This window comes from Scyliorhinus canicula, chromosome 18, assembly GCF_902713615.1.
Source record: "Scyliorhinus canicula chromosome 18, sScyCan1.1, whole genome shotgun sequence".
In the NCBI taxonomy this organism is placed as follows: Eukaryota; Metazoa; Chordata; class Chondrichthyes; order Carcharhiniformes; family Scyliorhinidae; genus Scyliorhinus; species Scyliorhinus canicula.
In genome coordinates, this window is record NC_052163.1 from 98,018,134 (window position 1) to 98,265,803 (window position 247,670).

At 45.9% G+C, this 247,670-nt stretch overlaps 3 protein-coding genes across 11 annotated transcripts; 2 read left to right on the top strand and 1 right to left on the bottom strand.

Moving 5' to 3' along the window:
- Positions 1 to 4,793: 4,793 nt before the first annotated feature.
- Positions 4,794 to 38,196, top strand: lmnb2 (lamin B2). The gene is made up of 11 exons (XM_038777602.1): positions 4,794 to 5,459; positions 16,331 to 16,487; positions 17,147 to 17,272; positions 23,284 to 23,454; positions 23,607 to 23,732; positions 29,998 to 30,218; positions 30,420 to 30,642; positions 32,031 to 32,138; positions 33,039 to 33,155; positions 34,432 to 34,521; positions 34,899 to 38,196. Exons 1-11 carry the CDS (start codon positions 5,110 to 5,112, stop codon positions 34,938 to 34,940), a joined length of 1,731 nt encoding a protein of 576 aa, XP_038633530.1. The 5' UTR covers positions 4,794 to 5,109; the 3' UTR covers positions 34,941 to 38,196.
- A 6,237-nt stretch (positions 38,197 to 44,433) lies between these two features.
- Positions 44,434 to 196,047, bottom strand: LOC119953042 (ras-related protein Rab-11B). Of its 4 annotated transcripts, none has more exons than XM_038776841.1 (5): positions 195,824 to 196,047; positions 57,092 to 57,287; positions 50,645 to 50,838; positions 46,070 to 46,150; positions 44,434 to 45,697 (listed from the first exon to the last, which is right to left on the bottom strand). In XM_038776841.1, exons 1-5 carry the CDS (start codon positions 195,861 to 195,863, stop codon positions 45,552 to 45,554), a joined length of 657 nt encoding a protein of 218 aa, XP_038632769.1. In that variant the 5' UTR covers positions 195,864 to 196,047; the 3' UTR covers positions 44,434 to 45,551. The 4 variants fall into 4 exon arrangements, with proteins under 4 accessions (XP_038632769.1, XP_038632768.1, XP_038632771.1 ...); XM_038776840.1 differs by lacking the exon at positions 195,824 to 196,047 and adding an exon at positions 70,211 to 70,384; XM_038776842.1 differs by lacking the exons at positions 44,434 to 45,697; positions 46,070 to 46,150; positions 50,645 to 50,838; positions 57,092 to 57,287 and adding exons at positions 159,853 to 160,663; positions 162,832 to 162,912; positions 182,635 to 182,828; positions 184,393 to 184,588 and having other exon boundaries at positions 195,824 to 196,029.
- march2 (membrane-associated ring finger (C3HC4) 2) lies at positions 70,652 to 128,397 on the top strand. Of its 6 annotated transcripts, none has more exons than XM_038776833.1 (7): positions 70,653 to 70,796; positions 95,409 to 95,462; positions 100,593 to 100,657; positions 102,592 to 102,806; positions 124,677 to 124,872; positions 125,468 to 125,677; positions 127,416 to 128,397. In XM_038776833.1, the coding sequence occupies exons 4-7, from the start codon at positions 102,631 to 102,633 to the stop codon at positions 127,566 to 127,568; spliced, it is 735 nt and encodes a 244-aa protein (XP_038632761.1). In that variant the 5' UTR covers positions 70,653 to 70,796; positions 95,409 to 95,462; positions 100,593 to 100,657; positions 102,592 to 102,630; the 3' UTR covers positions 127,569 to 128,397. The 6 variants fall into 6 exon arrangements, with proteins under 6 accessions (XP_038632763.1, XP_038632761.1, XP_038632764.1 ...); XM_038776834.1 differs by lacking the exon at positions 70,653 to 70,796 and adding an exon at positions 70,931 to 71,184; XM_038776835.1 differs by lacking the exon at positions 100,593 to 100,657 and having other exon boundaries at positions 70,652 to 70,796.
- Positions 196,048 to 247,670: the final 51,623 nt, after the last annotated feature.

Below are 247,670 nucleotides of genomic sequence, written 5' to 3' on the forward strand. Positions count from 1 at the left end.
GAACCTACTCATACGGGTTCTTGTTAAGTGGGCTCTATTTACCACTTTTAGTTGCGTCAGGCTGAGCCTTGCGCACGTGGAGGTGGAGTTGACCCTATGCAGTGCTTCGCTCCAGAGTCCCCACCCTATCTCCATCCCCAGGTCGTCCTCCCATTTCCTCCTTGTTGCGTCCAGTACGGTGTCGTCCCTATCTACCAGTCGGTCATACATGTCACTACAGTTCCCTTTCTCTAGGATACTTGCGTCCAGTAGGTCTTCCAGTAGTGTCTGTCGTGGCGGTTGTGGGTACGTCCTTGTCTCCTTTCGTAGGAAGTTTTTGAGCTGCAGGTACCGTAGCTCGTTCCCCCCAGCTAGCTGAAATTTCTCTGTCAGTTCGTCCAGTGTTGCGATCCTGCCGTCTGTGTATAGGTCCCTGACTGTCAGTGTCCCCCCGTCCTGCCTCCACCTTTTGAAGGTGGCGTCAGTCAGTGCTGGTGTGAACCTATGGTTGTTGCAGATGGGAGCCCTGTTCGACATTTTGGTCAAGCCAAGTTGCTGCCGCAGTTGGTTCCAGGATTGGAGGGTGGCTGTCACCACTGGGCTGCTGGAGTGTTTTTTGGGTGGGGATGGGAGTGCTGCCGTGGCGAGGGCCCGGAGGGAGGTTCCCATGCAGGAGGCCTCCTCCGCACGCACCCACTCAGCTTCTGGCTCCTGGATCCATCCCCTTACTCGCTCGGCTGTTGCTGCCCAGTGGTAGAATTGTAGATTCGGGAGGGCTAACCCTCCCCTGGTTTTTGTTTTTTGTAAGACCTTCTTTGGGATCCTAGCATTTTTACCCCCCCATACGAACGCCATGATGAGTTTGTCCAGCGCTTTGAAAAAGGCCTTGGGGATGTAGATCGGAATGGATCTAAACAGGAAGAGGAACCTGGGCAGTACGTTCATTTTGATCGTCTGAACTCTCCCCGCGAGGGAGAGCGGGAGTGTGTTCCATCTTTGCAGGTCCTTTTTAACTTCCTCCGTCAGGCTGGTGAGGTTCCATTTGTGGATCCCTTTCCAGTCATGGGCTATTTGGATCCCCAGGTAGCGGAATTTATGTCGGGCTTGTTTGAACGGCAGCCCCTTTAGTGCTGCCCCCCCCCCCCCCCCCCCCCCCCCCCCCCCCCTCTCCTCTTGCGGGTGCACTGGGAAGATCTCACTTTTGCTCATGTTGAGTTTGTAGCCCGAGAAGGCTCCAAACTCTTTCAGGAGCGCGATGATTCCGTCCATGCTGCTTTGTGGGTCCGAGATATAGAGGAGCAGATCATCCGCATAGAGTGAGACTCTGCTCTCTACCTCCCCTTCGGATCCCCCTCCAATTTTGTGCTGCCCTGAGCGCGATTGCTAGCGGTTCAATTGCTAGTGCGAACAGCAGCGGGGACAGTGGGCATCCTTGTCTGGTGCCCCTGTGCAGCTGGAAGTATTGGGAGTTGGTATTGTTGGTCTGTACACTCGCCATGGGAGCGTTGTACAGGAGCTTTACCCAAGCGGTGAACCCTGTTCCAAGCCCGAACCGCTCCAGTACCTCTATGAGGTATTTCCACTCAACTCTGTCGAAGGCCTTTTCTGCGTCCAGGGAGACGATCACCTCTTGTGTTCTCTCCCCGGAGGGGGTCATTATCACGTTCAGCAGGTTCGCTGCCCGAGTTGGTGGAGGAGACAGAAACCCTCAACCCTTCAAAATAATCTGGATCTGCACCTGCATAAGAGGGCAGCATGGTGGTGCAATGGTTAGCATGGTGGTGCAATGGTTAGCACTGCTGCCTCACGGTACTGAGGTCCCAGGTTCGTTCCCGGCTCTGGGTCACTGTCCGTGTGGAGTTTGTACATTCTTCCCGTGTTTACGCGGGTTTCGCCCCCACAATCCAAAAATGTGTAGGTTAGGTGGATTGGCCACCCACCCTAAATTGCCCCTTAATTGGAAATAGTAATAAAGTGTTGTAAGAGAAAGGGCTATGGACCAGGTCCAAGAAGGTGGGATAACAAAGGGCACCTGGATGTCTCAGTCTAGCTTGGACAAGATGGGCCAAATGGCCCTCTTCTGTGCTGTAACATTTCTATGGTTCTCTCTTTTTGGGGCTCCACTAATACAATAAACGAATGAGTGGTTCAAATAAACAAATTAATTTTAATCAGTTAGAACGTCATTACTGGTATGTATAAATAATCTGAGCCTACAGTGCCTGTTAGTCGCAGAGGTTTCCCACCTCTTACTTAGACGTCCTGGTTAAAACCAGGGGAAACGGATTAGAGTATAAAGCTTTTGGGTTTGGAACAAGCACTGACAAAGGTACAAATACATGATTTTACATCACATTCCAAGACCCGAGCACTTCCTATAGAATCACTACACTTTAGAAGGAATCCATTTGGCCCAATGAGTCTACATCGACCCTCAGGAAATGCACTCTACCTAGGACCACCACCACCCGCCCCCCTGCCGTATTCCCACCATTGGACACCAAGGGGCAATTTAGCATGGCCAATTCATCTAACCTGCACATCTTTGGACTGTCGGAGGAAACCGGAGCACCCAGTGGAAACCCACGCAGACATGGGGAGATCGTGCAAACTCAAGTCACCCAAGGCTGGAATTGAACTCTGGTCCTTGGTGCTGAGAGGCAGCAGTGGTAAACACTGTACGCTCACGTGAGTTCAGCAGTGGTATAATGTTGGAGGTGCCGATCACATGAGTTGAGGTTTTAAAATGAGGTCCCAATCCACTTAATTTTTCCGAGGTCCATCCTCTGCTGTATTTTGTTTTGTTTTTTTTTAAATTTCCAATCCCAGGTCAATTTGTTTTATTAGATTGCAAAACATCTGTATGCTGAGAAGTAGCTCAGCAAAGTATTTATCATTTACCTAATGGCTGGCACCACAATGATGGTGTTGCTTCATAGCGCCAGGGTCCCAGGTTCGATGCCCGGTTTGGGTCACTGTCTGTACAGAGTCTGCACGTTCGCCCCGTGTCTGCGTGGGTTTCCTCCGGGTGCTCCGCTTTCCTCCCCACAAGTCCCGAAAGACGTGCTGTTTGGTGATTTGGACATTCTGAATTTGGACATTCTGAATTCTCACTAGTGTGCCCAAACAGGATCCGGCGTGTGGTGACTAGGGGATTTTCACAGTAACTTCATTGCATTGTTAATGTGAGCCTACTTGCAACAATAGTAAAGATTATTTAAAAAAAGTAAAATTGCAGATACCAGAAATAAAAAAAAAAACAGAAAATGTCTCAAATAACCAGATGGCCTGGCAGCATCTGCATATAGAGAGAAACTGAGTTAACGTATGGGATCAATGACCTTTCAGCTGATGCTTGCTGTCCTGATGAGTATGTCCAGCATTTGTTGGTTTTATTTCTCTATTGGACTCCTGACCCACTGGATTTTTCCAGTGCTTTGTATTTCAGATCTTTTGCACCCACAGTATTTTTTTAAATTATAAATGTAGAGTACCCAATTTTTTTTTTCCAATTAAGGGCCAATTTCACGTGGCAAATCCACCTAACTTGTACACCTTTGGGTTGTGGGGGTGAAACCCACGCAGACATGGGGATAATGTGCAAACTCCACACGGACAGTGACCCAGGGACGGGATCCGCACCTGCAGTATTTTGTTTTCATCTCTCATGCAGCTATTCGACTAGCCAAGGGCTCAAAAGTCTGACAACACCGGTGGAGGGAGAAAGTAGTTGACTTTAAGTCTTTACGACTGTTCTTAAGAAATCTTATCATTCAGAACTTTATTGTAGAGGCAAAAATACATTTCTTGTGAATTTAATGCATCACAAATATCAAGTATATTACTTCCCTTGATTTCTCCTAATATCAGACAGTCCAGAAGACAAGGGCTACCTTCAGTTTTCTTTATAGAACGAATAGGGCAAGAGCTGAGAAACTGACAATGAAGAGGGAAGGGATTAAAGGTTTATGTAGCCAAGAAAAATAAAGATGGGCGGGACAGCAAAAGCAAAGATAGAAGGTTAACTCGTGTACCTATACAACATTCCCCACTCGCTTCTCATTCTATCTTGATTGAATTGTATATTTTCAAATTTTCTGACCCACTGCCAATTTTAGACAGTTAGGCCGTTTAAATGCGAGTAAATCAGTTGGCGAAATTTCAACTCCAGGTTAAATTTTTACTTTTATCATTTCTGATAAGTACAGGTATAAAGTCCGCTTTGGGTTTGACGGACTGTACAGCACAAGCTAGTTTTTTTCTTTACAAAAGAACTTTGGAAATGCAAAAAGAATTAAACGCCAGTAAACAGCCTGGACATTTTAAAAAAACAAGACGGCGGGAATCGAGTCTACTCCGTGTACAGAAAAGGTAGAATAACATTTCAGCTTTTTAAAAATAAAAAAGTGCTTAGGCAGGGTTTACTTCAGTTTATTTTCAAGGGGAAGAATTAGCAGTGAGCGGATTTAAATTAGTTGCAGTTTGCATATCTGAAATGTCTATTTATTAAATAACAGGTTAGTTTCTTGATCCGATAATGACCTCACCTCCTGCTCGAAATGACTGAATCCCCAAAGGCAACTCCCTCAATCTGTTGCGGTTTGCCGGCGCGCGCCAAAATTTGAAAATCGCGCTTTCGGGTTGGGGCGCGGGCAGCCCGGAGAAGGAGGTGATCGGTGGTGATTGACGGTTAACCGCTGACACCTGGACCAATCAGCGGCGGGTCAGGCAGCACGCTGGGGCCTGGGCCCTCGCGCTCGGCACTCTGGGATTTGTCGTCCGCCTGGCCTCGGTCCTGGGGCCGCAGAACACAAACTTCAACCGACAGAGAAAACGCATGGGCGTCGATGGTGCGGGGCGAGAAGACGCGTCGTGATCGGAGGAGACCGGCTGTCAATGTCCTCGCAAACAGTCTCCAGGGGTGGAAACTGATAGGACTCCAATTCCCGGCGTGCACTGCACACACACACATCCTCCCCACCCTCACCCCCAAGCTGGTGGCGGGCCACATGATAACGGCGCCATTTTCTAGTTCATTGAATAAAAAGGGTTTGGCAGCGCGGTTCCTCACGGATCGGTACAGGACTGAAGTATTATTGAGGCAGGTAATTAGGGGAAAGTTTTGCAGCCATGTCAGCTACTCCGGCCCAGAAGCAGACGCGGGCCAGCGCGGCCCAGACGCCTCTGAGCCCGACCCGTATCACCCGAATCCAGGAGAAAGAAGACCTGAAGAATCTCAATGACCGCCTGGCTGTCTACATCGACAAGGTGCGCTCCTTGGAGTGCGAGAATAGCGTTCTGCAGCTCAAGATCTCCGAGAAGGAAGAGGTGACAACCCGTGAGCTGACCGGCATCAAGTCCATGTATGAGACGGAGTTGGCCGACACTCGGAGACTTTTAGATGAGACGGCCCGGGAAAAGGCAAAGCTGCAGATCGAACTGGGCAGGAGCAAGGCGGAACTGGACGAACTCGGCAAAAAGTAAAGTAGTATATGTGACGCCAACCTTAGTATGAACTTATCTAATTGTCTATTGCTGTAAAACTTGATTTTTCACGTGTTCCCCCGCCATGGCGCTTATTGAAGTTCAGTTGTCATTCTGTAGTATAACTGCATTATGGGGAAGGGTGAGTGGACCTGTTCATTCTTTTCTTTTTTTGAATCCCACCCTATTTTGTTACTGGTTATTTAAATATTTTTGAAATTCAGTTTTTATGTTTCATGCTATTAGCATTAATGGTTAACACTTGAAACACAGCACGGTAGCATGGTGGTTAGCATAAATGCTTCACAGCTCCAGGGTCCCAGGTTCGGTTCCCAGCTGGGTCACTGTCTGTGCGGAGTCTGCACGTCCTCCCCGTGTGTGCGTGGGTTTCCCGGGTGCTCCGGTTTCCTCCCACAGTCCAAAGATGTGCGGGTTAGGTGGATTGGCCATGCTAAATTGCCCGTAGTGTCCTTAAAAGTAAGGGGGGGGTTGTTGGGTTACGGGTATAGGGTGGATACGTGGGTTTGAGTAGGGTGATCATTGCTCGGCACAACATCGAGGGCCGAAGGGCCTGTTCTGTGCTGTACTGTTCTATGTTCTAAATCTCCCATTCCCTACAAGACAACAATGTGTGTACAAGTCTCTTCCCCTTTCCCAAGCCTAACTTGTACTATAATCATCGATTAACTATAATTGGTTATACCAGTTACTTTATTGTACTTTATAACAATTTTAGAGTATTTTTCAAAATTTCCTTTCAACTCGTAATTGTGTAAGTTACAGGCAGTTTGATACTCCTACTGCTTCATGGTGCAGAGGAACCGGTTCGATCCTGGCCCCGGGAGTGTCCGTGTGGCGTTTGCACATTCTTCCCGTGTCTGCGTGGGCCTCACTCCCACAACCCAAAGATATGCAGGTGGATTGGCCATGCTAAATTGCCCCTTAATTGGAAAAATATAATTGGGTACTCTAAATTTAAAAGGGGAATGTTGACAAGTGTTCTTCACGTGTATTTGATGAAAGCCTAAGAAATAGGCTACACAGCTTCTTGAGTGCAAATAAGATCATGGTGATGTTCCTAAGTTCCACTTTCCCACTCTATCCCCATATTCCTTTGTTCCCACAATGCCCCAAAATCTATCCATCTACAGTCTTAAGAATAATAACAGCTGAATTTCAACGACCCTTGGGTATTGTATTGATTTACACCCTCCTAAGCCAAGGAATTGCTCATCTTAGTTGTAAGATAGTTATCTTCAGTTACTCCAGTGACCTGAAGGATCCCATATGAGCAAGTACAGATTTAAGGGAATTGGCAAGATACTTTTTAACACGATCAGTAGTCAAAATTTGGAATGTACTGTTTATTAATGTGGTAGATTCAAAGAGGAACTGATTAAGTACAGGTGGAGAGAAAATTACAATTTTGTGGGTGAATGGGACCCACTGGATTGCTGTTTGAGAGAGCTGTTACAACTTGGACCAAATGACCTACTGTGTTGTATTTTGTATGATCCTAAATGGCTGGCCTTTACTGTGAGTTCATGTTCCCTACATTTAGTGCCTCTAGTCAAAGCATACTGCCTTTGTGTTTAACCTGGCAAACGTTTGAGTGAGATCACGCCTCATTCTTCGAAATCCTGAGAATATAGGTTTGATTGTTTCATGCAACTTCATTGTTCTGTCAAGAATTGAAGATATTTTGTCGCAGTGTTTTGTGAACGAGTCAAAAACAACTATACCAAAAGTCAGTGCATATAAGGAATCAGGATATTAGAAATATGTTTATTTGCTTGCCAGAATTGTGACAACATTAATTTGGCAATGGTGATTAAGTACAGGTTGTCTAGTATAACCCAAATTCGGTGTATGCAAGTCTTTTCTGTAAAGCTGCTCATACAACAGTATGATCTTCATTAAGTTAGAGCCGAATGAATGCAATCATCATGTTAAATTTTTGGGACTTAAAATTTAAAGGGGAGGTGTGCAGCATCACATGATGTACTCAATGAGGATATGCCAGTTACATCTAATGCAACAGTAATGCTGTGAAGATATTTGCAGGATATTGTATTTCTCTTTGGGGGCGTGTGTAAGCATTAAGTTTTCAATGTATTGATGGAGGATTTGGAGAACTTTTTGCATTATTCTTTTACTGTCCTAATTTTGTGGTGCAACAACCAATATTCAACTGACAAGTGAATGATCCTTAAGAATCTTTACATGCAACCATTTTGTTTTGAATGAAGATAGGAACTAAAAGCACAGTGCTTTTCGTGAAATGTCCATTCTTTGGTTAGCTTAGACAGTGGGTGTTGTCAGGCCGTGAAAGTAGCAACTGATGCTGCAGAACCTGGAGATGGGGCAGATGAGACCTATTAATGTAGTAAATTTTGTTTCCTTCATGGAATATAGTTATCTTTTTATATCCAATTTCCTTTTGTATTTCAGCATAGTTAATATTTTAAAAATAAATTTAGAGTACCCAATTCTTTTTTTTTTTCGAATTAAGGGGCAATTTAGCGTGGGCAATCCATCTACTCTGCATATCTTTTTTGGGTTTTTCAAAAATTTTAATCTAATTGGATACTATCCCATATATTTTAATTGAGTTTTCCAGTTTGAGTTTATTCAAATACCTCATACAATCTTAGATCCCAGTGTAATGAGTTTCACTGCATAATTTTAGCTTTTGGGACTTTATCCAAAAGTGAGTTTTTTGATTTGAAATGTAAAGGCAGGTGAAACGTTTTTCCACCTACTCTTCTCTGGTTGAGTATCTGAGGCCTATCTTCTCTACTGGAAATATAAGCTAGCTGGTTCCTAACCTATAAAATTAATTCTCAACTTGATGACAAAAGTATGTCTGTACACTTGAATATCGTGATTACTATCAGGATCTGCATTCTTCTCAATATGCTTTAAGAGCTGTTATTCTTGTCATTTTGCATTTTGTTTCTTGGCCTTCCCTTCTGGAGGAAAAGCTGTAAATTAGAAGAAACCTTTTTGCTGGCTGTACCTGAAATTGGAGCAGCTCTAGCCTTCTTGGACATTAAAATATTAGGAAGCCTACAGTCAAAAACATAATTTATCAAAAATTCTATTGAACAGCTGAGAATAGGAACAGGAAGTGCAGTTCTGTGGGAATTATTTTACTGTCAAAAACTTAATGATATGCAAGTGTTGTAGGTAATGCACTAGCTGCAAGACTTACTTTTGGTTCATTTTCATATATGGATCACATTTTCAAAGTCCATGTAATTTTGGTCTTATTCATCGTTTCCATTAGCAACGAGTTCCTGGAAGGTTATGAAAATGAGTGCTGGACTTGGTAGCGAGTGGAGTGAGAAGAAAATAGTCATTAAATGTGCTGCAAACAATATCACAAAAAAAAGTACACTGGTTGAATCTGATTCTTTTTTACTCCAACAAGTCTTGGGCATCAGTACCTGCTACATTTACGTTCAAATGGAGAAAAGGCCATCTTGGCTGCAATTTGGAAATCCTTTGATGTTTGTTTCTACAGTTTGGCAGGAGAGTTTCCTTGATTTCATATTCAACCAAAACTACATGTTTTCAATTAATTTTTTGGACACATCTGGAGGGCTGCTATAATTTTCACGTGATTGGATCTGCCTTCCCTTCTCCCGCCTGCACTATGCTCACGGCGGTCTTGATATCGACGCCTTAATCCTTTGTGCTCGAGATCTAATTCCGTTCAGTAGTAATGAATGATCACGCCCAGTATTCCCGCGCTGTATAGGAACAATACAAATGACGAGAAATTCGGCCGTGTTTGCACTTGCACATACCCAAGACTGGTGTAGTTGGCGAGTTTGTCATAATCGTAGTTCTTTCAGATATCGCGACGTCCTTTTAAAAATCTCTTTATCGGATTCTGTTTTTAATATTTCTGAAAAGTCGTTTGCAGCGTATGCAAGACTCGTGGATAAAACTGGACAAAATAATAAAGCACAAAGATTAACCATTGTAGACTAATTTAAAAGCAACAACGCAGTAGCTTCCTGCTTCACAAATCAATTCGAAGATAATCTAAAATATGGATTCAGTCTAGATACAAATATAATGTCTTCAATCTGCCACAACGTAGACTAATTTGCGTTCGTGGCTTTGATGTTGGGAAGATCACGCTATAACAGGAAACGCAGTGAAACAACTCAATATGGCGTTTCCGGCTTTTTTGGCTATTCTTCAGAAGGGAAAGGAGTGCCTCACGGAATTTTGTATCTTTTCAGTTCACGACTCAGTTGCGGCGATCTTTTTTAAAAAACGGACTACAACTGAACTAGTGATATTTTTTTTCCCAAGCTACTCCAGTTGGAATCCTAAGCATGTTTAATTGGTTCAAATTTGTGTCCGGTGGTTTTTTTTTTACGGGCTTTGGTAACTAGCCAGCGAGGATCTGCATTGGCTTCTTGCCATTAATTGCGTCCGTGGCAAAGGTGGATCCTTTCTAAAACGCGTTAATGATACTGGGCGATTTGAATGGGGAAGTAAAAATGGACAATAATTTAAAAATCTGCTGATCATTCTGCAACTGTTCGACAATGCAAATTGTGATCGTTTTATTGGAACCAAAGGACGCATGGCTGCAAAGTTGATCTGAATTTTCCCTTGCAGATGCTGACTGACCTGTTTATTTCTAGCATTTCTGCATCTCGGTTTATAATTTAGTTTTTAAAAATATCTTTGTTTGGACACATCTGTTGACCACAGCTACTGTCAACAGTTTTTAAAAGCGCTAACTGAATGTGTGTCTGCTTATGATCTTACACAGCACCTAAAAGTAACAAATCCATGCGTCTCCAAAACCCTGGCCCTAAGTTGTACAATAGTTGCTCTTTGCTACACCATACCACAAGCTCTGACTTGTAATTAAAACCACAAGGAAAGTATTCTGTTTTTTTTTTCCAAATAGGCTAATATATAAACAGCTGCTCTCTGGGTCTAGACGTTTTGGAGGTGGAAGTTGTGAATGCCTGGAGAATACAAGTTGTCCTTTAGCATTGTTCAATAATTCATAACTCTATTAGTATTCCAAGATGTAATTTTCTGTCAACAGTACAAAGGTACCACTTATTTCGCCAATGATAGTTTGCCTCATGTTGTATCTAATAATTTTGTGTTGGGGTTAGGAAAACCTGTGATATGAAGCTATAGATAATCCATAAAATGAATAATGTGAACTCCTCCTATTCCCCTGCATTTTGGTGGAAATATTCAACCATGGCAGCATTGATGTCATGGCTTGTTTATTTTCCCATTTAAGCTGCTTTTGTCTTAAAATACCCCTACTTCTTTCCCCCAAGCCCAGTTGCAAATAGTTGAAAGTTAGAAAACTGGTGCGAGCATTGTGGCTATCTAACATTCTTGAGAATGTCATGATAATTAGTAACAAACTACTTGTGCTTTGTCAACTTGGGACATGGGTATACCATGGAATATGGATAGAATGTCAGTAGCAGCTGTCTACTTCTCTAGCCCATTCATGGTGGGTGCCAAGCTGAGGATATATGAACATGTGCACTTGTATGTAGTCTTAACAGCTGTTGGCAGTTTGTTCCTGCTAACTTTCACTTTTCATATAGGCCGTAGCCTCCATCTTTGCAGCTGCTTCCATTTACAGTTTGGAAGATCTAGGAATACATTCGAATGGCTTCCTTCAGTTCATCTTGCAATCATGCCATGGATTTCTCATGGGCTGGAGGAGAACTGTTTGGATATGTTTTGTCAGTCACAAATCTAACCCACATTGGAACACTGTCCTTGCCCCTTGACATGGCGTTGAATTATTACTTTTGAGGGCATGGCCTTTGGTAGACAAAGGAGGGAAATGGAAAATATGTTGTAATCTTTAAGTCCTACATATAAACAACACTAATATCCTCTCCTTAGTTATACGTAATCAAGGAAACCGTATAGAATGCCGTAATCCTGTCTTGTTTCTTGGTTTATACTTTGTTCAAATGGATTACTGGAAAATTTCTCTCTGGGGAGGGTTTGGGTACATGATTTACCAGGAGGTATATGAAGACAAAAAGACTAGTGAAGATAAATGTAGGTCCCTTACAGTTAGACTCGGGTGATTTCATAATGGGCAAAAAAGAGATGGCAGACCAGTTGTACAATTACTTTGGACCTGTCTTCACTAAGGAGGACACATAACCTTCCGGAAATACTAGGGGACAGAGAGTCTAGCATGAAGGATGAACTGAATGACATCCTCGTTAGACCGGAAACTATATTTGGGGGAATTGATAGGATTAAAACAGAAAAGTCCCCAGGGCCTGGTGCTCTGCAACCAGAGTACTTAGGGAAGTGGTCCTAGAAATAGTGGATGCATTGGTGATCATTTTCTGGCATTCTATGGACACTGAAAGAGTTCCAATGGATTGGAGGGTGGCTAATGTAACCCCGTTTTTTTTTTAAAAAGGAGGGAGCGAGAAAACGGGGAATTATAGACCGGTTAGCCTGACATCAGTGGTGGGTGAAATGCTGGAGTCAATTATTAAGGATGCAATAACCAAGCATTTGGAAAGTGGGGACAGGATCAGTCCAAGACAGCATGGGTTCATTAAAGGGAAATTATGCTTGACAAATGTTCTGGAAAATTTTGAGGATGTGACCAGTGAGTGGACAAAGGTGAACCAGTGGATGTTGTGCATCTGGACCTTCAAAAGGCTTTTAACAAGGTCCCACACAAGTGAACAAAATTAAAGCTCATGGTATTGGGGTAATGTAATCTAATACATGAATAGAGAACTGGTTGCTGGACATGAGGCAGAGAGTGGGAATAAACCGATCCTTTTCAGAGGGGCAGACAGTGACGAGTGGGGTACCGCAGGGTTTCAGGGCTGAGACCTCAGCTGTTTCACAATATACATTAATGATTTGGACAAAGGAATTGTATGCAATATCTTCAAATTTGCAGACCACACTATGCTGGTGGCAGTGTGTGCTGTGAGGTGGATGCAAGGAGGTTGAAGGGTGATTTGGACCGGCTGGCTGAGTGGGGAAAAACTTGGCAGATGCAATATAATGTGGATAAATGTGAGGTTATACACTTTGGTGGCAAAAACAGGAAGGCGGATTATTACCTGAACGATGGCAGTTTAAGAAAAGGGGAGGTGCAATGAGACGTGGGTGTCATGGTGGAACAGTCACTGAAGGTTGGCATGCAGGTACAGCAGGCAGTGAGGAAAACTAATGGCATGGTGGCCTTCGTAGCGAGAGGATTTGAGTTTAGGAGTAGGGATGTCTTACTGCAGTTATTCAGGGCCTTGGTGAGGCCACACCTTGAGAATTGCGTGCAGATTTTGTCTCTTAGTTTGAGGAAGGACATTCTTGTTATGGCGAGGGTCCAGCAAATGTTCACCAGACTAATTCATGGGATGGCAGGACTGACAAATAAAGAAAGAGTGGATCGACTGCTTGTACTCACTGGAGTTTAGAAAAATGAGAGGGGATCTCATAGAAACATAAAATCCTGATGAGACTGGACAGGCTAGATGTGAGAAGAATGTTCCCAATGTTGGGCATTCCCAGAACTAGGGCTCACAGCCTAAGAGTAAGGGACAAGCCATTCAGGACTGAGATGAGGAAGAACTTCTTTTCTGAGAGTTGTGAACTTGTGGAATTCTCTACCACAGAAAGCTGTTGGGGCCAGTTTGTTGGATATATTCAAGAGTGGGTGGCGCAGTGGTTAGCACAGAGGAACCGGGTTCGATCTTGGTCTAGGGTCACTGTCAAAGTGGAGTTTGCACATTCTCCCCGTGTCTACGTGGGTCTCACCCCCACAACCCAAACATGTGCAAAGTAAGTGGATTAGTACACCAAATTACCCCTTAATGGGAAAAAAATAATTGGGGACTCTAAATTTATATAAAATGTGATACTACTGTGTTAAAGCAGACAGCACACTTGTCAGGCATTGGTGTTGTGAATGACTTGTAATCAGTAATCGTGCTGATTTCTTGGTAAAAGGTGGCAGTTGTTGGAGTAATGTGAGAACTCTTTGGAGGCTGTCTTAAGTTTTAAATGGGAAGACTTTGGGATGGTGATGGTGTAGTTGGATTGTCACTGGATGAGCAATTCCATCTGGGGACTGGTTTCAAATCCCACAGTAAAAATCTGGAACTAAAGTCTAAAAATGACTGTGATGCCACAGTTGGTTGTTGTAAATCGCCACCTGGTTCACTAATGTCCTTTTAAGGAGGGAAATTATCTGTACTTGCTCTTAAATGCCCTCTGAAATGGCCTAACAAGCCACTCGGTGCCAGGGAAATTAGGGAGGGCAATAAATGCTGGCACAGCCAGCAGCTCCCATGTCTCATCAATGATTTATTATTTCAAAATTAGCTGTTGCAATAGTAGATTCAATGTGGAGGGTGGCCCCTTTTCAGGGTTCTGATGGTGAAATTCAAATGAAAACATCAATTTGTTTCATAGAATGGTTTCAATGCAGGAGTCCATAAGCATCCAAGAGCATGTACGAATCATAGAAATTACAGTGCTGAAAGAGGCCATTCACCCCATCGAGTCTGCACCGGCCCTTGGAAAGAGCACCCTACTTAAGCCCACGCCTCCACCCTATATCCAGAAACCAGTAATCCTAACCTATCGGATGATGAGGCATAATTTAGCATGGCTAATCCACCTAACCTGCACATCTTTGGACTGTGGGAGGAAACCGGAGCTCCCGGAGGAAACCCGCGCAGACACGGGGAGAAAGTGCAAATTCCACAGTCACCGGAGCCTGGAATTGAACACGGGACCCTGGAGTTGTGTCATAGCAGTGCTTTGGTCGGGAGTAGTGTAGGCAGAGTATCCTTCCCTGAGGGATATTGGTGAACCAAGTGGGTTTTCATGACTATCCAATAGTTTCATGTCACTGTAACACAGTTGAGACCAATGTTTTATTCCAGGTTTTTTAGTTAAACTACATTCCACCAGTTGCCATTATAAGATATGAACCCCTATCTAGGGCATTAGTCTGGACCTCTGGATAATTTAGTAACGTTGCCACTGTTACTGTTCCCACAGGGAGAGAACCAGTTAACATTTAAAATCTTTTTTTGTGTGGAGTGTGTGTGCATATTCGGTTTCATGTTTGCATATGTAGCCACCATTCTAGTTATATTTTGAGTAATTGAGTAGTTTAACAATGTTTAGGAGTATCTCTGGAAAACCTGCTATATTCATGCAAGTGTGATGGGTATGCTGACATGTATATAGGATGGAGTGAGTTGGAGGTGTAGATACCTTTCCTCACCTTGGTTGAATGACTGCTGTTGATGTGTCATCCTACTTTATTTTCCATCAGCCTCCTGGACAACTGCATGTTTTTAATGCTCCCTGTTCTATTTGTCTATCCCTCTTTTTAGATCTTGTCACATTTAGTGCCTCATATTTTGTTTCTTTCATTTTTCTCTCGTGCGTCTCTTTTTTAAAATTTAAAGTACCCAATTTGGTTTTGCCAATTGAGGGACGATTTAGCATGGTCAATCCACCTACCCTGCACACCTTGAGTTGCATGCTGTTCTATTATAAGTTTTCAATTTTGAGGAAAGGACCTGTAACATCTCCTGATTTGTGCTCTCTGGACAGAAGGTGCCTGATCTGTTGTTTTAGTTGTGCTGATTTGCTTTTCGTGAATTCATTTTTTAAATTTGTGCTTGTCTTTCTTGGTGCCAGTCATGATTGCAGCTTTACTTGAGATTGCATGTAGAATGACTACTAACTACAAACAGCTTAGTACTGCTGTTTAATCTTTCTCATCGAAAGTGGACACTGAAATATTGCTCATTCCTCTTAAATTCTTAATCAAATTTTGTTGTAGGGTTACTGTGGCAAATATTTTTCTATAGTTGTTCAGAAGGTTGATAAGGAAACAATTCTATTCTTGGTTTGTGACATATGCACGTCAAATCATGGCTGTTCCTGATGTCCAGTGTCCACATTCTGAACAAATGAGTTTTACACATTTTTTTTCTTACAAAACCGCAGTTTACCAGTTGAGATGTAAATATAATTCTTGTGGCGTGCCTGCAACAAAGGAAGTGATTTTTGGGATGGGCCAATATTGCAAGGTCCTTTTTCAGGAATGTTACCGGTATGACCTCTAGTGGAAGAAACTATTATAACTGGTTGAATAGACTTTAAAAAAACATACTTTGAATCATAGAATTTACAGTGCAGAAGGAGGCCATTCGGCCCATTGAGTCTGCACTTAAGCCCACGCCTCCACCCTATCCCAGCAACCCACCTAACATTTTGGACACTGGGGCAATTTAGTACGACCAATCCACTTACCTGCACATCTTTGGACTGTGGGAGGAAACCTGAGCACCCGGAGGAAACCCACAAAGATACGGGGAGGAAGTGCAAACTCCACACAGTCACCCGAGGTTGGAATTGAACCTGGAACCCTGGAACTGTGAGGCTGCAGTGCTAGCCACTTGCCTTATCTGCACCAATTTGTAAATAATTAGAACTTGGAAATATTTGTATTCCTATCCTTGTTGGATAAAATATGACCACGTGGCATTCTTTTAAGGACAGCATAATGTAATTGCTGGTTAGAAGCGCATTGCATTCCCCTTTTGAAAGTTAAGAGAGAGCTATTATGTTGTGGCAAATTTCTGTGCTGTTGCTTTGCAAGTTGCTCAATGTAGTTATTAGGTTATATTTAGCTTAAATCCAATATTTTATTTAATGTGGCTTTAATTAGAATGTTTCCACCATAAGATTTGCATGAGGCAATCTTAATTGGTCAAAACTGTTATCCAGATTGAGGTTATGAAACACCATTTCAATATTATTAAAAGTTGCTGTTTTGCTTTTGCAGTTACAAAAAGAAAGATAACGACCTGATATCAGCGCAGGCTCGATTGAAAGATTTTGAATTGACCTATCATAAAAATGAAGCTGCACTTAACACTGCTGTCAGTGAAAACCGTCGGTTGGAGGCAGAGCTGGCTGACTTGCGTTCACAGCTTGCTAAGGTAAATCACTAACGAGAAAATGGAAAGGATGATCTATCAGGTCTGAATGCTCTTCAGTTTGAAAGTGCCAGGTCATGGAATGTGAAATTATATCTGAATTCTGGAAACTTCTTTTCTGAAGTACTTCTTAGAAAAAGATGTAAAGAGTGTGATGCTGCCAAGAACAGACTGGAATGGTTGTCAACCATTAATTTCCTTTATTTTCTATTTTCTCTTTTGCTAATGTCTGTAATCTTTCTATTGATCTTTAATGTTTAGTTGTGTAGTTGGGGATGTTATGGTATATTGACGGCCGCATTGAGGAGCCAAATGATTTTTTCTCTCTTGAAAGTATTGACGCATTACTAGAGTGCGTCAAGTCTTTGGCTCTATTACCTCGCCCAAGTGATATTCTTAACGTCCACGCACTATTAAATAAAACAAGAAAATTACAGTTGAATTCTATCCAATTCACGTACTGTGCCAATTTTCCAGTAAGGTTTCCTAAATAACAGTTGTGTGAACTCTCTCCTTCTCTCGCCCTCTATCTCTATTTATCTCGCAATCTGAAATGGCTAATGCACCATACGGGGGTGATATGCAGTATGAGAGCATTAGAATTTTGAGTCTCTAATAACTGTTTTGAATGAACCAACAATGATTTTTGTAACTAACTTTAGGCTGAAAGTTCCCTGGCTGCTGCCAAAAAGCAGTTGGAAGAGGAGACACTGATGAGAGTTGACCTGGAGAATCAGTGTCAAAGCTTAAGCGAGGAACTGACATTCAGGAAAAGTGTGTTTGACGAGGTATGATTTTGTTTTTCTTTTTGCAAGTAACTTGATTAGATACGGACTATCACTTGCAACTTTCAAAAGTAATATCCTCTGAAATAGTTGCCTTTGAAATTTTATATTCTGTAATTAGTATGTAGTAGAATTTATTCCTTTCTGGAGTAGCAGGCTATTCTCTCCATCAGAAATAATCTATGCACCTTGGGTGTGGGGTGCTATGAGCTTTAAGGAAATGCAAATTTTTAATGTGTTTCTGATTTGGAAAGTTATTTTTTAAAAACATTTTTATTCAAATAATTTTCAATATTATAAAAATAACCCTAACACAGCCCATCCCAACCCAGTATACCAAGACAACTCCCCCCTCCTCCACATACACACACAAGGAAGACCTAAATAGGCTGACCCTCTTTCTATTCTCCGTTTCCTTCCCACCCCCAAACAGCGTATAATAACCCACTCCCTGAAAAAGGCAATGAACGGCTACCACCTTGAGTAAAACCCATCAACCGACACCCAGAATTCTTGACATCGTGTCACAAAGCAGATCTAAAATTAACTAACTTCGGGCAGGACCAGAACATGTGCCTGTGGCTCACTGGACCCCTAGAGCACCGCACACACTGTCCTCCACCCCTGAGAGGAACCCACTAATAGGCATCCTGTGTGCCCTCTGTACCACCTTGAACGATATCAGACTTACCCTTGCACACGAGGAGGTGAAGTTAACCCTATGAAGTACCTCATTCTGGGCGGCACGATGGAGCAGTGGTTATCACAGGTTCAATCCCGGCCTGGGAATAAAGGCCAGAACCGTCTTAATTAATTCGGTGTCATCCCAATTTGGTGCATACACAAACCGCTGGTGTGCCCATGCAATGCCCCACTAACAATTACATATCTCCCTCCTGAGTCTGCTAAAATGTTAACTGCAGGAAAAATCACCCTCCACCTAATCAGCAGCGCCCCCGTGTCCAAACACAAACTCAAATGATGCACTTGCCCCACCCATCTTTTCCGCAGTCTTGTTTGATCTGTTTATCAGATGGATCTCCTGTATTTTTTAATAAAAAAATTAGCTGTCAAACTTCAGGTGGGCAAACATCTTGAGACCTTTTTTTTGTAAATTTAGAATATCCAATTCATTTTTTCCAACTAAGGGGCAATTTAACGTGGCCAATCAACCTAACCTGCACATCTTTGGGTTGTTGGGGTGAAACCCACGCAGACACGGGGAGAATGTGTAAACTTCTCACAGACAGTGACCCAGGGCCGGGATTCGAACCCCGGTCCTCAGCGCCGTTGGCAGCAATGCTAACCATTGTGCCACCGTGCCGCCCCCATCTGAGACCTTTTAACTGCCCCCTGCACATGGCCCCAACCTGTGGCAACTCCAGACACACTCAAGATGGCTGCCATCACCCCCATCAAGCCACTTCAAGAACAACGGAACCGTCCAAAAACTACCACCACCCCCACACACACAAATAACCCTTTCTCTCCTACCCCCCCATCATACATCCCAAATTTAAAAAAACACAAAAACATCCTAAGGTTGTTACCCTGGACAATAGAAAAACCCCTCCCCAAGGTAACCAACTGCAGTCACCTCCCCATCTCCGCTCCTATTAAGTAGCTATACTGCTGGCAGGGTGCCAGGTTAACCTCAGTCTTTCAAACATTGAATCAGTCCCTATACCAAACATTATGAAGAAAAGAGAACCACACCCAAATCACCTCCCCCCCCCCCCCCAAACAGCTCCAATAGTACAATAAACAACCCCCAATTGTGCCCAGATACAACCCCCACCAACAAGCACCATAACAACACCTTGCGCTCCCTACTTCTAAAAATCCCACACAAAACATACAGATACAGAAGAACTGGACAAATGACAAAGACCGTAGTCCTCAAGCACTTCAGTTTCCTCTGGCGCATTAAAATAATAGTCTTGTTGCTGACTCAAAGGTGAGGCGGATACACCATCCCAAATTGCACATTGCTGTTGAGCATTCCATCAGGGCCAGGAGACCTGTCTACCTTTAGCCCCATTAGCTTGCCCATCACTACCTCCTTAGTGATAACAATCCTCTCAAGGTCATCACCTGTCACAACCTCATTTCTATCGGTCACTGGCATGTTATTTGTGTCTTCCACTGTGAAGACCGACCCAAAAAACCTGTTCAGTTCCTCAGTCATTTCCTCATTTCCCATTATTTTTTTTATTATTTTTTAATTTTATTTTTTTAAATTTAGATTACCAATTATTTTTTCCAATTAAGGGGCAATTTAGCGTGGCCAATCCACCTACTCTGCACATTTTGGGTTGTGGGGGCGAAACCCACGCAGACACGGGGAGAATGTGCAAACTCCACACGGACAGTGACCCAGAGCCGGGATCGAACCTGGGACCTCAGCGCCGTGAGGCGGTTGTGCTAACCACTAGGCCACCGTGCTGCCCTCTCATCTCCCATTATTAAAACTCCCTTCTCATCCTCTAAAGGACCTTAGCCACTCTTTTTTGCTTTATATATTTGTAAAAACTTTTGCTGTCTGCTTTTATATTCTGAGCCAGTTTACTCTCATACTCTATCTTACTCTTCTTTATAGCTTTTTTAGTAGCTTTCTGTTGCCCCCTAAATATTTCCCAGTCCTCTAGTCTCCCACCAATCTTTGCCACTTTGTATGCTCTTTCCTTCAATTTGATACTCTCCCTTATTTCCTTAGATATCCACGGTCGATTTTCCCTCTTTCTACCGTCCTTCCTTTTTGTGGGTATAAACCTTTGCTGAGCACTGTGAAAAATCGCTTGGAAGGTTCTCCACTGTTCCTCAACTGTTCCACCATAAAGTCTTTGCTCCCAGTCTACCTTAGCTAGTTCTTCTCTCATCCCATTGTAATCTCCTTTGTTTAAACACAAAACACTAGTATTTGATTTTACCTTCTCACTCTCCATCTGTATTTTAAATTCCACCATATTGTGATCGCTCCTTCCGGGAGGATCCCTAACTATGAGATCATGAATCAATCCTGTCTCATTACACAGGTCAAGATCTAGGACCGCTTGTTCCCTCATAGGTTCCATTGCATACTGTTCTAGGAAACTATCGCGGATACATTCTATAAACTCCTCCTCAAGGTTGCCTTGACTGACCTGGTTAAACCAATCGACATGTAGATTAAAATCCCCCATGATAACTGCTGTACCATTTCTACATGCATCAGTTATCTCTTTGTTTATTGCCTGCCCCACCATAACGTTACTATTTGGTGGCCGATAGACTACATCTATCAGTGACTTTTTCGCCTTACTATTCCTGATTTCCACCCAAATGGATTCAACCTTATCCTCCATAGCACCAATATCATCCCTAACTATTGCCCGGATGTCATCCTTAAATAACAGAGCTACACCACGTCCCTTACCATCCACTCTGTCCTTCGACTAGTTTGATACTCTCGGATATTTAACTCCCAGTCGTGACCATCCTTTAACCATGTTTCAGTAATGGCCATTAAATCATAGTCATTCACGATGATTTGCGCCATCAACTCATTTACTTTATTCTGAATACTACGAGCATTCAGGTAAAGTGCACTTATGTTGGTTTTTTTTACCTCTGTTTTGAATCTTAACATCTCCAGTTTTACTCCTTTTAGTATTACTGGGCCTATTCACTGAGCTCCCCTCAGTCACTGTACCTTGTACTGTCGCCCTTTTTGATTTTTGACTATGTCTTCTCTGTCTTGCACTTTCCCCCTTCCTTTTGCTTCTGTCCCTGTTTTACTACCTTCCAACATCGGTTCCCATCCCTCTGCCACATTAGTTTAAACCCTCCCCAACAGCTCTATCAAACACCCCCCCTAGGACATCGGTTCCAGTCCTGCCAAGGTGCAGACCATCCAGTTTGTACTGGTCCCACCTCCCCCAGAACCGGTCCCAATGCCCCAGGAATTTGAATCCCTCCCTCTTGCCCCATCTCTCGAGCCACACATTCATCCTATCTATCCTGACATTCCTACTCTGACTAGCTCGTGGCACTGGTAGCAATCCTGAGATTACTACCTTTTGAGGTCCTACTTTTTAGTTTAACTCCTAACCCCCTGAATTCAGCTTGTAGGACCTCATCCCGTTTTTTACCTATATCGTTGGTGCCTATGTGCACCACGACAGCTGGCTGTTCACCCCCCCCCCCCCCCCCCCCCCCCCCAAGAATGTCCTGCAGCCGCTCCAAGACATCCTTGACCCTTGCACCAGGGAGGCAACATACCATCCTGGAGTCTCGATTGCGTCCACAGAACCGCCTGTCTATTCCCCTTACGATCGAGTCCCCTATCACTAAAGCCCTGCCATTTTTCTTCCTGCCTTGCTGCGCAGCAGAGCCAGCCACGGTGCCATGAACCTGGCTTCTGCTGCCTCCCCCTGGTGAGCCATCTCCCTCAACAGTATCCAAAGCGGTATATCTGTTTTGCAGGGAAATGACCGCAGGGGACACCTGCACTGCCTTCCTACTCTATCAGCAACGCTATCTCTGCCTCCAGAGAGATGATCCGATTGATATAGTCAGTGAGTGCCTCCTCCACCTTCTGGATCTTCAATCCAGTACCTCAATCTGCTGATCCATCCCGCCCAAGGATGCCCGAATAGATGCCACAGCCCCCGTCAGTTGCCATCACTAGATCCTCAGCAACTGCTTGGTGCTGCTTAAATTCACATTAAGAAGTCCGCGAACTTCTTGGTCGTCCACTGAGGGAGCATCATTGCAACAGAGATCTCTGCCATTTTCTCCCCTTCTGAGGCTCGAGGACTTTCTGACTCCAAGAATCCCTTGCCCAACTTGCCTTATGTTGTCCCGACCAGAAATTATTCACGAGAGGATCTTATTCTTTCCAATATTGCCCCAAGTTCTTCCCAAATACCACCCGTTAATTGGGCAGGAAGGGCCAAATAACCAAATCCCCAGGTGGGAGCCACTGAGTGTATGACTGTTCACTTTATGGCTGCCACTAGAAGCCCTAAATTTGGAAAATTAATTTTCCTCTTTTGTTCAGCCATCATACAAAGATTTACTCCTCTAGGTTATATTTTTTAAAAATGGAGTAGTCAATTATTTTTTTCCAATTAAGGGGCAATTTAGCGTGGCCAATCCATCTAATCTGCACATCTTTGGGTTCTGGGGGTGAGACTCACGCATACATGGAAAATGTGCTTACTCTGCCACAGTGACCCAGGGCCGGGATTGAACTCGGGTCCTCAGCGCCGTAGGCAGCAGTGCTAGCCACTGTAAAAAAGGGTATGTCCCTTTTTATCATCGAGCATTTATCCATGGTTTGTAGAAATTATCTGTAGCTTGAGAAACTGGCATTGTATACATAGTTTGTTTTTTAAATAAAATTCCCAGTTGCTGTCTTGTAATCTGTAATCTTTTAAAAATATATATTTTTATTCTCCTTATTCATATTTTCTCCCAAATTTATATCCAACAATAAACAATCAGTAGCGAATGCAATGTCAATCCCCATATCAATAACAACGATCCCATCCTCTCACCAAACCCAAACATTAGCCGGCATTTTAACAGAAACAAATGACAAAAAGGAATCTGGAATCGCCCATAGTCACCATTATCACATACGATCTCTTCCCCCCCCCCCCCCCCCCCTCCCCAACACAATGTTTGATGTAATCCAATTCTCGAAAGTTCGTAATGAATAACGGCCATGAATTGTAGAACCCCTCCATCCTTCTCCTCAGTTCAAATTTGACCTACTCAAAAGTCAAGAATTCCAGCAGGTTCTCCCCCACCCCCACGCCAGGGCACAGGGTGGAGAGGTTGATGTCCGCCCTAACAGGATCCGCCTTCAGCCGATCAACGAGGCGAATGCTACAAACATGCCTCCGCACCCGTTTCCCAGCTGGTCCGACACCCCGAGTATGGCTTCCCATGGCCCAGGTCCAGTTTCACGTGATAAACGCCCTTTACAAATTATGCAAATCACGATATGTGTATCCTTTTTAATGCAGGAAGTGCGTGAGACAAAGAGGAGACGAGAACGCCGTGTAGTTGAGGTTGACTCTGCACAAAGGATTGACTATGAATCCAAACTGGCAGAGGCCCTGCAGGATCTGCGGAAACAGCATGAGGAGCAAGTGAAACAATACAAGGAAGACTTGGAACACACTTTCCAAGCCAAGGTAACCAGACATATTCCAATCTGGCATTTTAAGCGGTTAAATCATACAATCTTTTTAGCTTAATTTTATTTTTGATTGCCCAAATAGATTTGGTAGAGTCATTTCCAACTTAGTTCTTTGATTTAATGTGCATACCTTTTTAACTTTTACAGTTGGAAAATGCTAAGATAGCATCCGATAGAAATGACAAAGCTGTAGGCACAGCACGAGAGGAACTTCAGGAGGCATACCTCAGGCTTGAGAGTCTCAACTACCAACTTGGAACCTTGCAAAAGCAGGTAAACATTAAAAAAAACAGTAGTTATAAATTTTGGACTTAAGGGGAGATGTTGGTTTTAAAGAAATTGTTCTTGAATTGGCCAGAGCTTGATTGGAAGGCAAGGATCTACTCTGATTCCACAAAGACCAATGAGACTTGTTTTTTGAAACCAGTTCATTCATTCCAGCATCTGTGAGGGAACTCGTACCCATCTAAGATGGAATGCGAGTTCTCTGAAAAACTACAAAACCATCAGTTTTATACTGATGGTGATATTTTAAAATTTTCACCAATCATCGATTTACACAGTGGTGCTCTGCTATCTCAGCCCAATTATGTCTACAAGACTAGCTTACTTCATTACATTCGAAGTGAGTGCATGCGATTGTCCTATTCAATACTGTTAATACCACAGGTGAGATTCTGTGGCCTCCCCTGTGGCGTGTTTCTTGGTGACAGGAAGCTGCCTGCTGTTGGCCGGCGGGATCTTCTGGTCCCACAAGATTTCCCATTGAATCCGCCCTATGCCCCTTCTCCCTGAGCCCAAGTAGACCAACTATTAGTGTTGAGAATTCCTTCTTTTGGGTGGCCAGTCATCTGGGTACAAGGAGGAACCCTAAACTGCTGAAATGCCCTAATCCCTTTTCTACCCATGTCAATTTTCACAGCGAGTATTGGGGCGGATCCCCATGTTGCTATTTGATGTTCCTTCAAGGCTGCTTGCTGGTAATAACAAGCTACTGGTCCACAATAAAACTATTAGGATATGGATGGTAACAGTGTTTGGAGTATTTCCTCACTGTCTGATGTGTAGTTGAGTAGGCTGTAGCTGTTTCGGCTAGATTGCTGGCTTTATGGGCAGCCAAAGCTATTTGAATGTGCCCACGGTTGATCTGTGCAATCTTGCTTCGTATCTTATCTGTAAATTCAGTATCATTCCGCCCACCAGGGGTTGATTATATGTCCAGTTATTCAACATGGCAGATGAAAATCCCCCCCCCCCCCTCCAAAAAAAATAAGGGAGTCAATCAGTTGCATGCAGAAACTTGCGTTTACTATGCACCGTAGCACAGTGGTTAGCACGGTTGCTTCCCAGCTCCAGGGTTCCAGGTTCTATTCCTGGCTTGGGTACGTTCTCCCCTTGTCTGCGTGGGTTTCTTCCCACAGTCCAAACATATGCAGGTTCGGTGGATTGACCATGATAAATTGCCCCTAGTGTCCAAAAAGGTGAGGTGGGGTTACGGGGATAGGGTGGAGGCGTGGGCTGAAATAGGGTGCTTTTTCCAAGAGCCGGCACAGACACGATGGGCCAAATGGCCTCCTTCACTGTAAATTCTATGATCCCAGCCCTCCAGAAATCATCTGTCATAAAACACCACAGTGGGAGACATGTAGACAGCTTGAAATGCATTATTTAATATGTATCATTGTGTGACTTTACTAGTATTTATCCAGAGCTCTAGTGCGAGAAGTGCACACCATGTAATTCTTGATTATGTACAACAATCCTTGGTGCTCATCTAAATAGTCATTGAGGTAAGTTAGATGTCCATGAGACCCTGCCTGACCGACCCATCCATCCTTTTGTGCTCCTAAAGACTCATTGATAGCTATTGTTAATGGATGTTTCCAAGTGATGCTCTTGTGGAATCGTCATCATGACTTAATAACCCCTCCACCAGTTTGAGTGCCCACTAGCTCCAGTCATTCATGATGTAATTCTAAAACTGATGTTACATATGTACTCTGATAGGTACTATTCCAAATCTAAGGTCTTCTATACCCAATTTTATATATATCTCAGGCCAACATATTGCATGCCCTTCCCTGGCTTTGTTCACCCATAGTATTGACTAGTCCCCAATTTGGTAACCTTCAAGACTCTTCAGTCCTTCCTTTTGCATTTTAATGGCTTTTAAGGTGTACTTTGTTCTGTGGACATTATATTGGTTCATTCACCACCCAGGATGCACCCAGGTCTCATAAATTTGAGCTGAATTCAACGCTGAGCTACTATTTCCAAAGGGTCCTCTGTCTCCTACCATACTCCTTTGCCTTTCTTGCCTTCTGATCCCAGGCATTTTGAGCTTTATAATCCCCAATAAGCTGCTCGGTCTATGTAAAGAACCTGGGTGGCGTGAATATTATCATAGAATTCCTATAGTGCACAGGGATGCTATTCGGCCCATCAAGTCTGTGCCGACTCTGAAAGAACACCACACCGTTGCCCATTCCCCCATCACTGAAACGTCACCCAACCGTTGGACATGAGGCGATTCAGCATGGCCAATTCACCTAATCTTGTAATACTGTTACCAGGCCAGTAATATTGTATGCTTGTTACTTCCAAAGGTGAATCATACAACAGGCCTTCTTATCCTAACTATCCCATTTGGAAGTGTTGTTGTCATACAGGGTCAATGAGTTGTTTTGATTTTTAAAAAATATATATTTTTATTCTCCTTTTTCACATTTTCTTCCCCCCCCAACAATGTTTGATGTAATCCAATCCTCGAAAGTGCATAATGAATAATGCCCATGAATTGTGGAACTCCTCCATCCTTCCCCAAGTTCTAATTTTACCTCCTCTAGAGTCAAGAATTCCAACAGGTCCCCACGCCAGGGCACAGGGTGGAGAGGTTGATCTCCATCCCAACAGGATTCGCCTTCAGGCGATCAATGAGGCAACGGCTACAACATCTGCCTCCTCACCCATTTCCAATTCCCAGCTGGTCCAACACACCAAATACCGTCTCCAGGGGGCCTCGGCCCAGGTTCACATGCACCACTTTAGAGATTACCCTAAAAACCTCCTTCCAGTAATCCTCCAGCTTGGAACGTGGTTTGCGGCCTCTTCTCTCTTCTCTCTCCCCCCCCCCCCCTCCCCAAAGTCTCGAACCTGCATGTATCTAAATATTTCCCCCTGCTCCAGCCCATACGTCACCCCCAGCTCCTTCAATCCTGCAAAACGACCTCCAAGAAATGTTTTTGTGTCCTACTTCCTTTCTCCTCCCATCTCCGAAAATTTCCATCCCAGTTCTCTGGCTCAAATCTATGGTTCCCCCAAATCAGCATTTCCCTTGACCCTGCCCCCAACCCGTAGTGCTGTTGAAACTGCCTCCAAATTTTCAACGAAGTTATTACTACTGGACTCCGAGTATCTCCCTGGGGCCATTGGGAGGGGCGCTGCCGCTAGCGCCTTCAATCCCGACCCCCTACACAAACTCCGCCCTTCTGACCCATTGGGAGTCAACCCCTCTGACCCAGCTCCGTACCTTCTCCGTATTTGCCGCCCAGTAATACTACATCAGGTTCGGAAGACCCAAACTCCCTGCCTGCCTTCCTCTCTGTAGTAGCACCTTTCTAATTTTGGCCACATTCCCTCCCCATATGAACGAGGTTATCATCCCTTCAATCTCTAAAAAATGGCGTTGGCAGGAAAATCGGCAGGCATTGGAAAATAAACAGAAATCGCAGTAACACATTCATTTTAACCGCCTGTACCCAACCCGCCAGTGACAGAGGGAGACCATCCCACCTTGCCAGATCAGCTTTCACCCCCTCCACCAAACTAGTAATGTTGTACCCATGGACTCTTCTTCTCTTCCCCCCCCCCCCCCCCCCCAATCCCGAGCGACCTGCACCCCAGGTATCTAAAGTGAGTCTTAACGCGATGGTTCAATCACGAGTGCAAACAGCAGAGGGGACATAGGACATCGCCAGTCCCACAGTGGAGAGAAAAGTATTCCGAGCTGATGTTATTTGTTCGAACACCCACCCTCGGCTCCTTATACGGTAGCTTTACCCAGTGCACAAATCTTGGTCCAATTCCAAACCGTTCCAGAACTGCCATCATGTACTCCAATTCTACCCAGTCAAACACTTTCTCAGCGTCCAATGCCACAACCACCTGTTTCCTTCCCTTCCACCGGTGCCATAACCTCTTTCAATACCCTCCTAAAGAGCTGCCTCCCTCTCTCAAATCCCATCTGATCTTCACCTATCACCTTCGGGAGGCACTCCAACCAACCTGCCAGTACCTTCGCCAATATCTTCGCGTCCACATTTAAAAGTGATATGGGCCTATACGACTCACACTCCGTTGGATCCTTACCTCTTTTAAGCAACAGGGAAATCAATGCCTGCCCCAAAGTTTGTGGTAACCCCATTCCCTATCACCTTCTCAAACATCCCCATCATCAGCGGTACCAGCTTTACCTTTGAATTTTAAAAATAATATTCCACTGGAAACCCATCCGGCCCTGCCACCTTCCCCAACTGCATCCTCTCAATCACATCTCCTGCTCCACTATCGCCCCTTCTAATGTAGCCCTGTCCCCCTCCCATACCCTCGGGTACTCCAGCCCATCTAGAAATTCCTGCATCTCCCAGCCTTCCTCAGGGGGCTCTGACCTGTACAACCTCTCATAAGAGTTCCTTAAAGATCTTGTTAATTCAATCTGGAGCTACCACCAACTTCCCTGCCCTGTCCTGCACCTGGACAATTTTCCTTGCCGTAGCCTCCTTCTGGAGCTGACCCGCCAACATATTCGCCCATCCTCTCTATGCTCGTAAACTGTACCCCTTGCCCGTCTCAATTGGCGTACCACCTTCCTGGTAGATAGTCGGTCAAAGCTCGCCTGTAGTTCCTTCTTCTTTTCCAACTTCACTGGGTCCCCATCTTCTGCATAACTCCTATCTACATCCAGCATTTCATCTAGTACCCTCTGATGCTCCAATCTCTCCTCTTTGTCTAGCCTAACCTTGAACGAGATCACCTCACCACCGCCTTTAGAGCCTCTCAGACAACCGCCTTCAACACCTCACCCGTGCAGTTGAAACCTACATATTCCTCGATTACTTTTTCAGTTTTGTCACAGAATCCATGGACTTTTTCAATTTTGTCATAGAACCCTCGGAATGAGGTGTGCTTTGATAACCACAAGTACTCCTCCATTACATTTACACACTTCTGGTAATATTACCATTTGATAATTTTGGTTCCTAAAAAGAGATGGTAGATCAGTCCATTCACCTATAATGATTATTGCGTGAATAATCGTTCCCTCTGTATCATTTGGTTGACACGCACAGTATCATAGTGCCAACCCAGTCATGTTATCATATATTTCGGGAATTGCGCCGCGTAGGTCGGCGGCCATTGGCAGCCCCCAATTCCCCGGCCCACGAGTGGCCGCTGGTCCCGCTGGCAGGTGGCCTCCGGGGGGGGGGGGGGGGGGGGGGGAGAGAGAGAGATCAGGATCTGGCCCCGGGAGGTACCCCACGGTGGCCTGGCCCGCGATCGGAGCACACCGATCCGCGGGCGGGCCTGTGCCGTGGGGGCACCCTATTCCTCGGCGTCGGCCACGGTAACAGTCCGCGATGGCCGACGCGGAGATGAACCCCCTTGCGCATGCGCTGGGATGACACCAGCACACGCTGGCGCTCCCGAGCATGCGGCAACTCGCGCCAGCCAGCGGAGGCCCTTCAGATCCCGGCTCTGGGTCACTGTCCGTGTGGAGTTTGCACATTCTCCCCGTGTTTGCGTGGGTTTCGCCCCGCCCCCACAACCCAAAGATGTGCAGGGTAGGTGAATTGGCCACTCTAAATTGCCCCTTAATTGGAAAAAATGAATTGAGTACACTAAATTAAAAAAAAATAATAAAATAAAAATTAAAAGATATAGCAGAGAGATGGAATTAGCAGGAGGGAGATTTTGAATTTTTGTATTTGTTGGCGTGGCACTTGCATGAGGACAAAGGCTTTTGATCGAATGAAGTGCCTTCTGGGCCAAACTCCCTTCTCCTTGAATACTGCTTGCACTAAAAGTCACTTTGAAATGTTGCACATTCTGCCCGTTTTAATTAACTAGCTTTCTACTCGTGAATAATTCTTTGGGGAAATTATGGATGAGGGGGTTCTTAAATACTGGCTTAGCCAGCAACATCCACATCCCATGACCAAATATTTTGTTTAAAATTGAATGTAGATCTCAGAAAATAAAACTTTGAATTCTGCAACGTCTTAGCCTTTTGACAACTATAAGGCATTGAACCAAAGCCATTTCAGCACTGTAGCAAATATTTAGCATAATTGATAACACCTGAATTTAATAATTAAAATCTAACTAACTGGGTTTACACTGTGTAATGTACACTGTGCTGCAGTTCACTTCCAAAGCACAATCAAATCCTACTGAATTGGAAGTCCTGTACCTAATATCTTTATTAAATCATGCAAATTATTCTGGCCTAATTGATTTGTTAATTTAACCTTCATTGTAGTCTGCTGCTTCTGAGGCTCGAGTAAGGGAGTTGGAAGAGATGCTCGCAAATGATCGCGATAAATATCGTAAGATGTTGGAGGCACGAGACCGAGAAATGGCTGAGCTGAGGGATAACATGGAGGTGCAGTTGCAGGAGTACGAGGACCTCCTTGATGTCAAACTGGCCCTTGACATGGAAATTCAAGCCTACCGCAAACTCCTGGAAGGCGAAGAAGAGAGGTACCTGTAACGAAAAGCCTTCAAAATGCATCCTAACAGTGCTGTTGTCTTAAGGTTGCACATCAATGATCTAATCTGATTCTGGATATAGGGGTTTTAACTTTGAATGAAAAGGGTACACAGCACAATAAAGATGAAATGCAAGTAATGGGAACACTATCATCAGTCCGCTGAAACATTTTTTGTTGTATTTGTTTTCAGACTGAAGCTGTCTCCAAGTCCTTCCTCTCGGGTTACAGTATCCCGTGCTACATCGAGCAGTGGTGTTCATACATCTCGTGCCAAGCGAAAGCGTATAGAAATGGAAGAGCCCAGAGAAAGCAGCAGTCGTATACAACAAACCCACTCTAGTAGTGGCTTGATCAGCATTGAGCCAACTGATCTTGAGGGAAAATTTGTTTGTCTCAGTAATAAATCTGAGAAGGTGAGGGCCCATAAACTTAAATTCTTTTATGCTCACTTTGTTTTCTGATTGAGTTGACACGCTAGAGCAGGGGTGGGCAAACTACGGGCCGCATGCGGCCCGCCAAAGGTCTTTATGCGGCCCACCAAGTCATTAAAAAAAAAAGTACGGTTAATTGGAGGGGGGGGGGGGGCGCTGTTGGGTTACTTACTGGTATAGGGTGGATACGTTGACTTGAGTAGGGTGATCATTGCTCGGCACAACATCGAGGGCCGAAGGGCCTGTTCTGTGCTGTACTGTTCTATGTTCTATATGAGGCGCCCAGAATCATAACCGGGTGAAGTAATTATTTTACTTAATATACTATGCGGCCCATTAAAATTGTGAATTTCTGAATGTGGCCCTTGCACGGAAAAGTTTGCCCACCCCTGCGCTAGAGAAACACCAATTGTTTTACATACAGCATCATTTGGACTTCTCGGTGCTGCTAAGTGAAGAATTGTATGCCAGCAGAGTTTGGTGTTTGAAAATTAGAAATTGACCGTGCTCTAGCATGAATGTTCATAATCTTCGGTAATCATAGTGTGTGCCCTGTTGCTTCAGTGCTCTTTTAGAGTGTTGGCAATTTAGCCAGCAGAATTGGTTGACCTAGTGGAAATTCTGCACTGCTGATTTTGTTTGTTGAGCAGAAGCACTCTGGTCTCACTAATGCTACTTTCTATCTGCAGTCAGGAGGACTTTGGTCTCTATAGCGGCTACTGACTTGAGAACCAGTGGCATTGATTGGAGCAGGAATATGACAAACCAGTTCCCTCCCATATGTGAGCCCTGAAGGACCATCTATTTTTATTTTTCTGTTGGCTGATGTTTTCTTTTTGTTCATGGTGTTCACATGCCTATTTCTGGGTGTGCTGAGAATGAGATCCAAAGTGCAGGAAAGATGGGAGAGTTGAAAAGAGTTCCTTTTTTAATTAGGCGCTTGAATTATTTTATGTAATCCAGTGTGACCCAAAGCTGATGGTTTGCTTGCTGGTTGGATACTGATGCAGTCAAATGCTTCAATTTAGACATTTCTGCTATGTCTGAGTCAGTGATCTCAACACCTCCAGTGATCCTTCATGTCACATATAGGCGAACAAATAATACCTGATATTTTCTGAGCACTTGTTCTTCTGATGCCTATTTCAAAGCTGGAAATAGGTTTCCTGCAGTCTTAACTGGAAGAGTGGAGAACGGTAATGGAGAATTATGCCCAGAAACCAACAAATAAACATGCTCTTCTATGTGATTCTGTATCACTGGGTGATGTACACACCACCACGCAGACAATCGTCTCCTTTTCAATAGGTTTTTGAGATCTTATTTATCTTGCTATGTATAATAATTGATTAATCACCACTCTCTTACAGGATCAGCCACTTGGAGGCTGGAGACTGAAGAGGCAAATTGGAGATGGAGAGGAAGTAGTCTATAAGTTCACTCCTAAATACACTCTGAAGGCTGGGCAGGAAGTCAAGGTGAGTTGTACAGTACAATAAAATCTACTTGAATAAAAGTAAAATACTGTAGACACTGAAGAATTGAAATAACGGTTAAAAAGATTCCTATCGGATTAACCCTGTTTCCTTCTCTACATGCTGTTAAACAGATCAAACTTTTACAGCACTTTCTGTTTTTGATATAAAATCTACGTAAACGCACAGAATTGATTAATTTTAATTAATGATCTGAGATGGATTTCCAAAGTCAATCATAAATGAATTTTATGTTGAGGAAAACCATCATATTTGTGCATATACAGGATCTCTTTTGAATGCCAGCGTTTAAAAAAAAAGACACTTAACCTTGACTGGACAATAGTATTTCAATTGACATACTACTGAAACAAAATGAGCGCTTCCCCAAGGAAGGTGTCAAGGGGGTTTTGCAATCCTGTGTTTGGAATGATATCGGGATTTGATCTGATACTGTCGTTATTTATTATAAAAGGGTCATAACTGTAACAGTGCTAAAGTGGCATTGTAACTGCATCCTTTTGTATTATTGTATTGGAAGGGTGAATGCTGGGGTTGATGTAAAAACAATCTGAATTGGGCTAGCCCACTGAAGCAGGGATTGGATGGGGGCGTTGTTATCCAGCTACACTTGCCATACTTTCCGGAAATTGTAGTGGAGCAGAATTGGGGAGCAAGTTGCATGCTCCATTGCATTTTGCTGTTCAGGGAGATAGAGAATGGAATCGTCACCAAAAATGAGTAGGTTTAACTTGGGGAATATTTTTCCATGTAAAAGGACGGCTATGAAGGCATGACTTGTTTCAGGATGATAAAAACTATATTATTAGTTTTAAACTATTGCTAAAGTTCTACCCTTAAAAGTGTGGGCAGAGAAAGTAATATATTATTTTCTCTGTCTAGATCTGGAGTGCAGATGCTGGTAAAGCCCATGGTCCCCCTACTGACCTTTTGTGGAAGAATCATAGCTGGGGCACTGGTGATGAGATTAAGACTGTCCTTGTGAACTCGGATGGAGAGGTAAGGCTTGCCTGCACTTTTAGTGACTAATTCTGAAAGTCATGTGCTATATTTTACCCTATTGCAGTAAAATTAGAACATAGAACAGTACAGCACAGAACAGGCCCTTCGGCCCTAGATGTTGTGCCGAACAATGATCACCCTACTTAAACCCACGTAACCCGTATACCCGTAACCCAACAATCCCCCCATTAACCTTACACTACGGGCAATTTAGCATGGCCAATCCACCTAACCCGCACATCTTTGGACTGTGGGAGGAAACCGGAGCACCCGGAGGAAACCCACGCACACACGGGGAGGACGTGCAGACTCCACACAGACAGTGACCCAGCCGGGAATCGAACCTGGGACCCTGGAGCTGTGAAGCATTGATGCTAACCACCATGCTACCGTGAGGCCCCTGTGTTCTTTCTTTGAATTTGCGGTGTGCATAAAAGAGCATTTCAATTTGTCTTTGAAATGAGCTTTAGACCCCATTTTCTTAGCATTATAAAGGGTCATTATCTAACAAGTATGGATGGAGCTGAACACTGCAGTGAACAGCCCCACCTCTGACCTTCTGGTTAAGGGGAAGTAAGTAGTTGAAGAAGCAACTGTGGTGATTGGGTATAGGATGCCACCCTAAGGAACTCCTGTAGTGATGTCCTGGGCTGCACCATCTGACTCAGGTGAACATTGATCGGCTTCTCCATCTGTTCACCCTTTTTGTTTTGGTCTCCTTTTTGGAATGTTATAATGAATTGGATGTTGTAGTAATGCCAGTTTTAGTTTGATTTTTGATCTGTTTTTGAAATATTAGATGTAATTTGTCAATTGTTTAATAGTACATTGAGGCAATAAAAATGTATAACAATGAAAGGTCTGCATTGGTCATGTAATATTTGTTCATCTCAGAATATTAGCTGTAGCCAGCTATTCTGTATTGCTGATAATTATTCAATTTATATGCAACTATTGATGTTAGTCAATCAATTTCCTGAATATTGTTTGCTTTGTCAGTGTTGATCTGGGCTCGCAATGTCTATGGCAGTACAGGGAATAAGAGCCTACTTGAATGCCTTGTTAACACGTGGTCAGGTTAAAAGCCATTTAGATATTGATCCAACAGCAGGTGGTCTTCCCTTGGTGCAGCTAGTAGTGAATAATCACAATAGACTTTGATGTAGATCTAATTAACACAAACAACAGAATTATTCCAAAATGCAATGATGTTTAAAAATTAATTATTTTGTAGGTTATTCAAATAACCAACTTGCATTTCCTTTTTGCACAGGAAATAGCAGTAAGAAATCTCCGAAAAACCTACCATGAAGATGTGGAGGAAGAAGCTGAGTTTGGAGAGGAAGATCTGTTCCACCAACAGGTAAAGTAAAAATTGTTTTAGCTCTAAAGTAATCATCAAGTCAGGATGAAAGTTTATCGACTTGAAATGTAACTCTGTTTTTATGTTTTGTGGCTGGCTGACCGAAGCATTTCCAGCATTTTCAGTTTTAATTTCAGATTTACAGAACCTGCAATTTAAAAAAAATTTGTCAACACAAGATAATCATTTATACACTTTCCGGAACACTGTTCCTAACTAGAAATTTTTCTGAATAGTACTTAACCGTGAGTTTGCTTCTTTGCGGCCCATACATACACACACCAGTTGTGGGATTTAAGTATAAGTTTAGTTTGTGTAGTCATGTAATTAATAAACAAAATGACAGTTTTTTTTCAAAAGAAACTTTTTTATTTCAGGGTGACCCAAGGACCACTTCCCGGCAATGTGCTGTCATGTGATCACCTTCAAAACTTTTCATTCGGGAGAAAGAAAAATCTTTCTTTTATCCAGAGCCACTGAGAAATATTTTTGTACACTGTTTTTCTTTTAACATTTTGAAACCATTCTGGTTTAGTACTTTTACAACCATTGTTTTAATTTGTAAAACCTGAGTTCTGAAGGGTTATTTTCTAAGATCTTTGACAAAACACTTAACCTCACTTTTTTAACATCACATTTATCAAAATTTTACATGGGATGGGAATAAGAGGAGAAATGCTTTTTGTAGTCATATGGCCTCCTTGTGTACAGATTTGGGTTCATAGTCCAGATTTGGCCTGGGAACTGCATCACGGGCTGTATTAATCAGAATTTGGTTATTCTGCAGTTTTTCAAACCCAAAGGGTTGTTGTAAAAACTCACCAAATTGGTGTTAACCTAGTACCCAAACCGAATTAGCATCATTAGGAGTATGAAACTCCTTCAAAGCTGCAAGTGGAGTATTCTGTACTCCAATGCAGAAGTCTCAGGTGTTTTACAGAAATTATGATTGAAAATGTTTTTACTGTGATCCTGCCCATTTATTTGGCTGTTCTGTACAAATACTGTTGCACCAAAACTGGTGTACATCATGTGTAAGAATTTGTAATATGGAATGTGGACTGACTACAATGCCCAAATGGTCACTGATCTGGAATGAAGAGCCCAAATTTATTTTAATTGGATGAATTGTGATCATGTGCATTTATTAAATGAAACCATAAATGTTGCATGAAAAACAGCAGAATACACCATTTTTAATCAATCATCTTGTTAAGTGCTGCATGTAATGTTCTGACACATTGCTGTCATTTCACAGCAAAGCTTGAACCTTGTTAGTGTTGTCAAAATTCCATTCTTTTAATGTAGCTTCTATTTCAATCCCTTGTTTGATGCCATTGGGTAGGTACATTTACTGGCTGGTGTATTAATATTTGGATGGTGGCTTATGGAAGTTTGATTTTTGTTCATTGCTTGATGGCTGGTTAGTACTTAGCTGACATCGATTTATAATAGCTTGCTGTTTCGTAGCTTACTAGTTTGATCTACAGATAAAGGCAGTGAGGATTGGAAAATGTTTCACAGCACTGGGACAGATACTAAGCTTAATTTGACAAGATAATTTACCTAGCAATTGAGAAACCATCTCTGAAAACTCATGTTTGAACAAATCATGTAGCCAGTATACAACACAGAATATGATAGTATCCAAGGTAAGAAAGTGTGTTTTTAAAAAAAAATAGTACATCCTGTACAAAGCTGAAGCATTTTATTTCTTTGCAATAACTTGGAGGTTTTCAAAGCATATGGCTACTTATGAACTTTTAAGCAGTAAAACTGATGAGACCTGCAGTTAATCATTGAATATGGCTTCTATCACTGCCCCAAGTTATTTTCAATTATGTATTTGATGGGGGAGGGCAAAAAAAACATGTTCGTTTTACTTTTAAAGATGAACAGATTTGAAGTACTGTACCTGTACATTGTAGTGTATGGAGGGGTGGTGGGGAAGTAAGTCCTGGTCACACTAATGTTTTTTATCCAACATACCGTATGATTAATATATCATTTTATATATGGTTGAATTTTATGCTTATCGCTCATTTTATAAACTTTCAAAATTCTGTTTCTCAGACGATCCTTTCGGGCTGAAGACAGTTGGAATATAGATTAAATAGTATTAATTCTAAATACATGTAGCCAATAGTTCTAGTTTTAAAATGTTAGTGGAATTATCATAAATGTATGGTTATCTTGGTGAATTAGAATTGTTTGTGAAATGTAGAATTAAATGCCCTCAAATTGCTGTTACTATGGCCTGGGAAACAGAATTAAAAAAAACCTTTATGCTTTTATATTAAACTTATTTGAACCATAGTGGATGGTCTTAAAAAAATCATGTGAACACTGTTTCTTAAATAAGGTCTAATTTGCTGGTGAAAATACACATTGCTGTGAGGATTTTACCTTTTTTAAAAGAGTTTCCTTGCAAGGTTTCTGGTATTTCCCTTGTAAAATCAAACAATCTTTTCACTGATTAAAAAGAAATTGACAAAGCACATGTGGAATTCAGTTTATATTAATTTTATGTTTTCATTCATTTTCACAGATCCAATCTCTCCACCTCTTGTGTATGGTAGCATAGTAGTAAAATTGCTAGACTAGTAATCCAGAGGCTGAGACTAATACTCGAGAGACAGGAGTTTAAATGCCACCATAGAAGCTGGTGGAATTTTAAATTAATAAATCTGGAACAAATAGCTAGTCTTATTAATCATGAAGTTATCAGATTGTCATAAATGCCCTTCAGGGATGGAAATTTCCTATCCTTGTCTGGTCTGGTCAAAATGTGGCTCCAGACCCGTGGCAATATAGTTGATTCTTAACTACCATCTGAAATGGCCAAACACGCCACTTAAGGGAAATTGGGAATGGGCAGTATAACCTTGCAGACGATACTCCCATCCCAAGAACTAATTGCATCACTTTGTGACACAAGGTTATTCTTTTTAAAAATCTGTAATCAAGTGGAATGTCTAAAATATCCATGGCAAAATGTTTCAGAAAAGCAAACATTTCAAGATTCCAAGAGAACAATTATGCCTTTTCTTAAAAAAATGTTACTAGCCCTTTAAAATGAACATGCATAATTCAACTGCATTACTAATGTGTGTATTTTTGAGCAGTGAAAGATGATGATGTCAACAAAGAGCTACCTGTATGTCATCTTCACTTGCGGTAAATGAATGCACTTGTGTCCAGATTGTGTATAACTGAAGGTGCAGCACCTTTGGTTTAGGTTAGTTTGATTTATAGATTATTGACCTACTAAGCATCGCTGTCAGCAATACCAGGACCTGTTGCTATCTCTAGAAATGGGCATTAATGTTCAAACTACCCTGAATGAGGAGTTGCTCCAAAGAAAATGCAGGTGTGTAGCATATAATCAATAGCATGTTAATTCTATCATAAATATCAGAGCAAGTGAAACTTGCCCTTGTAGTGTAAGTATTTACATCATGGTTGAACAGAAGTAACTTGAATTTGCATTTGATTTTTCTGTTGAATTTTGAATTGTCAAGTCTTCACACCTAATGAGCTAGTCTTATCACTCAAGGTGATTGGCTAGATGGCAATGACATGCCAAAATATAAAACGTTCTGTGTCTGTAATTTGTAAACCTTTTATAACTGGAATTTTTTTATGAACATTCAATAAATGTGGTTTTGCATATTATGAAACTGGTGTGTTTTTCAAGCAAAACTGGCTGAGACATTTAGTGGCAGGGTGATAATGAAAGGTATTTTGAGATGATAAAGATAAAGGACAAAAATCAACACTTTATCCAACATCACTCAAGGATTCCAATTTTTTTTCTTTTACCCAATTCATTTTTTTCAATTAAGAGGCAATTTAGCATGGCCAATCCACCTACCCTGCACATCTTTGGGTTGGGGGCGAAACACACACACAGGAAGAATGTGCAAACTCCACACACACTGACCCAGAGCTGGGATTGAACCTGGGACCTCGGTGCCGTGAGGCAGCAATGCAAGGATTCCAATTCTTGCTTTAATATGTAAATGGTAACATTTGTGAGAAGCAGTAGTTAAATTTGGTTCAGGGATAGTTCTCTTACCAGAAACGTGATATCCAGCTTGATATTTCAGTGTCATGCTTTTATCAATTTAAGGATAGAGGTCCCAACATCCTGATCAACATTTATCCTTTGAACATCGGCCTAAACATTCCTTCCCGCCACAGCCAGTATCCATGTTTCTCCTCCTCCAAGCCACACACCATCCTGACTATATTGTTGTTCCTTTATTGTTGCTGGGTTAAAATCCTGGAGCTCCCTTCCGAACAGCACTTTGGCTATAGCTGCACCAAATAGGCTGCAGCGGTTCAAAAAATAATTTGATACCACCTTTTCAAGGGTAATTGGATGGGCAACAAATGCTGGCTTTACCAGTGACATCCAAGTTGCATGAAAAGATCGAACAGCATGGAATTAAGAGACTATCTAGAAATCGATTTTGAGGCGCGGACATTGAAATAAACAAGGGAGAGAAGAATAGAAGTGGCAATTAGTCATGGATGAGGAACGGTGATTAAGATATGGATGAAGGTTTTAATTTAGTGAGCAATGTTGCAGAGATGGAAAAAAACACACTTTGAAATCAGAATTTGAAGCAACAATCTATGGTGGGGAGGCAGGGGTGATGAGGGGTGTTTTGAAGATTATTCCATTGTTTAACTGTGTGGGGGTGGAGGGCGCAGGGTGAAGGAAAGCGTTGAAAGTGGAACTATTGGCTTACGACAATCTTGATCTGGAACAGGACTTGCTTTCCAACTCTGAGTCACTGAGTTGAGCATTATTGGCATCGGAGAGAAAAATTGGCTTGTGTTTAACTGATAGCACTGACTGCCAACACAAAAGCTGATGGATAGGAGGGGGTACGGGTACAGAACGGGTGGGATTTGAGGGGGTGGGGGGGGGTGCTCTGTCAGTCTCTAGACATGTTCAACCTAAGCTGTTCAGTCCACGGCAGAAATTGGATTAGGGCGCTTGTTGATCTGAGGAAATATATTCAAGTACCTTGGTATGAAATCAGGTTGAGGATGGAACAAAAAGTAGATGATGGTTCTGAGAAGTGGGATACTGTATTGTCAGAGGGTAGAGAGATCAATAATTATGGGCCAAGAAAATTGAAGTCGTGGAGGAGTTAAAAGAGATGGATAGGTGTCATGGAAGAGGTAAGCTTAACTGGGAACAAAGTTGCAGATTATACAGAAAATAATAGTAAAGACAGGAACAATTAATTGATAGTTGAGAAAAGAGCTGTACATATAACCTTGATTCTGGATGTGTAGGGGTTGGCACGGTGGTGCAGTGGTTAGCATTGTTGCCTCACTGTGCTGAGGACCCAGGTTTGATCCCGACCCAGGTCACTGTCCATGAGGAGTTTGCACATTCTCCTCGTGTCTGTGTGGGTCTCGCCCCCACAACCCAAAAGATGTGCAGGGTAGGTAAATTGACCACACTAAATTGCCCCTTAATTGGGGAAAAAAAAATTTGACTACTCTCAATTTAAAAAAAGATTCTGGATGTGCAGAAATAAATCAGTTTTCATCAAGTGGTGTCAGGTGAGGATCAAGTGAAAGAACAGTGAAGATGGTTTTTGTTCTCCGGGAAGCTTTGGACATGGGGAAATGGCACTGTTGGATCAAGAATTCCCAATGTTGGCCATAAAAGTACTCACTAGTTTGAAGCTTTGGGTCCAAGAAGTCTGAAGTACTTGCCACATACTTTTAGTTTTTGTAACAGATTTTTTCAGTTATTGAATACTATTGTATAAAATCACACGCAGAGCTTGTTATACTTTTGATTGAGCAAGACACTTGGCTAATACCATTTTTTTTACATTGCAAGCATCTGCTTCTCATAAGGTTTTGCAATGGGCCAGATTCTTGTAATCCTGGTCACTATTCCATCCATCATATGTTTCTGTTTTATTTAAATGGCACGTATTTGTTTTTCCCATGTGAGGAAGAATTTGTTCAGTCAAGCTACAGAACTAACCATTTTCAAAATGGTTAATTTTGAATACAAAATAATCCTATGTTTGAACTATACAGTTGCTTCAGATTCTTATTGTAGTTTTGTTGGAAATTGCTTTTTTTAAAAATGGAAAATTCATGGTTATGGCTTCACATTTCTGCAGATTAGAATAAATGCATGTCAAACATTTTTTTCATAACAGCAATTGTTATGAATGTTCAGATGTTTCACCTGGCTCATTTATATGCAAATCCAGGAAGGGTTCTTTTGCCTCTAGAGATTGGCGAGACCTAGCTGTATTGGGATAAATTCAAACATTGTTGGCTTGAGATATTTTGGAACCAAAAGTTGCATTTAAGCTTCATGCTTTCTAACTTTTCCCTTCCCTCCAACAAATTTATTTTATAAATTTACAGCAGGGCTGTAATTCTGAAAATGGGGGAATACCCATAAAGACTTTTTAAAGATTTGCTTTGAAATGCGACTTTCTGGTGCATTCTTTCAGTCGCATTTGAAGAAATAACCTCTTCCCAAACCCCTTCCCCATACTCATGTCCTACTTCCCCACCCACACTCAGCTTCCTCCATGGTTGCCTCTCTTCCCCACCCCATGCTTGATTGTGCCACCATGCCGAGACTCTGCTTTGTGTCATTGCCTCTGCTGCCACTGGCAGCTGCAGCGTGTGCAATCTGAGGTGGGAGGACATCCAGGTTTTGGGGGAGCTACGGAGCATCGTTACTGGGGAAGGTTCCCTCCCTTTTTTTTTCTCCTTGGTGTCAAGAAGATGTTGAATGTTTTGTGACAGTACAACCAAAAGTGTTCTGAGTGGGCCTGCGGGAACCATGGTTTCAAAGGTAAATCCCGGGCAAGTAACAAGAGCGGGAGAGAGGGCATCAAATTGAAGGAGTTGGAGCAGCCAACATGGGAGAGGCAAAATCTGATTGGAGGAGCAGTTCCTCCTTTCCCACGTTGACTCCTCCAATCACAGATTTACAGTCAGCTCTCTGATGGTGATGCAAATTTTATTTCTGGTCCCAAAAGTTAAAACACACCAATGTCGGAAGTGGAAATTTTGCATCCCCGATTTATTAATCAAAACAGGCCATTTCACAGAAGGCTATTTTAAAAAAACATGATATGAGCTGCATTTCCATGAACCCTGGTGCTACTCTTTTAATCCCTTTTGTTATTCGGATGCACATTCCATGATTGTTCCTGGTGTGTATGTATGTTCCTGGGAGATCTTGGGCTTGATTTTGAGGAGCTGAATTCAAAGTCCTTGTTTGATTGAGGTGGCGACCAGGGTGGGGCCTAGTTTGCAGTGGTGGTTTTGCTCGTGAGCGGGTCTATACCTCGGTGGTGCCTTCAGGATCAAGGTGATTGTTGCCCTTACAAATGTTGTAGGGTGGCATGTGGCTCAGTGGATAGCACTGGGACTGCGGTGCTGAGGACCTGGGTTCAAATCCTGGCCCTGGGTCATTGTCTATGTGGAGTTTGCACATTCTCCCCATGTCTGCGTGGGTTTCACCCCCATAACCCAAAGATGCAAAGGGCAGCACAGTAGCATTGTGGATAGCACAATTGCTTCACAGCTCCAGGGTCCCAGGTTCAATTCAAGCTTGGGTCACTGTTTGTGTGGAGTCCGCACATCCTCCCTGTGTGTGTGTGGGTTTGCTCTGGTTTCCTCCCACGGACCAAAGATGTTCAGGTTAGGTGGATTGGCCATGATTGCCCTTAGTGTTGGGTGGGGTTACTGGGATAGGGTGGAGGTGTTGACCTTGAGTAGGGTGTTCTTTCCAGGAACCGGTGCAGACCCGATGGGCCAAATGGCCTCCTTCTGCACTGTAAATTCTATGTGCAGGTTGGCCATGCTAAATTGCCCCTTAATTGGAAAACAAAAAATAATTGGGTACTCTAAATTTAAAAAAATGAATTAAAAAAACAAATGTTGTGGATGAGGGTCTCAATTCCTTGGCTCAGGTTGGTGCTCATTTTGATGAACTGCAAAAATATCTTTGAAAGAATAGATGAAGCGGAGAACAAAATCCCGTCACTCGATAGGACACTCCTTGTTGGGGGGGGGGGGTTTGCCTTCAGTTCTTGGAAATTCTGTTGCATGATATGTTCATTATCCTGGCTGATATGGGGGAGGGGGGGGGGGGGTGTGAAGGGGACTGGACAATGTGCACCTAATCTTAGGGGAGTGGAGGATGAACCCAAGTTTGAGTTGGCTGCCATGCTTCGCATCCTTGATTTGAAGGCTGGGCAGAGTTTGACAGAGCGCATATATCTGGTCTTTGAGGCCTGGGTGTCAGTTGGATACCCTGACCACTGGTTTTCTGCTGTCTTGTGCAAACTCCATGGATAGTGACCCAGAGCCAGGATCAAACCTGGGACCTCGGTGCTGTGAGGCTGCAGTGCTAATCACTGTGCTACCATGCTGCCCCTGGATTTAGCTGTGATAGCAGTCTGCTTACACATATCAGTACTGAGGGCAGGGCCTTAAAAAGTCTACATGGTTCTCACTTCTACTTCCTCTAAATCCCATTTGGCGTTACAAACTTTTCTAGCTGACTGTTGCCCTCAAAATTGCCATGCAGTCTGATCACAATCTACATCCCTGTTCTGCTAAAGTTGAATAGGTCCCCATATCATGAAGAGGTTGCCATACTTGGTATAGTTCAAATTGTCTCCATTGTGTCACTACCCTCTCTATTTTTTTCATAACTTAAATGTTTACTTTTGAAGGTGAAACAATGGAAAGTAGGTAAGCTGAACTAACATCTTATTTTCACAGGTGGGCATTTCTGGCAAGGTCAACATCCTTAATTATCTGCAGGAATATGGTAAAAAGCTCTTAAATGCAACTGAGTAGCTCTGCTTTTTCAGAGGGTTGCCAAGAGTCAACCACATTGCTGTGAACACGGGCCATAGGGAATGTGAGAATATGATGTCAACAATTTAAGACTGTTGAGGAATTTCCGGTATTCCAGGTGGGAGAAATGGATAGATTTTGGGTATTAAGGATTGTATGGGGGATGATCAATGGCCAAATAGCCTACTGCAGCTCTGAATGAATCAGATGCATTTTTATGACACCCAATAGTCCTGGTCTGTTTTACTTTGTCCCATAACCCCACCTCTGAAGAAAAAATCCAGTCCTGTAGTCTATTTGCAAGAAGATAATGAACTTGTTTCAAACTTTTCTTCAACATGCGATTCAATGTATTTACAAGACTCCAGCCAGATTATAGTTAACTCTTTCAAGAGGGTGGTTTACCATCTCAGTCCCAAGGATAATTAGGGATGGACAATGGCATTGCTGGCACAGACAACATGCAATGTTTTGGGAGTAAATCACAAAATTGTTAAAAATAATTTGAGGGTCATGTATCTTTGGACTGCTTTATCCCATAAAGCAATCTTCAAAAATAGGATGGGCAGTGCATTGAACAATGAGGGGCATAGAAAATGGAATTGAGCCAGCACAGACTCAAGAAGCAGTCTGGCCCAAAGAAGTTTTTTTCAATTTACAGATACAAGTGACTCAACTGAAAATTTGAACTAGTTGGGTTGAGGTTCCAATCCAACTAGAAAATGGAAAGCCAGAAATTTCAGAGCAGATGTTAGAACGTGCATGTTATTTTGTAGTAATTGGTCACAATCTTGAGCTGAACAACCTGAATAATCAATTGTTATACATATGCTGAATGCACAGTCAATTTCAGCAACTGCAAGTTTCTTTATTGCATGTAATTTAGTGGAATGTAAGGGATGTGCTGTGTATGGGAGAATTTCAGTTTGTAAGCAGAGCATTTATTAAATCACCCATAACTTTAATGACAAATGGGCTTTAACAGTTATGCCATCTTAATATGTTAGTGATACAGCAGAAGAAATCACACAGAAAAAGGTTTGGCAACAAGTTTATCCACCATATATAATAACCACCATGCACAATTAAGTGACAATACATATTTACAAAATGGATTGCACTTCATGGAACAGAGGAACCTAGTGACAAGGAAATAACATATCGTGCTCCAAATCATTTTAACAGTTATTCTTCCAGTGTGTCAGTCACAGGCAAAACTTTTCTTGAAGGTGGATGGGATGGATAGCAACATCTTTCTTGATTTAACAACCCAGTGTTAAACAGAAAGCAAAAGGTAGTCCTCCATGAAACTTTCCAAGTCAGAAATAAAAAACAGCATACCAACCCCAAGCAGTTGGCAATGGTTTGTTCATTTTCCTTGCTTAGGTGGAACTGAGACACAATCTGACAAAATAATCCGCACAAAAAAAAACATCTGTCTGAATAAAACTGGAGAACTGCCCTTTCTTTCAATCCGACGTAACAGGTTTTTCCCCCAAGTGAAGGTAGTACTGCTGACACTTAGTGTGGATATTTACATGCTTCAGGAATGTCAGCTTTCAATGCACTAAGCTGCTAACTAGTCAATGCAAAGTAGCACTGCAGGTTCTGTATCTACATTAAGATGCAGCAAATATGCTACAATTAAATAGTTATCACTACTGACAGCTGAATGGAAAGGGAAAAATATAATTTTCCTTTGAAAAGACTTCAACGCATAAGATATAAATACTTATGACAGGATATAAAGGCCTCAGTAGCATTATAAAAAGATGTTCCACAGTTTAAATATGGTGGGATCTTGACCTTTCCATACAGGAACCCTCAATGAGAAGCATAAATACACACAAGCTCAAACTCGAAGATGCAGAAGGGGTATGTGTCTGTCTTTTAAAAAAAAGTTATGTACATAAAAGTATTGCTCGACTTAGTCTTGAGTGTTCATAATTACAGATAAAGAAAGACGAGGAGGGAGATACATGCAATGTAGTCACATTAAAAGGGGGATGTCCCAAATGCAGAAATGAACATCAGCTCTACTGCTACAACTCATTAGAAAGGATTTCATTAATCACACACATTGGACAGAAGCAATTCACAACACACTACTATGCACAGGCAGAAGGAGGGATCAGAGGGGTTGCTGAAGCAGGTCACATATTCTGGCAACACTGCAGTTTATTAGATTTCTGCCCATCGGTTGTTGGGGGTACACTGATGTCTACCACATTGTTACCAGGTGATTCGTCATGAGCCGATCGATCAGAAATCTGCTTCTGCGAAACTATGCGGTAAATTTCTGGTGAAGAGAAAGAGGGTAATTTTGTAGCCAGGATATTAATTTCCTTCTCATAATTATAAACAAATTCAATATTTTCCCAGCCAAATGTTGCTCTTGTAAACAAAATACTAATTGAAATAATGCACAAATGCTGTTAATTGTGCAGATCCAATAAGGAATTTACTCTGGTTAAACTCTGCCCGGCTACACACAAGCTGACAACAACTCTGTCCATTTTGAGTAGCTGCAGTAGGATACAGGTGAGCCTGGGTTAATGGGAGTGTACACAGAGCAAAGTAATGGAGAAATTACATATCTAGCCAATACTGAGTTGCAGACTAATTCCAAGCAGTATAATCAGTAGTTTCTTCCTGTTTGAGATGATATTACCTGTAAGTATATTTTTAAATGCTTCTTCTACATTTGTTGAATCCAGTGCAGATGTTTCAATAAATGATAGATTGTTCTTTTCTGAAATATGAAAGAGACGTCATGTTCTACAAAAGACACAGCACAATAAGTGACAACATACCCATCTTCACCTAGCTACCTGTGGTTTCAGGGAATTTTCATAGAAATACAAACCGAGCATAGATGAGGCAGTCATTCAGCCTGTTGTGCCTATGCCAACACATCCCCATTGGCAAGTGTTCTTCCAAGTGCTCATGTTTGTTTAATGGAATCAGCAGCTTGTTCAGGTAAAGTCTACCAAAGTGTCATTTCCAGGCTAGATGATCTTGAGTTTAGGGTAGTGCAGGGAGGCACTGCAGTCTCACAGGTTCGAAACCGGCTCTGGGGTTTGCGTGGTTTCATCCCCACAACCCAAAGATGTGCAAGGTAGGTGGATTGAACACACTAAATTGCCCCTTAATTGGAAAAAATGAATTGGGTACTCAAGATTGTTTTTTTTTAAATAAAAAATTAGAGTTTAATGGAGTTATGATCAATGTCTGCAAAACATTCCTCCACTGATACTTCAACCACTTGCCCAGCTTCATTACTGAAAATTAAGTCCAGGACCATCCGATGTACTGGCTTAAAAAGTTCTCTTGGGTGCATTTTAAGAATTCCGCACCCTCTAAACCTTTCACACTTTGGCTTCCCAGATAATATTGGGGCAGTACAGTGGTTAGCACAGTTGCTTCACAGCTCCAGGATCCCAGGTTCAATTCCCGGCTTGGGTAGCTGTGCGGAGTCCACGTTCTCTGTGACTGCGTGGGTTTCCTCCGGGTGCTCTGGTGTCCTCCCACAGTCCAAAGATGTGCAGGTTAGGTGGATTGGCCATATTAAATTGCCCTTTAGTGTACAAAAATGGTGGGTGGGGTTACGGGGATGGGGTGGACGTGTGAGCTTGGGTAGGGTGCTCTTTCCAAGGGCCAGTGCAGACTCTATGGGCCAAATGACCTCCTGCACTGTAAATTCTATGATTAAGTTGAAACCTCACTATCACTGCCCTATTACCGTTACACTTTGGTGAAATTTGCCTACATATATCTGCTCTTTTTCTCTCGGACTGTTAGAGAGCCTAAGACAGTCCCACCAATGCGATTGCTCCTTTTTGGTTGCATCAGATCTTCTCCATATTGAACTCCAAATACCGTGATACTGCCCATTTCACGACCCAGTCCAAAGTCATCCTGAAGTCTATAACCATCCTAATCATTACTTAATATTACTCACTACCCCAAAGTGTAGGCAGTTTATAAACAATTGGACAGCAAGATTGTGCATGCATGCAATCACTCGCACAACATTTAGCACAAGGATAAAGATTTTAAAAAGGTAATGTGTACGACTGCAACAAGTGAACATCTTAAATATGGTTACATTTGCACATTTTCCTCTTTCCTCCTCCCCCTCCCCCAAAAGGATTGGCCGTGCTAAATTGCCTCAAATGAGGAAGAAAATGAATTGGGCACTTAACTGTATAAAGTAACCAGAGTTAAATGACAGTCAAATTTGGACAGCTACACACAGATGTACTCATCTGGAACTAATCAACTGCCTTTTAAAATACTTTCACTAGGGCTTGACTTTAACAAAACGGGTCATTCACAAGACAAACTGGCTAGTAGTAGCAGCATATTATTCTCCATCAAGTGACATTGTGTCCTTGTATGACCCAAAATCCATACATACACAATATCCAGGCCTCACTGGATAGTTATCAAACCATTGATTTGTTCCCTTCAGAGTATGTCGCCTCTGAACTCCAAAACAAGTTGAGATCAACTAACTCAGCAGACTGACTGAATTTGGAATCTTGACACCAGAAAGTTGAAGTAGGATCAATCTCAAGCTGACACTTCAACATCCAAAGATCTAACTGTAGTAAAATGCCACGTGGATTTTCATTATGATACTAGTTTTTAAATAATTTTTATTGGAATTTTTTACAGAAAATATAAAAATATAACATCAAGTATAGCAAAAAGCAGTAATATGCAACTAACAGCCCCATAACACCCACAATTCCCCCCATACCGTAACATCACATGTATCACACTCCCCCCCCCCCCCAAACAAGAGAACTTAACCATAAATTAAAATTAAATAAATCAAATTTAAATAAAATAAGCCAACATAATTAACGCCCCCCCCCCCCCCCCGTGTTGCTGCTGCTACTGTCCCAGTACCCTACCGTTGAGCCAGAAAGTCGAGGAAAGGTTGCCACCGTTTAAAGAACCCTTGCACCGATCCTCTCAGGGCGAATTTAACCTTCTCAAGCTTAATGAAACCCGCCATGTCATTGATCCAGGTCTCCACGCTTGGGGGCCTCGCGTCCTTCCACTGTAGCAAAATCCTTCGCCGGGCTACTAGGGACGCAAAGGCCAGCACACCGGCCTCTTTCGCCTCCTGCACTCCCGGCTCTACCCCAACCCCAAAGATCGCGAGTCCCCATCCTGGCTTGACCCTGGATCCCACCACCCTTGACACCGTCCTCGCCACCCCCTTCCAGAACTCCTCCAATGCCGGGCATGCCCAGAACATATGGGCATGGTTCGCTGGACTCCCGAGCACCTGACACACCTATCTTCACCCCCAAAGAACCTACTCATCCTCGTCCCAGTCATGTGGGCCCTATGCAGCACCTTGAATTGGATGAGGCTAAGCCGCGCACACGAGGAGGAAGAATTTACCCTCTCCAGGGCATCAGCCCATGTCCAGTCTTCGATCTGTTCCCCCTCCCACTTCGTTTTCAGCTCCTCTACTGACGCCTCTTCCACCTCCTGCATAAGCTTGTAGATATCAGATATCTTCCCCTCCCCGACCCAGAGCACCCTGTCACTCACCCCCCCTCGCGGGGAGCGCAGGGAATCCCTCCACCCTCCACCTGCCGTCTAGCGAATGCCTTTACCTGCAGATATCTAAACATGTTTCCCGGCGGGAGCCCAAATTTCTCCTCCAACTCCCCCAGACTCGCAAACCTTCCGTCGATAAACAGGTCCCTCGGCTGTCTAATGCCCGCTCTATACCATCCCCGAAATCCCCCATCCATGTTCCCCGGGACGAACCTATGGTTCCCCCTTAACGGAGCCTCCATCGAGCCCCCCACTTCTCCCCTATGTCGCCTCCACTGCCCCCAAATCTTGAGGGTAGCCGCCACCACCGGACTCGTGGTATACCTCGTGGGAGGGAGTGGCCACGGCGCCGTTACCAGGGCCCCCAGGCTTGTATCCCCACAGGACGCTCTCTCCATCCGATACTAGTTAGTATTAATTGTAAAATAGATATTGGCTTAAAGTGTAAATACAAATCCTGTTCATGAATGATACTGACCAAATCTATTAAGGTGAAGAAATGAAATAAATATGTCAATTTCCATAGCACTCAACATTTAGGTGAAATCAATGACAATTTGTATGTTATGAATGATGCACAAAAGCTCAATGGAACATGGAAAATATGATTTAGTGGCCTGTGTCAGAGAATGTGTTGTAGGTTTCACTGAAAGCACAAGCTGGATGTGCATGTATTGGCACTTCACCATAATGTTTATTGTTACAAGTAGGCTTACATTAACATTGCAATGAAGTTACTGTGAAAATCCCCCAGTCGCCATACTTCGGCATTCCGAATGTTCAAATTATCTAATAGCACGTCTTTTTGGGACTGGTGGGAGGAAACTGGTGCATCCGGAGAAAACCCACACAGACAGTGACGCAAGCTAGGAATCGAACCTGGGACCCTGGTGCTGTGAAGCCATAGTGCTAACCACCATGCTGCCCGTACTACCAAATTAATGATAAAACATACTAATGGATTAGCATTATAAACTGAACTCTGTAAATGCTTTAAAAAGTCCCCAGAGACTCGCTAGATAATTTTCTAGGGTTCCATAAGATTGACTGTTTAGATACATTTCTCAAAACAAATTTGAACCAGGGTACCATACCATAAACAACAACGTTCTTTGTACCTGCACCAAATGTTTACTTTTCATGTCAGTCTGGGAAGTGGGTGTGAGATGACTCCAGGTGCTATTATCGTCCACCCAGCTCTTCTCAATCACCGTTTAGAAGATGTGACTGGACAAATAAAGATGGAGGATTCAGATTCTATATGTTTATTTTTCTTTTAAATTTAGAGTACCCAATTATTTTTTCCAATTAAAGGACAGTTTAGTGTGGCCAATCCACTTATCATGCACATCTTTTGGGTTGTGGGGTGAAACCCACGCAGACACAGGGAGAATGTGCAAACTCCACACTGACTGACCCAGGGCCAGGATTCGAACCTGGGTCCTCAGTGCCGTAGGCAGCAATGCTACCCTCCGAGCTGCCCCGATTCTACATGGTTTTAACGTATGGGTCAATCATAGCATCCTTTTCTAGTGCTGCCCTACTGCAACTAGCCAACAGTGATAATGTTAGATTCACCATGACTATTTGTAGAACGGTCAGGGTTTTTAATTCAAACACTAAATAAACAGCTAACTGTTGAGATGTTGCATATAATACCTACCAGCAAAGGCCCGTGCCTCATCTGTTGGAACAGCTCTCAGATGACGGAGGTCACTCTTGTTTCCAACCAGCATGATGACTATGTTGTTGTCAGCATGGTCACGCAACTCCTTCAGCCACCGCTCAACATTTTCGTAGGTTAGATGTTTGGCAATATCATAAACAAGTAAAGCACCAACAGCCCCACGGTAGTACCTAAGAGAGCACACAACCCAGATTGCATCAATTCCCACTCCTGCAGGTTGCATCCTCTCATCCCCTTTTGTGAAACACAAGTCAGCAGCTCTCTTACCAATTAGAAAATATTCACAACCTTGCTTGGGCAGCTGCTGATATTCAATAGGAATGTTTCTCTTTTTGGGGGGAAGTAGTAAAGAGTTGATGGCAGGGCAAGATACTGGTCTTGGAACTCTGCATTTAAGTTTTAACAAACAGATGCAAGAGGCCAAAAGCTACTGTGGGAATGCGAGTTTAAGTGGCAAACCACAAAAGGACCATAATCAGTCACAATGCTCATTTTTAAAACTGGTTTCCATCCTTTTTACCGTACTTGCCCATTTTCACCAGCAGTGCTATTGACTCCCTATTGACTTTTCAAAAACAAATTTATTTAAAGTGACCAATTGATTCGGGGAGAATGCGCAAAATCTACATGGACAGTGACCCGGGATCGAACCCGGGTCCTCGGCACCGTGAGGCAACCGTGCTAACCATTGCACCACCATGCCAATCTCCCTGATAACTTCTATGCAAACGCTTTTCCTCCCTCTTTCCAGCTTTTATATAAACCTATTCATCTCTCCTCATAGGACAATCTCACTATCCCCAGGATTAGTTTGGCGAACCTCTGCTGTACTCCCTCCACGCTCAGTAAATTCTTTTTTAGGTAAGGAGACCAAAACTACCCACAATACTCCAGCCAGGTGGATCTTACCAAGGCAAGACCTTATTCTTGTACTCAAATCTTGCAATAAAGGCTAACATACCATTTACTTTTCTAATTGCTTGCTGCACCTGCATTTCGTTTTTTTTTTTAAGAAGTAAACTGGCTTTAATCGACTAGAACAGTGCCTGCCTGTAACTGCTCTGCTACTGAGAGCTGCCTACAGGACTACTGCTCTTTATACCTCCCCTCCAGGCACCAACATGATACATTACAGGTAAATGGTCCATAGATGGAACCCTCATGGGCAACAGCGTGGTACAGTTACATACGCGGTGAATGGTTAATACGTTCACCACACCCTCCTCACAACCGTCACAGAATTCAGAGGACCGCCTTTTCTGAAAAAAGAACACTTCCCCAGGTGAGGTGGGGAGCGGGGTAGTGTACATTAATCAGGAGATGATGAGGAGGGAGTGTATATTCATCGGGGGGGGGGGGGGGGGTGTCTTCCTCAGGAGTGAGGGGGGTAGCTGGGGGTTGTATATTCCTCAGGAGGTGGGGAGGGGGGTTCAGGAATCGTACATTTCTCAGGAGGTGTGGAAGGGAAGGGGAGGAGTACATTCCTCAGGAGGTGGGGAGAGGGAGTAGAGGGTGTACAGTCCCCAGGAGGTGGGGAGAAGAAGTAGAGTGTGTACAGTCCCCAGGAGGTGGGGAGAGGGAGTGGGGTGGTACAGTTCCCAGGAGGTGAGGATGGGGAGAAGAGATATACATTCCTGGTGGAAAGTAGCCACCATATCTCTCAAAATTAACCAGGTGCGCTGAATTTATCAAATCTTTTCGCTTACATCGTCTTTTCAATTTTGTTTCTGCATTTAGTTTTCAATGACTCATGAACAAGAATTTAGAACTAGAATTAGAACAGTACAGCACAGAATACCCAGATCCCTTTGGATAGCAACATTTCTCAATCGTTCACCATTTAAAAAATACTCTTACCTTTCTGTTTTTCATACCAAAGTGGCTAAATCCAGATTTTTCCACATTATATTCCATCTGCCATTTCTTGCCCACTCAAGCCTCTTTTAATTCCCATTAAAGCTAGGTGGAATTGTGAGTTGAGGAGGATGAAAAATAATTGTCATCTGCAAACATGCAAATATTACATTTGGTCCCCAAATCCAAATCATTGACATAGATGATGAATAGCTGGGACCCAAGCACTGATCCTAAAGGTACCTCACTAGTCACAACCGGAGAATGATCGGTTTATCCCTACGGTTTCCTGTCTATTAATCAGTCCATGCCTGCATATCAAATCCAATCCCATGTGCTCTAATTTTGCTTACTAACCTCTTGTGTGGCACCTTTTCAAATGCCTTCTGAAAATCCAAATATACCTCATCCACTGTTTCTGCCTCATCTACTCTGCTAGTTACATCCTCAAAACTCCCAGCAAAAGTTGTCAAACATGATTTCCCTTCCATAAAGCCAGGTTGACTCTCCGCAATCCTATCAATATTTTTTCAGTGTCCAGTTATCACATTCTTGATAATAGGTTCTCGCATTTTCCCAATGGCGGGGCAGTCCAGAACCAGGGGTCATAGTCTAAGTAAATGGGGTAAACCATTTTGGACTGAGGAGGAGAAATGTTTTCACCAAGAGTGATGAGCGTGTGGAATTCTCTACCATAGAAAGCATTTGAGGCCAAAATGTTGTGTGTGTTCAAGAGTGAGTTGGATTTAGCTCTTGGGGCTAAAGGGGTCAAAGGATATGGGAGGAAAGCGGAAACAAGTTACTGAGTTGGATGATCAGCCACGATAGGCAGAGCAGGTTTGAAGGGCCAAATGGCCTACTCCCACTCCTATTTTCAAAACTGATGTGAGCTTCCTTTCTTAAATAGCGTGGGTTATATTTGCTACTTTCAGCGAGATCTTCCCAGTGCACCCGCAATGGGGGGGGCGCAGCACTAAAGGGGCTGCCGTTCAAACAAGCCCGACACAAATTCCGCTACCTGGGGATCCACAAATGGAACCTCACCAGTCTGACGGAGGAAGTAAAAAAGGACCTGCAAAGATGGAACACACTCCCACTCTCTCTCGCGGGGAGAGTCCAGACGATCAAAATGAACGTACTGCCCAGGTTCCTCTTCCTGTTTAGATCCATTCCGATCTACATCCCCAAGGCCTTTTCCAAAGCGCTGGACAAACTAATCATGGCGTTCGTATGGGGGGGGGGGGGGGGGGGGGAGGAATGCGAGGAACCCAAAGAAGGTCCTACAAAAAACAAAATCCAGGGGGGGGGGGCTAGCCCTCCCAAACCTACAATTCTACCACTGGGCAGCAACAGCCGAGCGAGTAAGGGGATGGATCCAGGAGCCAGAGGCCGAGTGGGTGCGCGCGGAGGAGGCCTTCTGCGTGGGGATCTCCCTCCGGGCCCTCGCCACGGCAGCATTCCCATCCCCACACAAAAAACACTCCGGTAGCCCGGTGGTGACAGCCACCCTCCAATCCTGGAACCAACTGCGGCAGCAATTTGGCCTGACCAAAATGTCGGACAAAGCTCCCATCTGCAACAACCATAGGTTCACACCAGCACTGACTGACGCCACCTTCAAACGGTGGAAGCAGGACGGAGGGACACTGACAGTCAGGGACCTATACACGGACGGCAGGATCGCAACACTGGACAAACTGACAGAGAAATTTTGGCTAGCCAGGGGGAACGAGCCAAGGTATCTGCAGCTCAAAAACTTCTTACGAAAGGAGACAAGGACGTACCCACAACCGCCACGACAGACACTACTGGAAGATCTACTGGACACAAGTATCCTAGATAAAGGGAACTGTAGCGACATGCATGACCGACTGGTAGAAAGGGTCGACACCCTATCGGACGCAACAAGAAAGAAATGGGAGGACGACCTGGGGATTGAGATTAGGTGGGGACTCTGGAGCGAGGCACTGCATAGGGTCAACTCCACCGCCACGTGCGCAAGGCTCAGCCTGACACAACTAAAAGTGGTACATAGAGCCCACTTAACAAGAACCCGTATGAGTAGGTTCTTCCCGGAGGTGGAGGACAGATGTGAACGGTGCCAAAGAGGCCCGGCCAACCACGCCCACATTTTCTGGTCTTGCCCCAGACTCGTGGAGTACTGGACAGCCTTCTTCGAGGCCATGTCCAAAGTGGTGAGGGTGGAGCCATGCCCAAAAGTGGCAGTCTTCGGGGTCTCAGACCAGCCAGATCTATTCCTGGGGAGGAGGGCGGACGCCCTTGCCTTTGCCTCCCTGATCGCCCGCCGTAGAATCCTGTTTGGCTGGCGGTCAGCAGCACCACCCAGAGCTGCAGACTGACTGTCCGACCTCTCGGAATCTCTCCAAATGAAGAAAATCAAATTCGCCATCAGAGGGTCAGACGACGGCTTCCACAGAACGTGGGAGCCATTCACGCAACTGTTCCGGGACCTGTTTGTGGCCAACGAACAAGAGGAAGAATAGCCGGGTGGCCAAGAATCAGGGGAAAATGGTCTGGAATCGGGGGAAGGTAGCCAGGGCATGGAGGGGAGAGATGGACTGGGGGGGGGTACGGCTAAACCTGAGGAGGGTGGGGTGAACCACGGGGGGGGGGGGGGAAAGACCAGCTAAACCTGGGGAGAGGGAGGTGGGGCGGGGCAGGGAAGCAGGAGCCGGAGGGAGGGCACGGGATGCCAAAACGTGCATGACACCTCCAGGAGCGGGGAACGAAGAAAATGGAGATGGAGGACGGAAGGAGCAGCAGAAGCGGGGGCGAGCGTGGGACGGCAGCGAGACCTTTCCGGGAGGGGTGGGCGACCACAGCACAGCCAAATATCACACTGATTTTCTCCCCGGCACCCAAGTGTGTGTGTGTCCCCAGTCTCTCCCCCCCACCCCCCCAGGCAGTCGCCTACTTACGTGGTGTGGGTAATTTTGCCAGATGTACAGAGCTGCTGCTGTCGAACTGGTGCACAATACCCCACCAGTTATTCTATTTCATATTTTATTATATTTTTTTATGTTGGGGTGTGCCCTTCTCTAAATATGTGTATAATATATATATATATGTTTCTTATTCTGTGTACATAATGGTAATTATACCTTGTTCAAAACCCAATAAAAACATTTATTAAAAAAACTTCAGCAGCAACGCGGGGGGCTACGGGTTTGTTATGGGGGTTTGTACTCATGGTTTTATGCTTATTTCTTTTTCTTGTTAATTTCTTGTTTTTGTATTGGAGGGGAGGGGTTACTGTTTTTCTCTGTTGTGATAACATTTGTTGTTGAAAACTTGAATAAAAATTATTTCAAAAAGAATATTTGCTACTTTCCAATCCACAGGCACCATTCCTGAATTTTGAAAGTTGATCACCAATGCATGCACCATCTCTACAGCCACCTCCATCGACACTCTTGGATGTAAATGATCAAGTCCAAGGGATTTAGCAACTTTCAATCTGATTAATTTCTCCAACACTCTTTCACTAATCCTAATTTCTTTCAGGTCCTCTAATCTCGCTAGTCCATTGGCTCCTCAATATTTCAAGGAAGATTTTTGTATCTTCCTCCAAGACGACAGAAAACACATGTATTTTTCTTCTGTTTCCTTATAAATTTTATCCTTGTCATCACTGAGCCCACAATTGTCTTTACTAACCTTTTACAAACTACATGTTATTTCTTTTCTAGTTTATTTTCTGATTCTTCTTTCTCTGTCAATGTTTCTTTTGCCTAATTTTATAATGTTCCCAATCCTTAGGGTTACTACTATTTTTGGCAACTTTATACACTTCTGCCTTTGATCAATATATAACTTCTCGTTAGCCATGGTTAGATCAATTTTTTTTGCTGGATTTTTGTGCCTTGGAGCAATGTAAATTTGTTGCAAATTACATATTTTTCTCAACTTTATCCATTACCTGCCTACTGGAGTATCCGATTCTTTTTATTCTCCACTTAAGGGAGAAATTTTATCATGGTCAATCCACATAGCCTGCACATCTTTGGGTTGTGGGGGTGAGACCCACACAAGCACGAGGAGAATGTGCAAACTCCACACCGACAGTGACCCAGGGCCAGGATCAAACCCGAGTACTCAGTGCCGTGAGGCAGCAGTGCTAACCACTACGCCACTGTGCTGCCCTAAAGTAGTTTCCCCAATCTGCCTCAGCCAATTTGCCCCTTAGATTCAAAATCACTTGTTCTCTAGTTAGTCCCTGAACATGCTGTTCCAGATGACCATCACAAACATTCCAGGAATTTGTCCTCAGCATTAGTACTAATTAGGTTTACCCAGTCCAAATGTAGACTGAAGTCCCTCCTGCTTACCATGTCATCCTCGTTACACGCACCTTCAATTTCCCGATTTATACCAGGCCTTACATTGCCGTTACTATTTGGGGGCCAATTAACAACTCCTTCCAAAGTTTTCTGCCCTATGCTGTTTATTTCCACCCAAACTGATACTGCATCTTGATCTTTGGATCCAAGATCCTCCTCACTAATGTATCGATTCCATCCTTAATTAAAAGTACAACAAAATACTTACGCTGAAGTGATGGCACGGTATCGCTCCTGTCCCGCTGTGTCCCAGATCTGTGCTTTAATTGTCTTTCCATCCACCTGGATACTCCTGGTGGCAAACTCCACTCCAATGGTGCTCTTACTCTCCAGATTAAACTCGTTACGTGTGAACCTTGACAGGAGATTGCTCTTTCCAACCCCGGAGTCTCCAATCAGCACAACTGGAAGGGACATATGCACAAAAATGTGGATGTTCAATAAAGCAGTTTAAAAATGACAATTTCCCCAAATGTGCTGGAGGACCTATAGGCAAAAAAAAAAATCACCACCCAGGATACAGCTGTTATCAAAAAACACTGAACTCAGTTGTATTACGCCCCCGATGACAATCACCTATAATTAAGGCTAGAAATCCATATAATCGGACTTGTTTGCATCTTTTCTCACCTACCATTTACACTGAATCCCCTAGACTCTCGAGTCTGCAAATCAAAAACTTGCATTCAAACAGCATCTTTAGGGCAGCACGGTGGCGCAGTGGGTTAGTCCTGCTGCCGCACGGCGCCGAGGTCCCAGGTTCGATCCCGGCTCTGGGTCACTGTCCGTGTGGAGTTTGCACATTCTCCCCGAGTTTGTGTGGGTTTCACCCCCACAACCCAAAGATGTGCCGGGTAGGTGGATTGGCCACGCTAAATTGCCCCTTAATTGGAAAAAATGAATTGGGTACTCCAAATTTTAAAAACCCAGCATCTTTAACGTAATAAAACATCCCAAGGCACTCTACAGGGCTTATGACCGAGAGGTTATATTCGAACCGCTAGCCAAAAGCCTGGTCAAAGAGAGTATTTTAGAGGAAAGAGCGAGAGTGTGGAAGAGGAATCCACAGAATTCCTACAGTGCAGGAGGCCATTCACCTTCCAAAAGAGCACCCGACCTAGGCCCACTCCCCCACCCTAACCGTCACAAGTTTGAACATTCTTCTCTACTGAATTCGCACTTCGATGCATGGAAAAAAGGACTAGAAGTGTTCGTAAGGGCAGAAAGAAGACGACAGAGAAGACTTGGGCTTTACTTGCAACAGGAGACAGCATGGCGGAGGGGTGAACCTCTGGCTTGTTGACTCAGCAGTCTGCGGAGCAGCTGATGCAAGTCATCCAGGAGGGCTTTGCTACGCAGAAACGAGATTGCTTGGACCCGATAAAAGCGTCAATTGAGCGGTTGGACGCCCAGGATCGGTGATCCAGAAGGCGGAGAAATCACTGATGGAGCAGGAGGAGCATCAGACTGTGGTGGAGCTGGAGGTGGGGATGCTGAGGGACCAGCAGAAGAGGCTCCTGGAGAGGGTGGAGGACCTAGAGAATAGGTCGCACCGCCAGAACCTAAGAATTGTCGGGCTCCCGGAGGGGTCCGAAGGAACGGACGCTGGGGCATACGTCACAGGCTTATTTGAGAAGCTGCTGGGAGATGGGGCATTCTCCCAGCCCTTGGAGGTGGATAGGGCTCACAGACCATATGCGAAGAAGCCGCAAATGGGAGACCCCCGAGGGCAATGGTGGTGAGAATCCACAGGTTCTCGGATAAGGAGCGTATTTTGCAGTGGGCCAAGCAGACACGGAGCTGTAAGTGGGACAATTGCATCCTACGGGTTTACCAAGATCGGAGTGTGGAGGTGGCCAGGAGGAGAGCAGGCTTCAATCAGATCAGGGCAATCCTTTTCAAGAAAAAGGTGAAGTATGGACTGTTATACCCAGCCCGTCTCTGGGTCACGCATGAGGATCAGCACTTCTACTTCGAATCGCCTGAGGACGCGTTGGACTTTGCGAAAAAGAAAGGGCTGACAAAGGACTGAGAACTTGGCTGCAATGTTTGTGTTTCTGTTTTGTTTCTCTTTGTAAAAAGTTTCTTGTTTTGCTTGGAACCAGCAATACAGCTGAGTGAGTTTAGGTTTTCATTTGCAGTGTTGGGGGATGGAGGCGTGCTAGTTTTGATCTTTGTGTTTTTCGGTTGGGCAATTGTGTGGGGATTGTTTGATGTTGAAGTTTGTTTGCATGAGCGAGGGGGGGGGGGACAATAGGTGGGAGACCATCTGGCGCCGGGATGGGGGCCACCAAGCTAGCTGGGTGAGCTAGCTCTCGGAAGCACAGTGGGGGATATACATACATGTTTGGGTTAGGAAAGGGATTGGGTTACAGGGTGTTGTTGCTTTGGGGAGGGGGGGGGGGGTTGAATGTTCTGCTGGCAAGGGTGTCACTTGGGCTGAGGGACAGAGAGGAGGTCGGGGGCTGCCTGGGGATGGACCGGTGAAAGCGCGGATCACGGGCTGGTGGCGGGCCTAAAAAAAGGGGATAACTGATCGGAGGGGGGGCTGGGGGGGCGCAATGAGCCCCCCAAACCAGGCTGATCACCTGGAATGTTCGAAGGTTAAATGGGCACGTGTTCGTACATCTTAGGGGACTGAAGGCGGACGTGGTAATGTTGCAGAAGACACACCCACCTTAAGGTAACGGACCAGGTTAGACGAAGGAAAGGCCGGGTCAGTCAGGTGTTTCATTCGGGACTAGATTCAAAGACTAGAGTGGTTGTGATCCTGATCAATAAACGGGTGGTGTTTGAGACGGGTATAGTCTCAGACATGGGAGGTTGGTATATTATGGTCAGTGGGAAACTGGAGGGGGTGCAGGTGGTATTAGTGAATGTATATGCGCCAAATTGGGATGATGTGGAATTTATAAAGAGGATGCTGGGGAAGATACCTGACCTGGACTCGCACAGGCTGGTCATGGGAGGGAACTTCAATACAGTTATGGACCCTGGCTTAGACCGGTCAAGCTCAAAAACGGGCAGGGTGCCAGCAATGGCAAAGGAACGAAGAGGGTTCATGGAGCTGATGGGGAGGGGGGGCGAGGGGGTGGATCTATGGAGATTTGGGCAGCTGAGGGTGTAGGAGTTCTCCTTCTATTCACACGTGCATAAAGTGTACGCCTGGATTGATTTCTTTATTTTGAGCAGGGTCTTTCTGGCTGGGGTAGTGGACATGGGTATTCGACAATGATCAGAGGATTAGATTAGATAGGGTGGACATTGAGAGCCCTTTTCCTCAGATGGTGATGTCCAGCACGAGGGGACATAGCTTTAAATTGAGGGGAGATAGATATAGGACAGATGTCAGAGGTAGATTCTTTACTCAGTAGTAAGGGCGTGGAACACCATGCCTGCAGCAGTAGTGGACTCGCCAACACTAAACGCATTCAAATGGTCATTGGATAGGCATATGGACAATAAGGGAATAGTGTAGAGGGACTTTAGAGGGGTTTCACAGGACGGCGCAACACAGAGGGCCGAAGGGCCTGTACTGCGCTGTAATGTTCTATGTTCTACAATCTCAAACCATGCACCGCACTGGGTTGACCTGCAGGTTAGTAAAGACAGTAACCAGCGCCCGCACTGGAGGTTGGATGTGGGACTTTTGGCGGATGAGGGGGTGTGCGGGCGACTGAGGAAATGCATTCAGAGCTACCTGCAGGTTAATGACACGGGGTAACTTTGGCAGCGGTGGTTTGGGAAGCACTGAAGGCGGTGGTGGGGGGGGGGGGGGGAGCTGATCTTGATCCGGGCTCATAGGGAGAAGGTTGACAGGGCAGAGACGCACAGAGTGGTAAAGGAGATATTACATCAATAGGAGGTATGCGGAGACCCCAGAGGCAGGGCTCCTGAGGGAACGGCAGAGGCTGCAGGTGGAGTTTAGCTTGCTGACCATAGGGAGGGCAGTGGAGAAGCTGAGAAAGACGACGGGGGCAATTTATGAACATGGGGAGAAGGCCAGCAGAATGCTTGCACAGCAGCTTAGGAAGAGGGAGGCAGCTAGGGAGATTGGGAAAGTAAAGGACAGTGAGGAGAACCTGGTTGGTGATTCGTTAGGGGTGAATAAGGCGTTTAGAGATTTTTACAGCAGGCTGTACAGGTCGGAACCCCCTACGGGGCCAGATGGGATGAGGCGCCTCTTGGAGGGGCTGAATTTCCCAACGGTAGACAGAGAGCGGGTAGAAGGGCTGAGGGCCCCAATTGGGCTGGAAGAGATAGAGATAGTGCTGGCACCCTGCCCGTTTTTGAGCTTGACCGGTCTAAGCCCAGGTCCATAACTGTATTGAAGTTCCCTCCCATGACCAACCCGTGCGCGTCCAGGTCCGGTATCTTCCCCAATATTCCTCTTTATAAACTCCACATCAGCCCAATTTGGCACATATACATTCACTAATACCACCTTTTTACAAAAACAGAAACACGAACGTTGCAGCCAAATTCAAAAGTTCTCAAATCCTTTGTCAGCCCTTTCTTTCTTGCAAAGTCCAACGCGTCCTCAGGCGACTCGAAGTAGAAGTGCTGATCCTCATGCGTGACCCAGAGATGGGCTGGGTATTACAGTCCAAACTTCACCTTTTTCTTGAAAGGAACGCCCTGATCTGATTGAAGCCTGCTCTCCTCCTGGCCACCTCCACACTCGGGTCTTGATAAACCCGCAGGATGATGCTATTGTCCCACTTACAGCTCCGTGTCTGCTTGGCCCACTGCAGAATATGCTCCTTATCCGAGAACCTGTGGATTCTCACCACCATTGCCCTCAGGGGTCTCCCATTTGCGGCTTCTTCGCATATGGTCTGTGAGCCCTATCCACCTCCAAGGGCCAGGAGAATGCCCCATCTCCCAGCAGATTCTCAAACATGCCTGCGACGTATGCCCCAGCATCAGTTCCTTCGGACCCCTCCGGGAGCCCGACAATTTTTGGGTTCTGCCGGCGGGACCTATTTTCAAGGTTCTCCACCTTCTCCAGGAGCTACTTCTGCTGGTCCCTCAGCATCCCCACCTCCAGCTCCACCGCAGTCTGATTCTGCTCCTGCTCAGCCAGTGCCTGCTGGATCGCCCGATCCTGGGCGTCCGACCTGAGCTCCAAATGCTCAATTGACCCTTTTATCGGGTCCAAGCAGTCCCGTTTCTGCGTAGCAAAGCCCTCCTGGATGACTTACATCAGCTGCTCCGTAGACTGCTGGGTCGACAAGCCAGAGGTTCAACCCTGCAAGCGATGTAAGTATTTTTAATTTTCCAATTAGTTTGAGTGTAAAGATTTGGAACATTTTGAAAAACTAAAATACAATCAACACTGATGCCCACGGCTGTGGAAGGGGAGGCGGAGATAGTGGTGGCATTAGATGCAGAGAAGGCCTTTGATAGGGTTGAGTGGGGGTATCTGTGGGAGGTGTTGGAAAGGTTTGGGTTTGGGAAGGGGTTTGTCCGTTGGGTGAGGTTGCTCTATGCGGACCCGATGGAGAGTGTAGCCACGAATGAGGAGGAGGTCGGAGTACTTTCTGCTGTACCGAGGGACGAGACAGGGGTGTCCCCTGTCCCCCTTGCTATTTGCGTTGGCAATTGAGCCCCTGGCCATGGCATTGAGGGAGTCAGGGAACTGGAGGGGCCTGGTGCGGGGTGGGGAGGAGCATAGAGTGTCGCTTTATGCGGATGACCTGTTGCTGTATGTGGCGGACCCGGTGGGGGGGGGGATGCCGGAGGTGATGAGGATTCTCAGCGAATTTGGGGGCTTCTCTGGGTACAAGCTGAACCTGGGCAACAGCGAGTTGTTCGTGGTGCACCCGGGGGATCAGGAGGAGGGGATTGGTAGGCTCCCACTGAAGCAGGCAGGGAAGTGCTTCAGGTACCTAGGAGTCCAGGTGGCTGGGGGGCCCTGCACAAGCTCAACCTCACAAGGTTGGTGGAGCAGATGGAGGAGGAGTTTAAAAGGTGGGATATGTTACCGTTGTCACTGGCAGGGAGGGTGCAGTCCGTTAAGATGACGGTGCTCCTGAGGTTTTTGTTCCTGTTCCAGTGCCTTCCAATCCTTATCCCGAAGGCCTTTTTTAGGAGAGTTAACAGGAGTATTACGGGATTTGTGTGGGCGCATGGGACTCCAAGGGTGAGAAGGGTGTTCTTGGAACAGGACAGGGATTGGGGGGGGGGGGGGGGGGGGACGACTGGCGCTGCCCAGCCTGTGTGTGTACTATTGGGCTGCCAACGCAGCAATGGCAATGGTGCGTAAGTGGGTAATGGACAGGGAAGGGGCAGCATGGAAGAGGATAGAGATGGCGTCCTGTGGGCACGAGTCTGGAGGCACTGGTAACGGCGCCATTGCCGCTCCCTCCATCGAGGTATACCACGAGCCCGGTGGTGGTGGCTACCCTCAAAATTTGGGGGGAATGGAGACGGCATTGGGGAGAAGTGGGGGCTCGATGGAGGCCCCGATACGGGGGAACCATCGGTTTGTTCCAGGGAGCATTGATGGCGGATTTCTGGGCTGGCACAGGGTAGGGGTTAGGAGGTTGAGGGACCTGTTTGTGGAGGGGAGGTTCGCGAGCTTGGGGGAGTTAGAGGGGAAGTTTGGGCTCCCCCCGGGGAACATGTTCCGGTACATGCAGGTTAGGGCATTTGCCAGGCGGCAGGTGGAGGGGTTCCCCTTGTTGCCCCCACGTGGGGTACGGGACAGGGTGCTCTCGGGGGTGTGGGTTGGAGGAGGGAGGATTTCGGACATATAACGGGTAATGCAGGAGGTAGACGAGGCCTCGGTGGAGGAACTGAAGGGTAAATGGGAAGAGGAGCTGGGTGAGGAGATTGAGGAGGGGACATGGGCGGATGCCCTGGAGAGAGTGAATTCCTCCTCTTCCTGTGAGAGGCTTAGCCTCATACAGTTCAAGGTGCTGCATATGGCCCACATGACTGGGACGAGGATGAGTAGGTTTTTCGGGGGCGAAGACAGGTGTGCTAGATGCTCGGGGAGCCCAGCGAACCACGCCCATATGGTTTGGGCATGCCCAGTGCTGGGGGAGTTTTGGAAGGGGGTAGCAAGGACAGTGTAGAGGGTGGTGGGATCCAGGGTCAAGCCAGGCTGGGGACTCGCAATAGAACATAGAACAGTACAGCACAGAACAGGCCCTTCGGCCCTCGATGTTGTGCCGAGCAATGAAATGTTTGGGGTTGCAGTGGAGCCGGGAATGCAGGAGGCGAAAGAGGCCGGTGTTCTGGCCTTTGCGTCTCTAGGAGCCCGGCGGAGGATCTTGCTTCAATGGAAGGATGCGAGGCCCCCAAGCGTGGAGGCCTGGATCAATGATATGGCGGGGTTCATTAAATTGGAGAAGGTGAAGTTTGCCCTGAGGGGATCAGTACAAGGGTTCTTTAGGCGGCGGCAGCCTTTCCTGGACTTCCTGGCGGAACGGTAGGGAAATAGGCCGGCAGCAGCAACCCGGGCGGGGGGGGGGGGTTTGGTTCGGTGGGAGGGAGAATTGGGTACATGGGTTTGTTGGATGTGGCGGGTGTTATCTCTTTCCTTTTTGTTGTTTGCTTTTTTTGTTGTTTTTGTAGTTGCTTTTGTAGTTGGGTGGTTGTTAATCAGTATATGGAGCGAGCTAATACTTTTAAAACCCAAAAGCTGCACTGCAATAGAGCGCATGTGCAAGAACTGTACCAAAAATCAAAACAACGCAAGTGCTTAAAAACCCTGACAAATTACTTGTTCTGCACCTACACTAGCTATTCCTGAATTTAAAAGTTTGTCGTGGTCCAATTATGGACGGTGGTTGACAATGGATTACAAAATTTACTGAACGTGCTTCTAGCAGTTTAAATAATTAAGTTGGTTTGGATTGTAGAAATGAAAACAAGAGTACATACTTGACAGGCAAACAGATTATTTCCCGCTGAGGAGTAATCTCCACTCCATTCTATCAGTGTCAAGTCACTATTTTGAGCCGACGAAAGCCCTGCAACAAGTTATGCCACATCGTAAGGGGAGGTGGTGGCAAGAGGTACTGTCGCTGGTCTAATAACCAAGAGCCCCAGGTTAAAGCTCTATGGACCCTTTGAACAGATCCAGCAACTCAAGATTCGGCATTCATGAGGCACTGTGGGCCATCAGCTCCAGAATTGTACACAATCTGTAATTCAGCATATCCTCCACTCCATCATCACCACCAAGCTAGGGGATCAACCTGGGTTCAATGAAGAGTGCATGTGAGGACCAACACCAGGCATATTGAAAAATGAAGTGTCAACCTGGTAAAGCTACTTGCACGTCAAACAGCAAAAGCAGCAAGTACTATACAAAGCAAAGCAATTCCACAACCAATGGATCAGGTCTGGTCTCTGCAGTCCTGCCACAAATATCCCCATCATTAATAATGGAGGTGCTCAGCACATCGCAACAATCTTCAGCCAGAAGTGCCAAGTGGGTGATCCATCTCTGGAGGTGCCCAGCATCATAGATTTCAGTCTTCAGCCAATTCAATTCACTCCATGTGGCACCAAGAAACAGATGAATGCACTGGATACAGCAAACATTATGGGCTCTGACAATATTCCTGAAAACTTGTGCTTCAGAACTTCATGCCCCTAGCCAAGCTGTTCCAGTACAGCTACAAAACTGCAGTGTGGAAGATTGCCCAGGTATGTACTGTACACTAGAAACAGGACAAATCCAACCCGGCCAATTACTGTCCCATCAGTCGACTAAATCATCAGTGAAGTGATGGAAGGGCTCATCAACAGCGCTCACAAGCAGCACTTACTCAGCAATAACCTGCTCACGGATGCTCAGTTTGGGTTCCGCCGGGGTCACTAAGCTCCTGACCTCATTACAGCCTTGGTTCAAATATGGTCAAAAGAACTGAATGCCAGAGGTGATGCAGGAGTGACTGCCCTTGAAATCAAGGCATTTGACAGAATATGGCATCAAGGCACCCTTGCAAAACTGTGTCAATGGGAATCAGGTGGAAAACTGTCCACTGGTTGGAGTAGTACCCGGGACAAAAGGAAGATAATTATGGTAGTTGGAGGTCAATCATCTTAACTCCAGGACATCACTGTTTGGGAGTTCTTATGGGAATATCCTAGGCCCAACCACCTTCAGCTCCTTCATCAATAACCTTCCTTCCATTATTAGGTCAGAAGTGGGGATGTTCGCTGATGACTGTACAAAGTTCAGCACAATTCATGATTCGGCATATACTAAAGCAGTTCATGTCTAAATGCAGCAAGACCCGACGATATCCAGGCTTGGGCTGACAAATGGCAAGTAATACGCCACACAAGTGCTCGGCAATGACCATTTCCAACAAAAGATCACCCCATGACATTGAATGGCATTACCCTCGCTGAATACCCCACTACCAACATCCTGGGGGTTAACATTGACCAGAAATTGAATGGGACTGGCCATATGCATACAGTGGCTAAAGAGCTGGTCAAAGGCAATTTTCAACCAGTAACTCACCTCCCGACTCCCCACAGCTTGTCCACCACCTGCAAGGCACAAGTAAGCCCACCCGGCTTACTCACTCTTCCATCGGGCAGGAGATTCCAACTTCTTCCATTGGGCAGGAGATACAGTAGTCTGAGAACACGCACGAACAGACTCAAAAACAGCTTCTTCCCTGCTGTTACCAGACTCCTAAATGACCCTCTTATGGACTGACCTCATTAACACTACACCCTGTACGCTTCATCCGATGCCGGTGCTCATGTAGTTATATTGTATACCTTGTGTTGCCCTATTATGTATTTTCTTTTATTCCCTTTTCTTCCCATGTACTTAATGATCTATTGAGCTGCTTGCAGAAAAATACTTTTCACTCTACCTCGGTACAGGTGACAATAAACAAATCCAATCCAAGTCAGGTGGATGATGGAATACTCTCCACTTGCCCAGATTAGGGCAGCTCCAACGACAAGAAGCTCAACACCATCCAGGACAAAGCAGCTGCTTGGTTGCTACCCTCCACATTCAATCTCTCCACCGCTGATGAACAGTAGCAGCAATGTGACTCAAAATATTAAAGAGTAACATGCAGATTGATTAGAGACAAGGCAAATATAAATTGGGTAGAACTAAAATTTGAAGTGGGAAAACTTTATTCACAAAGGTAATCATAGAATCAGTGCAAAAGGAGGCCATTTAGCCCATCGAGTTTCACAGACCATTCGAATGAGCACTCTATCCATGACCACACCGTACTGTCCCCGTAACCCCTTAACCTAACCCACACATCCCTGGACACCAAGGGGCAATTTATCATGTCAAATCCATCTAACCCGCACATCTTTGGACTGTGGGAGGAAACAGGAGCACCATGAGGAAACCCACGCAGACACGGGGAGAGCATACAAACTCAACACAGACAGTGATCCAAGGCCGGAATCGAACTCGGGTCCCTGGCGCTGTGAGGCAGCAGTGTTAACCATATGGCGCTGAGGACCCAGGTTCGAATCCCGGGCCCTGAGTCACTGTCCGTGTGGAGTTTGCACATTCTTCCCATGTCTGTGCGGATTTCACCTCCACAACCCAAAGATGTGCGGGTTAGGTGGATTAGCCACGCTAAAAATTGCCCCTTAATTGGAGAAAAAAATAATTGGGTACTCTCAATTTATTTTTAAAAAGCAGTGCTAACCATTGTGCAGCAATGACGCCCCATAGAATCCCTACAGTGCAGAAGGAGGCCATTGGGCACATCGAGTCTGCACCGGCCCTCTGTAAGAGCATCCCACCCAGGCCCACTAACTCCATCTGCACATTTTTTGGATGCCAACGGGCAACTTTAGCACAGCTAATCCACCTAACCTATACATCTTTGGACTGTGGGAGGAAACCAGAGCACCGGAGGAAAGCTACATGGGCATGGGGAGAATGTTCAAATTCCACAGTCAACCGAGGCTGAAATCAAACCCAGTCCTTGGCGCTGTGAGGCAGCAGTGTTAACCATTGTGCCACTGGTCAGTTTAATATTTGTAATAGTTTGTTGAACACTATTGTAGAGACAAGTGAAGTCAAACTTTAGATTGGGAACCAAGTATGAAAGGTGTAGATTCACGATGCAAGCACATAAGCTAAGCTGATGCTTTAGTCCAGTGCTGAGTGCCATCTTGCAGGTAAGTGTTAAACCAAGGCCTCAATTGCTCTTTCAGGTGAATGTAGTGCTATTTGAAGGAGGGAAGTTCTTTTGGGTACCAAGACCAAGCTTCAATGAGTCTAATCCTTTGCTCATTCATGTAAATATTTTACTTACCATCCGTATAATCAAGCCTTATGCTTGTGAAGTTTAATAGGTAGCTAATCTTCCACTATTTATAATTCAATCCCTTTCTGATAAACGGTATGACCAAACAACTCAAAACTGAAGGCATACAGTCTTCCCTTTAAGAAAAAGGGAAAGTCTGCCCTTTTCGGTATGGATATCTGAATGGAGCAATTATGTTTTTAAACGAGAATATCTATATGCAACCATACAATTTCACTAGTTGATCTTCAATTAAAGCAAATTACTGTAGATGCTTGAAATCCAAAATAAAACAGAAAATGTGGTAAAGCTCAGCAGGTCTGGCATCTGTGGAGAGAAAAATGAGTGTTAATGTTGAGTCCATACAGACACGAAACATAAAGACTCAACACTAACTCTTTTTCTCGCCCCACAGACACTGCCAGACCAAAGTTTTCCCAGCATTTCCTCTTATTTTATAAGCAATAGTTTAATTTTGATAGCTAGATAAAAGTGAAATGGTCCCAAAACAAATTTGCAGACAGGGAAATAGTATAAATGCACTGCAATCCAAGAACACAATTTTGAATCTACCTTTTACAGATTATAGCTGCTGCTCTGTATAATTAGAAAGACATCCGGCAATCGCTTAAAAGAGATTGGATAAGTGTCTTCTCCGCACCTGTAAATTGGGATAGGCTGAAAACACAGTTCTCAACCTACTCTACATTTGATCTTGGATCAAAAGGTTAATTCCCTAAATAGCATTTTTCAACTTTCACCATTTCTTTCCCACTGAAGGGCAAAGGTGATACGGTGACTAGCACCAGGGACCCATGTTCAAATCCGACCTCAAGTGACTGTTCGTACATTCCCCGATTTGTCTGCGTGGGTATCCTCCAGGTACTCCGGTTTGCCCCCACAGTCCAAAGATGTGCGGGTTAGGTAGCTTTGTCATTCTAAATTGCCCCTAAACGTCCAACGGTTATGTGTGGTTACATGAATATAAAAGATTTGGCCTAAGTAGGGTGCTCTTTTGGAGGATCAGTGCAAACGCGATGGGCCAAATGACCTACTTCTGCACTGTAGGAATTCTATGAACGTATATACGGAAGACAGAGAATGGTGGACCTATATAAAATAGAAATCTAGTTTTTGAGGGGGGAACAGTTAAGAAAGAGGTTGAATTGTGGAAGAATGAAAAGCCAGCAAGGAACAGATCACAACATGGAAGAAAACTGATGTCATCAGGCATATTTGGTGCATTGGTAACTATGCTAGCAAAAAAATGCTCAGACCAATAAGATTTTACAAACCCATTCACCTCAACCACTCAACGATATTCTTAAAACCACCAGTAGCATTATACACTGCCAACGTTCTCTTCGGATACAACCCGTCTACAGTACAGCACAGAACAGGCCATTCGGTGTAGAAATAAAAATCTTTGCACTGTTTTTCTCAGTTCACAGACCTATTACATATCACACATTACTGAAATCCAAGTGTGAACACATCACAAATACAATGCCGTGGCGAGTAAAAGTATATTTGATACGTTAAAGACAGCAAAACAATCAAGAAAAAGCTCATAGGTATTATGAAAAGGAAAGTGCATGCAACTACTTTCAGGTAAACATTGAAAGAAAAAAAAAAGTATGCCCTGTAATAAAGAATAAACACACTGCACTTGACAAAAATAATCCTTCAAGTGTAGGAAAAAAAAGGGGCAGAAAGTTTTACTGTGCAATTACTTATCTGGATTAGGTCTGCAGGTCCATAGCTAATCGATTAGGATTAATATTATCACATTACAGACTACATTTTTTGGGGTGGTTTCTCTCTCGGTTCCAGCTCCCGCTATTGGCGCTTACTGTCGGAAAGCGTGAATGGAAAGAGTAAGTTAACAAAACGCCGATAGGAAATTGAGAACTTACCTGGTCCACAGCGGGCAAGTTATTTTTAATACCCTCTTTGCCCAGTTTGAAGACACAAAGCCTGAGGCCTACGTCTATGATAATTGTGTAAAAAAAAAGACAAACACATTTTAACTCCACCATAGATGGTAACTCGCCTACCTTTAAAGAGGTAATCGTATTCATCATCCCTGGTTCCCATTTTAGCGTCAATATAACCAGTTTCTATCGGAGCGAAAACCTGCAACAACCGCAAAAAAAATACCCCTTCCTTTTTTCAGCGCAGGCACAAGCCCAGCCTCTGTCGGACAACCGGAAATTACAACAAGCCCGCCCGCCGTCCCGTTCACTGATTGACAACGTATTGACCAATAGTGGATTGAGGTGGGGGTGCAGCCGGCCAGAGAAATTCTCTCACTGCGGCGACAAGCCCCGCCCCCCGCTCACACGCACTGTGCCGCCTGACTGGGTGAAGTCATCCTGCCCAGATAAGGGCCCGCCCATCGCTCAATCCTCTTCACCGATTGTTTGCAAGAGCTGCCAATCAAGATAATTGCCCGTCGCCCATTGGGTAAGCAGCCTGTCATTCACGGCTGATCAAGCTCACGCCCCTTTTCCGGCGCGGATTTTTTTTTCTCTTCAAGGACTAGTCGGGAGCGGTGATGTTGGCTGAAAGATGGGCCTGGTGAAGCGCTGAACCCAGTCTTCGGGATCGTCAACACAAGTCTTTCAGAAAGCGATAATTTAGGTAATGAATGACAAATCACGCCACTGTGTTTTTTTTAATAAATTAACTAGCAGCGACCCTCCCTCCTCTTTTAACACGGTGTTGTGCGTCATAATCCTGAGATTGGGGTCTGTAGGTTTATTTTGTGGTTAAAATGTCTCCTCAAGTGATCGTTTAAATAGGCCTCCGAGTGAACTGTCACTCGCTCTGCAGATGTGTGGAGTGTAAACATCAGCCTGACAGTCTGCAGGGACCCCCTAGTTCTAGCTGTCACAACTCGGAGGAAATTGAGCACATCTTGCAATTTTTCGGATACCACTCGTACAACTCCCAGATAAATCTAACATCAAAGCCTGAGTGATTTGTTGCGGATTTCGAACAATAGCGTGTGTGTGGATTAATGTTCCAGGTGAGTTGTCAAATTGTTCTGATAGCTTTGGTCAGCAATCAAGCGTGTTGATAGTGAAGTCCAAATGGTTGGTTCACCCTGGATGAGTGAACCTAGACCAATATCCCACATTGAAAAATCTTTCAGTAAGTGAGCTATGATATCACTGCGACACATTGTGTATGACTATTTTCCATCAATGGTTAGCCACTTCTGAGGTTTTCGGTTGCTTTATTTGTTTCTGAACAATCTATTGTTCCTATAGAATGCGAACTGGATAAGTACAGAATGGGAAGCATATTACCAAATTAGTATTTCACATCTCCACTTGGAGCGAGTTTCCAAGCCAGCCTCTCTTGTGGAACAATACATTATATTTATAGTCCCTTGCAGCTGTCTGAGGATGAACCACACCGTTTGTTAATTTGGTGTCATATTTGACTGAGATGAGCTTCTGACAACTTGGCAGTGCCATCACAGTAACCGCCTATTTCCACCTCTGTAATATTGCCTGACTTCACCCACCCCTGCTGCACTCGTCTGCTGTTGAAATCCTCATCCATGCCTTTGTTACTCTAGACTTGATTATTTCAATGCATTCCTGGCCAGCTACCCACATTGTAGCCTCAGGTCACCCACAATTCTGCTATCTGGGCTTACTGTAAGTGTTGTACCATGTGCTCCTCATTTCTGTGCTTGCTGACCTATATTGCTTCTGGTTAAGCAATACCTTGATTTTTAAAAAAATTAAGAGTACTCAATTATTTTTTTTCCCAATTAAGGAGCAATTGTAGAGTGGTCAATCTACCTACTCTGCACATCTTTTTGGGTTGTGGGAGTGAGACCCACGCAGACATGGGGTGAATGTGCAAACTCCATGCATACAGTGACCCGGGGCCTGGATCAACCCTAGGTCCTCGGCGCCATGAATTACCTTGATTTTTAAAATACCAGTTTCTCCATGGTCTCACCCGTCCCTATTTCTGTAATCTTCCCCAGTTCCACAAGAAATAGGAACCAGAGTGGGCCATGTGGCCCGTCGTGTCTGCTCCACCATTCAATGCGATCATGACTGATCTTATGCTTCAACTCCACTTTCTTGCCCACTCCCCATATCCCTTGATTTACTGAGACCAAACCCTTGTCTGTCCCAGCCTTAAATGTATGCAGCAATGGAGCATTGCGTCTCTATCCCAGACTAAAATGCTCCTTATCTTAAGACAGTGCCCCCATATTTTAGATTCCTTGACCCGCAGAGACAATCTCTCAACACTCCTATTAAGCCCCTTCAGAATTTAAGGTTTCAATGAGATTGCCTCTCATTCTTCTAAACTCAAGAAAATATGAGCCCAATTTACTCTCCGCTCCATAATGTTCTGAGGTATCAGTGTTGCTACAATTATAGTTTGAGAATCCCAAATTTTTATTTTTTCTCTCAAATTTAGAGTACCCAATTATTTTTTTTACAATTAAGGGGCAATTTTGCATGGCCACTCCACTTACCATGCACATCATTGTGTTGTAGGGGTGAAACCACGCAGACACTGGGAGGATGTGCCAACTCCACACAGACTGTTACCCAGGACCGGGATCAAACCCGGGTCCTCAGTGCTGTAGGCAGCAGTGCTAACCACTGCATCCCAAATTTGAATCCATATGTAGTTATGCCTTCAGCAGTCAAGGCCCTAAACTCAGGCAATTCCTTTGGTTCATTTCCTCCTTTTTACGATGCTCCTTAAAGCTCTTTGGTCAAGCTTTTTGTCATCTGGCCTAATATTGCCTTATGTGGTTTGATCTAATTTTGCTTTATAACCCCCCCTCTGAAGCCATCTTGGGATGTTTTATTATAATAAAGGTGTTAAATATGTTATTTTTATTAAGCTGTCCCTATCTGGTAATATAATACTCAAGTTCAGCTGAGATTATTGATGCTGCATTATCATTGACATGCTTAACACATTAAGTATGGGTTAACTAGATTATTTTCTTAGTGGTAGGCAAAGAAAGGATGTTACTTGATCTGTAACTGCGATGTGCACATATATTATACTGTACATTGTTGATACTGGGAGTTTTTCTGTATATTGTTTGATTAGATAAAGAATTTGGCCATTGTGAAAATGTTGCAATTTACTTATAGCTGATGAATACTTGGATGGCCAGAGGAATATGGCCTGGCTGCTCTACACTACAGTTTCCTACATCTACTTGGATGTTCCTTTAAATTCTTAAATTATCAAAGCCTTAATGATCTTGGCTACATCAGCTTAATGTAAATCTTTTGGAAACCGTGTTGCATAATTGCTATAAATCTTGATTATAAAATGGCTTGAAGAAAACTGTAAAATCTACTTTGCCTTTTTTACATTAGCAAAAAATTGTGGGGTGTTTCTTAAAATAAAATAGGCAGTGGATAAGGAGAAACTGTTTCTGCCGGTAGTTGGGTTGGTAACTGGAGGATGCAGATTTAACGTTGATCAGCAGAGGAACAAGAGAGGAAATGTGGAGATGTTTTATGTAGCAAGTTATGATTTGGAATGTTTACCTGTGAGGGAGGTGAAAATAGATTGAAGTGTAACTTTCAAAACAAATGTGGATAAACAGCTGAACAAAAAAATAATTGCAGTGCTGTGAGGAAAGGCCGACGGATTGGAACCAATCGAGTAGCTCTTTCAAAAGGCCAGCACAGATTAATTGGGCCAAATGGTCTTTCTCTGAGCTGTGATGTTTGTTTTAATAAATTTAGAGTACCCATTTTTTTTTTCCCAATTAAGGGACAATTTAGCGTGACCAGTCCACCTATCCTGCACCTATCTTTTGGGTTGTGGGGGTGGGACCCATGCAGACATGGGGAGAATGTGCAAACTCCACACAGACAGTGACCCGGGGCCGGGATCGAATCCAGGTCCTCAGCGCTGTGAGGCAGCAGTGCTTATCACTGTGCCGCCCATCTGAGCTGTGATGTTATGATTAAAATAAGGACGTTTAATGAATGAATAAACTTGATAATTGTGCTGTTCAAAACTTATTTAACCTTTGATGCACAAGATGTTTTAATGTTCTTTTTATTATTTGCAAACTGTGATATGAGAAAATATGATGGATGTCTTTTCAGACTACTTTTGTGCCCAGAACTGTAGTTTGTTTCTAATTTAAATATGTGATAAACACACATGCAAGCATTTACTTGTGTGTACATGAGAGAATAAGATGTACTTTTTGGCCAACTTCTAAGTCTGTTGTTTAATTTTCATATCAAATTATATTTTGCTGAAATTTCCCTGAACAAGCCTGAAACTTGTGTTTAATACACTTTTTTCATGTGAATAACATTTAGGTACAGACATATCCTGAAGATTGATGAATAGTTGTGGGAATAACTGTTCAACTCCCAAGAACATTTTTGGTTGCTAAGTGACTGCTGTTTTATGGAAACATAGAACAGACAAACACGTTCACATGTATAGGATACTGGCCCCGTTTCCAGATGTGAAACTTCTGTGTAGCGTATGGAATTTGTTTAATGGTCAGAACACATTATCTTAAGGTTATACAATAGATACAGCAGATAACAAATCTACCTTTTATGAGCGTGGAAGAGTTTTAACTCCTCATAAATCTCAATCTCTCCATCTCATTCTCTCTTTTTATATCCTCATATGTTTCTGTTTATAATTTGTATTTTTAATTGTTAACTTTTTAATCAAGATTTTTTAATGCCCACTGTGAAATTGTACCTTTACCCAGATGTGACTTGTGTCAGAAGGATTGACCTTGTCACCTGTTATTAATGGACTACTGTGTATTAAAATGGATTTTTAACTGGATAAAATTTAAACTTGTGTAGCCATTTTGGCTTCAGAAAGTATTTTCTGAAGTGAACCATGGAATAAATGTCAATCCTTGGCTAACTCTATGCAAATAAGTTGTGTTGCCAAATTTTGTTGGCTGCAGCCTGGAAGGAAATGGTATGTTTCCTGCTTCAGTTCTTTATATTGTTGTATTAATCTACTGAATATGGCATTAATCTACTGAATAAAGTATCTGCGTATCAATTGGAGAAGTAGTTATGGTTATAATGATATGGAATTTTGAATTATAAGAATTCATCAAACCATTGAGGAGGAACTTCTTCGCCTAAAGGGTTGTGAATCTGTGGAATTCCCTGCCAAGTGAAGCAGTTGAGGTTACCTTGTTAAATGTTTTTAAGGCAAAAGTAGATAGATTTTGAACAGTAAAGGAATAAAAGGTTACAGTGAGCGGGCGGGTAAGTGGAGCTGAGTCCACAAAAGATCAGCCATGACCTTACTGAATGGCGGGGCAGGCTCGAGGGGCCAGATGGCCTACTCCTGCTCCTAGTTCTTATGTTGTTATGTTCATTTATTGCGAAGTAAGCGGCTTGAAGGCAATGGTATTTGAATCCCCAAAAGAGCATACAAATCCTAATCTTTTCCTAATTTAACTAAACTGGTTCGGATTTCCATAATTTATTTCCTTCCCTGCTACAGTTGACTGGGAAAATGACAGATTTTATGTCTGAGTGCCAGCAATACCGATAAGCTTCGAAAAAGTAAGACCTGTAAGCCCCATATTATTGTTTTAATCTAAGAGACCATCCACCAAGTTTTCCTTCCAAAAGATGACAGTGTTTTTTCTTTTTTGCTTACTCACCTCTGGAAAAACTTTATGGAGAGATAGTTTGCAGGAAGCATTAGTCATCTACTTAGAACTCAAATAAATCCAAAATGTTAACTCCTCTTTGATATACGAATGAATCTGCTGTGCAGTTACAGAAATGTGTTTTTAATTCATAGAGTCTGTACTAATCGTCAGAAACAGCACTCCACCCAGATCGACTCCCCTATTCACACCGGCCTTTCGCCGTAGCCGCGCAACCTAACCTGCATGTCCCTGGACACTAAGGGGCAATTTAGCACCGCCAATTCACCTAACCCGCACATCTTTGGACTCTGGGAGGAAACCTGAGCACCCGGAGGAAACCCACGTAGACATTGAGAGAATGTGCAAACTCGACAGTCATTCGAGACTGGAATTGAACCCAGGCCCCTGCTAACCTCTGTGCCGCAGTTAAAAGTAACTGATAGATTGTAATTTCCCATTGACTGATTTTCTCGTATATTTCTCTCCCCCACTCTGATCTTTCTCAAACGTGAATATAGTTGCAGTTATAATTGACTGCTTGCATTGGAAAAAATGATCATCCATATTTTCAACAAAATATTGCAGATGAAGTATGTTTAATGGTGACTGCAAATTGTTAGTGTTTGCAGACTATCCCCTCCTTCCTCCCCCCCCCCCCCTCTCCCCTGCCACGCACACCACCATTTAAACTTTTGGGAGTGAAAAATTAATGAACTTCCTCTCAGTGAAGAAGTGAGTGTATTTGATGTTGGCAATATATAAACTTGCCTTCTTTAAGGAGCTTAACCACAGCATCTCCAATCTATCCATGTATCTGTATTCTCTTACAGGCGGCACGGTGGCACAATGGTTAGCGCAGCTGCCTCACAGAGTCGAGGTTTGATCCCGACTCTGGGTCACTGTCCGTGTGGAGTTTGCACATTCTCCCCATGTTTGCGTGGGTTTTGCCCCCACAATCCAGAGATGTGCAGTGTAGGTGGATTGGCCATGCTAAATTGCCCCTTATTTGGAAAAAATTAATTGGGCACTCTAAATTTTTTTTTAATGTATCTGTATTCACTCGTCCATGGAACCCATCTGGTAAATTTCTTCTGTACCATCTTCAAAGCCTTCATATTTCTTGTAAGGTGTGGTGCCTAAAATTGAACACAATACTCCAGCTGGAGGGGTGGGACAAAGCAAATTGCTCTTCAAAAAAGCTGATGCAGGTTTAGTGGACCGAATGGCCTCTTTCTGTGCTGTAAGACTTTTATACTTTTCCGCAGAGTAAGCTATATTTAAAAATTGCTGTTGTTAGCAGAATTCCAGGACACATGAGCCCAAGCTGTTTTCACTCAACGCATGCATTAGAGTGACACCAACAGAGATCCCGAAAACAGGATATCTGTTTGCTATTGATTTAGCTGAAAAATAGTGCATGGTTTTTCTCTCTCTCACTGCTTAATCCTCTTTTTTGATTCATCGCGTAATCATCTGACCCTGCTTTACCCAAGATCTTTGTAAAACACAAATCCTCAACTCCCTCAATCATTCTTTCTTCCTGTAATCTACTGATTTTTAAAACTAGGTAACGGTTCTACTTCCTATTTTCCAATCTTAGTACAAATTGATCCTTCACCTATTTCTCAGTTTTAAAAATAGACAAAAGTAATGAGGTAGTTGGCAGGAAAATCTGACTTGTTCATGGGCATACTGTCACATTTTTAAAAACAAAATAAGGGCAAGAAAGCTCTTATTGTTCAGCACTAGTACCCCATATTTTATAACATTTTCTCTTTTTTTAAGTTAGCATTATATTTTGGGGGGAAAATGAAGCAATATTTTACCTAATCCTTTGTATGTAGGAAATTACTTTCTCTATGTTGGTGTTGCTTTAAGTGAGTATGAGAAAGCTCATACAAAGTTTGAAAATTACTTTTGTCTATAATAGAAGGCAAACGCTGCATTTGTAAAGATTTCTTTGCCCTTTTAATGACTGTCAGTCCATTTAAAATGAAGGAATCATATTCAAATGTCTGAAACGTTCATATGTTAATGTCACTAGTATTAATTTTTACATTGACCAGTCTCTTTCACCACCCCCCCCAACTTTTTGTATATATTATTAATATTATTGGTTCAAAATTTCTCATGCTGATAACTTTTTTCGCTTTGTCTCCTTTTGCAAGGAATTTCTTTCCTTTCCGCTCTGTCTAAAGATTTCAGACCATTACTGTTCCAAAAACAGATGTAATTTGCTGCTGTGGTGGAGGTGGCTCCTCAGATATCCTTTGTCTAGTTTCACAAACATGCTGCAGATGTGCATGGTCTGAATCTATTGAATGTAACTCATCTAAATGCTAATCTATATTTTAATAAGAACGTAAAACTACAAGAATTATGAGCAGGAGTAAGCCATTTAGGCACTCAAGCCAGGTCTGCCAATAAGATCATGGCTAATCCACTGTCCTGTCCACAGGGTGGCACGGTAGCACAGTGGTTAGCACTGTTGCTTTACAGCGTCAAGGACCCAGGTTCGATTCCCGGCTTGGGTCACTATCTGTGCGGAATCTCAACGTTGTCAATGTGTCTGCGTAGGTTTCTTCCGGGTGCCCCAGTTTCCTCCCACAAGTCCCGAAAGACATGCTGTTGGGTAATTTGGACATTCTGAATTCTCCCTCCGTGTACCCGAACAGGCCCCAGAGTGTGGCGACTAGGGGACTTTCACAGTAACTTCATTGCAGTGTGAATGTTAGCCCACTTGAGACAATAACAAAGATTATTATTATTATTAACTCCCGTAACATTTGACTCCTTTGTTTATCAAAAATCTTTGTAACTTAACCTTTGACCCAACCTCAATTGCTCTCAGGGTGGAGAATTCCACAGACCGTCGAAGAGAAAGGAAAAATCTCCATTCATCTTTAAACTGTGTCCCCTAGATCTAGACCCCCACCCCCGAACATTCTCTCAGCAGCTCTCCCTGTCAGGTCCTTTCAGGGTCTTGTATGTTTCAATAAGATGACCTCTCATTCTTCTAAACTCCAATGGGAACAGGCTGAACTTTGGACATAGAATTTACAGTGGACTTGCTCAACCTTTCCTCATTAGATAAGCCAGAAACCTGTTGAGTGAACCTTTTTTAAAAAATATTTCTTTATTCTCCTTTTTCACATTTTCTCCCAAATTTACACCCACCAACAATAACAATAATCAGTAACAAATATGTCAATCCCCGTATCAATAACAACGATCCCATCCTCCCACCAAACCCAAAACATTCGGCCACATGTTCACATAAACAAATGACAAAAAGGAATCAGGAATCACCCATAGTCGCCATTAACACCTGTCGCCCCAACCTCGCGCATGATGTGGAGGCATTCACTCTCCGGTGCACCTCCATATCCTTTCCCAACTCTCCCTCCCGCTTTGCTTTGATCCCTTCCAGTGGTGCCTCCGTCTCTTCCAAAATAGCTCTGTAAACCGCTGACACTACTCCCTTCTCCAGTCCCCATGTTGTCAGCACCTCCTCCAGCAATGTGGAGGCTGGCTCCTCTGGGAAGTTCTGAATCTCCTTTCTGGAAAATCTTGAATCTGCATGTATCTAAACATTTCCCCCTGCTCCAGCACATACTTCGATTCCAGCTCCTTCAATCCTGCAAACCGACCCCTAAGAAACCAATCTTTCAGTGTCTTAATCCCCTTCTCCTCCCATTTCCATCTCACCTCCCTGGCTCAAATCTGTGGTTCCCCCAAATCGGCATTTCCCTTGACCCTACCCCCAACCCGAAATGTTGGCGAAACTGCCTCCAAATTCTCAATGAAGCTATTATCACCTGAGTACTTCCCCGGGGCTATGAGGAGCGGCGCTGTTGCTAGTGCTTTCAATCCCAACCCCCTGCACAAACTCTCCTCCATTCTGACCCACTGGGAATCAGCCCCTCTTACCCAGCTCCGCACCTTCTCCACATTCGCCGCCCAGTAGTAATACATCAGGTTCGGAAGACTCAATCCCCCTGCCTGCCTTCCCCTCTATAGTAGCACCTTTCTAACTCTGGACACCTTCCCTCCCCATATGAACAAAGTAATCCTCCCCTCAATCTCTCTGAAAAAAGCCTTTGTCAGGAAAATCGGCAGGCATTGAAAAATAAACAGAAATCGCGGCAGCATGTTCATTTTAACCACCTGTACCCGACCCTCCAGTAACAGAGGGAGACCATCCCACCTTGCCAGATGAGCTTTCACTCTCCCCACCAAACTAGAAATGTTGTACCTGCGGAGCACCCCCCCCCCCCCCCCCCCCCCCCACTCCGGGGCAACCTGCACCCCCGGGTACCTAAGGTGAGTCCCTGCCCTACGGAATGGCAGCCCCTCCACCGCTGCCCCACACCCAGCCGAGGCACCACAAAATACTCACTCTTGTCTAGATTCAGCTGAGTGAACCTTCTTTAAACAGTTTCTCACACAATTGTGTTCTTAATTTTGTTTTAATTCTTTGGGATGTGGGCAAGGCCTGAATTTGTTGCCCATTCCTAATTATCCTTGAATTGAAGCAATTTCAGAGGGCAGTTAAGAGCCAACTATATTGCAGTGGGTTTGGAGTTCCATATAGGCCAGACAAGGTAAGAACGGCAGATTTCCTTCCCTAAAGGATATCAGTGAATCAGATGGGTTTATAATCAATTGATGATAGTTTTTTCTGAATAAATTTAGGGGACCCAATTCTTTTTTTTTCCAATTAAGGGCCAATCCACCTATCCTGCACATCTTTGGGTTGTGGGGGTGAGACTCCTGCAAACACAGAGAGAATGTGCAAACTCCACACGGGCAGTGACCCAGGGCCGGGATCAAACCTGGGTCCTCAGCTTCGTGAAGCAGCAGTGCTAATTATTGTGCCACCCCAGGTCCACCCTTACTTCCCAAAAAATACTTAAATTGTGCAGTTCCATATTTTAAAAAAGCCAGCGACAGTTTTAAAATAGCAAGTCTCGAGAGAGGGCAATTATATCTATTAGCGATATTGTAATCCTGTTGATTCTCTTATTTCCCATTTCTTCCATTTTGCCGTTATCATTTTTGATCCATAATATTTAATGGACATATACCTTTAAGTCAAACAGAGGAAGTGAGGAACTCAAAAGTTACAAAATTGTGTACTGTGCTAGCTTTTGAACAGCAGAACTCACATTTTGGCACCCGAGAGATCAGAGGAATTCGGTTTGATTGGTTGGCTGCTGGCCAATGAATTGGAAAAGTGCCATATTTGCCTGACGATGGGTGGTGATTGGGTCCTACCTGAGTTTATTCATGAGTCAAGCATGGAAGGCACCACCCCAGAGAAACCTCCAAAGCCATACTCCTTTAATACAGCCTTCATGTCTAATATTGTTCTCACAAAGAGAGAATTCTAATACAGCGTTCTCTTTTTTTCTAATAAATTTAGAGTACCCAATTATTATTTTTTTCCAATTAAGGGGCAAATTAACGTGACCAATCCACCTAACCTGCACATCTTTGGGTTGTGGGGATGAAACCCACGCAGACATGGGGAGAATGTCCACACAGACAGGACCCCAGCATGTTTATAGCTGGAGAGTCAACAATGTTCATATCCCCAGAGGGAAGGGAGTATTCCTTCTTTTCACACGTCTATAAGGTGTATTCGAGGATTGATTACTTTGTAGTGAGTTGGCAGATTTTGGTTGGGGTGGAGGGGGCAGAGTATGCGGGGATAGTTATCTCGGACCATGCGCCCCACTGGCTGGATATTCGGTTCAGTACAGGGCGAGAGCAGAGACCGGGGTGGAGGTTTGACTTGGGGTTGTTGGCGGATGGAGGTTTTTGTAATAAGGTGCGGTTGGTGATTAGGAATTATGTGGAGTTCAATCAGAATGGGAGGTGTCGATAGGCATTTTTTGGGAAGCACTGAAGGCAGTGGTCCGGGGAGAAATTATCTCATTTACGGTTCGTGCGAATAAGGAAAGGAGGGCGGAACATGACCGTTTAGTGAGCGAGATAGTGGAGGTGGACAGGGAATATTCGAGGGTGCCCACCGTGAAGGGATTGGTGAGGAGGAAAAAGTTACAGGGGCAGTTTGATAGGCTGACACGGACAGTGACCCAGGGCCGGATCCGATCCCGGGTCCTCAGCACCGCAGTCCCAGTGCTAACCACTGCACCACATGCCGCCCTCTCTTTTTTTAAATAAATATTTCTGGTCTCTTACTTTTTCACATTTTCATCATATTTACAATAACATAATTAACAATAACAACAAATACAATGGCAATCAACAGCTCTCTCTTCTAAGTCACAAGTACAAAGTGTTTCTATAGTTAGTCAGCACACAGACAATTGCCTAAAATTCCCAGCTTGTCTACATAGGTTTATTGTTAAACCTTCACCTAAAAGCAGGACTGCTCCGAGCTAGAGATTATGTCCTCTGACGTAAACAACCAAGGCCTTGCTTGAGGCTTCTTGCTGATCTCGAGTCCTTGAGGGTGTGTAAAATACACTCTGATATAAGCATTAACTAGCTTGTGCTCTTTACTCTTGGCTCTAACCTCTTTTTTACTAAATCCATTCATTTACTTTAACAATACCAAGTCAAATATAACCTGCTTCACAGACATGCTGCTCTATCTCAAAAGCATTCCAAGAACTCCTCATCCAGGTTACTACTGTCAATCTGATTTTTCCAGTTTATATGTAGATTGAAATCTTCCATTTATCCCTTTATCCCTTTAGCCATTCCTTTATCACAAGCACCCAATATTTATTCTTGTAAACTTTGTCCTACATTGTGGTCACAGTTAGGGGGCCTATAAATGACTCCCACAAATGACTTCCTTCTCCTGCTATTCTTCATCTCCACCCAAATCAATTCTGATCTCATGAACCAAGGTCATCTCTAACTATTGCACCAATGCCATATTTGATTAACAGTGCTACCCTCCACCATTTCTCAGCTTCCTTTTCTTGAATGTCATTTACCCATCAATATTTAGGACTACCTTTGTCATCCTGCAACCATGTCTCTCATTGCTATCCGATCATATAAATTAATATTAATATCATACTTCAGTGTGCGCTGTCCATTCATTTACTTTGTTATGAATTTCAGATCCAGAACCTTTAGTTTTGCTTTTTTGTTCTCTTTTTAACATCTGGCCTTGACTATTGGGGAATTATTTTACTATGATCCTAGACCAGACCCCAACAATGGCTAGGATACTAGACAGAAATCCCAATATTTTATTTTAATTTTGTAAGACTGTGAGGAAGGGATACCTAGCTCTAGGAATAATTACACACAAAATAGGGATATGGTATATTAAAACAAATTTTATTACTAACACAGTATTAAAATATCTTTAACATCCCACAAGAAAATAGTGTACAATTACCCCTTAAATGATGCTAATTAATACAGTGATACAATAACCCTTAACTGCTATCTATAGTTCTATTCAAACAACAAAGCCATCTAGGATCCCAATCCACTTTTAAAATAAGTTAGCACCCAGGAATACTCTACTTTAAGAAAGAAAAATCTTTTGAAACTGTTTGAAAGAAAGAGACCTGACACCCTGTCAGAAAAATGCAGAATCTCTGGCTGTATTTGTTCAGAAACCTTCTCAGCCACACACAAAATCTTAACACTTGACTGCTTCAACCCTTGACTCCTCCCATTAAAACACCATCTAGCTCAACTGAACACAATGTCTCTAATTAACTACTCTGCAGGAAACCCTCTTGATATAAATAAAAGCACATTAGCCCAAAATTTTACGATGCTTTAACTGCATCTCTGGCTCCAAAAGCCCAAGCTGGCTTTCAAACAAAGATTTTTAACATGACTGCAGCAGTCACATACTAAGCCAGGCTTTTAACCCTTACAGCACCAAATACATATAATACAATAAATTCCTACATTCAGCACACTTCAGAGTACTGCATATACACCATGAGGGAAGCTGAATACGTATCAATTGAACAATGCAGTGATTAATAGTTCAACAGAAACTTTCCATTTCAAAGTTATTGGGTGCACTGGGTGTGGACTGAACCACTTGAATCCTTTGGGCGGTACGGGCTGCCATGCATTGGCATGCACATCTGATGAGCATGATGATTACGTAAAGGATAAATCCAACAACGCAAAAGACGGAAATTCCCTGGATAACGGACTTTCCAGTGCTACCTAAGCGTCCAACGTAGTGGTATTAGAGGGGTGTTCAAGTTTCTTAACTTCGTTTTGGATGTGTATTGCCAAGTCTTTGACTTGGTCTGAATTATTTGGGATATAGGTGCAACACTGTGCATCAATCAGGGCACAGGTGCCACCTTTTTCGGCTAACAAATAGTCAAGTGCCATTCGATTCTGTAAGGTAACAGTTCTGATAGCAACCATTTCGTCAGAAATTCCAATTAGGGCGTAGGAGGTATCATTAGCTACTTGTTCTATTATGTCAGTTAGTTTGTTCAGTTCACTGGCCGCTCATCTCTGCCAATAAAAAGGAATAAGGTGAGCAAGAAATCTATCTTTTACGGTGAGCGCACGTTTCTCTCTGTAGAACATAGAACATTACAGCGCAGTACAGGCCCTTTGGCCCTCGATGTTGCACCATCCTGTGAAACCCCTCTAAAGTCCCTCTGCACTATTCCCTTATCGTCCATATGCCTATCCAATGACCATTTGAATGCGTTTAGTGTTGGCAAGTCCACTACTGTTGCAGGCAGGGCATTCCACGCCCTTGCTACTCTCTGAGTAAAGAACCTACCTCTGACATCTGTCCTATATCTATCTCCCCTCAATTTAAAGCTATGTCCCCTCGTACTGGACATCACCATCCGAGGAAAAAGGCTCTCAATGTCCACCCTATCTAATCCTCTGATCATCTTGTATGCCTCAATTAAGTCACCTCTTAACCTTCTTCTCTCTAACGAAAACAGCCTCAAGTCCCTCACCTCACACTTTTCTGCATTAAACTCCATTTGCCACCTGTCAGCCCAGCTCTGCAGCTTATCTATGTCCCTCTGTAACTTGTAACATCCTTCTGCACTGTCCACAACTCCACCGACTTTAGTGTCATCTGCAAATTTACTCACCCATCCTTCTACGCCTCCTCCAGGTCATTTATAAAAATGACAAACAGCAGCGGCCCCAAAACAGATCCTTGTGGTACACCACTAGTAACTGGACACCAGTCAGAACATTTACCATCAACCACCACCCTTTGTCTTCTATCAGCTAGCCAATTTCTGATCCAAACTGCTAAATCACCCTGAATCCCATGCCTCTGTATTTTCTGCAATAGCCTACCGTGGGGAACCTTATCAAACGCTTTACTGAAATCCATATACACCACATCAACTGCTTTACCCTCATCCACCTGTTTGGCCACCTTCTCAAAGAACTCAATGAGGTTTGTGAGGCACGACCTACCCTTCACAAAACCATGTTGACTATCTCTAATCAAATTATTCCTTTCCAGATGATTATCTATCTCTTATAAACCTTTCCAAGACTTTTCCCACAACAGAAGTAAGGCTAACTGGTCTATAGTTACCGGGGTTATCTCTACTCTCCTTCTTGAACACCTCTTTGAACTGGTGGTCCTGTTAGGTTAGAGAGATGACGGATGGGAGGTATGACGTATGCTAAATAACAGACTCCTGACCAAGATCTTAGAAGCCAGGGGTAGGCCTTGTTATCACAGGCAAAATAGGTTCCATTATGAGGAGTATAACGGGTAATTTCTTCTAAGAGATCTGGAAATGTGGAATTACTCGTGAGATTATGTAAGCCTGTTAGGATGGCGGCGCGAGCAATTCTTTGAGCTCGGAATCGAGTACAAGATGTACTCGCATGAAAATAACGGGAGCAATTGTTATATCCCATCCTCATTCCTACAGGATCATCAATAACTAAGCACATGGACCCTTTCTTGTTAGCAGATAGGAGGTGAATTTGGGGAAGGTTTTGGTCTATGTCATAGTCATGTTGATACCATCCTCTAAAGATGTTCAATGAATAACTTGCAGATCTCCAATATTGGACATAATGATTAACATTAACTGCCATTCTGGAGTCCCAACATTTTTCTGCTCCTGTACGGACATGGGAAGAGCGATCAGAGCTCTAAAAATATACCATTCAGCAGTTTCTGAAATATTAAAAGGAACGGGTATAAAAGGGATACCTCCCTCTGAGTGGGCAAGAATTGCAGTACATACCCAGCACCCAGAGATATTAAAGTTTTGAGCATAACTGAGACATTTGAAGGAAGGTATTGTCATGTAACTGTTCATAGAGGCCTGCTAAGCAGACCAGGCAACTTAAAATTAATAATGTTGCAAACATTATAACGGATTATTATTATTCTGATGTGCACATGTGATGCGTGAATCCAGTGTTTCTTTCCTTGGAGTTTAATAGCCGATTGTGTAATCAGCAGCACTTGGTAAGGGCCCTCCCACTTGGTCCCGAGAGGGTCCTTTTGCAACTTCTTTAGGTACACAGCTTAGCCAGGGACGATAGTATGTCCTCCTTCAGGGGGAATCACCCCAGGCTACGGAAACCTGTTCAGAAGCAGAGCTAACAGCATTTGTTAGATTTTGACAATAACTAAGTAATTCATCACTCATTAAATGACAGTCTGCCTTTTGTAAGTCAATAGTTCTGGATGATAAGGACAATGCAAATTCCAATCAATGTTCAGGAACCTGCACACCTCCTGACATACAACACCCGTAAAGTAGGTTCCATGATCAGAATCAATGCTAGCTGGTACTCCCCATCTGGGAATATAGTCTTTGGCTGAATGGGTAGCTGTAGTCTTTCTGACTGGAGTAGCTTCTATCCATCTAAAAAATGTATCTATTATCACAAGGACCTCAGTGTATCTTTGGCACGGAGGAAGGGTGATGTAATCAATCTGTATGTTCTGAAATGGTCCTGCGGGGGCAGGAGCTCTCAGCTGGGGCATTTTCTTGATAGGTCCTAAGTTCTTTTGACATGTCACACAATGACCCAATACCAATTGTGCATGTTTTTTGAATCCTTTGCCACACCAACTTCTGTGGAATCGATCCATCATCTGTTGAGAGACTAGATGTCCCCATGAATGGATCTGTTGTTCCAGGAATGGCATCAGTGCCTTTGGTGCCCCTGGTTTATCAGTCTGAATTTGTCTCCATAGATCATCATCATACTCCTCAATACCTGAATCTAGCCATGACCATTTTTCTTGTTGTGTGGAGTCACGTTGCATTTCACGTAGATCTTGTAATAATTTGGTCACTCCTAATTTGTAGATATTCCTTGGTGGTGCTGAAGGATGCCACTTAGAGGCAGCTTTTTTTTTGCTGCTTTGTCTGCAAAGGCATTTCCTTTAGCTTCCATAGTATCTTCTTGAGTATGAGCCTTACATTTGAGAATAGATAGTTCTTTTGGTAAAGCCATTGCCTCTCAAAGGTCTTATACTTCTTTCCCATTTCGTATAGGTGTCCCTGCTGTGGTAAGGTATCCTCTTTTCTTCCATAAGTGACCAAAATCATGGGCTACTCCAAAACCGTATCTGGAGTCCGTGTAGATGTTTGCTGATTGACCTTTTGCCACATGACATGCTTCAGTTAGAGCCCTTAATTTGGCCTGTTGAGCTGATGTTCCTTGGGGCAAACTTCTTTCCGCCATTACTTCCTAGAGGCTGGTGACTGGCCATCCAGCCTTTCTGGCACCTTTATCAATAAAGGAGGAATCATCTGTAAATATATTCAATTCTGGGTTCTGTAGTGGTTCTTCTACCAGGCGTGCCTCTTCCATTTCTTTTATTACTTCCACACAAGTCATGTCCTTCATCCTCTTCCCCCTTTTGCACCTCCGGAAGTGGGAGCAAAGTTGACGGATTGACTGGACTTGCTCGGTGGAAGTAAAGATTAGCTGCTTCCAACACTGCTGCCCATCTGGCTGATGTGACTTGTGATACTCTGTTCATGGAAAGCAGGGAATGGACTGCATGGGGACATTTAATAATCAACTGCTGGTCTAAGTCAAGGCCTGCTGTAGTAATTCCAGCTTGACAGGTTCCTTCCATGGCTCTGAGGCAGCTGTCATATGCCAGTGCCACATTATCGAGTTTAGCAATAATATCCTACAAGTCTTAACTGGTCACCATGTTCTTGGGCTAGAGCTGCTGTCATGTCGCCGTCTTTCTCATTAACTGAATGAAGGCCTTCTATTGTGTGGAATGCCAAGTGCAGGTGCTGTGCACAAAGAATGTTTCAGGTTCAAGAATTACTCTTTCCGTTCCAATGTGAGGTTAACGGAGTCTTTTGATTTCCGTTGCCTTTTAGGAGATCATTTAATGGTTGAACCAGCTGAGTAAAAATTTGAGGGTTTTTTTGGTAAACATTTTATTGAGGTATTTTTGGTTTTACAACAACAACAAAATAAACAAACAATGCACATGAATCTATAAACATAATGCAAAAGCCGTCTCCCTCCCTTACAGGTCCCACCTTTATTAACCCCCTACTCTAAGCTAAACTAACCCCCACCCCTTCTGCTGACGATTCATTTTCCGCAAAGAAGTCGACGAACGGTTGCCACCGCCGGGCGAACCCTAACAGTGACCCTCTCATGGCGAACTTAATTTTCTCCAAACAGAGAAAGCTAGCCATGTCCGATAGCCAGGTCTCCGACTTCGGGGGCTTTGTGTCCCTCCAAGCTAATAGTATCCATTCCGGACTACCAGGGAAGCAAAACCCAGAGCGTCTGCCTCTTTCTCCTCCTGGATTTCCGGATCTTCCGACACCCCGTAAATCGCCACCTCTGGACTCGGTGCCACCCTTGCTTTTAACACCGTGAACATGACATCTGCAAATCCTGCCTAAATCCATGTCCAGAACATGTGGACATGGTTCGCTGGCCCTTCCGCATAATTGTCTTCCACCCCAAAGAATCTGCTCATCCGGGCCACTGTCATGTGAGCCCGATGAACAACCTTGAATTGTATCAGGCTGATCCTGGCACATGTTGTGGACACGTTGACTCTACTGAATGCGTCTGCCCATAGACCATCCCCTATCTCTCCTCCCAGCTTCTTTTCCCACTTGCGCTTCAGCTCTTCAGTCTGCGTCTCCTCTGACCCCATAAGTTCCTTGCAAATGTCAGAGACGCTCCCTTCTCCTACCCTCCCTCTGGAAACTACCCTGTCCTGAATCCCCCTAGGTGGTAGGAAAGGGAAGGTTGAAACCTGTCTACATAGGAAGTCCCGCACCCGCAGGTACCTGAATTTGTTTCCCCTCACCAATCCAAACTTCTCCTCCCAACGCCCTCAAACTCTGAAAGCTCCCCTCTATAAATATATCCCCCCCATCCTCTCCATCCCTGCTCTCCGCCATCACCGGAATCCCCCATCCATACTTCCAGGGGCAAACCGGTGATTATTACAGATTGGAGACCAAACCGATGCTCCATCTGCTCCCACATGCCTCCTCCATTGCCCCCAGACTCTCAGGGCTTCCACCACCACGGGACTGGTGGAGTACTGTGCCGGCGGGAACGGCAGAGGCACAGTTACCAATGCCCCTAAACTGGTGCCCTTGCATGAAGCTGCCTCTATACGCTCACTTGCCGACCCTCCCCCCACTATCCACTTCCTGATCATGGCTATATTCGCTGCCCAGTAATAGTTACTAAAACTTGGCAGCGCCAGCCGGCCCTCTCCGACTCCGCTCAGGCATTACCTTCCTTACTCACGGATTCTTGCCCGCCCAAACAAAGCCGGTGATCACTTTGTTGACCCGTGTTTAAAAAAAGGAACACGGAATAAAGATGGGTAGGAACACGGAATAAAGATGGGGAGACACTGAAATACAAACAGGAATCTCGGGAGGACTGAAAAATGTGGGTTTTTAACAATCCATTTTAATAAGCCATTTTAAATCTTGGTCATTTATTCCTTTAGACCTGTTATATTATAAAAAGGTAGATTCTACATCAGGTTGCGATATTTAATTTCTAGTACCATTCTTTAAAAATGTTTGGAATTTTCATTTTTGTTCTTTGCTGAACAGTTTTGAATTTTCTTTTGGGGCGAAAAGGGATTAACATCTAGTGTATCCATGAAGTGCTAAATGTCTACAAGTTCTACAACAAAGTAGCTTGCAATCAATAACAAAATTCCATTAGTAATATATTAAACACCACATGGTGTGCACAACAGGCATTTTCAATCTTATTTTAAAATGGAACTTAATTGTTTCTTTTAACTTAAATATTCAAATTCCAGGAAAAGGCTACTTTGACTTTGTGCTTCTAATTATACAAGTTTCATGTTTGTAAATATTTGATTTGAATGAAAAACTTCCTCACTTCAATTTTTAAAAAGCCTGATCTCCACTGATGCAGCAAACAGACTGGGTTAAATCCAGATGAATCAGCTAATTCCAGCTAGCACAGCATAAGAGTATTACTGTTTTCAAGAAATTGACTGGGTTCCTGCTGTTTATTGTTATCCACTGCCCCCTCCCCCTACTGCAAATATATATTTTTAGAAGCAGGTAAGGATATGGTCTGGCATAGTTTGTCACAGCCATGAATGAATAAACTGTCACACTAACTGTTGTGACACCAAGGGATTGATACATTTGAGCATGCAGGAAAAATGGCAAAGGTAAAAAAATATTCTATTCATACTATTCAGGGGAGGCAGTGGCGCAGTGGTATTGTCACTGGACTAGTAATCCAGAGACCAGGGGTAATTTTGTGGGGATTCAGGTTCAAATCCTACCATGATAGTTGGTTAAATTTGAATTCAGTAAAAATCTGGAATTAAAAGTATAATGACCATGAACCCAATGTCGATTGTCATAAAAACCCATTTGGTTCACTAATGTCCTTTAGGGAAGGAAATCTGTCGCTATTACCTTGTCTGACCTACAGGTGACTCTTAAATCGAGCAATGTGTTTGACTCGCCCTTGGGGAAGGCGATAAATACTGGCCCAGCCAACGAAGCCTGAGCTTGACTGCCAGTTCATCGGATATTAAAAGTTGTAAGAATAGGGCAGCACGGTGGGGCAGTGGTGAACACTGCTGCCTCACGGCGTCGAGGTCCCAGGTTCGATCCCAGCTGTGGGTCACTGTCCGTGTGGAGTTTGCACATTCTCCCCGTGTTTGCGAGGGTTTTGCTCCCACAACCCAAAAAGATGTGCAGGGTAGGTGGATTAGCCACTCTAAATTGTCCCTTCATTGGAAAAAAATGAATTGACTGCTCTAAATGTTTTAAAAGCTGTAAGAATAGCCGGATTAATCTTGCTAGGTGCCCGATGACTCTGATGTACCTTACTAGATTTTCTATTCTTATGTGATGGTGAATATTGGATATTCTTTTTTTTAAATTTTAGAGTACCCAATAAATTTTTTCCAATTAAGGGCAATTTAGCATTGCCAATCTGCCTAACCTGCACATCTTTGGGTTGTGGGGGCGAAACCCACGCAAACACGGGCAGAATGTGCAAACTCCACACGGACAGTGACCCAGAGCCGGGATCGAACCTGGGACCTCGGCGCCGTGAGGCAACAGGGCTAACCCACTGCGCCACCGTGCTGCCCCTAATATTGGATTTTCAAATGGAGATTGATGCTCATATTTTATTTAATATGTTTCATAAATAGTAAATAATAGAGAAAAGTGTACTTTTCCTCCCCTGGCCTAGCTTGGATAGATGTGACTGTCATCAGCACAAGTGCAACAGAGAAAATTAGATTGTGACTAGAGCAAAATGTCATAAAGAAGAAAGAAAGGTGGCAAAGAGGAACTGACTTGGAGAGGTTTCCACAGCATGGAGTGTAGGCTGCCACCATTGATCAGGGTGTTGAGCCAAGAATTAGGAGATTTTATCACAAAACTAGAATTTTAAATTTGCTGGATTGGGGAACTGGGAGACTAGGTCATTATGGTGATGAGCAGTGGGCAGCACGGTGGCGCAGTGGGTTAGCACTGCGGCTCTGGGTCACTGTCCGTGTGGAGTGTGCACATTCTCCCCGTGTTTGCTTGGGTTTCGCCCCCACAACCCAAAAGATGTGCAAGCTAGGTGGATTGAACATGTTAAATTGCCCCTTAATTGGAAAAATTAATTAGTTGCTCTAAATTTATTTTTTTAAATAAAAAAAATTATGGTGATGAGTTTAAATTGATACACGTTCAGATACAAGCAGCAGACTTTTGAATGAATTGAAGTTTATGGAAGGTGAGAGATTATTGGAATACTTTGGCTCAAGGAGCAGACCACTGGCAAACTGGACAATGGAGAAAGACATTAGAGCAGGGATTGTGCAATTGATTGAATCAAAGATGACTGAGAAATTGGGCACAACAGTAACAGACTCTTGTTTTGTAATTTGGTTATGACTGTTAAGCTTCTAATCCACCCACAGAACCAAAATAGAGTTTCAAACAGGAAATGGGCACAAATTTGGAAGGTCACAGCAGTTCAGTTGGAGAGATAAAAAGGATAGAAAATGGGATGGCAGTAAGTAAGGGCAGGAGGGTCAAGGGTGTTTTTCTTTTTGAGAAGGAGGATAATTATAGCCATTTTGAACGGGAGGTGGTCAGTACCCGAGTAAAGGAAGCCATTGGCAATATCAGCTAAAACCAGGGCATGAAATTGGTTAAAGGAGTAGCAGAGGAAGGTCTAGTGGGCAAGGTGAGCTTAGCGTGCAGGGTGACAAAGAGACATTGTGTTCCACACCTAAAGTAAGGAGGAAACTAGGCGTTTAGTGGGCAAGGAGAAACAGCTGGAACTGCTTAACAGGTGACTGTCTTGGTGGCAAGAAATCCATTAATTCTTTAATAATATTGAATATGAGGAAAGAGGAAGTGGGGAGTTGATTTGAAAGAAGCTGTTGGTAGTAGCAAGAAGGAGCCTGGAATTATCTGTGTCCGCCAAGATAATCCTCAAATATTGAGTACTTTTTGCAGTGGCCCATACTTTTTGCAGAAGCCCATTAAAATAAAATGTGTTTGAGCCAGATCTGATGATTGACTGACTCAGTTGTGTTCCAGGCATGGTTACTTTTGTGCACCTTGGATTTGAGGGAGCCATATAGGATTGTAGCATGAAGACTACAAGGGATGGAAGGTGATGAAGGTTTTGTTGGGGGGCAAGGACATTGTTTTAAAAAACAATATTTGCATTTATATTGCATTTTTCATGACCACTGGATGTCTCAAAATGCTTTACAACCAGTGAAATATTTTTGTAGTGTGTTCACGGTTATAATGTTCAAAAATGATTGTTATAGATAGCCCCAGTAATTACAGGCCAGTCAGTTTAACATTAGTAGTGGACAAGCTTCTAGAAACATTGTTCAGGTAAGAATTAGAACGCACTTAAAAAATGTGTGATCGGGGAGAGGCAGCATGGCTTTCTAATAGGGAAATCATATTTACCTAACTCACTGGAGTTTTTTGAGGAGGTAACCGAAAGGGTTGATGAGGGTAATGCTGTTGATGTGGTGTACATGGACTTTTAGGTATTCGATACAGTGATACACAACAGACTTGTGGAGAAAAGTTACAGCTCATGGAATAAAAGGGACAATAATAATAATAAGCTTTTATTGTCACAAGTATGAAGTTACTGAGAAAAGACCCTAGTTGCCACATTCCGGCCCCTGTTTGGGTAAGCTGGTACGGGAACAGGTGGCGGAATGTGGCGATAGGGGCTTTTCACAGTAACAATGTGGATACAAAATTGGCTGAATAATAGGAAGCAGAGTGTAATAGTCAATGGATATTTTTTGGGCTGGAGGAAAGTTTGTTGTGATGTTCCCCAGGGGTCGGTATTGTTTTCCTTACTTTTCCTGATGAATGATTGAGATCTTGGTGTGCAGGGTACAATGTTGTGGATGGCACATAACCTGTAAGTATTGTAAGCTGTGAAGACAACGCTAGGGGTGCGATCTACCGACCAGGCTGCATCCAAAAAGCAGCGCGTCATGGCACAATGTGGATGGTAAATGACGGGAGGCCCCGCTCCTGCGATCTACCCGCATCGCGAGATGTAACGTGATCTCACGAGGCGTCACGATGAGAAGCCCACCCATTTTCCACACAAATGGTTCAGGTCTGGAATGCATTGCCAGGATTTGTGGTGGAGGCCGGTTCAATCGTGATATTCAAGAGCGAATTAGATTGTTTCTATTCAAGTAATTTGCAGGGGAATGGGGCTAAACTATGTTGCTTGTTTGGAGAGCCAGTGCCGACATGATGGGCCAAAATGGCTCCCTCCTGTGCCATAACAATTTTGTGATACAGCAGCTCCCACAAACAGCAATGTGATAATCACCAGATTTGTTTTGTGATGTTGGTGAGGGATAAATATTGGTCCGGACACAAAGCATGGATCAGTGCTGGGGCTACAGATGTTCACAACTATATAAATGATTTGGATATGGTGGACCAAATGTAATATTTCCAATTTTGCTTCTAACACAAAACTAGATGGGAATGTGAAGTGTATGCAAGAAGGTTTCAAGTGGACTTAGATAGGCTAAGTGATTTGGCAATAACGTGGCAGCTGAAATATAATGTGAATAAGTGTGAAGTTATCTACTTTGGTAGAAAAAAAACGAAAGATGGAGTATTTCTTGAATGGTGAGAGGTTGGGAAGAATGAATTAATGCCCAAAGGGACCTGGGTCTCATTATTCTTGATCACTAAAAGCAAGCATGCAGATGCAGCAAGCAATTAGGAAGGCAAATGATATGTTGGCCTTCATCTCTAGGCAATTTGAATACAGGAGCTGCAATTGTACAGAGCCTTGCTGAGACTGTACCTGAAGTATTGTGTACATTTTTCATCTCCTTCTCTAAGGAAGGATATATTTGCTACAAAGGTAATGATGGTTCAATAGACTAATCCTTGGGATGGTGGGATTGTCTTGCGAGGAGTGATTGAGGAAACAGGGCCTGTATTCTCTAGAATTTAGAAGAATAAGAGGTGATTTTATTGGAAGTTATAAAGTTTGTGCATGAAGTGACAAGGTAGCTGTAGATAGAACGTTTTTCTTGGCTGGTGCTTCAGAATAAGGGGCAGGTCATATAAAATCGAGACGAGGAGGAATTTCTTCACTCAGCTGGTGGCGAATTGTTGAAACTCTCTAATCCAGCAGGCTGTAGAAACTCAATCATTGAACATGTTCAAAACCAAAATTAATAGATTTCTCAATATTAATGACACCATGGGATATGGGGTTAGCATGGGACAGTGTTCTTGAGGCAGATGATCAGCTATGACCTAATTGAATAGCAGAGCAGGTTTGATTGGCCGAATGACCTACACTTGCTCCTTTGTTCCTATGATTCCCTGCTCTTCAATATAATGCTTTGAGATATTTTATGTCTACCTGAGAGAATATTGTGACTCAGAAGCAAGAGTTCTACTAACTGAACCATGGCTGACACTTCACTCTCGGCAGTAGTTGAGCAACTAAATGATTCAAGATGTATTGTAGTAAATGGAGGGTGAAAAGCTCGCTAGCTAAGATTTTGAATGTGTTGGTAACCAATTAATGTTTTTTTTTCCCCCTAGGGGTAAATGTGGAAAAATAAATTATGGAGATGTGGATGACGAGTGACATGAGAGGTCAGTGATAGGCTTGCTTGTAATCAAGGCCACATGCTTATAGCAAGGTCAAGAGTTGGAGTGCATGAATATGGGTGGGAGAGCTTTTTTGGACAGCAAGGTTCAGGAAAGTGGTGAATTCAGGAGAAAGGGGAACAAAATTCAGTGGAGTTTGAGTCGTCACTTGGTGCAGAGACTGAAGAAAGATAGAATGGATGATATATTTGTGAGAAACTCGGGATTAGACTTAGTAGACAGACTCTTTTTGTACCCAATAATTTTTTTCCAATTTAGGGGCAATTTAGTGTGGCCAATTCACCTACTCTGCACATCATTTTAGATTGTGGGGGTGCAACTCATGCAGACATGGAGAGAATGTACAAAATCCGCACAGATAGTAACTCAAGGCTGGGATCGAATCCGGGTCCTAAGCGCCGTGAGGCAGCAGTGCTAACCACTGTGACACCGTGCTTTGATAGACAGACTCGATGGGCCTTCTGCACTGTAGTGGTTTAAATTTGAAAAGTCGTTTGAGAGAAGTGGAACAGATTGAAATGCTCAACAGAGGAAATAGCAGTAGATTTGTGGGAGTTTCTAAGGTTTGACTTGATGCTATTGGCCACATTGTTTCGGTTGGGGCAGATAAGTGGTAATTACAGACAACTTAGCTTTGCACTAACACTGGAGATGTAATTTAAACAGCTGTATTGTTCTAAGTTCAGTCTGATCTTTTGTTTTAAGTTTTGTGTAAGCAAAAAGTACAATATGCTCTCAGACTGAACTGCAGTGAATTAAATTTAAGAAAAACATTCCTTTTATGGTTTCTTAAACTTGCGCTTGCAACCTCCTCCAGATGTGCGAGTGGGTGAACAATTTCCTCCACGGCTTCCAACTGGGACATTTCCATCGTGTGACAAATAAAATCAGTTTTCGTGTGTAAAACTGGCTGTCTCCTTTTGTTTTAGACTCCAATTGAATTCTGCTTCCAAATCTGCAATTGTTCAAAAACCCACTTGTTTGAATGTTAATATTGACCAGTTTCTCAGAAAAAAAACATTAGATGTAGCGGAAAAAAGGAATGCCCCATCATTTTAAAATACTCCTGTTCAAGATATGCATTTTTGGAAAATGGATTCAGTATGGATGTGTCACCTACCTGATCACTGCTATAAACAAAATTGAAAAAAATGTTAGAAAGATTCTTTCATGATATTTAGCATGGTTAGCATACATGCTTCACAGCTCCAGGGTCCCAGGTTCGATTCCCGGCTGGGTCACTGTCTGTGTGGAGTCTGCACGTCCTCCCCCTGTGTGCGTGGGTTTCCTCCGGGTGCTCCGGTTTCCTCCCACAGTCCAAAGATGTGCGGGTTAGGTGGATTGGCCATGATAAATTGCCCGTAGTGTCCTAAAAAAAAAGTAAGGTTAAGGGGGGGTTGTTGGGTTACGGGTATAGGGTGGATGCGTGGGTTTGAGTAGGGTGATCATGGCTCGGCACAACATTGAGGGCCGAAGGGCCTGTTCTGTGCTGTACTGTTCTATGGATACCTGGGTTCATTGGAAAAGACAGCTTTTGTTGCATTATCTTGAATTGTCCTTGAACTGATTGGCTGCCTAGGCCATTTCAGAGAGCAGTTAAAAGTCAACTACATTTCTGAGGTGTAGAATCGCATGTAGGTCAGACGGAGTAAGGATGGCAAATTTCCCTCTCTGAAGGACATTAGTGAACCAAATGGGTTTTGAACAACAATCATTGATTGCTGTCATCGTTAGCATTTCTTTCTTTTTTTTAAAAATATTTTTATTCTCTATTTTCACATTTTCTTCAGAATTTACACCCCACCAACAAATAGTAACCGGTAACAAATACAATGTCAGTCCCCTTATTAACAACAACGATCCCATCCTCCCAACGCCCCAACAACGGCCCATCTGACAATATAAGCATCAAATAAAACAAACCCTCCCAAGGTGGGGAAAAAAAAGGAGAAAAGAAAAAGGAATCAGGAATCGCCTATGGTCACCATTGACATTTAGAGTCCACCCCCCCAACCCCTCCCCCTAATATTCAATGCCATCCAATCTCCAAAAGAGTACCGTAATGACACCCATGAATTGTAGACCCCCCGCCACCCCCTCCCAGACTCCTCCCCTATACTTCCTCTTGTAAACTCCTCTATCCAACCTCGGTTCCTTCCCCCAACTTTTCACCCCGGCTAGGCTCACCGGAAACTGTTCTACCCGGCTCCGATGGCCGCAGCCCCGCCCACCTCGCTCCCTTTCACTGGCCGGCTTAAACCAGCCAGCGTGGAGGCCCCGCCCGGGTCTCCTTCCCCCTTGCCCAGTCCCAGGAAAACCAAGAACTCCCCTTTAGCGCACAACCCCCCGCATACACACCCAAGCCCCAAAGAACCATCATTGCAAATGAAAGTCCCATCTCTTCCTTTGTCCAAATATATACAGCGTTGACTCCAACGTGCAGTGAAAAAATAAAGTTACATGAGGCTACATCGGTACACGACCATTTCTCAATTCTGCCGCAGTCCTTCTGCCTTCGCAAGCTCATCCGCTGCTTCTGCTGTCCCAAAATAAAAGTCCTTGGATTTGTAGGTCACCCTCAACTCAGCTATATATGGTATGCCGCACTGCACCTTGCTGATGTACAGTGCCTTCTTCACCTGGCTGAAGGCAGCCCGCCTCCTCGCCAGCTCCACTGTAAACTCCTGGTATATGCGTATACCAGCTCCAGCCCACTGCACCACCCCCTTCCGCTTTGCCCAGAACAGGACCTTCTCCTTCACGCTGTACCTACGGAAACACAGAGTTACTACTGTTGGCGGCTCACTCGCCTTTAGTATAGGCCTCCGCGACCGATGAGCCTGATCCAGTTCATATCGGAAGGGATCATCCCTCTCCCCCAATTGCTTCGCCAACATCGTAGCAAAATACTCCGTCGGCCGCGGGCCTTCCACTCCTTCGGGCAGACCCACAATCCTCAGATTCTGTCGCCTGGATCTGTTTTCCAGGTCTTCCATTTTGGCTTGCAGACCCTTGTTGGTCTCTAACACCCTCCGCAACTCCTTCCCCATCGAGGTGAGTTGATCACTCTGCTGCGATAATGCCTCTTCCACTTCCTTCAGTGTCTCACCTTGCTCCCGCACCTCCACCACTGTGCTCGATACCGCTACCCTCACCGGGGCAATCTCTTCCTCCACCAGCACTTTCAATACCGCCCCATCTCCTTCATCGCTTCCATGTGCTTTGTGAACTGTTTTTCAAGTTCCACAGCCATCATCTTGGTCATTTCTTCTGCCGTGAGCAATGCGGCCTCTCCTGGTGCCCCAGCCTCCGCTTTCCTTACAGTCCCTGCGCTGACCTTTCCGCTCCCCGGCGGACTTTCATTAACCACTTTTTGCACGGCCGGTTTTTTCTCCAACTTGGACATTTCACCTCACTGTGCATTCTTACTGCTTTTGCAACCTCCGTTGCCCCTGGGACCGGGCGTTAAGACCCCGAAAATTCCATTCCCGAATGGGAGCCCTCCAGTGTGCGGCTGCCTCCCGCCCGCCGTCACCGAAAGTCCATCTTATCATTTCTGAGACTAGCTTTATATTCCATGTTTATTAATTGAATTTAAATTCCACCAGCGTTGCCGTGGTGAGATTTGAACCATGTGCCCCCACAGATTAGCTTGGGCCTCAGGACATTACCAGTACACCACCATCTTTCCTCAAATTTGGAATTATACATCTGAGGAGAATACAAGATTTCTGTTTCTTTTGTCGCTGGGTGTCTGTTTCACGCAGAACACCACCAATGTTAGTGTGAAATCCTATGGGTTTCTGTGTGCCTGATGGTATACACGCTAGCTTCTGTTGAGGGAAAGCCCTACATTCCTAAGCTGAGAGTTGGGGATACCCAACTATATGTAAGGAAGCTGGTGTAATTTAACCAGCCAAAACTGGACAACGGTGGGCAACCTGGTCGCCCTTTTTTTTTTTTGGCGAGAGAGAGGGTCGAGGCAAACTCTGCTTTATCTATTTTATACCGATGTTGGAGTAATCAGTGATTGAAACCATCTTGGTGATCTATGGGAGAATTTTGGAGGAGAATATGGCTCTCTGGAGGAGTTTAAGGCTAAGTGGGAGGAGGAGGTGTTGTAGTGTGAGGTGCAGCGGACGGTCAATGCCTCAGCCTCCTGTGCGAGGTTCGGGTTGATACACCTAAAGGTAGTACACTGAGCACACCTGATGAAATTCAGGATTGAGGGGGTGGAAGATATTTGTGAGCAGTGTGGGAGGGGCCCAGCTAATCACTAACGCATGTTCTGGTCCTACCTAAAATTGGAGAAATTTTGGAGATTGTTCTTCATCATGAGGGCAGTACGGTAGCACAAGTGGATAGCACTGTGGCTTCACAGTGCCAGGGTCGCAGGTTTGATTCCCCGCTGGGTCACTGTCTGTGCGGAGTTTGCACGTTCTCCCTGTGTCTGCGTGGGTTTCCTCCGGGTGCTCTGGTTTCCTCCCACAGTCCAAAGACGTGCAGGTTAGGTGGATTGGCCATGATAAATTGCCCTTCGTGACCAAAAAGGTTAGGAGGGGTTATTGGATTACGTGGATAGGGTGGAAGTGAGGGTTAAGTGGGTCGGTGCAGACTTCTGCACTGTATGTTCTATGTATGTCGACAATCTTGCATGTGGACTTGGAACCCAATCCCCTGGGGGTCATGTTCAGGGTTTCAATCTTGCCAGAGTTGCAGAAGTGAGCGGGGCAGATGTTTTAGTCTCCGCCTCGCTAATCGCTCGCAGGCAGGTTCTGTTAGGGTGGCGGTCAGTTTCTCCACCCCGTACCTCAGTGTGGCTGGGGGATTCATTGGAGTTCTTGTACTTAGAAATGGCGCAATTTGCTCGGGGGGGAGGGCGTGAGTGTGGGATTCCCTAAGAGATGCGGTTTGTTTATATTACATTTCAAGGAGCTGGTTACTGTCAACAGCTCGGTTGGGGGGGGGGGCAGCAAGGCGGGAGGTGGGTTACGGTGTTGGGGGTTTGGGGTTTTGTGTTAGTTTTACTTTGTAATGTGTTGTAAATGCTAAAATTTGAATGCAAATATACTTTTTTAAATCAATGATTCTAACATGTATTCCTGTACCTTCTAGTTTTGACACGAGGGCCACTGCAGGCAGTATGTTTTTCATAAGACTTTTTCATCTATGACAGAAATGTAAGTGTTTTTTTTTAAACCTTAATAGATTAAAATTATGAATGAGTTGAACAGCCTGGATGTCGAGAGAATGTTTCTACTGTGGGAGAGTTCAAGACTAAAGGCCATAATTACTACATAGATAATGCATTTCTCATGAGAACAAAGTCTGTTTCTCTGATTACATAAAAGGGTTTCCAATGCATCAGATGTACACACTACAAAGAACTGAAGAACCATTACTACCAAGTTGGTACTTATAAGTTTAGTTAAGTTTACCTCCTTGTGGATCAAAGTTTCCAGATGGGCAGTGATTCTTGGCACTCATATCAAAAAGCACATGAATCTTTATTTTTTTTCCTCCCTCTTTGCCCTACCCATATTCCACAAGTAATTTTTAGATTGCAAGGAACTATGGAAAACCTGAAGAAGGGGAAGCTGCAAATGTTTGCAGTTTCAATGTAACATTTGGAATTGAAAGTATGGAGTTTCATTCTAAACAGATCAATTTTGGAGGATTATTAGAGGATTATCAGAAGATCTTTACTGCTGATGCCAAGTTTACAACTGCCTTTTACACAGAATGTTCAACACTAAAACAGGCCATTCAGTCCAGCTAGTCTATGGTGATGTTTATACTTCACTTGAGTCTGCTATCATATCATCTACCTCATCACAGCTTTCAGCTTTCTATCTTTCTATTTTTCTCACTTACCCATCTGATTTCCTGTGGTAATGAGTTCCACTCTCTGAATAAAGACATTTCTCCTTATTTCCCTGTTAGATTTGTTAGTAACTGTTAGTAACTGTCTAGTATTTATGGCCTTTAGTTTTGAATTCTCCCACAAGTGGAAACTTTCTTTCCACATTCAGGCTGTTCAACTCATTCATAATTTTCAAGGTCTCAATCAGGCCTTCTGTAAGTCTCTCTTTTCCAAAGAGACCCAATCTGTTTAATCTTTCGTGGTATCTCTTTTGCACTTTTTGAAATGCTCCTGTCATTTTTATAATATGCAGACCAGAACTCTGCACAGCATTCGAAACCTAGCCAGAGTTTTATGCAAGTTGATTTCATTGCTTTTGAATTGTTATGGGAATAGATCAACAGAGTCAAAGTGATGGTCGGTATGAGTACAAATTCTAGGGCAAGAGGACATGGTTCCAAGGTTATAAATGAAGATAACTCCAGTATCTGGACTAGCTTCTCGAGGGAGGCAATATAATTTTTACAGATTTCAAGATAGTAATGGATATATTTTGACAGATAGGGCTATTGAAGGGAATGACTGAAATTGAGTAGGTGTTTGTCAATGGACAGAATTGGCCTTTTTCGAATTGTGCACAACTCTAGTCAAAGGACATTGGTGGAGAAAAGATGAATATGCCTCAAGTCCTAAGCTAGTGATCCATTTGGTGAACAATTTGCTGGATTGACTCACTGTGCTGTGGGGAGTTTCCCCAGGGCTTTTCTTGAAATTTTCAGTTTTTCTGGTAAAGTTGCCTCTTCTTTTTTTTTTTAAATAATTTTTATTGAATTTTTCAAAATACAAACATTTTAACCCCCCCTACATTTACATTTAAATTATAACAAAACAAAGTCAAACCCCCCTACTTAACAAGAAAAAGAAAAAGAAAAAAAAAAATAAATAAAAAGAAAAAAAAAAAATCCCCCCCCCCCCCCTACCCGCGCGTAAAGTTGCCTCTTCTAAGAGATAACATTACAGATGTGTAAGATGGATGGTTCATGGAACTCCACTATCTAACAGGATCGACATGGTTGCTCCAAGTGGTCTTTTCACAGTTTATGGTAGTTATGGCCTTTATCAAAGTAGTATACTCGGGGCCTGTACAGTAAGTGTGAACAAGGTTTTCTTTATATTCATAGGTGACGATGAAACTAGACTTGTACTAAATTAATTTAAAACATAGGTACTCCTAAATATTGTGTTTTTCAGACGCAGCGTGAATGTGGAGGGCATTAACTCCTTGTTGCCATGACAACAGGCGACTGCTGTCATCTTCCAGGATCTCTCTGTGATTGTACTGGCAATGCCACCTTTTCTAAGACGGTAGCGGCAGCTGATGTGGGACGGCCTCAGTACGTCACGCAAGTAACAGCAAAAAATGGACGTCTGCTATCAACTGTCATTAAGGCTCTAAGCACTCAAAGGTAAATCGGGGTGAGGTGTTAATGTGAGAAACTAGAAATGCACTTGTCTGTCTTTGTTCCTAATGTTTTGAGTCATATTGTTTAGTAGCTTTGAAATATTGTACTAGGATTTCTTTTCTCTGCCATTTATTGGGAGTCCAATTTTTGGCTTAAGATATTATGGTGAGCCATTAGTAACTGTGATATACCTCCTTAAGTTTCTAATTTTAATCAGGATGCCTGTAACAGCAACTTGTATTTATATGGTGCCTTTAACACAATAAAATTTTTCCAAGATATTTCACTTTGGTGGAATAAAGTACAAACACAACACTGACAGCCACGTGAGGGAGTATTAGGGAAGGTGATCATAATCTTGGTCAAAGAGATGGGTTTTAAGGAGAATCTTAAAGGAGGAAAGAAAGGTGGAGAGGTTTGGAGAGGGAATTTCTTCAGTAGCCACAAATACAGCCGCCAGTGGTGTAATTACAATTGGGGATGTTCAAAAAGCCTGAATTAGATGACTGCAGATATGAGTGTTTTAGAGGGGCGGGGATGGGGGGTGTGGCATTTACATAAGAGAGGGATAATGAAGTATCAGCAAACTATTGAGGGACTAAGTCAGTAAATGTTCTGGTTCTACACGAAAATCATTCTCCCTTCCACCTCTTCCTCGACACCAATGCAGATTCCATATTTTTGATACATTGCTGTGTCAGTGGTGTATAACATGGGTTTGTTGATGACTCAGATGGATGTCAGTCAGTATTTGCTTTCACATGATGAAAAAGGTGCTAATGCAACATATAGCTTCCTCTTGTGTTTATAGAATGCCGATATAAAGGACTGCAGTGGGTTAGCCCTGTTGCCTCACGGCACTGAGGTCCCAGGTTCGATCCCGGCTCAGAGTCACTGTCCGTGTGGAGTTTGCACATTCTCCCCATGTTTGTGTGGGTTTCACCCCCCACAACCCAAAGATGTGCAAGCTAGGTGGATTGGCCATGCTAAATTGCCCCTTAATTGGAAAAAAAATGAATTGGCTACTCTAAATTTTTAAAAAAGGGGGGATAAAGGAAAAAAAAAGAATGCCGATATAGTTCAGAATGTTAATACCCTTGAATGCAGTAGGGTGGGATAGAACAGACAAAGTTCCATTCTTAATGGGATTGTGTTGTATAGGCTTTAGATGGTGGATGGCTGTAGATGGACTATAGCACCTGGACCTTTCTTAGGAGGTGTAAATTAAAAGCACCATTGGTGGTCTCTTGAACCTTGGTGTATGGAGTAGATCAGTGTTCTTCAAACTTTTTTTCCGGGGACCCATTTTTACCAACCGGCCAACCTTCGCGACCCACGCCGGTCGACCTTCGCGACCCACGCCGGTTGACCTTCACGACCCACCATTTTCTCTTACCTTGTTTGCTGCTGACAAAAATGGAGGAAATGGTTTTGGGTCCCTTTGGTCCTCGTATACGATCCTCCAATGGAACCTGTTGGATTAAGGTGAAGCCTTCTGGTGTCGGAAAGTATGGAGTCTCCATCTGTCCAAAGTTCTGAATTTTTTTCCTGTAAAATTTTATTAAATGAAATGCCCCTCTGAACTTGTAAAACAAAATAAAAAATAAAATGAGTAAAATGAATAAAACCCCCCCGAATTTGTAAAAAAACTAAAATGAATAAAATAAATGAAAAAAATAAAAATTAAGTGAATAAAATAAATGAATAAAAACCACTACAGAACTTGTAAACCAAAAAGCTGCAACCGTTTAAAAAAATTCGGCCCCACTGCGCATACGTGCCCGATCATCGTGCATGCATGCGCAATGCGGCTGAATTTTTTTTTTAACATGTTCACGGCCGCTTGCAGCCGGCGTTATGAAAAGCCGGCTGGTGCGCGGGGATTCGCGTGATCTGGAGCGCCGCGGACAACGGCTCCGCAACCCTCCCGCCCTCGACCCACCCGCGGGTCGCGCCCCCGACTTTGAAGAACACTGGAGTAGATGACGGGGAACCTGAAGAGGGAGAGGAATTAACCTTCAAAATCTGTGAAGAAATAAAGCAACCCCTGGAGATTCTGTTTGTGTGACTGTTTTCCTGTTTTTGTTGGAGGTGGGATGTGAGCTATATGGGTGCCATGTTTTGTTATGGGTAGAAACTCTAGGCCCAAAAATTCATACATCCTATGTGCTAAGCTCTGATAAGAACTAGAAAGCAAGTCTTGACTTCTTTGACTCCAAGTTTATGTTCAGCAAACATTTCTCCAACAACACCACAGTGTCACTAGAATCCCCTTTTTGTTTGTCTTTGGGGGTGGTGACCTGTTTTTGAAGCGTCACGGTCCACTATACCCATCTTTTCCATAAACCTGCCCAACTCCTTTGCCATTCGTATTCTACCCATTGATCTGGGGGTCAACATATCTATTCTCTGCTCTCGGACACATATAAATCTCCTCCCATAATCAACTGCCAGTAACCCCCTCATAAAACCTACATCCTCCCAATTCAGTGCATATACATTCACCAATACACCGGCGTCCCTTCTAATCCCCCACTCACCTTTATATATCTCCCATCCGGGTCCCTCACTTCCTTTGTGCTCACAAACCCCGTTTTCTTACTCATCAAAATTGCCACCCCCCGCGACTATGAATCAAATCCCGAGTGAAAAACCTGACCGACCCATCTCTTCCTGAGCCTAACCTGGTTCTTCACATGAAAGTGTGTCTCATGCAGAAAGACCACCTCCGCTTTAAACCCCTTGGGTGCGCAAAGACCCATGATCTATTCACCGGTCCATTGAGCCCTTGCACATTCCATGTTAACAGCCATGCCAGGGGCTTACACCTCCATTCCCCTCTACCTTCTGCCATCCCCACCTTTCAGCTCTACACCCGTTAATTTCACCCTGTACCTGGCCCATCCAAGATGGCCCCCTTCTCCGCCCCTGATCATGTTTCTTCTCCAACCTCGCCTCGTCGTATCACCATCCCTTCCCCATCCTCCATCTCTCTCTCAGCCTTCTCTCCCACCTCACTTCCATTCACCAGCATTACCTGCCAGCATGGCAACTCCTGCCCAAAGGCTCCTCCTGCTGACACCCCACCCCTTCCCCGCCCTCGCCTCTCTGTTCTGTGAAGAAGGTTCCCCACTGACCCCCTCCACCACCCAAACAAAGACTCATCTCGAGCCATAGGTCACCTCCTCCAAACACAAACAAAAAGAAAAAACGCAGCCCCAGACAGCAGGTGTGGACAGCTGTCCCCTTACAAACTTTTCACCCCTGCACCCTTTGTCAACCCAAGAGTAAAAAGGAGAAAAAACCCTCCACATTGGAGGAAAAGAAGAAAAAAAACCCCTCCCTTCAACCCCCATCTATCCATGTTCTCGTGTTCTCAATTACTTCAAAGTGCCAGCACCCCTGTCACCCAAAATTATTCCGTTCAGTTCTCGCCCAGTTTGTGCTCCTTGATAAAGTCATTGGCCGCTTCTGGGGTCTCAAAATGTTATTCCCGGACTTCGAGTGGCAGTTATGCATCAATAAGCCACACATTTGGACGCTCCCGTTTTAAAGAGATTTTTCGGCTCTTTTGAGAGCCCAAAACGGAAATTTTTCGACGTCTCCCAGTGGGGGAAGGTGTGCTGAACGACTTTCCCTGCAGTCCATGACTCGAACTCGGAGTGGAAAGGTGGAAAAAACAGCAGCAGCTCCTCAGAAAAAATGGGGGAAGGGATCCAAGATGGCCACCGACAAAGCTCCAGAGGAATGGAGACTCTGGGCCCAGAAACAACAAACTGATCTCCTGCGCTGCTTTAAAGAATTCAAGGATGAAGTACTGAGCTCTCTGCAGGAAACAAACAGAAGGCTGTCAGAGATTCAGTCCACCCAGGGTGCTGCCATCAAGAAGTTGCAGACGCAGGCCATTGAACGAGAGGAGGAGGCCGTGGTCCTCGTGAGTAAGGTGGAGGGGCACGAAGCACTCCACAAGAAGTTGCAGGAACGCTTTGAGGAGCTGGATCACCGCATGAGGCGGAAAAACCTGCGGATCTTGGGCCTTGCAGAGGGGCTGGAGGGATCGGACCTGACAGCCTATGTGGCTGTAATGCTGAATTCGCTAGTGGGGGCCGGATCTCTCCATCTGCTCTTGGAGCTGGAGGGAGCGCACAGGGTGCTGGCCAGGAGGCCCAAGGAAGATGAACCCCCGCGTGCGGTGCTGGTGAGGTTCCACCGGTTCAGTGATCGGGAGTGCGTGCTGCGCTGGGCCAAGAAGGTGAAGAGCAGCAATTGGGAGAATGGGGTAGTGCGGATCTACCAGGACTGGAGTGCAGAGGTGGCTAAGCGGCGGTCCGGATTTAATCGGACGAAAGACGTGCTTGATAGAAAAAAGATAAAGTTCGGAATGTTGCCGCCCGCGCGCCTGTGGGTAACTTATTCGGACCGGCATTATTATTTCGATTCCCCGGAGGAGGCGTGGGCCTTCGTGCGGACGGAGAAACTGGACTTGAACTAGGGGTTGGGGGTTGCGAGGTCGGCTGTAAGATATTAGTGCTGGATTCTGCTGTTGCTGTGTTCTCTTTTTCTTCTGTTGTTTTCTTCTTGTTTTAGTACTTTTGCAATTTCGATATGGTTATTTACGGAGGGGTTGTTCTGCTATGTTTTTGTTTTTGTGCTGTGGGACATTGTCTGGGCTGTGTATCTTGAGGGGAGGGTCGGGGGGGTATGTTGTATTCTATGCCGGAGTGGGGGTATGGAGTGGGGCTGATATTTGGGAGCTGCGTCAGAAGGGTGTGGTGGGGCAGTGCAAAAGCGCGGGCTTTCCTCTGGTTTCCCGTGCTGCGGGGCTGGGGGGTGGAGATGGTGACGGGGGAGGCGGGGCCTTAACTGGTTCTTCCCCGCGCTGGAGTGGTGCCAGGAGGGGGGATAGATTGGGGGATGATCCCATTCGGGAGGGGTCGGGCTATTGGCGGGAGTTTCCGGGGTCAGCAGAAGTTAGCTGACCCACAGAAGTACAATGGAGGACGGTTCGCGGCTGGGAGGGTTCCTAGCCTGGGGGGGAAGGGAGGGGGGGAAAGGGGAATACCGGGTTGCTGCTGGTAGGGTCAAGAAGGAGCTGGTGGGGGCTGGGGGGACAGAGGTGAGGGGTTGTCGCTATGGGGACGGGGTCGAGCAGGGGGTGCTGGCCTGGGGCGGGCAGTCAACGGGCTATGGCTAGCCGACGGGGGAGGGGGCGGGACGCCCTCTGATCCGGTTGGTCACCTGGAATGTGAGAGGGTTGAATGGGCCGGTGAAGCGGTCGAGGGTACTGGCTCACCTGAAGGGGCTAAAGGCGGATGTGGCAATGCTTCAGGAGACCCACCTGAGGGTGGCGGACCAGGTCCGCCTGAGGAAGGGATGGGTGGGGCAGGTTTTCCACTCGGGGTTGGATGTGAGGAACCGGGGAGTGGCGATTCTGGTGGGGAAAAATGTGTTGTTTGAGGCATCGGAGGTGGTGGCGGATAAGGGGGGAAGGTATGTGATGGTTAGGGGCAGGCTACAAGGAGAGAAGGTGGTACTGGCTAGTGTGTATGCCCCAAATTGGGACGATGCGGGCTTTATGAGGCGTATGTTGGGACGGATCCCGGATCTGGAGGCGGGAGGTCTGATCATAGGGGGGGACTTTAATACGGTGTTGGATCCTTCACTGGATCGTTCCAGCTCTAGGACGGGTAGGAGGCCGGCGGCGGCCAAGGTACTGAGAGGGTTTATGGACCAGATGGGTGGGGTGGATCCATGGAGGTTTGTAAGGCCGAGGGCACGCGAGTACTCTTTCTTCTCCCACGTACATAGGGTCTACTCTCGGATAGATTTCTTCGTGGTGAGTAGGGGACTGATTCCGAGAGTGGAGGAGGCCGAGTATTCGGCCATTGCAATCTCCGACCACGCTCCGCATTGGATAGAGTTGGAGATGGGAGAGGTGCGAGACCAACGTCCGTTGTGGCGGTTGGATGTGGGGTTGTTGGCGGAGGAGGAGGTGTGTAGGAGGGTCCGGGCAAGTATTGAGGGGTACCTTGAGGTGAATGATACGGGGGAGGTTCAGGTGGGGATGGTCTGGGAAGCCCTGAAGGCAGTAATTCGTGGGGAGCTGATATCCATCCGGGCACACAGGGAGAGGAGCGAGAGGAGTGAGAGGGATAGACTGGTGGGAAAGATGCTGGAGGTGGACAGGAGGTATGCAGAGGCACCAGAGGAGGGACTGTTGGGGGAGAGGCGCAGCCTGCAGGCTAAATTTGATTTGCTGACCACTAGAAAGGCGGAGGCACAGTGGAGGAAGGCACAAGGGGCAGTGTACGAACATGGTGAAAAGGCGAGTAGGATGCTGGCTCATCAGCTCCGTAAGCGGGATGCGGCTAAGGAGATTGCTGGAGTGAGAGACAAGAGTGGGAATGTGGTGCGGAAGGGGGTAGAGGTGAATGAGGTCTTCAAGGACTTTTACGGGGAACTGTACCGGTCGGAGCCAACGGGGGAGAGGGGGGGAATGAAGAGGTTCCTCGACGGGCTTTCTTTCCCGAAGATGCAGGAGGAGAAGGTGGAGGGGCTGGGTGCGCCGATTGAGCTGGAGGAGCTAGTTAAGGGGATCGGGCAGATGCAGTCAGGGAAGGCACCGGGGCCGGATGGGTTCCCGGTGGAATTTTATAAAAAGTTTGTGGACCTAGTGGGCCCCTTGCTGGTGCGGACACTCAACGAAGCGTGGGAAGGGGGGACTTTGCCCCCGACGATGTCACGGGCACTGATCTCGTTAATTTTAAAGAAGGACAAGGACCCCCAGCAGTGTGGTTCATACAGGCTCATATCTCTCCTCAACGTGGATGCTAAGGTGCTGGCAAAAATCCTGGCCACCAGGATAGAGGACTGTGTGCCAGGGGTTGTGCATGAGGACCAGACAGGTTTTGTGAAGGGAAGGCAGCTGAACACGAATGTGCGGAGATTGCTGAATGTCATTATGATGCCGGCGATTGAGGGGGAGGCAGAGATAGTGGTGGCGCTGGATGCGGAGAAGGCCTTCGATAGAGTGGAGTGGGGGTGCCTATGGGAGGTGTTGGGGAGGTTTGGATTTGGTGAAGGGTTCATTAGATGGGTAAGGCTGCTATATGAGGCCCCGATGGCGTGCGTGGCTACGAATAGGAGGAGGTCGGAGTACTTCCGGCTTTACCGAGGGACCAGGCAGGGTTGCCCCTTGTCCCCCTTGTTCCTTGTTGTTTGCACTGGCAATCGAGCCGCTGGCGATGGCATTGAGAGATTCAGAGAGGTGGAGAGGCTTGGTGCGAGGTGGAGAGGAACATAGGGTGTCGTTGTATGCCGACGACCTGTTACTGTATGTGGCGGACCCGGTGGGAGGGATGCCGGGAGTGATGGAGTTACTAGCCGAGTTTGGGACCTTCTCAGGTTATAAATTAAACTTAGGCAATAGCGAGGTGTTTGTGGTGCACCCTGGAGACCAGGAGGAAGGAATTGGTAGGCTCCCGCTTAGGAGGGCAGGGGAGAGCTTTAGGTACCTGGGGGTGCAAGTGGCCAGGGACTGGGGGACTCTCCACAAGCATAACTTTACCAGACTGGTAGATCAGATGGAGGAGGAGTTCAGGAGGTGGGACATGCTGCCATTGTCGTTGGCGGGGAGGGTGCAGTCCGTCAAAATGACAGTGCTTCCGAGGTTCTTGTTCCTTTTTCAGTGCCTGCCCATATTTATCCCCAGGGCCTTCTTTAGGAGAGTGACCGGCAGTATTCTGAGCTTTGTGTGGGCACATGGGACTCCGAGAGTGAGGAGGGTGTTCCTGGAGCGAGGAAGGGATAGAGGCGGGCTGGCGCTGCCCAACCTTCTGGGGTACTATTGGGCAGCCAATGTGTCAATGGTGCGTAAATGGGTGATGGAGGGGGGAGGGGCGGCGTGGAAAAGAATGGAGATGGCGTCATGTAGAGGTACGAGCCTGGGTGCCATGGTAACGGCACCGTTGCCGCCCTTCCCCCAAGAGGGTTACCACGAGCCCGGTGGTGGCGGCGACCCTAAGAATCTGGGGACAGTGGAGACGGCATCGGGGGGAAACAGGGGGCTCGATGGAGGCTCCACTGGGTGGCAACCATCGGTTCATCCCGGGGAACACAGATGGGGGATTCAGGGGATGGCAAAGGGCGGGCATCAGCAAATTGAGGGACCTGTTTATTGGCGGGAGGTTTGCGGGCCTGGGGGAACTGGAAGATAAATTTGGCCTTCCCCAGGGGAACATGTTCAGATACCTGCAGGTAAAGGCGTTTGCTAGGCGACAGGTAGAGGGATTCCCTTTGCTGCCCTTGCAGGGGACGATGGACAGAGTGCTTTCGGGGGTGAAGGCTAAATGGGAGGAGGAACTCGGGGAGCAGATAGAGGACGGGACTTGGGCGGAGGCCTTGGAGAGAGTCAACTCTTCCTCCTCATGTGCGAGGCTTAGTCTCATCCAATTTAAGGTGCTGCACCGGGCCCACATGTCCGGGACTAGGATGAGTAGGTTCTTTGGGGGTGAGGACAGGTGCACCAGATGTTCGGGGAGTCCTGCGAACCACGCCCATATGTTCTGGGCATGCCCAGCACTGGAAGAATTCTGGAAGGGGGTGGCGGGGACGGTGTCGAGGGTGGTTGGATCCAGGGTCAAGCCAGGGTGGGGACTCGCGATTTTTGGGGTTGGGGTGGAGCCGGGAGTGCAGGAGGCGAAAGAGGCCGGGGTCCTGGCCTTTGCGTCCCTAGTAGCCCGTCGAAGGATTCTGCTACAGTGGAAGGATGCGAGGCCCCCAAGCGTGGCGACCTGGATCAGTGACATGGCGGGATTTATAAAATTGGAAAAGGTCAAATTTGCCCTGAGAGGATCAACACAAGGGTTCTATAAACGGTGGCAGCCTTTTCTGGACTTCCTGGCTCAGAGATAGGTAACTGGGTCAATAGCAGCAGCAACCCGGGGGGGGGGGGGGGGGATGCATTATTGTAGTGTTTATTCTGTAACTTTATAGTGTGTTAATTTGCGTTGTTGTTAAAATGCTGGGTTGTTCATGGGGATGGGGCGAATGTATATGATTGTTAATATTATTGTTATTTTCGGTATTTTACTAAGGTGCGTTATTGTTGTATAAAATCAAAATTTCTCAATAAAAATTATTAAAAAAAAAAAAAAAATTTATTCCCAGCATTCATAGTTCACCCATAGTTTCGCCAGGTAGAGCACCCCAATCCTGATCCACTGTCGATACAGCACTGTCTTGGCCCTGTTGAACCCTGCCGTCGTTTTGCCAGCTCAGCTCCAATGTCCTAGTTTATTTGGACCTTGATTCCCTCCCATTCGCAGTTGCGCTTCTCTCTAGTCCACTGCAGAATCTTCTCCACGAGCTTGTTGAACCTCACGATCACCCCCACTGTGGCGGCTCCCCTGTTCTAGGCTTTTGCCTCCGAGACCTGTGCGCTCTGTCCACCTCAGGGGCCTTGTCCAGCCCCCACCTCCGCCACCAGCATCCTCGAAACATACCTCGTGGCACTCTCACCTTCTGCTCCTTCAGGCAGGCCCACTGTCTGCAGATTCTGCCTTCTCGACCTTTTCCTGCTCCTCCACCGTTGCTCTCAATGTTTTGCAAAGGTCTCCTAAGTGCCCCACCTCTGTCTTAAAATGCCACCACCCAATTGCTGTGGTCCGACATCACTCTAGCAATCTCTCGGATCTGCAACCCCTATGCCTGCAAGCAGTTCTCCACCCTCTCCATCGTTCCCTTCAGGGGTGCCACAGCCCTTTCAGTGGCATGCGAGCGATCCTCTTGCATCCCCTTCCTCTGCTGGCAGAACTCCTTTTTGATGAAGGCCATCTGGGGCTTTGCTACTTAGACTCGCCCTTCCCCCTCCGCCATCCTTCCACTGGCTGCTGCGCCACAGGTCCCTTCCAACTCCTTGGCCAAGTCCTTCACCTTCTGCCATGTTTGATAACCAGCAGACATACCACTCCTGGGGGGAACTTATCCTCCGACCATCAGTTACACTTTTCAGTTGAAGTTGCAGACGATTTTGGGTAAAAAGAGCTCTTTTCTACATCTTGTTGCACGTTTTACTATGGGCGTAAAACGCGTTTATTGGAGTGTATTAACACGCCTCCGAGTTCGACGTGTGCTTAACACTGCTAGGCTCTGTTCTATGTAATTATTTAAGCTCTGGAGTCGCCAGCTGCCGTATAGGCAACGTCACAAGTATTCCAAGGTCAAATTCAAAGTAATAAAGACGATACACCGATTAGTCAAGTTCAAACGATCAATATTTATTATACAGTTAATAATAAATACTCATGCACACACACTAAGAGACTAAGCTACAACTAAACATAAGCAAACAGAATACTTATCTAACAGGAACAGGCAAGGTCAGAGAACGAGGCCTTCGTCCTGGTTTTGTCTGCAGCCTTCAGCAAGCGTTCTGGCACTTGGGAGTCTAGCGGGCTTGGATCGCGTAGCGAGCGTTGAACTTACGGTTTCGGCGGCTGGTGCTCAACGGCTGGAGTCAGGATACCAGGTGTCAGTCGGGGCCGGAGCACAGGTTTAACAGACCGGACAACACGAGGTCCCTATCTTTTATAGGGGTTCCGTTGTCCTTCCCTCTTCTCGGGCGGGCTCTACCTATTGGATCAATTTCTTATCGATACTGGATTAATTCCCCAATGCGAGGGGGTCTCCGTGATGGAGGGGGCGTTTCTTATGTCCTTTTGTTCGGAGGTTTCTGGTGCCTCGATGTCTGGGTCTTGATTGGAATGTGTCCATTCAGAACCAAATGTATCTATTGTGTGGGTGTTCAAGTCTGATGGCCTCATTAGCATGCAAAGCGTTTTGCCATTTGCACCTAGCTAAGGTCTCTTTACCTGAGCCCAAACTGGTTTCTGCTGCTGCAGAATGCAAACTGCTCTTTGCAGACTGCTGTTCTGGCTGAACTGTCTGTTTCTCAGCAGCCTTCCATTTTAGTTTGGCTCAGTGTCCATTTTGCGTGGCCAGCATGGCTACATTCCCTCCTTGTGATCCTCACAATCATACTATTGTGAAGGATCACCTATGTACTTTGCCTCCTTGTGTTCTGACCTCTTGCCGGTTCCTGTTCTACTCTGTTCTAAACTATGGGAAGAAGAGAAAAAATTTAACTAACATTTCTACTTGGCCCTATGTCAAAGGGACATGCATTACTACAATTGGGAACCTCTACCTATCACTATTAACCTTAACTTAAACATTTAATCACTCTAAACCTTAACCATTCACACCACAACATCACACTTCCCAACTCGGCAGTCGAGTATGGAACAATATAATACATGGCTGAATTTTATTTACAGAGTGTTGTAATCAGTGAGGGGTTGAGGGGTTTGGTGGAATCCGAAGATGGGGGATTGCACTCTATAGATGGGTGAGGTGCTGGAACGAGAGGCTCTCCTCTTCCATTTCCTCAACCTGAGGGTCTGCACTAGGATGGTGAGGATCGCAATCACCAACAGTGATTCGATTATGTAGGACATGGAGTACCACGTCATGAATTTAGTACACCAGGTCTGAACCTCGCTGATCAGAGCTGAGCACTGGGGGTTTGCTGTAATGGACACATTTACGGTGGGGGTTGTGGGGGAAACGTGTCTTGTTTCCACACATATACATATGACATTAAATAGTAATAAGTGGGCTTCCATCATTTTGCTGTTCTTCTTCTTTCTCTTCCTTCTTCCTCCGGTATTGACAATCCTGGCTTCGACCTCTGTCTCGTCCTTTGAAACCTTTGGGATCAAGCACAGTATCTGTCAATACACAGTTTAAGACCTTTACTTGTTAGTGCATCTGTCTTTCAAAACCCAATTGACCCTTTAAAATGACTGGCTAAGTCACACCCTGTGACTCCCCTCATTTTTTTTTTTCAAAAAGCGAATTTAAAGACCAGCATACACCTAACAATCCTTCCTTCTGCGAGCCGTCTCGCAGGCTTTGCTGATTTACCATCCGAATGTTCCCGGATGTAAATAGCATGTGGGATGGCGGCCGAAGGGCTACCTAACGTAAAATGAAAACAAATTTGGAAAGAAACATCCGAATGAGTTGCGTATGGGCCGCTACGGGTACGAGTTGGATGGGATCCCCGGGTAGGGCGTGCTGTGCCATACCCGAGCTTGGCTGACCAAGGGTTGGTTCTCAGACAGGGCGGGTCCTCAGTGCCGTTTGTCCACTGCCTGAGTAACCTGGAAAGAAACGGGTACGAATGTGTTTACCATGACTTGCAGCCTCTATTGCGCCGAATAGAGGGGCACCTAAAAACCAAGGGAGCCAAGATGCTCCAACTGAGGACATCCCTGAAGTTCTCAGAGATATCTGCGGACAAGCTATTTGGCGTGTGGCCTTACAACTTTGGAAAAGATCTCCAATCAAACCGAAGTTCTCAGAAGTATCTGCGGACAAACTAACGTGCATGTGAGGTGGTCACAATCTTTTCAGCTGAAAAGAAGATGTCCATCCTCCAACTGAAACATTTACATTCCTGAAAACAAACAAACATAAAACGAAGACAAACATACGTGCAGGTTCCATCAGAAAGGACATCGTTTCCCTCAAACGATTCCTATCTTACATCATCTGGACACCTCACTTTGATTCTACCTCTGTGAACAGGGTCACAAAGGGGTTGCCGTGTCGGGAGTCAGACACCGTGTCGTCCTGCTCTCCCGGATCCCACACCCTTGTGTGGATCAGGCATGCTATTTTGGAGTTGTGTGACCGGGGGTCACTCTCGTCATTGCGGACAAGTCTGTAGGAATTGTCCCTGTGCCATTGTGTGGCGTCGAGTGTGTTGTCGGGGTAGTCGGGGTCTGGTGGTGGTTCGGGGTTTTCGAGGTAAGTGACTTCCATGGGGTCACTGGAGTCGGGGTCGTAGTTGGTGCAGTGTGGGCTGTATGGCTGTGTGGTGTCGCTGTCTTCAGAGGCAGTGTCTGTCCTACTGTCTCTGCTGTGGCAGCTTGTGGGCGTGTCGGGGCGTGGTCTGTAGTGGTCTGTGGGCGGAGTCGTGGGCGAGTCCGTTGATGAACTGGTCTGTGAGGGGGATGGTGGAAAAGTGTCTCTGGTGGGCGGGGTGAAGTGTTCTGCTGCATCCAGCAGGACATGGTGGGCATGGTTAGACTGTGTTCCATATGCCTTTAACTGGTTTATATGGAACCACGCGGTCTTCCCATTAGGATACTTGATCCTGTAAACGGAGGGGCTAATTTTGTCCGAAATTGAGTAGGGGCCGGAATATTTTGGAGCCAAAAAACTGCTGGGGTTATAAACAGATAACATTACCTGTTGCCCAACCTGGAATTCGGTGGTGTGGACGGTCTTATTGAAACAGGCAGTCCGTTGCTGTCGGCGTTTCCCTAGCTGGACTGCGGCTGCGAGCTGTGCAGACCTCACAGTCTCAACTAGTTCTTTAACTGCCTTTTCATGTGTGAGGGCCGTCACTTCGGGGCTTGTCATGTCCAGTCCTAAAAGGAATTCTGTACCTTTCATAGGGCGTCCGGTCATGAGTGTGTGTGGTGTGTATCCTGTCGATGTGGAGACAGTGTTCCTTATGAACATAAGTGCAAAGGGGAGCACTGAATCCCATGTGGAATTGTTCTCTTGAACCATTTTCCTAAGGGTAGTTTTTAGGGTCCGATTCATGCGCTCCACAATCCCGCTGGACTGTGGATGATACGCAATGTGGAAGTTCTGTTTGATTCCGAATATTGTCAGGACGTTCCTCATGACCCGTCCTGTAAAGTGAGATCCCTGGTCCGAATCGATACTTCGGGGTAAACCCCATCTCGTGAAGATGTGGTGGGTCAGGATCTTTGCAGCTGTCTTTGCTGTATTTGTTCGCGAGGGAAATGCCTCTACCCATTTGGTAAAGGTGTCTATCACCACCAGAACGTATTTATAGCCATTCCTACAAGGGGGCAATGGACCTATAAAGTCGATCTGGAGGTTTGCCCAAGGGCCGTTAACTGGGCGAGTATGCCGAAGTTGTGCCTTCTTAGAATACCGCTCCGGGTTATTCTGAGCACAAATCAGGCAATTCTCTATGTAGTGCGTTACATCATTCCTGAGATCAGGCCACCAACAGAGTTGCCTGAGGTGCCTCGTTGTTGCATCAATTCCCTGATGCCCGTGTCCGTCATGGAACAAGGCAATCATCTGATTCCTGTCCTGCTGTGGGACCACATAAAGTCGGTCCTTAATGATCACACCCTCATGTGTGGTCAGTGCGTGTTTAAAGTGCTCGTAAGCAGGCACAAAGTTTCCCTTGAAAACCTCCCTGAGGTCTCCGTCCTGTTTTTGTGCTGCCACGAGATCTTTAATATCAGTCTGTGAGACTTGGACTGCGCTCACAGGGGCGCTAGCTGGTGCGCTAGCTGGGGGGGTCCATAAGTGTCCTCTCCTGGAACCTGCCTTAGCCAACGCGTCGGCTTTTACATTCCCAGGGGGTGATGACCTATGGTGACTTCTTACTTTTATTATGCCGAAGGTCCTGTCCTTCGCTTTCTCTAGGATATGCTGGAGTAAGGGGGCTGATGGAAGGGGTTTTCCGTCTGCGGAGACAAAACCTCGTGTCCTCCACAGGGGCAGAAAATCGGTTAAACTGTTACAGACATATAAGCTGTCTGAATATATGTCTGCTGGGCTGGGGAAAGAATCGGGGTGGTCCACTATGTACGCTATGGCTGCTAGCTCTGCTGCCTGCGCGCCTAAGTGACCTGGTAACTTAAGAGCGATTTCTTCGAGAGCGCGCCCCTGCGCGTCCTCTACATAGATGCCGCATCCTGTGATACGCTCACCATTTAAAACTGTGGAGGAACCGTCTACATAAATCCTCAAGGGTCCACACGTGTCTGTGGGCTGGGGGCTTTGTTTCGGGTTCCCTATCTTCCTGGGGGGTGTTTTGGCTAAAAAGGGTCCTGTGTTATGCAGGGGAGCTACAATTTCACAGTCATGGGGCTGTCCGGGGTATTGGAGGTTGTCTGCTAAGTATGTGTGGGTGCGTGTCCGTTTTACAGTAATGTCCCGTCCTTGTAAAAGTAGGGTCCACCTAGCTGCCCTAATCTGGCTAACTGAACCGTCCTTCAGTCGACCGTCTAGTAGTAGCTGTGTGGGTGTGTGTTCGGTCAGAATAGTAATGGGGTTGAGTCCGGTGATGTATGAGAAATACTGCACTGCCCAGAAGACAGCAAGGAGGTGCCTCTCACAGGCTGAAAATCCTTGTTCTACTGGGTCTAACAGTCGGGAGGCATAAGCCACTGGTCTTAGCTGCTCATGCCGTTCTTGAAGCAACACGGCCGAGAGGGTCAGATCGGTGCTCGCTACCTCTATTGCGTACGGTGAAAGTTGGTCGGGGACTAGCAGCGCGGGTGCTGCACTAAGGGCTCGTTTCAACTCTTCCACAGCGCCTGTATGCTGCGGAAGCCATTCCCAGGGGGCTCCTTTCTTAAGGAGGTCTGAAAGTGGGGCGGCTTTTGTCGCGAATCCGTCTATGTGGTTCCGACAATAGCCAACCAGTCCTAAAAACGACCGGAGGGCTGATACATTCTGGGGAAGGGGCAATTTGACAATCGAATCAATTCTTTTGAATTCGATTTCGCGTTTGCCGTGCGTGATGACTGATCCCAAATACATCACTTTACTTTCCAATATTTGGGCCTTTTTCGGGTTAACTTTACAGCCAATTTCAGTTAAGAGTTCTAGGAGTTCGGCCAGAAGCGAAATGTGCTCTGCCTTTGTGTCTGTCTGCAGTAGTAGGTCGTCTACATACTGTACCAGACATTCGGGTCGGGAAAATTTTTCTAATCCACTTGCCAGCTGTCGGTGGAAAATGGAGGGGGAATTGTGGAATCCTTGTGGGAGGCATGTCCACGTGTACTGCTGAGTTTTGAAAGTGAATGCGAATTTGTATTGGCACGCTTTTGCCAATGGTATTGACCAGAATCCATTACTGATGTCCAATACCGTGAAGTACTTGGCGTTGAGACCCTGCTTGAGCATGGTCTCGGGACTAGTAGCTACCGTTGGGGCTACTGCGGGGGTTACTTTGTTGAGTTCCCGATAATCGATGGTCAGACGCCATGATCCATCGGGCTTCCTCACTGGCCAAATAGGGGCATTGTTGGTGGAGGCTACCGTTCTCAGTACACCTTGTTCCAACAAGCTGCCTATAACTTTTTCTATTTCCACCTCTGCCTCGAGGGGAAATCTATACTGCTTTTGCGGTCGGGGGTCCTGTCCGGTAACATGAACTTGTCCAGTCATTCTGCCACAGTCATGACGGTGACTTGCAAATGCTGTCCTGTGTTTGTTTAGTAGGGCCTTAATTTGTCGGTCGGTGTGGAGTGTAGTCAGGTCGAATGTGTACTCTCCCACTGCGCTAATCCGATTAGCGTAGTCTCCTACTGTGAGGGTGGCTGGGGCTCTGTCTGATCTCGCCATTCGCCAGACACACTGGTTCACTGGGTCGAACGACAAGCTGTGTGTGTTCATAAAGTCTATCCCCAGGATGTGTTCTGCTGTCCGGGGAAGATTTACTAAAACTACGGGGTGCCTTGTGCTAATGTTCCCTAGCTGGATCGCTACGGGTGCTGTGATATGTCCCTGCTGCGAGTGTCCGGTGAACCCGCTAAGTGTGATGGTGGAGGTGGTCGGCCACGTGTCTGCGTGTGCCGTGGTTGTGGAGTTAATGGTGGTGCGGGATCCTCCTGTGTCCCACAGTAACTCTATGGGCCTCCCTTTGACTTTTGCCGTGACTACGGGCCTCCCTGATGAGTCCCATAGTGTGTCACAGACCCAAGTGGGGGAGCCCGAACACCGTCAGTTCGTCTCGTCCACATTGGTGGGTCCTGACTGTACTGCTACATTGTGGATGGGTTTTGCTTTGTTGCGGTTCAGAGTGCCTGTCTGCTGGCCTCTCTGAGATCGCTGGGGTGCATTACACTCTTTTGCCCAATGCCCTAACTGTCCACAGTTATAGCATTCCTGTCCTTTCTGTTGAGGGCTGCTCTTGCCTTCATTTACCCATGCGGGCTTCTGGTGCTCTCTGACTGCTTGGATATCTGCAGCAGCCTGAGCCTCTTCTGGGGATCTAACCTTTGCTTTTGCCTGAAGCGATTGCTCCCAAGCGCGGGACAATCTTTTGAGGACCCATTTTTCGTTATGGGCCTCTTCTGAGGGGTCGTAATTATTGCAAGCGCTCTGTCCTGCTTCTGTTGCGTGTGAGATAATTGTGCGCGTCCACTTAACCATGTTTTCGCGGGTTAAATGCGCTCTATCTAGCTGTCCGAAAACTGCGCTGAAGTGAATCCACAGCCTTCCTGCGAATGCTGTGGGGTGTTCGGATCTCTTCTGCCTGCACTTATTCAAGCCTTCTACGGGGTCACCTCTATTGTACCCGATGGCATCTAAAATAGCAGTGTGCATCTCCTCTAGGCTGCCTCCTGCCACGTTTTGTGGGTCGGGGAGGGCTGCCACTACACTCTGGTCTAAGCTCAGCACGGTGAGCTTAACCTGCTCTCTCTCATCCAGGCCGTACATGGTAGCCTGCTGTTTTACTTTCGCGAAGAACTGGTGGGGGTCTGCGGTGGGGAGGAACGGAGTGATCTTTTCACAAGCGTCCCTTAGCTGGGTTACTGTTAACGGGGTGGTGTAAGTTATGTCTGGGGCGCCTTCTGATTCGGCTTTCCTCTGTGTGGTTACGGGATTCATGGGTGCGGTTATGATCTGAGCTGTGGGGGGTTGGGGTGCCTGTCGTTTCTGCTGAGCTGCTGGCGCACATGTTCCCTGAACATAACGCTGCGCTGTCTCGCTTAATTCCTGCCAATCTGGGGCATTCTCCCCATCTAACTGAGCTCCAAAGGTGCTTTGGAAGCCATTCTGCACCGAAAGCAGAGATTGCAGTTCCGCAATCTGTTTCCTGCATTTCGCGTGGTCAACTGTGCTTTGTCTTTGTTCGGTTGTTGCAGCATGGAGTGCTCTCAAAGCTGCTTTGAGATCGGAACATTGCCTCTGCAATGCCTCCACCTGCTTTTCCGATTCCTGTCTTATCAGAACGGCACGTTGCACGTCCTGATAGGCTTTCTCATACTGGGTCTGGGAACTGTTCAGATGAGCTAGACAAGACTGGTGAGCCCTCTTGGCATCATCCACCTCTCTACCCTTCTCTGCCAACTTCCCTTTAAGATCCAGGTTTTCTTTCTCGATGTCCCTGACATCGACCTTACTCATTCGGTTCCTTTCCTCTAAATCTGCCCGGAGCGTCCTGATGACCTCCTCTGCGCCTCGCAACTGTGCCAAGCAGGACACAATCGCCATCGGCTTGCGTGCTTTACTTAAACTCTTTTTGTGTATCTGAGAGAGGTTCTCCCACCAAGTATGACCTATACTTCCGGGACCTGTCTCCTCATTTGCACAAAACTCTTTCCAAAGGGGCCATCCCTTTCCCTGTAAATATTTGCGGAGTTCCAGCTCCCACGTGGGACACTGGCCTACTCTGCTACTGCTGCTGGTCGCTGCGACCACAAACTTTGCTGGATCCATCAGACGTTCCATTGCCTGCATGGCCATTTCCTCTGACTCTCTTTTTATAATTTGGAACAGGGGGTTGCTGGGGTGGTGTTTCGTAAAAAGGGTACGGCTTACGCTATTTTCCGATTACAAAACTACCGAAAGTTTGTCGCAACAAAAAGCTTTCAGTTTTACCTTACAGCCCTGTTAGTACGCATGCACTAAACACACTTCCGAATTTCGCTTATTATTTTGAACACCTTGAACACTTGTGATCTCTTTCTTTCTCTGCAATTTGGAGTTCTAATTCAAATTTCAGGGTCCTGAACACTGTGGTGTTTCCACTTACAACAGGGTCCCGGCGGATGTCGCCACTAAATGTTGCACGTTTTACTATGGGCGTAAAACGCGTTTATTGGAGTGTATTAACACGCCTCCGAGTTCGACGTGTGCTTAACACTGCTAGGCTCTGTTCTATGTAATTATTTAAGCTCTGGAGTCGCCAGCTGCCGTATAGGCAACGTCACAAGTATTCCAAGGTCAAATTCAAAGTAATAAAGACGATACACCGATTAGTCAAGTTCAAACGATCAATATTTATTATACAGTTAATAATAAATACTCATGCACACACACTAAGAGACTAAGCTACAACTAAACATAAGCAAACAGAATACTTATCTAACAGGAACAGGCAAGGTCAGAGAACGAGGCCTTCGTCCTGGTTTTGTCTGCAGCCTTCAGCAAGCGTTCTGGCACTTGGGAGTCTAGCGGGCTTGGATCGCGTAGCGAGCGTTGAACTTACGGTTTCGGCGGCTGGTGCTCAACGGCTGGAGTCAGGATACCAGGTGTCAGTCGGGGCCGGAGCACAGGTTTAACAGACCGGACAACACGAGGTCCCTATCTTTTATAGGGGTTCCGTTGTCCTTCCCTCTTCTCGGGCGGGCTCTACCTATTGGATCAATTTCTTATCGATACTGGATTAATTCCCCAATGCGAGGGGGTCTCCGTGATGGAGGGGGCGTTTCTTATGTCCTTTTGTTCGGAGGTTTCTGGTGCCTCGATGTCTGGGTCTTGATTGGAATGTGTCCATTCAGAACCAAATGTATCTATTGTGTGGGTGTTCAAGTCTGATGGCCTCATTAGCATGCAAAGCGTTTTGCCATTTGCACCTAGCTAAGGTCTCTTTACCTGAGCCCAAACTGGTTTCTGCTGCTGCAGAATGCAAACTGCTCTTTGCAGACTGCTGTTCTGGCTGAACTGTCTGTTTCTCAGCAGCCTTCCATTTTAGTTTGGCTCAGTGTCCATTTTGCGTGGCCAGCATGGCTACAATCTTCAAGCGGGAGCTGCCCTGTGTGCGACCACTCACAACATGACCGTCACCGGAAGTCCCTGTTCCCCACAAGCTGACTCTCGTTCTCTATTTTCCCCTTAATCAATCTCTTAGTCCTCTTTTGTTGAATTCTGGCCAAGTTGTATGTCTCTTCCTTGGATCTAACCATCTCTAATTTCCCTTGTAAGCCATAGTTTGGCCACCTTTCCTGTTTTATTTTTGCGGCAGAAAGGAATAAACAATTGTTGCAGTTCACCCATGCGCTCTTTGAATGTTTCCCAATCCACCATAACCAACTTGCACCTCATACCATCGTAGTTTCCTTTATTAAGATTCAGGACAGGGTAAATCGTGAGAAATTGTTCCCACTTGAGAGCATCAAGGACTGCGGGTACAGATTCAAAATAATAGTCAAAAGGAGTAAAAATATGGATGGATTTGTTTATTGTCACGTGTACTGAAGTACAGTGAAAAATATTTTTCTGCGAGCAGCTCAACAGATCATTAAGCACATGAAAAGAAAAGGAAATAAAAGAAAATATATAATAGGGTAACACAAGGTACATAATATAATTGCATAAACACCGGCATCGGGTGTAGTGTTAATGAGGTCAGTCCATAAGAGGGTTGTTTAGGAGTCTGGTAACAGCAGGGAAGAAGAAGTTTTTGAGTCTGTTCGTGTGTGTTCTCAAACTTTTGTATCTCCTGCCCGATGGAAGAAATTGGAAGAGTGAGTAAGCTGGGTAGGAGGGGTCTTTGATTTCCCCAGGCAGTGGGAGGTGTAGTTGGAGTCAATGGATGGGAGGCAGGTTTGTGTGATGGACTGGACTGTGTTCTCGACTCTCTGAAGTTTCTTGCGGTTTTAGGCTGAGCAGTTGCCGTGCCAGGCTGTGATGCAGCCAGATAGGATGCTTTCTATGGTACATCTGTAAAAGTTGGTAAGAGTTAATGTGCACACGCTGAATTTCCTTAGTTTCCTGAGGAACTATAGGCACTGTTGTGTTTTCCTGGTGGTAGCATCGACGTGGGTGGACCAGGACAGATTTTTGGAGATGTGTAGCCCTAGGAATTTGAAACTGCTAACCATCTCCACCTCGGTCCCGTTGATGCTGACAGGGGTGTGTACAGTACTTTGCTTCCTGAAGTCAATGGCCAGCTCTTTAGTTTTGCTGGCATTGAGGGATAGATTGTTGTTGCTGCACCACTCCACTAGGTTCTTTATCTCCCTCCTGTATTCTGACTCGTCGTTATTCGAGATCCGGCCCACTACGGTCGTATCGTCAGCAAACTTGTAGATGGAGTTGGAACCAAATTTTGCCACGCAGTCATGTGTGCACAGGGAGTATAGTAGGGGGCTAAGTAGCGCGAGACAAGTGTTTCACCCAGACAGTAGTTATCTGGTCTGGAATTAACTTCCTGAGAGGGTGGTAGACAAAGGTTTGATCGAGGTATTTCAAAAGGGATTGGATCAAATTGGAATGGATTGCTATTTGAAAAGAGAATGTACAGGGTCACTGGGATAAGGCAGGAGAATGGCCTCCAGCACTTTAAATGTACTGTGAAATTGACTAAAATTTGAGATCGAGACAAGACCAAAGGTAAATTTCTCTCATTATTAAAATATTTAAATCATAAAAGTTTAGGTTTTCGTTTGACTATTTGTCTTTTGCTGATGAAGGTCTATCATCATTTTCTGCTTGGTATAAATATAATGCACATATGGGAGTGAAGAGTCTATAATTTGACTGTGGGAAATAAATGTCAGTATGAAATTCAAACAGTTGAGCCTCATCAAATGCCAAGATTAAGTTACAGTCTAGAACTTTATTGCATAATCTGTTTACTGGTTAGTCAGCAATTGTCTCACTGCTACGGAATTCACAATCAGAATTTTGGCTCTTTTATAGATCACTGCGTTATTAGGTTATAATGTGCAGAACGATATTCCTTATACAGTGCACTGTGCATATCTTGATAAAATGTATATATTTAATTTCCAGTGATGGACCAATTTGCCGGATATGTCATGAGGGCAACAACTTGGAAAGCTTGCTGTCACCTTGTGATTGCACTGGAACACTTGGGACAGTTCACAAAACCTGCCTAGAGCGATGGCTTTCATCTTCCAATACCAGTTACTGCGAACTTTGCCACACTGAGTTTGTGGTGGAGCGAAGGCCTAGACCTTTGAGGGAGGTAGGTGTAATAAAACAATCATAAGATGCATTTTACATTACTAAGTTTAAAGGTAATATTTGAAAAGGAATTCTCAAATTTTTGATGCAGATTTAAATCTGCTTTTGTGAATTTTTGAAACCCAACAATCGCAACTTGTATTCATAAAGCATCCTTAACTTAGGACATTGTGTTTAAAGCTGTTTTATAGGGCAGAGAGGAAAGTAAACATCCAACCTTTTGACTTCTTATTAGGTATCATACTACCATGATTGAATGATTAAACCGTCTTGAAATGCAGACCATAATTATTGGGCTATGAATGCATTCAGTCCATTGGAATTGGTGCTAATGTTAAAAAGAAACTGTGAGAGAAAGCAGACTACAAACAATCATTCAATTTGTAGAGCATTTTAGGAGAAGGTTTCTTCCACACACGATCTGTATCAAAATCATAGACTTAAATAATGAACTGATGTATAGATTTGTTGCATTGCACACCAAGGAAATTTTCTCCACCCATCCTGGTTATTACCGTGGTATTAGTTTTGTTGTGTTTATCTGTTCAAATTGTCTTCTTTATATAGGTAGGTAATGCAACTGTCCTGTCTTTCAGTGGCTCAGAGATCCGGGTCCTAGGAATGAGAAGAGGACGTTATTTTGTGACATGATTTGCTTTCTTTTCATCACTCCATTAGCAGCAATCTCTGGCTGGCTCTGTTTGAGAGGAGCACAGGATCATCTACAATTCAATAGCCGCCTGGAGGCAGTTGGACTTATTGCACTCACTGTTGCACTTTTTACCATCTATGTCCTGTGGACACTGGTAAGTAGATATTAGAAATGCGATTAAATTAAACATCACCTGAGTCATTCCAGAGTAGTTTTGTTTATTTCAACTGATGTCCAAAAAGCTTAGTTGGGGTTACGGGGATAGGTGGAGGTGTGGGCGTAGGGCTGGTGCAGACACGATGGGCCGAATGGCCTCCTTCTGCACTGTAAATACTATGATTCTATTCTATGATTTAATCCTTAGACATCTGGGAGAGTCTCCCTTTTTCACCCCCCTCTGATAACGTGTGTCAGTGTTACTTGTGTATGAGCTGAAATCAAGCAATAGTACAGTAATCAAATCATTTTTTTAAATTAATGTTTTTAGAGTACCCAATTCATTTTTTTTTCAATTAAGGGGCAATTTAGCACGACCAATCCACCTACCGTACACATCTTTGGATTGTGGGGGTGAGACCCATGCAGACACTGGGAGAATGTGCAAACTCCTCACGGACGCTGACCCAGAGCCGGGGTCGAACCTGGGACCTCGGCGCCATGAGGCAGCAGGGCTAACCCATTGCGCCACCATGCGGCCCTACAGTAATCAAACATAGATCTCACCGCTCCTGGAGATGGGACCAACTGTGTGTGTATGTGCATGCGTGCGTGCGTCTCCTCGTGTGGCAACTAATCCTTACTTTATGAATGCTTTTGTTTTTGGTTTTCTTCATCCTCGACCCTAGGACCATTGGTTCATTACCCAGCGCAGGCCTTTTATCAACATCATTTCAAAACTGTCACTTGGGTACTGTGTGAAAATTGTTTAAAGCAACTACTGTTCATTATTTGTTACTGAAATTCAGTAAGTAACCCCAGCTAGCTGCTTCTCAACACCTGTGTGGCTTCAACAGAAGCTGTCTGTAGAATTGCCACAATCACTGACCTTTCACTGCGCTTTCCCATCTTCTGTAATGCAAACACAAAGCCCGTATTTAGGCAGGTTCCTGTGTGCAAAATTACAGAGCATGTAATTCAAGCGCCCTGTCCAAATCTCAGTGATGCCATGTTTGAAGAGAAATGTCTAATATGAACAGCTTTCCACTTTGTTGTCTCATTTGGAAGGTGCAAATGAAACTCGCTAGTAACTGACGAAGAAAAATTCAAACTATTTAATTATTACAGGAAAAAAAACTGCCTATGTTGGGGGCTGCTTTCCTGAACTTAAAACAGCAGAAAGGTTCCTGGTTCGATCTCTTCCCTGGACCAAATTGGCTAATTACCACCAAATCTAACTTGGTGGTGTAACAAACCTCTGTCCCTGTTCCAGGCAAGAGAGATTTTTTTTAAAGCCAGGCCTCCTGATTCCTGCTTATGATTACTATTCTTGACCAGGGACAAGTGAGGAAGTGGTTGGGTTTATGCATGATGTCAGCCATTCAACCTGCTTTCCAAGCTGATGCGAAGTTCTACTCCAAAATGTCACCAACTCTTCAGGAAAGTTAGTGTATGGGGGGAGAGGGGTGACACGTGGTGCAGTGGTTAGCACTGCAGCCTACGGCGCTGAGGCCCAGGTTCGAATCCCAGCCCTGGGTCACTGTCCGTGTGGAGTTTGCACATTCTCCCCGTGTCTGGGTGGGTTTCAGCTTCACAACCCAAAGATGTGTAGGTTAGGTGGATTGGCCATGCTAAATTGCCCCTTAATTTATTTTTAAAAATGTATGTGGGAGGATGGATTTTGATGGGAGACATCCAGTGCTTGTAAAATAACTCTTGCCGATTTTTGTCCAAAGGTTTCATTCCGCTATCACTGCCAACTCTACTCAGAATGGCGAAGGACCAACCAAAAGGTCCGATTGATGGCTGCAGACCATAATAATGCCACTCAACATTCTCTCCTTTCATCAAAGCTCGTGAGGAAAGATTCAAGTGAAACAATTGTGTAAATTTATTGGCAACGAAGTGCAAAGAAATGAAAATTCTCACATTTTACACTTGTCCCCAAAATGTTATGTTACTCCAGACAGCACCGGCACAACAACAGCAACGTGTTTAATGGGATACAAGCAAGAAATAAACTTCATTTGCAACATTCTCAGGAGCCAGTATATATGCAGCCAGCATCTAAATGCAATCTTGATGAACAATGGGATTAAAAACGTCATGTTATCTCTACTCAATTAGATGGTGGTTATTCTCCCATTGTAAGGTTGAAGCTTATGGAATGGAAATGTGGATTTTGAAATTTGACAATCATTTGTGCTATCCTGTGCAAAAGAACAGGGCAAAGAGCATGAGGATGAAATGTGTGTGAGATCTTAACCTACTTTATTATAAACTAGAGGCAGCAACTAGCCTTGAACATAAAGTATACCCTTAGCATTGCACAGTAATCAGTTATTGGGTCGGTCAGCACTAATTATGTTAAGACGTGGAGACCCGTCCGAATTTTATTTTTGCTGAATATTATTTTTAAATAGAGAAGTGACAGAGCCGAGATCCAAGCTCTATTGGAATCTAAAAAGTTTAAATGTGCACCCAACGGTTTGAATTATTTCCTATTGAATTTCTATAGAAGATGTGATAGGAAATGTGGTCATGATCTGTGTACATTATCTAACACTGACCTTATGCATCACTGAGTCACAACATCTTGATATCAAATAAGTGACAATATAATATTCTAACATTGGTGTTATGTTAATGATTCTTGGGCGGTTTTCTCCTGGCTTTAAGAAATTACACTCTTGGGCACCAAATACTTTATCACAAAAATATGATTTTAAAAACATGTAAAGTTAGCAACACTACAGTCAACTTTCTGTACTCGTGGCCACAGTGCATAGTCAGAGAGCTTGTGAACCTCACTAAATGAGAACTTCTGAGATCAACTTTATAGTATTCAAACACGATAGTGGTGTCCAAGGCAGGTTACAGTAAGTAAAATAAATCAAAGTGCAGAATTGGAGCCATTGAAATCATTAATATTTTGAAACCCATATCGAGCTCTTGAGATGGAAGGAACGTTTAGGAGAGGGTTAATCAAAGCACTTATTATTTTTCACTGCAACCAATTTGAGAAAATTTGGCTTGAATGAAAATGAAAGGAAATCGTTATTTGGTTTCAGAATAAAATGGGTTGGGGGCAGATTAAATATTTCTTCCCCAAACCTGCTTTTCTCATTTAAAGGTTGATTGCAGGAGCTTATAATGATTCTTTTGCTTTCTTGTCTGCCAGAGTAGGGATATATTTACATTTCCTTCCTATCTCTCTGTAGTCATCCACAAACATTTGAAGAGTGAAATAGCAAAAAGAATATTTGGACAAAGGGTCATTTGGACTCAAAACATTCACTTTTTTCTCTCCCTACAGATGCTGCCAGACGTGCTGAGATTTTCCAGCATTTTCTGTTTGGTTTCAGATTCCAGCATCCACAGTAATTTGCTTTTATTTTAGCAAAAGAATATTATAGAGTTTGTGAAAAATTTTAAAGGGGACTTATTGCATTTAAATTCACTTTTCAATATGTTTACTGCCTTTTAGTTTTCAGAATGTTTTCGTGTTTTTTTTTTTAAATGCAGAGTGCTTGAGGCACATTTTAAGGGTTTTGTGCAATTCCAAATGATGTAAAGTTTAAGCATAAGTTTGGTGAGACCATATCTTTTAAAATTTTATTTGGTTCAGTATTTCTCCTTTTGATCACTGATCTCTAAATTGAAACTGATGGTGACAGCAGTGAACTCTGAGTGTGATGACACCGCTCCTGCAAGCTCTAAAACATATTTATCATCGCTTCATACTTCTCCCTCTTTGTGGATTACCTATACACATTTTATAGCAAATCATTGGCCGGGCTTTTCTGGCGACAGAGATAACGACATTGGCCGCAAACATGATCTTCCAGTCCCACCAAAGTCATTGGCCATTTGCATTGCTTGCTGCCCCCGCCACTGCAGAACCTGCCACGAGGGGTGATTGAGAAACATCAAACAATAGAATTGTAAGCTGAGATGACACAAAGGTTCCAGTGAACCCCCACTTATACCCCCACATCACACTCTCAGTTTCCCTACAAAGAAAAATATAGACGCTTTGTCTAATCGTCTGTTGTCAATGAAAAAGGAACACTATGGGCGCGATTTAACCAAATGGGAACTATGTCCCATACCGAGCACACTCGCAGTACCGAGAAACACAACATTATCTAACCTGACTCTGATTAGATAAGGGACCCCAGGAGGGAACGCGAGGCCAAGGCCTCGCAGTCCTATTTTCTGCACTCAGGAGCCCCATTCGCCCAAATTCTTCAGTGCAGGGATACATTAGGATGCTAGATTTAAATGGTGTCCCGATCTCTCAAGCCCCCAAAGCAACCTTCGAACCCCCCCCCCCCCCCCCCCCCCCCCCGGGGGCTGGCCGAAAGGCCTTAGCCGGTTCGCGCATGCGCCGGTGCGTCAGCTGCCGCTGACGTCACCACTGGCGCATGCGCGCTGGGGGATTCTCTTCCATGGTGGAGGCGGAGGAAGAAAAAGAGTGCCCCCACGGCACTGGCCCGCCCGCCGATCGGTGGGCCCCGATCACGGGCCTGGCCATCGTGGGGGCACCCTCTGGGGTCCGATCGCCCTGCGCCCCCCCTCCAGGACTCTGGGGGCCCGCTCGCGCCGCCAATCCCGCCGCCACCTCTGGTTGAAACCACGGCAGCGGGAGAGGCCTCTCAGCGGCGGGACTTTGGCCCATCGCGGGCCAGAGAATCGCCGCAGGGGGCTCGCCGATCGGCGCGGAGGACACGCCGATCGGCGGGGCGTGATTCCCGCCCCCGCCAATTCCCGGGTGGCGGAGAATTTCTGCCACGGCGGGAGCGGGTTTTGCCGGCCCCGGGCGATTCTCCGACCCTGCGGGGGATTGGAGAATTTCGCCACAGTACTCAACCCCGCTCGGCCAAGGTCTCCAAGACAAAGGGGATAGATCCCAATGCCTTGGTTACCTCAGGAAACTGTAATAGAGTGAGACGAACTGTCTTGTTCTAATATGCAGATTTGTGATCCCAAAAAGTGATCCCATCTACGATGGAAGGGCTTCACACTGTGATGTCTCGTAATATTGCGTTAAATCCCATGAGGTGTGGCGAGTCGAGTAGATCCTGGGAGTGGGGTCTCCTGCATTGCGCCGTGGCATGTTGTGTTTTGGGCACAGCATGGCTGGTAGTTCGCGCCCAATGTTTATGCATTTGTGATTCTGTCAACTTTTCCATAAATTGTGAGATAAAAAGAAAACCTTTCAAACTGAAATGAAGTACAGAGGAACATTGGAAATGCGCTTTGTTTTTATTAGGTCTTCAGTATTCTGAATTTTTTTCTTTTTTTAATGTAATATTGACTAAACCAAATGAGTACTTTAATCAATTTGGCAAATGAGTGGGTGTGCCTTCATTATGTTCGCAACCAGTTTACATGGGAGTGGTTTGTGATCTTATTGTAAGCAATCTTGTTCTTCAGCCTTGAACTGTTGATTGGAAATGCTAAATATGAATAATCATATACGTCCAAGCACATGTATTTGTTGCTTAAGAAAATTGGCATAATAAAAATAACATCAACGTGTTAGCTGCCTTGCTTACTAAAAGAAAACAAATATTGTGCTTTATAACATTTTCAGGACACCCCAAAACACTTCACAGCCAATGGATTACTTTTATAGTGGTTCATTGACCTTGTAGATAAACTAGCAAAAGCAGTGCACTGAATGGATGCTTGAACAATTTTAGTTGAAGGATGAGTATTGGCTCGAAGAGATCTGCCTTCACCTCCTTAAATAATTCTGTGGCATTGTTTATGTCCACTTAAACAGGTAGGCAGGACCCTGGTTGATTGTCTCATCTAAACAACAGTACCTCTGACAATGCAGCACTCCAACTGAAGTATCAGACTAAATCTTGATTTGTGGTAAGGGGGGTGGTATTCAATCTATAAACCTCTGACTTGAAGTAGAGTGCCACCAACTGATGCAAACTGACTTTTTTAGTTAAGGACATTTTGGAAAATGTTATGCTTTTGACTGCTTATTCTAGTGCTCTATTAAAATCACGACGTTTTCAATATTAGAAGGGTACAATACCCCACTCTTCTTTGATTTGGTGTGAACTCTGTAGTGATTCTCAAAGCTTTAAATCTGGATACAAACTTACTCTGTTTATTGCAAGACCAACTGCGCAATATATGGGGATGTGCAGAGCCTTTTCCTCTGGTCAGGTACAGGAATCCCAGCAATGTAATCTGTTAATGGTTGAACTTTCCACTTTTGAAAAGCTGCCTAAATTTTATATTCCATTGCCTGGCTGCTGGGAAAATCTTGCTGACTTGTGCAACACGCACATTATCATTGTCAGTATTTAACATAGACAAGCACCTGCCTGTGGACCTTTTAAATACAAAACTGTACTGTATAAAGAATGTGAGTCGGTTCACATTTCCTCTTTTTGCTTAATGTGGTTTCTGACTTTCTTTATAACCTGCCATCTTGAGCCTTAATTTGCTTATTTGAACCTCTATTCTCCAAGTAACTTCAACATGCTGGTTGGATAGGTATTCTGCGAATGTTTTTTGTTTTGATATTTTTTATTAATCTGTATAAAATTGCACCTGTGTTACAAATGCAAAATTTATTTTTGTTTAAACAAAATGGTACAAAACAAAACTTGGGTTGTTGCCCTTATTAAATCTTTTAATTCATTGCATTAGCACATTTTTGATGACCAGATTAAAAGTGAAATTGGATAAGAGTTTCTCGTTTAAGTTGCAAACTCTCCTTTTCATTTGACCTGCAACTTTTAACATTGCATTTAAGTCCTGTCCAAAATCCGTTTGCAAAATATATTTGCTGTACGAATGAATTAATCTTCGCTTTCCCATTCTTGCTGATAGAATTGGTTTAAGAAAAGTAATTGTTTTGTCTAAAGTCAAGTGAAATATGAAGACGCAGTGGATAAGTAGGCTTGATTCTTTGTACCTGGTTGAAAGTGAGGCTAACCGAAATGTGAAAATGATTTATGATACAAAAGAAATTAAATCATGGGAACAAGTTCCTGCTCACTGATACTGGAAAAGTAGCAGTCGTGATGTAATAATGACCATTTATCAATCCTGAAGCCATAATGTGAAATTTGGGTAATAGTTCTGCTCCTAATCACTGTCCACTAACCCCTGTGATAGGCACACCTATGTGGCTATCTGATATGTGAGATGGACCTGGCCCCTGATACATACCAAATAACCTCTTAATAGTTTCTGTCGATGTTTACCTCATGAAAGCATTGCCATCGGGATGCGTATCAAATAGGGTGACCAGCTACTATGTGACCTGTACCCCAGCAAGAGTTAGCTTATTCGGGAAAGTTGGGGAAAATTTTATTTCCTGTTTTGTAAGTACCAATGCTTCAAGGAACTGATCCATTTTTTTAAAAAATTGAGCATTTCAAAAATGTAATATCCGCACCAAAAAAAACAGGTCTGAAATGGTTTTATCCAATGACTGTGTTGACATTGTGAAACAAATCCATTTTGAAAAGTGTGGGAATGTAATTGAGATGTAGCCATAATTATTGCACAATGTTTGAGCTGTTAGATTTGGACATTTTCCAATGGTGTGTGCTGAAGTTTCAATGACTGACAATCAGTCCTTCCCTTTTGAGAATGGAGCAGAACAAGATAAACCATGTCATATTCTTTTTAAGACCCTGTTTCGAGCTCTTGAGCTCTTTCTTGAACGTCTTTCAAAATTTAAAACTTAAATTGGTGCATGGGTATTTTTGTCAATGTTTCTGAAACTGAACTTTTGCGCCCAAAGAGTCTTGCTCGTTATACTGTTGAACATGCAACATTAGAGTGTGCACAACTGTGTTACGTTCTTTCTGGGGTTTCATTCCACTGATTGTCTTAGATTAAATGGATCCAAATAATTCCATGACCATTCTTTGCTCTTCTTACTTATTGGACAGAGAGCTGGTTTTAAACATTTGAATGGGATTGTAATGCATTTGAGGATCTTGCATAGATGGAATGGCACAGCAGGATTGACTATTAGAATATTTCTTAAAACTGGACAACGCCATTCGAAGAGTGGGGCATATTTTATACTACACTTGTGTTTACAACCATTTATATACACTTTTAAAAAAAATTCCACTTTATCTAGGATGAGTACAAACCCAATAATAGAACTTGAGTGTGATATTACCAGCCCCCGGGTGGTGGGCTAGAGGGGGAAAAGCGTCAGTAAAATGCCGGGAAGCTGAGTTAGGTCAGCTGCCTGGCGCACTCCTACTACCAGGGAAATTTCCCAACCGTGGGAAAGGCAGTAGTTCATTGAATGGTGGTGTGCAACCAATCTAGCCAATTGACTTCCAAAGTGAGGACCATCTTCCCTGGCAACTGGTGGCAAATGGCCTCTTCTGCCTTGGGGCGGCAACCTCCCTGCAGCCTTCAGTGGGGAGACATTTGAGCCAGAGACCCCCATACCCAAGAGGGGACAGTGAGTGACAGTTGCAGCTCATGCACTCTTGACGTCACTGCTGATGGGGTTTACCACTCCAAACACCTGGGCTTACTGCATGTCTTTGACAGAAAAACTAAATGCCCTCTTACCCTGCAGGTGCACCTCAAGATGCACCATTATCCTTGCTGCCTCAGCAGCCACCTCACTCGGTGGCGCTGCTGAACTTCTTCACTGCCAGCCTTCTGATTACCCACAGCATGGATTGCCTGCCTGCCATCTTAATCGGACAGTAGCCAATTAAGAGGCCTCTTCAAGGAAGATTGCCACTGTGGGCTCAAAAATGCTCAGGATCGACGTATGGTCCCAGTACCAGGATTCACCCCCTTCGGATAACATATATTTGGTCCTAAATTGGTTAAAGTCATTCTTTGTTTCCAATTAATGCTGTTAATTCTCGTTAATTACTTTATTTTTGGATGTTGCTATTTCTGAAATGGCAGGGTTGCTGAGCCATATTCATCAGAGTTTTCCAGTTTGATCCTGGTCTTTGCTGAATTGTTTAGGTTGCGCGTAGGGGATTAGAGAGAATAATTACCATAGTTTCTTGCTTCTTAACACTATCCCTATTGGACAGCCAGCTTGTATCAATATTGAGCAAGAACATAGTTTGGCTTGATTTTGATACAATCAAATAGTCTGCCTTTAGTCACTGGAGGCTCTTCTGTCAAATCAAAAATGACTAATTGAATAAGGTAGTGAAGGAAATATACCCTTTCAAAAAAGTGACAAATTGAAAGGACAAATTAAGAGTGGAGAATTTATATCTTTTAATAACCTTTCTGAATATTCAAATTTGAAAAAGAGTTAAGTCAGTATCTAGAATGTCTCATCCAGGATGTCATTTCAATGTTGGTAACTATCCACCCAATCACAACAGTGCACTGATTTGTATCTGTGATATAAAATTTTAGCCTGACTATTAATTATGGAAAAATTATCTCTTCTGTAAATCGTCTTTCTCTTTCTTGGCCATATATCAAAATGATGAACGTCACCTTTTAGGAACGTAAGAACATTTGGGTGGATATTTGTTTTTAGTGCCATCGTATGAGGAAAAATACTGGGTGGGATTCTCCATCCCGCAGACCTGTTTTCTGGCATGGCGTGCCCCCCGCCGGCAGCGTGACCCTCCGCCCTGGCAGCTGGCCAATGGCATTTCACATTATTGCCACCCCCGCGCCTTCGGGAAATCCTGGGGCATGAGTGCACTGCCGGCGAAGCAGAGAAGCCCACCAACAGAGAATCATGTATTATGTTACTCATACGGGAGATCGTATAACAAAAGTCCACCCAAATCATGAATTTCAGAAATGTTCTTACCTTCCCAAAATGTGATGGGCACCACTTTGATACATGGCCAAGCAAGAGGGAGATTTACAGAAGAGGAAAATAGGAGGATATGATTTCTGAAATCCTCCCTAAATCTGAAGTGTTTGTAGATGACACTCTAAAATAAGTTTAACAGAATGTCGCTCACTTTTCTATTGGTTTTAATTATTGAATGAAGCTGAAGTCTTGTCCTCGTTGGGAAAATTCCACTTCAGAATAATAACTTTATTATTTGTTTTTGTCTCTTTGGAGGGTAAAGAAACATATTTTAAGAACCCTCTCACCTTATGCAGTTGGCCTTTTAATAGTGGATTTTCCATTTATTTCAAGATAGATGTCTGGTTTCAAGTGTGTTTTTGCAAAGATTGCATCAAGCTCTTTGCTGGAAGGATTTTGCATGGAAATAAAGTGGAAATAAAGAGGTCTTGGACACCTCAAGGCATATAGTAAGTTCTTGTGATTCTGTCCCAGCAGTAGTTAACTGTTATATACATTGTTAATGTCATTACTCTTCGAATGTATAATGTTTTAAATATCTGGTTTGCAGTTGCTATAAATTGTAAATATATATCCAGTCATTGTACTCTGGCTATCGGCTGATTGTCTTCATTCCATTTTGTAAATAAGATACATGTATTCATTATTCAATTTAGTACCATGAATAAACCATATCCAAAGTCAAATCTGCTTGATGATCTTTTGTACTAAACTGTTTAATGCATTCAGCTGTATGCTATAGAAGAATGAATTTTATTAAGTTTGCACCTTGATCAAACAAAAATTAACATTGTGCATATTTCTATTTTATAAGACATCAGAGTTTAATTTTTAAATCTACGCTAAGTATATATGAAGTATGGATCTCCTATGCAACTAAGCCCTATAAAGCAAGCAGGTTCAGGTTGCATTTCAACTGAAACAACACGAGGACTGCTGGGCACGCTAGTGAGGTGAATTGGGCAAGGTTCCTGATTGTTCCTGGACTCACGTAACTGGGAAATGCACAAGTGGCTGGCCATCTGGTAAGGACAATATTTGTTTTGGTTCCACTTCCCAAACCATCCCTCAAGGCCAAGTCAGTGCTTGTGGGGGTTATAACCATTGAATCATACCTACAGTTTGGATGTAGAGGAAGATAGATGTAGATGTACTGAATGGATTTTGATCATCATTTGATTTTGATGGATGTAGATGTACTGAATATATCATAGAATCCCTACAGTACAGAAAGAAACTATTTGGCTCATTGAATCTGCACTGACCCTTTGAAAGACTTCCCTATCTAGGTCCTATCCCCCACCCTGTAACCTCACCCTAAGGGCAATTTAGCATGTCCAATCTACCTAACCTTCACATCTTTGGACTGTAGGAGGAAACCAGAGCGCCAGAGGAAAACCACAAAGACACGGGAGAAAGTGCAAACTTCATATAGACAGTCACACAAGGTGGGAATCGAACCAGGGTCTCTGGCGCTGAGGCAGCAGTGCTGCCCACTGCAACATCATGCTGCCCCAAATATAATGTCTTAGGAATTTATAACTAGCAATGTGTTCCTCCTTTTACAATTCAACCAATTATATGATGTTATAAGGATTTTTTGTTAATCGCATCATGGGTCTCGCAAGATTAGCCTTTATTGTCGATCGCTAGGTGCCATTTTATTTTATTTTTTTAAATGTAGAGTGCCCAATTTTTTTCCAATTAAGAGGCAATTTAGTGTGGCCAATCCACCTACGCTGCACATCTTTGGGTTGTGGGGATGAAACCCACGCAGGCATGGGGAGAATATGCAAACTCCACACAGACAGGACCCCAGCATGTTTCTAGCAGGAGAGTCAACAATGTTCATATCATGGATATCAAGGAAGTTGGTTAGACTCTTGTTGGACAAGGTCATTGCCTGGTCTTATTTTATTGTGCATGTTAGTTGCATGCAAGCAAGCATGGATTCATCCATTATTTGGGAAGTTACGGATGAAGCTGATTGCTACCGTCATTAGTGAACACTCCACTTCTGACTTTATGATGGAGGAAAGACATTGAAGCAGCTGCAGATAGTTAGGCCTAGGGCAGCGGTTACCAACCTGTGGTCCACAAGTGTATTGCAGGTGGTTCATGGAAACATACAATTACATGCACCTAGTACATAATATAATCAATGTTACATTATTATTTGCAATGTAATTTGCTTCACATTGTTGTGTAATATAATCCAAAATGTATTTGTGAGTGCATCATAAACTATTAGAAATAGCTCCATTTTGGGGTGGCGCAGTGGTTAGCCCTGCTGCCATACAGCACTGAGGACCCCTGTTCGATCCCAGCCCCGGGTCACTGTCTGTGTGGAGTTTGCACATTCTCCCCGTGTCTGCGTGGGTTTCACCTCCTCAATCCAAAGATGTTCAAGCTAGATGGATCAGCCGCACTAAATTGGCTCTTAATTGAAAAAATGTAATTGGGTACTCTAAATTTAAACAAAAAATGTAGCCAATAGGGTGGCATGTTGGCACAGTGGTTAGCACTGCTGCTTCACAGCACGAGGGATCCAGGTATAATTCCGACCTTCAGTGACTGGAGTTTGCACATCCTCCCCATATCTGCTTGGGTTTCCTCCACGTGCTCCGGTTTCTTCCCACAATCCAAAAATGTGTAGATTAGGTGAGGTTGCGGGGATAGGATGGGGGAGTGCACCTAGGTAGGGTGCTCTTTCAGAGGGTCAGGGCAGATGCGCTGGGCCAAATGGCCTCCTTCTGCACTGTAAGGATTCTATGATCACCTTCTATGATCCCACTCCATCCTAGCTGCCCCCTCTGGTGGATCAGTCCTGTTGGTGGAGAAGGGATAGCCAGGGGTGGTGATGGGGGAGTCTTGGGCCTACAATATTGTGAGTATCACTCGTGTGTCAAGTTGTTGCTTAACCAGTGAGAGATAGTTCTCCCAATATTCACTAATCCCCAGGTGTGCTGGACTGTACAGAGTTGATTGGCTGTGTGTCCTTTTGTTCTTTAATAGTTTTTCAAATTTTTTACAATAGACGCAACAAGGTTACAAAAGAAAATCAGTGCAGAACAGAACAAGAGTTATAGCAAACATAGGAACAAGCAAGACATGATAAATTCAGAACAGTGTTCTTAAGGAACTGGTGCCTCTAGTTAATATGTTGTTCAATTGATCCGTTATATAAACCAATTCAGTGGGGGAAAGGAAGAAATGTTCAGGACGCACACCTTATGTATTGTGATATCAAGACTAACAAAATGAAAATAAAATAGCTCATGGAAATTCCAAAAGGATTAAGTCAGCTAAGGTGGAGCCTATGAATTTAAGAAAAGTGTCCCATACTTTAGAATGCATCAGACTGAGAGTGGATCACAGAAATTAGGAATTCAATAGGGATAAATTCCATAATTAGTCTGTGCCTGCTTTGAATTGAAGGATACTTGCCACTAATCCAGGAGCATAGGATATTCTTATGAGCTGCAACGGTCAGGATGTTGTACAGCCTTTTTTTTGTTAGAATCCGTATTCTCCCATCTGGAAGATCCAGAATCAGAAACACAGGATTAGGCGCTATGATGCTTTACATTCTAGCCCATGGTGGGTACTTTGCAGTCTTGGAAAAAGGACTTGGCAATCAATAATGATGAGGAGACATAGGGTAATATATGGGAATATGCCGATAAGCGTTTGGTTTGCAATAAGGAAACAGAGTTCAAGATACATCCTGTTATATCCCCGATGTGCCCTCCATGTCTGGTAGTTAGTGTGATTATATACATTGTTTATGGACTGGTGTTCAGATTAATTCCTACTGGTCTGGTGCAGCCAAAGAGCTGGAGAGAATTTTTGATAGAGCCGTAGCAACATAACAAGGCCCCTGTTGCCATCCACGCTGTCACTGAACAGTGCGTCAGACTACTCCAAAATGCAGTTCCGATGCCCAGACCACTTTGGTGGTGCACTGCAGTACACCCCCCAGCGGGTCTCCCACTTTGTGATGGTCTGCTGTCCTTCGCAACCTGGCACAGCAGCGGGGTGACATGCTGGATGAGGGGGAGGGACATGCGGCCTCATCTGAGGAGGAGATGGAGGACAGGGAGGATACACAGGAGGACCTGGAGGATGAAGGACATGCAGTGGCAAGGGTCCAGCCTGAAGGACCAGGGTGGCTTTGTCCGTCAACTCACTCTTTTCCCCTCACAATCCCTTCTACCCCCAATCCCTCCTTCCCCCTCCCTCTCTTTCCCTCCTTTCCACCCATTTCCCTCCTTCCTCGTCCTCCCTTCCCCACCCTCCACGACTACCCAGTTCCACCCTCAAAGGGTGGATGTCCTCTGGAGGGCCTGGAGCCGGGGAAGCACTTAGCGGTGTCGCCGTGCTACCCTGTTCTGCTCAGTGCCCTTGAATTGTGCCAATGTCAGGAAGTGGGGGGGGGATTCGGAACAATTGGAAACTGTCATTGCATCTTAGGTGGCAGGCCCCTGGTTGGCCTCTAGCGTTTTCACCTCCCTGACAGTGCCCTTGAGGACCTGGGGCAGCTGGAGTAAGCTCCAGAGGCCTCTGTGTCATCTCACTCTGCCGGTCCTGGCAGCTCCCCATTGCCTGCACCATGGGGCCGACGGCCCCAGTAATGGTCCTCAGTGACTGAACCATGATCTGCAGTGTCTCAATAGTGGTCTCCTTGGAGTTCTTCTCCAAAGTGGTCTCTTGGATGGTGGTAGGGACTTAGGATGGCCCAGCCCCATCAGATGGAGATCCTGCAAGACAATGGGCATGTGGTCAGTGAGAGGGAAGGATCATTTTGTCTGACATGAACAGCTCACTTGAGACAAGTCACCTGGGTGAAGAGGCAATGAATACTCATCTCTGCGGCACAGGCCAATGTCGCTGTCAATGACTGCTCTCTCCTTGGTCAACGCTGTTATCTCCACATAAGGGGTGAAGACACGGATCTCGGATACTCTGCCCCCTGTCTTAGCCCATAATAAACGGAGAGGGGCTATCTTCTCCTGCAGGGGCAAAGAGAGGACATTGTGGAGCCACATGCTTTATGGGTCAGGGGGATCCAAAACAGATGGCATCTATGGGTACCACACCTGGACAAGAAAGGGTTGCGCTTGGGGACCTGAGGAGCAAGCATCAAGATCGGATGTGGGGAAGGTGCGAGGTATCAGTCAGTGTTTTCTGGGGAGGGGGGGTGGCAGGTGGAATTGATGCTAGGGGAGAGGTGGTAATTTCCCCTTGCAGCTTGTTGGAGTTCGTTGGTCTTCTGAGATTGTAAGGTGGTCCTCCTTGTCATGCCTGCACTGACAGCCACTTCCACTGATTCTCAGGCGCTATTGTCGACCCTGGTCTTGGTGACCCTGCTGCTGGTCCTACTGTGTGGGGGACAGGATGCCCTGTCTTGCATCCATAGCGTCAAGAAGCCTGGCTAGGTTGGCATCCCCAAAGTGAGGAGCAGTTCTGCATGCTGCCATGTGTGTATGTTGACTGGGAGTGAGTGGTGATGGAGTGTTTAAAGGCAGCCTCCTTTTGTTAGCGGCGAGACACTGAGTCTGCTGAATCAGACAGCCACTATTAGCAAGAAACTCACAGGGGTTTATTTCCGGTACTAAGTGCTGTTTAATATGGACCACAAACTCACCAACAGGGCTGTTGAGAAACATCCTGCCACTCGCTCCCAAAAAGATACTTGAAAGTTTTCTATTGCATCGCACCCAACGTTTCTATGCACGGAACCTCTAATGACCACATATACCACCATTGTCCTTAGCATATGTCTTTACCTTGAATGGGATGTTCTTGTTGATCAGGATTGCCACACCCCTGCTACTTGATGAAAAAGAGGTGTTAAAAAACCTGCCCCACTCATTCCTGCTTCAATTTTAAGTGCTCCTAAAAAACAATGAGTTTCTTGTAACAAAGTTACGTCTGCTTTCTCCTTCTTGAGAAAGTAGAGAGAGAATAATTTTCCTTTTGATAGGATGATGAATACCCCATACATTCCATGAGCAAATTTTAAGATTAAATGCTGCCGTTACACATTGCAGAAGAATAGAACTGGATTTTCATGCCACAATATGGCGTGTGCTATGAAACTCCCCCCCCATCCCTAACTCAGTTTACACCAAAGGGGCACCAAAGCATTTTTAATACGTTCCTTTCACGGAATAAAAGACCTGTCTGTACCAATGCAGGATTATGGCAACAAGACATTAGACCTCATTATAGCAATAAAAATACACAAGAATCACAATCTCAATAGTTCCACGGGCACATTCCTCAATAAGACCGAGAACCCGTAGGAATAATCCCAGGGGCATACTGTCATTGCCGACAGGATACTATCTCCTCATCAAGGAGAAGAGAAGAAAAGCCAATAAGGGAATGGGAATCAAATGCTCCTCCCACATTCTAAGCCTACCCATGGCCATGGCATACAAGGCTCAGGGCCAAGTGCTGGAAAAGGGGATTAGAATAGTTAAGTGGTTGTTTTTGACAGACACAAACGCAATGGGTTGAAGGGCCATTTCTGTGCTGCAAACCTCTATGGCTCTATTACTCCAAGACCTGCATCCACCATCCGCCCTCTGACAATAGTGCCACGCGATTCTGCCTTGACTATAAAACGGATAATAAGAAAAAGCAATGGATGATATGTATACGGGACATCTACCATGACTAAGTTAATAAGAGTCCCTGAAACACTCAAGGAGAAGAAGACATTCTATACAGTGCTCAATTATTAGTGTCTCTCCTTAAACAGGATAAGAGACAATTAATTCAGGCGGACAACACCATGATGGCGAAAGAGTCTGGGTTAAAACTTTGAGTTTGTCCAAGTTCATTCCATCAGTCCAAATCCTTGTCCTTCATCTTGCTGAAGGCCAAGGTAGTAGTCACGTTATCGAAAGATTTAGCAGAGTCATGAGATATAACTTTCAGGGTCGCAGGATAACGAATAATATAATTTACTCAAGCCACCTTGAGTTGTCTTCGAACTTCATTGAAGCCTCGGCACTTTATCTTCATGTTGCCAAAATATCTTGGAAGAAGGAAATCCCTGCTCCCTCGTGGAGACCAGTCCCACCATGCCTTGACATCTCCAGGACCTTCTGGCGATATTTAAAATTGTGAAAGCGAATGATTATAGGCTGGGATGAAGACTGTCGCTTCGCCTTAACAGGATATGGTGCACCTTTTCCAATTTGAAACACCCAGCTTTCACATCCAGCTTAAGAAAACATGGTAGCCAGTTCCAAAAGACTCTAATAGGAGTCTCACTCTCCACTTCCTCAGGCAGACCAATGACTTAGATATTCTTTCTCTGACCTCAGTTCTCCAAATCTTCCAGGATGTCTGACATACCACATAGCTGGTTTTCCAAGGACTGACTTTGAGCTTCCGCGGAGGACGCAACATGTTCGAGGTTCAGAATTCCCCCCTCTGTATCATCAAGCCTTTTATTAGTATTCTGCAACTTTGCCTCCTTAGCACAGAAGTTCTGAGTCAGGACGCCGAGTCTCTGATCGATAACACAGATAATGTCGGCAGTCATCATTTTCTCCTTGGAGAGTGCGTGGATCTGCCTTGGAGAGTGCGTGGATCAGGCCGGCATATTGAAAGGGTGGCTCCACCCCCACTAAATCCACCTGCGCCCCTTTATTGCCGGATGTCTCTACATTTTTGGGTATCATCTTACCAATACCATTTTACCAATACACATCCAGAAGTCTTCCAGGGTCATAATATCAATTACTATGTCAAGGATTATGCAGATGAGTGTTGGGTAATCGGGATAAATTATGGATTATAAATGAGCAGCGCCAGAGTCCATGGAAAAGCGACTATTCCCATGTTTGCATAATGTGGTCCCCGCCTTCATTTGTCTTGTGCCCAGACTGATGTTCGGTGGTCCTTCTGGTTTTATGTTCATTGACTTCTTGATGAAACTGAGTAATGTAGTTGTCCCAGCCATTTCATAATTGCTGTGGGTCTGCATTCATATATAAACCAGACCAGGTAAGGACAGCATGTTTCCTTCCCGAAAGGACTTTAATGAACCAGATTAGTTTTATCTCAATGCAGTAGTTTCATGGTCAGCATTACTAATGCAAGCTTTTTACTCTAAATTTTATTTAATTAACTAAATTGAAATTCCCAGCTTCAGTGGGGAGATTTGTACTCCTATCTCCTAATCCTTAGTTCAGGGGCTGGATTCGCCGCCGGCGGGATGCTCGGTTTTGCCAGCAGTCTAGAGGTTTCCCGACAGTGTGGGGCTGCCCCACAATGGGAAACCCCATTGACCAGCCTGCGAAAGGGAGCATCCCACTGGCGTGCTGAACCAAAAATCTGGTGCGGTGGGACGGAGAATTGAGTACCGGGCCTTTGGATTACTAGTCCTGTAACATACCAATGTGCTACCACACCCACTCAGGATGCCTGGAATGAATCGGTTTTACAACATCATAATACCAAATTGAAGTGCTTATACTGCCACATGATAAACTTACTGGACTCTGAAGCACTAATGGAAGAAGTCAAATGTTAATCTCTGCGAATGTTCAAATATTGATTACAAAACCTAGTTATAAAAGGAACATAAACATCTTGAAATCATACCAAAGCAAAAAACAGCTGGTGATAGAGATTTTACTGATTTTAGAGATTTTAGGAGTTTTTACTTTACTGACATTATACTAACAAGTGGATAGCATTGTGGCTTCACAGTGCCAGGGTCCCAGGTTCGATTCCTTGCTGGGTCACTGTCTGTGGAGAGTCTGCACGTTCTCCCCGTGTCTGCTTGGGTTTCCTCCAGGGTGCTCCGGTTTCCTCCGGGTGCTCCTGTTTCCGCCCACAGTCCAAAGATGTGCAGGTTAGGTGGATTGGCCATGATAAATTGCCCATAGTGACCAAAAAGGTTAGGAGTGGGTTATTGGGTTACGGGGATAGGGTAGAAATGAGGGCTTGGGTGGGTCGGTGCAGACTCGATGGGCCGAATGGCCTCCTTCTGCTCTGTATGTTCTATGAATCTATCTATGAAAAGATTAGCTTCTGGTCCATCAATGCCATGATTTTAAAATTCTCCTGCTGTTTAAATCCCTCCATGACCTTGCCCTTTCCTATCCACGTAACCTCCTCCAGCTCTAAAGTCCTTTGAGAACTCTGTGTTCCATCAGATCTGGTATCTTGTGTATCCCTGACTCATAAAATCCTGTCCCAATATCTCCTTTGGCTTAGTGTCAATTATTAACTGATTATTCTCCTGTTGAAAATCTTTGAGATGCTTTGCTATGCTAAAGGCCTCATATAAATGCATGTTGATGTTGGCATCATCTTGCAGAAGCTAGGTTAATAGGTCACAAAGTAGGATTTAATATTATCCAGGGAGGAGTAACCCAGCCTATATTCTCTCTCATACCCGGCATCCCCATTCTTCAACTTAACATTGGGTCCTGAGCAACAGCCAACACGTACAAGAATGGACACGGAAAGTCAAGTGACAGGCAATGGGGATAAAAATATATACCTCCTGGTAATCATCCTAGCCATAATCAGCGATAGATGTAGAGGGTGAGTAAGTCTGAAAACTATTATATGCTCCCCCCAGGGCCCCCATTAATAGGGGATCCCCACAGGGACCCCTGTAATAGGGGGACATTCCACAGTGATCCCTGCCTAGAGGGACTCCCTCACAGACCATTCCCCCCCCCCTCCCCCCCCCCCCCCCACACACACACACACACACACACAGAGACCACCCTCCAGAAATGGGACCTCTGGAAGCTAGAGAGCAGTCTAGACAAGGGCAGTGAGAAGAATTACAGCTGCAACATTTACCTTGCAGCTCCACTTGTCCATTCCTCGAAGGAGAACAGCTTTGACCAGCGTCTGGTTCCCACAGATCCATTATCTGCAAGCCATTCATAGCTTTCTAGTCGTGGTCTGTGATTGACACTTAGCCACAGGCTCCATCCCTTTCCTTGGGTTTCTGAACCACACCATACACAACCGTGGTTGAGTTTCCGACCACATATCCACTCCATCACCAAAACTGCCTACTTCAATCACTTGTCTTCACCACTGCCTCAGCTCATGCTGCTGAATCTCTTATTCATACCTTTGTTATCTCTAGATTTGACTATTGTAATGCTTTCCTGGCCAGCCTGTTATCTTTCACCCTGCAGAGGGGCGGCACAGTACAGATGCCATCTGTAGGGAGAGAAAAGAGCTAATGTTTTGAGTCCAGATGACCCTTTGTCAAAGCTCGACAGCTTTGACAAAGTGTCATCTGGACTTGAAACGTTAGCTCTTTTCTCTCCCTACAGATGCTGCCAGACCTGCTGAAATTTTCCAGCATTTTCTCTCAAGGTGGTTGTGGTTGTTGAAGGTCAATCATCTCAGCTCCAGGACATCACTGCAGGAGTTCCTCAGGTAGTGTCCTAGGCCCAACCATCTTCAGCTTCTTCATCAATGATCTCCCTTCCATTATAAGGTCAGAAGTGGGGATGTTTGTGGATGGCTGCATGTTCAGCACCATTCACGACTCCTCAGACAATTAAGCATTCCATGTCCAAATGCAGCAAGACCTGGACAATATCCAGCCTTGGGCTGTCAAGTGGCAAGTTACATTCGCGCCATTCAAGTCCCAGGCAATGACCATCTCCTACGAGACAGGATCTAAGCACCGCCCCTTGACATTCAATGGTATTACCATTAGCAAATCCCCCACTATCAACATCCTGGGGGTTACCATTGATCAGAAACTGAAATGGACTAGCCATATTAATACTGTGGCTAGCAGGGTAGGTCAAAGGCTAGGAATCCTACAGCGAGTTACTCACCTCCTGACCTCCCAAAGTCTTTCCACCATCTACAAGGCACAATTCAGGAGTGTATTGGAATACTCTCCACTTGCCTGGATGAGTGCAGCTCAAACAACAATCAAGAAGCTCAACACCAGGGCAGCACCACTGGCTCACAGCGCCAAGGTCCCAGTTTCGATCCTGGTTCTGGGTCACTGTCCGTGTAGAGTTAGCACATTCTCCCCGTGTTTGCGTGCGTTTCGCCCCCACAATCCAAAGATGTGCAGGGTAGGTGGATTGGCCACACTAAATTGCCCTTTAATTGGAAAAAATGAATTTGGCACTCTAAATTTATAAAACAAAGCTCAACACCATCCAGAACAAAGCAGCCGCTTGATTGCTCCCCCTTCCACAAACATTCAAACCCTCCACCACTGAGAAACAGTGGCAGCCGTGTGCACCATCTACAAGATGCACTGCAGTAACTCACCAAAGTTTCTTAGACAGCACCTTCAAAACTCACAACCACTACCATCTTGAAGGACAAGAGTAGTGGATTACTGGGAACCCCGCCACCTGGAGGTTCCCCTGCAACTTCCTGGAACTCCCTCCCTCATAGCACAGTGGGCGTACCTACACTCAAGGACTGCAGCAGTTCAAGAAGGCCGCTCACCACCACATTCTGAAGGGCAACTAGGGATAGGCAATAAATGCCATCCTAACCAACGCCGCCAACATCCAGTAAATTAATTTTTTAAAATATATGAATGGCCGCCATCTATGATAGAACCCACCAATTGTCCCCTTTACCGTGAACTCCATAAAATCACTCAGTCATGCTGTGGCGCTACGTGATGTTGCCTGTCTCCATCTCAGCTAAATCCACTGCCAGGCCAGCAATGAGGCGAATGTAAGATCATTCGCCCCCACCCCTATCCTCAGCTCCGACTGGTCCAACACCCCAAATACAGATACTAACGGGCATGGCTCTACAATTCAGGATGGTCAATATGATGACAAAAAAGACCCCAAAAACTCACTTGTGACACTAATAAAGATTATTATTATTATGAGCTAGGAGGCATTGAAACAAGAACATGAATTGCGGCGAATTCATTTTAATGGATTGAACTCGGCCAACCAATGACATGGGAGGCTGTCTCATCGCAGTAGATCTGCTCTAACCCTACTCACTAGGCTCGTAAAATGTAACTTGCGAAGTGACGCCCATTCCCAGACCAGCTGCATCCATAAATAAAGAAAGCTAGTCCCAGCCAAATGGAACGACAGCCCCACCAGCCCTGCTCCTCCTCTCAAAGGGCTAACCACAAAATACTCGCTCTTCCCAACATTCAGTTTATACCCTGAACAGGAGACAAACCTTTTCAATATTCCTAATATAGCCACCATAGCTGGCGCAGGATTCCTTACGTACAGCAACAGATCATCCGTATACAGCGACATCCTCTGCTCTCCTCCATCCCTCACATTCCTTCTCCACTTATCCAAGACTCTTAAAGCAATTATCAACGATTCAATCACCAACGCGAACAAAACAGGGGACAGAAGATATCCCTGCCTTGTCCCCCTGTACAGCCTGAACAACTCCTATCTCATGGTGTTCATTTGCACACCTGCTGACGATATTTCATATAACAGCCTAACCCATGGCGCAAACCCAGGAGTGATCCCAAACTAGACTCGCCAACTTTAAGGGCATTTAAGTGGTCACTGGATAGACATATGGATGAAAATGGAATAGTGTAGGTCAGATAGGCTTCAGATGGTTTCACAGGTCGGCGCAACATCGAGGGCCGAAGGGCCCGTACTGCACTGTAGTGTTCTATGTTCTATGTTCTAAACTTCTCCAGAACTGCAAACAGTTAGCTCCATTCAACTCTATTGAATGCCCTTTCTGAGTCTAGAGACACGATTATTCCCGGGTCCAGCCCCAACACTAGTGTGAGAACCACATTAAGTCACCACCTCAACAGTTTTCTGCCCTTCACAAATCCTGTCTGGTCTTCCCCCACTACCTCCAGGAGGCAGGGTTCCAGGCTCAACGCTAAGACTTTGGCCAAAGGTTTCACATCCACATTGAGCAGAGATATTGGGTGGTATGACTCTGTGGAGTCCTTATCCTTTTTGAGATGGAGGGAGATGGGCGCCTGCCCCAGTGCATCTGGGAGACACCCCCATGCCAATGAGTCGTTAAATATCCCCAGCATCAATGGGCCAGCTGATCCGTTAACTTCTTATAGAATTCTACCGGGAACCCATCCGGCCCTGGCACCTCCCCCGGCGCATCTTTCCTTCTGCATCTTTCCCAAGGCCCTGTGGACTCCTTGCAATCCCATTGGTGCCTCCAATTCCTCCTGCAACTCCTCCCCACCTGCGTAAACTCCCAAACCCTCGAAGAACACTACCATCCCCTGCTTGTCCTCTGGTGGCCCTGACTTATAGAATCCCTCATAAAAAGGTGGGTTGGGGGCAGTAAGGTGGCGCAGCGAGTAGCACTGCTGCCTCACGGCACCGAGGTTCCAGGTTTGATCCCGGCTCTGGGTCACTGCCTGTGTGGAGTTTGCACATTCTCCCCGTGTCTGCGTGGGTTTCAACCCACAACCCAAAGATGTGCAGGGTCGGTGGATTGACTATGCTAAATTGCCCCTTAATTGGAAAAAAATTATTGGGTACTCTAAATTTATTTTAAAAATTAAATTTTTAAAAAGGTAGGTTGGTTTCTGGGGAAGAAATCAACCCACCCCTGGCTCCCACATCTGCACACTTTTCCTGTCACCTTAACTGATGAGAAAGCAGGCGGCTAGCCTTCTCCTCATACTCATATACCGTTCCCTTTAAGCACCTCAGCTGGCCCACCGCTCGACCAATGGAGAATAGGTCAGACTGCATTTGCAGTTTCTTCCTGCAAGCCCAAAGCTCTGGTGTCGGGTCACTCCCTATTTACGCCCAAAATCTCGTACACCACCCCCTGGCATTCTCTCCTGGTCTACCTGTCCATGGTGTGGCTTGTACGAGATGATCTTCCCCCTAGTCAACACTTTTAATGCCTCCCACACTGTAGATAGCGAGACCATCCCGTTCTCGTTCCATTTCACATAGTCCTTTATGGCCCTAGAAATCTCGCAAAACGCAAGGTCGATAGAAGTCCCACATCCAGTCTCCAACACGTATGCTGTACCCGCCCCGCCTCCAATTTCAGGTACACCAAATATGGCACATGGGGGAGATGACCACTGCTGAATACTCTGTGCTCTTTACCCTAGGGAGCAGGGTCCAACCCATAACAAAATGGTTGATCCTTTAATACGCTTTGTGTACAGGCAGAAAAAACGAAAACTTCTCCCCCCCCCCCCAGGTGCCTAAACCACAACAAATCTGCCTCCACTCCCCTGGCAATCTCCTCCATGAATGCTGCTGGATCATTTGCCATCCCTGAAAGAACCAGTGATCTCGGCCTGGAGCAGTCCAACTTCGGATCCAAAATGCAATTAAAATCCCCCCTAAAATCAGTTGCCACGTATCTAATTCCGGAATAGCAGCCAACAACTCTCATAAATGTAACATTGGCCCAATTTGGGCCATACACATTCACCAGCAGCACAGCCCTTCGCTCTAACAATCGGATAACCATCCCCCGATCAGCTTTCACCGGTCCTGTTTCAAAATGAACCCTCTTGCTAACCAGAATCACCACCCGTTGTGCCCTACTGTCAAACCGGAGTGAAAGACCTGGCTCAGCCAGGTTATTCGCAACCCGACCTGGTCCTGCACTCGCAGGTGAACTTCTTGCAGGGGCACCACATCAGCCCTCAAACCCTTTAAATGGGAAAAACCCTTGCTCTCTTCACAGGCAACATTCCAGGTGATCAACCTTGTTGGTGGTCTCTCACCCCCCCCCCCCCCCCCCCCCCATACCTTGAGTCAGCCATTTTTATTCCTCCCAAAATTCCCAGGTCCCAGGCCCACAAGAGATGGCCCCAACCCTAGGGTGAGACAAAGAAAAGCCCTTGGTCATTGTTAGCTCCCCCCCCCCCCCCCCCCCCATCATTGTTCCAGCCCCTCTCTTCCCGGTCCACAGACTGCCTGGTGTCACATCTTCTCCCTTCCCTCTACCACACGAATAAACAGCTAGACCATTGCACAGCACCCAAAGTGGCCTATCAGGCCACAGCCTCTTCCTACTTCACTCTGGTTTGCGAGCCACCCCATCCAGGATACCCCTCCAATATCCCCTCAAACAACAGCCGACACGTCCCTTCTCCCACCACCATGCCCAAACCTCCGCAAGTTCAACAATCCTCTCGCCCCTCCAAATGAAATGTAACAATCCCCTTTTTATTACAGCCCCCCCATCCTAAACGAGCAAGAATGACACAACAGAACACACAGCAGCATGGGTACATTTTACAAACACTCCCTTTCATGCACAGTGTCCATGTAGTCCTCTTCACAGCATTCCCAATTTCTTCTCTCTGATGAAGGCCTCTGACTGCCCCAGTGCGTCAAAGAAGTGATCATTTGAGTCCATTGTGACCGGCAGTCGTGCCGGACGCACCACACCAAATTGCATGCCCTTATTATAAAACACAGTCTTCGCCCTGTTGAAGGCCGCATGCCTCTTCACCAGCTCAGTCCCAATGTCTTAGCATACCCCGCATCATGTTCCTGTCCCAGTCGATATTCCAACTCTTTTTCAGTCACTCCAAGACCTTCTCCTTCCTTTGATATCTGTGAACGTGGATTATCACTGCCCGCGGTGTCTCATTTGGCCTTGGCTTTTGCTGGAGCGCCTGATGTACTCTATCCAAATCTGGAGTGGCAAACACTTCCTTTCCTCCCACCAATTGGGAAAACATTTCGGCAAAATACTGGGTCGGCTTCAATCCATCCACTCCCTCCGGCAGCCCCACCAACCTGAGGTCTAACTGCCGTGACTTACTCTCAAGATCTTTCACCTTGAACCTCAGGCCTTTATTACTCTCTGCCACCAGCATCAACTCCACTTCTAGTGAGGTAAACTGGTCCTTCTGCTGCGGCAAAGCCTCCCCACTCCCTTCAATGTCTCATCTTGTGCTTGCATCACGTTCAAGGTTCTCACCAACTTCATGCATTGGGCCCAAAGCCTCTCGATGATGGCTTTAAAAGATTCCTTCATCTCCATGCCCTGCCACTCAAACTGCCTGACGCATGTTTCCAGCTCCTGCACCATTACCACAGCCAAAGTGTCTAGTGTTTTCTTTTTATAAATTTAGAGTGTCCAATTCATTTTTTCCAATTAAGGGGCAATTTAGCATGGTCAATCTACCTAGCCTGCACACCTTTTGGGTTGTGGGGCGAAACCCACGCAAACACAGGGAGAATGTGCAAATACCACACAGACAGTGACCCAGAGCCAGGATCGAACCTGGGACCTCGGTGCCGTGAGGCAGCAGTGCTACTCACTGTGCCACGGTGCTGCCCCCAAAGTGTCTAGTGTAATGGGCACGGCGGCCATCTTCTCTCATTCACCTTCCTTCAACGGCCTACCCTCCTGAGCTTTCTTAGTGTTGAGCTTCTTCGTCGACGATTTTGAGATACCATCATTGGGAAAGAGTCCACCTACACAACTAACTTGGCTTGGACACCAACACCTGCCCCCCCCCCCCCCCTCCCCCCGGGAAAAAACAGGTTAAATAGATCCCGGGAACCACTTTTTGTGAATCTTGCTCTTACATGGCGTCACCGGAAGTCCCCTTATTTGGTTTTAATGGAGTGAAATTTATTTTAAAAAAGGGAAATAAGAGGCTTCTTGCCTTGTAATCAATTTAATAAAAAATTAAGTTGAGAAAAAATTAAGCAATTGAAATGATGTGATGTAACAGAACTACAACCGGACATCATCTTTTTGTTATTTCCTGTTATGAGGTCAGGTTTCTTCACTACAGGCTACAAGTCAGACAGTTATAAACTTGCCATCTATTGTTGTACTCCTGCATTTTGACCTGGGAAAACTGCTCCAATATTCAAATAATTTAAACAGATACTTTTACTTGAAACAAACTTGGTTTCTGTAGAAGCCAAACACCAGACAATGGCAAAGGGCACAGGGTATTTGATGAATGAGCAGATCACTGTTCACTTGTGTGGTGATCCCACAGATGAAGAATTAGAACAAAGAACAAAGAAAATTACAGCACAGGAACAGGCCCTTCGGCACTCCCAGCCTGCGCTGATCCAGATCCTTTATCTAAACCTGTCTCCTATTTTCCAAGGTCTGCTTCCCTCTGTTCCCCGCCCGTTCATATATCTGTCTAGATGCATCTTAAAAGAAAAAATAAAATTACAGCACAGGAACAGGCCCAATTAGTTGCCTCACTATCCATAAGCAGGTCCAGAGAATGGGTAATTGACTGGTTGTGCCTTTAGCTATTCCTTCTTTTATATTTCTTTGTTGCCGCAAAGAGAAAAGGTGGAGATGCCCACACTCTGGATTCTTGTAAAATATGATGAGAAATTTATTAAGAGGTGTTGCTCATACAATAAAAGATGGAGAATTGCCGAAAGCCCACATTGCTGATGTCACTATACATCATGTGACGCTTAACCAGCAGGAATGTATTCTTTGATACATAACACCACTCCCCTTTACTTAATTAACAACACGATTAATATTATGCAACAGATCCACTTATTCATTGTTTCTATACATATATATCATTCAATAAGACTCTCTGGTGAATGTCTATTCCTTTTTGATAAAAATTGGTGTTCTGAAACTTGACTACTTGAGTGAGACCTTGGAAGGGTCCTCATTCCTTTCTGTAGATGGTATTTCCTGGCTAGTTACCCCAGTAACTGTCACTATAGATGTTTAAAAGTCCTCAGAAATAGAATCTGAACTCACCACTCTGTCTGGTCTCCGTTCCAAAGGAACCTCTTGAGATGTTTCTGCGAACTCACTTCGTGAAGCAAGTCGCTGATCAGCATGATGCCACCAAACTCTTTCATTGTCTGTCTGTACGATGTATGGTAATGGACCTGCCTTTGCTCATAGTTGTACCCATTTCTAGTTGGCGGTGTAGCTCCTGGCTCCTTCCCAGCAATTAGTGCTTGTTGTTGTTGTTTGACAATCTCTGGAATATCAGGTGGAGTTAACAAATCAAATTGTGCTTGTAGTTCCCCTTTGAACAACAGGATTACCAGTGTAATCTGCCTGCATTATAGTATGTACAGCGTTCCAATAAGACATTAGGAATTTGTTCGCTCAACACTTTGATAGAATGGTTTACTGATTGCACAAAACTTTTGGCTAATCCATTCATTACTAGCTGAAATGGAGATGACTTTATATGGTGTACACTGTTTCCCTTCAAAGTAAACTGAGTACCATTGTCACGGAATGATCTTCTCCAGTGTTCCAAGTCTTGCGAATATTTCATCTAGTTTCTCAATGTCTGCTCAGTCATTGTTGACTTCATGACTGCAACTTCTGGCCATTTTGAGTGAGCATCCACAATCACTAAGAACATGTGACCCTCCAGTAGGCCAGCATAATCGATGTGTGTTCTCCACCATTGCTGTGTCGGCCATTCCCACAGATGTAATGATTGTAATGGTGGAGTAGTCCATCATTGTCCACAGGATTAACACTGCCCAACTTCCTCTTCAATTTGAGCATCTAATCCTGGCCACCAAAAATAACTGCGTGTCAATTTCTTATTCTTCACCACACCAGGATGTCCCTCATGCAGTTGGTCAAGGACTCTACCACGCAAGCATGGAGGAATAGTCACACAGATTCCCCATAATAGAATTCCATTCTGCACTGTCAACTCAAGTGTGTGTGTGATTTAGGGCTTGAGGTCTGGATTTCTCCTCTGAACGTGTGGCAGTGTTTCTTTTTGGTCCAAGTGCATCACTTTCCTCATCACTGGATCGGTTCTTGTACGTCTTTGAACTTGAGATGAAGTAACAGGTACATTATCCATAAACGAGAAATACAAGATGTTGACGAAGTGTTCTTCTGATTCATGCTTGACTTGTAACGGTGATCATGACAAAACATTAGCTTCTGCATGCAGGTCTAACTTGCGATATTGGATGTCATAAGTGTGTGTCGTCAATATCAATGACCATCTTTGTAATCTACTAGCTGCCAACGGTGAACGTTTATACGGCCCAAAAATTGTCATCAAAGGTCGATGATCCATCAAAAGTGGGAAATGACGGACAGCACGGTGGTGCAGTGGTTAGTACTGTACTGGGGCTGCGGTGCTGAGGACCCAGGTTCGAATCCCGGCCCTGGGTCACTGTCTGTGTGGGGTTTGCACATTCTCCCCGTGTCTGCGTGGGTTTCACCCCCACGACCCAAAAGATGTGCAGGTTTGGTGGATTGGCCATGCTAAATTGGAAAAAAAAAATTGGTACTCTAAATTTTAAAAAAGGAAAAAAAAGAGGGAAATGACGGGGGCAGCACGGTGGCGCAGTGGTTAGCACTGCAACCTCATGCCGCAGAGGTCCCTAGTTCGATCTCGGCTCTGGGTCACTGTCTGTGTGGAGTTTGCACTTTCTCCCCGCTTGCGTGGGTTTCGCCCCCAAAACCCAAAAAGATGTGCAGGGTAGGTGGATTGGCCACGCTATATTGCCCCTTAATTGGAAAAAAGATGAATTGGGTATTCTAAATTTATTTTAAAAAGAGGGAAATTAACCTTCTTACACTGAAAATGAAGCTCAAAGTTTTGCTGAGTGTAATTCATTTCTGTGCTAGTAAGAGTTTGTGAAGCAAACGCTATCGGCCGTTCCTCTCCTGAAGGTATAATATGCGAGGCAACAGCACTGACCCCCTGGAATGAGGCATCACAAACTAAATACAACTTCAACTTGAGATTATAATATTGAACCATCAGCGCTGAATTCTGTAAAGCTTCTTTTAACTTTGTTTTCACAATATTCTGACCAGTACCATGCCTGTTTGGCACATAGCAAATTGTTTAAGGGCTTCAATCGTTTTACTAAATGCGGCACAAATTTACCATAATAATTAATCAATCTTAAAAACGACCTTAATTGTGCCACATTTTGCTTCTAAGATAGCTGACGTTTTCTTTGGCTCATTGTGTAAGTCATCTTTGTCAATGATATGACCAAGGAAATTTGTGGATGACTTGAAAAAGTCACACTTCTCCTTTTTAACTCTCAGATTGTGGCTCTGTAAATGCTTCAGGGGAGCTCGCAAATTCTCCAAGTGTTCCTGTTCACCCAAACCAGTGATGAGTGTGTCATCTAAATAACATTGCACTCCATTCAGCACACTTATAATTTGATCCATGGATCTTTGAAAAAGAGGAGCAGACGTTATTCCGTAAGGAGGTCTGCTGTAACTAAACAGACCTTTGTGCGCTACGATAGTGAGTAGCGGCTGTGTTTCGCCAGCCACATTCATCTGCAGATGCCCGTGAGATCATTTTTACTGAATTTCTACCCTCCAAAATGTCCGGCAAACAAATCTTCAATCAGCGGCAAAGGATAATGATCTGCGCACAATACTGGGTTAATAGTTGTTTTAAAATCCCCACAAAATCTCACTGAGCCATCATGTTTCAATGCAGTAACCTGTATCAACAGGTTCAATAACTCCTATTCATACTAGTCTTTCTAGTTCTTCAATTTTTGGCCAGATTGGTATGGCTCTAGCTTTGAGACCTTTGGTTCTGCTGTCTGGCTTGATTTTTAGGTGTACCTCAACTCCAGTCATAGAGCCTAGCCAATCTTCGAACACCTCAGAAGTTTCCCTTTGAATCCATTAGTTGATTTACTGCTTCCCAGTTAAGCCTAAACTTTGCCAACCATGTTCTGCTAAATAGAACAAGGAAATTTCCATGGACAACAAGAAGAGACAACTTCACAATCTGTCAATTTGCTTTTACTTTCACCATAATGCATCCTTTTAACCCCACCACCTCATCCCCGCAACCCAGTAACCCCACCTAACCTTTTTGGACACTAAGAGGCAATTTAGCATGGCCAATCCACCTAACCGACATCTTTGAACTGTGGGAGGAAACTGGAGCACCCGGAGGAAACCCACACAGACACAGGGAGAATGTACAAACTCCACATGGACATTGACCAGGGGCCGAGATTAAACCCGGGTCCTCAGCGCCGTGAGGCAGAAGTGCCACTGCGCCACACTTAGGATCACATTTGACGGTTGTAAAGGTGGCTTCAGCTTGGTGATAAATTGTCTCAGATATTAAGTGCTGTGCCCATATCCACTTCCATTTTAATTTCATTATTGTCGAGTTTTGGATATGCCCAAAAACATTGTTGATCGCTCCGCATTGACAAAATACCTAGCTTCAGGCCTGCAGTAGTTTGTTTACCTTGTCTTTTGAGTGATCTTGAGCTTTGTCCACTAATTGATAGACATGACTAGTCTGTTTAGCTGAGTTTTTCTTCTTTCACAGTCTTGGTGTAGGAGAGGTTTTTTGAGCCCAACATGCCTTGTGAATGTGGCCTTTCTTGCCACAGTTCTTGCATGTATTTGTTTTATTTCAGCATTCCCTCACTGAATATCCAACTCACTGAATGTCCAACTTCTGTACAATGGAGACATGGTTACACCTTTACAGCCTTGTTCCTGGTGGTATCCATGTTGTGGCTCTTCGGCCCAGCCCCTGTCTATGAAGCTTCTCTTGTTGTGAGCTCCAGAGATGTAGAACCTTCCACAGCAGAGCTTTTAAGAGTTAAATCACTTAGAGTAAGCAGCTTCCTCTGAATACCTTAACTGTGGAATCCACATGCCAGCCTATCACAAAGAGTATCATGAAGTGTTTCACCAAGTTCGCAGTATTTTGCTAACCTTCTTCAAGTCATATGAACTGTGAAATGCTTTCACCTTTTCCTGACTATAGTGATGGAACCAAAACCTTTCTGTAATCAATAACAGTCTAGGAGAGAAATGCCTAAGATGTGGGCTTATCTCCTGGTTTTGTTGGGTGAACTAGATTTTGTAGCCACATTAATGTTTTACACCATACTCTGCTGAGAAATGTTGCGACCTTTAGGTCTCCGGTGTCTGATTTGTATGAGAAATAATTGGAATCTTTCCTCGTATGACTTCCAAGTCTCTCAGTCTTCGTTAAATGCATCAGTTTTTTTCACACCATTTCGGATCCTGGCTCGTGGGTTTACACTTCAAACAACTTCCTCCCTTCCAATTTTTATGGAAAGTATCCCTTTATTACAAGCAACTAAATTATTTCTGTTTTGCCTGATTGTAGTTCGTCTTTAAACACCCCCCTCGAGTCGTGGCCTGTGCAGGGTCAGCAGAGATCTAAATCCCATTCCCTGCAGCCCTTTTAGCTTCATCACATATGTGCTCTCTGCAGCCCAGACCCCACTCACTTCAGCACAAGCAAGTTTCCCCCGGCTGTCGGTCTTCTTACTCACAGCTGTAGTCAATTTTTTTTTTAAACCTTCAGCATCGGCGGCAGTGCTTTGCTCGATGTGTGTGTGAGGGACTCTGGTCCTGAGAATCTTCCATTGTTCCCGATGTCACTACATATCACGTAATGCTTAACCAGCAGGACAGGGCAGCACGGTAGCATAGTGGTTAGCACAACTGCTTCACAGCTCCAGGGTCCCAGGTTCGATTCCCGGCTTGAGTCACTGTCTGTGTGGAGTCTGCACGTTTTCCCCGTGTGTGCGTGGGTTTCTCCGGGTGCTCCGGTTTCCTCCCACAGTCCAAAGATGTGCGGGTTAGGTGGATTAGCCATGCTAAATTGCCCTGAGTGTTGGATGGGGTTACTGAGTTATGGGGATAGGGTGCTCTTTCCAAGAGCCGGTGCAGACTCGATGGGCCGAATGGCCTCCTTCTGCACTGTAAATTCTATGAAATCTATGACTGGTTTCTCGGATACATAACATCTTCCCATTGAAAGAGTCATCATGAGCGGTCTGTTCGAGGGAAGGACATAAGGAAAATTGGACTACTCTTTAAAGAAGTAGTAAGGGCACAAAGTGCACTATTAATTTGCAGTGTTAATTTTGTGACTCTTATTAACCAACCAGTTAATACATTTTTATTCTTTGAATCTGAATTGACATCTTGCACTACATAGGGGCGTGGTTAGCACTGTTGCTTCACAGAGCCAGGGTCCCAGGATCGATTCCCAGGTTGGGTCACTGTCTGTGCGGAGTCTGCACGTGCTCCCCATGTCTGCGTGGGTGTCCCTTCCGGGTGCTCCGGTTTCCTCCCACAAGTCCTGAAAGACGTGCTTGTTAGGTGAATTGGACATTCTGAATTCTCCCTGCGTGTACCCGAACAGGCGCCGGAATGTGGCGACTAGGGAATTTTACAGTAACTACATTGCAGTGTTAATGTTAGCTTACTTGTGACAATAATAAAGATTATTATTATTTAAGGAAGCTGACATAAACATGAGATGAAAGGAATAGAAAGATATGCAGATGTACATTTTCCATTTCTATGCAAATGATGCTGTGCGGTTATGTGAAGTATTTAGCTGTTTAGTTGTTTTTAGTTGTTTATTCAGTTTGTATTTCCTCCAGGAATCAGTTAATTTAGAGTCATTTGGCACCTCAGCAGAGAAGGGGGAATTTAAGATTTGAAACATGTTACAGCATTGCTTGAATTTTGTTTCAGAGGGGGTTGAGGAAGAAGCGTAATAGGGGCTGGTTTAGCACAGTGGGCTAAACAGCTGGCATGTAATGCAGAACAATGCCAGCAGCGCGGGTTCAATTCCCGTACCGGCCTCCCCGAACAGGCGGCGGAATGTGGCGACTAGGGGCTTTTCACAGTAACTTCATTGAAGCCTACTTGTGACAATAAGTGATTATTATTATTAATATTTGTAAAGTTGGGGTTTAGCAGGTGATATGGAAAGTCTCAATAATCAGGCATAGGAAGGGCTAGGGCTGGAGTAAGTGAGTTTGAGGGCTTGACAGGCTGACTTTCTGCACTCAGCCTTCAATTCTTAAATCAAATGAACTCATTGAATGCTGATTTATCTTGTGTGAGGGACCTACAGAATGGATTCACTCCTGCAATATGCAACATCTGGCATTTCTTTCCATGGCAAAGTATTATTCAGAGAATTGCCAGGTCATATAGTTGGAGGTCATATAGGTGCAAAAAGGACCAACGTTCTGAGGTTGTGGTGGAGTGGAGGAAGTTTAATTGCACTTACTGGCTCCTACCTTCTCTTCCTACAGTGAAATGCCACATACATCCTCCACTTCCCTAATACTGGCCTACTTTTCAATTCCTACTTTCTACTTACTGGCAGTGGCCATTTCTTAAGCTACTTTCATCTGGAACTCCTCCCTCAGCATCCTTGCCCTATCACTGCTCTTCTTCCTTCAATACCTTGGAAAAAACTCTTCTTCAAAAGTGTTTACACCCACCAAGCCTCCATCTTCTTTCTGCTTGCTGTTCACCCCAGTGCTCTGAACATCACTCTCTGCAGAACCCTATAGACATGTGAGTTGTGATATGAATAGGACACATAGATGGGCACAAGATTTGGTCTCTGATATAGCAGCTTGTTTACTAATAAATAAATACAAGAACAGGCTGAGAACACTCCTAGAATTTCACAATACAATTATTTTTGAATTTTATTAACTATAAAACTGCAGCAGTTCTGTAATATAACAATTATTTCACCATCTTATTTCTGGATAAATAATTTCTCCTTTGAAAGTTCCTTCAGGTTATTGCCTTGTGCCTACTGGTGGTCTGAAACTGAATTATTCATGGTTTACACCATCTATTAAGTCCCACTTGGAACTAGAATGAGACAATCCCAATCTCTCCTCCTTCAGGCCCAAAAGCCAGAAGAGAGGCAAAGCTTTCATCACAGCAACTAGGCCCCGAAATAGAGAGGGAAAGCATTTCAGCTGGCCCAGCATAGTTAACTTCAACTGAGGCTAAGGGGCTGTAGACCCATCATGGAATTAGTGACAGCATATTTCCAGGTCTAATGGAGAGGAATCTTGTGCTATCATCAGTATGTTTCAAGCAATTCATTGCTGCTTATTTTGAAAATTTGAAATATTTGTTCTGTAGTTGCAGCGAAATAAAATTCAAAAGAAACAGATTAAATCATATTGGGCATTGGAAAGAAGCGTTCCAAACACACTACAATGCACAGGCAGGAGTAGGGAACCAGAAGGGCAGCTGCAGCAGGTCACATATTCTGGCAACATTGCAGTTTATTAGATTTCTGCCCGTCGCTTGTTGGGGGGACATCAATCTCCACCACATCGCTGCCGGGTGACTCGTGAGTCAATCGGTCCGAGATCTGCTTCTGAGAAACTATGCGATAAATTTCTGGAAAAGAAAAATCATTTTAGTTACTCTGGAATCCCACTCTTTATAAAATGATTTTTCAGCCTCTCCCGTGCCCTGTACTAGGCACTGGGCAATCTGCATCATTTTACTCCAATAGCCATTTATCACATTCAATTGTAGACTACAGCTTCCCATCTTCCACCCTCCACAAAGTTAAGCTCATCAAAACTCTGCTGCCCCTGCCCTAACTCACACCAGGTTCCAGTCACCCCTCACCCCATACCCATTGATCAATGGTTCCCGTTCCAGCAATGGCACAATTTTCAAATGCTCAGCCTTGTTTTAAACTTCCTCCACGCCATCACCCTTCCCCACCTGTGTGATCTCCTCCAGCCCCACAACAGTTGGAGATATCTGCACTCCTTCAATTCTGGCTTCTTACCCATCCCCAACTTCCATCGTTCCATCAATGCCAGCCATGTCTTCAGCTGCTGAAGCCCTAAACTATGGCTTTCCCTCTGCAAACGTCTCTTGTCACTCTCCACCTTCAAGGTCCTCCTCAACACCTGGCTCTTTGACCAAGCTTTTGGTCATCTATCCTAAAATCTCCTCGTGCAGCTAGGTGTCAGAGTTTATTTGATTAAAGTCCTCTAAAGCACCACTGGATTTTTTACTAAGTCTAAGGCACTGTGTAAGTGCAAGCTGGTTGTTCGCCTTCAATTGGCGACAATGACTGCAATCTGGTTATTCAACTGCAGACGGAGGGAAAGCAGCAGCAAAGCCAAATACAATTCTGATTTCAACACCAGCTCGGCTTCCAGCAGGGTTTCCATCCCACCAGCCTTCTCAGGATTATCCTCTGCTTTTTCTGCCAACTTTGTTCTTTGTTCCAGCATGTTGCCACCACCAAACACATCTTCCCCATACCTCCCCTGTCAGCATTCCAAGGGGACTGTTCCCTCTGTGACACCCTGGTCCAATCTTGTATCACCCCAGCATCTTATCTCCTTCCCAGGACACCATCCCATGCAATCACAGAAGGTGTACCAATTGCCCTTTACCACATCCTTCCTCACTGTCCAAACAAGGCCCCAAACACACTGTCCAGGTGATTCACTGGTACATCGTCCAATTTAGTCTGTCGTATTCACTGCTCACAACGTGATCCCCTTTACATTGGGAAGACAAAATGCAGACTGGGTGGCTGCTTTGAGTAATACCTCTGTTCAGTCCACACGCCTGATCCTGACTTGCTGGTAGCTTGTCATTTCAATTCACCACCTTGCTCTCAAATTTATAAATCTGCCCTTAGCCTGCTGCAATGTTCCTGATTTTCTTCCATTGATTTTCTGCTATTAAATCCTACTCTGGACCAATGCATTCTTCCTTTACTATGAACACTACCACTCTCTTTGTCTTTTGTTCCATGGCATCTTTGTCATTTAATCTCCCCTCACCCTCTAAACTATCCCTGACCTTCCATTTGGCTCCACCTGACCCTTTCCCCTATTTATAACAGAATAAACCATCACATTTCTCCCTCTCTTCAGTTCTGAAGAAGAGTCACATTGGACTCGAAACGTTAACTCTCTCTCTGTCTCTCCACGGTACTGCCAGACCTGGGGGGTTTTCTGTGTACTTTCTGTTTTTATTTCAGATCTCCAGCATCTGCAGTACTTTGCTTTTATTTCCCCAACTGAGATCAACTGAGAGCAGAAAGTAGAGGGTAAACAATAATCTTAAACCTATGCTCTTTTGTTTTCGATCATGTCCGGGAACAGTTTCTCCCTGTCTACTCTGTCCAGGCGGCACATTATTTTGAAGACCTCCATCAAGTTTCCTCTTCGCCTTCTTTTCTCAAAGGAAAATTGGACTTCTCCAATTTATTTTCATAACTGAAATTCATCCTCTCTGGAGCCATTCATAGATGAATCATAGAATTCATACAGAGCAGGAGAACGTTCAGCCCATTGAGTTTGCACCGACAGTCTGAAAGAGCACTCTATCCAGGCCCACTCAGCTGCCCTATCCCCGTAGCCCCACCTATCCTACACTAAATGGCATTTTAAAAAAATTATGGCCAATCCACCTAGCCTGCACATCTTTAGACTGTGGGAGGAAACCGGAGCATCCGGAGGAAACTCATGAATTTCCATTCATCTTTTTGCTGCACTCTCTCCAATATTTTCTAATGTTTTTGATTTTACCTGTCAAGATATTTTGGAAAGCCTCCTCTACGTTAGTTGAATCCAGGGCAGATGTTTCGATGAACGAAAGACAATTCTTCTCTGTATGTAGAAGGAACAGAAGAAATCCCATTAGTCTCGATGACCCAGGTAAATCAGATAGAAACCCCTCAACTTTGGCCCATGGGACCAATCTAGAGATCAGTAAGCTCCAAAAGAATCCATTCATGTGGGGTTTTGGTGAGTATAGCCTGTGTTTTAAAGTGGAAGAAAAGTTAGGTTGAAGGGAGATGTTGTCGAAGAAGCCCAAGGCTGATAGTCCAGTGAGGCAGTCAGAGTCCGGTGAGGCAGTCAGAAGGAAGGAAAATGACGGCGTGGTGCGTCCATTACAGTAGACACGCTGACCATGGTGATGGCGCAGGAGTTTGAAAAGTTTGGGAAACAAATGGATAAGGCAAGGAGCTGAGGGAGTCATTGGGCCTGATCCAAGAACAGTTGGGAAAGACATGTAAAGCTGTGAGGGAGCAAGGAAAAATGCTGAAGGTGTGGAGGAGGCCTTGAGGCTCGCCTCGCTGGAAGCAGAGATACTGCTTGTGGAAGAGAGGAACAAGGGCCTGAGAGTAAAAGTGGGAGACCTAGAAAATAGGTTGAGGCAACAGACCCTCGGGATGGATAGTGGGGCTGTCAGAAGGAGTAGAGGGCCCGAGACCAACAGAGTACTTTTTGGAGATGTTCTCTCGGTTGGGTGAACCCGTCAAGGCTGCAAGTCACGATGGAATCAAAAGATTACTACTTCGCCACGTTGGAGATCAGGCGGAGGCTTTCATTAAGGAGAAAGGTGGCCATCTAAAGTGGCCTGGGACCTAGGAATTCATAATGAGGATGAGGTGACTCATCACAGTGGATATAGCTGATTTAATGTTCTCTCACCTAAAGAATCTTGGGGCCGATGTATTGTTCTTAACAGGAGAACAGGTGCAGGACCAGACCAGGCTTGGGAAGGACTGGGTGAGCCACGTATTCCACTCGGGCTCAGTCACAGGCAAAACCCTGTCATGAAGTGTGCTAGGACAAGGCAGCATGGTGGCACAGTGGTTAGCACTGCTACCTACCGCACTGAGGACCCGGGTTCGATCCCGGCCCGGGTCACTGTCTATGTGGAGGTTGCACATTCTCACCATGTCTGCATGGGTTTTCTATTCCAGTGTGTTGCAGTCTTTCTTCCCAAATTATTCTTGTGAGAGGGGAGGGGAGGGGGGGGGGGGAGGGTGTTGTATTATTGGGTAGCTAAGGTAGAGAAGGTGTTGGGATGGTGTGGTGACCCGGGGTCTACCTGGGTGCAGATGGAGTCTGGGTCGTGCAAGGGGCCCAGTTTGGGTGCCCTGGTGACGGCTTCTCTCCCATTCGCGCCGGCAAAGTCCTTGCCGATCCCAGTGGTCGTCTCCACTTGGAGGCAACACCGTCAACATTTTAAACTGGGATCAGTATCAAGGCTGGCCCCCATTTGTGCTAACCACCTGTTCGAGCTGGCGAAGTTGGAGGCCACATTTGGAGTGTGGCAGGAAAAGGGGTTGGAGAGATTATGTGATCTATTTCTGGAGGGGCGGTTTGCCAGCCTGGAGGATCTGAAAGGGAAATTTGGGCTCTCGGGCCGAGATTCGTTTTGATACCTTCAAGTATGAAATTTTGTTGGACAAGCGTTTCTGGCATTCACAGAGGTGCCACCATCCTTGACAGAGAGGATTCTTTTGAATACGGGGTCAGAGGAGGGTAGTACGTCTGGTATATGTGGACGGATTTTGACGGAGCACTCAGTCTCGGTGGAGGGAGTGAAAGCCAAGTGGGTGGAGGAGCTGGGGCTCATATTGGAGGGTGTGTGGTGGTGTGTGGTGGTGGTGTGTGGTGGTGTGTGGTGGTGGTGGTGTGTGGTGGTGGGTGGTGGTGGTGTGTGGTTGTGGTGTGTGGTTGTGGTGTGTGGTTGTGGTGTGTGGTTGTGGTGGTGTGTGGTGGTGTGTGGTGGTGGTGGTGGTGTGTGGTGGTGTGTGGTGGTGTCTTGTTCTTCCTGTGTGTGTGTTGGGGGGGGGGGGGGGGGGGGCTATGTTAATTTTTGAGGTTCCTTTTTTCTGTTTTAGTGAGGCGGTTTGTGTAATTTATTTTATTGTTTTGCTGTTGTTTCTATTCTTGTACTTTATGAATTGAAACGGTTAATAAAAATGTTTCTTTTAAATGATAATGTAGTCCCTGACCACAAACAGTACCGGGGAGACAAACAAGCAACATGTAAAGGTTCTGGGATATATTGCCATTCAGATTTCACACTTTGCATAAAACATTAAACTACCTAGACACTTAATAAAGTGTACATATTAAAGATATAAGAATTTATTGCTGCATATCTAGTTTCTAAAGAAAAGGGATCATGCGCTGACAATTCAACTTCCAACACCAATAGAAAACAGACTCTGCCAATATTGTGATATTTAGATCAACTCCAAACAGGAAGTAGTAGCTTTAGTGGCGTAAAGGGGCAACCAGATAGCTACCAGTAATTCAACATGCCCAAGAGCATCTGTAGCAATGCCACCAGATGTCCACAAAAACATATCCAATATTCATTAAGACTTTGTGAAAAGTCAGGATTACGACCCCAGGCTTCAAAGGGACAAGTTGACATCACAGACAGAAAGGAGCCTTTGGTTCGTCTTGGCAGCCGAGGCTTCTGGGTTACCCACGATGTGACCCAACATAGTCCAAATCCTGGGAAACCACTTTATCGGTCAGGTCCCCGATTCATAGCACATTATAATTCATACAGGAAATGGATTAATATTTATAGTTAATCTAAAACTTCACTAATTACACACACAGATACCCTTATCTGTGAGAATCATTGGACATGGTGTTACCAGGTTGTGTTTTGTGATATGGCCGTTGTAATGAGATACACAGAACATCTAGTTGTTTAACTAGAAAGAGATTTATTAACAAACATGTGGAAAGATAACTAACAGATAACTATACAAACAATAACTACTAAATGAATTCAGCGAATTCTACTGGAACTACTCGAAGTGTGACTATCCTCTCGTACATTCTACTACCCAACAGGCGGGTATCTCAAGTCATGTGAAGGATGTCTGGCGCCACCAGCTGGTTGGAGGTCACATCACTATCTGCAAAACTGCACTCAGGCATATCACCAAATGCCCCTTCCTTTGGAAATGTTAATATTAATATTTTAATATAACTGTGTCTTACAAAAACATGATCTACATTACTATTTTACACATCTTAATATATATAAAATATATATATCAACTGTGCTTCAAACAATATATGCCTGATGAACATGTCCCCGGTGCACAGCTTATTGTACATCTACGACAGCATCGCCCCACTGATCCTCTGGGTTCTTGTCAGCTTCCCGATGTCGCTTTTATAGAACAGTACAGCACAGAACAGGCCCTTCGGCCCTCGATGTTGCGCCGAGCCATGATCACCCTACTCAAACCCACGTAACCACCCTATACCCGTAACCCAATAACCCCCCCTTAACCTTACTTTTTTTTAGGACACTACGGGCAATTTAGCATGGCCAATCCACCTAACCCGCACATCTTTGGACTGTGGGAGGAAACCGGAGCACCCGGAGAAAACCCACACACACACGGGGAGGACGTGCAGACTCCACACAGACAGTGACCCAGCCGGGAATCGAACCTGGGACCCTGGAGCTGTGAAGCATTTATGCTAACCACCATGCTACCGTGCTGCCCACACGCTTCTGGAATACCAGTTTTCTTGCAAAGCTTTTTTTTCTTACCACTTTGTTTAGCCTCTTGACTTGATGGGTCCTAAAAACCAGTTTCCTTGCTTCCCTTGCCTGCGTCACTAGCTTCTTTGATTTTTTTCACACAATGCTTTTCTTTGCTTAGTCATATACTTTCACTTTTTGGCCTGTCGACCACATTGCTGATGTTTTCCTGTTTAGTACCACAGGTGGGAATCACAATATCCTCCGCTCCCCTCTTCCTCTTCTTATTTTGTCAGAGGAATCCTGTGGATGAGCCTCTTTTTCGGTTTGGTTTTGGTTGCACCCATCCTGCCACTGGTGTGCACCATGGGAGTGGGTGCTTGTGGATCATTTGTGGAGGCGTCCAGTGTCGACATACTTGTGAGGGACTGTGCAGTCAAGGTCAAGTCTGCATCATCAGTGGGCAGCACGGTGGCACAGTGGGTTAGCCCTGCAGCCTCACGGCGCCGAGGTCCCAGGTTCGATCCCGGCTCTGGGTCACTGTCCGAGTGGAGTTTGCACATTCTCCCCGTGTTTGCGTGAGTGTCACCCCACAACCCAAAGATCTGCAGAGTAGGTGGATTGGCCATGCTAAATTGCCCCTTAATTGGAAAAAATGAATTGAGTTCACTAAATTTATAAAAAAACAAACAAGCAAAAAAAACGTCTGCATGGTCAGTATCGGGCTGCAGAGCGTGTAATCTGGTGTCTGGGTTGGATCCACGTCCCCAACATTGGGTGCCGGTCCTTCATCCTGTGCCCCAAGTGATGGCTCCTCGTCACTCAAAATGATAATGTATATGTCATCTTTTCTTCAAGAGCCGCGTAGTGGCTCACCCTCGTCTGGAAGTATGACGTATATCGTCTGCTGTTGTGGAGCTGCATATAGATACAGCCATCTGCTCCTCTCGCACATCTTTTGGTGGAGTGGCCTCGAGTCTCGGGGAGACCACTACCGGAACCATTTTGTTGGCCTGAGATGATTCACCGCCTGCCTCTGGAGCCAGTTTCTCCAGGATGGGGATGATTTCTTCTGTTACCAGTCTGTTCAGAGCTCAGTTGCTCTCGCCTGAAGTGTCTGCTCTGCAATCTCACTTTCATGCTTGGCATGAGCCATCATAGAGCTTTCACACTTCTCAGTGTCCTGCGCAGACTGGGCATCCCTTGTGATCACCTCATCACTCCCGCCAAACCACCGGCAGATCGTTTCATAGTTGTCCTCATCTAGCTCACCATCTGAGTCTCTGCTTTTCCCATCGTACTCATGATCCGCGTAGATGTCATTGTAATAACAGTCATCGGAGTCATCATCACCTGCAATGGCTTCTCCTGTAAAATGCAACATTGCACATGGAATTGTGTGTTCACACAAAAGGCGACCCATTTCGAAGTCATCAGTGAGTCTCGCTACAGAACGTTTACTTAACACTCCATGCTCTGGAACTTCAGGAGGACTGAAGAAGTTGAAGAATGAATCGTTTGGTACAGTCTTCAGAACTGTTTTGCGAGCACTCTGACCCTTTTGCTTCTGCTTCGTTTTAATAGTTTTCAGTCTGACATTTTCCTTCTTTCCAATCGATCTGGCATCCTGTGAATTCTGGTTCGTCAAAGAATGAAAAATCAAACTCGTCAGGCTGCAGTTCCATCTGGTATACTTTTGTGACTACCTCATTTGTGAAATACTCATTTGGCTCAAACTTAAACTCCAGAGTGAAGCTCATTGGCTGTTCAAGCTCTGAACATTTAACGTTCACATCTTATAAATGCTTTAATACAACTCACCTCGATGGGGAAGGAGCTGTGGAAGGTGATAGAGATCAACAAGGGTCTGCGAGCCAAAATGGAAGACATGGAAAACAGATCCAGGCGGCAGAATCTGAGGATTGTGTGTCTGCCCGAAGGGCTGGAAGGCCTACGGAGTATTTTGCCACGATGTTGGCGGAGCTATTGGGGGTGGGGGACGATCCCTCTCGATACGAACTGGATCGGGCTTATAGGTCAAAGGCGAGTGAGCCGCCAAGAGTACTAACTGTCTGTTTCCGTAGGTACAGCATGAAGGAGAAGGTCCTGTGCTGGGCAAAGCAGAAGCGGGTGGTGCAGTGGGCTGGAGCTGGTATACGCATATACCAGGACTTTACGGTGGAGTTGGCGAGGAGGTGGGCGGCCTTCAGCCGGGTGAAGAAGGTACTGTTACAACAGCAAGGTGCAGTGCAGCATAGTATATCCAGCTAAGTTGAGGGTGACCTACAAATCCAAGGACTTTTATTTTGGGACGGCGGAGAGGTTTGCGAAGGCAGAAGGACTGTGGCAGAATTGAGAAATGGGACGGAGAGCAGGTCTTGTACCGATGTAGCCTCATGTAATTTTATTTTTTTCACTGCGTGTTGGTGTAAGGGGCAGCACGGTAGCATGGTGGTTAGCATAAATGCTTCACAGCTCCAGGGTCCCAGGTTCGATTCCCGGCTGGGTCACTGTCTGTGTGGAGTCTGCACGTCATCCCCGTGTGTGCGTGGGTTTCCTCCGGGTGCTCCGGTTTCCTCCCACGGTCCAAAGATGTGCGGGTTAGGTGGATTGGCCATGCTAAATTGCCCGTAGTGTCCTAAAAAGTAAGGTTAAGGGGGGGGGTTGTTGGGTTTCAGGTATAGGGTGGATATGTGGGTTTGAGTAGGGTGATCATTGCTCGGCACAACATCGAGGGCTGAAGGGCCTGTTCTGTGCTGTACTGTTCTATGTATGTACTAAATGAGTCGATGCTGTACATTTGGACAAGGGAATAGATGGGACTTTCATTTGCAATGATGGTTCTTTGGGGCTTGGGTGTGTATGCGGGGGTTGTGTGCTAAAGGGGATTTCTTGATTTTCCAAGGAGACCCGGGCGGGGGCCTCCACGCTGGCCGGTTTAAGCCGCCCAGTGAACGGGAGTGAGGTGGGGGGAGGGGCTGCAGCTATCGGAGCCTGGTAGAACAGGTTCCAGTGAGTTTAGCCAGGGTGAAAAGTTGGGGGAAGGAGATGAGGTTGGGGGGAGGACTTTACAAGAAGAAGTGGAGGAGAGGAATGTGTGTGTGGTGGAGGGAGGTCTACAATTCATGGGTGTCATTCACAGTACTCTTTCGGGATTTGATGGCTTTGAATATTAGGGGGGAGGGTTGGGGGGGGGTGGACTATATATGTCAATGGTGACCATAGGTGATTCCTGATTCCTTTTTCTTGAGAGGTTTCTTTTTATTTGATGCTTATATTGTCAGGTGGGCCGTTGTTTGGGGTGGTGGGAGGATGGGATCGTTGTTGTTAATAAGGGGATTGACATTGTATTCATTACCGTTTACTGTTTGTTGGTGGGGTGTAAATTTTGAAGAAAATGTGAAAATGGAGAATAAAAATATTTTAAAAAATAAAATAAATAAATGCTTTAATATAGGCTCATCATGCTCCTTTACCATGACACTGAGTAAGCACACATTCTTGATGACTGTTAACCGGAAGTTTGCAGTTCCCTTTGGCTCTTCCATCTCTTCATCTGATTTGTCGCCTCCACCTTAACATTTGCTTGTTTCTCATCGCGTAATTGGCCTGCATATCTTGTTGCAAATCGCAGTAATCTTCTGTCTCCTCCTCGCTATCTGGAACATACAGCCGCTCAACTAGGCTCAGGGCCTCACACACATCCGCTCCTATGATGGACTCGTGTTTCGTGTCCAGAATGGAAAATGGTACAATATGACTTTTTAAAAAAGAAATTTAGAGTAACCAATTATTTTTTCCAATTAAGGGGCAATTTAGCGTGTTTAATCCACCTACCTTGCACATCTTTGGGCTGTGGGGGCGAAACCCATGCAAACTCCACACGGACAGTGACCCAGAGCCGGGATCGAATCTGGGACCTGGGCGCCGTGAGACTGCAGTGCTACCACTGCGTCACCGTGCTGCCCGTACAATGTGACGTCTGTTGTGCATCCGTACTTCGAGCTCACATACACCCAGCATCTCAATCTCATTCCCACTGTAGTCTATCAGCAGTCTCGGTTGATTGACACCTTTCAGTTTAACCTGAAGCCCGTGCAAATTGGACAGACTGAGGAGGTTGGACTTTGTTGCCATGTTGAAGTCGCATTTTATCAACGTGTCGTTCAGCATCACTAGTGTCATCCATCTGATTCTGATGGTATTAGGTTTATCATTACTATTGCCACAATGGTTAGGGTTAGTAATTCTTCTTCACTTTTCATGGTCGGACTCATCATGTCCTTGGTTGAAATGATATCAATTAAGAATTGTTCTTCAGGGGACATCTCATCAACTGCGTTGACTGATCTTATTTGGTCCACTGAATATGTATAGCAGTTCTATAGCATACTTTCTCATATGCAGAAGGCTGAAGGCCCAGTCCTGCAATTTCAGAAATATAAAATCTTGTGGCCCATGACGATTGCCACATCTCTGGCATAAAATGGCAGACCCAGTCAGTCGCTTAAAATGGCCGCCTGCATGGAGACCACATTTTTTATTGACTGAGGGATGGCGTTGGCGTCTTCTTCCATATTGGCACCAAAATGTTTCAAGCTGAGTGTATGGATCTGCTGTGCAGTCAGCTCACTCGCGGAGCTTTTTAAAAATAAATTTAGGAGTACCAAATTCCTTTTTTTCAATTAAGGGGCACTTTAGCGTGGTCAATCCACCTACCCTGCATATCTTTGGGTTGGGAGGGTGAAACCCACGCAAACATGGGGAGTAGGTGCAAACTCCACACGGACAGTGACCCAGAGCCGGGATCGAGCCTGGGACCTCGGCGCCATGAGGCAACAGTGCTAACCACTGCGCCACCGTGCTGCCTGCATGGCAGATCTTAACAGCATTTTCTAATTTCAGGTCTTCTTCCCATAACAATCTTTCATTGAGTTTATCATTCGATATCCCAAACACTATTTGGTCGGGGATCATTGATGATTTTATATTACTGAAATTGCAGGACTGGGCCTTCAGCCTCATGTTGGTTGCAAAGCTATCAAAAGATTTGCCTGGTTTTGGGTACGTGTACGAAATATGTACCGTTCAAATGTTTAGTTTTTCTTTGGCGAGCAATGCCGATCGAAGTACTTTACCAGCTCATCGTAGCTCTTGCTTTCCTCTTTGCTATCAAAAGCGAAGGTATTGTATATCTCTACTGCTTGAGGACCTGCTACCGTGGGCAGCAACACAATATGCCTCTCATCAGGCTGTGTCTGAAGGTCAAGGGCTGAAACATGGAGTCTAAACTGTTGCTTGATAACACACCAATTTTCATCTAAGTTAGGCGGCATGGTGGCACAGTGGTTATAGGTGCCTCATAGCTCCATTGTCCCGGGTTAAATCCCGGCCTCGGGTGACTGTCTGTGTGGAGTTTGCACTTTCTCCCCACGTCTGCATGGGTTTCCAAAGTCCAAAGATGTGCAGGTTAGGTGGATTGGCCATGATAAATTGCTCCTTAATGTCCAAAAGGTTAGGTGGAGTTACTGGGTTACAGGAATAGGATGGAAGCGTGGGCTTAAGTAGAGTGTGCTTTCCGTGGCAGCACAGTAGCGCAGTGGTTAGCACTGCTGCTCATGGCGCCAAGGTCCCAGGTTCGATCCTGGCTCTGGGTCACTGTCCGTGTGGAGTTTGCAAATTCTCCCAGTGTCTGCGTGGGTTTCGCCCCCCCCAACCCAAAGATGTGCAGGGTAGGTGAATGTGCCACGCTAAAATGCCCCGATGTAAAAAAAAGTGGGGTGCTCTTTCCAAGATCCGGAGACTCGATGGGCCGAATGTCCTCCTTCTGCTCTGTCAATTCTATGATACTCAGGACTTGAAGCTGGTGGGGTGCCTTTAAACCTTCCATCTCTAACTTCGCCGTTTGTTGCATTGAGTTGCAGGTAGCCATAGTTCACCAGGTCAGTGGAAAACCTTCTCTTTTTGCTCGACGGCTTATTTCGCCTCGGCTTCTCTGTCGTTATCTTTAAATGTCCAGGGCAGCACTGTGGCGCAGTGATAGCATTGCAGTCTCACGCGCCAAGGTCCCAGGTTCGATCCCGGCTCTGGGTCACTGTCCGTGTGGAGTTTGCACATTCTCCCCGTGTTTGCGTGGGTTTCGCATCCATAACCCAAAGATGTGCAGGGTAAGTGGATTGAACACGTTAAATTGCCCCTTAATTTGAAAAAATGAATTGGGTACTCTAAATTTATTTTTTTAAATCTTTATATGTCCTGAACGCCTGGTACCATGTTGTGTTCTGTGATATGGCAGTTGTAATGAGATATACAGAACATCTAGTTGTTCAACTAGAAAAATGATTTATTAACAAACACATGGAAAGATAACTAACAGATAACTATACAGACAATAACTACTAAATTAATTCAGTGAATTCTACTGGCACTGTTGCTTCATAGCACCACGGTCCCAGGTTTGATTCCCAGCTTGGGTTACTGTCTGGGAAGAGTCTGCACGTTCTCCCCGTGTCTGTGTGGGTTTCCTCTGGGTGCTCTGGTTTCCTCCCACAAGTCCCGAAAGACGTGCTGTTAGGTGAATTGGACATTCTGAATTCTCCCTCAGCGTACCCGAACAGGTGCTGGAATGTGGCGACTTGGGGCTTTTCGCAGGAACCTCATTGCAGTGTTAATGTAAGCCTACTTGTGACAATAAAGATTATTATTATATAAGTGGGATTATCCTCTCGTACGTCCTATTACCAACTGGCGGGTACCTCAAGTCACGTGAAAGATGTCTGGTGCCACCAGCTGGTTGGAGGTCACATCACTAACTATCAACCAACCAGTGCACAGGCATATTGACCACACATGTATGCACATTCTCCCAGAAGAATTGGGAGTTTGTTATGTCAGATGTCTCCAAGTTATATGTTACTCTAAGTAAAATTAGATTATTATTTTTGAAATATTTTTATTAAGGCATTTATGTACATCAAACACAACCAAAACCAAAAAGAGAACAAACAGGAAATCACACAACAAATAAATAACCAATACCCCCGCGCCTCACCCTCCCTGCCATTACCCTCCACCCACTCTGCCTCCTTTTTTAACCCCAGAAGGCCCCCTTCTGCTGACTTCAAACTATCCTTGAAGAAGTCGATAAATGGATCTCCGGCTAAACCCCTCCACAGTCCCTCTCAAGGCAAACTTGATTTTTTTCCAACCTAAGGAATTCTGCAAGGTAGCTCACGCACATCCCTGGTTTCAGCGGCCCATAGTCCCTCCATTCCAACAGGATCCGTCTCTGGACTACCAGGGAGGCAAAGGTCAAAACATCGGCCTCTCTCGTCCCCTGGACCCCAGGTCTTCTGACACTCCAAAAATCGCCACTTCGGCACTCGGGACTACCTTCACCCTCAAGCCTCAGACGTCAGAGAACCCCCACCAAAATCCTTCCAGCTTCAGACATAACATGTGGACATGCTTCACGGGCCCCCCTGCGCACCGCCCACACCTATCCTCCACCCTCTCAATAAACCTGCTCATTCTGGCCACCGTCATGTGCATCCTGTTGACTACATTAAATTGAATGAGGCTAAGCCTAGCACACAAAGAGGATGCGTTCACCTTCTTCAGAGCCTGCTCCCATAACCCAGCCTCCTACAACCTCCCTAGCTCTCCTCCCACTTCCGCTTAACTTCGGGGCTCCCTCCCAGCCCATTAATTCTTTGTAAATCTTCACCACCCTGCCTTCACTAACCCCTGTCCTGCAACCCCGGGGGTGGCAGGTCAGGAAAGGACAACACCTGTTTCCTTGCATAGTTTTGCTCCTGTAAGTACCGGAACCCATTCCTCCTGGGCAGCTCACACTCCTCTACCAGTCCCTCCAAGCTTGGGAGGCTGCCCCCCCACAAATAGGTCACCAAACCGCTCAATCCCACCCGCCCGGATATCCACGTCCAGCCTCCCTATCCCCCAAAACAAACCTGTGATTGCCGCAAACTGGAGTCCAAACCGAGGCACCTTCCACCTTCAGATATTGCCGCCACACCCTCAGGGCCGCCACCACTACCGGACTTGTGGAGTACCTGGCCGGTGGGAATGGCAGAAGCGCCGCCAATAATACCCCTAAACTAGTGTCCGCCATCTACTCCCAACACCGACCCTTCCCCCACTACCCATTTCCTGACCACGACTATATTTGTAATATTAGATTATTAAGTGTATATTTTATTCCACCAGGAGAATCCAAAGAGATGAAAAAAGTTGTTGATTCCTTTAAATCATCTGAACAAATTTCAAATGTGCAAACTTAGGTTGATATATGTGTCGGGAGTGACCACAGAGTTATTTGCAAAAGATACAATTTCTAAGCCTCATTCATGATCTCGCACTGGGACTTGTGTCTTTGTTTTCTTTCTAAAAACTCATACACTTGCCCACAAAGGAGGCCAATGTTTTTAAAAAGTTTATCTTGAACCATGGCTGCTAAATACTTAGGTTGTGACTGGTGATGATAATCATCTTCTGTAAGCAACCAGTCTGCCAATGATCAGGTCTTCATTCCTTTTAAATATTGTGAAACTTCAGTTCGGTTTTATTCATGTTCGTTGAGTGGCTTATATTTTACAATGGAAGGTTAGTGAAAAATGTGTAAGGGACGTGATTACACATGTTCAAGGTTATTTAGCAAGGTGTAAATGCCGAATATTTTATTACACCAAGAACCAACCCTCCTGCGTTCAACAGATTTTCCAGCTCTGTCTTCTCATTTCAATAAAAGGTTAAGTCGCCATAGTCCCAGATGACCATAGGCTGCTTCCCCTTTGAGAGCTAAACTGAATCACTGAATCCACAGATTTCTTTGTGGAGTATTCAAGTATAAGTATTGCCCAGATTCATATACAACTATGGTGTTTCTCTTCTTACGGCAAAGAAAGCCACCAATTTCTCTGCTGTTAGTATTTTGGATACAAGGATCAATGTTTCGTTTTTTTACCATTTTGCTTCCACCTTTACAGACTTTTTTTGTTCCACGTTGGTTTATATTTGAAAGAGAAAATGCAAGTCACGCATTATATACCAAATCTCTTGATTTTCAGTACAGGATGAGCAGGAATTTTCTCGAGTTAAATATTGGGAAAACGGAAGATATTATTTTCAGTCCCCACTCCAAACTTCACTCCCCAGCTGCCAATAACATTCCTCTTCCCATAAACTGTCTGGAGGCTAAATGAGTCTGTTCACAACCTTGATGTCATATTTGACCCCGAGATGAGCTTCCAATCACATTTTCGCACTGTACCAAAGATGGCCGAATTCCACCTCCATAACAACATCTGACTTTGCCCCGAACTTAGCTTATCTGCTGCTGAAACCCTCATTCATGCCGTTGATACCTCTGGATTTTACGATTATAGTGCACTCCTGGCTGTTGTTCCCACATTCTACCTCCCGTAATCCCAAACTCATACAAAACTCCTGACTTACACCAAGTCTCGTTCACATATCACTCCTTTTTTAAAAATATTTTATTGCGGTATTTGAAAATTTTTATAGCAGTAACATAAACAATGACATCAACATAGTAAAATAAACCTCCCCCCCCATCCCAATCTTCACGCACCTTAACCATACCATACAACAACAATCTGCCCAGCCCCTCCCCACCCACTTCCTGATCATGGCTATATTAGCTGCCCAGTTGCAGAAGTTTGGGAGCGCCAACCCAGACTGTGCTCCAGCAACACTTTCTTCACTCGCGGGGTTTTATCCGCCCACACAAAGCCCAAAATAATCTTATTCATCTGTTTAAAAAAGGCCTTAGGGATGACGATGGGGAGGCACTGAAAGACAAACAGAAATCTGGGGAGGACCGTCATTTTCACGGTCTGTACCCTCCCCACCAATGATAGCGGGAGCATGTCCCAGCTTTTAAAGTCCCCTTCCATTTGTTCTACCAACCAGGATAGGGTTAACTTGTGTCGTACCTCCCAATCCCGGACCACCTGAATTCCAAGATACTGAAAGCTCTTCCCTACCATTCTAAGCGGCAGCTCTCCCAGTCTCTTCTGTCCTCTTGCCTGGATCGCAAACAACTCACTTATCCCCATGTTCAATTTATACCCTGAAAAATTGTCAAATTCCCCCAAGATTCACATTACTTCCCCCATCCCCTCCAATGGGTCCGAAATGTACAAGAGCCGGTCATCTGCAGGTCATGAGCAAACAGGGAGGGAGCTTAGAATGGTAGGGAAGAGCTTTCGGTATCTTGGAATTCAGGTGGTCCGGGATTGGGAGGTACGACACAAGTTAAACCTATCCCGGTTGGTAGAACAAATGGAAGGGGACTTTAAAAGCTCCACCAAAGAGGGAGCATCCTTGCCTCGTCCCTCGGTGTAGTTTAAAATACCCCGACCTCAGCCTGTTTGTACGCACACTCGTTACTGGTGACTGATGGACCCAGTCAATAAAGCCCTCACCAAACCCAAACCTTCCCAACACCTCTCACAGGTAATTCCACTCCACCCAATCAAAAGCCTTCTCCGAATCCATCACTACCACCACCTCTGCCTCCTCTCCTTCGGAGGACATCATAATAACATTTAAAAGCCTTCGAACATTGGCCTCGAGTTGCCTGCCCTTAACAAATGCAGTCTGGTCTTCCCCTATCACCCCCGGGGCACAGTCTTCTATCCTTGTGGCCAGTATCTTAGCCAGCAGTTTGGCGTCCACATTCAGTAGAGAAATCGGCCTGTATGACCTGCATTGCTCCGGATCCTTCTCCCGTTTCAGGATCAATGAAATCGAGGCCTGCAACATTGTTGGGGGGAGGACTCCCTTCTCTCTTGCTTCATTAAATGTCCTCACCAGCAGTGGGCTCAATATCTCTGAAAACTTCTTATAGAATTCCACCGTGTAGCCATCAGGCCCCGGGGTCTTGCCCAACTACATGCCCTCCAGCCCCTTGATTATTTCCTCAATCTCAATTGGGGCTCCCAGCCCTTCCACCAGGATCACATCTTCCCTCGGAACCTCAACTGGTTTAGCTCACTGGGGCTGGTTTAGCTCACTCGGCTAAATCGCTGGCTTTTAAAGCAGACCAAGCAGGCCAGCAGCACGGTTCGATTCCCGTACCAGCCTCCCCGGACAGGCGCCGGAAAGTGGCGACTAGGGGCTTTTCACAGTAACTTCATTGAAGCCTACTCGTGACAATAAGCGATTTTCATTTCATTTTCATTTCAACTGATCCAAAAATTGCCTCATCCCCTCCACCCCAGCCGGGGGTTCCGATTCATATAATTTACTATAGAAGTCCTTAAACACCTCGTTTACCCCCGCTGGGTCCAGGACAGTATCACCGACTCTACTCATTACCTATCTCCCTGGCCCCCCCCCTCTTTTCCTGAGCTGGTGCGCCAACATTCTGCTTGCCTGTTCCCCATACTCACAGATCTCTCTCTCTTCCCCCCCCCCCCCCCCCCCCATTGCCTTCCTCAACTTTCCACCACTTTCCCTGTGGTCAACAGCCCAAACTCCGCCTGTAACCTCCGCCGCTCCCTCCGTAGCCCTGTATCCAGGGCATCCGAGTATCTCCTGTCCACCTGGAGTATCTCCTCCACTAATCTATCCTTCTCGGCCCATTGCGCCTTTTTTCTGTGGGCCCGTATCGAGATTAATTCCCCTCTGACTACTGCCTTCAAAGTTTCCCAGACCGTTGCTGCAAAGACCTCCCCCGTATCATTTGTTTCCAGATAGTTCTGGATGGACTTGTTAACCCGCCCACAGCTCGCTTCAAACGCCAACAACCCCACATCCATTCTCCAAAGCGGGCATTGCCCTCTCTCCACACTAACCCGTATATCCACCCTATGCGTGGCATGATCCGACACTGCGATTGTCGAGTACTCAGTACCCACCACCTTCGGTATTTGCGCCCTGCTCAGAACAAAAAAGTCGATGCGAGAGTATACCTTGTGGACATGAGAAAAAGGAAAACTTCTTCGTCCTCGACTGTGCAAACCCCCCTGGGTCTACTCCCCCCATCCGTTCCATAAAACCCTTAATTCCTTTTCAGCAGCCGGCCTCCTCCCGGTCCTGGATTTTGACCGGTCCAATTCCGGATCAATGACTGTGTTGAAGTCCCCTCCCATGATCAGGTTATGTGACTCTAAGTCTGGGATCTTACCTAACACCTGCCTCATAAATTCCACGTCGTCCCAATTCGGAGCATATATGTTCACAAGTACCACTTGCACCCCCTCCAGCTTCCCACTCACCATTATGTACCTACCCGCCTTATCTGACACGATTCTCCCTGCCTCGAATGCCACTCGTTTGCTGATCAAGATCGCTACCCCCCTGGTCTTTGAGTCCAGTCCTGAGATAAATACTTGGCTGACCCACCCCTTCCTCAATCTCATCTGGTCTGTAACCTTTAGGTGTGTCTCTTGTTGCATTGTCACGTTCGCCTTCTGCCCCTCAAATGCGTGAACACGTAAGCCCTCTTGACCGGCCCATTCAGTCCTCTAACGTTCCATGTGATCAGCCTGGTTGAGGGGCTTCCAAACCCCCCCCCCACCCGGCCGACTAGCCATCACCCTTTTTAGGCCAGCCTCGATCTCGCGCCCACCGCTTCCTTGAGTCCCCATTCGGGCAGTCACCATTCCCGACGTCCCATTTGTCCCCTAGTAACAGCTCCCCACTCCCCCCTTAGCAACAACACTAGAAACCCAATCCCCGAAGTCAAGCTCCAGCTTAACACCTGCTCGCCCCCCACTGCGCTTTAGAGAGTCAGCTGACCCATGTTGACTTGATCGCGCCCGCCCCTGGCCCCAAGCAGTCTGTCTCCCTATTGTTCTCTCCCCTCTCCCCCCACATGGATAAACATTTTAAAAGCACCACATTCCCCAGTAAACAAACATCAGAAAAACAGTGAAGAAACAATCACTTTAGAAAATAATCACCCAAAAAACAGAACCAAATTCAAAGCCCATCCCCCTCTCTAACCAGCTCCCTACAAGGCAAAGAAACCTTTAACCATCCACACAGCCCCTTATTTCACATAGTGCTACTAAAATTGATACAATCCAGCACCACAAATCGCCGCCACAGTACTTCTCCAAGGCTTCAGTGTCTTTTATTAAATAAATGAAGCTGGAGGCGAATTAAAAGTCCATACTTCATCTGGTGTTTCAAAGTAGAAGTCCCGTTCCTCATGTGTGACCCACAGACGGGCCGGGTACAACATCCCAAACTTCACCCCCTTCTTAAAGAGGGTCGTTTTTGCCCAATTGAACCCAGCTCGTCTCTTGGCCAAATCCGCTCCCAGGTCCTGATAAATGCGCAACTCACAGTTCTCCCACTTGCTGCTCCGTTCTTTCTTGGCCCACCTCAAAACGTGTTCCTTGTCTATGAAACAGTGAAAACATACCACCATGGCCCTCAGCGGCTTGTTTGCTTAGGGCTTCCTCGCGAGGGCTCTGTGCGCTCTGTCCAATTCCAGGGGCTGAGGGAACGCCCCATCAACCTCTCCAACATGTCCGTCACATAAGCCCTCGCATCCGATCTCTCACTGCCTTCAGGAAGCCGACAATTCTGAGATTCTGCCTCCTCGACCCGTTCTCCAGGTCCTCCAGCTTCTCCTGCATTCTTTTCTGGCGGTCGTTCATCATCCCCACCTTGTTTTCCAGCACGGTTATATACTCCTCGTGATCGGAAAACTTTTGCTCCACCTGCTCCACTTTTGCTCCACCTCCACCTGCTTCGGGCAGCAGGGTAGCATAGTGGTTAGAATAAATGCTTCACAGCTCCAGGGTCCCAGGTTCGATTCCCGGCTGGGTCACTGTCTGTGTGGAGTCTGCACGTCCTCCCAGTGTGTGCGTGGGTTTCCTCCGGGTGCTCCGGTTTCCTCCCACAGTCCAAAGATGTGCGGGTTAGGTGGATTGGCCATGCTAAATTGCCCGTAGTGTCCTAAAAAGTAAGGTTAAGGCGGGGGTTGTTGGGTTACGGGTATAGGGTGGATACGTGGGTTTGAGTAGGGTGATCATTGCTCGGCACAACATCGAGGGCCGAAGGGCCTGTTCTGTGCTGTACTGTTCTATGTTCTATGTTCTACCTCCTGGATCGTTCTCCCGTGGGTTGCCTGAATCTGAACCACTTGATTAATCGAAGCCTTAATCGGGTCCAGCGTGTCCTTCTTCAGCTTGGCAAAGCAATCCTCAAAAAACTTCACCAGCTGATCCGTCGACCACTGTGTCGTCTCCCCAAGGCCCTGCTGCCCCGCCATGTTGTCCCGTGTTACCAGCTCTGCTCGTGTCTCCCTTATAGACTTTTGTCTTCTCACACGGCCACTTCTGGTCCAATTCTCCAGACACCAGAGGGGGATTTTTCCTTACTGTCTCACTCTTCACCGACTTATCCCATAAAATCCGGGAACAAACGGGGAAAAACGGTCCAAAAGTCTGTTACAGGCGGGAGCTATCAAATGTACGATCTACTCCTCCATGGCCGCCACCGGAAGTCCACATCACTCCTGCGCTTACTGATATCCATTGACTCGTGATCAAGAAATGTCTTGATTTTTAAATTCTCAGTCTTGTTTTTTGATCGCTCCACAGTCCCACCCTTCCCTGTCTTTGTCATCTCTTCCAGCCCCACAACCAACCAGGTATCTGTGCTCATCTAATTATGGTGTCTTCAGCATTCCTGATTTTAACTGGTGGCCATACCCTCAGGTCGACAAACCTTAAACTCTGGAATTCCCTCCCTACACCTCTTTCCTCCTTTAATGCACTCCTTAAAAATAACCTCTTTGACCAAGCTTTTGGTCATCAGGCCTAAACATTTCTCATGTGAGCTAAGGCCATATTTTGTTTTATAGGACTGGGTGTTATGAACCCCACTGGGACTGATTTTGACCATGTGAAATAAGAGAGGTGACTAGCCCACGCCTTTCTGCAGACCCCTCCCCTGATCCGGTGCCAAAATCTGCAACCCGTCTGCCATTTTAAAATAAATAATTAATGGCCAATTGAGCATGTTACCAAGTCAATTGACCCATATTCACACTTCCCTAGCCATAAAATGGTTGGCCTGTGCAGGTTACTGGAGGTGAGGAGCCTGCTTTTGAAGAAAGGTTTTTGTAACGGCGGGAAGGAAGTGGCAAGGTACCAAATTTGATGGGTACCCCCTGCATATCGGGTTCACCCTCCAAGATGTTAGGTCACTTTGTTTTCCCCGGTAGGCTCCAAAACCCACCCTGCACCAACCTCAAACCCTCCCTAGATTGCCCGATCCACCCACAAATGCCCAATCTGGCTCTGGCGTCCAACTTCTGTTCTTTATGGAGATGCTTGCTTTCCCAGCAGCACCCACTATGGGTGCTGCTTAGACTGCTGGAGCCGTTGTCCAATCTAATTGGACGGCAGCTCTGGAGGGTGGAGCATCCTCTCAATGAGAAGCAGAACTTCCACTCTTAACCTGTTTAGTTCGCTGGCTGTGCATTATTACTGCAGGTGGACTTCTTTTTTGGTCCATCGGCTGCCAGCCAATTCTTTGAATGAGGTTGAAGGGGTGAAGAAGTGATAAGCCCCCCACCATAACATTCTTTTGGACACACTATTACGTTAAAAGCACTATATATACGTTGTTGCTAGTTTAGGAAATTATGCGGTTGACATTATAGATACGGCCTCAGTTTGAAAGGAGTGAATGCAAGGCTACAATATGTTATTGTACAACAGGATTTGAAAGCTGCAGAGGTTCAGATAATGAAATGACTGAAATAGAAACCAAAAGACTGTCTTAAAGACATTGATATAGCCCATCTTAGGTCTTAGTCTGACCCTGGAAATAAACTCAACATGTATGAGTCTGTGCCAAAGAAGCTAGCCAGAGTTGTGTTGGTGCTACTGTACCAGAAGGAGGAAGGGAAGATAGCTGGAGAATAAAAATGACACTTTAAAATTCATCAGCACTGCTCTGCACATTATTCTGTTCCACAGCCGCCTACCAGCTTTGAGCACAGCAAGCACGATTTAAAACCCAGATTTTAGACTGTTTCAAGCCACCATGTTGTGACTTACCAGCAAAGGCCCGCGCCTCATCTGTTGGAACAGCTCTCAGATGACGGAGGTCACTCTTGTTTCCGACCAGCATGATGACTATGTTGTTGTCGCCATGGTCACGCAACTCCTTCAGCCACCGCTCGACATTCTCGTAGGTTAGATGTTTGGCAATATCGTAAACAAGCAGAGCACCGACAGCTCCACGATAGTACCTGGGAGAGCACACAACCCGGATTGTATCAGTCCTCACACTTGCTCATCTACTGAGACCCGCAGTACACATGGTGTGTGGAACTGAAACAGTCAAAGAAAAATACTTTGGTTGCCTGCTTTGGTACTATGGAGCAGGAAGATTGCTTCCTCAATCCCTGATCTGTGCTGAATTAGCTAAACTGAGAAAGGGTAGCAATGGAGGTGCTACAATTGCCTGTGTTCCACTGTTAAGGAGGGAAAAATTGGATTCCTGTTCCTCATCACTGTGAGTTACTCAGTTAGAAAGCATACAGATGGCCATATGTTGAAGTTGGGGTGGATATTGATGCGTCCCCACCATTGAATAGCTTCTTGACATTACCAAGGCCACATATGTAAAATAGACACTTTGAATGAGAAGGCCCAGAACATCATGTCCCAGTGAGAATCGGCACTATGCAACTGTAGCCCAGAAATGCCCTGGACTTTAAAGTAAGGATTGGAGAAGGAAAGAAAACGCTACAAAAATAATGGGGAAGGGAATTACACCCACCAGCCACTACTGCAAGTTCAACTCTTCCAACAGACTGTGTTTGGTGATTTGAGGAGACATCATGTCTTCTGTTTTATTACATTGCTGCGTACCCCATCATTTCTGCTTCACCTTTGTTATCATTTATTGACTTATGGGAAGTTCTAAGATGTGGTTCTTGTATTTCTTGTGTTTAAAAAAAACATGCACCAAGAGGAATCAGAATCTGCCTAGTCCAAGTGATTCAGATTTTCCTGAAGATGGTATATAATGATATTGCAGAAATCTGGAGAACATTGTAATAATGGAAAATTGGTCCTGAGGATATCAGGGATATAGAGGAGGAGTTGGAGTGTTACGTGGAGGGCAGCATGGTAGCATTGTGGATAGCACAATCACTTCACAGCTCCAGGGTCCCAGGTTCAATTCTGGCTTGGGTCACTGTCTGTGTGGAGTCTGCACATCCTCCCCGTGTGTGCGTGGGTTTCCTCCGGGTGCTCCGGTTTCCTCCCATAGTCCAAAGATGTGCAGGTTAGGTGGATTGGCCATGATAAATTGCCCTTAGTGTCCAAAATTGCCCTTAGTGTTGGGTGGAGTTACTGGGTTATGGGGATAGGGTGTAGGTGTTAACCTTGGGTAGGGTGCTCTTTCCAGGAGCCGGTGCAGACTCGATGGGCCGAATGGCCTCCTTCTGCACTGTAAATTCTACGAAATCTATGAAATACAGGTCGGTGTGGCAATGAGAATTTTTACACACATGGTGTAGGCTGAGCTATGGGTAGTGATGGTAGAGGCTCCAACTTCATATCCCTCATATGAAATATCTCCCACTATTACCAACCCCTTTTTGTCCCCGATATGAACACACCTTGGCCATCAAGTGCTGGGGTGCAACTCGAACCGGAATCCTGACTCAGAGGCAGGGATGATGTCCACTGTGCCAAAAATATCCAGAGATAGGGATTGGGGGGGGGAGAAAAGAGAGAGAGAGAGAGAGAGAGAGAGAGGAGAGAGAGAAGAGAGAAGAGAGAATAATTTGAAAAGGTGCTTACGCTGAAGTGATGGCACGGTATCGCTCCTGTCCCGCTGTGTCCCAGATCTGTGCTTTAATTGTCTTTCCATCTACCTGGATACTCCTGGTGGCAAACTCCACTCCAATGGTGCTCTTACTCTCCAGATTAAACTCGTTACGTGTGAACCTTGACAGGAGATTGCTCTTTCCAACCCCGGAGTCTCCAATCAGCACAACTAGGAGAGAAATAATTTGAAATGGTTAGTTTCAGTGTCAAATCTCATGATAAAACCATTACATAAAGACTGAACATGTCATTCACAATTGCTCTGTCCTCTAGCTTCCTTTCATCAGGCCTACGTATGGGTCAGACCACCTCTCATCCGGAGGACAGCAAGAAGTCTTACAACACCAGATTAAAGTCCAACAGGTTTGTTTGGAATCACTATCTTTCGAAGCGCAGCTTCTTCATTAGGTGAATCTGATGGACTTTAACCTGGTGTTGTAAGACTTCTTACTGTGACTACCCCAGTCCAACGCCGGCATCTCCAGGAGGATGGTAGGCCTGCGACCCAGCCACTGCCATTTTCCACCACAAGCTGCTGGGTTCCTTACAAGAGTTACTGTGATTTAGGGCAGCATGGTGGTGCAGGGGTTAGCACTGCGGTCCAGATTCCATCCCGGCCCTGGGTCACTGTTCGTGTGGAGTTTACACATTCTCCCATGTCTGTTGAGGTCTGGAATGCACTGCCTGGAAATGTGGTGGAGGCAGGTTCAATCAAGGCACTCAAGAAGGCATTAGATGGTTACTTGAATGGAAACATTGTGCAGGAGTACAGGGTAAAGACAGGGGAATGGCGCTAAGCCATGATGCTCATTTGGAGAGTCAGTGCAGACATGATGGGCCAAATAGCTCCTTCTGTGCCATAACAATCCTGTCATCCTCTGATTTTTGCTCCCACTTCCCACAGGGGTGTGTCTGGCATCCTTGTCCCCTCCCCTAACACACTGGCAATTGTGAACTCGGAACCTGGGCACAAACCCTTTTCATGACTTTGATCCATGGATGTACAGAACCCTTTTCTAATGGTATGAAGTATGAAGGTGTAGATTTTAAAGAGCATCTTTAAAAGAGGTAAGACAGGCAGAGTGGTGTAGAGAAGGAATTTCATAGATTAGGATCTGTAATTTCAGCTGCTAATGGAGGAGTGACTAAAATCCGGGGCGGTGCAAGTGGCTGGATTTGGGGAAGTGCCGAGATCTTGGAGAGTTGCATCTCGGACACCATGCTTACGGCAGTGGTAGAGGTTTAGATCTACCTATGTGAGTAACTTGATGCAAAGAATGGTAACAAGTATCCCCAACAGTAATATTCTTCAGCTTAATCATTCGGCCCATCGAGTCTGCACCAGCCCTTGGAAAGAGCACCCTACTCAAGCCCACACCTCCACCCTATCCCAGTAACCCCACCTACCCTTGATGGGTACAAAATGATCTTATAAAAATAAATTGTGAGTACCCAATTCTTTTTTTTTCAATTATGGGGCAATTTACTGTGGCCAATCCATCTACCCTGCACATCTTTGGGTTGTGGGGGTGAAATCCACGCAGACACAGGAAGAATGTGCAAACTCAACACGGACAGTGACCCGGGGCCGGGATTGAACCCGGGTCCTTGGCGCCGTGAGGCAACAGCCGCCCCCAGGTGAGTACAAACATCTACCATACTGTCAAACATTCAAGTTCCTGACTGGAAATTCTGTCAGCTCTTCAATTTTCTGAAGCTTACTCGTTGCAATTCTCCACTGTATCCAGGACTTGTGCTGCTACCTTTGTTTTGGTTCTATATTTCCCTCATGAGAAAGAGCATAGTTATGTTTTTCCACAGTGAGTCTAAGCCCTGTGAATGATTTTGGGGCATTACGTAAACCTGTCCAGGGCTCACTCTGAATTTCACTCTCAGCATCAGTGAACACAGCTGAAAAACAGATAAAGTGAGAATTGGTCCCAGCCAACATTTGACAACCAGCTGAGGCTTTTAAATTACATAATAAGAAAGGTCACCCAACAGGTTACAGATGAAGCAAGCCAACGGAATCTGCTGTTTACCAAAGCATAGATTCTTGTTAAATGCAGAAACCAGATACATTCACTGGGAGGGCAGCTAGCTTTTTTAGCCAGCGATCCTTCCTTTTGTTGCATTACAGATATAATTATGCAGATGGACATTAACCTGCTTTTGTAATAAGGTTCAAAGTAGGCCTATGTAAGCAGTTTGAGCTCCCTCGATGAGTCTGGGGGAGTGGGGGGTGGGTGGATGCGCCACCTTGTGTGGTATTAAGCCAATTTCCAATTGTGCTCTGGTCTGTTAGTTTTAGCAACACCATAGAATCCCTACTGATCAGCCCATCAAGTCTGCACTGAACATCCGAAAGTGCACCGTACCTAGCCCAATCCGCCACCCTAACCCCGTAACCCAGCCTCACCGTTAGACACTAAGGGGCAATTTAGCATGGCCAATCCACCTAACCTGCACATCTCTGGACTGTGGGAGGAAACTGGAGCACCCGGAGGAAACCCACGCAGATATGGGAACATGCAAACACCACACAGTCACCCGAGATCGGAATCGAACCCGGGTCCCTGGCGCTATGAGGCAGCAGTGCTAACTACTGTACCACCATACCAATAAGTGGCATGTGTTAGGGAGGAGATCATTAGCCAAGGTTCTCGCTCTTGACTGCTATTCAGTGACAAAAAGGTGGAAAGTGCTTGAAAGACATCTTGCAAGGAGGGTAAGATCAGGCTTAGCTTTGATATCCTACGGTCAAATAGCCAGTCAACATTCATTATTAAAACTCACCCGTGAAGATTGGTCACTTAATGGAGTTATGATAGGTGTTCTAACCTGCCTGCTTACCACTGGCTGGGGACTAATGGTAATCCCACAATCCTTAGGGAGTATGAGTTTCCCCAATGAGGGATGGGGGGATGGGGGGGGATGGGGGGTGGAGAAATCATTAGCAGATTCCCTGCATAAATAGAGCTGGCCAGTTTGGAACCAGCTAGAGAGGAGTGAGCAGCAAGGGAGTTACTGCTGCTGTTGTGTATATACAATATGTTATTGTAAATAAATGTTATTTCTTTCTATCCTACAATTCGTGCTGGATTCTTCGTGGCCTTCACAAAAATAGAGAAGCTGGTACCTGCACCAGCAAACGTTTACGATAAAATAATGGTCACAGTCGTGCATGCCTTTCAAAGAAGTTAACACATCGTTGGTGACACAAAGGCAAACTGTGGTCTGGCAAGGTCAGGCTGGGGTCAGCTGATAAGTGAGTAAAGGAAGGCTGATTCTGCAGAATTCAGCCTCCATCCTGTCAGGGGTCACAAGGTGTCTCTTACAGATTGCAGCTGCTATTTATTAGCATTTAAGACAGGAAATGTAACAGCTCCAAGATTAGAAAATTGCCAGACTGGAAGTTTCATTATTTGTAGTGTTCATTCCCTCATTTTACCCAGAGAGTGGTTAAAATGTGGAACTATCACAAGTAGTCAGGGGTGAAGGGCATGAATTCCTTTAATGTGAAGCTAAGTAAACACATGATAGAGAAAGGAACTCAAAGGATTGGTTGATAGAGATCAATAAAGCAGGGCGGGAGGAGGCAAGTGTGTAACATAAACATGGGCAAGACCTGTTCAACTGAAAGGTCTGTTTCGATGTTGTAAGTTCTATGTAGTTACCATAGAATCCCTACAGTGCAGAAGGAAGCCATTCAGCCTGTACTGACCATCTGAAATAACACCCTACCTAGGTTCACTCCCCCATCCTATCCCCCGTAACCCCACCTAACCTGCACACCTTTGGACACTAAGGGGAAATTTAGCATAGCCAATCCCTAACCTGCACACCTTGGACTGTGAGAGGAAACCGGAGCAGCCGGAGGAAACCCATGCAGACACGGTGAGAATATGTGAACTCCAGACAGGCAGTCGCCCAAGGCTGCAACCGGTCCCCTGGCACTGTGAGGCAGCAGTGCTAACCACTGTGCCACCATAATAAGTTGTTTATTTATGGAACATTTGTTCCCTTTTTTCCTTCTTTTAATTTTCCATCCTAATTCAGGGTTGCTGTTGCCGACTGTAGTGCCCCGAGCCCTATCCCAAAATGAAATCAGTTACAGAACAAGTATCAAACCCAGGATCATTCAGTTTATGTGCCTCTCCTTCATCACTGAAGCTTTTACCCACTTTAATGCGCAAGGCATCCAATGCAAATCACAGACAGAACATTGCATTCATTATATTGGGCAGCATTATATTAATCACACAGAATTTCAGATTGCAGAGTGGAATGAAGTGTATTCTACATTAATCACTGCCACAAATATGGAATGGTATTGCCACAAATTTATAACCGTAAACAACTCCATTTCAAATTATTTCCATGGATGGAACCATTTAAAAAATGAACAAGCAAATTTTATGTTAATAAAACAACGATTAGGGTGGCACGGTGGTGGAGTGGTTAACACTGCTGCCTCCATTGTCCCAGTGTTTGCATGGGTTTCACCCCACAACCCAAAGAGGTGGATTGGCCATGCTAAAATTGCCCCTTAATTGGAAAAAAAAAAATTGGGTACTCTAAATTTATTTTTTAAAAACACTGCCGCGTCACGGCGCCAAGGACCCGGGTTCAATCTTGGCCCCAGGTCACTGTCTGTGTGGAGTTTGCACATTCTCCCCGTGTCTGTCTAGGTCATTCCCCCACAAACCCAAAGATGTGCAGGGTAGTGGATTGGCCATGCTAAATTGCCCCTTAATTGGAAATAAAAACGAATTGGTTACTCTTAAGTTTATTTTTTTTAAATTTTAAAATATAAAACAAAGATTGAGAAAATACATGACCTGCCTGCCCATGTCTGGGACAAAAAGACAGCTTAATATTATTTAGGTGAGAATCCTCAATGATTATATAATCTGAACTAACTGTAGGGTGCATGGTAGCACAGTGGTTGGCACTGTTGCTTTACCACGCCAGGGTTGATTCCCACTTGGGATGGGAAGAACGTGGAGTCTGCACGTTCTTCCCGTATCTGCGTGGGTTTCCCCCCAAAAGTCCCGAAAGGTTAGGTGAATTGGACATTCTGAATTCTCCCTCAGTGTACCCGAACAGGCACTTGAATGTGGCAATAACTTCATTGCAGTGTTAATGCAAGCCTACTTGTGACAATAATAAAGATCATTATTATTATTTGTCAGAGCAATGTACTGAGACTGTTAAACGTAGTTTTGACGACATAAGCCACACACCTACCAATGGCACACATAAGCAATAGTGTGTACCATCTGCAAGATGCACTGCAGCAACTCACAAAGCCTCCTCAGACAGCGGTTTCCCATAACCATGACCAACTAAACATAGGAATCAGAAGCAGAAGTGGGCAATTCAGCCCTTCGTACCTGCTCCACCATTCAATCAGATCATGGCAGGGGCAGCACAGTGGCACAATGGTTAGCATTGCTGCATCACAGCGCCGAGGGCCTGGGTTCGATCCTGGCCCCGGGTCACTGTCCATGTGGAGTTGGCACATTCTCCCTGTGACTGGTTGGGTCTCACCCACCACAAACCAAAGATGTGCAGGATAGATGGATTGGCCACACTAAATTGCCCCTTAATTGGGAAAAAAGAATTGGTACTCTAAAAAAATTTTTTTTAAATCAGATCATGGCTGATCTCTTCCTGTTCTCAAAACCACCTCCTTGCCTGTTCCCCATGTCTCTTTAATCTGTTCAAGGACAAGGGTAGCAGATGCAAAGTTCCTCTCCAAACCACTCACCATCATGATTTATAAATATATCGCCATTCCTTCACTGTCACTTGGTCAAGTCCTGGAACTCCCTCTCTAACAGCACTGTGGGTGTATCTACACCACGGGGACTGCAGCGGTTCAAGAAGACAGCTCACTATCACTTTCTCAAGGGCAATTAGGGATGAACAATAAATCCATAAAACTCTCCACTGGCTGGAGTCATAGTTAGCATAAAGAAAAATGGTTGTGGAGGCTGTTCATCTCAACTCCCAGACATCACAGTAGGAGATCCTCAAGTAATGTACTCGGCCCATCTTCAGCTGCTTCATCAATGACTTTCTCTGCATCATAAGGTCAGAATTGGGGATGTTCGCTGCTGACTGCAGAGTTTTCGGTACCAATTACGTCTTGACAGACACTGAAGCAGTTTGTGCCCACGTGCAGCAAGCGCTGGACAACATTCAAGATTGGACATCAAAGTGGCAAGTAATACTTACACTGCACAACTGCCTGTTTTTACTACACAACTGCCAGGCAAAAACTATCTTGAACAAGAGGGTATCTAACACTTTCACCTTTCCTTTCAATAGTATTACCACGGTTGAATCCACTCTGGGGTCACCATTGATTAGAAACTTGACACCCCACATAAATACTATGGCTACAAAAGCAGATCAGAGGCAGTTGTTCTGTGGTGAGTAACTCACTCTCTGACTCCTAAAAGCCTTTTCACTATCCATAAACGACACGTCAGAAGTGTAACGGTGTATTGGATCAAACTCTATAACAGCACTGTGGGTGTACCTACATCTCATAGGCTGTTGATGAGGTCTTTTGACTAATATCAAGCGTTAGATCAAGCCCAAGGTGTGGCGAATGCCTTTTGTCAGCTTGTCTCACTTGTGGATTCAATTTGAATTTGAATTGTTTTTTGGAGCAAGCAATGAGATGGATTGAGGGTTTGCCCTGTTCACTCTGCACATTCGCTTTGTAACTTTATTCCTTAAAAAGAAAAAAGGGTGGTTTCACCCTTAGGTTCTCAAATACAATTAAGGATGGGAATAAATACCGCTGTCACTGGCGGAGAGGGTGCAGTCCGTTAAGATGACGGCGCTCCCGAGGTTTTTTTTCCTGTTCCAGTGCCTCCCCATCCTTATCCTGAAGGCCTTTTTTAGGAGGGTCAACAGGAGTATCACAGGATTTGTGTGGGCGCATGGGACTCCGAGGGTTCGAAGAGTGTTCCTGGAACGAGGCAGGGATAGGGGGGGCTGGCATTGCCCAACCTCTGTGGGTACTACTGGGCTGCCAACGCAGCGATGGTGCATAAGTGAGTAATGGACGAGGAAGGGGCAGCATGGAAGAGGATGGAGGCGGCGTCTTGTGTGGGCACGAGCTTGGAGGCGCTAGTAACGGCGCTGTTGCCGCTCCCTCCAACGAGGTATACCACGAGCCCGGTGGTGGCGGCTACCCTAAAAATTTGGGGGCGATGGGGACAGGACAGGGGAGAAATGGGGGGCTCGATGGAGGCCCCGATACGGGGGAAGGGGGATTGAGGAGGGGACGTGGGCGGATGCCCTGGAGAGAGTGAATTCCTCCTCTTCCTGTGCGAGGCTTAGCCTCATAGAGTTCAAGGTGCTGCATAGGGCCCACATGACTGGGTCGAGGATGAGCAGGTTTTTCGGGGGAGAGGACAGGTGTGCTAGGTGCTCAGGGAGCCCAGCGAACCACGCCCATATGTTTTGGAAGGGGGTAGCAAGGACGGTGTTGAGGGTGGTGGGATCCAGGGTCGAGCCAGGCTGGGGACGCGCAATTTTTGGGGTTGCAGTGGAGCCGGGAGTGCAGGAGGCGATAGAGGCCGGTGTTCTGGCCTTTGCGTCCCTAGTAGCCCGGCGGAAGATCCTGCTCCAATGGAAGGATGCGAGGCCCCCAAGCGTGGAGGCCTGGATCTCTGATTTGGCGGGGTTCATTAAATTGGAGAGGGTGAAATTTGCCCTGAGGGGATCAGAGCAAGGGTTTTTCAGGCGGTGGCAGCCTTTTCTGGACTTCCTGGCGGTACGGTAGGGAAATAGGCCGACAGCAGCAGCAACCCGGGGGGGGGGGGGGGGGGGGGGGGGGGGGGGGGGGGGGATTGGGGGAGGGAGAACTGTGCACATGGGTTTGGGGAGGGTGCTATGCCTTTCGTGTCTGGGTGCTCTTTTGTTTTTTTTTTGTTTTCTGTTTTTGTTCTTTCCTTTTTTTGAAGTTGCTCTTGAAGCTGGGGGGGGGGGGGGGTATTGTTCATGGGGTGTTACCGCGGTTGTTTGTTAATCGAGTTAAGGTGTTTATATTTTGTATTTTGTAAAAATTTCAATAAAAATTACTTTCTTTTAAAAAGGATGGGAATAAATGCTGGCCTTGCCTTGTCAGAGATACCCTTTTTAAAAATAAATTTAGAGTCTCCAAAAATGTTTTTCCCAATTAAGGGGCAATTTAGCGTGGCCAATCCACCTACCTTGCACATCTTTCGGTTGTGGGGGTGGGACCCACGCAGACACGGGGAGAAGTGCAAACTCCTCACGGACAGTGACCCAGGGCTGGGACCTCGGCGCTTTGAGGCAACAGTGCTAACCACTGCCACCATGCCGCCCCCTGCCAGAGATACCCACATCCCAAATTGTCTGGATAAATGCAGCTCCAACAAAACGCAGGAAACTCAGCACCATTCAGGACAAAGCAGCCTGCCTGATATTTTTAAGTCGGTGGGTGGGTCTCCAACACTCCCTCCACTACCAGCTGCAATGTCTACCCTACAATGCCCTCAACAAAGGGTTCTTGAACAGCATCTCCAAAACCTACGACCTCCAGCACCTAGAGGAACAAAGGCAGCAGGTGTACGGGGACACTGCCATCTTCACGTCACACAACATCCTAATTTGGAAATATGTTCCCATTCCTTCAGTGTTGCTGGGGCAAATTTCTAGAACTCCTGACCTAACAGCACCTACAAACTGCAGTTCAAGAAGGTGGCTCACTATCAGCTTCTTGAGGGCATTTAGTGCTGGGTAATAAATTCTGGTCTTGGCACTGACACCGACATCCCTTGAATGAATTTTTTTTTAAAAAGAACAGAATTCTAACCGCAGTCAGACTGGGATATTTAATCTAAACTACCATGTGTGCAAAGACTGGGAATAACTGACTGTAGGATGTAACTAGGAATCTGGAGGCAATACCTTAAACTTTTATAAATAAATTTAGAGTTCCCAATTAATTTTTCCAATTAAGGGGCAATTTAGCGTGGCCAATCCACCTAGCCAGCACATCTTTGGGTTGTGGGGGCGAAACCCACGCAGACACGGGAGAATGTGCAAACTCCACACGGACAGTGACCCAGAGCCGGGATCAAACCTGGGACCTCGGCGCCGTGAGGCAACAGGGCTAACCCACTGCGCCACCGTGCTGCCCTCGGCAATATCTTAAACTAAAGAAATTAGAAATTTCACTGGAGGCAACAGCCAGTTCTCTCAGGAGAGAGGGAGGGAAATTACATTTCAAAATGGCTATCCTCTTTACCTTTAACTCTACATGGCAACATGGCAGGATTCTCTGGATTCTTTTTGTAATAAACACAGCATGCTGAGAGACTTTTGTCTCACTCAGTGTCCTATTTTCACTCAGAATCAGTTGTTTAGCTTCACATATTCACTTAACCTCTGTTGGTTCTAGAGATATAAGCAAAGCATCACTAGATTAAAAACAACTAGGTGGAGCATCTCACACACCAGGTGGCTACACGCCAACACACAGCACAAAGCCAGTTCCAAGAGAGTGGAAACAAAGCTATACCAGACTATGCTGGAAGAAACCATGGGACTTTAAATATATATGCCGGTGTCCTAGCTTACAAATCTCTCACCCTGCGGGGAAAAGTGGAGCTCTGAGGAAAACATCATGCAGTGAAATGGTCAGCTTATAGAATCAAGGTGACAACAACAGTAGTGGTGATGGTATTCACAAACTCTGGTTCAGAGAGGCCATTCAGCCCATCTAGCTTATGCTTTGATAGCAATTTGCAACCCCTCCCACCCACCTTTACAGTACATAATCTTTTGAATGACAGAATTCTGTCTCCACTGCCAACCTAGATACCATTCTCGGTATCAATCGCATTTTGACTGAAGGAACGAGATGTACACTGGAACCTAATCTGACCGAGCTCAGCTGGGATGGGTGAGTACAACAATGAGGTAAAGATAAACGGCACACATGAAGCAGAATGGGCTTGGGTTCCAGGAAAACCGTGCACTTTTTAAAAAAAAAGACTGCAATAGATAAGCATGAGGAAGGCAGTGTAGCCCATAATAGTTCATCTTGAAAAATAAAACCTATAGATCCAACTCCATTACCATATCCAACCAACTATTAAATGATTCCAAAGTTTTTGCCTCCATTATCCCATCTAATGAGAAGGTCTCGTGGCTCAGTGGGTTACGTCCCTGCCTCGGAGTCAGAAGCTCCAAGTTCGAGTCTCACCCAAGTCATGATAGTTAACCCTTCAAAACACGGCTAACAGGTTGAGTACCAATCTGCAAGATCCTTCCAATACACCTCAGTGGCTGGCAGTAAGAGCGGCAGACACACCTGGTGAGCCACACTTGATGTGGAGTGGCGCCCCTCAAGCTCTAAGCCTCTTGTTGACCTGTTCCAGGAAAAACCTCGCTATGGAAACAGCTGAAAGTCTGTCTCCTGCAGCACTAGGTGCTGAAGAGAAACAATACTACCCATTTCACGTGCCAATCTTTCTGTGCAAAGAAGAACATCAAATCTTACGTGTGCTACTTTTAAAAACAACTGAAATCTTCCTTCTCAGCCTGGCTTGTGGTCCCACACTTGCCATTGTAAACTGCCATGTCAACATTCCCAATTAATGCTATGTCAACGATAAATTGCAGGCAGTGGCCACTATGTGATTAGGAATTTCCAGTCTGTCTCTCCCCACCCTCTCTTAACTCTATTGCCATTTTATAAATCTATATTAACAATCAGCCAGGCCTGTTTGTTAGCACACAATATCAAGTTCAGATCACAAGTGTCCTTGTGTTACACCCTGGCAGAAGGCTTGTATTACAATGTGACAAGTCTACACTAGCATTGCAAATGCAGACATTTTAGCAGATGCACACATTGTGTGTGTGTGTGTGTGTGTGTGACGGATATATGAAATAACTAACCACCAAAAGGAACTGAATTATTCTTATTTTTTCCCCCTTTTTTCAGCCGAATTCTGAACCAAACCCCAGCGAAGGACGAGAAGGGAATTGTCAGTGCCAAACCCCACCCACTCATATATTGTCATTTTAAACCCAGAGCAGGATCAAGCGCAGGAAAATTTGCTTTTGGATTTTTTTTTTTTAAAGGTTTTGAATAATAAGCCGCAGAGATGACGGGGCCGCTTGGTAACATTTTCCTTTTCTATCCACCCCGCTCAGACAGATTGGAGGACCCAGCTGGATCCGGTACAATTCCCGACTCTTTTTGCGTGTAGTCTGCACCAGATTTTCTTCCTGAAATAATGCGATAAAGCATCCGAGGGGTGGCGTTAGCAGAGCCCCCCCCCCCCGGAGAAAAGGGTTATATTAATGGATTCACAGGTTACTGTACTGATCATAAAATTCTCACCTTTGAACAAATAATCGTATTCATCCTCTCTGCTCCCCATCTTCCGCCAGTTTATTGTCCGTCCCCGCTCACTCGCCTCTCCGCACCGGATAAAGAAGTCATCAAGATCCTGGTTTCTGCTCAAGCTCAAGCTTCGGAAGGAAGCCGAGATCTTCCGGGATTGAGCAGGCGGGGGGCAGAGTCAGGCTTAAAGCGGCACTGCATCTGTACCCACCCACTCTGCGGCACACAATGGCCAAATACTGCCATCACCCCACCGACTTCACCCCCGGAAATTTAGGGAAGGCGTTTAAAAAAATATAGAACGATAAATTGGGTTCCACTTTTACCCGTGGGAGGGTCACAGACACAATATCCGCATGCACTGTCTTCTCTACATGTCCCCCAGACCATGGAGCCTCCCCCCCCACCCGCATGGCAACATCCTCAGACATGTGTTCAGCTGCCACATCACAGAATCCCTTACGGCGCCGAAGGAGGCCATTCAGCCCATCGTGCCTGCCACATGTAGGCTGGTAACAGCTGTACCCACCTCCTCTCTCTCGACCCCTCGATTGTCGAGACGCCTCCTCTGACATTGATCCTGGATCCGCTTACATTTCCTGCAGCTAAACATTGAAAACGCTTAAACCATCGCCCCAGGGCAGACACCACAGATTTCACATCCTGGCCACTGATTCCACCCTCTTCCTTGCCCCAGGCTGCACCAGACTGTTCAGAACCTCAGGATCCCTTTCAGCGCTGAGTTGGTCTTCCAACCCCATATCCTCTGCATTACTACATAATCTGCCTACTTCCGCCTCTGGAATGTTGAACATCTCCATTCTGGTTTACTTAATCTGCTACTGAAACACTCACCAATGTAGTTGTCACTTTTAAACATGCTCCAATGTTCTCTTGGCCAATCTTTGTTCCCATAAACTTCAGCTCAACTGGTACTACCCTACAAGTTTCATATCCTGTATTCAATTACCTACATTGCTCTTGGTTCCACTAAACCTTGTGCTTAAATCTCTTCACGACCTCATCCTTCCCTCACACTATAACTTCTTCCAGCTTCCAGGAATTTTCTGTTCCTTTAACTCTGGCTTCATGCATCCCTCACCGCACCTCCCTTTGCCTCACTATTGGTGGCCACACCTTCAGTATCTTAGGCCATACACTCAGGAACTGCCTCTCCAAATCCTTCAATGTTCCATGTTCACCTCCCTCTCCTCCATAAGATCTTAAGAAGTTCATGTCGCATTACATTCGGCCCCCACCAACAAGCCTGGACTTGCAGAGGCCTACCGACTGAACTGGCTTGGGACAATTCACACCTCTTTAACCTGGAGTTACCTCTCTCTCTGCATCTTTGATGATTTGATTGCCTGCAGGTGCTCGCATTCCGGGGCATCTCTGACTGTGTCTATATAAACATTTCTGGAACAAGCCTTTCCATTCACCGGAAGAAGGAGCCGTGCTCCGAAAGCTCGTGTTTGAAACAAACCTGTTGGACTTTAACCTGGTGTTGTAAGACTTCTTACATAAGATCTTAAGTTATAGGAGCAGAATTGGGCCATTCGGCCCATCGGGTCTGCTCTGCCATTTGATCATGGCTGTCTGTTTCTCAACCTCATTCTGCTGCCTTCTCCCCATAACCCGTGATCCCCTTATTAATCAAGAACCTATCTATATCTGTCTTAAAGACACTCAGTGAGGGCAGCACGGTGGCACAGTGGTTAGCATTGCTGCCTACGACGCTGAGGATCCAGGTTCGAATCCCGGCCCTGGGTCACAGTCCGTGTGGAGTTTGCACGTTGTCTGCCTGGGTTTCACCCCCACGATCCAAAGATGCGCAAGGTAGGTGGATTGGCAACGCTAAATTGCCCCTTAATTGGAAAAAATAATTGGGTACTCTTAATTTATTTTTTAAAAAGACACTCAGTGATTTGGCCTCCACAGTTTTCTGCGGCAATGAGTTCCACAGATTCACCACCCTCTGGCTGAAGAAACTCCTCTTCACCTCAGTTTTGTTCAATAAATTTAGCGGACCCAATTCTTTTTTTCCAATTATGGGCAATTTGAAATGAAATGAAAATGAAAATCGCTTATTGTCATGAGTAGGCTTCAAATGAAGTTACTGTGAAAAGCCCCTAGTCGCCACATTCCGGCGCCTGTTCAGGGAGGCTGTTACGGGAATCGAACCGTGCTGCTGGCCTGCTTGGTCTGCTTTCAAAGCCAGCGATTTAGCCCTGTGCTAAACAGCCCCTATTTAGAGTGGCCAATCCATCTAACCTGCACATCTTTGTGTTGTGGAGGTGATACCCATGCAGACACGAGGGGGGGGGGGGGTGCAAACTGCACACAGACAGTGACCCGAGACCGGGATCCAACCCGGGTCCTCAGTGCCGTAGGCAGCAGTGCTGTGTGTCACTGTGCCACCCCCTCATCTCAGTTATAAAGGATTCAATCTGAGGCTGCGGCCTGGGTTCTAGTCTCTCCTGCTAGTGGAAACATCTTCCCCACGTCCACCCTCGCTAGACTTATCAGCATTCTGTAAATTTCAATGAGATCCCCTCTCATCCTTCTAAACTCCAAAGAGTACAGACCTAGAGTCCTCAACCGTTCCTCATAAGACAAGTCCTGCATTTGCAGGATCATCCTTGTGAACCTCCTCTGGATCCCCTCGAAAGCCAACACATCCTTCCTTAGATACAGAGCCCAAAACTGCTCACAATATTCCAAATAGGGTCTGACCAGAGCCTTATACAGCCTCAGCAGTACATCCCTGCTCTTGTATTCTAGCCCTCTCGAAATGAACGCGGATATTGCATTTGCCTTCCTTGTTTTTTATAATTTAAGCATCCAAATTTTTTTCCAATTAAGGGGCAATTTAGCCTGGTCAATCCTGCACATCGTTTTGGGTTGTGGGGATGAGACCCACCAAGACACGGGGAGAATATGCAAACTCCACATGGAGAGTGACCCAGGCCGGGATCGAACCGGGTCCTAGGCGCCGTGAGGCAGCAGTGCTACCACGGCGCCACTGTGCTGCCATTCATTTACCTTCCTAACTGCCAACTGAACCTGCATGTTAACCTTGAGAGAATCCTGAACTAGGACTCCCAAGTCCCTTTGTGCTTCAGATTTCCAAAGCCTTTCCCCATTTAGAAAATAGTCTACGCCTCTATTCTTCCTACCAAAGTGCATAACCTCACACTTTTCCACATTGTATTCCATCTGCCTCTTCTTTATTCCCTCTCCTAGCTTGTCAAAGTCCTTTCGCAGCCTCCCCGTTTCCTCAACACTACCTATCCCTCTACATATCTTTGTATAATCTGCAAATTTAGCAACAATGTCTTCAGTTCCTTCTTTCAGATCATTATAGCATATTGTGAATAGCTGTGGTCCCAACACTGACCCCTGCAGAACACTACTAGTCACCGGCTGCCATTCTGAAAAAGACCCCTTTATCCCCACTCTCTGTCTTCTGCCAGTCAGCCAGTCCTCTCTCCATTTGGTACCTTGCCACTAACACCATGGGCTCTTAACTTATTTAACAGCCTTCTGTATGGCACCTTGTCAAAGGCCTTCTGGAAATCCAAATACATCACTCCACTGGGTCTCCTTTGTCTAACTTCCTCATTATCTCCTCAAATAATTCTAACAGATTTGTCAGGCATGACCTCCCTTTGACGAAGCCATGCTGACTCAGCCGAATATTACCATGCACTTCAAAGTACTCCGCAATCTCATCTCTAATAATGAATTCTTAAAATCTTACTAACGACTGAAGTCAGGCTAACTGGCCTATTATTTCCCATCTTCTGCCTCTCTCCCTTCTTTTTTTTTAATAAACATTTCATTGATGTATTTTTTGGTATAATAACAACAATACAATAAACAATGTACAGGAAACTATAAACATAGTGCAAAAGCCGTCTTCCTCCCTTACAGGTCCCACCTTTATTAATCCCCTACTCTAAGCTAAACTAAGCCCCCCCCCCCCCCCCACCCCCCCCCCCCCCCCCCCCCCCACTTCTGCTGCCGATTAATTTTCCGCAAAGAAGTCGACGAACGGTTGCCACCTCCGGGCGAACCCTAACAGTGACCCTCTCATGGCGAACTTAATTTTCTCCAAACAGAGAAAGCTAGCCTTGTCCGACAGCCAGGTCTCCGACTTCGGGGGCTTTGAGTCCCTCCATGCTAATAGCATCCATCTCCGGGCTGCCTGGGAAGCAAAGGCCAGAACATCTGCCTCTTTCTCCTCCTGGATTCCCAGGTCTTCCGACACCCCGAAAATCGCCACCTCTGGACCTCTGGACTCAGCACCACCCTTGTTTTTAACACCGTGGACATGACATCTGCAAACCCCTGCCAAAATCCCCTAAGCTTCGGACATGCCCAGAACATGTGGACATGGTTCGCTGGTCCTCCCGCACATTTTGCACACCTGTCTTCCACCCCAAAGAATCTGCTCATCCGGACCACTGTCATGCGAGCCCGAGGAACGGCCTTGAATTGTATCAGGCTGAGCCTGGCACATGTTGTGGACGCGTTGACTCTACTCAATGCGTCCGCCCATAAACCATCCTCTATCTCACCTCCCATCTCCTCCTCCCACTTGCGCTTCAGCTCCTCGGTCTGCGTCTCCTCTGACCCCATAAGTTCCTTGTAAATGTCCGAGACTCCCTTCTCCTACCCACCCTGTCCTGGATCCCCCTTAGCGGTAGGAGCGGGAAGGTTGTCACCTGTTTACGTAGGAAGTCTCACACCTGCAGACACCTGAATTTGTTTCCCCTCGCCAACCCAAACTTCTCCTCATGCTCGGAAAGCTCCCCTCTATAAACATATCCCCCATCCTCTCAATCCCTGCTCTCCGGCATATCCGGAACCCCCATCCATACTTCCCGGGACAAACCGGTGATTATTACAGATTGGGGACCAGACCGATGCTCCCTTTGCTCCCACATGTCTCCTCCATTGTCCCTAGACTCTCAGGGCCGCCACCACCACGGGGCTGGTGGAGTACCGTGCCAGCGGGAATGGTAGAGGCGCAGTTACCAACGCCCCCAAACTGGTGCCCTTGCATGAAGCCGCCTCCATACGCACCCAAGCCGACCCCTTCCCCACCACCCACTTCCTGATCATGGCTATATTAGCCGCCCAGCAATAGTTGCTAAAATGTGGCAGCGCCAGCCCGCCCTCTCTCCGACTCAGCTCAAGCATTTGCTTCCTTATGCGCAGGGTCTTGCCCGCCCAAACAAAGCCAGAGATCACTTTGTTGACCCGTTTAAAAAAGGAACGCAGAATAAAGATGGGGAGAAATTGAAATACGAAAAGGAATCTCGGGAGGACAGTCACCATCACTGTCTGCACCCTCCCAACCAATGACAATGGGAGCGCGTCCCATCTCCGAAAATCGCCTTCATTTGGTCTACTACCCAGGCCAGATTTAGTTTATGCAGCCGGTCCCATTCCCGCGCCACTTGAATGACTAGGTACCTAAAGCTTCCCCCTACTAATCTAAACGGCAGCTCCCCCAATCGCCTCTCCTGTTCCCTCGCCTGGATCACAAAGATCTCACTTTTCCCCATATTTAGCTTATACCCAAAAACCGGCCAAATTCCCCTCGAATCCTCATGATTTCTCCCATCCCCTCTAATGGGTCCGATACATACAGAAGCAGGTCATCTGCATAGATCGAGACTCTGTGCTGCCCCCCCCCCCCCCCAAATTTGTTCCCTTGATGATTAATGTACAGATAATTTGCATGCTGAAACACTGATCACTGTTACTATGACTGGAACAAATCATTGGGCATGCCTGTTTCAAACCTGTAAAATGAGCTATGTATGTTGGAAAATTGGTGTTGGTGGAATATTTTTATTCATAAATGAATGATAACCCTGCAGTATATTCATTCCATATTATTCTATTTCAGATTGATGATGTTGCAGAGGGAGCCGTGAAACCTCCATCAAATAAGTACCCAATTTTCTTCTATGGCACTCACGAAACGTATGTATCTCTGCCTTCCAACAGCTTTTCTGCATCCATTGCGATCACTATCTCCACCACCCTACCTTCCGGGGGCATCATGATCACATTTGACAGCCTTCTTACATTGGCCACCAACTGCCTACCCTTAACAAACCCCGTCTGGTCCTCCCCAATAACGTCCGGAACACAATCCTCAATCCTGGAGGACAAAATTTTGGCCAGCAGTTTGGCGTCCACATTCAACAAGGATATCAGCCTGTAGGACCCACACAGCTCCGGGTTCTTGTCCCACTTCAGTATCAGCAAAATCGTGGCCTGTGACATCGTCGGGGGCAGCACCCCTCTTTCCCTTGCCTCATTGAACATCCTCATCAACACCGGCCCCAATATCCCAGATAACTTTTTATAAAACTCCACTGGGTACCCATCCGGCCCCGGGGCTTTACCCGCCTGCATGGCTTTCAGACCCTCCACTATCTCTTCCAACCCGATCGGGGCCCCCAGCCCTTCTACCAGCTCCCCGTCCACCTTTAGGAACTTCAGCCCCCCCAGGAAGTGCCTCATCCCCTCTGGCCCTGTGGGGGTTCCGATCTATACAGCCTACCGTAGAAATCTTTAAACGCCTATTCACCCCTGCTGAATCTCCAACCAGGTTCCCATCTCCGTCATTTACTTCCCCTATCTCCATGGCTGCCTCCCTTTTCTGAGCTGCTGTGCAAGCATTCTGCTGCCTTCGCTCCAAAGTCATAGATTGCCCCCCTCACCTTTCTCAGCTGCTCCATCGCCCTCCCTGCGGTTAACAAGCTAAACTCCGCCTGTAGCCTCCGCCGTTCCCTTAAAAGCCTTGCCTCTGGGGTCTTTGCATACCTCCTATCGATCTGTAGTATCTCCTTAACCAGTCGGTCCATCTCTGCCCTGTCCACCTTCTCCCAGTGGGCCCGTATTGAGATCGGCTCCCCTCTGACCACCACCTTCAGTGTTTCCCAGATCACCGCTGCTGAATTTTCCCCCGTGTCATTGACCTGCAGGTAGTTCTGAATACATTTCCCCAGCCGCTCGCACACCCCTTCATCAGCCAAAAGTCCCACATCTAACCTCCAGTGCGGGCGCTGGTTACTGTCTTTACTAACCTGCAGGTCAACCCAGTGCGGAGCACGGTCTGAGGTTGTGATCGCCAAGTACCTCGTGTCCCCCCCCCTGCCAGTAAGGCCTGCTCAAAATGAAGAAATCAATCCAAGAGTACACTTTATGAGTAGAAGGAGAACTCCTTCGCCCTCGGCCGCCCAAATCTCCATGGATCCAGTTTCCCACTGACCATAATGTACCGACCGCCCACATCCGAGACTATTCTACCCGCCTCAAACACCACCCACTTATTGATCAGGATCGCGACCCCTCTAGTCTTTGAATCCAGTCCCGAGGGAAAGATCTGACTGACCAAACCTTTCCTCAATCTAATCTGGTCAGTTACTCTAAGGTGCATCTCCTGCAACATTACCACGTCCGCCTTCAGTCCCCTCAGATGCGCGAACACACGTGCCCTCTTGACCGGCCCATTTAACCCACGAACTTTCCAGGTGATCAGCCTAGTTGGGGGGCTCATTGCCGCCCCCCCCCCCCCCTTCACCGATCAGCCAACCCCTTTTTTGGGCCCGCCTCTAGCCCATACTCCGCGCCTCCACCGGTCCGCCCCCAGGCAGCCACCGCTCCCAACCTCCTCTCTGCCCCTTGGCCCAAGTCCCTCCCTCGTCAGTAGAACATTTTCCCCCCTCCCCCCAAGTAACAACACTGTAACCCAACCCCTTTGATAGACCGAACATATGCACCCCCCCCCACTGCACTTCCGTGAGCCCGCCCAGCTAGCTTGGTGGCCCCCATCCCTGGGGCCGGATAGTCTCCCACTACTGTTCCCTCCCCACCCTTCCCCCCGCTCATACAAACGTACTCCAACATCAAACAATCCACACAATTGCCCGACAGAAAAACACCAAAATCTAAACAAGCACACCTCCATCCCCCAACAGTGCAAATGAAAACCTTAACTCACTCAGCTCTGCCACTGGGCCCAAATCAATACCGAAGGCATTACAAACAGCTTCCATAAAACTAAAAACGAGAAACGTTTTTTTTTTAAAGAACAGAGAAACAAAAAGTAAAAAACCCATGAACGCTGCAGCGAAGTTCAAAAGTTCTCAGTCCACCAACAGTCCTTTCCTTTTCATGAAGTCCAGCGCATCCTCAGGCTACTCGAAATAAAAGTGCTGTTACTCGTACGTGACCGAGAGACAGGCCAGATACAACAGTCCGAACTTCACCTTTTCTTAAAAAGGATCGACCTAATCTGGTTGAAGCCTGCTCTTCTCCTGGCCACCTCCATACTCAGGTCTGGTAGACCCGTAGGATACTATTGTCCCACTTTCAGCTCCGTCTGCCTGGCCCACTGTAGAATGCGCTCCTTATCCAAGTACCTGTGGAATCTCACCACCATTGTTCTCGGGGGGTCTCCCGTTCGTGGCTTCCTCGCGAGTGCTCTGTGAGCCCTGTCCACCTCCAAGGGTCGGGAGAATGCCCCATCCCCCAGCAGCTTCTCAAACATATCTGCGATGTATGCCCCAGCGTCCGCTCCTTCGGACCCCTCTGGGAGTCCAACGATTCTCAAGTTCTGCCGGCGGGACCTATTCTCTAGGTCCTCCACCTTCTCCAGGAGCTTCTTCTGTTGGTGTCTCAGCATCCCCACCTCCAACACCACCGCAGTTTGATGTTCCTCCTGCTCAGCCAGCGCCTTCTCCACATTCTGGATCGCCTGATCTTGGGCGTCCACTTTAAGCTCCAGCCGCTCAATCGACTCTTTTATCGGGTCCAAGCAGTCCCGTTTCTGCAGAACAAAGCCTTCTTGAATAACTTGCATCAGCTGCTACGTTCACCACTGGGTTGATAAACCAGAGGCCTGGTCCTCCACCATGCTATCCCCTCCTGCAGCTTCAGCCCAAGCCTTCTTTGTCTTTCTGTTTCTGCCTTTACGAGCACTTCTAGTCCTTCTCTCCATGCACCGATGTGGGAATTCAGTACACAGTTGCCTCGATCTTCAATTTTACAGTTCAAGTCCGGTAGAAAATCGGGGGACAGGTTCAAAAGTCCGACCCGAGCGGGAGCCACCAAATGTGCGACTTACTCCTTCATAGCCGCCACCAGAAGTCCCTCCCTCCCTTCTTTTTTTTTTTTTAATAATTTTTATTGAAATTTTTCGATACAAACATTTACCCCTATTACATTTTAAATTATAACACCACAAGTCCCCCCTGGAAAAACCTCCCCACGCCCTCCCCCGCGCGCACCCCCCACCCTCCCCCCCCCCCCCCCCCTCCCCCCCCCCCCCCCCCCCCCGCGCTATCAGTCTAGCAACCAAACCGTTTTTCCCTTTCTGCCGATGGCCTCGGGCAGTCCTTGCCCGCGACCCCCCGCTGACGTGCTCCCTTCGTTGCTATCCCCCCCCCCCCTCCCTTCCCCCGCCCCCCCCCCCCCCCCCCCCCCCCCTTTTCTCCCCGGGTTGCTGCTGTTTCGGCCTCCGGTTCCTATCTCTGATCCAGAAAGTCAAGGAAGGGCTGCCACCGCCGGAAGAACCCCTGTACCGACCCTCTCAGGGCGAATTTGATTCTTTCCAATTGGATGAAGCTTGCCATGTCGTTTAACCAGGTGTTAACGCTTGGTGGCCTTGTGTCCCTCCACTGAATCAAGATCCTTCTCCGAGCTACCTCCCTCCCTTCTTAAACAGGATGTTACATTAGCCATTTTCCAGTCCTCTGGGACCCTCACTAACTCCAGTGATTCTTGAAAGATCCCCACCAATGCCTCCACAATTTCCTCAGCTATTCCCTTCAGAATCCTGGGATGTGTTCCATCTGCTCCAGGTGATTTATCCACCTTCTGAACTTCGTCAGTATCTTCTCCTTAGTGATAGCCAACACACTCACCTCTGCTCCTAACTCTCTTAAAGTTCTGGTGTGCCATTGGTGTCTTCCACTGTGAAGACTGATGCAAAGTACCTATTCAGTTCGTCGGCCATTTCTTTATTCCCCATTACTACTTCTCCAGTCTCATTTTCCAGTGGCCTAATGTCTATTCTTGCCTCTCTTACATTTTATATGTATTAAAAAAGCTCTTGCAATCATCTTTTACATTATGTGCTAGCTTACACACATATTTCAACTTCTCCGCCCTTATTGATTTTTTAGTTGTCCTCTGCTTGCTTTTAAACGCTTCTGAATCCTCTGGCTTCCCACTAATCCTTGCCACATCGTATGATTTTTTTGCTTTTACCCTGTCAGCTATGGTTACCTCCTCCTGCCCTTAGCATGTTTCCACCTCCTTAGGATGAATTTCTGTTGTGCCTCCCGAATAACCCCCAAAAACCCCTGCCATTTCTGTTCCACCATCTTCCCTGCTAGGCTCCTTTTCCATCAAATCCAGAATTGCCAGTTCCCGAGGTGGGCTCTATCACAAGCTACTCCAAAAGACTATCTCGTAGATATTCCACAAATTACTTTTCTTTTTAACAAAGTATTTTTATCGGCATTTTCAACATTATGTACATTGACCTTCATGTTTATTTTGTTATTTTCCTCTCTCTCTCTTTCTTTTTCCACTCTCTCTCTTTTGTATTCAAGCCACTCTAATTCTTTCTCATGTTCCATTTGTTTAATTTGCAACTGAATTTTTGCCATTTCCTATGAGTCAAACTGTATCTCAGGCAACTTTAAATGCTTAGCCACCGCCATAATTACCTCATCTTTTCGCATTTTGTCAGGTAATGTTAACTGCAATGTTTTTGCCAAATCTAACAGTCTGCTTTTAGTCTCTGTCCGTAAGGTACTGCGTGTGACAGTCTCCACCCCCAAAAACCTCTGAACCTCTGAAAGAGCCATTGTCCACAACACACTCAAACTAAAATACCGCACCAGAAAAGCAAGTCACCGTCTTTAAGTTCACAAAAGCCAATCCATAGATAGACTTTTATCCCCCTTGAGCCCCCAATTGTTATGGGGGAGACGTTTTCAGAACCCCAAAATGTATCGTGGAGTTCAACAAACCCCCACCTTTAATGGATTGTTGCTTTTGAAGTACACGGCTTGTTCCCCAGGTGTAGTATTACAATTATGGGCACGTGGTTTTTAAAACAAAACACTGTTTATTCCATGAACTCAAATTAACCTTTTAAATAAACATTGGATCTTTTAACACCCCTTACTTCAAAGATAACCCTGAAAATAATACAACACTACCCAATCCTGAAAACTGTTCCTTTACACATCCAAAAGACTTAACAAATCCTTCAAACAGAAGCACATTAGATTTATATTCAATACTGAGACCTTTTTACAATTCCAATTTCACCAAAGGATTAAGAGATAGTCCTTCATGTCAGAGATCACCAGCAATGCAGCTCACAGCCACACCCAAGCTTTCTTCAAACTGAAACTAAAAACTCCCAAAAAGCAGAAGTGAGCTCAGCACCACCCCCCCCCCCCCCCCCGTGACATCACCTCAGTAATATGATCAGCTTCATTTCTTAAAGGTACATTTCTTAAACATCCAATTCTTAAAGGCGCTCTCACATGACAATTTATTGTATAGTGTAACGCTGAAAGGCTTTTGGCTTACTTTATTTTATTTACAGATTGCTGCCATCTAATTTGGCGTGAATGGCTCCCATGCTTTGCGGAAGCCATCTTTAGCCCCTCAGATGGTGTACTTAATCTTCTCCAGGTGGAGAAATTCCGTGAGGTCTGCCAGCCAGTCTGTAGCTGTGCGTGGTGCTGCTGATCATCAGTTGAGCAGGATTCTCCGGCAGGATTAGGGAAGCAAATGCAAAGGTGTCAGCCCTCTTCTCCATATGTAGTTCAGGCTGGCTCGATATCCTGAAGATTGCCACTCTCGGGTATGGCTCCACGCTCACCACACAACCTTGGACATTTCCTCGAAGAAGGCTGTCTAAAACCCGACACGTCTAGGGCAGCTAGAACACATAGGCGTGGCTGGCGGGACCTTCCTAGCACTGTTCGCATTTATCCTCCGCCTCTGGGAAGAACTTTCTCATTAAGGTTATTGTTCTCTGCGCGATCTGGGCACCACTTTCAGCTGCACAGGAGGAGGTGGAGTTGGCCGCGTTCAGTGCTTCTCTCCAGAGACCCCTATTTCCGACCCTAGCTTTTCCTCCCATTTTCCCCTCATTTTGTCAAGTGGGCAGTGTATCCTTTCTAAAAGTCATCCATATATGCCCCCGCAGTTTGCCTTTCACATACTGTCCACGTTCAGTAACTTTTCCAAAAGAGTGTCTATCGAGGGCAGCACGGTGGCACAGTGGTTAGCACTGGGACTGCGGCACCGAGGGTACGAATCCCGGCCCTGGGTCACTGTCAGTGTGGAGTTTGCACATTCTCCCCATGCCTGCATGGGTTTCACCCCTACAATCCAAAGATGTGCTGGTTAGGTGGATTGGCCACGCTAAAATTGCCCCTTAATTGGAAAAAAAAAATAATTGGGTACTCTCAATTTATTTATTTTTAAAAGTGTGTCTCTCGGGGCCCTTGTGTACCTTATCATCTCCTTGCCGAGAAAGTTTTTGACTTGCAGATGTTGGAGTTCCTGCCCATTCGGCAGTTACAGTCTCCCTGTCAGCTCCTCCAAGGTTGCTCGTCTGTCCCCTGTGTAAAAGTCCCTAACCGTGGGGTTGGCATCATGGCTCAGTGGTTAGCACTGCTGCCTCACGGCGTCGAGGACCTGCATTCAATCCTGGCCCTGGGTGACTGTCCATGTGCAGTTTGCACATTCTCTCCGTGTCTGCTTGGGTCTCCCCCATAAACGCCCATAAACCCAAAGATGTGCAAGGTAGGTAGATTGGCCACGCTAAATTGTCCCTTAATTGGAAAAAAAAAGAATTGGGTACTCTAAACTTATTAAAAAGAAGTCCCTAACCATCAGTGTCCATTCGCCCTGCCTCCACCTCTTAAAGATGGCATCAAGCATGGCTGATGGAAACCTGTGGTTGCTGCTGATGGGGGCCATGGTGGACATTTCGATCAGACCGAAGTGCTGCCTCATCTGATTCCAGGTTCTCAGTGTTGCTACTACCACTGAGTTGGGTGTTTTGCTGGTGGGGATGGGTGCTCTGTCATGGCGAGGGCTCAGAGAGTCATTGTATTTGGTTCCTTTACCCATCCCGTCACTCTCTCGGCTGCCCAGGGATAATATTGCAAGTTTGGAGGGCAAGCCTCCCATGCTTCTTCTCCTTTGTGATACCGTTTTGGGATTCTTGGATTTTTCCCTCCCCACACAAATGCCATAATCATTTTGTTTATTGCTTGGAAAAAGTCCTTGGGGATGTAGATTGGTGTGGATCTGAACAGGAAGAGGAACCTGGGCAGCACATTCATCTTGATCATTTGCACCCTCCTGGCCAGGGAAAGCGGGAGCGCTTCCTATCCCTGTAGGTCCTTTATAACTTCCTCCGCCAGACTGGTCAGGTTCCACTTGTGGATCCGTGTCCAGTTGTGGGCTATCTGGATCCCTAGGTAGCGGAAATTATTTTGGGCTATTTTAAATGGTAGATCCTCCTGTGGTGATATGCATCACTGTATATACACAAAGGGTTAATGTAAGTACACTACAACTAAGTAACCACTAGAGGGAGCACCAGAGATGTCATGACATGCAGACATACAACCAATGGGTCATTACAACAAGACACAACCAATTGGTAATCAGGACACCCAGAGGTGGCATTACCACAAGGGGGCACTTCACAACCTATATAAAAAGGACAGGGCACACATGCTCTGCCTCTTCCCACAGACAAACATCTAGACAGTACATCAGGGTTGATCAACAGCATCACACCCAGCACGTGGTTTAGAGCAGGCTGGTAAAGGTAGACTGAGTTACTACAGCTAGATTAGCAGAGAGTCAAACTCATTTAAGAACTGTGTTAATAGTTCAATAAACAAGTTGAACTCATTGCATAGTCTAGAGCTTCCTTTGTCAAAGCATACATCAAGGAAGCAGCTTATGCTACACGGAGCAGCATAACACAGCACCTCCAGCTCTGCCCCTTCCCCTCTAGGGTTCACCGGGAAGACTCAGGTTGAGTTTGTTGCCCGAGAAGGCTCCAAACTCTCTTAGGAGCTTCGTGATTTCTTTTATGCCATTTTGCCGGTCCGAGATGTAGAGGAACGGGTCATCCGCATAGAGCGAGACTCTGTGCTCTCTGCCTCCTCTTCTGATTCCCCTCCAGCCTCTGGCGTCTCACAGGGTGATCGTCAGTGATTCAATTGCCAGGACGAGCAAGAGTGAGGACATCCTGCCTTCTGCCTCTGTGCAGCTGGAAGTGTTCAGAGCTGGTGGTGTTGGTCCGTACACTCGCCTTGGGGGAGTTGTACAGGAGTTTCACCCATGAGATGAACCCTGTCCCTAGTCCAAACCGCTCTAGTACCGCAATGAGGCACTTCTACTTGACTCTGTTGAAGGCCTCCTCTGTGTCCAGAGACAATCACCTCTGGTGTTCTCTTCCTGGATGGGGTCAGTATCACATTCAACAGCCATCTGATATTCGCAGTTAGCTGACTAACCTTAACAAAGTCGGTCTGGTTCTCTGCGACCACCTCTGGTACACAGTTCTCCAGTGTCTTGGCCAGGACTTTTGCGAGTATTTTCACGTTCACATTGAGCAGCGTAATGGGTTTGTCGGATTCGCACTCCATTGGGTCTTTGTCTTTTTTGGGTATCAGCGATATGGTGGCCTGTGTTAGCGTTGGAGGCAAGGTGCCATTAGCTAGTGAATCTGCGAACATCTCCCGCTTGTGCAGGGTGAGAGCTGCCGTAAATGTTTTGTAAATGTTCCCGGCGCTTTCCCTGTCCGCATGGAGTTGATGCTCTCCACTACCTCTTCCAGTCCTCTGGTGCTTCCAGCTCCCTCCATCTATCGTCCCCCATGACTGGCATGTTTCACCCCCGAGTCCCCGTTGGGTGGCTCGGAGGCGTACAGTCCCCGGTAGAAGGCCTCGAATGCTTTGTTGCCCTTTTTTAGTTCGGCTACCAGTCTGCCTCTACTATCCTTCATCTGCGCGATTTCTCTTGTGGCTGCCTGCTTTCTCAGCTGGTGAGCCAGCAGATGGGTAGTTTATTCTCCATGTTCATAGAAGGTACCCCATGCCTGGCAGAGTTGGTACATTACTTTCTTGGTGGATACAGAGGCAGATCAACTATGAAACTAATTAAGTTTAAGCTTCAGGACCCCTAATCCCAGAGGGGCCCCAGAAGCGACTTTAGTCCACATTGCTTAAAAATTTTGGGTCTACTGTATGAGAAGGGGTTTTTAAAAAATAATAATATTAATAATATAGTGTAATTCAGTACAAAATAATAGTTAAAATAAAAAGTAAAAGGTTATTAAAGTATCATGTAGGCTAGCCGTAAACGAAAAAACGTTCAAAAACGAGATGCAAAGAATTTATACCACAAGTTGGTAAAGCTAGAATATGCTATTTTAACAGTCATTTGGGAAGAAGTGCTGGAGCGTTTCAACAAAACAAGTAAGAAACTCCAAACCCCTGGTTTTGATGTATTTGAAGGTTATCTTCTGCTATCATCTTTACTTTTGTTTGTTAAAGAACTCAGAGAAAATTCAGCCGATAGGATTGCACACTATGAATCAGAAGCAAAAGGTTTGTGTGAAGATATCACCTCAAGCATTGTTACAAGGAAATTTTCAGATGGAACAAGTGGTATTGCTTCTTTGAGAGGAGTTGACAAATTTAGGATAGAAGTTCTATGTCAACTCTATGACTGCTTGATGATCCAGTTACGCAAGAGGATTGGCCCATATGAGCAGATTGTGAAAAGGCTCAAGTTCCTCTCAGAATTGGTGAACAATTCTGAAATTGATGAGGACAGTATTAAACTTATAATATCGTATTACAAAGATGATATTGACCACAAATTAGTAAACAAATGTTATCAGTTCAAAGAATATTTGCACCTTAGGAAATCCCAGAACACAGAAGAAAACACGCCATTTGAAATGCGCAGAAGTTCTTCAGCTTATTTGTGAGCAACACCGAATTGAAGTGTTCCCCAATATTACTACTGCGCTTAAACTGTACTTGACAATGCCTATCACGAGCTGTGAAGCAGAAAGGAATTTTTCAAAGCTATCCTTTATAAAGAACAAATTTCGATCTACCATGACTGAAGAGCGCTTAAATTCTTTATGCATATTGTCTCTAGAAAATGACATTGCAAAGAAGCTCTCATATGACAAAACTGCACGTGAATATGTTGCTAGAAAAAACAGAAAAGAGTATTTTGTAAAATGTGCTTCATGTAGTATGTGTTCTCATAGGTGTCTAAAGTGAAAGATTATATTGACTGTGGTCTTTTCTATGTTTTATTTCATCATTCTATGTTCCATCATGCATGTATATAGCATTTCCCTAATTTTCATCCCCATAACTCGAAAACTATGTGAGTTTGAGTAGGGTGATCATGGCTCGGCACAACATTGAGGGCCGAAGGGCCTGTTCTGTGCTGTACTGTTCTATGTTCTATGTTCTATAAGGTATAGGAATTTTTTATTCACACCAGTGACTTTGACATGTGAGATAATCCAGTACAGAAATTTTAATCAAAATCTGAGATGTAATGGTTACATTTTAAAAATAATTTGTGGTGATCTGTCGTGGAACAACCCCATTGAAGATGATTACAGTGGTTACCCAGACCTCGTTGCTGGTTGCGAAGGGGCCCCCATAACAGTTCAAGCTTCAGGGCCCCAAAAATGTAGATCCGCCACAGGGTGGATTGCAGGTTAAAGTCCATTTGTAGCTTTTTTACCCCGCCAGAAGCTCTACGGTCAGGGCCTCGGAATATCTTCTACCAACCTCCAGTATGGAGCTGCTCAGTTGATTCCTGGCCGCCCTCTCTTCCCTATCTCTATGAGCCTTGTAGGCAATAATTTCTCCCCTAATCATGGCCTTCAGTGCTTCCCAGAACGTGGAAGGTGAGACCTCTTTGTTGCGGTTGTTAGTAATGTACTCGTCTGTGGCCTAGGAAGCTTTCTGGCAGAAGACCTTATTGGCAGGGCGGCCTGTGGCACAGTGGTTAGCACTGCTGCCTATGGGGCTGAGGACCAGGGTTCGAATCCCTGCCCTGGGTCACGGTCCGCGTGGAGTTTGCACATTCTCCCCATGTCTGCGTGGGTTTCACCCCCACAACCCAAAGGTGTGCAAGGTAGGTGGATTTGCCACGCTACATTACCCCTTAATTGGAAAAAAAGAATTTGGAACTCTAAATATGTAAAACAAAAGGAGACCTTGTCGGCCAAGAAGGTCATAATCCAACCTCCATGTGGGGTGTTGGGCATGGCCCGTCTCCAACCTCACATCCATGTAATGTGCAGCGTGGTGGGAGATTACGATTGCAGAGTACTCTATTTCTGGAAGCACCGATTTCCCCCTACAAAGAACTTGATATGGGTACAGACCTTGTGGGTGTCAACCTTACGTACTGGTGAAAAGAACCACCATTCCTTCTCACCTGGGTGCATGAACCACCATGGGTCCACTGCCCCCATCTGATCCGTAAACGTTCCTAGTTCCCTAGCCATGCCTGTCATTTACCCAGTTCTGGGGATTGAACTGACCATCTGTGGGTCCTGTACACAGTTTAAAGTCCCCCAACCCCCCCGCCATGATTAGTCGGAGTGTATCTATGTTGGAGTTTTCTGCCATGGTCTTTTTTCTAAATTTTGTGTCATCCTAGTTGGGCGCGTACATGTTCAACAGGACTATTGGTGCTCCGTGTAGGACACCACTGACCATGATATACTGTCACCTTTGGTCCATAACCATCTTTGTCGCTGTGAACACCGACCTCTTGCTTATCAGGTTTGCTACCCCTCTAACTCTTGTCCCATAGCAGGAATGGGAGGTTTGGCTCAGCTAGCCCTTCCATACCTGCAGTCAGTCCATCTCCCTCAGATGCGTCTCTTGGAGGAAGACAATGTGGGTTTTCATACTTTTCAGACTCTGGATCTTTTCAAAGGCCCATTAAGTCCCCTAACATTCCAGGCGACTATTTTGGTGGGGGGTTTCTGTCCCCTCTTTCCTTCGGGTTCAACCATACTTACCTGGCGGATGTGCCCCTGCACTTTGGGGGTTCCCTTTGTTAGGGGGCAATCCAAAATGGCCACGGTCACCATTCTCACCATAAGGCCGGGCCCCTGCGCTCTGGTCCCTTTGTCCAGGGACCACCTAACATGGCCACCACCTGTGTGTACGCCATGTGGGTGAGACCGTGAGTCCAGGGTTTCCTTTTGTTCAGGTACCCTCCAAAGTGACTGCTTACGGTGCCATATTGTTCCATGTTTTTAAAAATAAATTTAGAATACCCAATTATTTTTTTTCCAATTAGGGGGCAATTTAGCGTTGCTAATCCACCTACAAGGTACATCTTTGGGTTGTGGGGGTGAAACCCACGCAGACACGGGGAGAATGTGCAAACTCCAGATGGACAGTAACCTGGGGCCGGGATCAAACCCAGGTCCTCAGCGCCATGAGGCAGGAACCACTGCGCCACAGTGCCGCCCTATCTTGTTTCATCTTCCCGAATCTGACCTGCTGAAGCCAATCTACAGCCCTTCCCTTCCTTATTGCTATGTTCCCCCCATGGTCCTGATTCTCCCTTCTAGCTCCCTCGCTGCCCCCCCGCCTCCCCATTCTATTTGCCCCCTACCTTCCGGGGCTCTCCGGACCCCGCCTATGCCTGTTCCATTGTTGTCCTCTATGGCTCCCCTCTCACCCTCCCCTGTGCTCTGCTGCCCTCACCCCTTCCTTCCTGTGAGCTAGTTCCTTTACTCATAGCGAGGCAGTGCAGTCCCGTGCAAAATTGCCCATTTCCATCACTTTTTCTGTGTCGCCCTTACTGCTACCTCATTTGCTTTTTGTCCAGTCCTTTCTTATGGATGAACCTGTCTGCCTCTGCTGGGTTGGGAAAATAATGTTCTTTATTCTGGAATGTTACCCAGAGCCTGGCTGGGAATAACATCCCAAATTTAACATTGTTTCTGTACAGGGCCTACTTCGCGTGGTTGAACTCGGCCCTGCGCTTTGCCAGGTCCACCCCAAATTCATGGTATACCCTTATCCTGTGTCCCTCCCAACTGCTTGCCTTTGTCTGCCGTGCCCACTGTTGTGATGATATGCCTATGGGTTATATCATAGTTGGATGGTGTACGATCTCCAACCAGCAGGTGGCGGTACAGACACACCATGAGGTCTCTAGACCAAGGTCATGTGACATGTGACTTGCAGATAAAGGGAGACACATCCGGCCATCTTCAGAAGAAAATTGAGAGGGTAATAAGATGTACATGTGAATGGTCAGTGCTAGGTGCAAGTTCCAGAGAAGTAGTTTTTTTTTTTTTTTTATAAATTTAGAGTACCCAATTATTTTTTCCAATTAAGGGGCAATTTAGAGTGGCCAATCTACCTATCCTGCACATCTTTTGGGTTGTGGGGGTGAAACCCACGCAGACACGGGGAGAATGTGCAAACTCCTCACGGACAGTGACCCAGAGCCGGGATTCGAACCCGGGTCCTCAGCGCCGTAGGCAGCAATGCTATCCACTGTGCCACCGTGCTGCCCTCCAGAGAAGTAGTTAGCAGACTCCATGATAATGTGCTCTGTATTAGATTGCTATCTTACCACATGAGACTCAATAAAAGATTCTGGTTTGGACAAGTCAAAGTGTTTGGTGAGTTCCTTCCTGAAGTACAAAGGACCAAATACAGCATGGTACCATGAGTGCTGAAGACTTAAAGATAGCGACAGCAGTGACAACTTTAGGCATTCGGCTTGACGACCGGTCTGGTGAACTGCAATCCGAGGCAACCCAACGCATAAGAAAATACTGTAGCTCGACATGGACGGACTAGGGGTCCCCCACCCGCTTCAAATGTCCGTAACGTAGGTGAGAATTGGCGGCTGTTCAAACAGCAGTTCGAACTTTATGTTGCAGCCGTGGGCCTGCAGGCCCAGCCTGATGAAAGGCAAATCACGTTGCTGCTAACGGTGGCAGGTCCACAAGCGCTCAAACTGTACAACTCGTTTGTGTATGATTATGGGGAGGATCACAAGAAATTTGATGAAGCGATGGAGCACTTTGATAAGCATTGTTCCCCTAACAAGAATGAAACGTTTGAGCGCTATATGTTGCGTATGTGTACCCAGAGACCAGGCGACTCATTTGACGGTTTTGTCACAGACTTGAGGCTGAAGGCCCAGTCATGCAACTTCAGTGACCTGAAATGTTTGCTAATCCGTGACCAAATTGTCTTTGGTTTACTTGATGATAAGCTTCCGCCGATATTATTGCGGGAGGAAGATTTGGTGTTGGAAAAGGCAGTGAAGATTTGCCAAGCGAGCGAGATTGCTGCACAAAGAATAGGTGCACTCTGTTCAAAACTGTTGCTGCCAACATGGAAGAAGAAGCCAGCACCATTAGAGCTGTAATACACGTCATGAAAAAAGCGTGTTCTCAGTGCAAGCGGCATTATAAACGGCCAGCAGGAGCCGCCGCCATCTTGTGCCAAAAATGTGACATGCATCATGGCAATGTCAGGTCTATGGAAATGTTTCTTCCAGGTGCGGCCGTGTTGGGCACTTTGCAAAACAATGTTTTCCGTGTTCCACCATGGACCATGCACGAGCGGTGTATGTAGTAGATGAGATAAATACAGAGGAACAGTGTGGTGAATTATAAACCTAGTAATTCACACTGTGTTGTATCATATGTATTGTGTCCTTGTGGGCTCTGTATACGAGCCGTTGCGCGGCTCTAAATACGGAGGAACAGTTTTTCATCAATCTCATAGCGGCGAGAAACCAGAAATCTCTCAGAAACAAAGATGAAAGCAAAATTGAAAAAAGAATGAAGATAATAAGAACGCTCAAAGGGTGGCACGGCGGTGCAGTGGTGAGCACTGCTGCCTCACACCAGGTTCGATCCCGGGTCACTGTCCGTGTGGAGTTTGCACATTCTCCCCATGTTTCCGTGGGTCTCACCCCCACAACTCAGAAAGATGTGCAGGCTAGGTGGATTGGCCACGCTAAATTGCCCCTTAATTGTCAAAAAAATAATTGGGTACTCTAAATTTAAAAAATAAAAGAACGCTCCGAAAACTTTTACATCCATATTCAAATCAAAGGTAATGCTCAATGATGCTTTCAATTGTGACTTTGACCCTAAAGCGACAGCCAATCTCGTGAGTCGATATGCTTTGCAAAAGCTAAATGTGCAGTGGGCCTTTGCTGAACGGCCAGAGCTGATGATAGACTTCAGAACAAAAACTCCGGAGACCTTTGACGTTTGCGAACTAGTGCTCTCAGTGGCAGGCATGAAGCACAAAATACTCTTTCATATTGTAGACATGGATGTGGACTTGGCATTTGGGATAAAATTATGAGAATCCTTAATCTAGTCGAGTGGCTAAATATCCTAGAAGATAGCTGAATCACTGCAAGGCAGTGTGCATGGTGTGTGAGGAATTAGAAGAAATCCTAGTGGAGGTCGACATCCCAGACAAGGGGACGGAACTGCCAGTGAGCATTCTGCAATTCTGGTTAACAGTCTTGAAGAACGAGCACAGGCTCAATGACATGAAACAAGGACATGATTAACCCGTATTAAAGCATCTGCGAGATGTGAGTTTTTTAATGCCCAATGAGTATTTCACGAATGAGTTGGACCTGCAGACGCTTAAATCATTCTTTGTTGAACCACAAATCATCGACTGCATAGCCTGCACAATCGACTGGAGGCAGGGCAAAAATGTAACAGTAAGAACAATTTGAACTAAACCAAAGTACAAAGGTCGGAGCACTCCAAGAACAGTGACAAGAACCATATCCAATGAATCGTTCTTCAATTTCTTCAGTCCCTCTGATGTTCCACAGCGTGGAATTTTAAGCCAAGTGTGGCGGCCAAAGCAAAGACTGATTTTGAACTTGGCGCTCTATTTCGTAAACAAATAATTCCGTATGCAAAGTTATATCTTTCAGTTGAAAAGACTGACGATGATGCTGAATACAAGGCTGATTACTATACCTGCTTGAAGTTATTGACGATGATGCAGAAAGTGATGACATGGAAGGTGAGACGGATAACGAACACTATGAGCTGCTTGCACATCTCTTCTCAAGCAGCACAGATGAGGCTCCAGCGGTATGGCTCCGGTGATCTGCAAGCAATGATGAGGTGGTCACGGGGTCTCCCAGACCACTCTGGAGAGCGCGAGGTTTGAGATGGCGCACATAAAAATTGAAGCTGCTGATATAACCGAAAATCAGCTATTGATTAGCCAGAGGCGCAAAAAGTCGTCCCAATGTTGGGAAAGTTGGCCTCGGAGGTACGTGGTGACCCGTTACAAGACCTTGAAATGGCTCCAGTAATTTACTCCCAAACAGTCAATGACACTGATGACGAATGGGAGGACATAGATGAAGATGCTGATCACAGCGACGTGGAGATTACAATAGTTGGCAACTCTGACACTGACTCTGAGGACGACCTGATGACTATCTCATTATGCAGCTCCACAGACCGCTCGCACATTTGTGAGTTTGATCAAGAAGACCCAGTGCCAAGATCAGCTCAGCCAGAAAGTATAGTCATCTCCAGTGATTTTAAAAAAAAATGTTTTATTATTGGAATTTTTAACAGAAAATATAAAACATAACGACAAACAATGAAATGCAACAAAATAACCCATAATAACTGTAACACCCCCCAGACTGTATCAACGCATGGATCACATCCCCCCACCCCCCCAACCCCAATGAACAACAAAAGAACTTAAAAATAAATTTAAATTAAATAAACAAACATAGTCATCGTTCCCCCCCCCCCCCTTTTCCCTCCCCCTTCCCCCCCCTCCCCCCTGGGTTGCTGCTGCTCATCTCCAGTGATGAAGAGCAAGTCACCGATGCTCCACTATGCCAAGAAGAGTGCGACCAACAACCCCAGTTCCATCCTTCATGCCGGCACTAGAAACTGAGGTGTTCCAGCGTGTCGATGAAGTTGCAGAAGAGGGCGTGGTCACATCACCCAGAGATGATGCAATGCCTAAACCCCTGTTAACAACTCAACACACAACGACAGGCAGCGCCATGCCAGAGGCTGCTTCAAAGAAAATAACGAAAACCAAGAGACACACCAAAATACATCACCGTGTCCAAAAAATAAAAAATAAAAAGAGAAGACTCATCCCACCAGCCAACCAGCAATGAAAGCAGTCGCAAGGAGTAAGAAATAGAATGCAAGAAAACGGAAGAGAAAGCGACAGTTAACACAAAAAAGGCCGTCTTGGACACAGACCTTTCAAAGACACAGGACGAAGTGTAAGACAAGCAAGACGCCGGCAAGCAAACCAGGCTCTGACAAGGTGGGAATCAACTCGACAGAATGGGATCTGCACAAAGGAAATGGACACTTATCCGGCACAGCATGTAAATGGACATAAAAATTGCTCACTGTACCAGCTACATATAATGAATGTATAAAGTGTAATGTTTCATGATACCTTTTAGAAAAAGTTATCTCAATGTTTTGTGAGGAAGGGGGATGTGGTGATTATGCCTGTGGGCTACATCATAGTCGGATCTCCTGCTGATTCCTCAATCCTCCTTGAAGAAATCGATGAACGGTTTCCATTTCTGGGTGAACCCCTCTACCGACCCCCGCAAAGCAAACTTGACCTTCTCCAACCTCAGGAATTCTGCCAGGTCACTCGCCCACACCCCTGCCTTAGGCAGCTCCGAATCCCACAAACACAACAAAATCTGTCTTCGGTCTATCAGGGCAAAGGCCAATACACGGCCTCTCTCTCCACCCGGACTCCAGGATATTCCTGGACATAACTCCCGAGAAACCCTGTCAGATCCCCCTCACTCTTGGATATGCCCAGAACATGTTGATGTGATTCGCGGGACCCTCACACGCCACCCACACCCGTAAAGAACCTGCTCATCCTCGCCCCGTCATGTGGGCCCAATGCACCACCTTAAATTGAATGAGGCTTAGCCTTGCACACCAAGAACGTGTTCACCCTCCACAAGGCCTCTACTCATGTCCCGGCCTGCACCTCTCCTCCCAGCTCCTCCTCCCACTTGCGTGTAATCTCCTCCATTGGAAGGGAGGTGCGGTGGCAGTGTTAACATTGCTGCCTATAGCGCTGAGGTCCCAGATTCGATCCCGGCTCTGGGTCACTGTCCATGTGGATTTTACACATTCTCGCCGTGTCTGCAAGGGTTTCAACCCCACAACCCAAAGGGGTGCAGGTTAAGTAGATTGGCCATGCTAAATTGCCCCTTAATTGGGAAAAGAAAATAATTGGGTACTCTAAATTTATAAATGAATCTCCTCCACTGGGGCGCCCTCCCTCTCCATCAATTCCTTACAAATATCCAACACCTTCCCCTCCCCTATATCGTTCTCCGACAACAACTTGTCCTGAAACCCCGGAAGTGGCAGCCCCGGGAAGGATGCCACCTCTCTCTTCATGAAATTCCTCACCTGCGGGTACCTAAAGCCTTTCCCATTCGGCAATGTATACAACCCCTGCTCAAACCCAAACTGCCCTAGCACCTCCAACAAATACATCCACTCCACCCAATCAAAGGCCTTCTCCGTGTACATTACCACCACCACGTCTACCTCCTGCCTCTCTGAGGGCATCGTAATTGCATTAAGTAGTCTACGCACATTCACCGACAACTGCCTTCCCTTCACAAATCCTGCCTGGTCCTCCCCGATCACACCCGGCACACAATCCTCAAATTGTGATGCTAGCACCTTTGCCAATAACTTTGCTTCAATATTCAGCAGCGATATAGGGCAGTACGACTAACACAGCTCTGGGTCCTTATCTTTCTTTAAGGTCAAGAGATGGACGCTTGCGACAATGTGGGGGGGAGCTCCCCTTCATCCCTCGCCTCATTATACGTCCTTACCAATAACGGCCCCAGCTCCGCACCAAACCTCTTATAAAATTCTACAGGGAACCGGGGCCTTCCCCGCCTGCAGTGCACCCATCACCTCCATCATAGCCCATCACCTCCCTCAACCCAATCGGGGCCCCAGCCCCTGCACCCTCTTCCCTCTCCACCTTAGAGAAGTCCAACACGTAACCATTAACCAACCCATTCAACCCTCTTACGCTCCACGTCACCAGCCTGGTCAGGGGGCTCCCCAAGCACACCACACCCCTGCCGATCAGCCATATCCCTTTTTTAAGCCAGTCCCTGGCCCACATCACAGGCCCCTCCAGGTCCGCATTCCGATGTGCGTTGCCATCTCTCCCTTCCCAACTGCGCCACATCAACCGCACCCAGGTCAGCAACCCTCTCCTCCCCCAATCAAACGAAAACCAACACCCCCCCAAGCCTTCCTCCTGGCAACCCCCCACTTCAGTCCCATTAATTAGCCCGTTCCACCCAAGGCTTCTGACTTCCGCTCACCTTTCCAGTCCACCCGTGCCCCCCAACCCTCTCAACACCAGCAGACAAAGAGAATAGAAAGCACAATCACTATCTCCACTCCCGCGTCTAAACCTACCCCAATTTACCTGTCCAAGGTGCCCCACAATTTGCACAGGACTCCTCTCCAACGTTCAATGTCCTCACACTCCTCCCAGTCCATGGTTACTCATAAAATCCATCATCTCCTCCGGCAGGTCAATAAAATTCCTGTTTTTGATATGCCATCCACAAGCGGGCAGGATACAAAATCCCAAACTTCGCCCCTTCTTTTTTTGTTTCTAAATTTAGAGTACCCAATTCATTTTTTCCAATTAAGGGGCAATTTAGCGTGGCCAATCCATCTACCCTGCACATCTTTGAGTTGTGGGGGCAAAACCCACGGAAGAATGTGCAAACTCCACACGGACAGTGACCCAGAGTCGGGATCGAACCTGGGACCTTGATGCCGTGAGGCAGCAGTGCTAACCCACTGCATCACCATGCTGCCCTGACTTCGCCCCCTTCTTGAAGAGGGCCACTTTCATCCGGTTGTACCCGATCCTCTGCTTAGCCAGGTCCTGGAAAGTTCACACCTCACTCTCTCCCAGGTGCATTTCTTGGTCTGCCTTGCCCATCTCAGGCTCTTTTCTTTATCCAGGAACCAGTGCAGCCTCACCACCATCGCCCTCGGTGGCCCCCCACCTGTGGCCTCCTCAGTGCCCTGTGTGCCCGATCCACCTCGATGGGCCGGTCAAAGGCTCCCTCCCCTATCAACTTCACCAGCATGGTCACCACAAACTCCCTCAATGCCTTCAGGCATCGCAAGAATCCTCAAATTCTGCATCTTAGAGCGGTTCTCAAGGTCCTTCAATTTTTCTCTGAGCCTCCTCTGGCTGTCCATCACTATCCCCATCTCAGTCTTCAGCGAGGTCAGCCGCTCCTCATGCCTGATTTCCAGGCCCTGAGCCTCCTGCCTCTTCTCCACCTGCTCGGTCGCCGTCCTTAACAGCTCCACCACCTTGGCCAAGTTCGACAAGGCCTCTTTACTCTGCTGCTGGAATTTGTTATTTAAAAGCTCCATCAGCTGCTCCACCGACCACTGGGCAGGCAGTGCTGCCCCCTTGCTCTCCGTCGTCTTCACCTGTATCGTTACCATGAACATTTTCCTCCTCCAGCTGCTCTTCCTTTCTCGTGGCACTTGTCATCTGCTGATCCATACACCAGCCTCACCAGATGGGTATTATCTTCCCTGGGCACTCATACACCTTTTGTCCTCAAATACCATGGGTGGGGAAGGACCGCAAAAATCTACCTTGAGCGGGAGCCACCAAATGTGTGACCACTCACTCCGTGGCCTCCAACGGAAGTCTGCTTTACTGTCCTAGTTATGCAATTCACCAGGATTCTGGTCCCTGCATGATTCAGATGAAGACCATCCCATCAGAACTGCTCCCTTCTTCCCCAGTACTGGTGCCAATGTCCCATGAATTTCTCCCACACCGACCTTTGAGCCACGCATTTATCTCTTTAATCTTATTGACCCTTGTCAATTAGCTTGTGCTAAGGTAATAATCCGGAGGTGAATACTTTTCTGGTTTTGCTTTTGAATTTAGCCCCTAGCTGCTCATATTCCTTCAGCATAACCTCTATTCTTGTTCTACCTATGTCATTGGTACCTACGTGGACCACGACAACTGGATCATTACCCTCCCACTCCAGGTTCCTCTACATCCCAGATGAGATATCCCGAACCCGTAAACCAGGTAGGCAACAAAACCTTTGGGAACCTGGATATTGGTCACAGAGAACAGTATCAATGCCTCTAACTATACTGTACCAGATTACAACTACATTCCTTTTCTCTCCCCCCCCCCCCCCACTTGAATGGCTCCCTGTACCACGGTACTATGGTCAGTTTGCTCATCCTCCCCACAGTCTCTGCTCTCATCCACACAGGGAGCAAGAATCTCGAACCTGTTGGTCAAGGACAATGGCTGAGGCTCCTGCAACGCTAGCTCCTGGATTCCTCTACCTGCTTCACTGATAGTCACACCCTCCTGTCCCTGACCACTCGCCAAATTCAAAGCAGTTAATCTAAAGGGTGTGACTGCCTCTTGAAATACAGCATCCAGGGACTTCCGGTGGTGGCCATGGAGGAGTAGGTCGCACATTTGATAGCTCCCGCCTGTGACGGACTTTTGGACCTTTTTTCCCCCGATTTTTTCCCGATTGTCTGAGATAAATCGGTGAAGAGTGAGACAGTGAGGAGAAATCCCCCTCCAGTGTATGGAGAATTGGACCAGAAGTGGCCGTGTGAGAAGATAAAGTCTTATAAGGAAGACGCGAGCAGAGCTGGTAATGTGGGACAGCATGGCAGAGCAGCAGGTCCGTGGGGAGACGGCACAGTGGTTGACGGAGCAGCTGGTGACATTTTTCAGATTGCTTCGCCAAGCTGAAGAAGGACACGCTGGACCCAATTAAGACTTCGATTGATCAAGTGGTGCAGAATCAAGAGAGCCATGGAAGAGCGATCCAGGAGGTGGAGAAAAAGGTGTCCGAGCACGAGGAGTACATAACTGTGCTGGAGACCAAAGGTGGGGATGATGAACGACCACCAGAAAAGAATGCAGGAGAAGCTGGAGGACCTGGAGAACAGGTCTAGGAGGCAGAATCTTAGAATTGTCGGCCTGTCTGAAGGCAGTGAGGGATCGGATGCGAGAGCTTATGTGACGGACATGTTGGAGAAGTTGATGGGGGCTGAGGCGTTCCCTCGGCCCCTGGAAGTGGATAGAGTGCACAGAGCCCTCATGAAGAAGCCCCGAGCGAACGAGCCACCGAGGGAGATGGTGGGACGCTTTCACCGATTCCTGGACAAGGAACACGTTCTGCGGTGGGCCAAGAAAGAACGGAGCAGCAAGTGGGAGAATTGTGAGCTGCGCATTTATCAGGACCTGAGCACGGATTTGGCCAAGAGGCAAGCTGGGTTTAATCGGGCAAAAGTAGCCCTCTTTAAGAAGGGGGTGAAGTTCGGGATGTTGTACCCGGCCCGTCTGTGGATCACACCTGAGGAACGGGACTTCTACTTTGAAACACCAGACGAAGAATGGACTTTTATTAAAGAAAAAAGACTGGAGGTGAACTAAAAGACACTGAAGCCTTGGAGAGTATTGTGGTGGCTATTTGTTGTGCTTGGCTATATGAAAAAATGAATAATGAAAATCGCTTATTGTCACGAGTGGGCTTCAATGAAGTTACTGCAAAAAGCCCCTAGTCGCCACATTCCGGCGCCTGTCCGGGGAGGCTGGTACGGAAATCGAACCGTGCTGCTGGCCTGCTTGGTCTGCTTTAAAAGCCAGCAATTTAGCCCAGTGAGTTAAACCAGTCCCTATATAAGCATAAGTAGGGTTATGTGTAATAAGGGGCTGTTTTGATGGCGAAAGTTAACTTTGTCTTGCAGGGAGCTGGTTAGGGGGGGGTGGTCTTTGGGGCTGGTTCTGTTTTTGGGTGTTTTTTTTTCTAAAGGGGCTGTTTCTTCACTGTTTTTTCTGATGTTTGTTTACTGGGGAATGTGATGCTTTTAATATGTTTGTCCGAGTGGGAGAGAGGGGAGAGAACAATAGGGAAACTGACTGCTTGGTGCCATGGGCGGGCGCTATCAAGTCAGCGTGGGTCAGCTGACTCACAGAAGCACAGTGGGGGGTGAGTAGTTGCTAAGCTGGAGCTTGTCTTGGGGAGTTGGGTTTCTGGTGCTGTTGCTTGGGGGGGGGGGGGGGGAGGGAGAGGGGGGAGCTGCTTTGCTGACAGGGGAGGAACTGTTAAAATGTGGAATTTATGAGGCGGGTGTTAGGTAAGATCCCAGACTTAGAGTCACATAACCTGATTATGGGAGGAGATTTTAACACAATCATTGATCCGGAATTGGACCGGTCAATATCGAGGACACGGAGGAGGCCGGCCGCGGCAAAGGAATTGAAGGGGTTTATGGAACAGATGGGGGAGTAGACTTATGGAGGCTTGCTCGGCCAAGGGCAAAGGAGTTTTCTTTTTCTCCCATGTCCACAAAGTATACTCTCGCATTGGCTTTTTCATTCTGAGCAGGGCGCTAATACCGGGGCTGGTGGATACTGAGTACAAAGAACAAAGAAAAGTATAGCACAGGAACGGGCCCTTTGGTCCTCCAAACCATGCTGCACTTCCGTGGTCCGTATCCCTCTATTCCCATCCTATTCATGTATTTGTCAAGATGCCCCTTAAACATCATTATCGCCCCTGCTTCCACCACCTCCTCTGGCAGCGAGTTCCAGGCACCCACTACCCTCTGTGTAGAAAACTTGCCTCGTACATCTCTGAACCTTGCCCCTCGCACCTTAAACCTATGCCCCTGAGTAATTGACCCCTCTACCCTGGGAAAAAGCCTTTGACTATCCACTCTGTCTATGCCCCATATAATTTCATAGACCTCTATCAGGTCGCCCCTTAATCTCCGTCGTTCCAGTGTGCACAAACCGAGTTTATTCAACCTCTCCTGAAAGCTAAAAAACCTCTCCTCATTGATGTGTTGGGTATGCTGGATCTGCGAGGACTGCGTTTACCATAGCAGTGAGAGAGACAGGCTTCCAACACTTGAAGAAATGCAACTCTACTTTATTGAACTCTTAACTATTAAACATACTTTAACTGTGGGAGGGGCAGCACGGTGGCACAATGGGCTAGCCCTGATGCCTCATGGCGCCGAGGTCCCAGGTTCGATCCCGGCTCTGGGTCACTGTCTGTGTGGAGTTTGCACATTCTCCCCGTGTTTGCGTGGATTTCGTCCCCACAACCCAAAGATGTGCAGAGTAGGTGGATTGGCTACACTAAATTGCCCCTTAATTGGAAAAAATGAATTGGGTACTCTAAATTTATTTTTAAAAATTAAATTAAATTAAAAAAATAAAAAATAAAAATAAAAAAATACTTTAACTGTGGGTTGACACTATGCTGAGTTGACTGAAGACCTGAGGCTAACCTGACCAGACCAGACTATCTTAGTACCACATGGTGGATGTTCTAGTTGTTGCTCACAGGCTCTGACTGTCTCAGAGGCTGGATCCCAAGAGAGCGGGAAAACTAGTGCCCTCTGGCTTTATAATGGCCGTGTCCTGTCTGTTGATTGGCTGCTGTGTTCTGTGTGTTCATTGGTCATCCTGTGTGTCAATCAATGCCTGTCTGTGCACCATCATATACTTGCGTGTATATTATGACACTCATAGCTAAAAAACTCTCCTCATAGCTTAAAAACTTTGACTTTGTCTGATTTCACAACTGCTTTCCAAATGCAGTGCTCTGGAATTCTTGATAATGGACTCTAGCAATGTCCCTACTACTGACATTGTGCTCACTGGCCTTGAATTCCCTGTTTTCTCTCTTCCTCCCTTTTTTAATAGTGGGGTTATATTAGCTACCCTCCAAATTTGTAGGCACTTACCACCTGTAAAAAGATGTCAATAAAATTATTTTTGGCATGCCATGGCTGGCACCGAAAGTACATTTTTCCTGTTTAAAAATAACTAAAAATGCTACAGTTAAAACTTGCCCACCAGCTTGTCAAGTTCTAGAATTACTACTGTTGAGTACTCGGCAATCGCAGTGTCGGATCATGCCCCACATTGGGTGGATCTACGGGTTAGCGTGGAGAGAGGGCAACGCCCGCTGTGGAGACTGGATGTGGGGTTGCTAGCGGACGAAGTGATCTGTGGGCAGGTTAACAAGTCCATCCAGAACTACCTGGAAACAAATTATACGGGAGAGGTCTCTGCAGCGACGGTTTGGGAAGCTTTGAAGGCAGTGGTTAGAGGGGAATTAATCTCGATATGAGCCCAGAGAGAAAAGGTGGAATGGGCTGAGAGGGATTGGTTAGTGGAGGAGATACTTCAGGTTGACAGGAGATACTCTGAGGCCCCGGATGTGGGGCTACTGAGGGAGCGGCGGAGGTTACAGGCGGAGTTTGGACTGTTGACTACAGGGAAAGAGTTGAGGAAGGCAAGGGGGGCGATTTATGCATACGGGGAAAAGGCAAGCAGAATGTTATCGCACCAGCTCAGGAAAAAGGAGGCGGCCAGGGAGATAGGGAAAGTTAAGAGTAGAGGCGGAAATACTGTCCTGGACCCAGTGGGGGTGAATGAGGTGTTTAAGGACTTTTATAGTAAATTATATGAGTCGGAACCCCCGGCTGGGGTGGACGGGATGAGGCAGTTTTTGGATCAGTTGAGGTTTCCGAGGGTAGAGGAGGATCCGGTGGAAGGCCTGGGAGCCCCAATTGAGATTGAGGAAATAATCGAGGGGCTGGAGGGCATGCAGTCGGGCAAGGCCCAGGGGCCTGACAGCTCTCCGGTGGGATTCTATAAGAAGTTTTCAGAGATATTGAGCCCACTGCTGGTGAGGACATTTAATGAAGCAAGAGAGAAGGGAGTCCTCACCCCAACAACGTCGCAGGCCTCGATTTCATTGATCCTGAAACGGGAGAAGGATCCGGAGCAATCCAGGTCATACAGGCCAACTTCTCTACTGAATGTGGACGCCAAACTGTTGGCTAAGATACTGGCCACAAGGATAGAGGATTGTGTCCTGGGGGTGATAGGGGAAGACCAGATGGCATTTGTTAAGGGCAGGCAACCCAAGGCCAATGTTCGTAGGCTTTTAAATGTTATTATGATGCCCTCAGAAGGAGAGGAGGTGGAGGTGGTGGTAGCGATGGATGCGGAGAAGGCTTTTGATTGGGTGGAATGAAATTACCTGTAGGAGGCGCTGGGAAGGTTTGGGTTTGGTGAGGGCTTTATTGACTGGGTGTGGTTGCTCTATCAGGCACCAGTAGCGAGTGTGCGTACGAACTGGCTGAAGTTGGGGTATTTTAAACTACACCGAGGGACGAGGCAAGGGTGCCCCCTCTAACCGTTACTGTTTGCTCTGGCCAAAGAGCCATTGGCCATGGCTCTAAGAGCCTCTAGGAACTGGAAAGGGCTGGTTCGGTGGGAGGGGGGTGGTGGTGTGGAGCACTGGGTCTCGCTTTACGCAGATGACCTGCTGTTGTATATTTCAGACCCATTGGAGGGGATGGGGGAAGTAATGTGAATCCTGGGGGAGTTTGGCAATTTTTCAGGGTATAAATTGAACATGGGGAAAAGCGAGATGTTCATGATCCAGGCAAGAGGACAGGAGAAGAGACTGGGAGAGCTGCCGCTTAGAATGGTAGGGAAGAGCTTTTGGTATCTGGGAATCCAGGTGGCCCGAGAATAGGAGGCACTGCACAAGTTAAACCTATCCCAGTTGGTAGAAGAAATGGAAGAGGACTTTAAGAAATGGGACATACTCTCGCTATCACTTGCGGGGAGGGTATAGACCGTGAAAATGACTGTCCTCCCCAGATTTCTGTTTGTCTTTCAGGGTCTCCCCATCATAATCCCTCTGGCCTTTTTCAAGCGGGTGAATAAGGTTATTTCGGGCTTTGTATGGGCGAGTGAAGAAAGTGTTGCTGGAGCGCAGTCGCGAACGGTTGGCTGGCGCTGCCGAATTTCTGCGATTACTACTGGGCGGCTAATATAGCCATGATTAGGAAGTGGGTAGTGGGGGTGGAAGGGGGGGGTGTGGTCTCGGTGTGGGAGCGGATGGAGGCGGCGCCATGTAAAGACACAAGTTTGGGACCATTGATTACGGCATCTCTCCCGTTCTCGCCGGCCCGATACTCCACAAGCCCGGTGGTGGTGGCGGCTCTGAGAATCTGGGGGCAGTGGAGGAGATATAAGAGAGTGGAGGGAGCATCAGCTTGGACACCGATTTATAATAATCATTGGTTTGTACCGGGTAGGCTGGATGGTGGGTTCCGGAGTTGGCAAAGGGCAGGAATTGGAAGGATGGGGGATTTATTTATAGATGGGAGCTTCCCCAGCTTGAAAGCCTTGGAGGATAAATTTGAATTGCCAGCAGGGAATGGGTTTAGGTATTTGCAGGTATGAGACTTCTTGAGAAAGCAAGTTCTGGTCTTCCCGCTGCTGCTGCCATGGCAGATACAGGACAGAGTTGTCTCCAGTACCTGGGTGGGAGAGGGGAAGGTATCAGATATTTACCAGGAGCAGTGGGAAGCGGAGGAAACCCCGGTGGAGGAGCTTAAGGGCAAGTGGGAGGACGAGTTAGGAGGGGAGAGAGAGGCGGGTCTGTGGGCGGATGCCCTAAGCAGGGTTAATACCTCCTCATCGTGTGCCAGGCTTAGCCTGATTCAATTCAAGGTAGTCCACCAGGCACACGTGACTGGTGCTCGGATTATCAAGTTTTTCGGCATAGAGGACAGGCGTGCGAGGTGTGCGGGAAACCCACATGTTCTGGGCATGCCGAAGCTTAGAGGGTTCTGGCAGGGTTTTGCTAAGGCAATCCCAACGGTACTCAAAACATGGGTGATGCCGTGTCCGGAGGTAGCGATCTTTGGAGTGTCAGAAGAGCCGGGAGTTCAGGGAAAAGAGGCCGTCGTCTTGGCCTTTGCCTCCCTGGTAGCCTGGAGATGGATTTTATTAATGTGGAGGGACTCGAAGCCCCCGAGACCTGGGTTAGTGACGTGGCTGTGTTTCTCAGTCTTGAGAAAATAAAGTTCGCCTTAAGAGGGTCAATGTTAGGGTTCACCTGGAGGTGGCAGCCGTTCGTTGACTATTAATAAACTGTCAGCAGAAGCAGTGTTCCAAAGTGGGGAGTGGAGGGTGGGGGGGGGGGGGGGGGGGGGGGCTGGATTGTTGTTTCATGGTTGGCATGTGTGAAAATTGGGATGAGGGGGAAATGTTTATTGTACCATGTTCATGGCATTGTTATTGTTATTATTATAAAAACTTGCAAATACTGTAATAAAAATATTTTTTAAAAAAGAAAGACAACATCCAGGTAACTCTACCCCTCCCTGATGTGTCTCAGCGTCTGAAGCTCTGACACCAGCTTATCAACTCTGTGCCAAAGTTATTCAAGCAACCAACACTTGCTACAGATGTGTTCACTAGGAACCACAATGGGGTCCACCAGCTGCCACATCATGCAGGTACAACACATCACATGGCCCTGCATTTCTATTTCAATTATTTCGTTTTTCATTTGTTTTTTTAATTTTAAATTCCCAGATGGTTTTAGTCTTTCTAATCTGTAAAATATTTCTCTTTTTACCTTTAATCAGAAAGCAATTTAGGATAGTTAATGCAAATTAGCAAGTACTTACCAGCCAAAGAAGTTACCGTTTTCTGATGATGTCACTCTTGGATTGCCTTTCAAATTCAGCCCGCGGCACAGAGACGTCCCTGCTAGCTCCCGCTCTTTTTAAATCCCCGCTCTCTCAGCTCCCGCTCTTTTTAAATCCCCGCTCTCTCAGCTCCCGCTCTTTTTCAATCCCCGCTCTCTCAGCTCCCGCTCTTTTTAAATCCCCACTCTCTCAGCTCCCGCTCTTTTTAAATCCCCGCTCTGACGCTCAGCTCCCGCTCTTTTTTAATCCCCGCTCTCTCAGCTCCTGCTCTTTTTAAATCTCCGCTCTCTCAGCTCCCGCTCTTTTTAAATCGCCACTCTGACTCTCAGCTCCCGCTCTTTTTAAATCCCCGCTCTCTCAGCTCCTGCTCTTTTTAAATCCCCGCTCTGACTCTCAGCTCCCGCTTTTTTTAAATCCCCGCTCTCTCAGCTCCCGCTCTTTTTAAATCCCCGCTCTGACTCTCAGCTCCCGCTCTTTTTAAATCCCCGCTCTCTCAGCTCCCGCTCTTTTTGAGTCCCCGCTTTTGTGAGGGCCACGAAGAATCCAGCGCGAGTTTTCAGGATACAAAGAAATAACATTTATTTACAATAACATATATACACAACAGCAGCAGCAGCAGCAACTTCCCTTGCTGCTCACTCCTCTCTCTCCCCGGTTCCAAACTGGCCAGCTCTATTTATGCAGGGAGTCTGCTAATGATTTCTCCGCCCCCCTCATTGGGGAAGCTCATACTCCCATAGGATTGTGGGATTGTCATTAGTCCCCAGCCAATGGTAAGCAGGCAGGTTATAACATCCCTCCCCCCCCACAAAGTCCAAGGAATCCACTGAAGACCCTGGCGAAGGAGGGCGTCGGACTCGTTTTGCCGCAGGCCGGACACCATTTGCACGAGGCGCTGGATCGGGCGGCGCGTAACGAGATGGAGACCGGCGCTTCCGTGATGAACGGCGTAACGGTTGTACATCCACAGCCCGTGGGCCCGAGGATTCCCCCTCTGAGGTGTCTTGTGTCTCCATCTCGGAGACAGAGTCTGCTGCCTCCGTCATCTCGGCGTCTTTATCTCCATGCGGTTCTGTCACGACCTGCGCAGGCTTTGAGTGAGGCACCAGAGGAATATTGTGAGGAATACTTTCCATTGTGTCTGGTCTCTGTGGCTGTAGAATTGAGCTCCTTGGGCGGGGAATCTTTGGCAGGGATAGTCTTCTGGACCGAACATGGTCTACATGTTTGCGCTGGAGATGCCCCTAGGCTTGTACCTGGTAAGAGATAGGGCCCGTTTGGTGAAAGATTATGCCAGGGACCCACTGGGCACCACCAGCAAAATTCTGAACGAACACTGGGTCACCGGGCGTAAACTGCCGAATCGGCCGATGCCGAGTAAAACCATGTCCCTGCCGTTCTTATGTGCGCCGTACTTTTGCGCCAATGTCCGGGAAAACCATGCTCAGGTGGGTGCGAAGTCTCCGGCCCATTAGGAGTTCTGCGGGAGCTACCCCAGTCACCGCATGGGGGGTGGTCCTATATGAAAACAAAAACCGAGCCAGTCTCGTGTCCATCGACCCGGAAGACTGCTTCTTTAGGCCTCGTTTGAATGTCTGCACTGCGCGCTCCGCCAACCCATTTGAAGCCGGGTGGTAAGGGTCAGTACGGATATGGCATATTCCATTCATCTTCATGAACCTCGCAAACTCCTCACTTGTGAACGGAGCGCCATTGTCCGTGACCAGCACCTCGGGGAGGCCATGCCTACTGAAAGATAAACGCATCTTCTCGATTGTTGCGCAGGACATTGTACCTCCCATCTTATGCACCTCTAGCCATTTAGACTGGTCGTCGATTAATAGCAGGAACATGGATTCTTGAAAAGGGCCGGCGAAACCCGCATGCAAGCGCGCCCAAAGCCGCCCTGGCCACTCCCAGTGATGTAGGGGCGCGGCCGGCGGAAGCTTCTGATGCTCCTGGCAAATGGAGCAATTTTGGGCCACCTTCTCAATGTCGGTGTCGAGGCCTGGCCACCAGACATAACTCCGGGCCAACATTTTCATTTTGGTCACACCTTTAGCAGAAGGTGCAACAGGGCCAGCGTAGTTGCCAGATTGGGGAGGAACTTTCCATAATAGTTTACGAGGCCGAGAAATGAACAAAGATGTGAAGTGTCAGTCAGGGCGGGGGCCTGTTGAATCGCGCGCACCTTCTCTGCGATGGGGTGCAAACCTTCGGGGTCCACCCGATAACCCAGGTAGACTACTTCCTTCATCTGAAAAACGCACTTTGTGCAACGTAAACGGACTCCAGCCTCCGAAAAGCGTCTAAGGACAGCCTCCAAATTTTCCAAATGTTCCTGCTCCGACGTCCCTGTGATCAAAACGTCATCTAAGTAGACAGCAACACGCGGTAAACCTCTCAAAATGCCCTCCCTAACGCGTTGAAAAATAGCACCAGCAGAGGATACTCCAAAGGGCAAACGTGTATATTCATACTGGATCGTTACATATGGCCGGGAGGCAGGATCCAGCTCCAACTGTACGTAGGTGTGATTCATATCTAATTTTGTGAACAAGAGTCCACCCGCAAGCTTCGTGTAGAGATCCTCTATGCGGGGCATTGGGTATCGGTCGAGTTGGGAAGCCGTATTCACTGTAAGTTTATAGTCGCCGCACAAGCGAACTGTGGCATCTGGTTTCATTACAGGTACAATTGGTGCTGCCCAGTCAGCGAAATGGACGGGCCTGATGATACCCAAAGTCTCCAAATGAGTGAGCTCCCCTTCTACCTTCTCGAGCAAGGCGTAAGGCACCGGGCGCGCCCGGAAATAGCACGGCGTGGCTCCTGGTTCGACTTGGTTACGGGCTACAGCCCCTTTTATTTTCCCCAAACCGGGCTGGAATACATCTGGGTACCGTCCTAGCACCTCAGTCAACCCTCCAGAAACTGTTTGGAGGATGTGCTGCCACTACAAGCGCAAATGGCGCAACCAGTCCCGACCCAACAGGCTGAGCCCATGGCCGCGCACCACGATAAGTGGGAAATGCCCCTCCTGGCGTCCATAAACAACAGGGGTCATCGTAGTTCCTGCAATGTCCAATGGTTCCCTCGTGTAGGTGGCCAACCTGGCCTGTGTGTCAGTTAATGTAAGGGTCTGCATACCCTGCTTGATGCGGTCGAATGTCCTCTGGGCGATCACGTAGACCGTTGCGCCAGTGTCCAACTCCATCTCAAGCGGGTGACCATTGACCCGTACTGTCACTTTAATGGTGGCCACACGGGGAGCTGCCACACAATGCAGCTGCAGGCAGTCGTCCTCCGTCTCCACGTCCTCGGGAGTAGTTGCCGCAGGTTCATCCAAATAAAAGGTACGGTCCCTGGGCTGGCCACAGTTTCGGTCGGAACGACGGCGCCTCTGATGCCCCCAGGACCGGCGTCAGCAACGGGGTTGGCACCTACAAGTCTGAATCGGACACGGTTCCTCATCCATTGGTTCTGGAGAAGGATCCCTTCAGGGAGGAATGTCTGACGGCCACTGGCGTCGATCTGGACGTCGCCTCGCCCAAGGTACCGCAGGGGGGGCGGGGGGGATGCTTTCGGACAGAAGGGGTTGCGCCCCAAGGCATGCACCCCCATTCCCTGTAGCAAGGGATTCTCCTGTGGTTCTCTCAGTGGTATTAAACCGCTAATGTTGGACTATCGTGGATGGGGTTGGGTTAAAATGTTGCACCACTAAGTTCACAAGTTCATCAAACGTTTTGGTGTCCGGCGCAGCTGGGTACGTAAGGCTCCTAATCACCCCAAATGTATGCGGGCCGCAGGCGTTGAGCAATATGACCACCTGGCGCTCGTTTTCGGTGATATTGTTTGCCCGGAAATAGTAACGCATCCTTTGTGTGTACTGGTTCCAGCTTTCCAGCGCTGCGTCAAAAACATCCAAACATCCATACAGAGGCATGGTGTAATAGAAAACAACTTCCAACCGGTATCCAACAAAATTCCAGGGAGGTGGCTTCAGCAGTGTAGACAGCCATTCACTTTAACCCTCATCGCCAGTTTTGTGAGGGCCACGAAGAATCCAGCACGAGTTTTCAGGATACAAAGAAATAACATTTATTTACAATAACATATATATACAACAGCAGCAGCAACTTCCCTTGCTGTTCACTCCTCTCTCTCTGGTTCCAAACTGGCCAGCTTTATTTATGCAGGGACTCTACTAATGATTTCTCCACCCCACTCATTGGGGAAGCTCATACTCCCACAGGATTGTGGGATTGTCATTAGTCCCCAGCCAATGGTAAGCAGGTAGGTTATAACACCCGCTCTCTCTGCTCCCGCTCTTTTTGGCTTCCTGGAGGTGGCCTCTCAGTGGCAGACTGCTGAAGGGAGAGGGTTTTGGAGCAGTACTCCACGGAAGCCTCGAGGCCACCACATCCCTGCCTGCCATGACACCACAGCTGCTGTAGGCCACCCTGTGAAGGGGTTACCCCAAGTAACTTGGTTGCTCAGTCAATTATTCATTTATCTTTAAAAAGGTTGGAGAGAGGGTGCCCCCAGTGTTTGGTGTGCACTCCCTCACTTACCTGTCGTGGCATCTTGATGCTGCTTCCAAGTTGGAGGACCTCCAATTGGCCCTTTGGCTTCTAGAACCCACCTGCCTGCCCTAATACTTTTTGATCATTAATTGGCTAATTTGGGGATAATCACACTCTTACCCACACTGTGGGCTGGACTACTCCCCCCCCCTCCACAAGTTTGAAGGCCTTTCCACCTCCTACCCCCCCCCCCCCCCCCCACCCCTAAGCTATTTCAAATTTTACCAGGGCAGGGAGGCACTGTATGATTCACCCACTTTGGGCCTGCTGCTTATGTGGACAATTAGGTGACCAGACTTTTACCTACGACATGGAAGGTCCAGGCAGGCGGGAAAACAGGTAGCTTTAGCTCTGCCGGTGGGTGGCAGGCTAGGGAGTGAGGTGCCCTTTACTCCTTCCATCAACCCTCCTTAACCTGTTCCCCTTTCCACCCCCTTTCACCACCCTTGCTGAGAACTCCAACCCTGGACCCACCTGGGTTTCTCGCCATGGTCTGGGGACTGCCTGTAGTCTCAGCAGTGGCTACCTCTCCCATTTGAGCCTGACAATGGGATCCCGAAGCCCCCAGAGCAGATTTTACCCCCATTAAGCCATGGAGGTCATCTACAGCATCAATTAAATACAAAACAAAACTATTTTATGCTGCCCCATCAAATACTTCCAGACTAGATCAAATTCTCCCAAAATGCTTTGTGAAAATGTTTTTCCATCCACCAATAAATTTTTACTCAATACATGAAATTCTAATTTCTGAAATATGGATTTAATCAGAATTATTTTTTTCAAAAGATTATACACTTCACAACAACATATTTAATTTTTCCTTTATGCCTTTTAACACCTTCATTAATATTTCTGTTTGCGTAACTGGTCTCTCCCAAAGGCATAGGTTTGGATCTGTTATTTTTTCCCCAGCTGCAATGCTGTGAGCTGGATTTGGATTTGCAGACTAAACTGAGCTGAGGTTAAATTGACATTGAGTGCTTTTTTAAGGAAGGGAGGCTGTAAGGGGAAAAATGATTACACACTTGTTTGTACTCTTGGTATTATGTTCAGGATATGTTAGAAAGAGAAAGATAGACTTCCGGTGGGGGGCCATGGAGTGAAAGGTCGCACATTTGGCAGCTCCCGCTCTTGGTGGTCTTTTTGTGGCTTTTAAGCTGGATTTCCATAGGAATTTTCCAGAATATGGGTGTGAAATGAGGAGAAGGAGGTGGCCCCTAGTTTATGGAGCTGCGCCTGAGGAAAAATTGAAATAGGAGAAATCAAAAGTTGGCTGGGAGCGAGGACCAGAGTTTGAAGGAGGCAATGGCGGGGAAGCAGGGTTTGACCTCACCATCTCAATGGCCCACGGACTTCTTGACTGAGATGTTCACTCAACATCACAAGGAATGTGCGGAGGACCCGGCCCAGGCGGTGGACTCGATCAGGGCGGTGGTGGACCGTGTGGAGGAGAGAATTGACGACCCAGGGACAGGCGATTCAGAAGTTGGAGGAGCTGGCGGTGGAACGGGAGGAGCAGTCCACTGCGACGGCAATAGAGATCGGGAGGCTACAGGACCAACAGAAACGGCTGCTGGAGAAGGTGGAGGACCTGGAGAACTGTTCTTGGAGACAGAATATCCGGATCGTCGGTCTGCCAGAGGGGAAGGAAGGATCGGATGCCGGTGCACATGTGGCGAAGCTGCCAGAGAAGCTGATAGGGGAAGGTTCATTCCCCAAGAAGTTGGAGGTGGATCGGGACCATAGGGCGCTTATGCGTAAGCCCCAGGGGAGTGAGCCTCCGAGTGCGATGGTGGTACGGCTGCATCGGTTCCTAGATAAGGAACGCATCATGAAGTGGGCCAGGCAGACAAAACAGTGCATGTGGGAAGATTCTGAGATCTGGGTGTACCAGGACTTGGGAGCAGAACTCGCAAAGAGGAGAGCGAGTTTTAATAAAGTCAAGGCGGCCCTGTACGAGATGCAAATAAAGTTTGGTCTGCTTTACCCGGCCTGTCTTTGGGTGACCTATGAGGGTCGGGAACTGAGATACCCTCAATTATGACACAGGAGAGAAGATTAGTAATTCAAAGGCTTTAATCAACAGAGAACTGAACAGCAGCCGAGAAGTGTACTCATCACATGCTGCCGAGTGAGCTTCATCTTATATACCGTTTCCTGGGGGCGGAGCCAGAGGCAGAGTTTCCCAGGGTTCCAAGCCCGGTCTTAAAGGGCCACTGTATTAAAGGTAAGGTACCATTACAGCAGCTACTGATACCATTCATCACAGGAACTATACTTTGGCTTGCCGGAGGACGTGGCAGACTTCATGAAGAACAATAACCTGGTAGACAAACAAGGATCTTAAATCTTGACTGTGGAGAACTGAGTTAGAAGGTATGCGTTGCCTTTTAAAAACCTTAGTATTTTAACTCTGTAATTTAAGTTGCGATGTTTGAAAAGCTGTTTGAGTTTTTACATGTATAATTCCTTTTTCTTTGTCCGGTCTTTTCTATTTGGTCCTGCTTGAAGGTGTTAGAATAGATAAGATTTTATTGAGGGAGGAGGGGTGGGCCTCTGTGCTTACACCTTGGGAGGGATTATTTGTTTGATTTTTGTGCTTTCTGCCATTTATTTTGGAACTTATACTGAGAGTGGGGGGCAGGGGAACCAGCAGGTGGTAGGATGCTAGGCACCGGAGGGAGGGAAGCTGCCAGGCTAGCTGGGAGGGCTAGTTCATCGAAGCAAAGTAGGGAGTGAGCTGAAGATTAAGGTAGTGGGGGGGAGGGGGCACGGGAAGGAGTGTGGGGGGGCCTCTGACGAGCAGGGGACTTTCAGGAGGTTGGAGGAGGAGAGTAGTTGCCGAGGGGTGGGCCAGGTGAGGTGCGGGGCACGGGCCAAGGTCTGGCCTAGGCAAGGTCATGGCTGATCGACAGGGGAGGGGGCTAGGGTTCTCCCCCCCCCCCCCCCCCCCGGACCAGGCTGGTTACGTGGAATGTTCGTGGACTGAATGGGCCGGTCAAAAGAGCCACTTGAGACAGCTGAAGGCGGACGTGGCCACGTTGCAAGAGACGCACTTGAAGTTGGGAGACCAAGTTAGACTGAAGAAGGAATGGGTCGGACAGGTGTTCCATTCGGGATTGGACTTGAAAACAAGGGGGGTGGCAATCCTGGTTAATAAAAAAGTGGCATTCGAGGTGGGGAAGATAGAGGCAGACCCGGGGGGTATATTTATTATGGTTAGTAGGAAGTTGGAGGGAATGGCAGTGGTGTTGGTCAATATATACGCCCCAAACTGGGATGATGTCGCGTTTATCAGGGGGGTGCTGGGGAAGATTCCGGACTTCGACTCGCACCGGCTGATTGAGGGGGTGGGGGGGGCGATTTTAACACGGTTCTGGATACGAGACTAGACCGGTTGAGTTCCAGTCAGGAAAAGTATCAGCAATGGCAAAAGAACTGCGGGGGTTTATGGAGCGCATGGAGGGATGGTTCTGTGGAGATTTGGGAGGCCAAGGAGTATTCATTCTACTCCCATGTGTACAAGGTATATTCCAGGATAGACGTTTTCGTACTTGACAAAATGCTGTTCGCGGGGATGGAGGACACTGTGTATTCCGCAATCGTTGTGTCGGACCACGCTCCACACTGGATAGATCTACGGGTAAGCACAGGAAAGACCTAGCGTCCACATGGAGGTTAGATGTAGGGCTGTTAGCGGAGGATGAGATTTGTGAGCGGGTGAGTGAGGCCATTCGGAGATAAATAAAGAGCAATGACACAGGAGAGACCGAGGCAGGGGTGGTTTGGGAAGAAAAGAGGGCAGTTATCAGAGGGGAATTTATTTCGATTCGGGCCCACATGGAGAAGACTGAATGGGCGGAGTTGGACTGGCTAGGTGAAATCTTACAGGTGGACAGGAGATATGCGGAGTCTCTGGATGAGGAGCTGCTGAAGGAGCATCAAGAGACTCCAAATGGAATTTGGGCTCCTGTCCACCCGTGAGGCAGAAGGGCAGTTGAAGAGGGTGCAAGGGGCAATATACGAATATGGGGAGAAAGCCAGTAGGATGTTAGCACATCAACTGAGGAAGCAGAAGGCGGCGAGAGAAATTGGGGAAGTAAAGGGTATGAGGGGGAAGGTAGTGGTGGACCCGAGAGTGATAAATGATGTGTTTCGCGAATTCCATAGTCGACTCTTTGAATCAGAACCCCCCCCAGCCGGGGAGGAGGGTATGAAACAATTTTTGGAGAGGCTAGAGTTCCCGAAGGTAGATGAGGAGCTGGTGGAATGCCTGGGGGGCCCAATTGGGCTCGGGGAGGTGATAGACGGGTTGGGGGAGATACAATCGGGTAAGACCCTGTACCCAGTGGAGTTTTATAAAAAGTTTTCTGGGTTACTGGGGCCGCTCCTGGTTAAGGCCTTTAACGAGTCTAAGGAGCTGGGAGTGCTCCCCCCAATGCTATCATCTCTCTCATCTTGAAGTGGGACAAAGACCCGGAGAGCTGTGGATCGTACAGGCCAATTTCCCTTTTGAACGTAGGTGCTAAATTGCTGGCAAAGATCTTGGCCACACGTATAGAGGATTGTTCCCCGGAGGTAATTGGGGAGGACGAGACAGGATTTGTGAAGGGCAGGCACCTGACGTCCAGGTGTTTGGGCGTTGTTCAGGCTACAAGTTAAACATGGGAAAGAGCGAGGTGTTTGCGATTCTGGCACAGGGGTAGGAAAGGAGACTTTTAAGGGGTGGGAGGAGCTTTAGGTATCTGGGGATCCAGGTGGCTATGGATTGGGGACAGCTCCACAAGTTAAATCTGGGTAAAGCGGTCGATCAGATGAAATGGGATTTCTGCAGGTGGGGCATGCTCCCGCTGACAATGGCGGGGAAGGTACAGATGGTGAAGGTGACAGTCCTCCCAAGACTGCTGTTTTTTTTCAATGTCTCCCGATTTTTGTCCCGAAGGCCTTTTTTTTAGGAAAATGAATGCGGCGATCTCGGGTTTTGTGTGGGCTGGTAAAACACTGAGGATGAAGAAGACACTCCTGGAATGGGGCCGCGGGGAGGTGGGGCTTGGCCCTCCCGAGTTTTATTAATTATTACTGGGCGGCCAACATATCGATGGTCAGGAAGTGGGTAGTGGGGGAGGGGTCGGTTTGGGAGCGAGAAGAGGCGGCATCCTGTACGGGTACGAGTTTGGAGGCTTTATTGACGGCGCCTCTGCCATTCTCGCCGGCTCGGTACTGCACAAGCCCAGTGGTAGCGGCAGCCCTGAGGGTGTGGGGATAATGGTGACAGCACATGAGATTGGAGGGGGCGTCAGTGTGGTCACCGATCTGTGACAATCACCGTTTTGTTCTGGGTGGGCTAGATTGTGGCTTTATTAGGTGGCAGAGGGCAGGGATTGAGAGATTTGGGATCTCTTCATTCAGGAAGGTTTCCCGAGCCTGGAGGCATTAGAGGAGGAGCTTGAGTTGCCGGGGGGGGAACGGGTTTCGGTACCTAGAGGTAAGGGACTTTGTTCGGAGGCAGGTTCCAAGCTTTCCTCGCCTCCCCCTGTGGGGACTACAGGATAAGGTGATGTCAAAAATGGGGGTTGGGGAGGGGAGGGTCTCAGAGATATATAAGGAGTTGATGGAGTGGGAAGGGGTTCCTATCGGGGAGATGAAGAGGAAGTGGGAAGAGGAACTGAGAGGAGAGTTGGAAATCGAACTATGGGAAAAGTCTTTGAAGAGAATTCATCCTCGCCTTGTGCCAGACTTAGCCTGATCCAGTTCAAGGTGGTTCATAGGGCCCACATGACGGTTGCCCGGATGAGCAGGTTTTTTGAGGAAACCTGAGGAAGTGGAGGATAGGTGCGGACGCTGTGGGGGAAGCCCGGCAAATCATGTACATATGTTCTGAGGTCTGTCCAAAGTTCAGGGGATTCTACCAGGGATTTGCGGACATTATGTCAGAGCTCCTGGAAGGGAGGATAACTCCGAGTTCAGAATTGGCAATATTTGGGGTATTGGAAGATCCGGGGGCCAAGGGGGGGGAGGGAGGCTGATGTTCTGGCCTTCTCCTCCCTGGAGGCCCGGAGACGGATTTTGGTGGGATGAAGAGACTCGGAGCCCCCAAAGTAAGGAGCGTGGGTCAGCAACATGGCAGGGTTTCTCAGGCTGGGAAAGATTAAGTTCGCTGTGAGAGGTTCAATTCAGGGGTTCGCCCAGAGGTGGCAGCCGTTCATCAACTTCTTCAAAGAAAATTGAACGTCGGCAGTAAGTGGGGGGAGGGGAAAAGCGGGTGTGTGGAAAATGGGAGGCATGTAGTGTAAGACAAGGACAGGGAAATCGGTACATGGGTAATTTGGAAATAGAGCGGGTGTAGTAGGGGATGTTGTTTTTAGGTTTTTTGTGTGTGTCGGCCCGCGCGGTTGTTTAAGGAATGTTAAAGTGTTAAACAGTAAACTGTGAAAATTACAAATGCTTCTATAAAATATTTTCTAAAAAACAAAGAAAGAGAAAGATAGAGAGACTGGGGTTGGAAAGGAAGATGTGGAGTCAGGAGAAGGTAGAGCGTAGCCCAGATTTTGTGATTGGGGTGATGGTAAATCTGTTTGCTGTCATTACGCCCCTGAAACCTCTGGAGTCCGAAGTTAGTTAAATCCAAAAATCTGTAATTTCTGGGTCACTGCCCGTGTGGAGTTTGCACATTCTCCCTGTGTTTGCGTGGGTTTCGCCCCCACAACCCAAAGATGTGCAGGCTAGGTGGATTGGCCACGCTAAATTGCCCCTTAATTAGAAAAATTAATTGGGTACTCTAAATTTATTTTTTTTTAATCCGTAATTTGCTGCCAGTGATTTTACATTGCCCCATTGGATACACTGTTGAAGTTCCCACAGAATACAATCAAATAGAGATCACAGAACTAAAATTTACTCTTTTAATCTTTTAGATTTGCCATGAAAACCCTTGAACAAACTACGCCTTATTAAATGAGGTATAACTGGGTTTTAATGCTGTACTAAGTTTGTAATTACCGTGAAAAACTAATCTTATATCTTTGGAAAGTGAAATTTCTCCATTATGCTTATAAACATTCACATACATTTAAAATAAAATAATTTAACAATTTGCTATTTCAGCTTCCATTTTATTCTCATGATATGTTTCAATAATTTATGTATATCTCTGTAAAATCTTGTGGAAAATATGTTTTATTTCCTGGTTTGCTGTCTGTCAGAATGCTTCAATGTGATTGGCTGCTTATTCTGCTTGCTAACATCACTGTTACTGGAAGCCTGGAAAATCATTCACTTGACACATGATTCATACTGATGTTGGGACTATATCCACCATTTTCTGTTTTCATTACAATTTTTCTTGACAGATAGAAAAAGATTAATGTTAGCGCTTTACACTTATGAGAGACAGAGGCCGGGATTCTCCGCCGGTGTGATTCTCCATTATACCGGCCGGCGCACGGGGGTTTCCCGACGGCGTGGGGCTGCCCCACAATGGGAAACCCCATTGACCGGCTGGCATAACAGTGAATCCCGCCGGCCGGTCGGGGGAGAGATGTGGCGCAGCGGGGTGGAGAGTCCCGGCCAGAGATTCTAATCTCTAACCCCTGTGAGACAGAGAGAGAGAAAGACAGAGGGAAAGAGAAAGGTATAATAGAATGAAAGACAAACAGTTTCTTTCCTCACGCTACATTGGTTTATCTTCTTTTAAATAGTTTACTTTGAAGCAAAGAGTTGGTTGGATGGAACAGATAGAATGGTAGGGTGCAGCAAACTGGTTGAGGGCAAGGGAGTAACTGGCTTCTCATTACCCACCCTTGGGAGTGAGTGGATGGAGGGTTAAAGGTAGGGGTGAAATGAGTAGCAATGTTGCAAGTAGAAGGGAGGAGAGAGTAATTTTCTAAGTGATTAAAAGGGAAATGAGTGGAATAGTGACGGGAGTGATAGTGAATAGTGACGGGAGTAATAGTGAATAGTGACGGGAGTGATAGTGAATAGTGACGGGAGTGATAGTGAATAGTGAAAGGATAAGGAGCACAATGGGAGCAAGGGGGTGAAGGAAACACATTTCAGACAGAGGAAAGGAGCTGCTGAAGGCAACATTTTCTCTATAACACTACTCAAAATGCAACCTGGAGCTTTTGATATCTCTATTCCCCACTATACCATGCAACTGGCTGCTGCCTCTATCTGAAAGAAGAAACAAAACAATGGAGAATAAAAAAGGGCTAAAAGAGAGAGAGCAGTAAAGAAAGAGAGGGGAGAGATGAGAGGAAGAGGAGCAGCAGTTCAAAGACAGCAGAGACCGATAAGAAAGAATCTGCATTGTTTGAATTATCATGTCCAATGCTGGTGCAGTGGTTAGCACTGTTGCCTCACCGCGCCAAAGACCTGGTTCAATCCCAGACCCGGGTCACTGTCCGTGTGGAGTTTGCACATTCTCCCGTATCTGCGTGGGTCTCACCCCCACAACCCAACGATGTGCAGGGTAGATTTATTGGCCACGCTAAATTGCCCCTTAATTGGAAAACAAAAATAATTGGGTACTCTAAATTTATTAAAAAGAAAATCATGTGCAACGCTACACAAGATTGAATAATAATATTGCAAAAATGTTGGAGGTTATTTTGATTCTTAGTACGGGGCAAATAATGGGTCTCAGTAAACTGGTAGCCCCTTTGCACCTTTCCCAATTTGGTGTGAATCCTGCTGTTTCTGCCTTAACATTCATGTCAGTTTATTTACGTCCAAGGTTAGCAGGTGCTTCCAAGGACTGATTTACCTGTTGCAGCCTGCAATGGAACTGGCTGCATCAAAGTGAACCAATGTTGGAGCGGGATTTCAAGTATGCCTTGGCCTCTTATCCGCATATCCCTTTTTCTGCTTCCGGTGTGGGTAAAGGATGCTTATTATTTGCCCTTACACAATATAGCGATTGCCGTAGAGATGAATGAACATCTCACCTGCCATTTTGGGACCTTAGTAGGCCACATGGCACTTGATAAATGGGCATTATGCAACCAAATTTCTCGGCCCATTAATCAAGCCAAGGCATCTCCATTTTTTATACCCAACTTTCTTCCTTTTTATCCTCTCCTTGATAATTCTTAGAGTCATAGATGTTTACAGCATGGTAACAGGATCTGTGGCCCAGCTTGTCCATGCCACACAGTTACTATCAGTACGCTAGTCCCACTTGCCCGTATTTGGCCCATATCCCTCTATACCCACCCTGCCCTTGTAACTGTCTAACTGCTTTTTAAAGGGAAAAATTGTGCCCGCCTCTACCACCACCTCCGGTAGCCTGTTCCAGATGTTCACCTCCCTTTGTGTGAAGAAATTTCCCCTCTGGTCTCTTTTGTATCTCTCCCCTTAAACCTATGTCCTCTAGTTCTAGACTCCTATACCTTTGGGAAAAGGTGTCAACTATCTACCTTAACTATGCGCCTCATTATTTTATAGACCTCTATAAGATCATCCCGAAGCCTCCTACGCTCCAGGGAAAAAAGTCCCAGCCTATCCAGCCTCTCCTCATAACTCTTTCTGTAAAATAAGTATCTGTCTCACTTTTAAACATCTCAGTTGCAATTCCATCTGGAGATCATAGAATCATAGAATTTACAGTGCAGAAGGAGGCCATTGGGCCTATCGAGTCCGCACCAGCCCGTGGAAAGTGCACCCTAAATAAGCCCAGACCTCCACCCCATCCCCAACAACCCCACCTAACCTTTTTTGGACAAGAAATGCAATTTAACATAGTCAATCCACCTAAACTGCACATCTTTGGACAGTGGGAGGAAACCGGAGCACCCAGAGGAAACCCATGCAGACACGAAGAGAACGTGCAGGCTCCGCACAGACACTGACCCAAGCCGGGAATCGAACCTGACCCTGGAGCTATGAAGCAACTGTGCTAACCACTGTGCTACCGTGCCACCCATGAGATGAATGGAGGAAGAAACAAGTTGATTTTTCTTTTCCTAATTTCAAGGTTACTAAGGCCACTTGTAGCCCTGAAGCAACTTGCAGTAATGAAATCAATTGTACCATCGAACAATTGTATTTCTAAGTAATTGTAGTCTCATGCCAATTGTAGCCACTTGTAATATTGAGGGCAAATATTTCACTAAATGCAATTGTTGCGCTGAGGCCCATTCTGGAGGTAAGGTCAAATGTCGCATCCATATTGTCAACCAGTTAAATCAGCATAGCTAGGTGTTTTGCTGGGATTTTTCTGCTCTGTGTGGCTCAGTTGAATTGCCACAGCCATTACGGAGGTTGAACCTGCACCGTTGGCACCATTCTGCATCACATCCTAGCCATCTAACCAAGTGAGAAAACTGACCTCCACCTCATACCTGGTGTCATTCTAATAAATCTCTTATATATCATGTCCAAGGCCTTGGACATTTTTCTGAAATACTGAGCGGAGATCTCCCCAGTATTTTATAAATCTCATTGTTTTTGTGCCTCTAAGTAATAAAGCCAAGGACCTCATAAACTTTGTTAACAGCCTTCTAACTTGTCCTGCCAACTTCAAGGCTGTGTGCACTGACCCACAGATGTTCCTGCACCCTCTTTAAAATTAAACCATTTAGATTTCTTTGCCTCTCCTCATTCTTCCTTCCAAAATGTGTTACTTCATGTTTTTCTAACTGTCACCTATCGGTCTGCCCATTTCACCAATCTGGCTGTTTCCTCCTGATGTCGTTTAACTATCCCCTTCATTGTTTACGATATTTCTGAGTACCGTGTCATCAGCAAACTTTGAGATTATACTCTGGATATACAAATTCAAATCACCAATACATATCGAAAAGAACAGTGGTCTCATTTCCAACCTCTGGGGAAAGCAACACCTCTCCAATTTGAAAGACAATTGTTCACCATTGTTCAATGCTTTCTAGCTTTTGACAAATTTCATATGCATGCTGCCAGTGTCCATTCCATTGGCATTAATTTTGCTAATGGGACTATTATGAATTATTTTGTCAAACCCCTTTTGGAACTTCATATACACAATACCTACTGCACTACCCTCAAAACACTCTCTGCTACTTCATCAAAGAACATGATCAAATTAGTTCAACACAGTTTGCCTTTAAAGATCAATCTACCCTGTATTTATTAGTCCAGTTAATTTTGACGGGGTTACTATTTCTAACAGTTTCTCCACCATCGACAGTAGGCTGTCCTGTAGTTCCTGAATTTCTTTCCCTCCCTTTTGTGAACAGAGGGTAGCATTTGTGATCCTCCAGTCCTCTGGAAAAAAACTCTTGGCACGTTTATTGGGGTGTCAAATGGGACTATTTGTTTTGGCCTCGGCAAGAAACACCCCACCGAGACCGAACTTAGCTCACTTCCTGCACTGACGAGCTCAGCTTGTCAGTGCAGGAAGAGATCAGGGCATCATTTTACTTGTTAGAGGGTCTTCAAGCCCCTCCCCTCACCGCATCTCATAAGGACAGGTCAGCCCCGGGCCTGATCCCTGGCAGTACCCCTGCCAGCTTGGCTGTGCCGCCCAGACAGTGTGATGGTGTCCGAGTGGCAGCAGGTGTGCCAGAGTACCCCACTGCCCAGAGCCCATCAACCCAGGGACCTCCAATGGCCTGGAAGACCATCCGATGGCCTCCCCCCCTCCGTGCTGTTATGCCTGATCCATGTTTGTGTGGACCAGTGCTAAACAACACCATGGCATTCTGGCGACAACATATTTAAGTGAGCCTAATGGTTTACTTAAATATGTAAATCTGGATCTCATCCCAGATTGCGATGTCTCGCAAGATTTTGGTAGATCTTGCAAGGCATTCCGAGCATCGCAAATTTCAAGAGACCTCTCACAAGATATAACAGCCTCACCGAGGCAGTTCGATCGGGCCCAATATAGATCATAGAACTTACAGTGCAGAAGGAGGCCATTCGGCCCATCGGGTCTGCACCGGCTCTTGGAAAGAGCACCCTACCCAAGCCCACACCCCAACGCCATAACCCAGCAACCCCACCCAACACTAAGGGCAATTTTGGACTCTAAGGACAATTTATCACGGCCAATCCACCTAACCTGCACATCTTTGGACTGTGGGAGGAAATCGGAGCACCCGGAGGAAACACATGCACACAAGGGGAGAATGTGCAGACTCCGCACAGACAGTTATCCAAGCGGGGAATTGAACCTGGGACCCTGGAGCTGTGAAGCAATTGTGCTAACCACTATGCTACCGTGCTGCCCCAGATATCTAACCAATGTTGGAAGATTGTGTCCAGAGCCTTACTTCCTTCAGTAACCTATAATGCATCTTATCCAGAACAGATAATTTTTCTACTTTGAGAACTGCCAACCTTTTAAGTATCTTCTCTTTATCTATTTTTATTCTATCCAATATATCTACTACTTCCTCCTTTACTGCTACATTGACAGTATCCTCTTCGCCAGTGAGGACAGATACAAAGTACTTATTTAGTACCTCAGCCATGGCCTCTG

Excerpts from the sequence above, each read along its gene's own strand:
- march2 (XM_038776835.1), top strand. The coding sequence starts at position 102,631 with ATGACAACAGGCGACTGCTGTCATCTTCCAGGATCTCTCTGTGATTGT. Across the intron at positions 102,807-124,676 it reads AAGGCTCTAAGCACTCAAAG|TGATGGACCAATTTGCCGGA; the intron begins GTAAATCGGGGT and ends TTTAATTTCCAG. Across the intron at positions 125,678-127,415 it reads TCTATGTCCTGTGGACACTG|GTTTCATTCCGCTATCACTG; the intron begins GTAAGTAGATAT and ends TTTTGTCCAAAG.
- LOC119953042 (XM_038776841.1), bottom strand. The coding sequence starts at position 195,863 with ATGGGGAGCAGAGAGGATGAATACGATTATTTGTTCAAAG. Across the intron at positions 57,288-195,823 it reads ATACGATTATTTGTTCAAAG|TTGTGCTGATTGGAGACTCC; the intron begins GTGAGAATTTTA and ends TGTCCCTTCCAG. Across the intron at positions 50,839-57,091 it reads TACCGTGCCATCACTTCAGC|GTACTACCGTGGGGCTGTTG; the intron begins GTAAGTATTTTG and ends GTGCTCTCTTAG.
- lmnb2 (XM_038777602.1), top strand. The coding sequence starts at position 5,110 with ATGTCAGCTACTCCGGCCCAGAAGCAGACGCGGGCCAGCGCGGCCCAG. Across the intron at positions 23,455-23,606 it reads AACACACTTTCCAAGCCAAG|TTGGAAAATGCTAAGATAGC; the intron begins GTAACCAGACAT and ends TAACTTTTACAG. Across the intron at positions 23,733-29,997 it reads TTGGAACCTTGCAAAAGCAG|TCTGCTGCTTCTGAGGCTCG; the intron begins GTAAACATTAAA and ends CCTTCATTGTAG.